Source organism: Podarcis filfolensis (assembly GCF_964270895.1).
Source record: "Podarcis filfolensis genome assembly, chromosome: 1".
NCBI classification, from domain to species: Eukaryota; Metazoa; Chordata; class Lepidosauria; order Squamata; family Lacertidae; genus Podarcis; species Podarcis filfolensis.
In genome coordinates, this window is record NC_139604.1 from 23,804,332 (window position 1) to 24,092,689 (window position 288,358).

At 42.3% G+C, this 288,358-nt stretch overlaps 2 protein-coding genes and 4 long non-coding RNA genes across 22 annotated transcripts; 3 read left to right on the plus strand and 3 right to left on the minus strand.

Annotated features, from left to right (window-relative positions):
• Positions 1 to 11,513: 11,513 nt before the first annotated feature.
• LOC310743583 lies at positions 11,514 to 15,329 on the plus strand. Its single transcript, XR_014539108.1, has 4 exons — positions 11,514 to 11,796; positions 12,430 to 12,556; positions 14,379 to 14,507; positions 14,850 to 15,329. It is a non-coding gene; the product is annotated as an uncharacterized lncRNA (long non-coding RNA).
• On the minus strand, positions 14,775 to 217,812 carry ZNF385B (zinc finger protein 385B). Of its 13 annotated transcripts, none has more exons than XM_083629808.1 (9): positions 217,566 to 217,812; positions 181,437 to 181,739; positions 93,001 to 93,143; positions 63,634 to 63,744; positions 35,718 to 35,880; positions 24,535 to 24,807; positions 20,333 to 20,511; positions 19,303 to 19,404; positions 14,775 to 16,175 (listed from the first exon to the last, which is right to left on the minus strand). In XM_083629808.1, exons 1-9 carry the CDS (start codon positions 217,795 to 217,797, stop codon positions 15,948 to 15,950), a joined length of 1,734 nt encoding a protein of 577 aa, XP_083485934.1. In that variant the 5' UTR covers positions 217,798 to 217,812; the 3' UTR covers positions 14,775 to 15,947. The 13 variants fall into 13 exon arrangements, with proteins under 13 accessions (XP_083485934.1, XP_083485929.1, XP_083485937.1 ...); XM_083629803.1 differs by having other exon boundaries at positions 24,535 to 24,810; XM_083629811.1 differs by lacking the exon at positions 217,566 to 217,812 and adding an exon at positions 217,214 to 217,272 and having other exon boundaries at positions 24,535 to 24,810.
• LOC310743823 lies at positions 64,348 to 91,333 on the plus strand. The gene is made up of 3 exons (XR_014539251.1): positions 64,348 to 64,452; positions 88,717 to 88,814; positions 91,046 to 91,333. It is a non-coding gene; the product is annotated as an uncharacterized lncRNA (long non-coding RNA).
• On the plus strand, positions 76,948 to 88,662 carry LOC310743745. Its single transcript, XR_014539210.1, has 5 exons — positions 76,948 to 77,806; positions 78,008 to 78,223; positions 84,746 to 87,331; positions 87,803 to 88,314; positions 88,349 to 88,662. It is a non-coding gene; the product is annotated as an uncharacterized lncRNA (long non-coding RNA).
• LOC310743788 lies at positions 178,132 to 180,862 on the minus strand. The gene is made up of 3 exons (XR_014539225.1): positions 179,931 to 180,862; positions 178,369 to 178,492; positions 178,132 to 178,257 (listed from the first exon to the last, which is right to left on the minus strand). It is a non-coding gene; the product is annotated as an uncharacterized lncRNA (long non-coding RNA).
• A 16,905-nt stretch (positions 217,813 to 234,717) lies between the features above and the next one.
• Positions 234,718 to 280,583, minus strand: CWC22 (CWC22 spliceosome associated protein homolog). 5 transcript variants are annotated; one of them, XM_083628206.1, is made up of 21 exons: positions 268,959 to 269,298; positions 268,324 to 268,436; positions 268,084 to 268,208; positions 265,960 to 266,027; positions 265,410 to 265,526; positions 264,994 to 265,233; positions 262,614 to 262,742; positions 259,695 to 259,863; positions 257,950 to 258,003; positions 256,458 to 256,593; positions 256,161 to 256,367; positions 255,978 to 256,040; positions 255,335 to 255,442; positions 252,566 to 252,647; positions 250,743 to 250,803; positions 245,564 to 245,641; positions 243,673 to 243,825; positions 242,930 to 243,057; positions 240,572 to 240,673; positions 239,767 to 239,969; positions 234,718 to 235,496 (listed from the first exon to the last, which is right to left on the minus strand). In XM_083628206.1, exons 3-21 carry the CDS (start codon positions 268,108 to 268,110, stop codon positions 234,961 to 234,963), a joined length of 2,661 nt encoding a protein of 886 aa, XP_083484332.1. In that variant the 5' UTR covers positions 268,111 to 268,208; positions 268,324 to 268,436; positions 268,959 to 269,298; the 3' UTR covers positions 234,718 to 234,960. The 5 variants fall into 5 exon arrangements, 4 of the variants coding, with proteins under 4 accessions (XP_083484332.1, XP_083484330.1, XP_083484331.1 ...); XR_014551418.1 differs by lacking the exons at positions 268,324 to 268,436; positions 268,959 to 269,298 and adding an exon at positions 269,477 to 269,603 and having other exon boundaries at positions 234,718 to 235,605; positions 236,025 to 239,969; XM_083628204.1 differs by lacking the exons at positions 268,324 to 268,436; positions 268,959 to 269,298 and adding an exon at positions 269,477 to 280,583.
• Positions 280,584 to 288,358: the final 7,775 nt, after the last annotated feature.

A 288,358-nucleotide genomic window follows, 5' to 3' on the forward strand; every position in this document is an offset into this window, starting at 1 on the left:
TTCCAATAAGGGTGGTTTGCTCTTAAAGGCACTCTAATTCCCCCCAATAAATAAACCAACAAACAATGTCTTAAGTTGAAAAAGGCCCTCGACCACAATGCCTAATATGGTTATTTGGTCCCCCATCTATTTTTTATTCAGAATTCCAATTTACATAATTAATGTGTCCCTAGACATGTATGGAGTGTTCAAAGTCCTTCTAATTTTCAGTTCCAGACTCCAGTACAAAAATCAAGAAGTCATTCAGTTAGAATTAATGCTCCTTTTCTCTTTAAATGTTGCATTCCTTGTGGCAAAGTTACTTATGAAATGAGAGCATTTTATTTACACGGCTATGATAAATAAATAAATATTACATTTTCTGAAGGGGGGGAAAACATGACCAGGGATTGAAAATCTACCTTTCTCCATTCTGCTATATCAACAGTGCTCAGATGAAGCAGTATTGTCAAATATAGATTGAATGGGGAACGGCTATGAAACTGCATCAAACTGTGGCAAATCAACTGGGAAATATATTCTAATTTCTATTCCTCATTAGCTCACACATTTTCCTTTTCTACAACTTAACATTTGTCCTGAACACTGACATGAACCCAAACTGAATTTTTCAGCACCATTCTTTTCCTAAGATATGTATGCTATGGGTCATGTATTTGCTTATCTACTATATATTTTGGATAGTGGTTTGTCTGTCTACTCATATGTTTGTTTTCTGTAGGTTTGGACAGTGCTTTCTTCTAAAGAAAATGTTTGGGAGAACTCTCATTTTGACTCAAGAAAACCACCATTTTATAGTTCAAATTGGGGAAAATAAATACAATAAATGGACAAAAGTACAAAGATTCACAAAATGTTTGGGGGTATGCGTCCCCCTGCATCCGCCCAGAAAAAAAGCACTGGGCTTGGACATCTCTTGTTGCAAAACTCAGCATGAGGGTTCTCGAGACCGGGGTGGCGGGTTTTGTTGATGTTTGGACACCAGGAACCATTTTGAATCAAGATGGTGGACTGAAATGTAACTTTGGTGTGACGTCACCCATTTTGTGTGTGGAGGTGGAACATTTTCAGCAATATTTTGGGGCCAGGTCAGGTACTCTCCAGGTCATGTCGGAGCACTAGGTTGGTATGTGCACACAACCCCAAAACTCAAATTATACTATGCATTTAAAATTCACATTTTTGTTCCTTTTTGTTGTTGCAGTCTCAAAGGATTCTCTGAATACCCCAGGGTGTGTTTTTTTAGCCGGAACTCATCAGAGCTCAGTTCTGGCACTTCTCAGGTAGGCGCCACTGCCATTATAAGAGAACAAGGGTGAGCTCCAGCACCTTCTTTTCTAGAAAAATAACACTGTAATACCTCAATAAAGTTGCATTATCATTTTGCTGTCTCATCCTACACCACTTGCTTTCCTTTGCCTGGTATGCAAACACAATGGAGTTTATACAAAATGGTCAGTCAGGGCTAAATAATAATGAATAGGAAGAATGCGAAAATACAAAATGGTTATTTGTGAACCATTTCCCCTTGGCTGAGGAAATCAGCCCTTCACAGTGACCATAGCTGCAGGGTAAACTGAAGTCTTCCTCCATATATTTCTAATATATTAGATCTAATATATTTCTAATATATTATAAATACTGAGCTGGATGCAGAGTTAGTAATGCATAGAGAACCCCCATTAAAATCAATGGGATTTGCTTTCAATGGGCCTACTCTATGCATGGTTAACTCTGCATCAAGCCCACTGTACACTCAGTGTAACACTCCTATTAGACTTTTTAAAAAGATAACATATAATAGCTTTCTGTTTTATATCAAAAAGACTGCTGCAGAAAACCAGTTGTACCAGGTGCTGGATCAGGTTATCTTTCCATTTCTCTTGTTAAGCAAAACATTGATCCAACTATATTCGGAGCTATAGAGCTGTTCCCAGCTCTGCCCAAAGGCTAAAGAAAGGTGAATTCTCCTCTTCCCATAAGTCTGTCTTACCTGTCCTCTGGGCTGCATAATTGTGTATCCTGCCTTGAGCGGAAGTTGCCCTGCCTTTTAAGGCAACACCATAAATATAACATCATTGACCTGCAAAGGTAAACAGTGAAGGAATGTGATTTTTCGGTCTTGCTGATATTCTGGTGTGCAGTATGCAGCAATCCTAATTGTACCTTACGTGCATACAGGCATTGATTTCTTGAGTCTTAGAAATGGCAACCACTCTGAATTTACTGAAGAAGCCTCTGTAGACTTTTCTAAAGAGGCAGTTTTGTAATGGGCTTATCCAGTACTCCCACTCAAAACGTGCGCTCATAAAAAGCAGGCAAAACAGCTGAAAAAACACTTTTGAGCTATTGCTTATTCGGGGGGCATATTCACGTTATATGAATCGCACTATACATTTTGGCAATTGTCCCAAGTTTCCCCCCTCCCAGCCTATTCTACTATCCGTTGTTTCTTGATTGAGCAAATATTTGGCTATTTTATGTGGTTTCGCTCTTGCTGGTTCTGCTATTTTTACGCTGTTTTCCCAGCCAAACTGACGATCGGTGGAAGGCGGGCAATAGAGAATGTACAGAGAGCGATACACAAACTTTGCAACTTGTTAGGGCTTTCATGGGTCTCTAGACACAGCACAGGAGAGAAGGGGCAGCTGAATGCAAGTGTTTTCCTGCAAAGCATAGGATCTTAGGGAGCTGCCCTACACTGAGTCAGATACACTGGTCCATCTAGATCAGCACTGCTTACTCTAACTGGTAGTATCTCTCCAAGGTTTCAAACAGGGCTGGCCTACCTGGCGCTATTGGGAACTGAACCTGGGACCTTCTGCACGGAAAACAGATGCTCTAACCCTGAGCTACAGCTTTTCACACATAGCCAACCCTTATGCAGAATTTGTTGCAACAGCTAATCTGCATGCAGAATAGCCTCCCACTGAACGCGTAGCTGCAGACCACATGATTCAAGTTTTGCATGTTACATTATACCCAGAGCCACTTTAGTATTTTTGCATGACAACAAGGAGCATATTTGAAATTTTAGTGTGGGAGGGGGCGCGGGAAATACAGTGGTACCTCGGGTTAAGTACTTAATTCGTTCCAGAGGACCGTACTTAACCTGAAACTGTTCTTAACCTGAAGTACCACTTTAGGTAATGGGTCCTCCTGCTGCTGCTGTGCCGCTGCTGCACAATTTCTGTTCTCATCCTGAAGCAAAGTTCTTAACCTGAAGCACTATTTCTGGGTTAGCGGAGTCTGTAACCTGAAGCGTATGTAACCTGAAGCGTATGTAACCCGAGGTACCACTGTACACACATACAGGTTTACCTCCTAAAACCCCAAGCAAAAAACTGCTCATGGAATGCATTCTTCCCAACTCTCCACCTCCACTGGAGCCACCTGTCCCATCTGAAAAGCCTGAAGGAGGTGCTTGGGAATGGGATTGGATACAATGCTGGGGTCTGTGGACAGAAGAGGGAGGTGGCTTCCCCTTGCGTGAGCAGAAGGCCTTCAGATCCAAGCCCACTGCTGGTGTGGATGTGTCCAGACCGTGTATCTGATGAGCATTTAACAATACATTTGCCTGGCAAAGGAGAAATCTAGTCCTGTGAAGGCTAGTTGTACGAAAGTCATTGTAGACTTATGGCAAAAAAAATAATAATGGAACAGGTGGCCTCTTTTTTATTGCCACATTTTGTATCCCTCTCTTTCCTCAGAGAGCCAAGGGCAGCATACATTGGAGTTATCCTATTTTGTCTTCAAATGACCTTGTCTGGGGGGTGAGGGGAGAGATGGCAGCTAGCTCCAAGGTCCTTGAATGTGCTCTCAACACAATTCTTCCTGATCCAATACTCTATCTGCTATATCACATTCCTTCCTAAAAAGCAAACAACCAGGAACTTTGAGAAAAGCAGGTTCTGATTAAGGGATTTAAACTAGTTATGAGCTGTATATTACATTATTATTATTTTTCAAATGAGAAGCAAAGATTGCTTATTACAAATCTCTATTCACTTTCAAAAGAGTTTAGTTTTGGCATGGTCTTCAGGTGCTCCAAGCCTGGCGAATCCCATAAAAAGTTTGACTCTTCTGTCTGGTATAAACATTCCTTCATCACCTCCCAAATTCCCAAATCCTTGGCAAGGGCTTTTAATTCCCTTGCACTGACTAATGAGACAGCTTTTTGGACTACAAAGACATAATGACAATTTAAACTGAAAATTGCTTGTCCTTTATAAGGTAGCATTCCCCACCCCCTCTTTATTTTAAAATGGGTTGGATCTAAAGGTTTCTTCATTTGTATGTGACCTGTGTCTTATGGTAATCATTAGTCACATGCAGAAAGACACAGCCTTTGGAGTCAACCTATTAATTTCGTTAGTGACCAATGGAAGGGTTCAAAATAGAGAGCTGGTCTCGAGCAACCCTCCACAATTTGTTGCCCTCCAGAAGTTATAGTCTGCAATTGCTATCAACCCTAGCCTGCATGCTAGGGTTGCCATATTTTGTAGAGAGAGAAAAAGAGAGGACACATTCCCTGACTTCTAGTTTTAACTATGGTTCGCTATGATGACTCTACCCATGAAAATGAGGACATGTCCTGGAAAAAGAGGGCATGTGACAACCCTAATGTTCAGGGATGATGGGCGATGTAGCCCAACAGCATATGGAGGGCTGAAGTCTACCCCACCAACCCTTCAACACAATCCAGACCTGCCTTGCCCTATAAAGCCCTGGCCCCAGACCCAGCTCCACAGTCCGAGCAACTTTTTATAGGGAATAGCTGCCTTGGCTAACCATGTATTCAGTGTACTTGGGACCCTGTCCTCCAGCTGATCTTGGAACTGTGTCATGGCCTCCTGTGTCATGGCTGTGTCATCCAGATACTACCTTGCTGCTTCTCTCTGAGCCTGACCGTTGGTTGGAGTGAAAAGGCAGGAGTCTGTTTGGGTGAATTCAGTTCAGCTTAAAAAACTTGTTTGGAAAAAAGGGACTCCTAGAAAAATATGTAGACGCAGAAAATCAAATTTCTTCATAAGCCAATCACCACCCAGAGCACCCTAGATACAGTGTGAATGGCCACCTGGAAGCACCTATCGTGTCCCGGCACTCTAGGGAATATTGTTAGGATATTTCCGTTCCACCTTAAAAGGGAGCAGGATGTTTGTGTCACAGCCTGCGTATTTCCTGTTCACAGGATGTTTCTGTTGTGTCTTTGCTTTCCTCTCTCTGTGCCTGAACACGCAAGCAGGCAGTCATGTTTTTTCCTTTGTTCTGACCAACGCTGAATAAACTTCTAAATAATGCTCTCCTGTGTGCATCTTTCGCTGTACGAATTCTGCTGATAAAGCGTGCATCAGCTCTGGAATGTGGCAAGCTATTTTCTGGAGCTCGTGTCGCTAATTGCTGATACTGTATCTACGGGAGATCGATGGATCGTCCGGAGGCGACGTGGGGGCCATGATGGGCTTTATCTCCCTGGCAGTATCCCAACAAATATGAGGTGTTTGTGGCTGTTGGTGTATCAACTTCTGCAAAGCCTATTTCTAACAGGGACTTAGCCGTGATTCCTTTCAGGGGATGTGTGCTAACAATAACCATAGAACTAGCAGGTTGCTTATGCTGAAACACTAGGAATGGGAAGTGGTTAAATACCCAATGCAGATAATGGAGAGGAAATGAGACCACTGTAATGTCTTTGCTTTGATGCTAGCACAGTGTTATTAAATGTTTGATTTTTAGAAGTATTGGGCATGTAGAATATATTGACTAAGGGACTGAGAAAAAGAGATTTCCTCACCACCCAGCTAATTGTCTGGTTTTACTGTTAATGAAAACTACTGAAGCCAACTGTCCCATCGACAGGCATCAGAGTTGCAAAGTGGGGAATTAGCCTAAGTGCCTTCTGTGAATGTGTGTCTTACAAAAAGGAGAGAGAGAGAGAGAGATGCAGCAACACACATTTCAAATTTGTAGCAAGTCCATTTGATGTTATTGAGGTTCAGCACTGAGAAAATTGGAACAAAACTGTGGTTTTTCACAGCAATGGTGTGAAGATTTGTGACTGGTTTTAGAGCCCATCTTCTTGACTACTTGTCATAGGTGCTAAATCAATTCTACAGCATCTCTCTTCCCCCACCCAAGTTTCCCCCCCAATCATTCTCTGCTATATGTAATTATATGTGATTTTCCTTCATAAATAACTTAAAATATATGTCCACCATTGGATGGGAATAGACTCTTTTCCAACAGCAATATACATAGTATCCTAGAAGAGTGGTCAGAGGCTACTTCTAAAGACAAGCTGATATGTTGACCCAGGACATTCAGACTTTAGTGGCAATGTACAAGAACTTGATAGAATCGCAGCTTAAAACTGTAATGGGTCACCACATACAAAACAAATGAAGTATCACTGTAATGAAGCTTGAATGTGGACCAATTGGTACCAATTAAGGTGCAGTTGTGAGCAACCAGTCACCTACAACCTGTATCTTCAGATGTGGCTCCCTGTTAAAGGACACATGTAGCCTCTTGAACAGGAGCATAATAATTGTGATTAGGATATCCATTCTCATATGCTTCTACATCAGTAATGCATGCTGTTCACCTCTCGTGTTGGAGTGCAATGCTTATTTGCAATAGGGCAGGGGGAGGAACTTTCATTGTGACTGACTCATCTATTTCTACAATGAAGGAGGCTTCCTAATGTGAATCTCCAGAACTAGGAGACCACCAGGGCACAACGGAGCAAGCCGGGCTGCTTGTTGCAGCACCGTGGAAAGCTCCAGGTGAGCAACTTGCTTTGACTATGGGCTTATCCACACTTCCACTTGTCCTGTAATTTCCCCCCAGGAAAATCTGCTCTTTACCACTGAATTGGAGCAAATGTCAATTAGGTTTTCCATGGATCAACATTTGCTCTGATTCAGCACTGAAGAGTGTGTTTTCCCAGGGAAAGCAGCAGGGCAAATGGAAAAAACATGTGGATCCACTCATGCCTAGAAAGCACAGGAAGAACAGAAAACGACTCACACCCATGCTTTCTAGGTGTGAGAGAAGCAAAGCATAGATGAGCCCTCAGTCTGGGACTTTCAGCTCCCCGAGTCCAGATAGTCCCTTTCAGGCTGCACCATTTTTTTGAGGGCAGGCTTGGAGCCTAATTCTCCTCCAATGATTCCCACCAGGCTTCTTCCTTGTATTGTCCCTTACCTTTCTCACCCTGATCTGGCCACAGTGATCCATGCAACGGTCACCTGCAGGCTTGATTATTGTAACTGCCCTGGCTGCCCTTGAAGCTGACCCAGAAACTCCAGCGGGTGCAGAATGCGAGGCTCCTTACAGGGTCCTTGCCGCGGGATCACATTCATCCAGTGCTTTACCAACTGCACTGGCTCCCGGTGAAATACAGGGTCAGGTTTAAGGTGCTGGTTTTGACCTTCAAAGCCCTATGCAGCCTAGGATCCTCGTACCTCTTCTGGTATGCCCTGCAGAGGACCTTAAGGTCCACAAATAACAACACGTTGGAGGTCCCAAGCATCAAGGAGGTTAGATTGGTTTCAACTAGGACCAGGGCCTTTTCAGCACTGCCCCTGACTTGGTGGAACGCTCTGTCACAAGAGACTAGGGCCCTGCGGGACTTGATATCTTTCCGCAGGGCCTGCAAGACAGAGCTGTTCCGCCTGGCCTTTGGTTTGGACTCTGTCTGACCATTATGTTTCCCTCCCCTTATGGTCTTGATTTATCGGCTACTTTAAAATGAGGCTGCATTTTAAATTGCATTTTAACCTGTATTTTAAATTGGTTCTCCCCTCTCTTTTTCCCCTATTATGTATTTATTGTGATTTTATTGGTGTTAGCCGCCCTGAGCCTGGCTCTGGCTGGGGAGGGCGGGGTATAAATAAAATTTATTATTACTATTATTAGTAGCAGTAGTATACTGACACAGACCATAAGAAGCTGCCATAAGCTAAGTCAGACCCTTTGATCATCCAGCTGATGTCTGCATTGACTGGCAGCAGCTTTCAAAGGCTTTAGAGAAGTGTTGTAGTTTCACTGCTGAGCAACAACATGCAGAACTCAGTGGAGTGGGAGACCAGCCAACCAGCAGAGTCTCTGAGATGTACTTACCTGGAGGTAGAGTCAGTATCCAAAGTCAGGTCCAGTCCTGGGGTTGGACAAACAGCAATCCACATGGTCAGACAGACCAGGGGTCAGGGAATCCGATGATCATGGGGTCAAGGATCAAGACAAGCAACAAGGTAGGGCCAGGAACTACAGGCATTGTTACCAGCATCTGACTGCTTCTGGAAGCTCTGCTGAAGAAAGCTGAAGCCAGCTGGTCCTCATCAGTGCCTTCTCTTTTGTGTCCTTGAAGGCTGATCAGCTGCAGGTGGAGTCACTCTCCCTTCTCCCCCTTCAGGCTGCTGTTTAGCCGGTGAAGCTGACTCCTGGGCCCATGATAACAAGGGATATTTCCATTCCAACTGGATGTGCTGGGGATTAAACCTGGAACCTTCTGCATGCAAAGCATATGTTCCACCACTAAGCTATGACCCTTCCTAAGGGAAATGTGGGTCCCTGGAGCAGAAGTGGTGTTGGTTCCACAATGCTCTGAGGGTACGGACTACAGAAGTTCTGATCTGAGGCCATCTGATTCATGGGCTCAAGATCTGAACTGGTCAAGATGCTGGAGCTCAGGTTGGTTTCCTCCTCTGGTGCTGCTGGTCTGATGGAACTGGCCAGCCCCAATCTCTGTCTGGCTCAAAAGCCCAGGCTGCTGTTCAGGGGAGGGGTTTATGGAAATGCCCCCCCCCCCCCGCGTTCTAACAATGTGAGAAGGTCCGCTGGTTTCAATCATGTGCAAATGAAAGATAATACCTTCCCCAAATACCTTCTCCCTTGCTTCAGATAAATGAAACAGAAAAAGTTACAGGGTGAAAGACAGTTCAGCACAAAGAGTGGGAGAAATATGCAGACAAGCTCAGGGAAATGAGGGGGAAATTGTAAACTATTTGTGTTAGAAATATGGAGCTGCAAACATTCGATCATTTTAATCTCCTCACTCAGTTGTGATAAGAGAAAAATATTCAGGCAGCTCCTTTGACGCAGGAGGGTAATCTTTCTTCTTGCATGCAAGTGTCATCTTCTTCATTTTATTTTTATCCTTCCTATTTCCTCAAAAAAGAAAGAGAAATTACCTTTCCTCTTCGCTGTGCTCCTATCGACCTCCCCTAAAGGTCCTCTTTTTTAAAAAATAAAATAAAATCTGTGTGTACTTTGAAGAACTCTGGTAATTTACAGAAGGTTTGGCTGCTGATAAACTACCACTATAAGATGCTGCAAAAGAGATCAGCTTTGTTGATAAAAGTCTTGAGAGGCCTCTTCTACCTGCTTCTGAAGTCCTCTGGAGAAGAGAAATCATTTCCCTGGTGCTATTTCACTGAGGCTGCATAAGCACCATGCGTCAAAAGCACATTTAAAACACATTTTCTTTCCAAAAAGAGTCCTAGAAACTATAGTTTGCTAAATCTGTGAAGAGTAAACTACAATTCCTATGATTTTCTTTTGCGGGGAGGGACAGATCTGCTTTAAATGTACGGTGTGTATGCAACCTGAGATAGGGCACACCTCCATTACCATCGGTTTTTGATACAGTAGGAGTGTCTAGTGATTCCCAAAACGCCATCCCTCCTTTGCTCCTTCCAGCTTTCTAAGCCCTCTTGCTACTGCACTTTATGAGCCATACACTGAGGTGATTTATGAGTGCAGTTGTTCTACACAACTCCCTGTCACAATTCCCTGAACCTGACAAGCCTGATATTTTAAACCTCCTTTGCTGGAATAGATGAGCCCACATAATTAAACCGCATTTGCTGGAATAGCAGACGCCATTTCATGATGTTTTGCCAGCCATACACTAAACCACCACTTCTCTGCCTCAACAAGGAAGGACGGTGCTGGCCACTAACTTGGATGGCTGCAAAAGAGAACTCAACCAAACCTATCCATTCTTCAGGAAATCAGCCCTGAGTGCTCACTGGAAGGACAGATCCTGAAGCTGAGGCTCCAATACTTTGGCCACCTCATGAGAAAAGAAGGCTCCCTGGAAAAGACCCTGATGTTGAGAAAGATGGCACAAGGAGAAGGGGACGACAGAGGACGAGATGGTTGGACAGTGTTCTCGAAGCTACCAGCATGAGTTTGACCAAACTGCGGGAGGCAGTGGAAGACAGGAGTGCCTGGCGTGCTCTGGTCCATGGGGTCACGAAGAGTCTGACACGACTAAACGACTAAACAACAACAAAGGGTATCAAAGGCTCCGAGCCGCAATGGCGATGTTCTGCCTCCTATTTTGGGTTAGCCTCATCTGCAAGGACTCACTCAGCCATGTTATTCTTTACCTGCAATATGAATCTGTTCAGGTGTGGAGAATATAAAAGCAGACTGATGATAATAATACTGTAAGAGGAATGGGACAACAGAAGTTTTGTTGTTGTCAAAATTCATTTTCAGGCACTCATCAGGAAGGATTTGATTTGCCATCAACTTTTTGAAGATTACATATCGCTCAATGCACTATGTTAACACGCCTCCCCCCCCAAGCCCCACACACATTCTGGGTCGTAAGTATCATTAATCAGTTTTGTACAGCTTGCATTAAATCATTTTCAGGGAGTAATTGCTGAAGTTGATTTATGATTCTAATGCCAAAGCTGGCAGTTCAGAGGCTCAGTTTGGCAGAAAGATTAAATGAAAGAAAGAAGGGAAAGAAGGGAAGGAAGGAAGCAAGGAAGTCTGTTTTCCCCTCCTCCATAGCGTGAAGACAAGCAAGGGGAGCGGAGCATAATGGCATCCTATTTACATCAGGCATGGAGATTTACAGACTGGGGACTGTCACAGGTGAAAAGAAGTTAGCTAATGAAATCTGAACTTGTGCCACAGAGACGTGGCATTGCTTGCCTCCAGTCTTCTTTCTCCCTGTGAATAATTCATTGAGGAACAACTTTTCACCTCTGAAAGTCAAAGGTAAATTTCCTGTAGATTTCTCTCTCTGTGTACATGTGTGCTTGTTTGCTTAATTGCTTCTTAAATATAAAACGAAGCATGCAAGCCAACTTCTAGGACCTGAGGCAATTTCTCCCTCTCCCCCCATATATTTTTAGGGGTCTGGACCCTTTCAGTGTTCAGAGGGTGTTCAGCTCTGACCCCTGGCTCCCTGAGACATCACAAATGTGACCTCTGGGCGTTGTGTTGGGCCCCCTCAATCAGCTTGCGAAGATGGCGTCTCTGGAACGCAGCAATACAAACACACAAGTGCGTGTACACACACACACACACACACACACACACACACACACAAAAACAGATAACAACCACCCACCCACCACTCACTGACTATTTCATTCCCAAAGAAGGGGACCATGAAATAAAAAAAAAGAATTAATTAAAAATATATGGGGGGGGGGGAGAACAAAGTTCAGAATCAAAAATTACAGAATCCATAAAAACAAATTCAGTCAATAATATTAACAGCTCTGTCATAAAGCAGACAAAACAAAAAATGTCAAAGCATTATTTTCAGGTGACTGGACCCAAGATTTGTAAAAGGGCAACTTTCTTTGCAATACTTCTCAGCACCATACATCATTTGCCCTAAAAGTGTCAGAAGCAAAGGTGAGGCAAAATTCAAGCCACCAGGGTCACATCCAAATTATTATTATTATTATTTACATACCGCCCTATATCTGGAGGTCTTAGGGCGGTTCACAGAAAAGACAGGGCGGCATCACAGGACACTAGGTTTGTGGGATAAAGAGCAGAAGCCATTACTGTTAAGGATATTAGATGTTTAATTTTCCTGAATGTGGAATATTTATTTGTGTAGCTGTATGTATTTTAAAAGGGGGGGGGGTTTCTTTAATGAACACATCTCATGTGATTGTGAGGTATTTTTTGACAGTTAGTTAGTCTGTCTGTCCAGCTGTTACTGCATCTCCGTGGTGTGTCTGTGAGGAGAATACAGGACACCGTAAAAGACAGTTGTATCTCTGTAATAAGTCAGACAGCGGGTGATCCCTATAATGCAAATAGGGAGAATTCTGTCCAGGAGATTTCTTTATAAAGAATAAAGAAACAACCCTTTGCTGAGGTAAAGAGTGAAGTGGAAACTAAGGGAGATTGGACCCATGCTCGTATGAACATGAGCATGTAAACATGTTCTTCATTTTGATATTTATTAAAAGAATCTATTCAGTTACCCAGAAGAGTTATTAGCCTTTTTGGCTCTAAGCTACTCTGCTACTTCACATCAAGCTGAATTTTTCAATTATCAAATCACAATTACCCTGTGTACCCCCAAATTTCCTGAAAGGCATAGTCATTTTGCAGAGACGCTCGAGAAGCTGAATGTAATTCTGAATCTTTTGAATGCAGTTGAATCTGAAACACTTCGGAAGGTTCCGGATCTGCTGTTCATGCTTCTGAAGCCGCAGCGGGTGGACAAGGCGGCTAAAATTTCAGGTGCGCTTTGGGGAATGACACTTGACACAAGGTATTATTTGTTTCTTAAAACTGTCTATATAAGTGCAAAGGGAGACCAATTATTATTTTGAGACAACTTTACGCAGCACCAGAAGTACAGTCTTCTTCAATGAGCCTTCTGGGTCAGAGATAGTGTTAGAAACTGAGATATGATAGCTAGGAGCTAAAAGGCACCTTAAACCTAGGTTATGGGCGCAACAATGGAATGTCCAGGTTCATTTTTTTAAATAACAAGAATATCAAGGTGAAAATGAATTGCAGCTGAATTATTATGCTCTTTTTTTCACATGGTCTAGTCCTTCCCCTGGCCACTCCCCTAATGTTCTCGTCTTCAGAGTAGCTGGAAGTGGCACGGCAGAAAAAGGTCCTCCTTTCCCTCCACTCTGCAGTTTTAATCTGAATTCTCAGGCACAGTACTGAGCCCAGAACTCAGTACTTGTGCTAATGAAATTCCCTGTCACAAAATGCGCCTAGAACAATGGAAGTTTCGAACAATGGTCAGAGATGGGCCAATGTAATATATTAGAGTTTATGTTCTGGTTCTCTCCATGCTGTAATATATTAGAGTTTATGTTCTGGTTCTCTCCATGCTGTTTTCAGGCTAAACACCTGCAACCCTTGTCCTAACAAAAAATTGGGATAAACAATAATTTATTATCATTATTAATTACCCGCCCTTCACTCTAAGGTCCCAGGCTTCTTTTTTCACCTGGAAACCATGCTGAGATCTCCCTCTAAAATGTGGCTACTTCCTGTTGAAAAGGACTAGCAAGAAGTTATGGGCACCAGATAGCTTGTGTAAATAAACAAATGTCAGCCCATCCACTGTTGAGATAATGGATCTCTTTTTCCAAATGGCTAATACGCACTGTCCATAACCCACAGCAGAATATCTTTTTGAAGGAACTAAAACATGGGCATTTACCAGTTGCAGATCATCTTGCTCCAAAACTTCATTAGGCAAAAGTTTCCATTCAGTGTTTTAAAACTTATAATGCCAAAACAGATCCCCCTGCTTGAACAGAAATAACTCCACATCCTTTCACACATTTTCTACACACACCAGCCTTCAAACTCTTATGGACCATGTGTTGTAGCTAAGGTAGAGTCCCTTCTAAAATCCCAGCAGCAAATGTGATTTAGAAATTTCCAAACATATGCGGTGTACAACACAGGCCATTCATCTCAAGGTTCACTAGCTTCACCTGGGTGTCCAAAATTAATTCCAGGTTGTTGTTGTTTTTTAGTGGCATTACTATGCTACAAATTAAGCAGTGTGATTCAACGATACCATATGGGGAACGTTTCTGGGCCAGTGAGCCATGTATCAAAGAGGCAGCTTCACTTGAACTATAATGGCACCAGACTGCTGGAGTTCATTTCGGAAGTGTTTTGTGCAGGTGCTCAGGGCATCGCTCACTTTAGCAAGGAATCCAAAGGTGCTTCAACCACCTTATCCTATGCCAGGCACAGGCAAACTCCGGCCCTCCAGATGTTTGGGACTACAATTCCCATCATCCCTAGCTAACAGGACCAGTGGTCAGGGATGATGGGAATTGTAGCCCCAAACATCTGGAGGGCCGGAGTTTGCCTATGCCTGTCCTATGCCATGCCAAGCTCGAGTGCAGCGAAAAGAATGCTCTGCATTGTTACATCCATTTCCAGGTCCTTAGATCATCATCACCATCTTCTAAAAAACTTTGCCCTCCCGTTGGAAACAGTGGGAAGAAAAAGGGAGGGAGAAAATTAGAGGTGACTCTCAGCACATATACATTTTTAACCCTGCTTGCTGCTGCTCCCCCAACACAGCTCTTTTTCCCATACTGATGTTGGTACGCCAGTTGAATGATCCAGTGGTGGCAGGGAGGACCTGACATTGGATCTTCTTCTCCAACGTCAGGGAGGGAGACCCGATCTGTCCTATGGGCTCTTGGAATGCCCTCCCAAGGACCAGAGAACCGCAGCCTTAGGTAGGTGTATCTCATACGGTTTCCATTATTGCTTTCACCGAATTAAAAACACAGCACAGCAAGACATTAAGCATTCCACAGTGATATGCAAAGTACATTATATCCACGTATTCATAATTTCAGTCATTCATTAACAATGACGGTGTAATCAAGTGACTGTGCCGCCGTTTGGTAACTTCCTAGTGTGCTGTGCCGTAATGATGCTGTTTTCAAACAGAGGTCTCATTTAAAGGTTCCACGCGAATTCTTTTGCTCATTAATAAACAGTTTGCTATTTTTCCATGTTGTTTTATTAAAAACGTGCCTTCTTTAAAAAATACACATATATTTTACTCTTTACAGACTGCAGGTAAAGATGTTTTTGGAGATTATCCTTGTTGTCCCAAACAACACCTGGTGTGTCTTCGGTATCCGGATCACCTTTATAAAATGAAGTGGGGGAACCCAAGGGAAGAAAAGGGCCAGAACAGCAATATATTAAGAGAAGAGACACTTAATTTTATAAATATCTTATTTTCTGTACATTATTGCATTGGGAGCCACAACTCTATGTAGCGTCATCATATAGGAAAGAAGTTTAGAAATGGCAAATATATTTATGAATAAATACACTGGTCCGCTGCCTCAACAAGTGCGAAATGTGGTAAACATATAAATTAGGAAACTCTCTTTTGAAATGGTTGTTTAGCAACACCAGTGGGAGGGGTGTGGGAACCAAAGCAAAATAAGTTAAATGAAAATAGTAAATGAGTCACAATCTTAACGATCTCATATATGGCTTTCTTATTCTGGATCTCTCTAAATAAAATGTTAAATTAAAGACATACATTAAATTCTTTAAAAGAAAAAGCTCCAGGGCTGCTCTGATTCCAAACATTTACACAGCAACTAAAATGCTTTAAAATCGAAGGAGAGGTAAAACTCGGGTACTACACAAAATACACTAGCACGGAGCCCCAAAACAACACACAATCCCTAGCAACAGGAGCACATAGGAAATAAGTTGCAATCTGTTCTTGAGCTGTCGTCAGCAATTCAAGCATTTGTTTCACCTAGTTTTTGCTGCAGTGAGGGAGGAAGATCCTAGTTTTCAAGTCAGACAGGAAAATATCCCATGTTCTTTGCTGTTTTTTTTAATGCATGTCGTGTGTCTAAGTTAAAAAGCAGATGAACTCTCGCTATATTTTGTGCACAATTAAACGTTTCGTAAACCATCGATCCAAGTTGTGTTCGTTGAAACAATCAAACCAAACCAACTCCGAAACAACAACAAGCCTCTGTTGTCTAGATTGCAATACCCGCCGATGCAGAGTCCCACAACCCGCTTTCAAGCGTTAGTGCCTTAAAAACGCAGTCACTGGAAAAATACGGAATCTTTATTTGCTTCCTCCGGTCTCTCTTCCAAATGGCCGTAGCAATGAGATGCTGTTGATTCAACCATCAGTAAGGTGCAAACAGGATAGATGTGGGAGTGGTTCGGATGGGGCCGTGCCCAGCCCTTAGGAGAGCCGTGGGTATTGCAGGTGTCTGGAACAAAGCCGCTGAAGGACGTGGAGGAAGAGTCAAAGCAGTAGACACTGCAGCAGCAGCGGCAGCAGCAGCAAGAGGAGACGAAAGGAACGCAGGGGCCAATGGCTTAATCATATCTTTCTGGAATGCGAGTTTTGCCTACAGGAAGAAGGGGCAAAAAACATTAAATTTCACCCATTTATGAGACCCCCCCCCCCAAAGGGGAGGGGGAATCCACATAACAACAACAACAACAACAACAACCAGTGCTGTTTTTTCAAGAACAGTAAGTGCCATAACTCAACAAGAAGTTGTTACAGTCAATCTCTGGGAGACTCAGGCAGCCCTGAACAGGTTTGACAACAGCCACGTTCGCCACCTGCGGACGTGCTAAAAACTATGGCAAGCAGTCTCCCTAGCTGGTTTGGGGGTCACCTCTGGTTCTGGTGCAGGTCTAATAAATACTCCCTCACCTCCCTCGTACTCTTAGATTCAGGCAGTTGGCTAGGGCAGCTAGGAAGGGCCCTAGCGCAAATGCACACACATGCAATGGCAGAGGCCCGGCTGGAAAGCTTAAAGCCCGCTGCCGCTACACAGGAGTCAGATTGATGAAAAGGAAATACAAATTGGCCCCGCCCTATAGCTTGACCAATTATAGCTAGGAGCAGCTAGGAGCTAAGTGGAGTCATAGATCTAAAAAAAGAAGAAGTATAGACTCAAATATGCAGGCCAGCTTCTGTTTTGACGTGAAATGTTTGTGTCGGGCTTCTCAGAGGTATGTAAATGCAAGAAGCAGGAGGGGAGAGGTGCCCGAACTGTGCTCTGGCGTGCTCCAGCTGAAAAAGCACTAATTATTATTATTATTATTATTATTATTATTATTATTATTATTATTTATTAAATTTTTAAATCGCCCTTTATGCGAAGATTTTAGGGCAGTTCACAATATAAAATGGGGGGGGGGGGGACCAAAACAAATAAATGCCCCCAACCTCCACAGGGAAGACCAGCAATGAGGGCCTTTTATCAGCTTGGGCTGGTTTACCTGTTCTGCCCCTACCTAGGAAAGAAAAGCAGACCTTGCCATTGTTACTTGTTACCTGCTTACATGCAGACTAGACGAGTGCAATGCACCAAATGTGGAGCGCCCTTTGAAGATGGTTTGTAAGTTCCAGCTCAGCAGCTTGTGACAACCAAGGGGTTCCCTTGCCCTCCTTACAAGCTCAGCTACATTAGTAAGTATGAGAGACAGCAGGGCCTTTTCCATAGTGACCCCATCAGTGCTGAACTCCCTCCTATGGGATGTACATTTGGCCCTTCCTTTTCTTCAGTTACTTTACTGACTTTTTTCTGTTTCAATTGCTAATGCTTATACATGCTTTAAACATTACTATTTGTTCAGTGTTTTATCTTTATTGGGTTTGCATATGTTAATGTTATCTTTAACAGGTTCTTTATATATATATATATATATATATATATACACACACACACACACACACACACACACACATATATATATATATATATATATATATATATATATATATATATATATAATATATATATAAATATATAAATATATATATGAAATTACATTGTGCTGCACTGATCATGTTGTAAGCTGTTTTCTGGAGGATTTTGCCTGGAAAAGTGGAGTATAAAATACCTAAGCCAACGAGTAAGTGCTTTAAAATTCCACTCCTCCTTTTTAAATTTTCTGCCCAGGAGGTTAAAAACATCCAAGTGATACCATAACACTGTAAAGCAGACTGCAATTAGCTATTTGCATTAAGGTTAACCTTCTACCGAATGTCAATATCGCTGCGCATTATATGGATTAGCAGAATTGACCCACTAAAATGTTTCTTGCCAAGGTTAATGTGATTATTTTTCTAAAGGGCACTGACAGCCTACCATTACCAGTTTATTTTCTTCGTTTTCGCTTCTATTTGTGGATAGGAGTCAGCAGGTGATTTCCCCCTGACAGTCCCTGATACAGCTAAAATTAGCATGCACAAGTGGTTAATGCACTTTATTAACTGAGAAAGATGTGTATGCAGAGTTGCCTGATAGCACCTCTTGAGGTAGTCAGCTTCATGGACCCTGACTATACTTTCAGAGACAACAGTGGTGGTCAAAAGTCCTGAAAACATTGTACAAGCAGCAATGTATGAAGTTGGTCCTGAGAGCTCACTGCCTGCTTACAGATACAAATTAAACACTTAACTGGGTCTTGTGTTCCAGCACGCACCTGCTTCAGCTCCCCTACCGTGAAACTAATAAGTAGATATAGCCTGAAGCATTTTAATTTTATTCTTTATAATTATGCAAGGATATTAGTGTTTGTTTGTTTGCTTGCTTGCTTCTAAAGGTCATTTGGAACGTGCTGCACTTTAAAACTGAGAATATACGTTCCTTAGGCATCCTTGGCTTGCAGCGCACCGTGGATGCACTCCAGGTTCGTTAAAAATAATGATCGCCGACTTCACTGGGGAGCCTCTTTCTGTAGGAGGCTCACACCCATCGTAAGAACATAAGAAGAGTCTGCCGGATCAGGGGAATGGCCCAGCTGCTCCAGCCTCCTGGCCACGCAAGACCCAAGCAAACTCTCCCTTCCTGTGCTTTCCAGCAACTGGTATCTAGAAGCATCACTGCATCCGACCCTTAAGGCAGAGCATAGCCATCATGGCTAGTAGCCCTTGAGAGCCTCTTCTAGATATCTTCCCTAACACAGAGATGGTCACAGAATCTTCCAACACTGTATCCTGGACATGAGTGCCCACGAAAGAGAAATTATGTGGGGAAGGATTTCTACATTGCAAGATAAGCTCTGTTTTTTTGAGGACTTGGAACTATTCCGTGGCACCACAGTATTTTTAATAGCCGCCGTAGGAATGGGCAAGAGGAAGGTGAGAAACAATCAAGAGAAATGCAGTGGAGTCTGTTCCGCCCTCTAGGGTTCAATTTAAGCACTGCCTGCTGTTGCCTTCAGTTGGAACCATGAGAAGAACGGGACATTGCAAAAAGGCTTGCTTAAAGGCAGAAATGTATTCCCCTAACGTGCACTGCTTCGGCCTTTAAAAGAGATGGAGTGCATTTCTAAAAAGAAAAATAAGACACACTACTCGTTCCATTTCAGATGGTTTATTCCTCCCCTCCAGCAGCAGCTAACTTCCTTTGTGTGTGGACTGGCAGATTCACATTTGACATACACCTAAACTTGAATGCAGTTGGAATCCCCCAGTTACGGAAAAATATAATGCTACGCTCAGGCAACACTTACTGCTAGAATACTTGGACTACGTTGTAGTTTGTTATAAGGGCTATATTTCGGTTTTGTAGGCTTCCCTGCAACTCTGTCCTTGTGTCTTCTGCTGGAAATGTGCTGAAAATGTAAAACAAAACAAAAAATGTTCAGTTTAAAAGTCATTACCTAATACTGGATAATATCTAACGTTAGCCATAATTGGAGTAAACTCAAAGGAATCAGGGGACTTCAGTTACACGAGTCCAATGATTTCAGTTGGGTTTGACTAACGCTGTATATCACCTGCTGCAGTTATTGTGCAAATCTGTGAACTTACACCAAGAAAATAAACTGCATAGAGCTCCAGCAGAAGATTTAGATTTCAGTAGTAAAACCCCTGTAAAACCATGCAACCGGAACATTTAGATATTATGATTGTACAAATCAGGTACATTAAAAAAAAACTCCCAAACTTATTACTTAAAATCTGTGTATACTCAGATTTTCATTAGGAGACAATAAAATCAAAGCGATAGATTGTGCATCAAGAGAGCAAGAGGAGAAGGTGCTGGATGACAGCACTGGTCTTACCATGTGAAATTGCCAGCAGCAGATGGATGGTGATGATTCAGGAAAGAAGGGAATTCTCATCCCTATATATTTAAGCACTGGGAGGCTGCAAGTGCTGCAGCCAGTATCATGCCAGCACACAGTGGCTCACTGGAATCATCCTGGCCTGTACACAAGCTGTTCTTATCAGCAGAGGAAGTGGCTCTCAGCCATTAGCAAATCCTGCCTAAATATTTTCAGACTTGTTCTTGAGCACCTATGAGGTTTATATATCTGCCAATTTAAAAGCAAAACCTGAGATTCAGGATCTGGTACCATATTTTTGCACAAGGCAGGTGGATTCCTTTGCCAACATCTGGAAAGTGGAATTTGGTCTGCCAAATTAAAATCAGCCACTTAATCCGACGAGCGTGTGATACGAAACAAAGGACTCCCGTGATCTATGAATGTGGCATGCGCTGTGCAAACCCAGTGATTCCTGATGCTGTCGCCATACCTGCTTAAGTTGGATTTCTGAGTTGACATGGACGTCACAGATCTCACAATGAAATGTTTTGTTCTGCAGTCCTGAGCCCATAGTGACATTCTGAGCCTTCAGCCTGGATCCTGGTCTAGGGTAAGACTTAATTGGACCGGCACCATTCCGAGCCTCAACCATTGTCTTGTGCTTGGAACCTGATGAGCCACATTGCAAAAGCATCAGAGATTGTTTCTCCCTTAAATGACCAACTAAACATTTTCAGCCATAATACCATTTCCATCACTTTCCATATTTACACATAGGGTAAATATAAAGGAAGGGCTTTGCTTTTTTTGTTACCTGCCCAAAGGCTTTTTTCCTTCATTTCCCTTGGGTTTTTGCAAGTGAACAATATCTTCTTACAAGCAGTAACAAAACAACACCCCGCCCCCCAAACCCAGGAGAGACTAAAACAACGAAAACTTAACACGTCAACATGGAAAGCCAGTACGGAGATGACTACGTTATATACAGGTAAGTATAACTGCATTTATGTATTTAATCCATCCTTTTAATCAAGAAGTCCATATTTCTCTCCTTGGCTTGCGTAAGGAATCGTGTAGGTTGTTTTCTGAAATGTAAGAAATCAGGATGCACCAGGTAGAATAGAGAAGTTCGACTGCTTCTTTGCCTTCCTGGCACAAGGTTTACCAGTTATATTCTTGGCCATTGCAACCTTCCAAACATTATACTAAGCCTTTTTGTTCGCCATGTGAACTTGTGATGATGCTGGGCTCCTATTAGCCCAGATCAAAATGGCCAATGGTAAGTGTTAGGGCTCCAAGGGGTTACCTGAGAGCAAGCACGCCTCCCTGCTCGGCTGTGAAGCCTTGCTTTTGATGCCAAAATAAACTTTCTGTCCAGAGTGCCACTTTCCCGTGGCTGGCTCATTCACTGGCAGAATCCGTTAGTGGGCAGTCCTTAAACCTTCCCCAACAAAGTAGTTTCTTGACGCCCAGTCTGCGCCTCCCCTCTCGACGCGAAAGCTTACTGCGTAAGGAGGGTGTTGGTAACGGAGGACCTCTCTCCTCCCCGCCTTGCCCAGGCAAGGTGTCCTGGCACCGCCTTGCCTCCTCCGAGCCCTGAAGCTCCTCTCCACTGGAGGCGTGGTTACTCTTCTCCACTGAGGAGGAGCTGCTTCCCACGATCTTTGGGGGCTCTCTCTAATCCATCCGGCTTTTCCCGTCTCCCCCCTGAGCCGATGGCAGTTCCCTGACAGTAAGGAATGATGGGAATCCATCTAGAAGACTCGTTTTTCCCACCCCGTTCTGTGAAGTTAAGTTTTCAAATGCTTCTCAATGAGAAACCCTTTGCTGAACTGTGAGATTGTTCAGGAACCACCTATCATTACAGGCACTGATTAAGATAAATCCTCTTTTGCCACATAATCCATAGTTCCAACTATATGGATATTGGTGACCTTCTAAAAGAGTCTCTCAGAATCCACCACTTTAGAATCCTTGGCATAGGAGGAGGAAAATATTTTCCCCCAGGAAATAGAGTTTTCCTCACAATTACTAATTTTTGATCTGTAAGTCATTTTTGCCATCTTAAAAAATAGTTTTTCATTTCAGCACAAAGGAGAAGTGCTGGAAAACCATGTTCACCCAGTGCTACAAATGAAAGCACGAGAAAGCTGAAAAGCTTTCAATTCAGCAAAACAGATCACCTATCTGTTTTGCTGAAGTGAAAGCTTTTCAGCTTGTTCACCTAACAATGGAATTTCATGAGAAAACCAGAAACCAAGGACAGAACTACGTGAGGGTTGGAAAACCCAGTCCTCCTGAGTTTGACTCAAAGTGCTTAATGTAGGGGGCAAAGAGGAATCAGTAGGCAGATGTGTAGGTGCTGGACCATTTCCTCCCATCTGATTCTCTCGTGACCTTCCATTTTATAGATTCATAGAATGGTAGGGTTGGAAGGGACATGGGGTCATCTAAGTCCAACCCTCTGCAATGCAGGAATCTTTTGCCCAGTGTGGGGCTGAAACCCTGACCCTGAGATTAATAGTCTCATGCTCTACCAACTGAGCTATCTCCATTTCCCCCCATTCATCCCACATTTGGCTCAATGACTGGAAATAAGCTTTATGGAGGAAGGAAGTTTCTCTGGGGAGATGTGGCAGAGAACTGGTGCACAAGAAAAAAACCACCCACCCACTCCCTGGCCATTAATTCTCCTGTTGCAGTCCACTTTACTCTCAACCAGCAATTCTGTGTCTGGGAAACACCAATGGTGTTTCTAGGGTTCCAACAACTTTCAAGTTATGCAAGCAGCTTCTATTCACCAGAAAATAAGTAAAGACTGCATGAAAAAAAGGCACACAGGACTTTTGTTCTGCAGTTTGTTACTATCATGAGGGAAACAGAAGGAAAATATGGCTTCTTGTTATTGGCCTTTTTTTAAAGAAAAAAAATCAAAGGCACAAAAACACTTTGAGGTATGAGATTCACAGGCATAATTATATTCTCCTGCAGAAGAAATAGTAGGTTTTTAAAATCTATATTCTTTCAGTTACTTGGTTCATTTCATCTACTTAATACCACTCATGCATTACTTTTTCTTATGCATGAGTGATATTAGCTCACAAAGGCTTCTGCCACAATAACATACTTATACCTAGTTAAAACACTGGGGAGGGGAAGCAGATTTAAGATGTATGCTTACATCAGTATTATTTATGAGGTGCTTTACTCATTCATACATGTGCTCATGTCCCTTGGAGAAACATGCAAGAAAATACAAACACTGTACAATCACATCACGATCGGATGGTGGGCTTTTTTGGCCATATTTTATCAATACAAATAATCAAAATATTCACTTAGGAAAAATACTCCACAGAAAGGAGTGATGCAATTGTGTCAACATCGCTCAGTCATCTCCATGGCTGGGTGAAGATTTGAATCAGAGTCTCCACAGTCCAAAGTAAGACCCTCTCGAGCACTGCACCACACTGGCTCTCGAAAGACACAAAGGAACTGAAAGCTGAGGCGAACTGAACATGCACGGTGCCATATATAAAATAAAGAAATAATAAAAATGAGTGATGGAGGGTTTCCATTACATTGGTTTGGCTTTGGAAACGAGACCAGGCTAATTTGGAACTCCAAAACCCTTGGAGAAATTCAGATGGGGTGAATTTCTGAAGACTTCCTTATTTATTTATTTTTAAAATATCTCTTACAGAGCCCTTCCTGTGCCAGCGCTGGATAGTCCTTGCACCAGGACAAAAGGCGTGTAGGTCCTACATAGGAATGGAGAGATACACTGAATAAGCAGCAGCTGACCAGTGTTACCCTGGTCACTGAGAGCATCAGGAAAGGCCTTTTCAGCAGTTACCATATGCAGACCTTCTAAGTGTTTCTATTTTCCAGGGACAGTCCCGAATTTAACAGAAGCCATCCCAGTTTCTGATTTGATCCTGGAATGTTCTGCTTTTCCTTAGGACGTCCCTATTTTCATTGGAGAAATGTTGAAGGCTATGGAGTTATGTAACCCCCGAGCAACTCTACAACCTTTAGAAGAAATCTGAAGGCAACCCTGTATAGTGAAGTTTTTAAATGTTTAATGTTTTGTTATATTTTAATATAGGTTGGAAGCTGCCCAGAGTGGCTGGGGCAACCCAGTCAGATGGGAGCGATATAAATAAAACAATGGTAATGGCAATGGTAATAAGAATAATGGAATAGGACATCCCTATTTTCATCGGAGAAATGTTGGAGGGTATGCATGTGAGGTGGCCCTCAATGGTTCTCCTTGAAATGTGGAATCGTGAAAACTGCCTTCTGATTTTTTTGTTCTGCAACAGCATTTCCTGGAGTAAGAGGGCAAAATACAGATCCCAGGAAGTTGGGTGAAACCGTCAGTCTGGGCAACAAGCGCATTCACAGGAAATGGCAGCGCTAAGCATGCAGTAGATGCCTATTTCCGTATAACCAGATGATTCAGAGCTTTAATAAAGAACAGGATTTATGCATCCCGTGTTGACTGCAGACAGGAATCTAGTAATTGCCACCGTATATTTTACATAAAACACCCTCTCCTTTAAAAAATAAATAAAGGAGGCAAAGAATTATTACATACACCACCATGTCTAAATGCCAATTATATTAACTTCTTTCAGCCCTCCCCCCACCCCTCAATGATGCATTTAGTTATTTCTGGCAGATACTCACCTGTGTTATGTGCTTCTAGCTGTGATAGAGAGTTCACAGCCACTTTGCATAATGAGCAGTAAAGCAGTTTTTTGGCTTTCTCCTCTTCTGATTCAGAAATGGCATTAGTAGTCCCATTTGTGCTCTTGGAAGAAGTTGATGATGAGGGTGTAGATGTTGTTGCTACCGCTGCGGAGGTGACAAGCACTGCTGTAGCTCCAGGCTCAGGTATAAAAGAGACCACTTCAGCATTTGGAAGCTGACTAGAGCCATTCACTGTCAGGTTTGCCTTATCTTCTGAAAGAGAGAGAGAAAGAATATTAGGCTGCCAGGTTGTCCTGTAATCCAGATGATGCTACGAGGACCAGACACGACCAGTGTCTTAGGGCACTATCTCAGGGAAATTCAGTTCGGTTCACACTTAAAGGCCAATCGACCCAAACTGCGTTTTCTGAAGCAACATGTGAACTGTAATGCAGCTCTTCTGTTGGAATCTGCAAACGATGTAGTTTTCCAGGCAAACAGCGTTTACAAGAATTAGGGGAAGGTGCACATAAAAATTAAACAGTTAGTGGGAAAAATGCATTATATTAGGGGAAGCTGCTTGCAAAAAATACAAAACTGCATACAAAAAGGTGTTTTTTTAGGACCTTAAAATATGGATGAATTTTCATGATTTGAATTTTCAAATTGCTGCAGAGATGTGGAATAAACAATACTCACTGCAGTCAACTGAAGGCAACCAACCATTCCCTGGGGTCCCCCAATCTCTCTCACAGCCAACGAAAAACTAATAAATGAATGGAGAAAGAACCTACCCACACGATGCTGACACAAAAACCTTGCACAAACAGATGTAAAAGAATGAAAGTTTACAACCACCCACCGTTTTCTCTCTCCTCCAATTTCCACCACTCTTCTCCCCCAACCTGACACTCGCCATAACATTAGTGACTCACATTGATCTGTTAAAAAGTCTCTATGAACTGAAAGCAGAGATGCTGTATATACTTTTGTTACCCCAAAAATTCCTGTGGCCAGATTCTGATGAGTGGGCACCGGGAGAAAGGGGGTTGGAGACTGGCTTGGAAGAAGGAATCTGTGAACTGGGCGAGAGAAAATAGAAGCAGGAGAAGCTTGAGGACTGGAGAGTGAAGAAGAGATGCAGGAGGAGGGAGAGGATGCCACTGTTAAAGGGTCATCACAAGAATTTAAAAGATGGGTAGGCAACCTAAGGCCCGGGGGCCAGATCCGGCCCATTCGCCTTCTAAATCTGGCCCACGGTTGGTCCGGGAATCAGTGTGTTTTTATATGAGCAGAATGTGTCCTTTTATTTAAAATGCATCTCTGGGTTATTTGTGGGGCCTGCCTGGTGTTTTTACATGAGCAGAATGTGTGCTTTTATTTAAAATGCATATCTGGGTTATTTGTGGGGCATAGGAATTTGTTTATTTTTCCCCCTTCAAAATATAGTCCGGCCCTCAAACCAGGTCTGAAGCAGAAGCAGAAGCAGCAGAAGAAGAGTTTGGATTTGATATCCCGCTTTATCACTACCCGAAGGAGTCTCAAAGCGGCTAACATTCTCCTCTCCCTTCCTCCCCCACAACAAACACTCTGTGAGGTGAGTGAGGCTGAGAGACTTCAGAAAAGTGTGACTAGCCGAAGGTCACCCAGCAGCTGCATGCAGAGGAGCGGAGACGCGAACCCGGTTCACCAGAGTACGAGTCCACCACTCTTAAGCACTACACCACACTGGTTTTAGGAGAAGTGGACCGACCCCCTGCTGAAAAAGTTTGCTGACCCCTGATTTAAACCATGGGTGGGCAAACTAAGGCCTGGGGGCTGGATCCAGCCCAATCGCCTTCTAAATCCAGCCTGCGGACGGTCCTGGAATCAGCGTGTTTTTACATGAGTAGAATGTGTCCTTTTATTTAAAATGCATCTCTGGGTTATTTGTGGGGCATAGGAATTCGTTCATCCCTCCCCCAAATATAGTCCGGCCCCCCACAAGGTCTGAGGGACAGTGGACCAGCCCCTTGCTGAAAAATTTGCTGACCCCTGTAAACCATGGCTGGGGAACCTGTGGCTCCCATCATCCCTGACAATTGGTCATACTGGCTGGAGGGGGTTGCTGATGGGAGTCACAAGTCAACAACCGCTAGAGGGCCCAGGTGAGCCACCCTAATTTAAACCTTTTATTTAGTTCTTCAGCATAATTCTCCATTTCCCTTACTCACATCTTCCTCCCCTCCTTTTGTTTCCACTTATTGCGTTAATTATTAGATAGGGAGCTCCTCAAAGTGGGGGTTATTGGTTGCTGTTGTCGTATGTTTCATTACAAAATGCTGTGCACATTGATGGCAGTATATAAATGAATAGTTCTTTTTCTCTTTTTTTTAAACCCATGTTATATACAATGAGTGTAACCCACTCACAGGAAACTTGCAAGGGATGAATAAATTTATTATCATGTTGTCAGACAGACTTTGACAAAGCAATCAGGACACCTCTAATGTAATTTAAGCAAAGAAGTGAACACAATCAGGCACCTACTATGTAATACTCGGCTTTTGTAAAAGATTGGAGAACTTTTTTCCTAATCTGGCACTTTCAAGAGCATGGCCGTGTAGGAGATGCAAGGTTGTAAAAAACAGAAGCAGCAGCGCATCTTATTTATCTGTGCAGGGGAGTATTTTAACAACACAACTGTTTACCACTTCTATAGCATCGTTCAGGGGGAAATGAGTGGTGACTAGGAAAGTTGTCCCCAGTTAGCTTTGACACCCTGTCACCCTGGGCTCGCGATCCTGATGTGTTTCCGCAGCAGGCTGCAATCCACCTCAACCTCACTACTTCCTTTGACAGTTCAGCAAAGCATAGGAGCATGCCTTTCATTAGTTTTGCCACTCGCATAAAAGAGGTACAGACTTCTAAAACACCTGCAGATAGCACCTACTGGAATATATTTCTCAAGAGTGCACTGTATTCTCCCTTTGTTCTTGTTTCGAAATTTGAACAAGCTGTTGCAGAAAAGCTTTGACAGTTCTGGGAATCCTAATGCTATGGTAACAACAGCACTTCTGAGGAGGGAAGGAGGTTTTTTTTTTTAAGTTTTAAGTTTTTATTAAGGGTTTTTTTGTGTTACAAAGCAAACAAAACGATCTGGTCACAAATGGACATGGGAAAAAATATTTTGTGTCCTCCGGTCTGGCACTGTTCTTGTAATAATAATAATAATAATAATAATAATAATAATAATAATAATAAAAAAATTTTATTTATATCCCGCCCTCCCCAGCCGAAGCCGGGCTCAGGGCGGCCAACAACAATAAAACAGTACAAATGTACAGCACAAACAACACTCTAAAATCATTCATTATAAAATTAATTGTATTCCTTAAGCAATGAACAGAGGAAATATTTGTTTTATGATAATTTTTTCAAATGCGGAATATACTTTTGCCTGCAAAGGGCGCATATGTAAACTCCTTTCTCCTTCTCATTTATTTTTAAATAATAACTCCATTTATGCTGAAGTCTTGAGAAAAAATCCCTCTAATTAAGTATAACTTTAGGCTGAATATGACAAAAGCTGTTGTCTCTTATGTTATTGGATGCATTGTCTTGAAGTAGTTTTCATGCATTTATTAATAGTTTGCTTGTGTATAGTACTATGTTTATGCCGTGCTTTTTTGTACAAAAGTGAGATGCAGGCCATCATATTTTGATAAACTGTAAAATTTCCCTACCAACCCTTATTTCTTTATTAGATTTATTAGATTTATATACCGGCCTTGATCATAAGGGTGGTTCACAGAATAAAAACAAATAATTAAAACAAAACATCAAAACAATACCCCCCCTTTCCACAGACACATTTAAAAGGCTGTAGGATATTAATCAGCCGAAGGCCTGGTGGAAGAGAAACATTTTCGCCTAGTGCCTAAAAATATATAATGAAGGTGCCAGGCGAACTTCCCTGGAGAGAACGTTCCGCAAATGGGGAGCCACCACAGAGAAGACCCGTTCTCATGTTGCCACCCTCTGAACCTCATGTGGAGGAGGCGCATGAAGAAGGGCCTCAGGAGATGCTATCAGGGTCAGGGTAGGTTCATATGGAGAGAGTCAGCCCATGAGGTATTGCGGTCCTGAGCCGTTTAAGGCTCCCCTCTGCACGCACCCCTTCACCCTTCTCTACTGAATGTGTAAAGAACTCCTAAATAGTTAATGAAAATGAAAATGACAGCATAAAAATTAAAATGTATGGCATTTTATGGATGCTGAATACTTAAGAGTTAGAAGAAATTAAAAATTAAGAACAGTGCACATGGTCATTAGCGGCAAGACAAGATGGTGTTAAATGTGATACTTTCCTATGACCCAATCACCATACATATATACACATAAATGATACCTTTTCACATTTCCGGAATGATGTAGAAGTGAAGTCGAATTGAAACCATAATGTAAAACTTAGGCCTCAAATTGAGGGTCTTTAAGCGGTGGTTGGTTTTTGTTTCTTTTTTAATCTGTTAGTTATTGATGCTCTGGGAAAGGGTACAATGGGGGTGGTTTTTTAAATCACTTTAAGGAGCTGTATGACTTTTACCTATTTTTATTCCCCACAAGCCTTTTGGGTGCTGTGGAAGGCTAATCAAATCAAGTAAATAATTCCAGACAGAGAGTGGAATTTATATATTTAACATACAGAAAGAATTCTGTCAGTAACTTTCAGTAAAAGGTTTGGAGTTGACACTTTAGATACCTGGCATATCTGAAACAAAATTTAAATTGACGTTTCTTTTTTTCCTACCTGTTCAAAATGCATTTCTTTCTCCCACACAAAATAAGGCAACTGAAACTTCGGAAAAGTAGTCAATTAGCTGACAGTCATAGAAGACTGGGTTGTGGACCAACCGTCTGAATACTAAGGAAATAACTGTTCTAGTTTAGAAGGCTCCCTACCCCAACCAAATGTTTTTAAGGTTCAGGATCACGCATTTGAAAAATTATTATTGTTTATTTGAAGGGCAGGGTTAATAACATATACAATAAATGGTATAAGAAAGGGAAATTAAACAGTTGTTCAAGGTGATATTTTTTATTTCAATTGTAAAGGCTTGCTGTCCTAAATTTCATTATCATTAAACACACATGCACAAACAAAAACACTGCACCACATTACTCCTTGGCATTCATTAAGACAAAGTTAGGCATATTTGATAAGGAGTTCTAGAACAATTCTTTTTCTGCTTTACTGCCCCATTTTCTGAATAATGAGAAACTAATGGGTGTCACTCAGAGTACCAACTTCCTAAACGGTTGTGCATTCTATTGAGAAATGAGGCTTAAGAGAGGGGGGGGGGGGAGGAAAAAAAGAACCATGGGATGGTGCAGAAAATAGAATAACCCTGTAGACCTGCATGCAAATCAGCTTGGAGCAGAACACCTCTTAACTCTTTCTGTACAACGTCTTTCCATTCACTTCTCAACCATCTCAAACTGATGCAAGCCAATTCTGAAATTCGAATAAATTGTACATACCTGCCACAATTTTAAAGGTGGAGGTCATATTCTGATAGTGCTCAATCAGAGGCTCAAACAGTGACTAATGAATGTTCAGTTGGGGGAGAGGGGCCTGGGAAGAAGAACTGGTCAGAAGTACCATTCTTCTTTTCAGCGGATGAAGGGGCAAACAGAGATCAAGGCAACCATCGTGGGGATTGCAAATCTAGCAGTTTATCCTAAAATATGAGAATAATCCTGAGAATAATCACATACGATCTAAAAGATTGGCGTGGTGGGGGGAGAGATACTGAACGGTTTATCAAAATTGCAGCTTAATAATTTATCCAGATCACTTTTCCAACTACAGTGGTACCTCGGTTTACAAACTTAATCCGTTCCAGAAGTCTGTTCTTAAACCGAGGAGCGCTTTCCCTAATGAGGCCTTCTGCTGCCGGTGCCCTTCCACTGTGCAGATTCCATTCTTAGACCAAGGTAAAGTTCTCAAACCGGGACACTATTTCCGGTTTTGCGGCGTTCATAAATAAACCAAATCGTTCTTAAACCAGTCTGTTCTTAAACCGAGGTACCACTGTATACTGAAATGCCTGTGGAACCACAGGAGCTCTTATTTTCCGAGGTGATGCCAATTAAAGGGAATATATATATATATATTGTGTGTGTGTGTGTGTGAGAGAGAGAGAGAGGGGGGGGGGGAAACAGGTGGACAGATAAAACCTGGAATGAAAGCGTAGAATCGAAATTCTGAGAGCAGAAAGTCCAATGTTAATCTCTTAAATTGTCAGTTATGCTTTGGGATGAAAACTGCTTTCCCTTTTGGTCTGCTCATTCAATGACCTGTGTCCTTTTGAGGGAAGGAAAAAGTGGCATCTGCCCCTTGCTGATTCTCATGCAGAAGTGCTGGGAGCTGACTGAGAGCTGGTGCTCAGAATAGGAGATGCTTCCCTTCAACATGAGAACAGGGACTCCTGCAATGTCCTACTTTTAAAGGTTTTTGGTTTTTTAAAAATAATAATATATGTACACACCACCCCAACATTCTGTGCCATGGTGGAATGGACCTCTTTTTCAATAGTGTATATAAAAGCAAGGACCGTCAACCCATTTTCCAGATGGTAAATACACTTTCTCAACAAATTAGAATGAGTTCTCCACAGCATTAGTAGCCAAGGAAATAATCTGAAACTGAAACTGTATGGGGTATTAGGGGAGGTGTAATACCTCTGGTGGGGTGCAGGTGGCGCTGTGGGTTAAACCACAGAGCCTAGGTCTTGCCGATCAGAAGGTTGGTGGTTTGAATCCCCACAACGGGGTGAGCTCCCGTTGCTCGGTCCCTGCTCCTGCCAACCTAGCAGTTCGAAAGCACGTCAAAGTGCAAGTAGATAAATAGGTACCGCTCCGGTGGGAAGGTAAACAGTGTTTCCGTGCACTGCTCTGGTTCGCCAGAAGTGGCTTAGTCATGCTGGCCACATAACCCGGAAGCTGTACGCTGGTTCCCTCGGCCAATAAAGCGAGATGAGCGCCGCAACCCCAGAGTCGGTCACGACTGGACCTAATGGTCAGGGGTCCCTTTACCTTTAATACATCTGGTGGGGGACACCTTCTGGGGTAATCCGTTCACCTTTGGTCCCCACCCTGCTCTCAGCTCCACCTGTGGCTCCTAGAAGTTGTCAGGATGCGACAGGTGGCTGCACCCTGGGAACAGCTTCAACTGGCCAGCTAAACCAGGTGAGGGTAGCTGATGGGTCTCAAACCCTTGGTGAGTTAGGGACTTCCCTTGCATGCGAAGACAGGCTCCGGAAGATTCAGTGGACAAGACCAATAGTGGGTCCCATGGTCAAGAAGGCGGTCTCTGCACTTATCGTAGAGGGAGGTGAGGTGAGGATGGGGCTCCTCAACTTGGGAAGGTAGCCCATCTAGGAGAAGGAAAGCTCTGGTCCTACACCTCTGCTCCCTAGTGGAATATATTTGGGATAAGGCTAAGGACTAAACCCTACAGAAATCCAGAATAGAATCCCTAAGGTGGCTGGATGGTGCTTTGTACGCCTCCTCCTGGCAACTCCTGCAGCTCAGCTGGTGCCAAATGTATTGCTCTGCTTTATACCATATCAGCGATGCTGAGAGGGGAGTCTTGTCATCTGGGCAGCCCCGGACCGCAAGAGATAAATATAAAATTTATTAAATTAATTAACACTTCAGTGCTGCTAACACAGAGGTTTGTCTTCACCTCCAGAGAAGCAGTCCATTGTCCCTTGAGACAGACGGGTGCCAACAGCATAAAAAATATTGCAGAGTCCTAGAAAAAGAACTGTTAGGACTAAATATTGAAATCTCACAACTAAGCCCAAGTTGACATTGCTGAGACAAGATCATAGGCAAGAGAGGCTCAAAGGGAGCAATAGGCCCTACATTTATATTCTGAGAAGCATATATTGTTCTCTTTTATGTAAAAAAAACCCCAACACATTTGCATTTATTTTCTTATGCTTTATATCACAAAAGGAAGATACAAAAATGTGGAATTCAAATTTGTGACCCTCCAACTCTGAAGTATATTTGTTTTGATTTAGAATGTGTGATCAAAGGATCCTTATTTTCATTTGATAAGTAAACAGGTGCAGTTTTGAGTAGCTGGGGCACTCATCTTGTTCAGTAGCTCACGAAGCTGAGTACCTTGACTATTTAATTCTGTTTATTCTGCCTGGAGAGAATTTGTGAATGTGTGTGCACATGTGTTACGTGTCTTTATTGTAGGGGTTATTTTTTATCATCTTCACACAGCTAAGATTGGTTTTGTGGGGTGTAAATTAAAACTGAATTGCTAATTCTTGGAGCTACCGCTTTTGCTTCCTTCCATCAGCCTCCAGTTCCTAAGGCTGCCAGGGACATTGAATTGGGGGGACGGGCAAAGATGGCTGCTTTGAATTTCTGAGCAAGTGTGGCTGAAGATACTTTCTTAAAACCGTCTCCACTTCACGGGTTGGTGGTCCCATGTGGTTGTCTGTCCAAGTTGCAAGTTTCAGTTTGGTACATGATCCATTGTACATCATCCCTGAACCAACTGGGCTAGTCACTAACTCTAAGGCTGGATCTACACAGATATAAAAAACGCTATGAAAATGGTATGAAAACTCCCCGATATATTATATATATATATATATATATATATATATATATATATATATATATATATATGCAATTTGCCATTGAGCTCTACATTGGCATCTAGTGTCACATTTTTATAATGCACTTATAACGTTATAATTGCAGCTGTGTAGAAGAGTCCTAACATTGAGCTAATTCACAGAGTTCTCAGGGGAGAGAGAGAAGAGCAATAGACAAATATAAATAATACCTTGCTGTGGACGTCAACCTTTGCAGACTTCAGACCACCCCTTAGCTCAATCATGTAGCATGAGTCCCAGTTTTTAACCATATTTTAACCATTTTCAGTGATGGGGAGCTGTAACTCAGTTGCTAGTCCTGAGTCTCAACCCACAACCCTACTATCCAAAGCACAATTTGTGAAGTGCAAAACATTTCTTCTCAGGGTCCACATGTAAGCTGGCATTTATAAATAAAAGTAAGGGTCGTGTGGGGTAGGAATATATTTCATAACATATACTTAATATGATTCAAAAAGAAATAGCAGCCTGTTTCGTTCCACTGCATGTGGAACTAATGATGCCTCTATGGTCTACTCTATAAGGGACTGTAATGTTTCAGGACTATTCATGAGGTTTACCAAGGTTTACTGGTTTATGCAGAAAGACCAGAGCACGGCTTCCCACTAGATTTTGCTGTCAACATTACCAAGCAAGAGCTTGAGAAATGTGCTATAGGGAGCACCTATGGGCTTGTTTACATGGCTATTTGCTTCCAAATATCTGTGGAAGAGTCAGAGGTTATTTGCTGCAGGCTTATTATTGTGAATAAACACCAGAGTGTCCCGGGGCACTGGCTACACAGGCAAGACGCCCAGCCCCGACCTCCAGCCCTCTTGCTCATTATTCTGAGCCACTCTGGGGCATGCACACTGATCCAGTGACAGCGGCATATGTGTGAAAGCAATCCATTCCACACATATACGTATCCCCCACTGGATGAGGAACCATGCCTCTAGAAGGATGCTGTGTTTATGAACCGTAGTACTAAATCCCTGTATCCAGTGCTTAGGGCGCTCTCACTCTCTCTCTCTCTGTCTGTGTGTCTTTAAGCCTCAGTTGAAATTAGCAGCCCTCTCAGCTCTGATCACCTATTTGGCAGCTGTGGAGCGAGGGGGTGCTCAGTTTCGTACCACCTTTCCCTACTATCAGGAGAAAGGGAAGCAGCTCATTAGGTTTCACAACACTGGCCATCAATTGGTTCACAAGCAGATGACGTTTTAATTGCTTGCAGCAGTGCCACGAGCAGCCCACTGTTGAGTGTTCATATCTTTAGATCACAACCAGCATGTATTTTCCTTCTTCTGGTTACCGTATCAAACAGCTGGCATTTATCTCCAGGAAGCTAGATGACTCTCTGCAAGTTGTTACTGTAGATAATTCACTACAAATGTAGATAACTTCATCTCTGGGATGAAGTCTGGATTCCATCCATCTTTGCATACCTCGGTTGGCTATGCCACATTTATCCCAGGATGAAAACAAGACAGTCAAGAAGCTATCCGACGGCTCTATTTCTCCACTTCACATCACTTTTGATAAAAATGATTTTCTCTCACAAACACAAGTGACTAAGGTTATCATCTCCATCTCAATATAACTGACAGTGTTAACAAGCTCAGAGCATGGAGCCACAGACAAATGAAAGCTCATAGACAGCAAAGCAGGATTTGTTTGATGTCACTTGGAAGCACTGTTTGTTCCCTTGTTCATACCCCAAAGGCAGGACTGTCACACCATCTCACCTCCTGCACTCAATTGAAACCCACCATTTTGATGGCAGATTTTAATGTAGACAGGGAAGTAGCTCTCTTGCCACATCCCTACTGGGCAATTTCATCTTTGCTTGTCCTCATCCACAACCTAAATGGCTGCATTCAGCTGGACAATGGATATGCTGGTCAAACTGTACAGGGAATGTGACCTGCTGTTTTAACTGATCTGTTTCCGTTTTCAGAAAAGACAGCTTTGTAATGATATTTCTTGTCATATTGAAATACGCACTGAATCCTTGGTGGCAGCACTAAGAATGGTGATTCTGATAATGATCATCATATGGTCTAAGTAGAAGTCTACGACTTTACACAGGAGGATGAAATATGCCAGGGGGGAAAAGTGTTCTGGTTTTGCTTTTTGTTTTTGCAATCGGAGATTTGGATTAAGCTGCAAAATGTATATTGAATCTTATATTCCATCTGTGTGGTTTGAAGAAAACAGGGGCTGTATCCAGTTGAACAGTTACACTAGTGTAATGACCCTCACATGCTCTCTAAAAGTGCTCCAGGAAGGTTGAAGGAACCCCCAGAATAGATTTAGGGGACACACGACAAGCATGTGTGGAGAAGAAGTTACATTGGAGATCTAAAAGTTGCCGTGCTAATGTATGAACACTGCCCATCGGTTTTGTTCTTCTCATCACAAAGTATTTATCAACACCGTAATGGATAGGAAGCATGCATTCAGAATCTCACGCAAAAGAAGAAGAAGCAAAGAATGTATAGAATGAAAATTGACCTGATTTGTCAGAGATGCTGGCTGGGACTGGTGTAGCAGAGCAGTTCGCATTAGCCTTTGCGCTGTCCTTGGAAGCACCAGCTTTTGGTCTATTTTTCGTTGCTTCTAGTGCTTTGACCTTCTTGGCATGTTTACTTCCTTTGTAGTGGGCCTCGGCCTGGCTCTACAAAGGAGAACAAATCAGGCTCACACTTTGCACTTCATATCACTTGATGGATGACAATGTAGAGAGAGAGAGATAAAAAGTTATACAACTTTCAATAATAGGCACCACATTTCTTTGCCTGACAAGTTTTTGTATCACTTTATATTATTGATCTCACTTTTTTAATGTATTCAGGAGATAAATATTAACAGAGATTTTTTTTTTAAATGCAGAACATTATTATTTTTATGGCATACAAAAAGAGGACCATCCTCTTTACTAATCTCTTAGCAGAATTCTATCTGAAGTCTTAAGCTGTTGCTTGGAGGTAAATATAACCAATTTAGAAAATGCATATTAGTCCGATTGCTAAGGCTGCAGTCCTAAACAGAGAGAAGTACCAAAGTCTACAGAAATCACTGCACATAAGTGCATATAATGCATATACTTGTTGTGCATGGTGGCCTTTATCTTCTGTGTACCCTAGTACAGCTTGCAGGCCTATCAATGTGGATGCACTTGGCCAGCCACATATTATGTCCTTCTATGTGCATGGAACTCACCTTTCCTTCCTAAGGTTCTGCACTCCCGGGCTTGCAGAAAAACAACAACAGGAGGTTTTATGGAACCTCCATTGAGCCACCTTATACGGTTGGTAGATTTCATTCATTTTGGGAGCTGGCAAGCTGTGTAGGCCTGTACCAACATAAGGCTACAAATAGTTACATCACTACAATGCCAGCAGGTGTGTTGGGGTTTATTAAGACAGACCATGTGATTCATCAATTTCTCATGGGCATGAGAGTGCTGATGAACACACACTGAGCTCCCGCATTTGTTTTAACGGTAGAAACAGATTTGTTTCCTCACAAAGCCTTCATTCCGGGGAGCATCACTTCATTATTTAATCAGGCAATTAATGGGGGAAATATTGCTATTAATGGGGGAAATATTGCTATAGTCTTAAAGGCATAAAATAATTAGATTATTAGTCATACTCAGAGTAGATCCATTAAGTGGGTTTGCTCTGGGTACAACTTAGCTGGATATCACTCCAACCCCTTATTTCTCAAAATATAGCAATGCTATAGATTTTGGAGCATATAAAATTCAAATTTAAAAGGTATGGTTCTTTCATAATACTAAGGAAAAAGGCATATTTGCTGGCAAAATTATACAGGGCAGGTTGCAATCCTACGGACATTTACCTGGGAGTAAATCTCATTGAACTCAATATGATTTACTTCTAAGCACGCATGTATGGGATTGCACCATACTATACCATAACTCAACTTCTCACAGGATGTGTTTTTTTGAAAGCGAGACCATTTTAGAGGGATGGCTGCTTTATATATTTATTGGGTGTGTTTTACAATCTTTGAACATTTGTATTCAGCTTCAATCCAGTGCCCACTTATATGGTGGTAAGCCAAACTGAACTTAATGTGCAATGTGGCTTACTTCCACATGTATAGAAGACATGCATCGGATTCCAGCTGCTAACTTTATAAGGTTGCTTTTGTGCATTTTGTTTTCCAGAGGTTCACAGTAGCATCCACTGGGTTATCTTGCTGCATTTCTTAAGAAACAAAGCGAAACCTATAATGTCATTAAAGGGTAGGTGGGGAAACCAGATATTTTCAGTATTACCATATTTTTCGCCCTATAGGACGCACTTTTCCCCCTCCAAAAATGGAGGGGAAATGTGTGTGTGTCCTATGGGGCGAATGCAGGCTTTCGCTGAAGCCTGGAGAGCGAGAGGGGTCGGTGCACACTGACCCCTCTCACTCTTCAGGCTTCAGGAAGCTATCCGCAAGCCTTGCGCCCCCGGCGGGAGTTCCCGCAAGCTCGCAAGGCTTGTGGGCAGCAGCCTGCAGCCCGAAGCATGGGGCGCCCTCCGGAGGGTGCCCCGTGCTTCGCGCAGGTGTCTGCAAGCCTTGCGAGCTTGGCGGGAGTTGCCGCCGGGCTCGCAAGGCTTGCGGATAGCAGCCTTTTCTGGGGGCTGGGGTCGGGGGAAGCTCAGGCTTCCCCCTCCCCAGCCCCGCGGCTGGGGGGGGGGAAATATATATTTTTTATTCATTCCCCCCCCCAAAAAAAACGGGGTGCGTCCTATGGGCCAGTGCGCCCTATAGGGCGAAAAATACGGTAAATGTCCTAGACATTGTTAATATGATAGGAAATTTATCCATTGACTACAGCATTATCATAACAAATTCGTTCCTGAAATATTTTTGACTGAGGTCAAAGAGCTAGAAACATTTCCTGATACATATTTAAACCCAATGTTTACTTAACTTAAATAACAGAACATGGACATGCCTGTGCCATTATTGAAGTGTACATATTAACGATTTAAGTTAATATTATAAGTGCAATAAAAACTAACACACAGGACACCCCCATCCATAGGCACATTGATTGGGAATAAACCCCACTCATTTTAACAGCAGCAACAACAAAATGCTCCCACCTGACATGTTTAGAGGTGGGGCGAACAAGAAATCATGCTTTTCATAAAGGGCACAGAGATATGGCCACAACTTGGCATCTCACATATAGAAATACAATGAAGGGACATTTCTTGTATCATGCAGGTGGTACTGTTAAGAATACCGTGGCCGACACGGATTAGGAAGGTTGCACTTTTGCTCATTGTGTTAAAAGTGAAAACAAGCCATAAAACCAAGTGCACAAACTTTCCTCAACACCTCTGCTGGGTTCCAAGCCCTCTGGGTGTTGTTAAATCCTCGTTGCTATAGGAAGGACAACTGTATTAGTCTCAGTGAAACTAGGTGCCATTGAAAAGTCACCTAGGGACATTGTGTAATAACAAAGCCTCGTCACTTGGGTGCAAGTGATGGGTAGGAGCAGATGGAACGGAAGGGAAAACACACAAGTACATCTGTGTTCAGCAACACAGCCCTCATGGATTCGCACTAGGAAAAACAGCCATTAAGACCCAGCAGATAGGCTTAAGGTGCATGTGATGCAAAACACCAACTTTTCCACCTGGAAAAGGAATAAAACATACTGTATTTCTATATTGTACTTTTTGGTAGGGGACTGTGCAGAAACTTTTTTAAAAAAAAAGAAAATAAAAGAGTTAGCATGGGGAGGGGGATATCTAGAAACTTAGGATAAATTGTTAAAATACTGGCTATAATATTTATAGCAGAAATGCTAAGGATGACTGCTTGCAAAAGTATACATCCTTTTCATTATTATTAGGCACCACACAAAGAGGGAATCTGATTAATTGGCAGCCCAATCTTAAACATGTTTACTTTGAAGTAAGTCCCGCTGAGTTCAACAGGATATATTTCCAAGTAAGTAAGCTTAGGATTGTACTGTTAATTGAATAATCATTACTTTTACATGTACAGTACTTAAAGAGACACTGCTCCATTTAAAGTTAAACCAATTAAAAACAACAATTCACCTTTTGAATTGGTCATTTTGTTTGAGATATATGCTTTTATTAAATATTAACAAGTTGCTGTATGGTGGGTTGCTATTAAAAAGGTTGATGGAGGTTTTGCACCGTCACCATCCTTTACAATTTTATTTAAAAAAATATTTATTTTTTTCTTTTGGTAGGGAGGTATTTGAAGTAAACTGTACAATATGTTTTCTGTATTCCTCACATTGCATTTCTGAGCACCGCTATCTATTTTGGAGCTGCTTTTAGTTTTCTAGAAGCTATAGAAAAACAAACCATGTGCTCTATGTACAGAATATTTATACTGCTTCTTTAAGATGAAGCCCAGAATGGCTCGGACTAGGATGTGAGAGGAACAGGAAATAATGCTTTAATTTTTGGATGCAAAGCCTGAGGGAGAGGTTAGGTCCACTAAGTCAGAGGCAGGGAACCATTTTGGTGGCTGTAGATTGGACAAGTGGGTGGGGCTGCCCACCTGTCAATCACTTGGTGTCAGATGATTAGAAGCTTTGATTGGAACTTCAAAGCATCCCACACAGCTAAAGCCTGCTTTCTGCAGGTATCAGGTGTGTGATCTGTGCAGGTGACCTAGGAGGCTTCAGCTGTACTGCCTTTCACCATGTATGATGCTAGACAATCTATCATCATATATGATGTCGAAGGGTGGGGTGAGGAGGGGTGGTTTGGAGAAAACAGCCTTAGAGAACAAATTTGAATCCCTGGTGGGCCAACTCTGGTCAGTGTGTCAGAGTTTCCCCACCCCTGCACTAAGTTATTAAAAGTCCTAGGCAGTTCTGGTCAAGAAGGCAATCAGTAACCCATACATTATTCAGTTACGTTGTGTTCTGTAGGTTTAAATAAACAATTGTTGAGCTTAAGACATGCAGTGTGTCCTGCCACTTGCTATATATGAAAACTGTGTCAACAGATGGGGCCTGCTCTGAAGCTACAGTGGTACCTTGGGACACGAACGGGATCCGTTCCAGAGCCCTGTTCGCATCCTGAACAGAACGTAAGACACGACTGCACATCTGCGTGTTCGTGGGTCGCCGTTTCCGCGCATGCACGTGACGTCATTTTGACTGCACATGCGCGAGCGGCAAAACACGGAAGTAATGCGCCCTGTTACTTCTGGGTCGCCGTGGAGCGCAACCCGAAAATATTTATCCTGAAGCGTATTTATCCCAAGGTATGACTGTATTTCGTTTCCAGAAGCTAAATCTGCCTGGGAGGATAGAAGGAAATATAACCCTCTTTTTTAAAAAAGGTGATTTTATTTAAAGTGTTTGGAAGATACCTTGTTGAAACCATTAAATATTGATATTATCAATTCTTTTGGAGGGAAATGATCCAAATGCCTGGTGGTCTAGTGGTTAGGATTCGGCGCTGTCCCCCATTTCCTTTCACTCTCCTGTTTTCTCCAGCTTCTTTGTCAAAGGGTCGGGGATCTCTCATATTCAAACAAGTGCAGTTTCTCTTGGTTCACTCATTACTTGTGAGGAAGCGGATAGGGGAAGGGTTGGGAGAGCTTGAGTCACCATCTCAGCTGCTGTTCTTATTACCTAAGTATTTTTAATTTATTTACACATACTTATTTATTCTTCCAGGTCTCCAAGAAGCTTGGGTTCACTTGCGCACGGTTTACACGACCTAGTTTCTAAGGGCTGAAGCAGCATGTGAAGACAAGGGTCATGGAAATTGAGAAGCAGATGTTTTCTGGGGTCAATAGACCTTTAAATTACCATGACTGTTTGTTAAGCTTTCAAATGGCTACGCAACTTTCAAATAGATAGTGTCCCTTTAATTTTTTGGACTGTAACTATGTTTATTGCATAGCTTGTGCTGCTGAAAAGGCCCAAGGCAAAAAACAAAAGACTACGACATGATAGACAGAGGCGTACTGAAGAGAAAGGCTGATATTGGCAATGGGGATGCCTGCAATATCAGTGATAACCTACTACTGGCTTTGATTCACTTCATTCCTCATCTACCGTACATGAAACCTGTTGAAAACAAACAAAGCCCAGACATATATTAAACTAGTTATAAACTCAGTTATGAAATATATCAAACACTTAACCAATGAACACCCAAGTGAGATACTTCAATGGAAAGAAAAAAACAACACATGAACAAAATCTTTTAAATCTGAAATCCCCACTACGGGTGAAGATGGCATTAATTCAATGATGGGTTAACAGAAGATCTTTTTATATGTTGTGTTTTCTGCAACTAATATCTCAGTCATAGTTTTAAAAAGGCTATACACAGGTTTTCAAATGTACTGGGACATGCAGAACTAACTCCAACTACTGTCATATAGACTGATTTTCCTTGGAAAATATATTGCAACACAACCTACAAAGCACTGCTTTTTACCTATGATGGTTTCAGTTCTCCAAAGGTAACCATTATCTCAAAGTAGCCTCAGCAACTACAGGATTATATAATCATAAAATTGTAGCGTTGGAAGGAACCTTGAGACCATCTAGTCCAACCTCCTGCAATGCAGGAGTCCACTCCAAAATTTGTACCAGGGCTCAAGAGCATTATGGGAAGTAGAACTGGGCAGCAGTTTGGTGTGTGTACTATTTTAAATTCACCAGCCTTTGGTTGTCTTTGTAAGCATCTATATACTTCTTCTTCTTCTTCTTCTTCTTCTTCTTCTTCTTCTTCTTCTTCTTCTTCTTCTTCTTCCCTATACTCGTAGATCTCAGGGCGGTTCCCAACATAAAATCACAATATAAAAAACACAAAGCTTTGGGTCTGCTACTTTCTAAATTTACAGCACACAGAGATACACCATCTCACAACCTTTCGATGGGAGTTTCAACAGGTGACACCTGCAAAAAGGGCCAGACCAAGACATTTTGTTTCCCAAGGTGAAAACATTACACTTTCCCATTCCATGTACTAAAGCCAACTGGTCTTGCAGATGATTTGTACTTAAACACCGATGATAGGACAATGTCCTCCACCTGAGGAAAGTAAGCTATCTTTGATGGCACAGTTAGGCTGTAGGACACAACTTGTCACCAATCCCTGCAAACTCCCCCTCCCCTCCCAGCCACATCTGCCTCACTCTGCCTAATGCTTGGGCTGAACCTACCTACAAAATGAAATCCATAAGGTTGTGCCACACTGTGGGGCGATGACACAAAGGCATTGTAATGTTTCAGCATCTTAGAAGAACATTTGTCCTAATTCAGCAGGTTCAACAGAGATATTGATGCAAAAACAGGGCCTATGTTCATTTCAGTGTTTCACTGTATTGATGGTTGTCTCTGAGTGTTGTACAGTACAAGCAGTCATCTACCTTGAAACCCCACATTCCATCTCTAGAACATATGTTTGAATGTGATGCTTTGTCTAAGCAGGAAACTCAAGAAAAAGGAAGATAGTCCAGTGTTTCCCAAACGTCCCCTCCCATGGAGCACTTAAAAATTGTTGAGGGTCTTGGAGGACCACATCATCATCATCAGTCTGTTGAGCAAGTGTAATGCACTGTGCTAAATGCTGCATGATTTTAATTGTATTTTAATTGCTTTCTAATTTCATAGATATTTTATTTTGTTGCATTACAAACTGAATTCTATAGAATACAATAAAACACAATATAAGAAATTAAAAGCGCACTAAAATGTAATTAAAATTTAATATGCATATTTAAAGAGATGGATGCACCATCTTTTCCCTTCAACCATTGATCCACAGGCACTTGAATGACGCTCAGAGACCACAATCTGGGAACCCCTGAAATAGTCCATATGAATTTAACTATATTTTGGGGGGATAATTTTTAAAGCCATTTTTTTGATTTGCAAATTTAACAGGAGAGAAGCAAAACAAAAGTACAGTATACTAAGAAATGAACAGCAAATAAAATTTCAGTGTTTTGCTCTCAGTTATTTCCTACTTAGCAATTTGAATTAGGGATTATGTGAAAGGAGCATAAGGAAACTCACTACTGAGAACCTTCTGAGAACATATTTTCAGATGCTTTTAATGGCTCGAGGCAGGCACAAGACATTACTTTAAATTCTCTTTATGCACATATTTCTTTCTTAGCTCTGGATTGTTAAAATTACATGATTTGTAATAGAAGTTTGGAAATTCTTCTAATGTTTTAATATGGATGCATGAAGTGTTGGGAACTTTAATTGTAGCTTTCTGTTACCTGATCTTGACAAAATTATATACCCTTTCCCCTTACTGGCTTGCATCAATGAAGGAGCCAGATGGTAAGAGAATAGCGTAAGGCAACTCATTACTTCGTGTAGTGATGTAATTCAGCAGTATTCTCATTGCACTCAAGGATTATCCTGCATAACAGCAGAACTAGAGCCATGTATTATATTTCAGACAATATTCTTGTTTGCTTTTCTGTCACCAGCCAGCATAGCTGCCCTTGCCAGATACAATGACAACAGGCACAACAACACTGCAATTATGAAAAGAGGAGCAGATGTAATGAAAAATAATTTGACCCACTCTCCCCCCCCCCCAGCATTTCATGACCCACCTTGTATATTGTTTGATTTGAATGCGTTTGTATTGTAGGACACAATTTTAAGTTTGCTGGTTTTTGTGTGTACTGAAGAAACCAAAACATAATCTCCCTATGCAGACATAAGGACCAACTGTTGTTTGTTTTCACAAACCATGGCTAAGCATTATGTCTGAATACCTAAATCATAGTTAAGGATGGCTGCAAAAAGATCATTTATTTATTTTTCCATCTCTTCCTTCCTCCCAAAGTGGCCCAGGGCAACAAACACCAAAGCAAAACAATACGATAAAAAATAAAAACAGAACATTTAAAAACATTTAAGAACATCTAGAAACATTTAAAAACAGTCTAATAACCTCACAGCTATCAGTTTCAAGGTTGCCAGAAACAGTATATTTCAGCCACCAGGTATGTCTTTAAATCCCTTCTCCCATCTTAATAAAGAGTGAGACAAATGCACCTTAACCTGAGAGGGCATTCCACAATAAGGTCAAAATTAACTGGGCAGCACCACATGGCAGCAGTACCAACAGAGCCTCTCCTGCTGATTCTAATGTCTTAGATTGTTGTTACTGGATGAGGTGGTCTTTTAGATACTTAAGCAAACTGATTAGAGTTTTCTGCACCAGCACTAACTGCCTGAACTGGGTTCAGTAGCTCACTGGCAGTCAGTGCAGAACTTTCAGGACCTGTGTCACATGGTACCATTGTGATGTAATGCATTATAGGGAATTACACACACCAAATAAGGTTTTGGTGTTCTGAGCATGCTCAGCTTTGTGGCAAACTCTAACCAATCACAAGGAAACATATACATAAGGAAACAGTACACACCCTCAACACTGCGGTAAAATCAGACCAATCACAGAGAGGCAGCATTGTCTGTACCTCTGGATGCGAACGGGATCCGTTCGGGAGCCCCGTTCGCATCCTGAAGCGAACGCAACCTGCATCTGCGGATCACAATTCGCCGCTTCCGCGCATGACATCATTTTGAGTGTCTGCGCATGCGCAAGCGGCGAAACCCAGAAGTAATGCATTCCATTACTTCCAGGTCGCTACGGAGCGCAACCCAAAAATGCTCAACCTGAAGCAACTTTAACCCGAGGTATGACTGTACTTATGTGCCTTATAAGGAAATGGGAAGAAGGGAAATAAGCATTCTGATTGGATGGAGGATTTGAAATGGAATGTATATAAACTATATGAAAAGGCGTGTGCTCCAATATTCTGGGCCCAGTCTTTGTGGAGCAATCCCACTGGATCAAACTTCTGTGCAGAAATAAACTCTGGACTCCCTTTTTCATGTGATTCTTTGTTCATTCGTGAGATAGGGCAGGCTTTCCTGCAACAATTGGGCTGCGCACTCAACCTAGCAGCTGCATTAGCTGCAGCTTTTGTGTTATCTTCAAGGACAGGTCCACATTGAGTACATTGTGGTAATCTAGCATGAACAAATGGGACCAGGCTATCCCATTCCAGAGAAGGCTGTAGCTGGCCTGTGCGGGGCCTCAGCATTTCCAGCCACAGAAAGCACTTGGTATGCCAGTGGCAAAATGGAATCCAGGAGTGTTCCCAAGACTACAATCCTGCTCCTTCAGTGGAATGCAACCTCTGACAGAACAGGTTGTCCACACAGGAACTGCCTATCCACAGTGCTTGAATCTTACCAGAATTCAGCTTCAGTTTATTGCCTCCCATCCAGCCCCTCACTGCTTTCAGACGCCTGCTCAACATGGGACCTTTTGCCTGAAAGTTTTTTAGTTACTGCTCCTCTGTAACATGTGGTCTGTAATGTCTTACTACCTGAATGCATTCAGGAACTCTGTAATCTATTTTTGGGGTCTGCTTCATATTAGGATTTCTTTTCTGCATGTACAAAGGCCACATATCCGATACCTCTCTATCTAGTGTGTTTGTGGATTGGGTATGAATCTTTAACATGGACATGCCATGGACCACTTGAATGAAACACATGTGTTCAAGGACCACAGTTTGGGAACCAATAGCATAGACCTGTTATGAACCGCCCTGAGATCTACAAATGAAGAGTGGCAGAATGGTACCTCGGTTGTCGAACGTAATCCATTCTGGAAGACTGTTCGACTTCTGAAACATTCGCTAACCCAAGGTGCAATGGGTGGTCGGCAATTTCCATTGAGAAAATGGAGAAATGCACCTTGGAAGCCGTTTGACTTCTGAGGCGCGTTCAAAAACAGAAGCATTCAGTTCCGGGTTTTCGGCGTTTGGCTTCTGAGACACTCAAAAACCAAGGTTCCACTGTATACAAATTTAATGAATAAATAAATAATAGACAAAAGCCAGCTGGTTGGACCAACAGGCTTAGCTTAGTATAGGACTGCTTCCTAGTTTCTTACTGTATTGGTCACTACAGTGAAATATTAGCTTTATGTGGCTCAACAGAAACATCGAAGAACCAAACTAGGAAACTACCTGAGGCGCCACAATCCCCGAGGTGCCTGCCTCAGCTACAAAAGTGCCTTGCGGAGAGCAAGCAAGCTGCCATCTTCATTTCTGGAGGAGGCAGGTACAGAAGCAGGTTAGCAGCTCCTTGGCAGTTTTGATATTCCCTCCGTTCCAAGGGACAGGATTGAGAGCATTCCCCCCCCCCCACCATCTCTACCAGCTGCCTGAGGGCAAAGTCATAGTTGTGAAGGAAAGGAAAGAGAGAAGTGACAGACATTTTTTAAAAATGAAAATAAGAGAACAGTCATCCCGGTTAACTCTTGCGTGTTTAAGGTGTTGTTGTTATATTGATCTACACTGGCTCCCAGTAAGTTTCCGAGCACAATTCAAAGTGTTGGTGTTGACCTTTAAAGCCCTAAACAGCCTCAGTCCTGTCCACCTGAAGGAGCAACTGTATCCCCGTTGTCCAGCCTGGATACTGAGGTCCAGCTCCAAAGGCCTTCTGGCGGTTCCCTCACTATGAGAAGTGAAGTTACAGGGAACCAGGCAGAGGGCCTTCTTGGTAGTGGCGCCTGTCCTGTGGAACGCCCTCCCATCAGATGTCAAACAGATAAACTATTTGACTTTTAGAAGACATCTGAAGGTAGCCCTGTTCAGGGAAGTTTTTAATGCCTGATGTTTTATTGTGTTTTTAATATTTTGTTGGGAGCCTCCCAGAATGGCTGGGGCAATCCAGTCAGATGGGAGGCATATTATTATTATTATTATTATTATTATTATTATTACTACAACAACATCAACACATGGGAATGGGCAGCATTTTAGTTTAACCAGGGCAGTAAATACCACCAGCACTACCTCGAGTCATACCCGTCTAAATAAGCTGTGTGTCTCACTCGACTAATGTTAGAGATGGCCTGCTTCATAATGATACATTGCACTAAGTTGGACTTTTATTTCCACTCATTTAAAACATAGAATCATAATTATAAAAATTATATGTATGGAGCCTGGTGCTTGCCTTCCTTGGTTGTAACAAGGTTGGGTAATGGCATGCAAATTAGCCAGTTGCCACCCACTGCTCTTCAAATATAAGCTCCATAAAATATATGCCTGTTATTCCTTTGATTAATCTGGCCTTTTAGATGCACTCAAAACTTCGGGATGAGGTGGCGGGGATGGGGGTGGGGAACGAGGCATGAAAGCGTTATGATTTGGGAGAAGCAGTCTATTCTCATATGTGTAAATATTTTAGATTTGGTCTTAATGAACAGCAGCTATTTCTTTTGAAGATGTTCTGTATGGAGAAATGAAAATCTCCTAGCTTCACAACTTTACTTAAAACTAGAGGCTGGAGAAATAATGTTAAAGAGACAACCCACAGATTACAAAATCCAGTGATGGAGCCATTGCTGCAAGTGATTAGTTAGGATGGATAGCTATGAAACAGAAAGTACAAATATGCAATACAGGCATATAGATTGACTACCAATTTGCAAAAAAGAGAGAGCGAGAGCTGGAGAACATTAATCCACACCAATTGATTTCCATTAACAGATCTCCAGTAAATTTCTCGCTGGATTTGAACTCATTTGAGGCTTATCTGAAATAGCATATAAAGTTCCTATTAGGAAATGTTTAACTGGTCTAATAAATAAGGTAGAGTTCCTTTTCCAGATTTTCTAAAAATCATTACAATACTTCCAAAGTATTGGTAATGTCTTTTAAATTGCAGCATTATAGCGACCACTCAGGAATATTACACTGATAAGTGAATTGCCGTATTTTCCCGTGTATAAGACTAGGTTTTCCCCCTTAAAAATAATGTCAAAAATTATGGGGCGTCTTATACATGGATAGTGACTCCCCCATTTTCTTAAATCAGAGTCCCCCAAAATAGGGGGCGTCTTATGCATGGGGTCATCTTATAGATGGAAAGATATGGTAACTTATTTTAAATCACTTTGGCTAGGAGAAATCCAGTCAGATGAGCAGTGGAACTCTTTCATTTAATCCTGGAACAGAACAACACCAAAAGAATAATATTAAGAATGAAGCACTGCCTTTGATTTTATGTTTGTGACAAAGGATTGTGCTGTTTGTCATTCTTTATGCTGTGTTTGTGATATACTGGTTCTTTGAGTTAATTATATAAATAATTATATAAATAAAGACTAATTGCTCAGAGAAACTTCTCATCATTAGAAGCTGCTAAAAATGTATACATTCACATTAATGCTAAACATATGGAGCATGTACAGTTAATTGGTTTCCCAGTAGTGATGTATGGAAGTGAGAGCTGGACCATAAAGAAGGCTGATCGCCAAAGAATTGATGCTTTTGAATTATGGTGCTGGAGAAGACTCTTGAGAGTCCCATGGACTGCAAGAAGATCAAACCTATCCATTCTGAAGGAAATCAGCCCTGAGTGCTCACTGGAAGGACAGATCCTGAAGCTGAGGCTCCAATACTTTGGCCACCTCATGAGAAGAGAAGACTCCCTGGAAAAGACCCTGATGTTGGGAAAGATTGAGGGCACAAGGAGAAGGGGACGACAGAGGACGAGATGGTTGGACAGTGTTCTCGAAGCTACCAACATGAGATTGACCAAACTGCAGGAGGCAGTGGAAGACAGGAAGGCCTGGTGTGCTCTGGTCCATGGAGTCACGAAGAGACGGACACGACTAAACAACACAGTTAATTGGAATATATAGTTATGGGGATGAAAAAAACTGAGTCAAATTCACTACTCTGAGGCCAAATCCTCAAGAACAAACTTGTTAACAGATTAGTCCATATCAACTAAAAGCACGACCAGCCCTAGGTGTGCATTCTACACATACAGTGTATGAAATTCCTCACAGTTCCAGAAATGGAAATGAAAAAGTAACAATCAAATGCATGAAAAAGTAAAACAAATGAACAATAACAATTCCAAAGATAATAGCAGGGCTTTTTGAAATCTTGTTAACCTTTAGTTTATGATACCTGTAGTCCACACAAAGCTTTGAGATTGCTTACTGAAACCCCCAGCACTGTGAGCACTAAATATCAAACAGTGTTAAAAATAAATTTTAAAAATCACAAGCTTCCTCAAGTGTTTTATTACAGTTGTATGTGTGAATCAATCATTCTTTCGCATTATAATAGCACTTCTATTTACTTCTAAAGACCACACATTACTGAAAGCTATGGAATGGGAGAGTATTTCATTCTTGCCAAAGCTAACTTTGAAAATGTAAAAAAGAGACTGAAACTTTGACTCTGTTTCATAAATCTTTCACACCAGCGTCCTAAACATATTCAGATCAATCCAGCAATAGTGGTCCATGAACAGAAACAAACTGTGAATATCGTGAGTCTGTCTCATGTGACTACTATAATTTTAACAGTGCGAAACTCTGTTTTTGGAACTACCAAAGCTGCTAGTTTGTTTATGTACATGTCGTTCTCCTGATTACCTCCAGGAGCAAGTTAATATGGTTGCCTGGCCCATGTTTTTCTGCATTTAAATACAACAACAACAACAACAACAACAACTTATTACTTATACCCTGCCCATCCAGCTGGGTTCTCCCAGTCACCCTGGGAGGCTCCCAACATTAAACATAAAACATTAAACATTAAAAACTTCCCTAAAAAGGGCTGCCTTCAGATGTCTTCTAAAAGTCAGAAAGTTCTTTATTTCCTCGACATCTGATGGGAGGATGTTCCACATGGTGGGTGCCACTACCAAGAAGGACCTATTAAGTTTACTAAGGAGAAGTAGGACTGAATGTTGTTACCAAGGCAGGACCTGCTTTGAATTGCCATCTGAAGATGATGGATAGATAGACAGACAGACAGACAGACACATCCACCCACCAAGTGAAACTAATGCAAAGCTTTCCTTACAATATTCCAAAATGCAACAGTTTCCATTCCTTCTCAAATTATCAGTGCTTTTTGCATTTCGTTTATTTTTTAAAAAATTAATGCAAAACAGGGTATCACTGAAAATGACACAGAGACAGGAGAAACATAGATCAACCCTTTACTAATAACCATTAAATTGATTCAAATGGAAAACTAAGAACTTTTGTTAAAAGCTTTGTTAAATAGCCTCTGTTGAAGAGAACTTTCTGCACATTATGCCCCAGCAGCCTGTAATCATGTAATATTTCTGTCATGTTGGAGCTGAAGTGTTCATCATTTTGTCAGTTCTGTCTGCAAAGAAGAGAATTACCTTCACAGGCTCCCTGAGATTTATGCTTTTAATTACCACCTATCTGCTTCAATACCCTCCAAACTTAAAGAATCAATATAAATAGTCTTATTTAGACAGGGGTGGGGAATGCTTGACAAAAATTCCAGCTATACTTTTTTTGGTGGATTTCCACTTGATGTTATTGATTCCATCTACATCTTTTGTATCCGCTAGCAATTCATCTGTTTTTAAATGGTAAGACAGACTTATGGGAAGAGGAGAATTCACCTTTCTTTAGCCTTTGGGCAGAGCTGGGAACAGCTCTATAGCTCCGAATATAGTTGGATCAATGTTTTGCTTAACAAGAGAAATGGAAAGATAACCTGATCCAGCACCTGGTACAACTAGGAAAAATGGTTTTCTGCAGCAGTCTTTTTGATATAAAACAGAAAGCTATTATATGTTATCTTTTTAAAAAGTCTAATAGGAGTGTTACACTGAGTGTACAGTGGGCTTGATGCAGAGTTAACCATGCATAGAGTAGGCCCATTGAAAGCAAATCCCACTGATTTTAATGGGGGTTCTCTATGCATTACTAACTCTGCATCCAGCTCAGTATTTATAATATATTAGAAATATATTAGATCTAATATATTAGAAATGTATGGAAGAAGACTTCAGTTTACCCTGCAGCTATGGTCACTGTGAAGGGCTGATTTCCTCAGCCAAGGGGAAATGGTTCACAAATAACCATCTTGTATTTTCGCATTCTTCCTATTCATTATTATTTAGCCCTGATTGACCATTTTGTATAAACTCCATTGTGTTTGCATACCAGGCAAAGGAAAGCAAGTGGCGTAGGATGAGACAGCAAAATGATAATGCAACTTTATTGAGGTATTACAGTGTTATTTTTCTAGAAAAGAAGGTGCTGGAGCTCACCTTTGTTCTCTTATAATGGCAGTGGCGCCTACCTGAGAAGTGCCAGAACTGAGTTCTGATGAGTTTCGGCTAAAAAAACACACCCTGGGGTATTATAGAACAAACCTATTCTGTATTCAGAGAATCCTTTGAGACTGCAACAACAAAAAGGAACAAAAATGTGAATTTTAAATGCATAGTATAATTTGAGTTTTGGGGTTGTGTGCACATACCAACCTAGTGCTCCGACATGACCTGGAGAGCACCTGACCTGGCCCCAAAATATTGCTGAAAATGTTCCACCTCCACACACAAAATGGGTGACGTCACACCAAAGTTACATTTCAGTCCACCATCTTGATTCAAAATGGTTCCTGGTGTCCAAACATCAACCAAAACTGCCACCCAGGTCTCGAGAACCCTCATGCTGAGTTTTGCAACAAGAGATGTCCAAGCCCAGTGCTTTTTTCCTGGGGGGATGCAGGGGGACGCATACCCCCCAAACATTTTGTGAATCTTTGTACTTTTGTCCATTTATTGTATTTATTTTTCCCGATTTGAACTATAAAATGGTGGTTTTCTTGAGTCAAAATGAGAGTACTCCCAAACATTTTTTTTAGAAGAAAGCACTGTCCAAACCTATAGAAAACAAACATATGAGCAGACAGACAAACCACTATCCAAAATATATAGTAGATAAGCAAATACATGACCCATAGCATACATATCTTAGGAAAAGAATGGTGCTGAAAAATTCAGTTTGGGTTCATGTCAGTGTTCAGGACAAATGTTAAGTTGTAGAAAAGGAAAATGTGTGAGCTAATGAGGAATGGAAATTAGAATATATTTCCCAGTTGATTTGCCACAGTTTGATGCAGTTCCATAGCCGTTCCCCATTCAATCTATATTTGACAATACTGCTTCATCTGAGCACTGTTGATATAGCAGAATGGAGAAAGGTAGATTTTCAATCCCTGGTCATGTTCCCCCCCCTTCAGAAAATGTAATATTTATTTATCATAGCCGTGTAAATAAAATGCTCTCATTTCATAAGTAACTTTGCCACAAGGAATGCAACATTTAAAGAGAAAAGGAGCATTAATTCTAACTGAATGACTTCTTGATTTTTGTACTGGAGTCTGGAACTGAAAATTAGAAGGACTTTGAACACTCCATACATGTCTAGGGACACATTAATTATGTAAATTGGAATTCTGAATAAAAAATAGATGGGGGACCAAATAACCATATTAGGCATTGTGGTCGAGGGCCTTTTTCAACTTAAGACATTGTTTGTTGGTTTATTTATTGGGGGGAATTAGAGTGCCTTTAAGAGCAAACCACCCTTATTGGAACTCCTTAATGTCTAGAATCTTAAAACTGTTCAGGGGGGCCACTAGGTGGCGCATCGGAAGATGGCTGACAATAACATCTCTCCGACCCACACGAGGTAATTTGGAGGCTATGATGGGGGTAATTAGCCTCCTTAACCCCCCCAGGATTGTGGGGGGGACGGCCCTTGCCTGCTGTGCCCTATACCACCCCCGAATTTGTGGGGGTGGGGGCACTAGGCACAAAGCCCTCCTGTGGGATTCCGGCACTCCTGGACGCCGTCCCTGATTCGCGCCGCTAGTTGCAAGCATCTTCAAAAGAAACAATTTGGACGAGATAAATTGCACATGCTTCAAGGAAAAAGGGGAGTAAAGACTGCTGACAGAAGAGATCTCTGATAACAAGACAAGAATAAAATATGAGAAGATACGTCAAGATACGGTATGACTGAGGGGGGAGGGGGGGAAAAACCTGCCTTCCTTTTTCTTATGTGATTTAACAAGAATCCCCTCCCCTAATGAGTCAGAAACTAAGGACTTAAGCTGTGGATTTAAGGCTGTGTGGAGATAAACTTTCGAACCAAAGCAATGTTTCAAGATGAAGCTGGAAAGCTAAGAGTTTTGGAATGACACAGTTAAAAATGCCGTCGCCATTTTGGGAGGCATCGTTGGAGCTCTTGGGTCTGGGAGGAGAAAGAGAGAAATAGAGTTGTTTACATATCGTGGATCAACTCCTCGGTGGGACTTAAGAGCGACAAATGCCAAATTCATGATGGAAAGAGCGATGCTATCTACGAAGGAGATATATGGAAACCATCTGGACTTAGTGGAGGAACGGGAAATCCACACAGGATTATTATTTTGCTTATCGGCTTGAGACTAACAGAAGAGATCGTAAAAGAAAAATAGAAATTATATGAACAAGATATGATGTGGAAACACCAAGATAAGACTGGATAGAATTATGAATTTTGTTTGGACTGATTGGGACTGATTTGGACATTAACGCAGTAATAAGAAGATGATCTGAATCCCCCTTTGGATCTTGAAGTATGGGTTCCCCCAACAAAATTTAAAAATTTGGCTTTGTAATTTGGAATTTATGTGATGTGATTTAATTTGATGTGATTGGCCAGTTAATAAAAAATATTTTTTAAAAAAAATTTAAATGTGGTCCTCGCCTTTAGAAATAGTACAGGCCAGGAGCATGCATAAAATAACAATAAATGGCAGCTGGAAATTTGCAGAAGTTACTGGTTACCGAACCAATGGATTCAAATTACAAGAAAGGAGATTCCGACTAAACATGACGGTAAAAGACTGTTCTACAGCAGAATGAGCTGGTCATTGGAGGTTTTTAAGCAGAGGTTGGGGGGCCACCTGTACGGAATTCTTTAGCTGTGATACCTGCACTGCAAGGTGACCCTTGGGGTCCCTATCAACCCTACCATTATGGGGTTGCTTTTATTATCCTAATTCGTGTTTAAGTATTTTCTTTGGGATGTTTCCACTTCAGCATTTAAGACCACTTTGTCAGTTCTCAAAAAATACGGCCACTTCATCATTAAAGTGTTCCCCCCACTACTGTAGGAATGGGGAACCTGTGTTCCTCCAGATGTTGTTGAGCTCTGGCTCCTATCAACCCTGCTCTCGTTTCCTTTCTTGTGTTTCCTTTCAGACTGTGTGTATATTTGGATTGTAATATCCCTTGGTGCAGGGACCTTTGTAAAACTTCAGGTCCATAGATGTTGAAACAATAACAATAATAAGCTACCTGGATCTGGCCAGATGTATCACTTAAGTATTTGAGCATAGTTCCGTTTCTTGGATCTTGTGCATTTACTAACAGATAGTGGGGTGGTGTAGGCTTTGGGTTCACCCCTCAAGTGTTTAGGAGTGGGCAGGAAGGGGCAGTGAATCACGGCCTCCCTGTCTTCATTTTCTGTGCCAACAATGCCAGCTCTCAACTTGGTGGATGTATGCATAGAGATCCACAGCAGGATTTGCAGATTGGAAAAGCTGTATTTTAGATACTTGACATTATAGAGCTGTTTCAGGGACATTCTGCCTAAGACGGAACAGCTGCTGTAGAGGATAGCTGTCATATGGCAGATGGTGGTAAAGCTGTACACTCTTGAAACTGAGCTATTTGGGATTCTTTTCTCCGTGCTCTGTTACTGTTGACCTGCTCTGTTACTTAACACAGAAAGGGAAAAGGATAGAAAAAAGGCTTTGTTGTTGCTGCCACTGTTTAGGAAAAAAAAGTCAATTGAAACACCAAAAGACCAAATACACTGTTTAATTAATTGGCCGTTATCTATGCATACAAATGTCATAATTATCACAAAACTGGAGAGAAGCAAAAGGCAAACTTGGTGTGAAAGCTAGTGTGATGTTTAAGAGGCTTGCTATGTTTTGAAGGGAAGCTCTATGGAAGGTTCAAGTCAGAAGGTGCAGACTACAGGTGAGAGTTGAATGTGAGGCAGTGCTATTTTTCTAGAAAAAGAGGTGAGCTCACCACGAACTTTTCCCTTGTTCTCTTATAATGGCAATGGCGCCTACATGAGAAGGGCCGGAACTGAGCTCCGGTGAGCTCCAGCTGAAAAAAAGCCAGGTCAAAACGATCCCACCAAGAGTTAAGTAAATGAAACAACATGGTGTTGAAGGAACCTGACCTCTTGTCTCCAGTGGTGTATCTGAGAGAACACACACAGTGGTTTCAGTGTAAAAACTAGGATCTGGGAGATGAGGGTTCAAATCCCTACTCAGCCATTGATCTAGGGAATGTTGCTGTCTCTCAGTCTAACCTTTCTTATGAAGGTTGTGATGAGGATAAAATGGAAAGGGAGAGAACCATGTATGCCACCTTGAGCTCCTTGGAGGAATGGTAGGATATAAATGTAGCAAGCAAATAAATACAGTCAAACCTCGGTTGTTGAACGTAATCCATTCCAGAAGCCTGTTTGGCTTCCAAAACGTTCGACAACCAAGGCGTGGCTTCTGATTGGTTGCAAGAGCTTCCTGCACTCAAGCGGAAGCCATTTCAGACGTTTGGCTTCAAAAAAAGTTCGAAAACTGGAGCATGTACTTCCGGGTTTTCGGTGTTTGGGAGCTGAATTGTTCGAAAATGGAGCTGTTCAGGAGTTGAGGTTTGATTGTAATGCTCTCCAAAAAAGGACTCCTTCTCAAATCCACTTATACAAAGGGTTAAATTTTGGTCTTGCTCCCTGAGTATCAATACAGTGGTGCCCCGAAAGACGAATGCCTCGCTAAACGAAAAACCCGCAAGACGAAAGGGTTTTCCGATTTTTTAGCGGCTTCGCAAGACGAATTTCCCTATGGGCTTGCTTCGCAAGACGAAAGCCCACAGGAAAATCTCCGGGGACAGCGGGGAAGCGCAGCGCGCCTTCTCCTCTGTTCCCGGACCTGTCCTGAAGGCTTGCAGTGGGAGGTCCGGGAACAGAGGAGAAGGCGCGCAGCGCTTCTCCTCTGTTCCGGAGGCTTGCGGTGGGAGGAGGGTTTTTCCTCCCCACCGCCAACATTCAGAACAGCATTCTGAATGTTGGTGGTGGGGAGGAAAGCCCTCCTCCTACCGCAAGCCTTCAGGACAGGTCCGGGAACAGAGGGGAAGGTGCGCAGCGCTTCTCCTCTGTTTCCGACCTGTCTTGAAGACTTGCGGTGGGAGGAAGGTTTTCCTCCCCACCGCCAACATTCAGAAGGCTGTTCTGAAGGCTGGCGGTGGGAAGAAAAGCCCTTCTCCCGCCGCCAGCCTTCAGAAGAGTTCCCCCAGGGCTGCCTAGGCTGTGGATAGCAGCCTGCTGCCCCTCGCGCGGGGCAGACATTCGCAGCTTGGGGAGCCCTGCAGGACTTCCCCGCAGGGCTCTCCAAGCTGCGGATAGCAGCCTGCTGCCCCACACGAGGGGCGCTCTTAAGCAGAGCGCCCCTCGCGCGGGGCAGCAGGCTGCTATCCGCAGCTTGGAGAGCCCTGCAGGGAACTCCTGCAGGGCTGCCCAAGCTGCGAATGTCTGCCCCGCGCGAGGGGCGCTCTGCTTAAGAGCGCCCCTTGTGTGGGGCAGCAGGCTGCTATCCGCAGCCTAGGCAGCCCTGGGGGAACTCTTCTGAAGGCTGGCGGCGGGAGAAGGGCATTTCTTCCCACCGCCAGCCTTCAGAAGGCTGTTCTGAAGGCTGGCGGTGGGGAGAAAAGTCCTTCTCCCCCCGCCAGCCTTCAGAAGAGGTCCGGGGACAGACTGTCCCCGGACCTGGTCTGAAGGCGGTCTCCATAGGAACGCATTAATTGATTTTCAATGCATTCCTATGGGAAACCGTGCTTCGCAAGACGAAAAACTCGCAAGAAGAAAAAACTTGCGGAACGAATTAATTTCGTCTTGCGAGGCACCACTGTACAAGCCTCTTTGAACCAATGGCTAATCTGCAGTGATGTCAAGAAGTCTTCGCAAACGTTCATAGCGGCTTAGCAGATAAAGGACTCAACAAAGCATGGCCTATCGCTCAATATCCAAAAAGCCAAAGTGCTGCACCAACAAGCACAAAACAACCCCTTATACAGCGCCACAAATCCAACTTAATGGTGTAATGTAGGAAAATATTGATCACTTTTCCTACCTGGGCAGTTATATTTCCATAAGGGCCAACATTGATGCCAAAATCCAGAATCGCCTGAGCCTCCAACAGCAGAGCTGAAAGGAAGTATCATTTTCATACTCCACAAAAAGGAGGCTTCGTTTGGCAATCTTTGGGGAGCATGCAAGCAAGGGTAGCAGTGTTTGCTAGTTAAAACTAGTTTTCTATGTTTTTGTCCGTCCCCCCCTCTGTGTGTAAGAGCACTCCATAATGTGGGCCCTCACCTTGTCTGAAGCAGACAAGCTTACCCCTTGCATTTCTCCAGTACCTCACAGTGTCTACATGTTTACATGTGATCCTCTCCAGTGCACAGCTTTCTTGACAAAGCACAGATTTACATCCTTAATCCAGACCACAATGGACTCTAGTGGCACAACTGCACCGTAAAACAAGCAGCCTTGAGCACTTGGTGCTACTGTAGTTTTAGAACTGCAGATCTGCGATATGCAAAGAAACAGAAACTTGAGCAGGCAGAAGGATATCCCTGCATTTGTTTATCCACGTTCGAAAGACTTGGTTTAAGGGTAACTGACACCAAATCAATTCAATCAGCTGTAAGTGATACAAATAAGAACGGCAACGTTTACTTTTCAAAGCGGCATACTAAAATATGGTACAGTGGTACCTCGGGTTAAGTACTTAATTCGTTCCAGAGGTCCGTTCTTAACCTGAAACTGTTCTTAACCTGAAGCACCACTTCAGCTAATGGGGCCTCCTGTTGCCGCCGCACCGCCAGAGCACGATTTCTGTTCTCATCCTGAAGCAAAGTTCTTAACCTGAAGCACTATTTCTGGGTTAGCAGAGTCTGTAACCTGAAGCGTATGTAACCTGAAGCGTATGTAACCTGAGGTACCACTGTATGCTTGAGAGAGAATATACAACACCAACATACAGGCATTTATTGAAGTATTAGCGATCAGTGCAAATTGCATTTTTTTTTAAAAAAATGAACACCTGTGTAACTTTTAACTAGTTCTAAAATCTGAACTTTCATGTGTACATATGGCAAATAGCAAAATTCCTGGTTCCATTCCTGGAAGTCTCCACAAGCAGATGTACTTGCAAGTAGGGTTTGTGTGATTTTATGTTTATGTGTATGCGGTTGAAAGAATTGTATGTGAAAGTAAGAAAAAGGAGGACTTTTCACCTTGATGTTTGTTTTATTCTAAAGGCTTTTGGATCTTTTGTGGAAAGCCATTCTGTAAATGGCTATTTGAGAAGTAGCAACCTCTGTGCCTACAATTGCTTATACAGCATAATTCTTCCCAGTATCACACACTCTTGGGACATGAATAAGCATATCCAGTCTTATCCTCAAGGAGAAGGGGACAACAGAGGACGAGATGGTTGGACAGTGTTCTCGAAGCTACCAACATTAGTCTGATCAAACTGCGGGAGGCAGTGGAAGACAGGAGTGCCTGGCATACTCTGGTCCCTGGGGTCACAAAGTGTCGGACACGACTAAACGACTAAACAACGAAGTCTTCTCCTTTCCTGAACTTCCATTGTACATGATATCGTCTGGGCTGGCCAAAGAGAATTTGCCGTTTCAGGTGGAGTAGCAAATGGCACCCCTTTCTCCAAGTCAAGGCGCATGGTGCTAAGCATTTTTTCTGACAACCAATGTGGAAAATCCCACAAGCATCTCTCTACAGTAGTAAAAATGCAGCAATAATTAATTAAATCACTAAACAGTATGCTGCCTTTCGTGACACCCACAATCTATTACTCTCCCTAATGGTAGGGACAGCCCTCTCACACTTCTTAATATATTGACAATAGTGTTATTTCCACTCCCCCCCCCAAAAAAGACATGACAGCATGGCTGAAATTACTGATAATTGCCCCTAATCTTTGTGCACTGATCTTTCTAGAGGAAACTGCTCACAAAGTCTCAAAGAAACAAAGAGGTGAGCAGCTGAGTGAATTAAGAGCTCTTTTGGAATAGCGAGTTAAGGCTGAATGATTTCCATTTCCATCTTCTCTAAGAGTTCCATAAATCTGCATCAGTGGATGAGTAAATGGGAGTGTTTTGATTCAAAAAAACAAAATCCAGAAAGGTGGGCAGGTATTTAGAGCATTCCAAGAGGGGAAAACTTGCAAGTCGAGTAGTCAGGTACAGGTGAAGCCATCATAAAGGTGGGTTCTTTAGAGACATGAACCCACATATCGTCTTATCACAAGCCATTCAAGTTATTAGCAGTATTGTAAAGTTATCAGCACCAAAACTTCCTCAGTAAAAAGTCATGCATCTCAGCATGCACAAAGTGGTCTATCATGGTGCAGTGTGACAGAAGTCCAGAAGAGGGAGTCCTTGACCTCACAGGTGAAAAGGAGAGAATAAGGATGCAAAGGGAATTGTGTCCTGGTGCAATGAGAGACTCAAAGAGAGAACGCCTTACTTAAAATCATCTAATGAATTCATGGCAGAACCATGATTTGAATTGGGAGAGTCCTGGATCATACAAAGAGCAAGCAGCTGGTAGATATGTCACTTATCAGCAGGGAAAGAAGTATCACGCTTCGTTGAAGAACCAAAAATTGGGGGTTGGTGTTTTCTGCTCCCTTTTCCAAAAGCCAAAAGTTAAAGATAATAAATAGATTAACAAGAAACTACCAGTGGGAGTGGTGGGCAGGGAGTTTAAAGGACACAATTAGAAGAAAGGCAGAGGAGATTAATATAGCCTGAGCTGGTTCTGAACTTGGCTTGGAGTGGGAAGACTATTAAATGGCCTCAGAGAACAGAGCTGCCAAACATGATAAACCACATCTTTAGCATGCTTTCTTCGAGGTGAATTGTTGAGCCAGCCCCGCGGCAGCAAGGAAGGTAAATGAGACAAGAGCCACATGCAGTTCCTGAACAGCATTGTAAAGAATTCAGGATTTTAACATGACGTAGCTGCTGTTCTTGCTGAAGTGTTTGGAGAGGCAGTTATAAGAAGCAGCCAGTGTGTATAAATGGCTAGAAGAGAAATAACCAGTGTGCACTGCAGCAGGTTGGACTAAATAACCCCTGGGGTCCCTGCCAACTCTACAATTCCAAGATGCCCCTTGTTGTGGACTCTTATCGGCTCCAGCCAGCATGGCCAATGGCCAAGGACATTGGGAGCTGTAGTCCAACAAACACCTGGTGGAGGGCACCATATAGTGCTGCATATTGGCTCCTAGCCTTGAGCAACGATGTCAGACTCAGGCATGGACATGTTGAAATTCCTGCTGAGCTCTGACGCTCACAGGCAGATTGGAAAGTCACCCTCTCTTAAACCCCACCTACTCTGCAGGGTTGTTGTGAGGCTCAAACTACTTTCTGCAAACTGGACGGAAGATTGGAAACTAAGCTAACAAATAAATAAGCTAAAGCGAACGTTGCAAGCCCTTTGATTTCAAAATGTCACACGCTTGCTCTTTATGTTATATGTCATGCCTGTGCTAATGACAGCAAAGCAGCATCAACAGCAATCTTCAGTAATATGCGTAATAATGTTTTAAATGTGTTGCACATGATAATTAGCTGCCTTGAGGTTAACTACTGAAGGGAAATGTTAATCAGATGTAAACTTATAATTGGCATTCATTTCATGTGCTTTTTGAAAGGAGGACTATTTGAGTAGGATCGATTGTTTGATCTGGGTTCTCTTACACAGAACCTTCACAGAAACTGAAGTCACCACGATGTGTGCGTGTGCGTGCATTACATGCATATTGACTGAAATTATTTGGTAGAGTACTGTGAAGCTGCAATCTTACATACAATTTCAAGACACACTGAACACAATCTGACATTTACTTCTGATTTTATGCATAGGATCACACTGCCCAGGTTGTATTTATACGAACAAAGAAAATAAGGTTATAATTCATCACAAAGAAAACTAATGATGTCTGTTGAAAAGGGATTGTAATTATCTCTGCCCCCTAATTCTTTTGGATTGTTTTGAGTTGTTCTAGTGAAATGTTTTGAGCCTCCTATATAAACATAAAAAACTCTTCAAAAAACTGAGGACAAACCTAGAAGTCCTTAAAACAGAAGCTCTGCCTTCAAGTTTTAGCTCTGCCTAGAATCCACGTCTTCTAGCCAGGAGGCTCTGCTCCCTAATCCCAGATGTGTGATGCTTGCTTAGGTTATCCACTGGTGAGGGGAAAACTATTCCACAGACACTCACAGGCTCTCAAATGTTTCCAGCGTTTGTCCAGCCCTGCTCATATTAAGCCCAAGTCTGTATTATTATTGTTATTTCCATCATCATCAATTATTTCCATTATTATTATTTTCATTATTATTTCCAACAGTCAAGTAAAATACCAAAGGCATGGCAGCACACCAGCACATATGTGCATCTGTCCCTATTCAGAACAAATATTCGACGTACTAACAGCAAACTCATAAGAATCAGAGAATTGTAAAGTTGGAAAGGACCGCAAGGCTCCTCTAGTCCAACCCCCTGCAGTGCAGGTATCTCAACAGGCGGTTTCCCATCCAATTGGAAACCATACAGGACCCTGCTTAGCTTTTATGAATGTGCGAGCAGTTTTACTGCTGCACCACTAGGGGTTGTTCCCTGGCCCAATGGTCTGCCCTTATGCAGCCAAAGGGATGCCACTTGGGGGAGAACAGAACACCAGGATGGAGGGCAAATGAAACAGAAAGTACTGGAAGAAGAAGAAGAAGAAGAAGAAGAAGAAGAAGAAGAAGAAGAAGAAGACGAAGAAGAAGAAGAGGAGGAGGAGGAGGAGTAGTTTGGATATGATATCCCGCTTTATCACTACCTGAAGGAGTCTCAAAGTGGCTAACATTCTCCTTTCCCTCCCTCCCCCACAACAAACACTCTGTGAGGTGAGTGAGGCTGAGAGACTTCAAAGAAGTGTGACTAGCCCAAGGTCACCCAGCAGCTGCATGTGGAGGAGTGGAGATGCGAACCCGGTTCACCAGATTACAAGTCCACTGCTCTTAACCACTACACCACACTGTCTCTAGGTGTGGCTGGCCTAAAATGCAGAACAGGAACACAACCCACAACCACACAGTGGCGTCGCAACAGGAAGGGTGGTGCCGTGTCTGGGAGGTGACAAGAAGGCACCCCATGGGGGCTCGCAGCGGTGTGAGCAGCCATTGCGCCACCACAGCTGCATGTGGAGGATCCTCCGTTCACGGCTTCAGCTCCGAGCAGAGGATCCTGGCGCCGACGGCAAACTGCTATGTGCATGTGCAGCGTCACAAGCATGCGCTGTATATAACGCCACCGCACTTGCGCTGTACATAGATGTTTGCCACTGGCACTGCTTGAGCGCCATATGGACGGCAGTGGGATCCCTCCATCACTGCTACAGCCGCATGTAGAGGAACCTCCATTTGCAGCTGCAGCCACGAGCAGAGGCTCCCGGCACCGTCCGTACGTCGCTGGAGTGCCGCCGCCGCCCAACCGCTATGTATAGTGCATGTGCGGTGTCGCTACATACGGCGCATGCGTCGTATGTAGCGACGCTGCATGTGCGCCCTATGTGGCGACGCCCCACCCCGCGTGTCAAGAGGCCTTCGTTCGTCCCTGTAACCACATCCCCACCTAATGCTCACCAACCCACTTTTAGACAGTTTACTTTCCTTTGAGGTTAGTTTACTTTCCTTTGAGGATGTTAGCTGATAAGAGTTGTAGGCAGGGATGTGCATGCGCACTGTAATGGACTAGCCTTCTTAGAGACATGCCAGACTTCTTCCCTGAAGCTATAGGTTCCCGTAAACAAAATATCCTTTCCTAACCTATGAGGGAAAGCATGTGGGCAGAATATTGCCTAATCACTCACTTAAAAGGGGAACCGGGCTGCTCCCACCTTCCAGTCTCACTCACCGAGGAATACAAAGGCGGTAGGGAAACTGGCAAGCCCTTATTTTTAAAGTTCATAAAAGTATATTTTATCAATATTTAATACAGCGGAATGACATTAAGCTTTCAAGTCTACCTGTATTTATGTTCTTTCCGCTCTGCAATGATTCCCCTGCCCCTCACCAAAACAGTTTTGGCTACAGGCTCGTCGTATAGGATGAAAAATCAAGGGAAATGCACACTGCATTTGTCCGTCCCTGCTTATTAAACATGAAACGCTAACCTGCCGGTTGCCCATGCAATCTGATAAATCTAACAACCAGCAGATACTATAAGGCATCGCATCAAGCAGCTGAATAAATTCAAAGATCCACTTAAGAGCGGTCATATCCCTCCCCCCACCCCACCCACTGGTATGATGAACATGTTAAAAAAATTATTCCAAGCACATGGAAGCAGCAGTATGAAAGAAGACACACAGAGCTGATGATACTCACGTCAGAGTTAAAGCGAAGTTGACAGACATTACAAGAAATGACTTGTTTCTTCTTTGTGGGGAGCGACACACCAAATGTGTGGTTTATGACTGCTTTTTGCACCGGATCCATCTGAAGAGAGCAAATAAAGAAATAAAATAAAATATCCAAGTTACAGTTTCACACGACATGCAGCAAAGAAAACGGAAAGCTGAAAATTAGACCCATTCCCGGAAAAAAATCTTTGCTCTTAAGAGGATCGAACAGCATTCCAAATCGAACAGAAACAAACGAACAATTAAGTGAATATGGGAAGCAGTTTGTAAAATGGACAAATATTGTAGAATGCCAAATGCTGACCGCCATAAAGGGACTTTGGTTTCTTTGCTCTCTTGGAAAAGAGAAAATTAAAGCCACCTTTCAAGAGAGAGAAGGAAAAGGAGAATTTTTATGCTTAATACACGTAGGGCTTCTTTAGCTTGCATTTGTTGCCAAACCAGTCTTGCTAAACTGACCTGGAAGCCTGAAATTTAAGATGAGAACTGTCTGGCAAAAAAAAACACACCCCCTGTGGAATGTGAATGGCTGTTTTTCAAACTGAGGGGTGGGCGGGACCAATAAAAACAAAGGTGGGATTAATGTAAAAGACCACATAACCTTGCCTGGTGGTAGTGAAGTCTATAAGCTAATTTGAGTTGTGTGAAACAGTTCTTTCTTTTGTCTGTTCTGAATCTAGTGCCAACCAATTTCAATGGGTGAGCCTGAGCTTCATTTTACGAGAGAAAGAGAGAGACCTTTCTATCCATCCTCTCTAAACCAACCTTAATTTTATAAGCCATGGTAAGTCTTTTTTTTCTTCCAAAGCTAAAAAAAACTCTAAATGCTTTAATCTTTCCTTGGAGACAAATTGCTCCACTCTTGATCCTAGAGGAAATGCAAAAGTGTTCTCATTTTCTCTCGCACAAAAAATAAATTGGGAAACTCATCTATGGTAAGAGTGTTTGTTCAAAGCAGGCATCTTTAGACTTTTATCATACTAGGAAAAAATGACTCGTATTCCCCTATGTCCTCTATTATAGAATCAACAAGTGATGCAATTCTAAAGATTATTCAGACAATGACTTTTAAGACTTGTTTTGCATTAGTGAGAGGTATAACATTGATAGTAATTCAACTATTTCAACTTTTAAATGAAAACTTTTCTGTTCCACCAAGCCTATCTATGCAGGCAATTAATCTTTCCACCATGATTAATTGATTTTCATCTTTCTTACATGATTTTTAATGCACGGTTTGTGGTTGTGGTTTGAAAATTGATTTCTAGCTTACTTTCTCTGGCTGCAATCTATGGTCCATAGGAAGACATTGGGATGTTTTGGGTCTTCTGGCAGCGGTTCTCAACCTGTGGGTCCCCAGATGTTGTAGGACTACAACTCCCATCATCCCTGAGCTCTGGCCTTGCTAGCTAGGGGTGATGGGAGTTGTAGTTCAACAACATCTGGGGACCCACAGGTTGAGAAAGGCTGGGTGGGGAGACAGCCAGCCCTTGGAGAGGGTGATCGGACTCCCCAAAAGGCCTATTTCTACTGCTGCAGAAACTTCCCCATCCCGGACTTCCGGGTTGGCGCCATCGCCGAATGGCGGACTCCCTCCGAGCTCCGGAGGGAGCCGGCTCGGCAGGGGCTGGGTTTTACCGCACCGGCGATGCGGGGACCCTTAGAAACCACGGCCACGGGGGCCGTGGACTTGGAGACTCGGCTAGCACCGCTAGCGCCCTCCCGACTCGTGAAGGAGCCTTTTTAAAGGCTACGGATCGGGTGCCGGGGAGAAGCGTGGTGCTTTGAGTCCTCTGCCATCCCTGCCGAGCGAAGCCGCATGCCATCCGGCGGAGAGCGCTGACTTCTTCCATTGAGAATTTGGACTTTTAACAACAACCCGTGAGTAAATTGGAAATCGGGTTTAAAAGAAGAAAAATTTTTTGGATTTGAGACGAGCGGGGGGGGATCTAAAAAGGAAGTCAGTCCCCCTCCCTATTGTAGACATTTTAAAACAAGGATTGGGAAGCCAAGGCCCAAAAAGAACGGTATCTTTGCTAAAATCAAGAATTCCATGATGGGAAAGTACAAGAATTGTGCTGGAGGAAGAATTGAAGGAGAAGGAAAATGCACCCCCCTCCCTGGGAACCGGGGCGATTGAGGAGTGAGCCTGGTGAAAAGAGCCGGTGATTTTGACAGCTGTCAAAGTAGCTGTCAAAGTCGGAATTTTAAAGAGGATTTTATTACAAGGACCTTGCTGGTCAAATTTGTTACAACTTGATATAATTTGTTAAGACTTGAATACAAAATGGCGAAAATACGGAGAACAATCGGATTTTTGGAAACAAAGTTACAACAACCCCCCTAGAGGAGCTTCGGGACATTACAAAGATGGGCGTAAGCCGGGAAAAATACAACACTTCGGAATTTCACAGAACTGGTTATCTCCTGGGAAAGCTGCAAAACTGAAACTGAATCTCGTCTACAGGGTGTTTAGACTAAAAGGAGACAACAGAATACTTCACTGAAGAAGGAAGGGACTGAACGCAAGTTTTTGTTCCTGAATAACAACAACCCATGTAGAGTTACTAAACTTCTGAATAAGAAAGTTTTAGCAGCGGAACAAGAGGAAGCTGGACTATAACCTTGAAAGAACAATGGGGGGAATTTTATAATTTGACATTTTTAAAGATTTAGGAATTAATTTTTAAAAAGTAATCCTAAAAATGGGAAATAATTTTGCAAGGAGTTGGGGGAAAAATGGGATTGATGGACTTAAGACTTCCAGGCTGGAAACATAGATTGGAGGATAAGGGAAATTAAACCGGGGAAGGGGAGGGAGAATTAGAATCCAAAGGCTTGCAACTATTTTCTGAATTGGTTTTCTTTTTTCTAATATATTTCTTATTTTTTTATACTTTTATTCTGTGTGCTTTTACTTTAATGGGAAAAAAGGGGGACATTGTGGAAAGAAAAGGGGGCGGGCTATGGGGAGAGATCTTTTGCTTTTTTTTTTTTTATCAAGGGTGTTGCATAAGGTTTGTATAAATTTAAATTTGAACAATGGGGTATATAAATTGTGCTTTAAATCAGAAACAGAACTTGTGGAAACAACAATATGAAAGGGGAATACGGTAGGGGTGGGGGAAGGGGGGAGTCCCAGAAAGTGGATGTTTGAAAATAAGGTTCTGAATGTATCTTCATAATTTCTTTTCTTCTCTTTCTGTATTTTGGAAACTTCAATAAATATTATTTAAAAAAAAAAAAAAAAGAAAGAAACTTCCCCATCCCAAAGCCTATCTCTAAAACCTACACATTCCAACCCTGGAGCTGGTGCAGGCATTTCCTTTCACTGGAAATGATGGATGTGATGGCTTTTTTGGAGGGTGGTAACAAACTGAAAAGGGCAAAAGTAAAGGAAAAGCTGTTTTGGCTTCACTTTTGCCATCCCAGTGCAAGCCTGGCATGGCACGGGAAAAGGCTGTTTACCCAACTCAGGTCTTCCTCATTCCCTTCCCAATTGCTCTATTAATCACAATCACTGCATGTTCTTATGTTAGATTATACTTCCATAAATCCATCTCACCATAAGACAACAGGGACTTTATTGGACCCAGAGCAGGCAGCCTCTTTTGGCTTCCACCTCAACAAATGTAAAACTACCAACACAAGAATGAAAAGCAAAACTGAGCAAAGAAACACCATAAAACACTGGGCTGAAACACAAATTACACCAAAAAACCATTGTAGACAATTGGTTCCTTCCAAATGGCCATAATAAACCAATGGATTTATTAGGTACCATCAAAATAGTTGTCTTTCAGGGACAACTCTAAATTGTTGCTTACACAGCACTGTCTCCATATGACAGTGGAATGCATTAAACCAGGTATGCCAGGAGGTTTTATCAGGTGGTCTTCTGACACTATCTCCAAATTTCCTGAGATCATTTAGATGCTTACAGCTCACCCTTCCCCTGAACTTTCCATAGTAATGGCCTGTCTTTCCTAATTGAACAGCTGTCTTTCTAAATAGCCACAGGTACTCATTGGCCTGAGACTAGCAGTCCCACGGTTCTCCATGGAAAACAGCAGATGTTCTGGTATTGCTCACAGGTACATTAAGTGAATCCCTTTCTAACACCCCGGTGGCAAATCTGAGGACTGATATCTTAAACCAGGAATAAGGGGAATCTGAGACTCCAATAATTAGCCATGCTGCCTGCAAGCTGATGGGAGTTTGAGTTCAGGTCCCCCACTCTTACCTTAAACCAAACACATAACATATTTATTTAAATTTTATCCTGCCTTTCTCCCAGCAGAAATTAAAACAGATACAACTAAAACACACAATAAATATAAGTATTTTAAAAATAATAAGTAAGTAACCCCACTAAAACTGTTTGAAAGCACAGACACACAAAACAATACTTAAAAGACTCTATCACAACAGCCAGTTAGCGGCCAAAAAAGTCTGTAAGAACAAAAAAGAATTTGCTGCTGGCAAAAAAGGAAAGCAAACAGAGGGCTAGCCTAGCATCCTGTGGAAGCGAGTTCCGCTATCTAGGAGCAGCCACTGAGAAGGCCCTCTTTTATGTCCTTACCAGATGTGCCTTCAAACGTGGAGGGCAGAGAGAAATGCCTCCCCAAAAGTTCTCAAAGCTCAGGCAGACTCATGTAGAGAGATATGGTCCTTCAGGTAGATATCAGAGAACACGGGCTATCGAAATAACCAGCCCCCATGGGGAAGTGGCTTTGTTTATGGGCTGCTTCACATGCTACATTTTTTCTCACACAGAAATGATCACTGTGGGTATGATGGAGCCAAAGTAAAGCATTAAAAAAAAAATCTTAATGATTTTAATTGGGCAAGTTTAAGCACATACCTCACCCACATGGGTCAACTACTAGTGCTTAATTTTGTCTGGATTCTGCCTTGTGCTAGGAAAACTGTGCACCTGAAGTGCAGCAGGAGAAGGTCCCCCCCCACCTGCTTAAATCACACAAACCAGGCAATCAACGAAGCCGATCCAAATCACTTCCATACACATTTGCACCAAAGTAGAACACAGGCACATGAGGCTGTTTTGCATAACACCACGTGTTCAGCCAACAGTCAGTTTATGACTGAGACTAATTAGCTTCCAAATGGCAGATAAAAGGGGATTTCACAGCTAAAATGTGTTCATTCAGGACCATTTGGATAATTCTGTTTTGCTTTTGTTATGGGCTAAGCAATTCTATACCCATATTACCCCGGAACTGTAAATATGCTGCCATAACACTGGTGGAATGGACACGGTGTCCAACACTCAGCTCTGTCACAGTGATGCGGCTGGGATGGTAAACTGACACGGTGGCTACTTTTTTTTTAATGGTACAGTTCTTTTTAAATGGCTCTTCCCATGTGCCACCCACATCCAGCCCACCATTATGCCCAATTTAAGCCATTATGCCAGCATATCTTCACCGGTGGAACACCTCTAGTAGCGGAGAGTTCCACTGGTGTATCCAAAGTGCTTTGCCAGCACACCTGTCACAGTGATGGTGTACCCTATGCTCTGCTGGTGTAGCAAGGCATTGGCCAAATCACAAAGCCCCGCAGCTGGCGGACCCCCAAAACAGGATTACATATATTTTATTAAATATATTTTATTAACAACATGTAGTCAGGTAACAAGGGTTAAATCAGTAATTTTAATAAAACTTCTTGCACATGGAATGAAACCCTTCCCGTTTCTATTCCAACCACACGAGAACAGCTACACCTTCGAACAATTCGCCTGGAAATTTAATATTGCTCTTCAGAGCAACAGATTCTATTGAAGCCAGATGCTTACAAAATCACCGTACACATTAAATGCCCTAAGGCAAGTTATTAAATTTACACATGCAAATGCCCAAGACATTTCTTAACTAATAATATCCAATTCCTGCTCCAAGATGTACCACAGTATGATTTTCACCATTTGCTACTGCTTCTGTTAGCATGTAATATCGTTAAGTACACAGGTGATGCACACATCCTTCTGCACCTATGCAGCAAATTCTCTTATCGGCAGGTAGCTTTTTAAATGTACCATGGTGTCTTTTAGGGGTTTTTTTAAAAAATAAATAAATAAATAAATAAATAAATCAGTCTGCTAATTACCACAGCTGTTAATCACAAAATACTGCAGTAATGCAAAGTACCTGAACCATCAGAAGTAGCTGGCGCCAGTAAAGAGGAAAGGCAGAAAGAAACACTATCGTCTGTAGAGCTGTTTGAAGACCCAGCAGTGCTCCTCCAGAGATTTCCAGATAATAATCCGCAGCGGTAACACCAGGCAGTTGGTAGTTAAAATTAAAAAGGCAACACTACAATGCAACACAGGCTGTGATGAAAATCCTCGTCTCCAACAGCAAGCGGCAACCAGGAGAAACTCACACAAACAATACGGCTGGCAGAGTCTCCCGAGGCTAAGATCAGTACTCCTGTGGGAGCAAACTGATGTTCTTTCCCAAACTGGAGGACCGAATGCAGCCTGCTTCCAGAACAGAATTCAAGAAGGCTCAGCATTAACAATTAATACTCTTTAAATATGTCAGAAAGCAGGGTGGATTACAGCATGTTTGAATAGCAAAATAGTACCTGTCTGCCAGAAGGTTAGTGCTGTGTTTTTAAACCGATCTTGGATTGCTAAATAAAATTAAACATGCCATGATGAGTAACTGGCATAATTTGTTGGTGTTAGTTGCTGCTTGCTTCTCAGAGAAACTATGTAGCTTGTCAGGTACTAATAATTTTGGTCTATTTAGCTGAAAAGAAACTGACAAGCGTTTAACCCAGTATTCGCTGTGTTTTGGAGAGATGCTAGCTATGGGCAAAACATACAACTAACATGGTTAGCGGTGCAGGCAAGTTCCAGGTGTATTCTCCATTTAATCTCTTTTGTAAACAGTTGCTTGAAACAGGGATAGGCAAACCTGTTGGACTGTATCAGTAGTAGTACATCAAGAATCAGAAACAACTTGTTCTCTTCTGCACCATACAAAGGAAAATAATCCCTATTCATGTGAGTCACTTGCCCTGGTTAACATGGATTACTATGCAATATTTCCCCACATTATATTTCCCCACCTTTTTTCTTCCTAAATTTGATGAGATACTAAAAGGTGAGTGGAAATGAACGATTTTTAAATATGAAAATGGAAATTAAAAAATGAATGTATAGATTTTTAGTGTTTTCTGAATTTCACATATAGTTTAATAATAAGAGTTTAAAATAAAGTTTGAATATAATGCAAACATTTAAAATGCAAGCTGTTGTTTATATTCTCTTAAATCTGGATCTATGGCTTTGCCAGTTCTTTAAGGTAAAGAATGAACTGTGAGCCGTTTGAGATCACGTGTTATAAATACTGCCCATGATTTGCCATATCGTGTAGTGTGTTTATGAACATGGATTTGATTCTACATAGACTACGATCGTTACAGATGTTGGGAACCACTTCTTTTCTCTATAAGACATCATTTTGTACTTTACCAGGATCTTTTCCAGCCTGTCTGGTTACCTCAGTTTAAATCTTATATTCTTAAAGCTTCAGAGCTCTGTAATTTGCTCAGTTCTCATGATATAAAGGTTTGTAGAAGCAACACAGACATACACTTCCCATCTTAGGGACAATTTCAATATGCCCAGTAACTACTAGCCCTTCTTAGTTGATTCTGTAACACTCTGGGCACATTCTTCAACTAAGAGGTCTTATTTAGTATCCTTGCCTGTACACACATAAAAAACAAATAAGTGTCATTTTATTTGTTTAAAATCTTTTTTCTCCTAATCCAATGGAAGGTATTCATGCTTAACTCAATAGGACTTAAATTATTTCGGATGGGCAGATAAATCCAACCCTGTGACGGATGGGGGATGTTAGATTGAGCAGGTGTGTCCTTTTGTTCAGTTCTGCTGACTGTCAGCCTCCTGCCAGCTGCTGAAGTTGTGGGCAGGTGGCAAATTCCCTGTCAGTGGGAGGTCCCAAAATGAGGCACCATGAGAGCATGGAGGCAGCATGACTGAGTTGGCCCTGAATCTGCTGCACCCAGACCTGACCACTGCATCAACCTGCAGCTTATGAAGGGATTGGGCCCAATTGTTTCGTCCCCTCCTTCCACCATGACCACCATTGATTTGTGAAGAATTTAAGGGTGGCTGGATAAAGACCATAGAATAATGCTGTGCAAAAGAACAACAACATGGATTGCTTGAGCAAATGTTTGAAGCAGGGATGGGGAACCTCTGGCCCTCCAGATGTTGCTGGACCACAACTCCCATTACCCCTGACTATTAACCAAGCTGGCTGGAGCTGATGGGAGTTGTCAACAACATCTAGAGCATGCTTCCTCAACCTTGGCCCTCCAGCTGTTTTTGGCCTACAACTCCTATGATCCCTAGCTAGCAGGACCAATGGTCAGGGATGGTGGGAATTGTAGTCTCAAAACATCTGGAGGGCCGAGGTTGAGGAAGCCTGATCTAGAGGTCCCCCATGTGTGCTTTTGGGTTGCAGTTCTAGGAATCTGAGTGCTCTTTCTGGTTGCAAATGATCATTTTTTTATGCGTCTACCAACAAATTATTGAGCGCTTCTGCCTAGGAAATAAGAAAAGTAGTAATGGGAAACTTGATTTATATCAGTTATTTAAATTAGTCTTTTCTCTTGGTGATTTAAATTGCCTTGATTTAAACTAATACCCTGGAACATATTCCAGCAATTCCACCTTCTTTCTTCTATAAATTCATCAACAGTACAGAGCCACTTCAAAGCCTGAAGTTATCTGTTCATCTTCACATGAGTACAGATATTAGTTTTGCATCCTTACACAAACAAGAACTCTCTTTCTTATTTTTAGTATTAATTTATTTCACAAACCTCTGCATCAAAATACCTCTGTAAGACTTACAACTGCAGATATAGCGTACAATTAACGAAAACATGCCATGTAATAAAAAACTACTTTATCACACACGCTTGAAGAACAGAACTGATCCTACTGAGACTCATGTCTATCTTCAACTTCAAGGATTTCATCACAACAACCTTTTCTTCCTCGTCTTCCCAGCCAGAAGTGGCACAGGAGCCAACTTCTACTGAGCATCACTTCTGCTCAAGAGAGAGGCATCGGGTTGGGTCAACCTGTGCAAAACTGCATGGGCCTGCATGGCATCTTAAGCAAAGCTTCCCTCTCTTGTCCAGGTGATTAGGGATGTCATCCAGAACTCAAATAGGGGCAAAAGTGAACACCCCTGCTCAGCGGCGGAAGAGCCACTCGGATGCCTAGGGTGGCGTGTCCAGGGGCGGGGCGCACTGCAGGGCCTCCAGAGTCTTCACTCAGCCGCCCTACAGCTGGGGGGAGGCAGCGGGTCGACCGTTTGGGCAGCGCGGAGAGACGCGGGGCTCAGGTGCGCTGCAGGCCCCGTGTTGAGTGCTGCCCGGCATTTTGTCACCCCCCTCAGTGGTGACCCGGGGTGGACTGCATCCACTGCACGCCCTTCCTCTGCTTGGTTCCTCACACAATCTCTGCTCAGCCTAACTTTCATGAACAAGCTACTGCTTCTGCAGCTTCATTCCATTATTAATAAATCTAAGGATAGCAGGGCTGTTTACAGTATGAAAACACAAAAATGCACAACGTAATAACAAACAAAAAAATACCGGTCCCTAGTTTAAAAGGCCATAGATTGTTTAACTGGCCAAAGGTCTGGGAGAAGAAGAGTGTTTTTGCCTGGTACAGTGGTACCTCTGGTTACATACTTAATTCGTTCCGGAGGTCCGTTCTTAACCTGAAACTGTTCTTAATCTGAAGCACCACTTTAGCTAATGGTGCCTCCCGCTGCTGCCGCGCCGCCACCGCGCGATTTCTGTTCCCATCCTGAAGCAAAGTTTTTAACCCGAGGTACTATTTCTGGGTTAGCGGAGTCTGTAACCTGAAGAATATGGAACCTGAAGCGTATGGAACCTGAGGTACCACTGTATCTAAATACAGTCAAACCTCGTTCTGCGTCTGCCTCAGTGAACGTCTGTGGCAAACCCGAAAGTACCGGACTGGGTTACTTCCGGGTTCGCTGCTCGTGCATGCTAAATTGTGCTGCACATGTGCACAGATGCGGCACTTTGACGTGTATCATTTTCGGCTTGCGGACGGGTCTCTGGAACGGATCCCGTCTGCAAAACGAGGTTTGACTGTATATGTAATGGAGGTGCCAAGCGAGCCTTCCTGGGGAGAGCATTCCACAAACGGGGAGCCACCACAGAAAAGGCCTGTTCTCATCAGTACTAAGTTGCCAAATAGGCAGAGGTGAAGGTTAGTCTCATACAACCCACTGAATGGGTTAAATCCTCTATCCCTAAACAGTCCCAAATAGATACTTATTTTGAAATCTCAGGGCTTATGTTGCTACTAGATTACTAAGGATCACAGCATCATCTGAATGCAACTGAACATTTTTTAGCTCAAAAAGCAGAGTGCTCTAAAAGATATTGCTGGCAATCTCTATGTACCAAACTTTTAAAGAAGACTCTGTGTGTGTGTGATTTTAGGAACTCACTTCCTGAAATAATTTAAGATCGGTGTTTCAATAGCTCAGCTCAAAGGATTCAGGCTCCTACAGCAGCTGGTGGCTGATGGAAGATCACAATGATATAACTCACTTCAGGAGCTTTTTACTAGCTATAAGACTACCACACTACATTCTGCCCAGGAGTTCTGGAAACAACACACCTAAATAACCATTAAACTGTTTAGCTTAAGAGTGGAAACTTCTGATCTCCTCCTTGAGGCTGTGCTGGAGGAGGAGAGGGGAGGAGGGAGAATGCAAGCTCAAGGCTCACTGCTGTTAGTGAACATAACACTAAACAAGAATGGTTAATAACTGAGAGACAGCAGCAGCTTCAGTTTTTCATTACACGAAGAAAAATGGATTGCTGTTACTGAGGAGTGTTGCTCCTAGTTATAGCTGAACTCGTGCGCACTATGGTCAATATAAGTCATGGTTTGTTCAAATAGGTCAGGATCAAACCTTGCTGGATTTGTTAGCAAACCACACAGGGCTGGCCCAATACATTTTGGCACCTGAGGTGAACCACAAAATGGGGCCCCCCTCCTTGCCTGTGAAGAAGGGGTGAGTGAAGTTCTACATGAGGAACAGGGTGGAAATAAAGCTCTACATTGCTGCTCCTGTGGGTCTTGCCTCCTGAGGTATGTGCCTCACGGGTGGGCTGGCCCTGAAACGATAGTATAAACTAACCATGGTTCTCTCACTTCTGACATAACAAGAAACTATAGCTAGTTTTAAATGGGGAGCAGATTATTTCAGTATTCTCCTGATGGCCACACTGGAGGAGGAGAATGGAGGAATGAGTGAGCAAGTGTATAAATCTGCTGCTCATGCACATAACACTAAACCCGTGTGTCAGGGAACTGCCATCGGAACTAGCGGAGGAGGCGAGGCTCCACAGCGATGCTGGAGAGGGGCCAAGCAGGGAGGGAGGCAGGTCTCCGGCTGGGGAAGAAAATCAGCGCAACACCAGGGATAGAGGGGGGCTGATGGGGAGAGCAGAGAGGGGGCTCCAGGACTCTTCGCAGGAGACCAGCGAAGAGAGCACAGGTCCTCCGCTGCCCACACCCACCCTGCGCAGAAGACTTCCGCGCAGGGAAAGTAGGCGGCGACTTGGCGTCAAAGAACTTCTTTGCTGGAAGAGGTTTAAGAAACGCCCACTGACGGATTCTGCCAGCGACTGAACAGCCACGGAGTGGATGGCTGTCCAGCGAGAAATGGTTTAACCAGCCAACCTAGCCCAGAGCGGGGGCAACTTATGCACAAGCAACCCCTAAAGCCATTACACCGTGTTTCTCAAACTTGGGTCTCCAGCTGTTTGTGGACTGCAATTCCCATCGTCCCTGACTACTGGTCCTGCTAGCTAGGGATGATGGGAATTGTAGTCCAAAAAACGACTGGAGACCCAAGTTTGGGAAACCCTGCACTAAACTATAGTTTCACACTGTGTCTGAACTAGGCCTATGTAAAACTACAAAATAAACATAAAAACCAATCTTTATTTTAAGTACTTTATCAAATATTTTGGTTGAACATGTGTGCTCTTGGAGTTGTATGGGGCACAGATTAACAACTTTAATTTTTTTTTAGTATGGTGAGTGTACACTATCATGTACCTATTTTCCTTTAGAGTTCTGGTGGTCCTGGACAATTATTTCCTGGGGGCTGAGGGATGACAAAAATCTATCTATGAAACAAGTCCCCTTGTTTATGTTTCTTGGCTGCTTTTCTGGAAATTTAAAGGGCCCCAGGACAGATAAACTAGCTCTAGGCTACTGGGATCTTCCAACTATTTGCCTCCAACCTGCACAGTAAAGCAGGAGAATTCAACACAAAACCTCTATTTTAAAAAAACCAAATGAGATTTCTTATAACTTTAGTCACAAACACATTTTTTCAAAAAATGAATTCAATGATTTAGGAGGGAAACTAACACCTGCATTGCAGGTATCCGATATCATGAATTGCTGTGGCTGTGATTATCTCCATACAGCATCAGACAAGGAATTAGACAGACAGAGAGAGAGCAGATAAATACATTTTCTCCATATGCTATTTAGAACCTAGGAATTTACCTCTTTAAATCTGGGAATGAAAGATATTCTCATCAGGCCTCACAGCACTGAGGGCACCTCCACAAGGCTATTGGGTGCTGCCTATTCATGTAAGATTTTCAGGGATTACCCACCCATGAGGCAAGGCAATCGCCTCAGGCGGCAGGATATCCCGATGTCAATCTTTCTTCCTCACCCCTTGTTCCTGATGTAGTTCCTCCCTGACTCCCTTCTTCCCTGGCGGAGAGGAAGCACATTTTGGGGTTCACCTCAGGTGCCGAAATGTCTTGGGCCAGCCCTGGCACCTGCACGACATCATCCTCAACGAAGTGTGGACGCGTATTATTTTGCCATTTAATCTGGATTTACCAGTAATGCAGACAATCCAGCAAGTTAAAAGTAACAACCCAGAAATTGTAAATTTGCATTAAACTGTGTGTGTGTGTATGAGGTGAGATGGCATTTTATGACATCATGTAAAATCTTGTTTGCATGAGCTGCACGATATCCATGGTAAGCTGCCACGCCATGTGTCAGCACCCTAGTGCTTTTTCCCCCTTGAAAAATGGGTGCAGGTACTCACCATGATGTTGTTACAGTAAGTGCCACACTTTTTAACAACAACAACAAGAGGTGCCGGTACTGCATACCCCTGAGTGCCCCCTGGAGGAAACAAAGCACTGCAGCACCCCATATCTATGGATTCAGTTCGAGAAACAACTGGAAGTATTCTAAGGTTTTTACTATCCCCTCTGCCTTTTGTCCATCTTTCAGTTTTATCCCACCATAGTTTATCCATAAACACGCCTGTAACCCACTTTATAGGAAAAAAGACAAACCTGCCACAGCTCTGTCTCTCACAAGCAGAGCAGAACAAGGAAATATGGATGCAGACTAGCAGAAACTTGTCTGAATGAGAGGAGTACCTGCAGTGTATAAGTTGCCAAGTGAGCAAATAATTATATTCTTCAACTGTGGTCTTTCAGAAAAGAAATTAGAATGTGCAACTACCCCCACCTTACTATCCTTTCTCCTGCTGTGTCTAATGCTCATCCCCTTTTGTCTGAAAGTGACAAACCCAGTTTGGGCAGTAACAAAAGAATGCAAATGGTGAGGCTGCCAGGTAAACATAAAGCTCATTCCCTCACAGCTATGGGATAACAGAGAGCACAAGGTGTTATCCATTCCTATGCAAATACACTATGTAGTGTGATGCCACCACTCTGATGCTCAGTGCAACCTGATTCCCTAATACTGGATGAGGTTTTCTTTCTTTCTTTCTTTCTTTCTTTCTTTCTTTCTTTCTTTCTTTCTTTCTTCAAGCATGTCTTTGCTCTGAAGATGTAAGAAGCTTCTTCTATGGAAGGAGCCATAGATCAGCATTACAGCCCATTCTTTGCATATAGAAGGTCCCTGGTTCAATTCCTGGTGTTCTTACTTTAAGAGGACCAGGTAGGAGATAGAATCATAGAACTATAGAGTTTGAAGGGACCAACTCCTAGTCCAACTCCCTGTAATAATAAATAATAATAATAATAATAATAATAATAATAATAATAATAATAATAATTTATTTATTATTTATACCCCACCCATCTGGCTGAGTTTCCCCAGCCACTCTGGGCGGCTCCCAATCAAATGTTAAAAACAGTACAGCATTAAATATTAAAAACTTCCCTAAACAGGGCTGCCTTCAGATGTCTTTTAAAGATAGGATAGCAGGAATATGCAGCTGCCCCATACAAGGATCGAACCTGCAACCTTGGTGTTATCAGCACTACACTCTAACCAACTGAGCTATCCAGCTGACTCCCACAAACACTCATATTGACCATGGAATGACATAGCATCATTCTCAGGGTGGTCAATGGGAGGCAGCTGCCACTACAAACCATTTTTTAAGGGATGGGGAGGGCCATTGCTCTGCCAAGTAAGTAAAGGTAAAGGTAAAGGTAAAGGGACCCCGACCATTAGGTCCAGTCATAGCCGACTCTGGGGTTGTGGCGCTCATCTCGCTTTATTGGCCGAGGGAGCAGGCGTACAGCTTCCGGGTCATGTGGCCAACAGGACTAAGCTGCTTCTGGCGAACCAGAGCAGTGCATGGAAACGCCGTTTACATTCCCGCTGGAGCGGTACCTATTTATCTACTTGCAGTTTGTTTGTTTTTTTTAAATTAATTTTTATTGGAGTTTTACAAAAGAGAAAAATAAAAATTCACAGAATAAAAAGCCATAGATAAAAATAAATATTACAAAAAAGAAAACACAAAAAATACACAGAAGAAAAACAACAGCTAATTAAGAAAAGCTAAGTTTGGAAAAAGAAATAAAACAAATCCATTTTTCCCAGTATCCTCAAATTCATATGCTTATGTTCTTGACCTCCTCACACCTCCCCCCTTTTGTATTCCCGTTTACATATTTGATTCAGCAAATTCTTACCCTTTTTCAAATATTTTAACTTTATACCATAACATATTATATGTCGATATTTTCAACCATTTATCAATACCTTTTTTCCATAATCTTATTAACTTTTGTCACTAATTACCACTTATTACCAATCCAAGCATAATTTTAACATTCATTAATTTTATAGTATTTCTGAAGATAGTCTTTAAATTTCTTCCAGTCTTCTTCCACCATCTCTTCTCCCAGGTCTCGGATTCTGCCAGTCATTTCCGCCAATTCCATATAATCCATCAGCTTCATCTGCCACTCTTCCAGGGTGGGTAGCTCTTGTGTCTTCCAATACTTTGCGATGAGAATTCTTGCTGCAGTTGTTGCATACATAAAGAAAGTTCTGTCCTTCTTTGGCACCAATTGGCCTACCATGCCCAAGAGAAAGGCCTCTGGCTTCTTAAGGAATGTATATTTAAATATTTTTTTCATTTCGTTATAAATCATCTCCCAGAAAGCCTTAATCTTTGGGCATGTCCACCAAAGGTGAAAGAATGTTCCTTCATTTTCTTTACACTTCCAACATTTATTGTCGGGCAAATGATAGATTTTTGCAAGCTTGACTGGTGTCATGTACCACCTGTATATCATTTTCATAATATTCTCTCTTAGGGCATTACATGCCGTAAATTTCATACCTGTGGTCCACAACTGTTCCCAGTCAGCAAACATGATGTTATGACCAACATCTTGTGCCCATTTAATCATAGCAGATTTAACTGTTTCATCCTGCGTGTTCCATTTTAGCAGCAAGTTATACATTCTTGAAAGTGTTTTAGTTTTGGGTTCTAACAATTCAGTTTCCAATTTTGATTTTTCCACCTGGAAACCTATTTTTTTGTCCAAATTATAGGCCTCTCTTATTTGAGAATAGTGCAACCAATCTCGCACCTTGTCTTTTAATTTCTCAAAACTCTGCAATTTCAATTTATCTCCTTCTTGTTCCAGTATTTCCCAATATTTCGGCCATTTGGCCTCCATATTGGACTTTTTCAGTGCCTTTGCTTCCATTGGTGACAACCACCTTGGGGTTTTATTCTCCAGTAGGTCTTTATATCTTAACCAGACATTAAACAATGCTTTCCTGACAATATGATTTTTAAATGCTTTATGAGCTTTAACCTTGTCGTACCACAAATATGCATGCCACCCAAAAACATTATTAAAACCTTCTAAATCCAAAATGTCTGTGTTTTCAAGAAGCAGCCATTCTTTCAGCCAACAAAATGCAGCTGATTCATAATAAAGTTTCAGGTCTGGCAGGGCAAATCCACCTCTTTCTTTAGCATCAGTTAGTATTTTAAATTTTATTCTGGGCTTCTTGCCCTGCCAGACAAATCTAGAGATATCTCTCTGCCACTTCTTGAAACAGTCCATCTTGTCCAGAATTTGCAAAGATTGAAACAAAAATAACATCTTTGGCAATACATTCATCTTTATAGCCGCAATTCTGCCCAACAAGGAAAGCTTCAGGTTTGACCATATCTCTAAATCTTTCTTCACTTCTAGCCAACATTTCTCATAGTTATCTTTAAATAAGTTTAAGTTCTTAGCAGTCATGTTAACCCCCAAATATTTAACTTTCTTTACTATTGTTAGGCCTGTCTCCTTCTGAAACCTTTCTTTCTCAATCGGTGTTAAATTTTTCTCAAGAACTTTAGTTTTTGACTTGTTCAACTTAAAACCAGCCATCTGCCCAAATTCTTGAATCACTTCCAAAACTCTTTTCGAACTAGATTCTGGCTCCTGTAATGTTAAGACTAAGTCATCTGCAAATGCTTTCAATTTATATTGCTTAGCTCCGACCTGAATGCCTTTAATCAGACGGTCCCTTCTAATCATGTTCAATAGTACCTCCAGGACTGAAATGAACAACAATGGGGAGATTGGGCAGCCTTGTCGTGTACCTTTCTCTATCTTAAATCCCTCTGTCACCACATTGTTAACAATTAATTTAGCCTTTTGATCTGAATAAATTGCACTTATACCATTTTCAAACCCTTGGCCCACCCCCATCCCCTGAAGATTTTTCTTCATAAAACTCCAAGAAATGTTGTCAAAGGCTTTCTCCGCATCTATGAAAATTAAAACTGCTTTAGTATTTATATTCACTTGCAACTTCTCCAAAATGTTAATTATATTCCTCGTATTGTCCGACAAGTGTCTACCCGGGAGGAAGCCAGCTTGGTCCTTATGGATCTCTTCCAATAGTACTTTTTTTAACCTATTAGCCAAAATGTCAGCACATATTTTGTAATCCACATTAAGGAGGGATATGGGGCGGTAGTTCTTAAGTTGCGTCTTTTCAGACTCAGTTTTCGGTATAAGTGTAATGTAAGCTTCCTGCCACGACTCCGGCGCCTTTTTCCCCTCTAATATCTCATTGCACACCTCCATTAGTGGCCGAATTAACCAATCTTTCAAAACTCTATAATATTTGGAGGTTAAGCCGTCTGGTCCTGGAGATTTACCCAACTGCATGTTCTGAATGGCACCCTCCACTTCCTGTTCTGTAATTTTGTCACTCAACATTGTCTTTTTTTCTTGAGAAATTTTTTGTAATCCATTTTTCCTCAGGAATTGGTCTAACTCGGCCTCTTTCTGTGGCCCTTGTGTGTAGAGTTGTTTAAAATATCTCTGGAAGCAGTTTCTAATTTCCAATGGATTCTGTATGATCTTTCCATTTACCTCCAAATTTGTAATAGTATTTAATTTCTGTCTTTTCTTCATCTGCCATGCTAGCAGTTTCCCACATTTGTTAGCCGATTCAAATGACTTTTGTCTCATCTGCTTAATTTTCCATTCCACTTCCTGATTTATCATTTTCATATATTGTACTTGATATAACTTAATTTCTCTCAGAATCTCTTGGGATTTTGGTTTCGCTCTTAGTCTCTTCTCTCCTTCTTTTATTTTTTCCAAAATTTTATCTTTTTTCTCATTTTGGGTTCTCTTCTTTATTGCATTCTGTTGGATCAAAAACCCTCTCATGACCGCTTTGCCTGCGTCCCAGATTGTTCTTTTTTCAACCGTAGTGTTCAAATTTATCTTGAAATAGTCTCTCAAAGTTTTTTGGGCCTTCTTAGTCACCTCCTGGTCTCTGAACAGGGTGTCATTCATCCTCCATCTAAAAGAACCGATTGGCATTAGTTTCATCTCCATCTTCACTGCATTGTGGTCGGAGCAAGTTTTTGGGCAAATTTCCACTTTTCGTATCTTAGGTGCCAGTCCTCTAGTTATCCATATTTGATCAATTCTTGTCCAGGTCATATTGGCTTCAGAGAAGAATGTTCCCTCTCTTCCAAGGGGGTTCTTAGTTCTCCAGATATCAGTAAGGTCCATATTGTCAACTAGTTCAAAGAAGGTTTTTGGTAGTCTGCCGTCTTTAGTTACCACCTGTCTCTGCGACTTATCCATGTTTGTAGATACCACCCCATTCATATCTCCCATCATAATGATGTTATAGTCCAGATAGTCCAACAATGTCTCATGCAATTTCTTAAAAAATTCAGATTTCCCCTCATTTGGTGCATATACTCCTACGATCAAGTATTTTTCACCTTGTAGTTGGATCTCAATTGCAACAAACCTTCCTTGTTCATCTTTAAAAACAAATTTCGGTGATAGGCTCTCTTTAGCGTAAATAACAACTCCTCTCTTTTTAACTTTGTCCGATGAGATGAATTCTTGGCCCAGTCTTTTATTAATAAGAACTTTTCTATGGAGCCTTACCACGTGGGTTTCCTGCAAACAAATTAGGTCCAATTGTTCCTTTTTCAATATATGAAAGACTTTCCTCCTCTTCTCCAGAGAGTTAAAACCGTGAATATTCCAACTTAATAATTGCAGAGACATAGTGTAATTATTTTAGTTTCCTCCGGCCGCTCCCAAAAGCTCGTCAAGTTCTTGCGGTGGTATCTTCTTTTTCGATTTGTCAAGTCCCGAAGGTGGTAGTGCTGTGTCTACTCCTGGTCTCAAGGCTTTTAGCACATCTGTCGCTTCTTTTTGTAAATCTTCTTCAAAGTCTCTCAGAAATTTTTCCTTATCTTCCACTGATCTGATTCTAAACTTTTTTCCTTTAAAAGTAAAGGACAGTCCCTGGGGGAACTCCCATCTGAAAGCAATGGAATTCCTTCTCAGCAAGGCCACCAAGTCTCCGTAGTTAGTTCTCAAATCCAAAAGATGTTTCGGTATATCTTTAAAAATCTCCACTCTGGACTCATTGATCTCTAAGGTCTTCTGGAAGTGAGCACCCAATATTTTATCTCGTTCCTCTTTCGAACGGAGGGTCACCAAACAGTCTCTCACCCTGTTTTTCCTCCCTCCTCTTCCAAGTCTGAAGGCGCTCACTATCTTAAAATCTTTTTCCAGCTCCAGATTCCAAAATTTCTCAAATTCCTGTGAAAGATAGTCGCTCAAATTATCTTTCTCAAGTTCTGGCACCGCCCTGATCCTCAGGTTTGTCTGCCTCTCTCTCAATTCGACCATGGACAATAAGGCCTGATGGTCCCCAATCTGTTTACGCATAGGTTTGATTTCTTCCTCCACAGCCACAGCTTTTTCTTTTGCTTCCTCAGCTATTTTCCTAGTAGTCGCAGATTCCTCCAACAGTTTTTCTATAGCTTTTGTATTTGAGTTGATGCTAGCTGTGTTCCCTTTAATTTCAGTTGACTGGTCTGAGACCTGTTTACTTAGGCCTTCCAATTTCTCGTAAATTTTATTCAATACAGATGTAAATTCCCCTTCTGAGGCCATTCCTTTTATCTCAATTTGCCCTGTGTCTTCCTCCTGAGTCGCAGGGGGGCCAGGCACAGATGCTCTGCATTGCTGGGAGACTAAAGTGGACTGTTGCACTTTGACCTTAGATCTTGTTGCTCTTTGTTCAGTCATTCCCCTTTATCTTCTATCAAGGTCAGTTCCCACAGTCAAGCCTTGCAATGGAAAGTCCCCAAAGTTAACAGTGGAAAATTCCCCCAGTCAGATACAGACTTCAGTAGTCCTCTAGGGGGACACAGTAACCACCATTGGATTCTCAGTAACCAAATAACAAAGTTTTTTTGTAACTTTCCGTGTCCCCTCTTTAATTGAAACAAACAATTCAGTCCAAAGGAGACTTTCTAAATGTATCTCCTTGCAGAGTTAGATCTTAAATATTTACAGTATCTATAGTCGGTGCGAGCCCAAATGTAGCAATCCTCATAAATCTGGCAGTCCGTTCCCAGGGATTCCACAAAAAGTCTATTAGGTTCCCAGAAGGTCCCCAGAAGAAATACAGTCACTTTCTTAGCTTCCCCCCTCTCCTCTAAGGGGGGAGTTCTTTCTTTTAATGCTTGGAATCAAAACTTTACGGTCCACTTTAGAATAATAGCGTTGGAATGTCTTTGCTTTGATCTGTTACAAAACGGAAAGGCGGACTTCCTGTTTACACCTTTCCGCTTCGGAGCCCAAATTCGCTTATTTTTTACTCTTCAAGTCCAAATTTCTTAAATTCCCCTACTCACGGATGTTCTTTTTGCAGCCGAATTTCACAGGAAAAAGGTCAGCGCTCTCCGGCAACAGCTACGCGGCTTCGCTCCATAGACGCAGCAATCGACCCGTAGCACCGCGCCGCTCCCGCTGTGCACCGGAACCCCCTACGGGGCTCCCTCGCTGAAACGGGGGGTGCAAAAGGTGCCTGCTGGGTCCCACGCTCGCAGGCTCTTTCTGCCTGCGATTTCAGATCGGGTCTCCGCTTCGCCGTAGCGGACAGACCCACTTTCTACGGAGCTTCTCCTCCTACTCAGAAGGAGACCGCCATTGCCGTTGGCGCCGCCTCCGGAAGTCTATCTACTTGCAGTTTGACGTGCTTTTGAACTGCTAAGTTGGCAAGAGCAGGGACCGAGCAATGGGAGCTCACCCCGTTGTGGGGATTCAAACCGCCGACCTTCTGATCAGCAAGTCCTAGGCTCTGTGGTTTAACCCACAGCGCCACCTGCATCCCAAGTAAGTACAAGTAAGTACCCACCTGTAAAGCTGGCATATCATTTCACTGTCTCTCCCCCGCCCCCAATCTCTGAAGTGGTTCTCCCAAATTTACCACCCGCAAGTGGGACCACCAATTTGGGAAGGCATTTTCACTAAGTCCTATAGTTTATATCCATTTGAGTTGTAGAGAAAGTTCAGAAAATATGCAGGTAGTAGACATAAAAAGTCAGAAATCACAGATGGAATTGGATAGGATCTGCAGTGACCTGAGGGTATAGCTTCCTTCCTTACAGACAAGGGCCAACACAATTTGGTGCCTAAGGCAGAAAATCCAAATGTCACTCTTGTGGGTGGTGAAACGTAATAATAAATAAAACAATTGGCAATTTGTTGTCTATAATGACCTAACAGTAGGGCTGCCTCTGTCTGATCTGCTTCCTTCTCAATCCTTGCCTAGCTCTTTTTTGCTTCTGCTGCGAACCGAATTTGAGACCTGGCTGGAGCTTCAAAATTAAAGAAATCACAGAATTAGTGACCCATATACTGATAACAGAAGACCTGCAATCAGATCTGTTCCCCCATTTGGTGGATCTAACATGGGTTTTTCAATAAAGTGTGAAGGGGGAACTTCATCCTGTTTTTATACTCAGCAGAATGAAAGAATATTGCAGATCAGGAATCTCGGATCGACGATGAAGACTGTTAAGCTAGAAAGCTGCAAGTGCCTGTTTTTCATGTCCTAACAGCTTATACTGCTAATTTTGCTATGTCTCCAAAATAAAATAGCTGGAGGGAAAAAGGTTGTAAAAAATCAAGATACAAAATACTAAGCATAAAGGTATCAAGACTCCAAAGTACAAAGTTGGCCCTGTCGAAAGCACTATGTGAATTAGTACATCCTTCTGCTAAAATCAATTATTAACATTTCATCAGCAAAAGCCATTAACCAACATCTCTTCTTTTTTTTTTAAACCCCATATGTTAAAAGTTAATTTTAGAGGAGGATCAATGACAGACAGCTCCTTGAAGACAAAGAAAACAGGCCTAAATCATAAACAGAGGAGATTAAAGACAAGGGGCTTTCAATCCATAAAGCTATAAATAAATAGTGTAGATCAGAGGAAGTAGGAAGATGGTTGTTTGCTGCACAATATAACATGGTGCCTGGTAACTGCTAACAGCTCGTTTTCAGAAACCTTTATGGTTTCATACATTTCATTTTATAACTAGAGGTAATACTATTAAATCCAACTTTGTTGAGTTCTGCTCTTCAAAATTTGTACTTGTTCAGAAGCTTCCCTTGTAAATGCCTGCAAGACCATATTGTTGGTACCAAATCCTCATTCTAGAGGTGGGGAGCATGTTGCAATACTGATTAAAGAAAGCTTATAACTGGTGTTGTGTGCACAATATTCACACAAGACACCATACAGAATTCTAAGTAGATGAAGAGCCAGAAGAAAATATACAGTGGTACCTCGGGTTAAGAACTTAATTCGTTCTGGAGGTCTGTTCTTAACCTGAAACTGTTCTTAACCTGAGGCACCACTTTAGCTAATTGGGCCTCCTGCTGCCGCTGCACCGCCACACGATTTCTGATCTCATCCTGAAGCAAAGTTCTTAACCCAAGGTTAGCAGAATCTGTAGTTAGCAGAGTCTGTAACCTGAGGCGTCTGTAACCCGAGGTACCACTGTAACTTGCAAAACCCATGTCTGTTAAATCATGAGGGTTTTGGGTGAGCACTGAGTGTACCATGAAAAGTATCTCCCTTTTCCGACAGGAGGCTGTTGTACTATGTGGTTGGCAGTCTCTCCTTCTCTTGAGCTGCTTCTGACACGGTTTAGAGGCAAAAGGTTCAAGAGGGAATTAGCCTGACTGCATTGTACCGGTGGCATCTAAGGTATACAAAGTAGCTGGAACTTATTTCGCTCAGGAATTCTTTATCAGTAGGACTGGCTTGGCCCCAAGGTTGGAGATGCACACCCCTTTGGAGAATGAGGCCAAGTATCAGGAGTCGAATCTGTTCCCAGGGAACAGAAGCAAATGCATAAGAGGAGCCTGCTGTGCCTAAGGAGGTCACACTGCCCTAGTGACTCCAGCTCAAAGCCCTCGTGGAACCTTCCCCAGCTCTGTGAGCCAAAAACTATGAAAGGAGGCTGGACTCCAATAAATGAAGAAGGCACAGAAGGCAGTGTTGGCTACTATTCAGAGCCGCAGCACCTATCGAAACCTCCTTTTGAGGATGCCTTCTCAACATTTGAGCTCTTCTTTCACTAAGTCTCCAACCTGAGCCCAGCACACCAATTAAGCCTTGCCTTGCGCTGTTTGCCCAAACCTGAACCCCAGTACTGCTGGGACTGATGCTCAAAGCAGAACAGGTTTAGCATGAAGAGTGCAACTATTTCAAATGCCAAGAAGATATTAAAATAAATAAATAAATCAGGAATGGTACTGAAGGGACAGCTTCCTGAACATGCACTCCTAGAAACCAAGTGAGCTGCCTGACAGTGAATTCTAAGCTCTTTCGCTGGGGTTTTGGATAGTGATGGAAGGAATTTCCCCAGTCGAGCCTGACAATTGGTTTTCAAAACCAATCTATTTACCTCAAAACTTAGTAAACAATTTACGGAAATGACTGGCAGAATCCGAGACCTGGAAGAAGAGTTGGTGGAAGAAGACTGGAAGAAATTTAAAGACTATCTGCAGAAACACTGTAAAATTAAGGAATGTTAAAATGATGTTGGATTGAAAATAAGTGGTATTAGCAACAAAGTTAACAAGAGTATGCAAAATTGAATTGATAATGGACGAAAATATAGAGTTATAATATGTTAAGATATAGAGTTAAGATAAACGAAAGAGGGTAAGGATTTGCTGATTTGATTATTTAAATGGGGATACGAAAAGGGGAGGTGTGAGGAGGCCAAGGAAATAAGATAATGAGTTAGGGTTACAAAAATGGATTTGTTTTTATTTTCTTTTTCTTATTTTATGTATTTTTCTATGTTTCTTTTATTGTATTTCTTTCTTTTTATATATGTTTTTGTAAAACTCCAATAAATATCTTTTAAAAAAAAAAACTTAGTAAACAATTTGGCTTATTCCAAGCAAAACTGAACCCTGTCAAACCTGTTGATGTCATCTGGTGTGAGATGGGTCTTGCCATTCCAACCTCACCTCCTCAGCAAGCCTCTGAGCCTCCTCCTCCCCACCCAACTATTGGTCCTGCTCCTCTCAGCCTGCTGCTTACCTGGCTTGCTGACACAGCAGTGGAGGAATTGAAACATCTCTCTGAGTACCACATCCTCTTTTTTTGGTGTACTCTTGAAGCCTAGCTTGTACCCACAGTACCGTGGCAAAGGAGAGAGAAACCTCCCTCTCTTTCCTTCATTATATCACTGCTGATGGAGAAGAAGGGTGAATAAGTGCATGGGTACAGCTCTGCCCTCGCCGGTCCTGGAAGGATCCTTTAAAAAAGTCCCATATGCTCAGAGACTTTGTGCCTCATCACTGGGGGACATAGGGAGCCCAGAGCACTTATTCTTTAGATGTCTCTTTTATGAAGAGGCACGCAGTGAGACCATTGATCCCCTGCTGGTGAGGCTTGCTGATCTCCTGGAAAAGCAAAAAGTTGACCTTCTCCTGTTAGGCAAAGATCATAAGACGACCTGGATGGTCACCAGATTCTGTGTACAGATCTGTAGGCGCAGACCATCCCCCAACCCAAACTGGTTCGTTAAGAAAATCCCCAAACTCGGTTCCATGGGTGACTCTGGGTCATCTCTCTGCGGTAGCTTATCTTAAAGTTTTAAGTGTCTATACGCTTATCCCATTTATAAATTTTAAATTTATTGTTGTACATTGTTTTAAATGTTTGTTTTCCTTCTGGGATTGTACCCCCAAGTGTGTTTTATAACCTGGTATCCGACCATAATAAATTATCTATCTATCTATCTAAGTGCATGGGTAAGAGATGACTTAAGTTCTTCTCCATCTCAGGTTAAAGTCCAAGCCAGATAAGATCTTTGGGGGCTGTAATACTCATCTCAAAACTGAGCTACTATGTACCACCAGGATTCCAATGAAGGAGGTTCAAGGTTTGATGGCAATACTAGTTTCTATAATGTTATATATTTTGTACTTGTTTCATTAATAAAATTTTATTGCTGATCTTATGCTGTTCACTGCCATTATGTATTTTTTCTTAGCACTGGCAGTATATACATTTTTGCAAATAAACAAGCAAAAGCTTCTATTTGCCCATAGTTTTGCCTAGGGCCATGCACTGTGACTACTCCTATCAAGTAACTATCAAGGGCTCGTGACCAGTTTTTCAGCCTACAGCACTGCCACTTATAACATGACACTGCCCACGTGTGACAAAATCCAGCAATATATATATTTTTTTGATGTAGGAAAGAGAGGCAAAGCGACACCTCCCAGACTGTCACCCACATTTAAATAAATATGTGCCACATACTTATTATCAGATTCTCAGATTCGGCTGCTTTGAAATGAATACATTAATATTTAAAGGTATTACTTATTCTTGTTTTCAAGATTGCAAATGCTATTCTATCATCTTTCTCTAATACTTTGTACTGAAACACAAAGTCTGTCAGCAGAATTTATTTGCAAGTAATAGGGGAAACTTCTGAGAGGGAGGGAGACAGAAAGGGGAAGAATGAAAAGCAACAGCTGGCATTGGTTCAACCCCCAGTGTCTGGCGGTGCTGATAATAGAGGTTCCCCCCCACCCTTGAAATTACAATTATTATATAATGCTTTGCATATCTTGTAACTATTATGCATGAGCAAACTGTATGTACGCACTGGACGGCATGATCCACAAAATGACTTGAGTCACTCTTCTTTCTAATGCTATGAGCTTGTTATTTACACAATGGGTCCCTGCTGAATAACCTCAACAGGGCAATGCTGGCTTTGCAAACACGCAAGATATTGGTTTTAAATGGTATGCAATATAAGCTTATAGGAAAATTCTGTTGGAATCTATTTGGGAACTATTTTGAGAGCATCAAGAAAAGGAATTATAAAAATGAAGGTTAAGAGTGACATATGACTTTTTGAAGCTTATCTCCCTCCTAAAAAAAAATTAGCTAAGAAACCCCTCTACCTCTTTTTTGGGGTGGGTGGGTTATGCCATTTACTAAATTATAGGGGGGAGGCGAAGTGCTATCCTTCAAAACCAGTGCTGTACACTGTATACACAACCCACAACTTAATGCAGGGATTAAGTGGAGAGTTTTTTTCATCAGTTTGGCATCCTAATATTAAATTATTAAGGTCCAACCCACAGGCTAGGTACTTTACAGAGATTAGAAAGAGACGGTTCCCAACAGTCAGCGTAAGATGAAATACATGATAAATAAGGGGTCGGGAAATGCAAGGGGCAGAAGAAGCAAATCCTATGGGGGAAGGATGGCCCGAGCAAAGGTAATATTTCAACACTTCATGGAGATGGAGATGGATGAAACAATGCACACACTGTGGGGTGGGGAGGGCGGATTCAAAAGATGAGGTGCAGCAAAGGAAAAGGCACAAAGGCAGGAGATGAAAGCGGAAACTCCTGAACTTAAAATGAAGACTGGTGGTGAGCAAAGAGAATAAGGTGGCAGAGAAGGCAAAGGAGGAGGGGGGAAAAAACCAGTTCAGAAGGAATGGGAGAATGCAGGCACTTCAGGTTGAGTAACAGAAGCCTGAATGAAGCTCTATAGATAAACAAACACGGCACATTTTGTCGAGTGAAGAGAACTAATGCACACTGAGGCCTGTGCAAGACCAGCGCAGTAATGATGTAAATATGTTTCACGACACTGCACTGGTAGCTCAAGCATTTAAATGCTTAATAATCCCATTGTGGTCCCAAAGAGCTCACACAGCAAGGGGCCAAGGCAGGCTGGTTGCCGCTGTACCAGCAAGAGCTCCTAGCGAGCAACTTGCTCTGACAAAGGCTGGAGCTGAACCGAGGCCCTTGGGTTAGAATTTATTTATTTATTTATAGAAAACGGGAGATATGTAGCCGCTCCAGCAACATATCTCTATTTCCTCGCATCCAGAAACGCAAGAAGGGCTTTCACTCTTGCTAGAAGCTCGGCCTTGCCCTCACCGGTTCTGGAAGGCTCCTCTAGAAGAGTCCCGTACGCACAGAGACTTTGCGCCTGCCCATTAGGGGAAATAGGAAAGCCCCGAACACATATTTTTTAGATGTCCTTTTTATGTTGAGATTCGTAGAGACACCATTGATCCTTTGCTGAAGAGGCTCGCCGATCTTTCAGACAAGTCTAAACTTAATTCTCTCCTCTTAGGCAAAGAACACAAGACGACCTGGCTGGTAGCCAGATTCTGCGCCCAGATTTGTAGGCACAGATCATCCTCTAGAATAAAAGAGCTTTCTAGGGAAATGGTGAAGTCGCCCTTTGGGGTGCCTCAGGGTCAATTTTTAGGGTAGCCCAAATTTCAGTTGTACGGGTGTATGTATATATCTCAATTTTAACTCATGAGCTATTGCTGCAATCTGCTCTGATTGTATATTGTATCTTTATGAACACTGTTTTTATTGTGTTATGCGAGCGGGTCTTTGACCGTAATAAATTATCTATCTATTTATTTATTTTATATACAATCCTTCATCTGAGGATCATAGGTTTACAGTATAAAAATAACTGCTCATACTAACTTTGTTTTGGAGAGATCCTTTGTATTTGTGAACCCTCACAAATATTCCTGTTATATTCCTGTGTGTAAGGACTAACAGATGGACCACGGTGGCTAAGAGGATTACTCTGCAAGGCTGGAAAGACAAACATCAACTACCTAACACCCAATGAAGATCTCACTGCCCATGTTAAATTACATGGCTTGTAATTATATATTTCATTTGGACATTTGGACTGCTTATGCTAATTTACACATTTACGTCAGAACTAAGAGAATATTCTCATTGTTAATGTCAATACTGTTCTATTATTTATTATTATTATTATTATTATTATTATTTGCTTGCCTTTATCTTTCTCTTTCTACTATATTCTCAAATTAAAACAAAACAAAAAAAACCCAAAAACGAGCCACATTAATGTGGAAATATTGCTTGCTAACTCTGAAATGTTTTGCAAGATTTAGCACTAAGCCTTATGCAACCGGACTGACTGAACAGTTATTAGGAACATAATATAGAGGCAGGTATACTACAATAACTTCTCCAGTTTCCTAGATACAAAACCAGAGAGTTGTAGAGTTACATGCAATTTAAAAACCATCCAAACCAATTTCCATTCTCTAAGGCAGAGCCGTGTATTCATTGTTTCTCCCAACCTCGAGTTACACACACCAAATCACCAACGTGCCACAAACAGAACACAGGTGCAGAAAGCCAGGTGCACAGCCTCAATATGACACAACCACAGCCTTCCTAACCTCTTCCTAACCTTCCAGATTTCTTGGACCATTGGCCCCAGCCACCATGGCCAATAGTCAGGAGTGGTGAGAGGGGGACTCTAAAGCATCATTGGGGCATCAGGGAGAGGAAGGCTGCCCTAGCACAGTGAGCAAAGCTGTATCCTAAGGGAAGGCAAACATTGCCTGCTGTTTCACTGATCAAGTCTCATAAGCTCAGTGCAAAAGGGAGGGGGAGTTTAAATATCTCTTTAATGGCTGCCCAGGAAGGAAATAATCCGCTGGTGTCTGTAGAAAGTTTCAGACAGGGATCAGGGTGAAGAGAGGAGAGATTAGGTGTATCAAAATTAACAGGAGGGTGAATATAACGAATATTTTTCATCCTACCTCTCAATATTTCCACAAGAAGCTGTGCTCACAAGCCAAAGTTTACGAAGCAAGCTGTATAGGTGGCAAGCATTCACAAAGGTCAAATGATTCATTAAGCACTGGGACAAAGATTTCTGGGCAGTAGTGGCTGGTGAGGTGGCACACTGGTGCTCCAAAACCATGAGCAACTGAGACTGAGGAGTGGGGAGTTAGGAGTTTGGCATGGTGCGGCATCGGATCAGCTGCACTGCACTGCACCACACCATGCCAAGCTTCCTGTCCCTCTGCTCTCTCAGTAAGGTCCAGAGACCCACCATACTGGCCTCACCAGTTTCTGCTGCTCCTGGGATCACAGCACCAGTCTGCCTTTCTTTATCATTTATGGCTCCATTGGCAACAAGCAACATGTGATGTGCTTCACTGTAGGGAGCAAAGAAAGCAAAAAAGCAAGGGCAGTTGGGTGGATGGGTGGGGAATTGCAACATTGGTTACTCACGGTATTGAAATTTGGGAAAAGTCCGACAGCAGGACTGCCATCCACTGGGAAGGACATAAATGGTTTGATATCCAGGGAGGGCTGCATCATGAGCGTAGGCGTGCGGACAAGGGTAGGGAGCGTAGTTGTGTGGCACGTGCTGCCTGCAGAGAGAAAAATATTTCAAAAAAAGGATTTATTTAATTAAAACTCCCCACACACTTTAATCCACACTGTAGGCATTAAAACATGCCCCCGCCCCCAATCCTTACTGGTGAATTCTGTTTGAACCTAAACATCACCATTTGGTGGTAAGAAAGAATGCAATTTGTCCTCATAAAGAACAAAAAGGACTTTTACATTATTAGAACTGTTTGGAGTCTGCAAAACTGAGAAACTTTGCCCCAGCAACCAAAGCTAGAAGTTTCAGTTCATAAAAAGGTCCTTAAGAAGTACATGTTGCACGATGTTCTACATTGTATGTGTGTCACATGATTTTTAGATAATGCAAATTAATTGCACATTCAACTGAGGATTTTGCTAATTATTAAAACCAGGCATATGAATATTTTTTATTACAATTATTTATATTTATCACAGCACTGTCATAACTACATAAGGTTAAAGAATGCACTACTATAAATTATCCCACTCCAATGAACTATCTACCAAATCCATAGTCCCTTACAACCTCAGTCTATGAATCAATTATATTAGTTTGACAAGCAATGAGACAGCTTCATAATCCATCTGCTTTTTCAGTTCAAACCACCCAGTTCATTATCTTTCCCACTTAGCTCATCAAAACAACCTCAACTCCCATCAGTCTCATCCAGTAATCCTTTACTGGATGCTTCTCCCTATGTTTTTCTATAATTCTTGTTTTAATAAGGAAGTAATATATACTGCCGTTTCTCATTATGCCAAACCTCCTTGAGTTTTCGGTCAACTGATCTATCTTCCTCAAAACTGCCAGCCACAAAAGCTCTTCAAATTTACGTTTCCATCAAACGGGTGTCTTCCTCCACCTTCCAACAGATTGTTTCAAAGCACGAAGATAAAACGAAGAGCCCAATCATAGCCTCAAGCATTTTGGCTCTCCAGAAAAATATTAAAAATTGTGCCCTCTATACGTGCAACTTACCTGACCATGACTTGTCAAGCCTGTTAAGTACAGGCTACACACCAAATATATTATATGGCATCAACTGACTTTATTTGAAGGCTAAAGGCCAAATGTTTAAGAAACAGGAGGAGCACACAAAACAAGCAGACTTGCTGCTCTTTGCTAGCTGCACACACACAGCTCATATTCTACAAGCTACACAGGACAAAAAAGTTGTTCCTTAAAGATACATCAGCACCATTTTATAAAAGTTGCACACATCACAAAGCCAAAGCAGAGATTCTCCTTCGTACAAATCACTTATTATTCCATTCTGATAGTGACGGCGGACAGATGTCTCCACTGTGATACTTGCCTCAATAACTCTATGCCAGCAGTTGCTGACATGGCACCCATGAGTGCACTGGTGCCCTTCAGATCTTCTCCTGGTGCCCACAAAGTTCACCACCACCACTCCCTTGGTCCTGAAGTGCTCAGAATGGGTACCCTTTCCCTCCCTTGCTCAAAAATCCAAATGTGCCCATTAGTCTAAAAGGGTTAGCGATCCCTGCTTTATTCATAGAATCCCAAAGGGCTGTTGAATACTCGCCTATGCTCCATACCTGGCCTCAGAATCTTTCACTGCCTCATCCACATCTTACATTCCAAGGGATTACCGTATTTTTCGCCCTATAGGACGCACCGTCCCATAAGGCGCACCTAGTTTTTGGGGGGAAATAAAGGGAAAAAAATTATTTCCCCCCCAGGCGCGGGGCTGGGACGGGGGAGGCCCGAGCTTCCCCCGACCCCAGCCCCCAAACAGGCAGCTCTCTGCAAGCCGTGGGAGCCCAGCGCTGGCTACCGCTGCTTGCGGAGAGGTCCGCGAAGCCTGGGCGCGCTGATCTCAGCACGCGCAGGCTTCGGCATGCAGGCAACTCTCCGCAAGCAGCGGGAGTGCTCCCGCTGCTTGCGGAGAGGTCCGCGAAGCCTGGAGAGCGAAAGGGGTCGGTGCGCACCGACCCCTCTCGCTCTGCAGGCTTCAGCGAAAGCCTGCATTCGCCCCATAGGACGCACACACATTTCCCCTTCATTTTTGGAGGGGAAAAAGTGCGTCCTATAGGGCGAAAAATACGGTAAATAGCACAAGGTGATTTGCTGGAAACAGCCATCCCCCTGGCAGACCTTCCAAGTGTCCCTATTTTCCAGGGACAGTCCTGGATTTATAGAAGCCGTCCTGGTTTCTGATTTGATCTCGGAATGTCCTGCTTTTCATTAGGATGTCCCTATCTTCATCGGAGTAATACTGGAAGGTACAGAGTTATGCAACCCCCAAGCCAAGGAGATAACCAGTTATACAACCTTTAGTAAACGTATGAAAGCAGCCCTGTATAGGGAACTATTTTTAACGTTTAATGTTGTATTATGTTTTTATATATGTTGGAATCTGCCCAGAGTGGCTGGGGCAACCAGGTAGATGGGTGGGATATAAGTGATATAAATAATAATAATAATTATTATTATTATTATAATGGAACAGGACATCCCTGTTTCATTGGAGAAATTTTGGGGAGTATGCCCTGGAGATATTATTTCTGACACATACTAATATATTAATGCTTCCATTAGTTTTATTCGTTTATTAACTTTATGTACCCTTCATCACAAGATCTCAAGAGCGGTTCACAGAATAAAACTTTCACCAAAGCAGCAACAAGGGGAAGGCCAAGTCCCTACAGACCTCTTGCTGTTTCGGTTCTGTGTATGCTGGAGCATTATATTACTTGATTTGGCATCTCATCTCATCTCAATCAATCACCACTAAGGCTGGGCCGAGACACATCAAAGAAGCGTTTCAGTTAAATATGTTGTAAATTTAAACAGAGGAAAAACAGGTAGAGAAAAATGGGACTCCACAGCGCACTCTGGTGGCACCATGTTATATCGCATATAAATCACTTTTTCTTTGCCAATTCAGCTGAGTTTTGTTTTACTTCCAGGGCTATAGGAAATTGGTTGTGGGAGAAGAATAGTGGACTTGACGGACCTTAGGTCTAGTTCTGCGGGGCTCCTGTTAAGTGCACTTTTATATGCCCTGGTGAGTGCTCTTTTAAACCTCACTCACTAGATAAATGGTCATACCTGTCAAATAAACTCCCTTCATTCTTCTTCTCATGCTGTGTACTCTGTTGAGTACCTGGTCAACATGGCTTAAAAAGGACTTGCTTAAAGCTGAGCCATCTCTGGCAAAGCTGCTGCCCCACCTTTTGTCTTTTGTACAACTTATCTTGGTCCATGTTGTTTGTGTTGTCATTCAGGCCTCATGTTTGCACTTATTTTTAGGCACTGAGATTACTAGCATTTTGAAAACTATATAGCATGAGACGTGGCTGACAAAGTGAATAATCACAAACTGTTGTTAATGTCCCTACCTGGCTGGCTGTGTTTCCACTTTATGAGGAATTTATCCTGACAGATAATGTGCAAAAAATACAATCCAACTTTCCTCCCCCATTGTTTACTGAATGCAAAACTTTCTTTAAAATCTTCTAAGTAAGTCGGTGCCTGTAGTTTGCATAAGCCCTGAGAAGCACGTTGACAGTTGTGCTTAATTATCTGTAAGTCAGGAGCTTATTCAAGTGTATTCATAAATACAAAAAATACTGCTAAAGGCACTCTAACATGCAAATACCATCCTCTGTAAATCTGCACGTGGGGGGGAAAGCAGGAAAAGAAAACTGGAGGAGAACGTCTAAAGCTTTAACAGCTCGCTCTGAGTAATTAACCATAAGTCCAGTACAATATCCACATGTTATATTTAATTACGTATCTTTCCTTCAATTGGATGTTACAGTTATTGTCAAATTGAAGTCTGTCAGTACACTCTGATGCTCATCAATTGTTTATCGCTCTGTATAATAGAATGTCATTGCATAGCCCCAACTAGAGGATTTGCAGTGCTGCGTCACAATCCTGGAATTGCATGAAGTCAGAGCTGGGTAGAGGAACAAAAGCGAAGGCAGGTAGCACAACAGCAGGGGCCATGGCATGGGAATGAGAAGGGAGTGACACTGAGAAGGGAGCAAGTTTGCTACACAAGAGTATCAAATTAACTTTAGTTGTGCAACCTGAATTTTGCTGGTATGTAAGCATGCAGGTGACGCTGTGGTCTAAACCACTGAGCCTCTTGGGCTTGCCGATCAGAAGGTTGGCGATTCGAATCCCCGCAACGGGGTGAGCTTCCGTTGCTCGGTCCCAACTCCTGCCAACCTAGCAGTTCAAAAGCACGCCCAAAAGTGCAAGTAGATAAATAGGTACCGCTCCGGCAGGAAGGTAAATGGCATTTCTGTGCGCTGCTCTGGTTTCACCAGAAGCGGCTTAGTCATATTGGCCACATGATCTGGAAAAACTGTTGGTGGACAAACACCGGCTCCCTCAGCCTGTAAAGCGAGATGAGCGCCGCAACCCTAGAGTCATCTGCAACTGGACTTAACTGTCAGGGGTCCTTTACCTTTACCTTTTAAGCACCCTTACAATTTGCATTTGTAGGTACCCATTGCTTTCTAACCTCAAGGGAGTTAGCATTTCCCCATGACTCATCACCACTTGAGCAAATAGGGAGCACTTAATACCCAAAAGCATTTAGCCTGAAGCCATCAGCATTCAAAATGAAAAGCTTCCCACAAAACAAAAAAATGATACATAATAGGGTACAGGGCATAATGCTGTGATCCCTGAATATCTGACAGCCACAGCACACTCCCCCCCGCCCTTAAACTTCAGTGTGTGTGCCTTGGCACACAGCTTGGGAATTGTGCACACATTGAGTAGGCCTTCTCACGGAAGCCAGAGAAGAGTCCAAGGGTCAAACACACAACAACAGCTTCAAATGATGGCTAAATGGGAACCCTAAAAAGCGTCAGGCGCAGTCGACATTGGTGCCAATGTGTCCTGAAGCAGCACTTAGGTCGCTCCTTGAGAGTTTGCTTTCCTGTCGCCGTTTCTTGATCTCTTGTAGCTGCCAGTATTCAGAGGGAGCCAGCAATTCTGTCTGTACAGGCTCTAGGTAAGACTGACATGAGAAGAAATACTGACTCATTGGCTCAGCTTTATGGCTTTTGTCCATCTTATTCTTATATACATATTTTAAAACGACCTGCTTTCAAGGTCATGCCGGGTGAGAAGATATAGGCAAGGACCATAAAGAAACAAATAAACTAGGGATGTGGACCCCCACTCCAGCCTGCCAGGCTTCTCTCATTCCAGCACTGGGATGGAAGCAGTACCGTCCCCACTTCTTAGCTGAACAGTATAGATCCAACTAAGGCGCAGAGGTGGTCCAGTTTTCATCGTGATTGCAGAGTGCTGCATGGGGAGGCTTTGACCTCCTCATGCTGTGGCTGGGAAGAAAACTGACAGCTGTCACTTTGGCTGAAGCAACAGGCAGTTTTCATCTCCACCCTGGGTGCGTTGCAACTCCTCAGTTGATCTAGACCAATCGGCTGAGAAGCAGAGAGGATGCAATTTTCATTTACATCTTGGGGTGTGTGTGTTGAACTTCTCTAGCCAGCATGCTCCAATCTGAATGAAAACAACCCACCTGTTCCTACACAGATCAGCTGAGTAGGGAGAAGATATGGCATTTCTATGTTTGTGTGATTACATGTATATTTGAGGTATGGGTATCTGTACTCACCCACTTTGGGGTTTGCCCAACCCACTGCTGGAATACAGTTCCAACAGCATTCTGTCACAGTTCTTAGGTTATCCCAAACTATGGTTTAGAGGTCATTGGGAATGTACTATAGAGAGCCACAGACATGTATGTGCATCTCATCCTCCCTTCTCCTTCTTCACGCATGAGAGGAGGAAAATTGAAGTTTCCACTTTTGGTAATATTTGCATATAATGGTTTAGCGCAGATGAGCCTTCATGAGTGAAATCTCAGGCTTGTGTACTCTCCTGTCCTTTCCCCCCCATGTGACCAAGAGGAGGGCTTCTGCAGAATACAGTTTTGCTTTGCAAGAATCTTAGCCTAGCATGATGTTGAAACCAAGGATCATTGTTAAAAAAAAATACCCTCTGGTCAGTTTCTAAGCAAGCTAACTTTAAAACATTACTTATGAAGCTGGCTTGTTTTAAACCAGGACTCCTGGTTTGTGCGTAATGATATGTAATGATATCATTATAAGCTGAAGTTCTTGGAAAGCACAGACGCCATTCTCCTGGCCATATGAGAGGAGAAGATGGGAGTGGAGGAGTCACTAATGTAAACCATGGTTTAACTTTACGTGTGAACTAGAACATTTTGTAGGAACTTGGGGAACAGTGGTTTGTTCTAAGGAAAGGTTGTTGTTTTTTAAATGAACTGCAGCTTGTTCTTTTCTTTAAAAAAAGTATTTGGTCTCCTCCTCTCATGAGAAGAGGAAATGGGGAGCAAGAGCCTGAGGTCCACCACAATGGATTCCTAATCACTAAAGTCATGGCTTAGGTTAGTCTATGCAAACCTGGTACCTCCCTCCTCCCAATGTTTTGGATTACAATTCTATTTAGCATAAAAGGTAAGGGTAAAGGGGACCCCTGACCATTAGGTCCAGTCGTGACCAACTCTGGGGTTGTGGCGCTCATCTCGCTATATTGGCCGAAGGAGCTGGTGTACAGCTTCTGGGTCATGTGGCCAGCATGACTAAGCCGCTTCTGGCGATCCAGAGCAGTGCATGGAAACACCGTTTACCTTCCTGCAGGAGCGGTACCTATTTATCTACTTGCACTTTGACGTGCTTTTGAACTGCTAGGCTGGCAGGAGCAGGGACCGAGCAACGGGAACCCACCCTGTTGCGGGGATCCGAACTGCCAACCTTCTGATTGGCAAGTCCTAGGCTCTGTGGTTTAACCCACAGCGCCACCCGCGTCCCTTTCTATTTAGCATATCTGGGGGTTATTCCCATTGAACTCAGCAGGAATGCACAGCAGGGTGGGGAACCTGTGGCCCTCCAGATGTGGATGGACTACTTTTCCTCTCATTCCCAGCCACTGGCCAAGCTGGCTAAGGATGATGGAAAATAAGAGTCTGAAGGTTCCACTACTGATGTATAGGACTGTAGTATGTTTAACCATTTTTACCACTAAGAGCTTCACAGAGCTCTAGAGCTGTCTCCTAGCAACTTCACTGCAGTTGTAAAAATCCAAGCTAAACTACTAATTTTGTATTCAAGAACATACCAAAAAAATGTAACGAGCAAGGGTGAAAAATGCAGGAGGTGGGTGACAGCCACGGATTAAATAATCAAGAGTGTGTTCCTATGCATGCTTAGGATCATTAGAATAAATCACAGTGTTCAGTACTGCTTACTCTTGGGAGACATGTGCACAGATTTGCAGCCTTAGAATGAGACCAGTACTTGCAAAATATATTAACACCCCACCCTTTCTTTCTACTCTGAGGCCACTGTCAAGCAAGTGTTTGCTCCTCTCTCCCTAAACATTTCTGACAATACTAGCAGGTTAAAGATAACCAGAGGGGCCAGCTATATTCACTTCCATCAAGAACTATCACATCAAACACAGAATCCCGCCAACGTTTCCTCTAAAGGTCAGGGACATTTACACCAATGCCCAATCAAATTTGTATGCAAATTGGACTTAAGCTAGCAAGAACACCGACACAAGAAAGATGTAGCTGCCAATTTTCATTATAACTATGAATGTAACAGATGTTTACAATTTAATTAGCATTTTAATGATAAGGACAATTTAGTGTGTAAAATACAGACGGTTTCGAACTGTTAGTCAACCTTGGGCACGCAAATATTCATTTGCAAGATTTGCATTCCGTTTTCAATACAGCTTACCAAACACAGTATTACAAGACAGCTTAATAAACACAACATTGCAAAATTCCAACAGGCCAGACACACAGTACCCCAAACTACAGAATAGCTGTAGTATTCTGTAGCAATGACTGATATATTCCTGATATTTCCCTATAAATTTAGGAATCTAAAGAGGACTGTGCACACACAAGAAGAACAGATTTAAAGATGGCAATGTGCCCTATTTTACAGAGGATGACACTGTGTTTGAAGGGCTCTCCAGTCCAAGCCCAGTTTAAAGATAAAGAACCATAAGCAGAGAGAACAGGGAACGGCTTTGAAGTCCCCACCCCAACTACTGACACCTGGGCAGCAGACTGAGCAGGCGTAAAGATGACCTGGACAGTCTCCCCTGCCATGGTGTTTCTATTTAAATTATATCAATTATTTATAAATTTGCATTTGTACTTGTAAACTTGCACATGCGACTGTTATGGCAACCTGTGTCCTATTTTGTCCTCGTGATACATCAAAGCCCATTCCTGAGTTCAGGAATGGTTTTTCACAGGCTACAGGGAGCTCCAGCAATGGGTGCTTGAAAAACTTCGGTCCAGGGAATGAACACCACTGGAATCCTGACTATACTTCCATCAGTCATTCCCTCCCCACCACTTTAAAGCAATTTTTAAGCTTGCAAGTTATTTTATAGAAAGAAGATTGTTTACACGCACATTTCTCACTTTTTGTCTTACTTAGGCATCAAATTACCTGGATTGAAGAGTCTTTTAAGTTAAAACACGCCATGGATTTATTTTGCTGCATTAGTTTCCTCGGTGCTTATTTTCTTTCTTTGCCTGTTTCAGCAATGGCTCCTACAAACAAAATCCAAGGCAAAAGAACCAATAGGTTTTGCCAAAATGTTATCGCCCTTTGCCCAGAGCTCTGTATGCAATTCTGAAAGGCTGTAGAAGAAAAGCAGTGTTGCATGGGGGGGGGGGGAAGCCACCCGCTTATCAACAGACCACTTGTGTGTCCGAATGACCCACTCATTCAAATGGATCAGCAATTCTCTTTACTCAAAGAGCTGTACACGTGACTTGGTTGCGTCCATTTAAATAAACGGAACAGTTACCTCTGTTACCGTAAGCCCTTTGTTCACATCAAGGCTCCTAAGCTCATAAGGTTGCATTGGATTTGGCACAGGCGTGCAATCATCAAAATGCTTGGAAGTTGTGTTCCAGTGAGTCCGACCATTTGCCAAGCTAGCTCAGTCCACTGCACTGGCCAGCAATGGGTTTCAGAGCTCAACCTGGGGAAGCCAAGGATTGAATCTGGCACCTGTTGCATGCAAAGTGCGCTCTGCCGCTAAGCTATTGATGTGGTGTGATCCCAAATCAAGCCCGAGCAAGTTCAAAGCCCAATCTGTGCCCACCTCAGACTGAAACTATTATAATTCAAGCAGGGGTGCTCATATATCCAGACCACCACCCCCCACTTTGAATAATTGTTCTATCACAAAGGCTCTGCTCAAATATGACAGTAAACTGTGGTTTGTCACAATGGCAGTGAGGCCAGGCAAACCACAGCTAGGGATTCTAGCATTTGCCAGCCTCATGATCCCTAGTGACAACTGCCTCATCTGCATGCATAAACAATTCATAGATTGATGTGTGCTCTGATTTGAATGCATTCAAATTCAGCTCAATGGAAGGAAGAGCTTTCTGCATATGGGCATGCACAGAGATGTTACGATACAATACTGTATACATTTACTTGGGAATAAAATTATCCATTAAAATTATTGGGGACTTATTTCTAAGTATGTGTGAAAAGGGTTGTGATCTTTGTGTACATGGAGCTATGCTATCCAACAGGAGGACGAAGGGCCCAATTGGTGGTGTCACCCCAGCTGTGGATCCTACTTTCCTTGGTGTCATTTTGGTGCCAGGTACAAACCTTTTTATTTTCCCATGCTTTTTAATATTCTGCATATCGGTTTTCATGAAGAGTTTTGTCTGATTTGATTTCTTCCAATTTTAAACTCTTATTTTATATTGTGGGCAATTTACTTTATTATAAGTTTAATTTTGCAAGCCACTCTGGGCATTCATTGAAAGTTGCCTTAGCAACCAACTAGCCAAACCAACTGAACTGAAATGGAAAAGGTGTTGCAGATGGGAAAGATCTGAGCAGCCATTAATTCTTCTGTACCCATGTGCTCAAAACTGGGCTATCTCGTAGACATTACATCAAACATCTGCTTGCTTTTAAAAGCTCTCACATTGCAACGCAGATCTAAAGGAAGAAAGGTGACCCTAACAGATTCTGGACTTCAATGCACAAAATGCATGAAATGCCATGGAAAATGATGAAAATGTATCAGAATGATTATAGTCATGTTTAAAATAGGAAGGTTTGTTTCCATTAAAAATCCTTTAACTTTGGTTTAAGATCCTGAAATTACTTTCATAAGCTTCAATGAAATTAGTTTCACAAGCTTCAATTCAGTTAGTTCCATTACTTCACAAGATAAAAGGGTATCCTGATCCTTCAGCTAACAGCACAAGGATAACTATGTGTGGGATTGGTTTTGACAACAGAAAGGTATTAGATTTTTTGGGTGCTGCAGGGGGAAGCAGTAAAAGTTCCCTCCCCACTTCTGCTGGCCAGAGCAGCCCCCTCAGGGAAGTTCCATTGCAGGGACGCTCCCAGCAGTGGTAGCAAAGTCAGGATCACTGCCAATTGCACGGCACTTTACAAAACATCATTACTGATTACAATGTAAAAACTAAATGCTTTATGAAGAGAATTACTTCTCACAACAAACTTTCCCACTGAAATAGTGGAGAACTTAAAAAGTGCTAAATTTTGGATAAACCAAGCATTGAAAAGCCTTCTTCAAACACTAAATCACAGTCAAACTTCCATCTCTCATTCTGCAGTCTCTTGTTACAGCTGTCCTTGGAATTTATTTTTCCCCAAAGGAGAGGCACCTTGGAGTCAGAAGAAAACAGTACCCATAAAGCCTCCGGAATTCTTTCTCACTGTTTTCTATATGTTCCCAGAGTCATTGTCCGGTTTGTTTCTGTTAATAGTGCAATTCTAGCCCTGTCTACCAAGAATAGCTCCTATTGAAATTAGTAGTGGCCAGCAGGGTGCGAGTGCAATCCCAGCTTCTGCTTACTGGTGGGGGGTGGGACATGGCAGCTGGGAGCTCAACAGGTGTGGGCACAGTGGCAGACCCAATCAGACAAGCATCTGCATCCACAATGTGCTGCCTTGGGCCTTCTCCTCTCTCTCCTGGTGAGTGGCAGTGAAGCACTGTGTTCCAAAGCCTGGGAAACAAAGCAATATTCCCCTTGTTGCCCCACTACTGCTCCAAGGTAAATGTGGTTAGGATTGCAGCCTTATTTTCTTTATGAGCAACACCTTGAATTTGGGGAAAATTCAGTTACAAGAACTTGGGAGAGAGGTGCGTGAAAAAAGCGATAACCCCCTTCTCTTTTTTTTTAAGTTCTGCCATTTCAGAAGGAAATATCAGGTCACTAGACAGGCACTCAAGCAATGTACCCCCTATGAAGGTCTAGGTTTGGTTGCATTTCTTTAAGGTTATGGGCTCACCATACACTTTCATATTAATTTACTCACATTATTCTCTCCCTTTAAACCTCTCAAGTACCAGCACTGGAGAGTAAGCAGGAAATTAATGTTTTTGTTTTCCTTTAAAAAAAAAAACCACCAAAAAAACCCCCAAGCAAAACCTTAACAACATTGTTATGTCAAAATTCAACATACAACCCCTCTCCCCCTTTAAAGATTTACTGCACCGGGTAGACTTTACTAATTCACTATCGAAATCTTGTAAGCCCTGTGAAACATGCTTATACCATAACTCAGTTTATTACAGTGGTACCTCGGGTTACATACGCTTCAGCTTGCAGACTCCGCTAACCCACAAATAGTACCTCTGGTTAAGAACTTTGCTTCAGGATGAGAACAGAAATCGTACTCCGGCGGTGTGGCGGCAGCAGGAGGCCCCATTAGCTAAAGTGGTGCTTCAGGTTAAGAACAGTTTCAGGTTAAGAACGGACCTCCGGAACGAATTAAGTTCTTAATCCGAGGTACCACTGTATTTTAAGGATGAGTATATAGGTATCGCTGCACCAAAGGAAGCATTTTTCTTTTAAGCCAAATAAAGTTCATTTTTGTTTCCACTGTTGTCCTTCCATAGAGAATAGTACTGAATGAGTTTAAATACTGAACTGTTAAAAAAACCGAATCAATCAACATTTGAAGGGCCAAAGGTTTAGGAGAGCTGAAGAAGTACTCTTTACCACAATAATAATTGACTAATGACATCACTCTAGGTTATGCCTACCCCACTGTGATTAGCCAGGTAGAGACAAACTAGTTCTGGCTTGGCAGGTGTAGCAGCATCCTCTGCTTGGTACAAGCTGTAACTGCTAGGAAATCTAGTGTAGAATTTGCTGCTACAAGATGTGGAGATGGCCACTGACTTTAGAAAGGGTTAATTCATGTAGGGTTGATAGTATTTGTGATAGCTAAGTGAAGCTTCTGGGGTTAGTGGCAATGTACATATTGGGTACCAGTGGCTGGTGGTAGGAGCAGGGGAAGGGGGGGGACAAACAATAGAAGAGCCAGTTATCTTTCTGCCAAACATGTAAGCTTTCTGGAAGCATTTGACTGGTTTATGGTGGAAGCAGGATGCTAAACTTGACCTAATCTAGTGATGCTAAACTAGGATGTTAAACGTGGCCTAATCTAGTGAGATCCAGCATGACTTTCCTTAAATTTTTAAAAGAAAATGAAGGCCATTTTCTCACTTTGACTTCTTTGTTCCTATTTTACCCATTCCCAAACTCCCTCAACCTGACACCAGTTCCCCTCAGCGTTACTACATGACTGCTTGAAGAATTCAGTCAACAAAACCAAGCAACTTGCTTAAACAGTCTTCACACGCTTAATGTAGGCCCCCTCGCTTCACAATGTACCACACTACCAAATCCAAGGAACATAGGTTTAATTAATCTGTAGCCGAGATTATTAAGAGATGGCAACTTTTTTTTTGACACTGTGGCAAAAGTTTTCACAATAAAGCTGTCAATATTTTAAAGTGCCACAAAGCTTTTTTCCTTTTGTTGTTTCTTATGTTGCAACATATGGGACGCGGGTAGCGCTGTGGGTTAAACCACAGAGCCTAGGACTTGCCGATCAGAAGGTCAGCGGTTCGAATCCCCGCGATAGGGTGAGCTCCCGTTGCTCGGTCCCTGCTCCTGCCAACCCAGCAGTTTGAAAGTACGTCAAAGTGCAAGTAGATAAATAGGTACCGCTCTGGCGGGAAGGTAAACGGTGTTTCCGTGTGCTGCTCTGGTTCGCCAGAAGCGGCTTAGTCATGCTGGTCACATGACCCGGAAGCTGTACGCCGGCTCCCTCGGCCAATAAAGCGAGATGAGCGCCGCAACCCCAGAGTCGGTAACAACTGGATCTAATGGTCAGGGGTCCCTTTACCTTTACCTTATGTGCAACATGGCCACCCACCCATAATTTATCATTTGAGTTCCTTGTAAACGGCAGCTTTTCAGTCAGAACATCAGTCTGAAAAAGACGATTCCATGCCTTTTCATAGACAAGAGGAAACATGACACTTATTATCACCTCAGAGTTGTGGATCACAACCACTGCTTTACTAATGAAGAGAGGTTTTTTTGTTTTGTTTTTTACCAATACTCCTTGGGTCTATTTTGAAGTACATATAATCAGAAATCCAGAAACACACACCTCTCAATACTTTCTCAAGCTTTCTCAAACACTCTGTTCATCTTTCACTGATGCTACATATGTATGTATAAGAAGCTGACAAGGAAATTCTTGGCCAGCATGAAGACTTATAAAAGCTAGCATTTCAAATACAGCAAGAACTGTTATTTCATTGAATGTGGCTGTCAGTCACTTATTATTGTTTTGTGCAAGCAGATGCTAAAAGTATATTTCACATTTATTTCCTTACACGTATATGGCTTTCGTTTTGACATGGGCTGTTTTGACATCTGACACTGTTGCACTTACTTCCTTTTCAATATTTATAATCACAAGGAAAAGAAGCTCTTTCTAGCTCCAGCATGCTAATAATATAAATGTGTGCTTATTAGAATTGGCTCTTTGTCAAAGCTTAAGCAATTACATAAATTAAGAATCAGTCCTCACTATTTTTAGAAGATATATGATGGCTGCTGTACAAGTATAATTTACTCCTATAATGAAGTAGCACAGACACATTTGTTTCTTTGAAAATCTGATTTTGCAGACTTCTAAAGCAAACAAGCCAATTTATTCAACTAGGCAGGAAGCCCACACAGATTGCTCCCTGAAAATGCACAGTAAGGCCACACATATATCTGAAGTCATTAGCACCACTATTAACACCATTAACCTTGCAAGCAGAAAGTTCCAGGGGCAGATGCAAGCACCTCCAGTTAAAGGATCTAGGCAGCAGGTCTGGATCTTCTGTCTAAAGTTGGGGAAAGCCAGCTGCTATCAGTTACCTAGCCATGAACCAATGGTCTAACTAAGGCAGCTTTGCATGTTCACTCCCCACTCCCCAGTCCATATACGGAGTTCTGTATATCAAGATATACGGAACAGGCACCATTCAGAGCTGCTACATGTTTTAGAAAGACAACCACAATTTGCCAGCACACCAGTAAACAGAGTCAAGACATTCAAATATGGAAGAATAGGTTATATCTATTAAATATAACAACTTGAGGATCTGCAGAACAAATTAACTAGTCAGATTCAACCAATGTAACCTAATCAACTTAAGTCCAGGCAGGTGTTCATTAACAGATGGGGGTAATTTTTGCCCCTGTGGCCTGGGCAAGTTAGCACTGTGTGCATGCAGCAAAGCTTCCTAAGATTCCTTCCTCCCCACTGCGTGGACCTTGGGTATAAGAGCCCAACAGGCCCACTGTAGCCCCATTGGCCAACATTTGCCCCAATGTGTCCGTCAGGCCAAAGGGCACCTCCAGCACCCACAGGACATACCCGACAACAGTGACTCAGGGACACCCACAACCCAACCCTGACTCAGTTAAGTGTTCCATTCTTCCTGAAACCCTCTCACCTGCCCGGATTATGCACCAATTAGCCAAAGAGAAGAAACAGCACTGCAACAAACATCAGCCAGCAGTATGGAGTAGGCAAAAAGAGAAGACCCAGAGCCAATTAGGGTCTCCCCCCCAAAAAAAAATCCTACTCAGCCCATGGAAAACAAATGAGTAGCCTGTAGGTCCACACTGCAAAAGGGTGGGAGAGTGAGTGCCGAATAAAGGAGGAAGGGTGCTGGGCAGAGCAAGCTTAAATAGCCTGTCACCAACTCTCCCCATTGGGTGAAATCGCCTTCAGGCCACAACATTCTGCCCTAGGGAGATACCACCTCTCCTCTTCTTCCAGGGGAGGAGGGGTGCAGCAAATTTATCCCCTCCAAAATGGTGGGAACAATATTAACATATGTGGTAGATGTAGGCTTATCTGCAGGACCTGGTGCGCTTCCATTCTCCACAGCATTCTGGGTTGCCAAACCCAGCTTGACACTTGCTTACAGATGGTCCCTTCTCCTTTTCTATTTTTTTGGTTTGTTTTTTCAAATTAAGGGTTAAGGTGTGTGCCTTTAACATCAGTGTGACACACAGAAAATTGGTAAGGAAAGCTCACCATATTTCGCATGCCTGTAAAAAATGGAGGTGAGAAGTTTTGCCAGCGCAGATTCCATTGTGTCTGCCTGTTGCTGAAGGGCAAATGAGCAGGCACTGTAAAATGTTGGCAATCTAAAGGTTAACTCCATCCACCTTGCCTTAATCAACATGCGTTTAAAACTGATATGCGAAAAATGAAAGTAAAATTTCCAGTACTTAATGGACTTCATCAGTAGACAGACAAGACTCTCTGTCTGGCTTCAGGTATCTACTTTTTGAAACAGATTAAGCATATGACACCATATGGATGAAAGCATGTTTAATCGTTACTCTGGCAAATGAATAATCAAGGCACCATCAATAACCTCTCCTCTCCCTACAACCCAGCATGACAAAAAAGTGCATATACTTGCCTCATCTTACTGGCCTCCAAATTTCCCACATGAAACCAAGAGCCCCCATGCTGAGAGCCAATCCAGGATTTTCAAGTGCTTCTCAAATTCAGAAGAGGCTCTACAAACAAAGGAGGGCACTACATATTTTTAACAAGCTGCTAGGTGGTGGTAGAGTGGCAGACGACAGCAACCCGAGCAGAACTAAATTATATTGTGTTAATATAATTTAAGAGCTTTCCTTTCAACTGAATCGAAGAACTTTGGAGACAAGAATCAAGAAATGCTTCGGTTAGACTGTTCAGATTCTGCCTTCCTCTCCTACAGCTATTGCCACTTCTGAAGCACAGTCGACTCCCATGCTATTGCATCAGGTATTATTTACCTACCTGTATCTGTTTGCTGACTGGTATTCGGAAAACTACAGCTGTATCCCAGTCCCTGGGTGTTTCCCTCCCCATCGCCCAAATTATTTCCGTTGACACATCATTGCAATGTTATAAAATGGCAAAAAAGTGCTATAATCTGTGTGCTATAGAGACCCTTTAATGCTTACCTTGGTTATAAGATTATAGCCCATGACAGCATTTAGGCACTAGATGTGAAAGTACATATCTAGACATAAATAATTCCTTCATTTCACCACGGTGCTTTTGTGATGTTTGGTGCTAAGAGACAGCAGGCAAGCGATAAGCCTGAACAAATCCTGCTCCCTGACATCGCTGCTTAGCTCTAATTACAGTTGAGGAGAAGGTTTGCAACTTGATTCCAGAAAGAGGACAGCCTACTTGATGACATCACCAGACCAAATATAACCTAAAAGCCAGACACTTTAAGATTTTTTTATGTTTTGTTTCTTCACACAAGTGCAAGCTACTGGAAATTCCCCTTCATGTTTTGTTTTGTTTGTTTGTTTTATTAAAAAAAACCACTTAACAACTTCTAGAACAATCCTTTGAAATCGCAGCTCTGCAAAAGATGGTGTCATTTCATTGCATTGTTCTAAAGAGTTGTTGGTAAAGCCATAACTATATAAGCAGCAGCAGCAGTAAGTCAAGGCAATGGCATTTGGCAACTCATGTTCGTGCAAGAACATTTTTGATTTTCTGGTGGGGAGTGTGTGTGGATGAACTTGCTCTAGTGGCCCTGGTATGTGGGATCTGCTTGGCAGCAACCAGAGGGAGGGCTTTTGGGGCTGTGGCATCTTTTCCTTGAAATAACCTCCCTTCTAAATTAAGGCTGGTGCTGACAACGTTGGCATACTTACATCTGTTAAAATGTTTTCTCTTTGTCCTTTGCGACATTGTCATGCTAGTTGACAGTAACATGCTTGTTTTGGACTACTGTTGGCTCGCTATTTTGTTCTGCAAGTAAGACTTAATGCTATTTTAATGTACCTTGTGATGTTTACATGAAAGGTAGCATGGAAACAGATCGGTTAAATAAATAAGAATATAGTATGTAGATACGGAATAGGGAAAAGAGTTTTCAAGAATCCTGCAACAGTGCACCTAAGTGTACTTCATAACTGCACAGGGCACATGCTCAAGAAGCATTAAGCATAGTTGTAAACTTGTGAAGAGCTCATTAGAGTCTTGCTGTCTATAAATTTACCGGAGAGATCAGGTGCTAAGTAGGATGAAGATTAATGGGCAATATAACCAGACAAGAAACCCAAACGACCCCTTTGTTTTTGTTTCCTAAAGTACTCATGACTGAAAGGTCTGGGAGACTTTTACAACTACATTACACTGAGAAACATACTCAGGGAGATGCATTATGGGGCTTCAGGGAGAGCTGAAATGACTTGGTTGTTTGTTTGTTTGTGTGTTGAACAGTTTTCTGTTTTTAGCTGATGCAACTATATTTGCATTAATGAATGAGAGCTTCTTTTTGACTTGGTGGATGCGGCTTAATCTCTGATGCTGCTTTCCTCGTCATTTTTCTGCCCTCACTAAACCTCAGTCTCACTTGCACTCAGTGCCATTCCGAATGGCTGTGCGTATGTTTGCCACATTGCCATAATGATATATCTGATGCAATGACATAGCGAACACTTGTAAACAAAACCGCATGAATTGCCACAACAAAGCAGTGAAAGCTACAGTCAGCAAAGATGAAGGAGGAGAAACTATGATTCTGGGTGAGTGAGGTCCCTAACAAGGAGGATTGGAAATTAAAAAATGATAGAATATGCAGAGTTAGCAGGTTTAACTAGTAAAACAAGAGAACAAGAGGATCATGTATATAAAGAGGAATGGAAAAACTTTGTGGAGTTATCTGGAAAATAATTGTAAACACGTGAAAACATTAGCAGGATTAAGGTAAATTCAACAGTATAATATAAAATAAAGGAATAATAAAGGGGAGAGAGAACTAAATGCATATATATGCAGGAATGGAGAGAAAATCAAAGGAACCAGGGAAGGGGAAGAATGGAAGTCGTAAACGATTACATCATTATAAAGTAAGATGTGTACGAATGATTTCAATGTGAATGTGGTTCTTGAAATTGTAAGAATGCAAATAAAATTTAAAAAAGAAAATATTATTCTGAGAAGAAGCACCAGCCAGGGGACCAAGAGGCCACCAAATAGGATGAAAACAACGTGAATATTCAGTGAGGCAAGGGAGGCGGTATATTTATAAATGTTAGTGCTTCTGACAGACCTATAGCATACCTCTCCCCTGAAAAAAAACAACCCAAAGATATGGCAGGGGGAGAGACCAACATTAACATAAACACAGTTAAAATGCTGCTGATTTGGGCACACAACACATTATGCGCTAATCTGGATGCTATATAATATGGGAATCCTTACTTCAATGAGGCAGTAACTACGCATTACCAGGGATGCGTGAATGTTACTAAAAACAACTTTGTGTTTCACCCTCATTTATCCCTGATAATGTGTTGTTACAACAGGCAATGTGATATGACACAATGTCATGGTCTTCATGGTTCTGAGTTTCCTCAGCCCACAAGTGGCAGCCTGTTAATTTGGGAATGTAATGACATCATAGGTAAAGTTAAAGGGACCCCTGACCATTAGGTCCAGTCGTGGCTGACTCTGGGGTTGCGGCGCTCATCTCGCTTTATTGGCCGAGGGAACCAGCATACAGCTTCTGGGTCATGTGGCCAGAATGACTAAGCCACTTCTGGCGAACCAGAGCAGTGCACAGAAACGCCGTTTACCTTCCCGCCGGAGCGGTACCTATTTATCTACTTGCACTTTGACATGCTTTCGAACTGCTAGGTTGGCAGGAGCAGGGACCGAGCAACGGGAGCTCACCCCGTCACGGGGATTCGAACCGCTGACCTTCTGATCAGCAAGTCCTAGGCTCAGTGGTTTAACCCACAGCGCCACCCGCATCCCAATGACATCATATGACGCAGATTATTTTATTATGCATTCTTTGGGAAAGGGAGGAGGAGGAGGAGATGCAGACCTCTTATTTTCAGTAGCAGCTCCAGCCTGACTCACACCCACTGAGGATGAAAGTGAAGAAACTTTCCAGCAAGGTGAAATTTGACTGCTCCCCCCTTTTTTTTTTAAGGAAACGGTATCCTGAAAGTAAAACAGCCCTCGCCTGGTGCCCTCCAGTGGTTTTGGGGTAGTGCTGATGGCTGCTGTAGGGTGAAACATCTGGAGGCACCAGGTTAGCAGAAGCTGAAGGAAAATGTGCTTGTTGTAGTAATTACAGCTACCTTGGTTTTCATTCTGCAACTAGCCCATTAAAATACGCTTAGCCAACAGTTGTCTGTTGATGAATTGTGACAAATAAATATTCCATGTGAAATATTGATAACATCGTATCACAAAGCTAATGGGACTGACAATACCCGGTGGATCAATATGCCTTTCGTTTACTAGGAAGATAGCCAACAAAATAAATGTTAACAGCTTTTATTTATGAACATTTTAAAACCTAGATTATGGGCACTTTAAATTTATGTAATACCACTGCAGTAGATTTTAATTTTAAAAGCTTTTAGCTGCTGTAACACCTCCTCGTTTCATTGCTGAAGTGGGCATTCTTTATTGTGTGACTTATTAAAGAGTCAATAGCACAAAGCAATATTTAATGATACCTTTATGATTTGACTCCTCATGTAGACAACAAAGCAGCAACACAGACTCTATGGGAAATATCATGGGAGTGCCACTAAACACTTTAAATTAAAAGGGGAGCTTATTTTGTCCAAGTTCACAGTCGTAATTTGCCACTGATTAATAATTGAAGTATCTCCCAGTAATGGAATACTGATAGGCAAAAATATTTCAGCAGTGCATTCATTTTGACCATGAATAGCTTTTTAATATCCATTTCTGAGAATGATATGAATAGAAATTTGAGGAATATTGACAAAAGGGTTGTAATCCTAGCCCAGTTATACAGTGGCAAGTTCTGTCCATTCTAAAGCAGGGGTTTATGCACAAACATTTCCATGCAGATTAGAGCCACAGTTTAGATTGATTTTTATTTTTATCACCACTGTGTGGTAGAGTCGGGACAAGTTTACCATTTCTGAATTTTTATTTTATTTAATATCGGCACATGGTTTTCAAACATGAGCTTCATGAAATGCTATTAGACTGCATCAAACACTGTCACAAAACAAATGTGGAGCACTGTATACTTGCTCAGGGATATCGGCCAGTGTTACAAACTGAGGTTGTGAAAGGGTGAAATGGCTTGACTCTTAGAAAGTGTCAGCATAAATATGCAGGTAAACCTATAAATAGGCATCTACAGATTAAGGGCTACTTCAAACATCACTGTAGGGGCAAGTGTTGGGAGCAGGTCAGAAATAACTCACAAGGTATCACTGAACTCAAGCCTAGTGAGCAAAGCAAGTCTTCCCAGTAGATCTTGCCCCAATGAGGCACCACCCTCTAAGTCTCCTCCATCCAAGCCATGGGTAGGCAAACTAAGGCCCGGGGGGCTGGATCCAGCCCAACTGCCTTCTAAATCCGGCCCGCAGACAGTCCGGGAATCAGCGTGTTTTCACATGAGTAGAATGTGTGCTTTTATTTAAAATGCATCTCTGGGTTATTTGTGGTGCATAGGAATTCGTTCATATTTCCTCCCCAAAATATAGTCCGCCCCCCCCCCCAGGTCTGAGGGACGGTGGACTGGCCCCCTGCTGAAAAAGTTTGCTGACCCCTGATGCAAGGAATCTGAGACTGTGACGCCTTGTCTGGCTTTGCTCTGCGCTCTTCATACCATTTGTGGTTCTGTGAAACCAGGGGTAGGGGTAGCCTGCCTCTTCTCTGCCTCTTGGCTCCCCTCCTCTCTAGCTCCTGCTTCTACCTCTGATTCCGGACTTCCCTCTGCCAGACTTTTCCTGCTCACTAAATCCTGTTACCTCTTCAGCTTCTGACACCTCCTCCTCTCAGTCTGTTCCCTAATCTCCCCCTGACCACCCACCATTAATCCCCTGGCTCTGAGCCTTCTTCCCTCAGGGGTTCCCCAGCTGCTGCCTCCCACCACCCCTCTGCATCCAGCCAGTCCATGACAATCACTCTTTTATTTAACTTCTAGACTTTGACATAGAAAAACCACAAGTTAGATATGTGTAGATAGTCACAACCAATTCCACGCTTTAATTGGTCTTGGCTGACATGAAATAGGTGTGCTTGCAATCATCACACAATATAATCAATATGTGGATTTAACTTTCTTTTCTTGCACAAATACACTTCTCACATAGACAATGCCTAACTCTTGAAGTAGTCCTCAGTATCCATTTCATAGAATCATAGAGTTGGAAGAGACCACAAGGGCCATCGAGTCCAACCCCCTGCCAAGCAGGAAACACCATCAGAGCACTCCTGACATATGGTTGTCAAGGCTCTGCTTAAAGACCTCCAAAGAAGGAGACTCCACCACACTCCTTGGCAGCAAATTCCACTGTCGAACAGCTCTTACTGTCAGGAACTTCTTCCTAATGTTTAGGTGGAATCTTCTTTCTTGTAGTTTGGATCCATTGCTCCGTGTCCGCTTCTCTGGAGCAGCAGAAAACAACCTTTCTCCCTCCTCTATGTGACATCCTTTTATATATTTGAACATGGCTATCATATCACCCCTTAACCTCCTCTTCTCCAGGCTAAACATTCAAGACTGTGAACAAAATTCAGTTTACTTGGCTCTATCTAGCCTTGGGACAGATCAAATGCCACCCAAATATCACTATGTACATGTCACAGACTTGGCAAACACAAGCTGCTTCCTCATGCAGTATTAGGGTTGCCATATTTCAAAAAGTGAAAATCCAGACACAAAAGTTGTTGAGCTTTTCTCTTCTTCCTTCCTTTTTGGCCAAAGTTGTTGAACTTTTTTGGTTTTGTATGGTCTGCCATTCATCCAGATTTTCCCGGACATGTCAGCGATTTCTGCCCAGATGCTGTTAATGAGGGCTGATGAGGGGAAATTGCAGATGTATGGCAACCCTATACAGAACCCTATACAGTATTATTATTATTATTATTATTATTATTATTATTATTATTATTATTATTATTATGTTATTAGGTACCAAGCACCTAATTACAAGAAACTAACGAAAAGGAAAGAAATGAAAGAAAGATAAGATGTCTAGCATGTTGAATGTTATGACTGAAGAGGGAAGGCTAAAATATGCATACCCTGAGTAAGTGATCATGAACTGAGGATACGATGATAAAATCAATAAAGAGGTTTGCTTCCTTCCCAAGATTATAAAGAAGGAAGATAAAGAAAGGAACTGAGAATAATGGAATACAATTTAAAAGGAGATTTATAATCAAGCTGTATGAGAAAAAATGGTGGAGAATTTGATTAATATTTCCATTATAATAGCAGTGGGGTGTCATCAAATGCTCTATCGAGTCAAATACCCTGTAGAATTACTTAGCATGCTTTCATATAGCTTGAGTGAAGCAGCAAATCAACAAAGGGAAAGTCTATCTAATCCACAGATTACTTCAACAGAACCAGTACAATTTCACTCCTTTCCATTTATGTTTACTTGGATACAAGGGGGGGGGGAACCTGCGGAAACATACAGTACACAATAATTGCTTTTAACTTAATTTAATTCCATGGGTTTTATTGGAACTAGAGCTCTTTAAATCCAAGTACATTATCTTGTTTGTGAAACACAGTATTTAAAGATGTGTTTCAAAAGATTTCAGCGTCATTTTCAGTTGTAAGTTAAATATGAAAAAGATAAAAATGATAGGGATAAATTAATAAGGCATTTGTCCTCCAAGCTATACCTGCTGGAATTATATGTTCTCCACAACTATTTAAGGTGGCACTGTGCTGAAACCTGTCCTTCAGTTTTGTGAAACGTTTATTTTTATGTGGAAAAGACTTCTGTTTTTCTGCCTCACTGTCAGGACATTTGAAAACATCTTTAGAATATTGGTGGGTGTGGGGCGGAATGAGGCAACTGTCAATTTTCCTTCCCTGTTTTTTGTTTTCCCAATCTTAAATCCAGTTCTCCACATTTCCATGGCAAGATGCATTAAAAAAAAAAGTCATCATGGAAATTTGCCAGCATTTTAGTGTGAATTTGTATAATGTATACGCTTATATGCGGTGTTGCCTAATAGACACATATTTCACAAAACAATTTCCCCAAAACAACACATTTTTGCATGTTACTTTCACTAATAGATGCATTTTTATGGACTCTCCCCCTGAGTATATGCATTATTGTACATGTTGCTTAGTTGGAGAACGGCACTGCAAAATTCAGACAGGTGTGAATTTTGAAGGACAGCTGTGTTTCAGTTCACACCTTGTTTCCGAAAGTGCAAACTAGGTGAACTCACATCTAAATGGGAATGGAATCAAATTTTTTCCCCATTCCTAGTGTGGGGCTTTGAGTTAACTTTATCATCACTGTGAGGTGGTATGTATGTTTTGTTTTCTTTCCATTAAACATTTCACAACAATTTGCAGTCTTACCAGCTGCTCCCACTTTCTGATCTGAAAGAACCTTTCTGGGAAGGAGTTACCTTGTGATATTTTCCTCTGGACATTATTCAAAGTACTAGCATGCAGGAAGGTTTCAGAGTGCATGATTTGCAGAATGAAAGGGCAAGCACAAGGTGCCCCTTGCCACATCAACAATCCTGTACCCCACCCAGAGGAATTTCACCAAACGTTTCTCTGCCCTCTGATAATTTTTGAACCAACTTCTTTTTTTCAAGACAGAGAATGGTTGAATTTTTTTTTTTTTCAGAAAAGAGGATTTTGTGGGGTGGGGGCACAGCACTAAATAAAGGTGCAGGGGCTTTGTCGTCTTTAGCATCTGGCCCCTCTACCTGTAAGAGTGCTCTGAAGTTACAAAATAGGAGGTACAGTGGTATACAGTGTTACCTTGGTTTGCATACATTTTGGATTACAAACACATCAAACCCAAAGGTACGTGTCCCGGTTTGCAACCTTTTTTCAGGTTACCACCCATTTTTGGGGGGATTATGAACAATTTTTTTGGGGAGGCCCCATTGGTGAAGCATGCCTGTTTTGGTTTACAAACGGACCTCCGGAATGGATTATGGTTGTAAACCAAGGTACCACTGTATTGGGGATGTTATGCATAGCTTTCCTCTGGTCTTAGCCACACCTAATAGGAAGCAATTTTTCTTGTTTTGCTTCTAAATACATGTGCTAAAGATTCTGGCCTTGTGAAATAACTGTAAAAGAATTACTGATGTGGATAAAGTTTAATTTCTTGCTGCAGTGGATCACAAAATGACTTTTAAAATGCAATCAAAGGAATAGTTTTATAAAGTTTTCTCGCTGGAGAAAACAGACCCTTCCATGCTCTAATCACTGCTTGCGCGTATGGATATGTGTGTATACGTACGTACATACATACATACATAGTTCCACAGAGAACTGATGTTGTATTTTACATATGGGTGGTTGTTTGGGTGGAGGGAGGTAAGGCAACCCACACATACATGCAATGGTATCATCTACACTCCCTTTTGCCGAATCACTATATTTAACTAAACCACAGAGCCTAGGGCTTGCCGATCAGAAGGTTGGCGGTTTGAATCCCCGCGACGGAGCGAGCTCCCGTTGTTCGGTCCCAGCTCCTGCCCACCTAGCCGTTCAAAAGCACATCAAAGTGCAAGTAGATAAATAGGTACCGCTCCAGCAGGAAGGTAAACGGTGTTTCCATGTGCTGCTCTGGTTCGCCAGAAGCGGCTTAGTCATGCTGGCCACATGACCCAGAAGCTGTCTGCGGACAAACGCCGGCTCCCTCGGCCTACAGAGCGAGATGAGCGCACAACCCCAGAGTCATCCGCGACTGAACCTAACGGTCAGGGATACCTTTACCTTTACCTTTATGTAAAATAAACAATGTGTAAGAGACTGGATTGACAGTATTAATTAACACTGCCCCCTCCCATCCCATGGACAATATTTAATAGTTAGCTTGATGAAACAATTGGGGCAACCTCAGAGGCTGTCACAATTTAAAGCCATCTGCTATAACTATTTCCGCTGGACTATGCAAAACATCTCAAAGCCATTCACAAGCAACAACTGGAAAACAAATGTGAACACCACACTTAGATAAAATAGTGAAAGAACAGGCTCACCACTGGCACCATTTTTCAGCACTTCAAGTATTTGCTAAGGTGTTTTAAGTCATCCCAGATGGAATCGGACAATATGAAACACAATGCACCAACTGCTGGAGACACCTTTAGTTTAGAGACGTCTTGAAAATCTCTACCACTGCATTCATCCAAAAGACAAAGATGAATACAATACAGAAGCAGCCAGAAGTAAGGTCAAAGGCACAGGTAGTGTGGGTTTGGGTGCACCGTCCATGTGTAGGGCTGTAGTGGAAAAATTACTCTTGGAGGGCGAGACTTTCCTAAATAATATCCACTCTCCATCACATGAACTGAAATGAGTAACATGCCTCACATATTACGTCAGGGTCAGCTGGAGACTGCATGGCAGACAGATGCACTGGGCTTGAAATGACTACATAGATGCAGAGGCTTGCTTTAAAAAACTGTGTGTGTGTGTGTGTGTGTGTGTGTGTGTGTCCAATGAGAGCCATGAAGCAGAAACTTAACCATGCTTACTCAGGGCCAGTCAGATGGGTGGGATATAAATAGTAAAATTATTATTATGGAACAGGATGTCTCTATTTGCATCAGAGAAATGTTGAAGGTTATGCCTCCCTCCCTCTCCCAGTAACCATCCCTTGTTTTTTCTCTTTCTTAGAAGAAATAGCTTCCACTGCATGTGTGTGAAGCACTGTAAATGCACCATCTGCTGATGTACAAAAAGCCAGCTCTGGAGGTAGGGGGCGTGTTCATTGGGAAAATGGCACAGGAGGCGAATACCTCTCAATACCATCATCCTAGTCCAAAATGGAAAACCCCATGGCTGCGTTTTGCATTGCCTTGTGTAGTTTGGCCCTAACAGAAAGACTCTAGGAAATTTAGCTATTATGTAGATGACTGCTCTATTATGTGTGCTTTCGAGTTTCAGGGAAAGCTCTTTTCAAGAAAAGAATCACATATAATGCTGCTGTCCAATGCTAATGGATTAGCACTATGAATCCCCCCCCAAAAAAGTTCCATTCATTGCTGGCAGTTTTGCCTAGTGCTTTTGTACAGGCTGTAGTGCACAGAGCAAAGATAAATGTGGGCATCTTGGCATTAAGGTTAGTTGCAGATGGATTTGTTTTTAAAAATAAAATGAAAAGTTACCCTTTTAAGGTACCCATTTCTCGTGGCCACACCTTGGCAATATGTATTGCATATATGAATGATCAGATATGTTTAATGATTTCAAGTCTCACTGTTCAAGACCTGGATGTACTTACCCTAAAGAGGAATGCAACATTTGCAGCAAGTGCTTTTCAATTTTTTCCATTATGGAAGTTAAACAGCATTTTCTTGCGAAACCAAAAAACACACACTATCATGTGCAATTTATGTAATGACGACGATTGCATCTGCCTTATTCTCTGGTATGTTTTCTACTTTAAAAGCACCACATGAAATACTTCAGGGATAGGTGTAGTGCCTATTATTGTCTGCTAGTAACCTCTTGTCCTGGCATCTGTTGTGTTGCTATCAACAATAACTTGAACATGAGATTTTTAGGTGACAGCCTCAGTGGCTATTCTTTTGTTGTTAAGACTCTCTGTTGTTATGGAGACAACCGAGTAGACAAAGAGTGATTTTCCTGCACAAGAAATGCTTCTTACCTAGAAGAGATTATTCACTCTGCCATATGCTTGCTGAAGCCTGATTCATCCATAGGAGGTCACATGAAATGCAAGTCTGGGTTTAGCTCCACCCAACACACTGCAAGCCAAAATTGTGTATTAGCATGAGTGAACAAGTCCCCTACATTTTTTTTTTTAAATTTCCAATTAAATAAATATACCCCACCTTTCAGGATAGAAATCCTTCCAAGGTGGCTTAGAAGTAAGAGTCAATTAGCACCAGATTTAGGGCAGTGTGGGTAGTTCCCCTGCACAGCGTGCCAAGCCGAGGGGGTGAAAAATTGAGACGATGCATAACTGAGAAGATCCATTTGGGGTTGCCAGATTTTGGCCTCACATGGGGCACCGTATTATGAAGGATTACCAAAGTCCACCCCTGAGTCAATTACATATTAAGAAACACAGAATCTACTATATATTTAACAGTACCACTATTTGCCAACTCCACCTTACTGAATGGCCACAGTACTCAGATTATTAATGCACCAGGATTTGCACAAGCAATGTCAAAGAAGATGTGCACCTCAGTTGTGTAATGTTCATGCAAAGTATACTGGGTGCTGGCTCCATGATATTTTCAAGGTGACCTTCCCTGCCACACAAGCTGCCAAGCGCAGCCCTTAACCTTGCCATCACTTTAAGCAGCTCCTTCTCAGCCTGGCTAGAAAACTGAGCCATTTGTAAACAATGGCACTTGAGGTGCTTGTCCATTTTTATTCCATATACATTACTACGAGTTCTTGAGGCTTACTCTCAAGTTTGATAAAAAGTATTTATAAAAGGGAAAATAGGCCCAAGACTGAAACAGGTTGTTCAGCGGGGCCCTTAACACAGTTCAAAGCATGTTGGGCTCAATAAAATAAAGAAATTGTGCACCAAAGATTTATTGATGGACTGGATGCCTCTCCTCCTCTGCTGCCCTTCCGAGTCCTCATCCAGTTTTCGTATGGAATAGCTTGGAAGCAAAACGTTTTCCAAACTCTGCAAGCCAGTCTCAGCCAGCTGCTCTCCCATCCCCTTGCCTCCTCCTCTCTGTGCAAATGAAAGCCAGTACCACCTCCCTGGTTGAGAAGCAAGTTCAGCTTTCTAGGTGAGATTCCACCAACCTGTCAGCCAAAGAGAGAGAAAGAAGAGGGGCAGAGCCTCTGGCACTCTGCTTCTTTCATTTCCCCCCTCGCCCTCTCTCCTTGGAACCAACTTGGGGAAAGATTCCTGTCTTGTCTCCACGGTCACTGACGCCTTCTCTGATAGATACCAAGCTCTGCCATAGGTCTGCTTGGTTCTCATCTGACTCACAGCCCCAGCTGCTACTTCTTGAGGCTTTATTTCATTAATGATCAAGCAATGAACAGGTCGTCTTGCAGTTATTATTCCAGCATTTTTTAAAAAATGCATTGCCTGTTTCATTCAGTGTCAATGGCTTCAAAAACAGTCTTCACTGTTCCCAGTTTCTGAATCCGAATCACCTTTTCCGCCAGCCTTCTCTATTAAAGCATAATCTTCAAAAGTAACACTTTTCTTCTTCCAGAGAGGTAGCTATGTTAGTTTGTCCAGCAAATGCACTAAACAGACCCATACCACCTTAAAGACTAAAAGACTTACCATGGCATACCATTTTGTGGACATATACCATGAGATGCAAATAGACTCTAGTTGATAACAGTTAATGCTTAAAAGACGCGGGTGGCGCTGTGGTCTAAACCACTGAGCCTCTTGGGCTTGCTGATCGGAAGGTCGGCAATTCGAATCCCCATGACAGGGTGAGCTCCTGTTACTCTGTCCCAGCTTCCGTCAACCTAGCAGTTCAAAAGCACACCAGTGCAAGTAGATAAATAGGTACCGCTGCGGCAGGAAGGTAAATGGCGTTTCCATGCGCTCTGGTTTTTGCCACAGTGTTCCGTTGCGCCAGAAGCAGTTTAGTCATGCTGGCCACATGACCCAGAAAGCTGTCTATGGACAAACACCGGCTCCCTCGGCCTGAAAGCGAGATGAGCGCCGCACCCCATAGTTGCCTTTGACTGGACTTAACCGTCCAGCGGTCATTTACTATTTACCTTTTCTACCTATGTCTAAATGAACCTCTAGACTTGAAGGTGCCATAATACTCTCTTCTTGTTTTTCTTTCTTAAATCTCTTGAACCGGGTTTCTTCTTCGTTTTCAAACTCTTTCGGTTTTTCAGCTTCTTGGAGAACCTCATCAGAGATATAACCATTCCAAGTTGTTGGAACTGTTTACAGAACCATCTTGATAACTGCTACAGATTCCTCCAGCCTTCTTCTTCTTCTTTTTTTTTTTTGGCCTTTTAAAACCTTGAGTTTTATCCAATGGTAGCTTTGTGCTAGGGAAAGCATTTCCACCTATGTAAAGAGAGGCACTTGATATTTTTTTTCCTGACACCCCACCTTACTGCAGACTCCAGACTGTTCCACAGGGTTTCCCAATCAGGTGTCCCACCTTGAATAAGCCAATACAGGATAAAATTTCTTACCTACAGGCCCTGAGAACTTAAAGGATGTTCCTTGAGAACAACAAGCAAACCTGAAATGCCAAATTCTTCATTAGTAGAGCTGTGCATCAAATTTTCCAGTTTTCGTCTTCTTTAAAAACATCAACTTTGTTAGTTTTTCAAGGTCTAGTAACCGTCAGATGACTTGGTCATAACAGCACTTTGGTGAAAACATCGCTTGATGAATGGAGATGACCAAATGGAGATGGTGGTTATAGCAACTAACCTTAAATAACTCTTCTCTGAAGCTTCTGTTGAATTAGAACCATTGCTGCCAATGATGAGTTGTTGTTGTTGTTTAAAAAAGGAATTTTCTTATTTTAAAAATGAGCTCTTTGAGTGGAAACTGCCACGTAACACATTTCAAAAGCACAGGGTTTTGTTGTTCTTTAAGAATTATTACAGCCCTTGGGCTGCATGATCTGAATGCTTCACCACGTGAACACATTCCCTGCCCATGGAAAGCTAGTATATCAATGGAATCTGCCGTTTCCTTGCCCTGCTAACTTTCTACATGCAGGGTTTTTTGTTTTTGTTTTTACACGGGCTGCACTGAAACATGTAGCGGAAGTGTCATAGTTCCAGACTTGTTAAACAAGAATGCACACACGTACCTAAAGTAACAGGGAAACAGAAGAGTGCCAACTATTACTGCAAGTTCTGACTTGTACGTGTAAAACACTTTGTATTATAAAAGAGATATCTCAAGGGTGAAACGTACAGAGAGCGAGTCCTGTTATAAAGCAGCATTGCTTGGCTAGTGACATGCTACTGCTGAAAGCTGTGCACCAGGTGCTGCCTCTGACCACCAACAAAAGGCTGTCAAAGTCAATTCTTATCTGTTTGTTCAGGTTTCCTCATGCAGACAAGGCATGCGCTCCTGTGTAATGTGTTTGTTTAATGGAACAGATATTGTTGATGCAATCCTGATAGAAAAGCTCATCCCTGCCTATTTCAAAAAGGCAACAAATCCTCAAATACCATGTTATCTATTCTGTGTGAGCTACCAGACCATTTAAATCAGTGTTGTGAAACATAAGATAGATCTTTCAGACCGGTCGCATTTTAGCTCCTGCCATTAAAAAGGTGGCTATTGGAAATCTCTTCACTGGAAGAGAGGGGGCATGAGCAGACGTTTAATGCAGATTTAAATGCATAAAATATTATATCATGTTGTACAGGTCATCTGCATTCCGTTTCATTTGCTTCCTGCATTGATTTATTAGGATGCTGAACCGTGAATCTGCCATTGGCTCTCTCTCATCCCCAGGACCAGCCTAATGCCATGTGTGACTGAAAACAAGGGAAGTTCTAGCCTCAGTAGCAAGATTTGGCCAAATAAATAAAAAATAATTGTCCAGTAACACTGTAGAGACCAACTAAGTTTGTTCTGGGTATACGCTTTTGTGCGCGTGCAGAAAAACTTAGTTGGTCTCTAAGGTGCTACTGGACAATTTCTTAGTTTTTTTATTTATTTCGACTGTGTCAGACCAACATGGCTACCTACCTGAATCAAGATTTGGCCAGTTAAAAATTGGATGTAAATGGTGGCTTGCAGAATGAAATGCCAAATTTCTTATTACTCCACTGGCTCCCGGTGGAGTACAGGGTCAGATTTAAGGTGCTGGTTTTGACCTTTAAAGCCCTTCACGGCCTAGGACCCTCGTACCTACAGGACAGCCTCTCCCGGTATGCCCCACGGAGAGCCTCAAGGTCCATAAATAGCAACACCCTAGTGGTCCTGGGCCCTAAGGAAGTTAGAGTAGCTTCAACCAGAGCCAGGGCTTTTTCAACACTGGCTCCGGCCTGGTGGAACGCTCTGCCTCATGAGACCAGGGCCCTGCAGGATCTGATTTCTTTCCGCAGGGCCTGTAAGACAGAGTTGTTCCACCTGGCCTTTGGCTTGGAGCCAATTTGATTCCCTCCCCCTCTTTCTTTTTCCTTTCTCCTCCTGTGATGAGGCTGCATTTTAATATTTTAATGTTTCAATATTTTAATGTTGTATTTTAATCTTGTTTTTAAGTTGTATTCATTCAACTTGTTTTTATTATTGCTTGTTAGCCGCCCTGAGCCCAGCCTTGGCTGGGGAGGGCGGGGTATAAATAATAATAATAATAATAATAATAATAATAATAATTATTATTATTATTATTATTATTATTATTATATACAGAAAACAAAGGATGAAAACATCCCTTTTGCCTTGCCCTGCTCTGCCCTTCCTGACTGCCACAAGAAGAAGAAGAAGAAGAAGAAGAAGAAGAAGAAGAAGAAGAAGAAGAAGAAGAAGAAGATAATGCTGGCTGCAATCAAATCTCTAATGTGCCCTTGTGCTTTCTGCTGTCTTTCCTTTCCCTTTGTTCTGTCCCAGTGTTGTAAGTGGCCAACATCATAACTGAAAAATCCATGGAATCCTAATACTAGCACTCAAGAACACCAGGTGAGAAAAGCCATTTAAACTGTGCAATACTATAGCTTCCTCTAAACGTCTTGCATTAGCTAAGACTTCTCTACCCACCACCCCCAGTGCTTTTCTGTCGAGGTCCCCATAGACACTGCCTGCAAACCATTTGGCTCCATTATAAACTTTTGTGTTTGCACACAGGTAAGTGTTTTGTGATTTATTTCCCTTCTGGGGAAAAGGTATTTCTATGTAAATGCAATATTATGAAAAAAAATCATATTTCATAATATTTTGAGCAAGGATCATGTATTTTATTTTGACAGAAACAAATCCATCATACTAGATTGGCATTGGGGAGGGGAGGGGGAAAGGAGGAATGGGCACTCGATTTGACATGTGTTGATGCTGCCAAATAAGTTTATCTACTGAATTTCAAAGCAGCCACACCTGTAATTCTTCGCTATCACTAAGGGGGTGGGGTGTTGCATGTACCTGAAATAGGGGTGGGAAATAAAGACCAAGTAGTATGCAGAACTTCATACAGTTGTACCCTGGATCCCAAATGCCTTGCGAGTTGAACGTTTTGGCTCCCAAACGCCGCAAACCCGGAAGTGAGTGTTCCGGTTTGCGAATGTTCTTTGGTACCCGAACATCTGATGCAGCTTCTGATTGGCTGCAGGAGCTTCCTGCAACCAATCGGAAGCTGTGCCTTGGTTTCCGAACGTTTTGGAAGTCGAATGGGTTCCGTTAAACTTCCGAAGTACCACTGTAGACTGAAAGCTTGAGTGTCTGTGCATTCTCACTACAGTTTTGCTATAGCCTTCTCTGCTATAGGAGGCTACAACATAGACTAAGAACAGGTTCATTTACAACTGTGTCAAAGCAACTGGAGAAAGAGCCTCTATAACATTTGCAATGCATCATTCACTGCCAGATTCCCATTTCCTAATGGGCAGAACCTGATCAGAGGTGTGAACCACAGAAGGTAAGGGCATGCAGAAGGTCTCAGTTACAATTCCTAGCATCTCCAGATAAGGCAAGTAGAGAATCCCAGTCTGAATCCCTGGAGAGCTGGTGCCAGGCATTGTTCGCAATACTGAGCTAGCTAGACCGATGGTCTGACTCAGTAAAATGCAACTACCTATATTCTTATGCAGTGCTTTTTTTCTTTAAAAGAATGTTTAGGGGTATTCTCATTTTGCCTCAAGAAAACCACCATTTTATAGTTCAAATCAGGGAAAATAAATACAGTAAATGGACAAAAGTACAATATTCACAAAATGTTTAAGGGTATGCGTGCCCTTGCTTAACCCCAGAAAAAGCACTGTTCCAATGTAAGAGTATGCCCACTGGAAAGGAGGGTAACTAACTGAGTTGTAGTGAGACTTTCAGCAGAAGTGTAGCTCTGGAAAGAGGTTCCCTTCCTTTGTGGCTGTTACTTTCCCTTACTTTGTGGCTGTTACTTTTACAGAGATTTCAGGCTCAAATCCTATCCCACTTACCTGACAGTGAACTCCAGAGCAAGGAAGCTATATCAACCCAGCCCTGTGCCCAAGCTAGCAGGTAGTTTAGTTTTTTTCAAGAGAAAACACACACACACACACAGACACACACACTTATACTGCCTCTATTTATTGCTCCAGTTTGCTAAACATCTGCTATGCAAACTACCACACTGGGAAGATTTACCATTAATTCCTATAAACATCCCTGCAACTAAGGAAAGGGGAGACTTCTTGTCTTATGGAGGTAGGAGATAATATGGCTGCTTGCTCAAGCGCTTCCTCCATCAATCAGAATTCCCTAGTATTTGTGCTCTCACCATTTATTTATTTTTTGGACCTGTCTCATTATCTCCCGTCAGTTGTCCAAAAGCTGATCTGTAGTGTTTTCATTTAAAATACTTTTTTTTTGCCTGCTCTACAGTGGAAACAACTATTTTTTTATATATATCATCCAATCAAATAAAAGAAAACAGGGAGAGAAAGAGAGCGAAAGAAAGAAAGAAAGAAAGAAAGAAAGAAAGAAAGAGAAAACTTTCCATGTGATGCAGTTACTGTTGACTCTTCTGGGAAATGCATCTTTAAAAGGAGGGGAGGGAGGAACAGGAAAAATGCAGTGCTATTAATGAACCTGCTGGTGAATAAACAGACACCATTCTCCGAAGCTAAAAATAAGACTTCTGCGTAAAGAATGATATGAGGGATATTCTATCTGCCACATCTAGTTCCAAAAACAGATTAACACCCTGATCCTGAACACATTGCATAGCATTAAGTGCCGCTGAAATCAATGCACCAGTCTATCCGAGTGCTGTGTTTAGGACAGAGGTGTAAATCACTAAAAATAAATGTATGAAAGAGTCATCCTCCAAAATGACAAGATGCCATTTGAACAAGCTAATGATGAAGGAGAGGTGTCAGTGCAAATGGAAGACTTTCAAACAAGCCGGTGTCAAAGATTGTATCCAAACCAGGGCTCTGGCTTTCAGATGAGGTCATGGATTGGATATACTGTATGGGGAAGGGGAATATTCTGTACGGCCTTAAAACTTCCAGACTCACACCCAGAGCTTTTCCCCCCAGCCAGAACTCAATTTCTAGAAAAACAGCACTGCTCACACCCAAGGGCCATGAAAAGTAAAAACCCTGGGAATAAATTGCCAAGAACTACACTGAGTGAGGTGGACCTAGGCTAAGCAATCAAGAAGTGAGTCGAAGTTGGGAAAGACAGGTTAATAAAGATTTCTCTGTCTCACTTTAACAGCATTTAATTAATAGCCTGGGAGTACCAAATGCTACAGCTTTGTTCAAGCTAAATAGGTGTGTGTCTTGACACTGCATAGAATAGAAATTTGGGGTAGCTGCACTGAGCTACCCAAAATACTACAACAACAACAACAACAACAACAACAACAACAACAACAACAACAACAACAAATTATTACTATTGTATTTGTTAGTCACTTTTTTCACATAGCAACTTACGTTAAAAGCAATTAAGATCCATTTAAAACCCCCGAAACACAGCAATGCAGATAAAAGGCAGGACTACAGTTCTCACCTAGCTAAAAGTGGCTAAAATGCCATCAAGTTGAGGGCCAAAAGCCCAGGTATTGACAAAAGTACCAAAAACTAGATAAAGCTAGTGCCATACACGCCTTCCTGGTGAGAACATTCCATAAGCATGAAGTAACAACTGAAAAGGTCCATTCTCTTGTTGCCACCAGAGGTAGATTTAGGGCAGTGCAACCAGCTCAGCTGCACTAGGCGCTGAGCCTAGAGGGTGCTGCAGGGTGTCACAACTATGACGTAGTGAAAGGTAAATGACCCCTGGACAGTTAAGTCCAGTCAAAAGCGACTATGGGGTGCAGCGCTCATCTCACTTTTCAGGCTGAGGGAGCAGGCCTTTGTCCACAGACAGCTTTCTGGGTCATGTGGCCAGTGTTGTGTACTGAGTCAAAGGATTTTATATCTGTATTATTGTTGTCTGTATTTGCATTAGGGTAAAGTATCTGCCTTTTGGTTCCAGAGGGTACAGCTACTATTGGTTCATTTAAGCTGCTGTATTTGGATCCTCTGTCTTATTGGTTTCCTCCAAAAGGCAGGACTGTGATTGCCTGATATTGTTCCCTCCAAAATGTATCCTTTCTTGCTAGTTCCCTGTCCCTATAAATGTAGCTCTCCCCTCCTCAGTTCTCAGTCTTGTTTGCTGTAATAAAGAAGCGTTACTACAGAACTGTCTCCAGCATATTATGTCAAGAGAGCTGAAATCACAAACCCCACGTCACAACAACTGGCGACGAGGATGGGATCCGGAATGCTGAGGAGCGGTTAAACGCAGCCCTGCCTCAGAGTCCGGATTGTAGCTAAGAACAAGACTCACTGGCCGGCTGAGAAGACGACCCTGCCCACAGGACAATGGAGAATCCAAGGGTATTGGAGCCCTTCCAGCCATCAGAGCCCCACACGTGGGAAGACTACGTCGAACGCTTTGAGTTCTTCGCAGTGGCTCAAGGGATCACCGATGCCAGCAAAAGAAGGGCCACATTCCTGAGCTACTGTGGGCCTGAGACCTTCAAGCTGGCCAAGGCATTGCTTGCTCCAGCGAAGCTAAGTGAGACACCTCTCAAAGATATTCTTGCCTGCCTGACAAGCCATTTGGCGCCTACTGAGACCAAGATGGCCCGGCGGTTGGAGTTTCATAAGAGGCAGCAGCGTGCTGGGGAGTCTGTATCTGCATTCCTAGCTGAACTGCGGAAGCTCGCTCAGCACTGCGACTTCCAATGTCTGGAAGAGACTCTCCTGGATCGGTTTATCGGTGGTCTGAGCAGCAAGAAAGCCAGAAGACGCATCGTGGCTAAAGAAGAGGTTACCCTTGCTTCAGCCTTGAAGGAGGCCGCTGCCACGGAGAATTATGAAAGAGAGGAGCTTGATGCCAGTCGCAAGGCCCCTAAGATAGAAGTTGCGCATGCCATGGACGAGCTAGAGGCTACTCCGAGCCAAAGCCCAGTCCGTGGGGTTGAGTCAGTGCGTCAGGCCTGCACAGTGCACAAAGATCACCGAGGCAGGTGCCCTGGTTGTGGCGGAAACCATGAGCGGAAGAGTTGTCGTTTCCGGGATGCTATGTGCCGGACGTGCGGGAAGACAGGTCACATCGCCAGGGTCTGTAGATCGGCGGCGCTGGGAGCGACAGGAGCAACTAGACTGGAGCATCGCAGACTGTCCACGGCAAACCATGTTCTAAAGGACTGCCACTACGTAACGGAGATCAACGGGAGGGTCGTGCAGTTTCCAGCGCAAGGCAAGGCACACGTCAAGGTGAAGATTGAGGGTCAGCTGTGCGACATGGAGGTGGACTCCGGATCTGGATTCACTATCGTGTCGGACCAGACCGCGAGGACATTCTTCCCCAGGGGTAAGTTGCCCCCTCTGGAGCCCTTCCCGGCAACCTTGCAGTCATACTCAGCGGGCCGCATCCATGTCATGGGAATGTGTGCCGTGAGAGTACAGTTCCGGGACAAACAGGCAGTACTCAAACTGGTGATTGCGAAGGGCAGTCGCCCCAGTCTCCTGGGCACTGACTGGTTCCCCGCCCTGGGACTGAGTATATCAGGGCTTAATTCAATCCAAACCTGCCCTGAGATGAGCGAGGCATTATGCAAAGAATTTGCCGGTCTCTTTAATGGAAAACTGGGTTGTTATAAAGGGCCCCCAGTTGACTTCGAATTGGACCCTGGGGTGGCCCCAATCCGACTCAAACCAAGGCGAGTGCCATTTGCACTGCAACCCAAGATCGAAGCAGAGCTGGATAAATTGGTCAAGCAGGGAGTTCTCTCACCCGTGGACTCTGCTAAGTGGGAGACTCCAATTGTCACGCCCCTTAAAGCAAATGGGGAAGTCAGGATCTGTGCAGATTACAAATGTACTATCAATAAGGCACTCAGGGGAAACTCATACCCCATTCCAGTCGTATCACATCTGTTGGCTAAACTGGCTGGGGGCAAGGTGTTCGCCAAAATTGACCTGGCACAAGCTTACCAACAGCTGCCAGTAACCCCACAATCAGCGGAAGCACAGACTATTGTCACACATAAAGGGGCGTTCAGAGTTAACAGATTACAATTTGGAGTTTGTGTGGCCCCAGGGATTTTTCAAGGGCTCATGGAACGCCTGTTAAGAGGTCTGCCGGGGGTCTTGCCATTTTTTGATGACGTTTTGATTGCTGGAAAAGACCCACAGGAACTGGTTGCGCGTGTCCGTGCAGTGTTGCTCAAGTTCAAGGAGGTGGGGTTGCAACTGAAAAAGGAAAAATGCAGTTTTGGGGTGCCAACCGTGGATTTCTTGGGGTTTAAAATTGATGCATCAGGCATCCACCCCACAGATGCTAAGATTAAGGCCATCATCGAGGCACCACGACCACAGAACAAGACGCAGTTGCAGTCATTCCTGGGACTTATTAACTTTTATCATTCGTTCTTACCCCACAAAGCTTCGGTGGCTGAACCATTACATCGACTGTTGCAGAAAAAGAATGTGTGGCGATGGGGGCAGGGGCAGCAGAAGGCTTTTGACTCCTTGCGAGGAATGCTGAGTAGCAGGAGTGTCCTTGCTCATTACGATGAGTCGAAGCCGCTGGTCCTGGCATGTGATGCCTCTCAATACGGCCTGGGGGCGGTGCTGAGTCATAGGGAACCGGATGGGTCGGAAAAGCCCATCTCTTTCTATTCCCGTACGTTGTCGCCCACGGAGCGCAACTATGCTCAAATTGACAAAGAGGCACTTGCAATTGTGGCAGGAATCAAAAAGTTCCATGATTATGTGTATGGTCGCCATTTCTCCATTGAAACGGACCACAAACCACTGTTAGGGTTGTTCAACCCGAACAAACAAACGCCACAAATTCTCTCCCCCAGAATGTTGCGTTGGTCTATATTCCTGAACGGGTTCCAGTACACCTTGACCCATGTGCCGGGGAAACGGTTGTGCCACGCTGATGCGCTGAGTCGATTGCCTCTTCCTGGCGGGAGCAATGTGGATCCTGCTCCAGCGGAGCACATAATGATGCTGGAAACACTTCCGGGGGCTCCTGTAACGGCTACTGATATAGCTGAGAAAACGAGGAAAGATGCTGTTCTCTCCCGTGTGCTCACTTGGGTGGGGAGGGGGTGGCCAGGTGGTCCGCATGAAGACAAATTCAGGCCTTATGCGACAAGGCAGCACGAGTTGTCCATGCATAAGGGTTGTCTCCTGTGGGGAGATAGGGTGATCATCCCAGCACCACTGAGAAACAGGGTTCTTGAGACGCTTCACATGGGACACCCGGGAATGGTCAGGATGAAGTCGCTAGCCCGATGTTATCTGTGGTGGCCTGGAATGGACCAGAACATAGAACAATGGGTACGAACATGCAAGGCATGCCAAGAGGTGCGGCCAGAAGTGGCCAGAGCACCAGTTCACTGGTGGGAGCAGTCCAGATCTCCCTGGAGCCGGCTGCACTTAGATTTTGCTGGGCCATTCCAGGGGAAGGTCTTTTTGGTTATTGTCGATGCATATTCCAAATGGTTAGAAGTGGCGATGGTCCCTAGCATGGCATCAGCTGCCGTAATCAAGGTGTTGAGGCAGCTGTTTGCAACCCACAGGTTACCTGAGACCATTGTATCAGATAATGGGGCAGCTTTTGTATCCCAAGAATTCAGGGCATTCTTGGCTGATAACTTCATAAGAGGGGTCACATCCGCGCCCTTTCACCCATCCTCCAATGGGCAGGCTGAGCGCATGGTAAGAACAGCCAAAGAATCCATTGCGCGCTTAATGGAGGGTAACTGGTCAGCTCGCATCGCGCGAATGTTATTTTTGCAGCATACGACGCCGTGTACTGCGACGGGCAAGTCGCCAGCTGAGCTGCTCTTGGGTAGAAGACTGGTAACGGTGCTGGATTATGTCCACCCCGATAAAATGCCAAACCGTAATTCAAGAGAAACCCCCCAGGCTGAGGCTGACACAACAAGGTATCTCGCCCCTGAAGATCTGGTCTGGGTGAGGAACTATTCATGAGGTCCGCGGTGGGTGGCTGGTGTGGTCACCCGGACTAGTGGACCTGTGTCCTACTATGTGACCTTGGAAAATGGGCAAGTTTGGAAGAGACATATAGATCAGCTGAGGCGCCGGGCGCTCAGCAGGGAGGGGTCAGATAATTCATCCCTGGCTAACGACGCAGAGCTGCAAGACCAGAGTGAAAATGGCCCAGAGGTGCAGTCACCAGGGGCTTCAGCAAATGAACCAGGGTCTGCTAGTCCTCAGGAGGACGAGGTACAGGTAGGGGACCCTGCGATGTCTGGGACTCCATCTGTTCCTGACGAAACCCCTATAGCACCCCCCCTACCACAGGTAACATCCAATCCAGAACCGGCAACACCTGTTGTCAGGAGATCAAGTAGAAGTTGTAGGCCCCCACAGTACCTGAGAGATTACGTCTGCAGTGCTCACTAGGGGGGGAGGGGTGTTGTGTATTGAGTCAAAGGATTTTATATCTGTATTATTGTTGTCTGTATTTGCATTAGGGTAAAGTAACTGCCTTTTGGTTCCAGAGGGTACAGCTACTATTGGTTCATTTAAGCTGCTGTATTTGGATCCTCTGTCTTATTGGTTTCCTCCAAAAGGCAGGACTGTGATTGCCTGATATTGTTCCCTCCAAAATGTATCCTTTCTTGCTAGTTCCCTGTCCCTATAAATGTAGCTCTCCCCTCCTCAGTTCTCAGTCTTGTTTGCTGTAATAAAGAAGCGTTACTACAGAACTGTCTCCAGCATATTATGTCAAGAGAGCTGAAATCACAAACCCCACGTCACAACAGCCAGCATGACTAAACCAATTCTGGCGCACAACGAAACTCCGTGACGGAAACCAGAGTGCATGGAAATGCTGTTTACCTTCCTGCCGCGGCAGTACCTATTTATCTACTTGCACTGGCATGCTAGGTTGGCAGAAGCTGGGACAGAGTAACAGGAGCTCACCCCATCATGGGGATTTGAACTGCGAACCTTCTGATCAACAAGCCCAAGAGGCTCAGTGGTTTAGACCACAGCGCTAACTCCTGTGAATTGAGCAGAATGGACAGAGAGGCTGGGGGCACTGAATTTTGACCTCTTGCAGGGCACTGCTGAAGTTTGAAAGACCAAAGTCCATCCCTGTTGGCTACCCTCCAGACCAGCTGTGGAAGGGTACAGGAAGAAAGGCCTCAGGTGATTGTGGCAGTGTCCAAGCTGGTGCATGTGTGAAGAGGCAGTGTGGGTTCTGCACTGGGTAATGATTTAAAGGTCAAAACTAGGACTTTGAATTGAGCCCAGAAACCAACTGGTAGCCAGCACAGTCATGCCAGAATATGTCTTATATGTTCAGGCCATTCTTCCCTGTTGTAGATGCAGGGACTGAGGCTGAGAAAGACAGTAGGTTGCCTAAGCCCACCTAGTGAATTCATGGCTGAGGTGAGATTCCATCAGGGACCTGCTGATTCATAGCTCAGTCTCTTAGCCACTGCATTACACCAGCTCTCTCTCGCACGTGCTCTATCCTTGTGTGTGCATAAGAAATTCCTATAGATTGAATAAATCTGTCTATGTATCCTACAGCTCTTTGCGAGATAAACTTTCGGATGCCCCAATTTCTTCAGGATAACAACAAAAAGTCCTGTGATACCAGCTTAAAGACTTAGTGGATTTATTGTGACATGGGTTTTCATAGGAAAGAAAGCAAGACTTCGCGGTATGTGTAAAATGATAGTCAAAGTAGCTTTATATTGATATTTTAGGATTATAAAATTTGGCTTAAATTCCCATGACAAAGATAAGATTGTTTCATTTCAAGCATGAAAAGGGAAAAGCTAGAGTTCTCTTTTCAAATGTTTGCTAATATTTTAAATGGGAAGCCAGTGGAGAAAGCACAAATTATAAACAATTTTGGAAGGATGGAATTCATGTCTATAATCTTTCTTTAAAAATGGAGTATCGGGTAAAACTGATCTATCTTCATGAATTTGTACACATCTTTCAGCACTGCAGAGCTCTATGCATTAGTTTCAACACTCAAGGACATCATATAGGTTTTTGTTACAGTCTGGAAAATATGTGCTCCAAAATTAATTATTGGTTTTCGGTGATCCATCAGGGCTTTTCACACTGCCGACAACCAATCTACTGCTCTTTATAAACTTCACACAAGTTACCCTCTTCAGACATTTGAGGGTATAAATCAGAGTTAACCCTATTATCCTTAATGGGCTTACACTGATTTATCTAAGAGGAAAATAAGACTTCATGTGTGGGTGAACAAGCAACAAAACACTGTCTCAGATGAAAAATGATATCAAATGCCTTGCTCTTTGGGTGTCAGTGCTTTAGCAGCTCTAGACAACACAACTCATACCAAAAAACAGTAAGTACTGAATTGTGGTAAATAGGGCATCTTTCATGCCTCAAAGGTAGGTGTGCATCGTGGGGCCAGGGGTGTAGGAAGGGGGTGACAGATTTTCAAGGAACAATTACTGCCCTGCTAAGGCGGTTCATAAAAAACTTTTTTTAAAAAATGCCTGCTCCAAAGGTCCTATCTTACTACACTAGGGATTATATAGCTATATATGAAATTTCATACATATCAGTTAATATCTTGACCCTCCTCCACGAAAATAGCTATTTACTTGGCCGTTTTCCTATGTCGTGAAGGCTGAAATTTCAATTCAGTGGGGCACTTACTGTTCCCAACCCTAATCCAGCAGAAAGCCATCTAATTAGACTTTAATTTGATTTTGACGTGTTTTTATTTATTTTTTTTAATTAATTTTTATTCAAATTTGCAATAACCAATCCAATTACAATTTAACATCCAATTTAACTTATACATCTTATAGACTTCCGTCAGCCTATCTGACAATTTCCATATTTTTCACAACTTTTCACATTCCTTAAATTTGTGTTGCACTTTAACAAACCTTATTCTATCTTTTCATTTAAGCAGCATTTCTTACTATTTTCTTCACAAAGCTTCCTGAAATCCAACAAGCGTTATTTCCTGATCACACACAGTTTTGATATACTCTGTAAATTTGTTCCAGTCCTCGGTGAACCTCTGATCGCGTTGGTCTCGAATTTTACATGTTAATTTGTCCATTTCTGCGTATTCCATCAATTTCATTCTCCATTCCTCCCTCGTTGGCATTTCTTCCTGTTTCCATTTTTGGGCCATCAAAATTCTAGCAGCTGTAACTGCATATCTGAATAGCTTCACATCTTTCTTTTCAACATCGTTACCTAGTATGCCTAATAACAGTGCTTCTGGTTTCTTTACAAACGTATATCTCATCATTTTTTTCATCTCGTTATAAATCATTTCCCAGAAGCTTTTCACTTTCTTACATTCCCACCACATGTGATAAAATGTTCCTTCTTTCTCTTGACATTTCCAACATTTATTACTAACTTTAAACATCTTTCCTAGTTTCACTGGAGTTATATACCATCTATATAACATTTTCATCACATTTTCTTTTATCGTAGTACATGCGGTGAATTTCATTCCCTCTTTCCATAACCTTATCCAGTCCTCAAATTGTATATTGTAACCAAAATCTTTAGCCCATTGAATCATTACCGTTTTAACTTCCTCCTCCTTTGTATGCCATTCGAGTAATAGTTTATACATTTTTGACAATACTTTTACATCACTATTCAAAATTTCTTGCTGAAACCTTGATTTTTTTCCTGAATAACCTTTCTCCCGCATCTCTTTTTTAAACATTGCATTCAATTGAAAATAATGCAGCCAATCATACACCTTGTCCTTAACCTCTTCATATGGTTTCAAATTCCATTTATCACCTTCTTTAATTATTAAATTTTCATATGTAATCCAATCTCCTGTCATATTGACTTTTTTCGTACTCATTATCTCCAATGGGGATAACCACATTGGTGTTTTCGGCTCTAATAGGTTTTTGTATCTATTCCATACTTCAATTAACGTTCCTCTAAAAATATGACTTTCAAAACCTCTGTGCACTCTGTTTTTATCACACCATAAATAAGCGTGCCACCCAAATCTGTTGTCATGTCCCTCTAAATCCAACAATTCCATATTCTCCAATTTTATCCATTCTTTCAACCAGCAAAGACACGAAGCCTCATAGTACAACTTCAAGTCTGGCAGGGCAAAGCCTCCTCTTTCTTTTGCATCTGTTAATATCTTAAATTTAATTCTCGGCTTTTTGCCCTGCCAGATATATTTTGACATTGTTCTTTGCCATTCTTTAAATATAGTCACTCCTTTAATTATTGGTATCGTCTGAAACAAAAACAACATTTTCGGTAGCACGCTCATTTTTATTGTTGCAATTCTTCCCCAGAACGATAATCTCATTCTTGCCCATACGTCTAAGTCACGTTTAATCTTATTCCAGACTGGTACATAATTATTTTGAAACAAGTCAATATTTCTAGGAGTTAACGTAATTCCCAAATACTTTACTTTTTTTACCACATTCATTTCTGTTTGCTGCTGTATTTCTTCTATAGCTTCTTGATCCAAATTTTTAACCATTATTTTGGTTTTTTTCCTGTTTAATTTGAAACCTGACACCTGGCCAAAATTTTCAATTTCTTCTATCACTTCTTTAACACTCTGTATAGGATCCTCAATAGTTATAACCAAGTCATCGGCAAAGGCTTTTACCTTATATTGATTGCCTCCCACAGTTACTCCTTTTATATTTTCATTGTTTCTTATAGTTCTTAGGAAGACCTCCAGGACCGAGATGAATAACAGCGGGGATAACGGACACCCTTGTCTTGTACCTTTCATTATGGCAATATCTTCTGTTATAACGTTATTCACAATTAATTTTGCTCTCTGTTCCGAATATATTGCCTTTATACCACTTAAGAAAGATTGACCCACATCCATATATTCTAAATTCTTTAGCATAAATTCCCAATAAATGTTATCAAAGGCCTTCTCAGCATCCACAAAAATCAACATCGCTTGTTTATCCTTCCCGCTTGACAGATATTCAATTATGTTAATTACATTTCTTATATTATCTTTCATTTGTCTCCCGGGAAGGAAACCCGCTTGATCCTTATGTATCATTTCATTCAACACCTTTTTCATCCTATTTGCCAAAATATTTGCAAACATTTTATAATCGTTATTCAATAACGAAATTGGCCTATAGTTTTTAACCTGCATTAAATCCGAGTCTTGTTTGGGAATTAACGTTATGTATGCTTCCTTCCAGGTTTCAGGTAGTTCTCCTTTTTCCAATATCTTGTTCATTACGTCTTTCAGTGGTACAAGTAAAGTGTGTTTCATTTCTTTATAGTATCTTGCACTGAATCCATCCGGCCCTGGCGCCTTCCCATTTTTTAAGTCCTTTATTGCTCTTAGAACCTCTTCCAATTCTATTGGTTCATTCAATTTAATTTTATTACTGTCTGATACTTTTTGCACCCTTTTCTTCTTTAAATATTCTTCTATTGCTTTAATGTTAAGTTTCTCTTTTCTTTTATATAAGTCTTTATAAAAGTCCACAAAGCCTTTCCTTATTCCCTTCGGGTTCTCTATCTCTTGATCTTCTATTTTGATTTTCTTAATTATGCTTTGTTCCTTCCTCTTTTTAATTTGCCACGCAAGCCATTTTCCAGATTTGTTTGCATATTCAAAATTCTTTTGCTTCATTCTTCTTATATTCCATTCCACTTCTTTGTTAATTATCATTGCAAATTGTGTCTGTAACACTTTTATACTCTGTTTTACCTTCTCATCGCCTGGCCTTGTCGTTAATTTCTTTTCGTTTTCCATTATTTGTTTTAAAATTTCCTTCTTCCCTTTTTCTCTCATTCTATTTTTAATTGAATTTTGTTGAATGAAGAATCCTCTCATTACGGCTTTGCTGGCGTCCCAGACCACACTCGTTTTCGTTCCTTTATTAGAATTGTTTACAAAATAGTCCATCAAACATTTCTTCGCCATGTCCACAATTTTTTGGTCATCTAGAAGGTTTTCGTTTAGCCTCCACCTGAAGGACTTTTCTTCACTCCCTTTTAGAATGGCTTTCACCGCATTATGGTCTGATAGTACCTTGGGTTGAATCTCAATCTTTAATATTCTTGTAGTTAACTCACCAGAAACCCAAATCTGATCAATTCGAGACATTGCTTGATTAACTTCTGAATAGAAAGTAAATTGTTTTTCTAATGGGTGTCTCAATCTCCAGATATCCACCAAATTACAGTTTTCCGCCATATCAAAAAAGGTTTTTGGTAGTTTCCCTTCTTTCGATTTACCTTTGGCCCGAAGTCTGTCCATTTCCATTGAGACCACCCCGTTAAAATCTCCTATTATTATTATTTTCTGATCCAAATATTCAAATAATTTTTCCTCCAATCCTTTAAAAAATTCTGCTTTGCATCCATTTGGTGCGTAAACTCCAATAATTATTAATTTTTCGCCTAGCCAATTGACTTGTACTGCTATAATCCTTCCTTCCTCGTCTTTGAATAGTTGCTGTGCCTCTAATTTGCTTTTTATATACAAAACCACCCCTCTCTTCTTGCTTTTATTTTGACGTGTTTTTAGGAGGTAATTTAATTATTGTTTGATTTTAAACCAATGTTATGTAACCACAGAGCCTAGGGCTTGCCGATCAGAAGGTCGGTGGTTCGAATCCCCACGACGGGGTGAGCTCCCATTCCTCGGTCCCTGCTCCTGCCAACCTAGCAGTTCGAAAGCCCGTCAAAGTGCAAGTAGACAAATAGGTACCTCTCCGGCGGTAAGGTAAACGCCGTTTCCGTGCACTGCTCTGGTTCTGGTTCACCAGAAGTTGCTTAGTCATGCTGGCCACATGACCCGGAAGCTGTACGCCCGCTCCCTCGGCCAGTAAAGCGAGATGAGCGCCGCAACCCCAGAGTCGGTCACAACTGGACCTAATGGTCAGGGGTCCCTTTACCTTTATGCATCTGATGTTAGCCACCCTGAGTCTGACTTCGACCGGGGAGAGTGGGATATAAATAAAAGTTGTTTATTATTATTATTATTATTAAATTATTATTTATTAGTCCTTTGTAAGAAAATATGAAATAAAACCATTTTGCAGGCAAAAAATAAATCAATCCATGGGGGGGTGGGACAATAAATTTTCTGGGCACCACCTGACCTTCCTACGCCTCTGCGTGGGGCATGACTCTTCAGATATGACATGGAAGTGTTGTGGGAAAGGAGCATGGCCCCTCATGTTTCCTCTGCCATGGTGTCTTCCAAACATCCATACCATGCTACATTTCCTTACTCATATTTAAAATAACAATTAAATAGCTCAGAAAGAAAGAACAGCTGAGGAGTTCCCAAGCACTTTAACAGATCTGTGTCTCATTTTCATGTCTGCCTATTCCCATGTTTTACAATTCAATTTTCCTACACACATTTGCAAAATGAGAGGGGGGAAGTAATAGTGGAAGTAGCCCTATGCTTCAAATTTGTGTCAGAATGGATAATAGCTGCAGCAGGTGGCAGCGGCTTGATGCAGATACTGCCCGGGAAATTGGTAAGAGTGAATGCTGCAATACGGAAAGATATATGCACGGGAAATATTTGACTTCATAGCTAGGCATTGTCTTGTTGCTGCTACACACGGCGTGCCTTGCGTTAGCAGAGTTAAAAATATCAGCCGATAATTATTGGACATTATCCGTTTGCTGAGAGTAAAATATTAGCCCTCACAGACTAAAATTGTTAGAGCCACCCACAATGGATTCCTAACAAAAGAATTACAGAGTGGAAAAATTAATCATAGTAGGAGGGACTTTGTCTCTCTATTCCTCTGGACAGAGGAAAGTGATTTATATTTCCAGAGTCTCACCTAACTCACTACTAACCATACAGAAGACTGATAACACTCCAACCCTAATCTAAATTTATATATATTCAGCAATGGGCCATGGCTTCAAACCAAAACTCCTTTAAAAATTACCACCTAAAGAGTCAGCTGCTTATATTTCCATCCCCTATGGGGTAGGGGGTAGTTTCAGGCAAGGTAGTTGCTAAAACAGGAGCACCGTGAAACCCTCTCATAGCTATATTATAATTCAGCTCATTTACTTGGTTGTATTGCTAGTCTTTCCTTTTGGCTTTTTCTAGGTGCTGCTTAAAGTATTCCAAAAGGAAGTCCACGGATGGTTTGAGCAGAGATCATAGCAGGGTAAAAGAAAAGAAAGCTCCCTCTCTAAGGATATGAAGAAACTTCATGACAAAAGTTAATTACAGTGGTACCTCGTGTTACGGACGGGATCCGTTCCGGAGGCCCATCCGTAAGGTAAAATGCCTGCAACTCAAAGCGCTGCATGTGCACAGGCGCGAAGCACGATTTAGCACTTATGTGCATGCGTGAGCGGCAAAACCCGTAAGTAACCCGTTCTGGGACTTCCAGGTTGCCGCGGGACGTAAGGCGAAAAGACGCAACATGAAGTGGATGCAATATGAGGTATGACTGTAGTTTATTGAAATTATTATTATTTTGTCCCTTAAAATTCCTTACTTATTTCAAAAGGGCAGAAAAAAACAAACTAAACCTCAATATGTTTCATTAGGAAAAACTTGGTTGTGACTTTGAGTTGTTTGGATCCATCTTTAGCAACATCGCCAGTGGTCAGGATACACACAACATTTTTACAACCAAAACAAGCTATTGATGATGCTGACTGGCTGACCTCCCAATGATGTCACTGTGAACCTTATCCTACACTGTCTGGAACAGAAAATTTTCTTTCAAGTTGTTATGCTCATCCCAATTCCCTCAAGGAGTGAAAATTCCAGAGGTTGCAGAGCTTAACTTGGATTTGGTTTCCTTTGTATGGAGGACTCACCAAAGACTCAATGAGACCATTTTTTAATTTGTGTGTGTGTGTGCGCGCAATATTTGATTACATTTGCAAATACACAGTTTAAGCACAGTGGAAGCACACAGCTGAAACACTCCAACAGCAAATCCCACTGCTCACAATCTGATCTCAAGACCAGAGGGAACCATCACTGCATAGTGTTTGTATAGCGTACAAAGTCCAAAACTCAGCTTTCAGTTTGTCTTACTCTGACACACAACTACAGGTTATTTTCAACTACACTGCTTCTTTTCTCAGAGAGACCTGACTACACCATCTTTACCGGGGCTGCTGGAGTGGGGAGGTGAGAATGTACACCCACTACCGCTATTGTGACCATTTCTTTCCTTTTTTATGCAGAACATTTCAGAGCGATTCTGCATCAAGAAGGTATCTTCTTACAGCCCTGCTGGCCAGATTAAACTGTGTGCTCAAGGGAGCACATGATCCAACACATCACCACGAATGCCTTGTCAACATCCTCAGGCAGCATCAACTAAAAATGATCCAAACAACGCCCAACTATGTTGATGTTTCAAATCCCTAGTTAGTTCGCTTTACCCATTCTATGTCACCCATGGCTTGTTGAACCCAGAAGAAGAATCTCCTTTACTGCTTTACTTATCTCATGGTACCAGCATGGTACCTCCACTCCATGTGTCAGTGAGATTTCAAATTCCTTGTTCACCCATATTCCTAGTGTTGAGTCTCTTGCTTGAAGGCTAAATCTCTGCCTTTTCCCTTGCTTCTTCTTTGCCTCCTTACAGCATGACACTTTCTGCCTTCTTGTTGCTCTTTCTCTTCAGTAGAAGAATGTGTGTCAGGGCAGCACTGGAAAAGTCTTTTCCTTCTTCTTTAGCAGTTTTACACTCTTTAAACAGTTCCCTAGGCAGCGGTCTTGAGCTATCCTCAGTTAAAAGAACCATGGTAGTTTGTGGCAATTTTCACTGGGCCTCTGCCATCAACCGGGGGACGGGGATGTCATGTCAAGGGAACGCATCAGCATGGCCCATTCCATCAGCCTCAAAAGGAGCAGCTGCAAGGAGCCTGCTTCCCTCCTCCCTACCAGAAACAAACAATTAGCTCCAACTGCTAGTTGCTCTGGGGCTGCAGAGCAGATGGAAATTATACATTAGCCCCATATATTGGCCGGGAGGTTGTGCTGAATTGTATGTGTGCATATATTACTGCAAGAAAACACACACACACCGGTGACTGTTTTGATGAAAGGGTTATATGGAAAGTGCTCATACAGCTTTTCTCAACCTGTGGGTCCCCTGATGTTGTTGAACTACAATTCCCATCACCCCTAGCTAGCATGGCCAGAGCTCAGGGATAATGGGAGTTGTAGTTCAACGACATCTGGGGACCCACAGTTTGAGAACCGCTGTGCTAGGGTATCACTGAGTGCTTTAAAAAAAAATCACACAGTGCCACACCCTGAGTCACAACATGACCGGGTCTACAGTTTCTCACATGGCTTATTCCCTGTTGAGAAATAATAGTAGCAGTTATGGTAATCATCACTGATACTTTATTAACACCTACTTTCCCCCACCCATTACATTAAAGCAAAACCAAGCAACATACCCCACCACCCAAAAACCCATGTTTACAGAACCTTATATTCTGTATAGATATACAATAAGGTTGTAGCTCTGAACTAGATGGAAAGATTTTAAGCGAGTTTACTTTCTCTCCCCCCCCCCCCCAGTTCTAATTCAAAACTGTCCTAGATTTTATTGGTCTCCCTAGGAAATGTAAGAGAAGATTCTAGCTTCTCCTACTGGGTTTAAACCACACTCTGTAGAAGAAGTCACTGCTGGTCTTTGTGCTCGCTGCCCTATTGATTATTGTGTAAATATTGGGTTTCCTGCTTACGCAGAACTGGCCTGCAAGGTCTCTTTCAGTTCTTGTTTGCATATTCTGAACTAGTGCATGGTTTAAAACAAGGAAGTTTGTGTAATGTTCCAAAAAGTGCTGTACCTCATGGCAGGTATGAATACACCACAGGGATGAATGCACAAGTGTTCTTTTCATCAGAGTTTCAAGAAGGAACTATTTCCCCCTCGGAAGGTTTCAGCAGGTTTAGTCATTGGGAGGATTGCTTTCTGAATCATCTATCTAGTAAAAATGGGGAAGGGTGGTGGCTGGGTAACCTCAAAAATAACTAAGTACCATGCACTTATTCTGAAGAAATTCCAGTCTCTGGCAGAGTGGTATTTACCTGTCAGATTTAGTACCTGGCCAAGATACTGTCACCCTAAATGACTTGAGCTGGCTTAGCAACTGGCATTATATGTACTTTTATGTGTATTTTAATGAACTGGATAGAGTGAAAGATTTTAAGTCATGGGACCGTGGGGAATGTGCGTATGAACTTAACAGTGCTTAGCTTATTTTTTTAGTTGCTTTGTTATTAATATGGAATTATAGATTATACCATACTTTTCCATGTATAAGACTATGTTTTTTTACTTTAAAATAAGTTTTTAAATCTTGGAGCGTCTTATACACGGACAGTACATATACACGGGTGGCTGTTTGCAGCAGGAGCTTGTTAGCGGCGATTGTGTGGGTTATAGTTGGCTGCTGCTTTGGCAATTGTGCATTTGATTAGCGGATGCTGGTGTCAAGGGGGCAGACACTTGTTTTCTTCAGTGATTTTGGGGGCCATCTCCCCCCATTTTCTAAATTTGGGGTCCCCAAAAGTCTTATACATGGGGACATCTCATACACTGAAAAATATGGCAGATGCCATATTAATCTTTTATATCGTACAATATGAGTTTTTGCCGTAATTGTGATGTTTAGCTTATTTTTTAATTGCTGTTTCGTTGACAGTGTTTTATAGACTGTAATTGCTTTATTTGTGATTTGTAAATTATTTTAAATGATTTATGCTGTATTTTGTGATCCTCTATTATGTTTTGAATGAATAACAGCATAGAAATATAATACATCAAATCAATTTAAGAAAACAAGAGTATGTCTCAATTCCACAGGAGCTGTGCATATGATCCTTCTTCATTTCTCCCCATAACTGCATGGATTGCTATTGACATATTTCTCTTTCTGCAATACAACTTGGCCTTGTTGGTTTGAGGGGTGTTTATTTGGGTAGCAACAGAGCAACAGTATAACTACTCTCTGCTAGTTGTTTTTGTTGTTGCTGCCTAATTTGATTTTGATGATAAATAGTTTGTATTTTGATGTGCTTTTAACTGTTTTGTTTTATATTGTATTGTATGTTGCTCAGAGATCTATTGCATGAGGCAACTGTTAACAAGGATGATCATCATCAGCCCCCACAACATGATGCATGTGTGAAAGGAACCCAGTTGTTGAAAGAAGCAGCGGGAACTGTGCTGCTAGCCTGCATCAATGTCAAACAGTTTCATTGGCTGTGCCCCTTGAAACCTACAAATTAGGCACAGACATTTGAGCAGCATACGCCTACACAGTTAAGCTTCTTGATCATGAATGGTTCTAGCTCCTGGAGAGGTCTACATGCGTAGGGTTTCATGCCTAACATACAGATCATGGGTAGGCAAACTAAGGCCCGGGGGCCGGATCCAGCCCAATCGCCTTCTAAATCCGGCCCGCGGACGGTCTGGGAATCAGCGTGTTTTTACATGAGTAGAATGTCTGCTTTTATTTAAAATGCATCTCTGGGTTATTTGTGGGGAATAGGAATTCATTATTATTTTTTTCCAAAATATAGTCCGGCCCCCCACAAGGTCTGAGGGATAGTGGACCAGCCCCCTGCTGAAAAAGTTTGCTGACCCATGATATAGATGTTGGGGTGGGTGGCCAGGGAAGTTGCACAACGTTGAGGGCTGGGCCAGCAGTGTCTTCCTGCTGCTTCTTTCAGTGTGCGGATCCCATTCATGTGTTATGTGTGAAAAAGTGGCCATTGGGATATTGCAATCAAGTTATTTGTCGCTGTCTACAACTAAGTCAGTGTATATCTGCAGGACCAGCTACAGGTTTGTTGGTTGTTGATGGGACACTTGGGTGATAGCATGCCCTCCAGTTGGCCTCCCTCCCTGCATGAGCTCTCCTCCTCCTCCTCATTTTGCATCCTTCATGAAGAAAGAGTAGAGTGAAAACAGCAACACAATATTTTACAAACTGGACAATTCCAAAATATTCTTTAAGCATATAAAGAAGTCATTCTTCAAATATTCGTCTCTGTTAGAATTTATTGTACATGCTGTTATGGGTTTTTCAGCAGAATCCTAAAGGGCATATTTATTTAAGATCCACAAAATAATAGCCCTTTTCTCCGATAAATAAAGAGACGTGCATTATATACGGTTAGAGACAGAAATTCTTTCTGGCATGTCAACATAATGAAAATGTCATGATCTTCTCTCATCTACTCACCTATTATCTGCTTCAACGATAAAAAGATGCAAAAGAACATGCATGTTTTATATATGCTGTATACTATGTTTTATATATGCTATGTTGTTGTTGTTAATTATTATTATGCAAAAGAAAACCTGTTAAAAAAAAAAGTAACAGTTCACTACCTAAACACATCAGGTAACAACCCTTTAGTATTAACTGTAGCTCTAAAATAATAATAAAAAACAGACACCAATATTTTGTGAAAAATACAATTAAGTATAGTGTGTGCCATATTATTATGCCAACCCACATCTAGATTCTAACTATATTTACTGATTTCAGTAGAGCTTATAGTGTGTGTAGGATTGCAGATTTAAAGCTCAGGTCAAAACCAACCAGCTGCACGGAGACATAAACAATCCCTTCCTGAGCCCCGAGAATATGTGGGTGGCACATATCCTGCTTCTGACCCAAAAGTGAGTCAATTTGCACCTGCCGTTCAGGGTACATCCGAGCTTAACTTCCTCTTTAAGAGACAGTCATAGGAACACAGGAAGTTGCCTCGTCCCAAGTGAGACCACTGATTGATCTAGCCTAGTATTGCCTTACACTGATTGCCAGTGGCTCTCCAGTGTGTCGGACAAGGGCTATTTCCAGCTCTACCGCGAGATGCTGAGGATTGAACCTGGGACCTTCTGCATGCAAAGCAGATGCTCTACCACTGAGCTATGGCCCTTATGAACCAGCACAGCTGAGCAAAGTCAATGATGCAGAGCCACCCCCAATGCAGAATGGCAACAAGAACCGTTTCAACTTAAAACAATGCTCCGTGGAGCCAATTAGCATCCAAAAGGTGCACAGATGTTGCTCTACACTGAACTGGCATGCAGTACTCAGACGCTATAATAAAATCGATGTATCAAAAGTTATCTTCATGTGATACTTCAACTTCACAACTCTGTGGAGGCTCAGCTACTGTAGGTAAACATCTGGTACCCAGTGCCCTTTCACACAATCAACACTTTAACTGATACTGTTTGATACATCAGAGATTGCTATGTTTTATGGTAAAGAAGTTGGGTTTTCCCCCCCAGCCCCAGCTTGTTTTACCGAATCCACCAGACAGAAAGCTATGCATTTAAATTCAAAAAACATCCCACATAGTTACACACTACTCTGTCTAAAGCTTAATAATCTTTTATATATTCTCACACCCCAGATTTGCCCCCTCCCCTATACTCATGGCTAGAATTTTGATACTGAAGTGAATCAAGACCAAGGACAGAAGGAATTAGCATCGGCCCCTCTTTTCAAATAAATATCACCTTTTGCGGAATTCCATACAATTTACCTGTAGGGCTTTGTATGTATGCATGTATGTATATATAAACACTGGGGGGAATTAAACATCACATTCCGGTGAGTGCCCCGCTCAACCCAAGCACTGCAGCTTGTCAGATGAAACAGTCCCCCTTCTCCTTACCCACATACGAGCTAATTTCAAGGGGCCATGAGGGAAAGCCCCACAGTGCCCTTGCACAGGGCTGGTGCCAACGGGACTCATTAGCTGAATCCAACCCACTGTGTTTAGGGCCTGCGCTTTTGTACAAAAGAGTCTTAAGCTCAGTACTATCTAGCACATGAGAGTTGCGTCCAATGTTAGTCATACTCAGAGTAGATCCGCTGCATGTAATGGAAATGACTAACTTAGGTTTATTTAATTTCAGTAAGTCTGCTCAGAGTAGGACTTAATTCAATACAACCCATACGTTCTAGGCAGTTGTTGCTCTACTGCTGTTCCAAACGTTGCGGGTCCCAAGTCTTTATGAACCATCAAAGAATAGCATGCAAGTACTGAACCAGTAAGGGACGCAGGTGGCGCTGTGGGTAAAACCTCAGTGCCTAGGGCTTGCCGATCGCATGGTCAGCGGTTCGAATCCCCGCGGCGGGGTGAACTCCCGTCTTTCGGTCCCAGCTCCTGCCCACCTAGCAGTTCGAAAGCACCCTTAAGTGCAAGTAGATAAATAGGTACCGCTGTATAGCGGGAAGGTAAACGGCGTTTCCGTGTGCTGCACTGGTGCTGGCTCGCCAGAGCAGCTTTGTCACGCTGGCCACGTGACCTGGAAATGTCTCTCGACAGCGCTGGCCCCCGGCCTCTTAAGTGAGATGGGCGCACAACCCTAGAGTCGGACACGACTGGCCCGTATGGGCAGGGGTACCTTTACCTTTACTGAACCAGCAGGACGCGGGTGGCGCTGTGGGTTAAACCACAGAGCCTAGGACTTGCCGATCAGAAGGTCGGCGGTTCGAATCCCCGCGACGGGGTGAGCTCCCGTTGCTCGGTCCCTGCTCCTGCCAACCTAGCAGTTCGAAAGCATGTCAAAGTGCAAGGAGATAAATAGGTACTGTTCCGGCGGGAAGGTAAACGGCGTTTCCGTGCGCTGCTCTGGTTTGCCAGAAGTGGCTTAGTCATGCTGGCCACATGACCCGGAAGTTGTATGTTGGCTCCCTCGGCCAATAAAGTGAAATGAGCGCTGCAACCCCGGAGTCAGTCACAACTGGACCTGATGGTCAGGGGTCCTTTACCTTTACCTTTATGGGGAGAGGACAGCAGACAAATGGAGCACTGAGCCATTGGAGATGAAGAGCTTTCAAAGAAACAGTCATAATCAAACTATAGCATACCTATCTCCAAGTCTTTGTTAACTGAGAGGCTATTCAAAAGTTAGAACGTATGCTTTGATACAGACCTCCATGTCAATGATGTGCGGTCAGTGGACTAGGGGGAATAGACTAGTCCCCCCAGATGTTCCCCAGGCACTTCCTTCCCAAAGCCTGGGAAGCTTCACCCAGCTTAGGCAGGGAGGTGCGATGCTCACACGCAGGACGACGCCCCCCCCTCAAATCGTCCTTGCAAGCTGGCGCCTCTGCTCCACATGACTAGCCCATGCCAAGATTTTCCTACATGCTTCTTGGGATGCTGCCATTTCATTAAGGACATGCTTGCATATCTGAATCTGTTCTTCAGAGACTGAAAACTGGGGTAGACTGTTAACGTTGCAGAAGCCGCATCGATTGCAACAGACACCTCATCAACTTGCCTTTCCCCCATCCCCAAAGAAAAGAAGTCCCTCCCCCTTGTTTGAGGAATGACTCCTCCCCCTGCAGAGGAGGCAACAGGCTTTAGTGGACCCTGCCTGTTCATTCCAGTAAGAGGCGGCAGCAGCAGCAGCAGCATCCCTGCGAATGACATTCAGCCTTCTTAAACAAACAAAAGTTTAGCATTGCTTTTGTAGTTTTGTACTCTGCTCATAGAGAACTTCAGAATTCAGGTTTTACGAGATGCAGAATTTGGGTTTTGGATCTGCAGCACAGATTTATTTTTATGCTTACTAACTACAGAGTCTAGATTTTTGCTGTTGAAGGACGAGGGCTCAAAGTTGTGAGGGGGTCGGTATAAGGAGGTCAAACAAAGTAAGGAAGGAATCAGTGATTCTTGCAAACTCAAAGAAATAGTGTGCAATGTGCTTACAATGCACACCAGGCAACAATATCCTCCACTTTCTTTTAAAGGGCAGGAACTTGACTTTGCAAGCACTGTTATTTAGAAAGGAATTTTTAATAGCTTTTGAAGTTTGCTCTGTTGATGCTAAAAACGTGAAAATAATACAGTGTCACCAGAAATAAAGCTGCGTACTGAAAAACTGTCAGTTGATCAGCAAGCTTTCCCTCGAAGTTGTAAACCGTAAGAGGACTTCACAAACTGATCGTCAGCTTGTGTGACACAAGTAGAAGTGGAGATAGCTAGTTACCAAAAATGTCATGCTGGTGATTTAAAACAACAACAGCGAGACAAAGCCATGCAAGCTTATAGAGCAGCAGTGTGAATGGTAATGTAGCCTGAAAGTGCAGTCAAATCCTTCCAATAAATAGAAAAGGCTTAGGTGTGGCGGGGAAGATAGCCTGCATTTGCAAAGGCGAGCATATCCAAAATGCTCCTCTGTCTTCAGGAAATATCAGCACAAAACAAGAGTTACACAGAGAAATTGAATCCCTACAGCTGTAATGCTTTAAGAATATGGAAGAAGGGTATAAATAGGTAAAAAAAAAATAACTAAAATGGTGTTGGATTGGAAATAAGTGGTATTAGCAACAAAGTTAACAAGAATATGCAAAAATGAATTGATAATGGATGAAAATACTGAGTTATAAAATGTTAAGTTATAGAGATAAGATAAATGAAAGAGGGTAAGGATTTGCTGATTTGATTATTTAAATGGGAATACAAGAAGGGGAGGTGTCAGGAAGTCAAAGAAACAAGCAAATGAGTTTTAAGTTATGAAAAATAATTTGTTTTTAATTTTTCTTATTTTTTTCTGTATGTTTACTTTTTTTTTCTTTTTATTATGTGTTTTTGTATATTTATCTTTGTAAAATCTTAATAAATATTTCTTTTAAAAAAAAAAAGAGAAATTGAATCCCTAAAGAACAAATGACATATCCAGGCAAGAAGAGCTGACAGCAACACACATCATACTTATCCCTCTTCGTTTAGAGGCGGGCTCATTAAAAACACCCCTGGCATCCTTTCAGAATTCTGAAATGAAGTTTTATTATTTTTAGCAACGGGGGGGGGGGGGAGGAATGGAATGGCATCTTACTGGAGCAAAATATGGGAGCAACAACTATTTCCCCGCTCATGCACCTTTTAAAGTCAATTTACACCAGAGCTACACACCTACCTGAGCAACCAGATGGCAGAAACAATCAATACACCCCTGATTTGGCCAAGTAGAGGGCTCATCACAAATTTTGCCACTGCTCTTTGCATATTAAGTTTAAAGCCCTATGCTAAAGCCAAAAACTTTTTTAAAAAAGAAAATGAAATGTACCAGGTGAGTGTGAAAACACATATACAAGTTGCTCGGGGTTTGCTATCCCAGTTTCTAACTGGCTGGGCTGTGTGATAAGGGGGTGCTATAAGTTGACCATCCGACTGGGAGATCATGGAATCACACAACTGTAGAGTTGGAAGGAACTAGTGCAGCCCCTTGCAATGCAGGAATATGCAGCTGTCCTATACAGGGATCAAACCCACAACCTTGACGTTATGGGCATCACGCTCTAACCAACTGAGCTATCTGAAAGTTAGCAAACAAGATGTCAGGGGTTTCTTAAATGTTGATGGAATAAATTTATACACGATGATTTTCCACATAAAATCAACAGTCTCATTGACTCCAGTTCTAAGAACCATGATAAGCAATAAGGTATTTGTTTTTAATTACTGTTCAGAAAAAAAAGGTGTGATTGCCAAAGGGGCTTTTTACACATTCTAATTTGAGGTGTACGTGCAAGACGTTTCAGAGTGCAAATGTGATGAACACATTTGAACCATTCATTCACACCTAGAATGGCTTCCACAAAAAGAAAGATTGTAAATTGGAAGATGTTAGCTATTCTTTTTTTTAAAAAAAACCCCTCCTAACAATTCTGGATAATCTGGCCATTACTAACGCACCTAAATGAATATGGAGCTTGATACAAAACAAATGCTGAATGGAGATTGCTGTCGAGCAACAAAAGCCATTAATACATCAGGACCACTTCACTTATTGTAATCTTTGTGGCCTCTACTCAATAAAAAGCTAACATTAGGTACTTTTTTTAAAAAAAGAATTTAATACAAGCACAGTGAACTTCCACCTGGTTAATATACTATTTATTTGTAACTAAGATATTTCTTTGGATCATCTAGTCCAACCCTCAGGAATGCAGGAATCTTTTTGCCCAATGTGGGGCTCAAATCCATGACTGAGATTAAGAGTCTCATGCTCTACCAAGTGAGCTCTCTTAAAAATTACTTAAGTCATCAGCCTCAAAAGGTCTGGTGAAAATGGAGGGGTTTTTACCTGGCAACTAAAAGAATATAAGAACTAGAGTGAGATGTACTTTAGTGGGGAGATCATTCCACACACTATGAAACAGGTTCTTCCATGGGCCCCACAGTACAGACCTCATTAAGTGCATGGACCACCAGTACAGCTTCTTGCGCTGATCTTAAGACATAGGCAGGTTGAAAATGGAGGAAGTGTTTTTCCCCAGATATTTGGGACCCTGCCTATTTAGAGTTTCAGCTGTCAACGTAAGCACCATGACTTTGGCTGGGAATATAACTAGCAACCAGTCAGCAAGATATATGCAACTGACCTGCTATTCCCATCAACACTATGCCTGTCACTTTCTGCACTAGTTGCAACTTTCAGATCACCTTCAAGGGCAGCCCCACATAAAGCACATTGCAGTAGTCCAGTCTGGAGGTTAGCTGAGCATGGAGGAGTGTAGCTATAGTATTTTGGTCCAAAAAAGGCAGTGGTTGATGCACTAACTGAAGACGGGCGTAGTGCCTCCTAACAACTGAAGATGGGCGTAGTGCCAAGGATGGTTCTAGCAGCACCGTCAAACTCCTAACTTCCTGCTCTTCTCATAATATGTAAAGTGCTATTTAGATTTCTATAGGAGAAGAGTTCAAATCACAGATGCACAGAATTAAACACAATGCGTGATGACCATTGGTAGATTAACCTTAAAGTCTCAACACTCATTCTTCATTGACACAAATCATTCACCTTCACTGTGGAATACTTATTCTTATAATGCATTCCTCCATAGGTATTCTTCCATCTTACAAAAGCATACAAATTTAGACAAGAGTTTGTGTATAATGCAAATTTTCCTCCTTGGCCAAGCAAAAACAGTAGTCTATTGTGCTTGCTCCCCAAACCACTTTCCCATATTTACAATATGTGTATTTAAGCAATCTGTATTTTAAAAGTAAATAGTATGCCAGCAACTAGTTTGTGGTCCTCCACAAATGCTGAGCTAGGAATTCTGAAGATTTATATTATAGAGAACAGTCTTACTAATAAGGCTATTCTCACTGTATTTTGCAATATTTTCAGTCACTGCGCCAATTGTGAATTCATCTCGCATTGTCACTAAGGTTTTAATTGGTCACCTGGCACTCAGAGACATATCCGAGAATTTTGGTTATTTTCTTTGCGGACCTCTTCCTTAGACGGTTCATAGCATCAAGCGTCTCCAACCAAGAGTCATAATTAGCCATACTTCTGGGCAGTTATTATTGCAAGTAAGAGTGCAAAGCAGGTGAGAGCAATACAGCAAAAGGATGCAATGACAACACAGATGTAGGCCTTGGGATGGAGGCAGCATGAACAAGTCTAATAAACTTTGAAATGTAAAATGAATAAAACTTTCAGAATAACAGTTTGCTGATATGGTTATGAAATCCAGCATGCCACTCAACTCATGTTCTGTTGAAGATGTTTGCCTCTGTCATTTTTCTGACCATCCTCCATCAATTAACGAGCAAAGTAATTGCATAAAAAACTTATCAAAGGTAAAGGGAGGGGAGAAACCAATGAAATTCTCATGGGTGCAAGGTTTTTGATGCACTTCTCTGATTTTTGAGCTGGTTGAAAAGCTTATGAGAGTGTCTGCATAGTATTTCAAAAGTGGTGTGCAATTTGCAGTCTTCCCAGATGCCCACACGTCAATGACAGCCATCATGAGGTAGCCTTGAGCAGCAGAAATGTTTACTGGAAGGAAGGACATACCACCATATCTTTGTAAGGTTGCCAAGGGTGGCATGTATCAAAATTTCAGACCCACTAAAATGCTAAGGAAATTCTCAAATGCCATAAAAATTAGGCAGGAAAAAATGGAAGGTTCTTTCACAGGGGAAAGAAAACTTTCAAGAAACCAGAGGACGGATTTCAGTACGGCGCTGCACTTTATACAAATTAGGTTCAGTTCTTGGAACCTCTCCTATAAATAGTTGCACAATTATATTCTCTTCCAGGGATTTGAAAACAAAGTTGACTGAGATGTACAGTGACTATGTATAACATAATCTGTAGAAGAGAAATTGTTCTCTCTGTTAATAGATGGATGATCTAAATTTAGCCTATATTCTTGGGCTCTAAAATAGCACCAAGAAATGTCATGATGCCTACAGCTATCAACCTATAAGCGAAAGCTGCCACCTATAATATTAACAGCTATATTCCAAAATCACCAAGATATATCAAGCAATCTTTTAAAATACGCCCATCAACAATTTCTTCTGGGAAGAAAGATAACTTCTACTGTGTGGTTTATTAATATATTGGTTGCACATGTTTATTCGTTTCATCCAAAATAGAATGTATGATTAAGTGGTGCAAGGCTGATAAAATTACACAATTCTCATTCCTCCCCTTTTTAACCTAGACCTTGAAATGGCAATCAGCAACTATCAAGTATTGAGGAACAAGTGCAGACAGACACTCCCTCACTTCCATTTCACTTCTGCTCCCTCAACTCACATACACGCGTCCAGTCTTTCTTGAAGTACCAAAGGTCTTGTCTCATTTAATGATGAGTGAAAACAGATTGTAAAGATTTTCAACAAGGATGCCGGGTATTGTATGAGTGAAGGAAGGAGGAAATGTATATGCTTACCAGTTACAGACTTAGATGTGGAGCTGGAATTGACTGGAGAGGGGGAGTTAGGTGGGTAACATTTCCTGTTCTGATTTTTCACTAAATCAGATTATGCATACATTTCTGAACTGTCCAGCAATTGACTGATGTTTCTCAGGTTAACTGTGATTTGGTTAGGCAACTTGAGGAGCTGACTGGCATAAAATGATCATAAAATGGTCCAAGAGGTATTGAAAACTCATTTCACCTTTCATGCTCCCTGGATGAATCAGTCCCTCTCTGCTACCCAGTTCATCTCCATTTATTTATTTTGCACCCAAGCAGGTTTTCCTTGCTTACCAGGGTCTGGGAAGGTCACAGGAGGTCCCTAAGGAAGCTCTCATTAAGCAGCCCTCCACCCTGTGGGGCCAGCTCTGGGGGTTTTACCTTTGCACACAGACACCTGGAACTGAACCTTTGTAAAAGTGGCAGGCTCACTATAGCTCCTTTTTAAAAACGAACGCCTCAAGCTCTGGGAGCAACAGATGTGCTTATCAGCAATGTACATCAGTCAGGACATTCCAGCCATGTAAAAGTCAGAGTTATCTACTACACAAACACCCTTCTCTCCACCCTGTGTCCGGGCAAGCAAGAGGAATGATCACAGTTCAATGACACATTCCACCTAGGAAAAAGAACTTGAGGGTGCAGAGCAGAGCCCATGAGAGCGTGTGTGGCATGAGAGAGACCTGGAAAACTGCATTTGCCCCCTGGGCCTGAGCGTTCCCATTCCTGCCATACAGTGGTACCTCGGGTTACAGACGCTTCAGGTTACAGATGCTTCAGGTTACAGACTCCGCTAACCCAGAAATAGTACCTCAGGTTAAGAACTTTGCTTCAGGATGAGAACAGAAATTGGGTGGCAGTGGGAGGCCCCATTAGCTAAAGTGGTACCTCAGGTTGAGAACAGTTTCAGGTTAAGAACGGACCTCCAGAACGAATTAAGTTCTTAACCAGAGGTACCACTGTACTTGGACCTTTCTCCTTTGCAATCTGTGCATGGTGAGAAGTAAATCCTAAGACTGAAAAAGTGAGAATCAGGCTGGGGTTGTTTGCAAAGCAGCAAATAAACATCTCTTTGCTGCTGAGAAAAAAAACCACACGTAACAATATGTTAAACATGCAGACAGTGTAAATATTTGAATAACTGTAGGCTCAGGGTTGAAAGGAGTGTGCTCAAGAGATAGATAGGCATAGTATCTCAGGGAACTCAGGAAGAAAGATCTATTGATTTTATTCTTATCTTGATGACCTTGTGGTCTCAGAAAATGGTTTCTATGTGGAGTACATGAAGTCCCACTTTAAAGCAGAATATTTTTTAGAAATAGTATTCTGTCTTTATACAGAGCTAAAAAAATTTGGACAATTTTTTTTTTCTTGCAAACCATGCTTGCTGATATGCTCATTCATATCTGAAATGTGGAGAAATGTGGCTTACTCCCATGCAAAATATCACCAGGTGTATGGAAAACTCTGATTAGCCGAAGTCTCGTAAGAGGCATAAGAGACACTGGAAAAATCCAAAGATTCTAGCCTAATGTAATGCCTTCAGGAAGGATCTTGAAGCACACTAGACACTAGACCTGTCTCATATTATTTAAATTATAGTATGCCAACAAGTACGATACATAGTATGAAAGAGGTCAGTGCATCACACAGGAGTTGCCTACAGGTAAAAACTTAAAACACCTAAGTAAGCAGGACAAACTACAGGTTATGTGAGAATGCAAAATTAGGTGCCATACAGAATGCAATAAGTTAAACTATGATCTCCAGGGCATTAGCTTTCATGGAACAATACTAGCATGAAATTGTGGCTTCTGAAACTTTTCTCAAGGGCTGGCCAACAACATTGGCTCTTCTAACCTCCATAGTTGGCCAAAAAGGAGCTAAATCATTATGACCAGACTTGACTGTTGGCTCTTTGTCTGCGGAATAAACTACATTAGACAATATGGGCAAAATCTCAAAGATGCATTTGGTAATGCCTCCTAATAAGAAGTGGGTGCAAGTAGGTGCTGGTGCAAAATGTTTCTATCACATATGCATTTTGTATTTTTATAAATAATTTATTTATTTATTTATTTGTAAGTAGGTCACTTGTGTGAGTCAACAAACGGAGGAAGCAAGCAGGAGCAATTAATTTATGAACAATGCCTAAGGGCACTGGGGTTGACTATGAACTTTGTCAGCTCATGGGAGTCTCACAAAAGCTTGGGTGTATGTGTGGAAACCACTGTTTGGTTGTTTTATTTTATATCCATGCTATATCCCCATGGGCTGAGAGCAGCTCACAGCGCCCTTTCTGAGCATTAATGGCCCTAACTCACAAAGTGCTTAGGCTGTGACATTGTCCAAATGGTAGGACTAGTGATGGTGCTGAACCTTCCAAAGAGAAGGTCCAGTCCAGCTGGAATTGGAGAGGGGAATGCCAATCAACTCTCTGCAGTTATTTTGAATCTCAGCCATGAAGGCAGAACCCTCCAAAAACTTGTAAACTCAATTGAGCACCTCTCCCCTTAAGAACCACTGCAATGGGTTGCACTACTACTACCAGATTAGTGAAATGTTTAAAAAAGACTGTAAAATGTGTGGATATGAAGGAAAAGAATCAAAAATTCAAATAGAGGTATTGAATAATGAGTAGAAAAATTTGTCTAAAATGTATAGAATGTTGTTGGAATGGCATATAAAAGATGAGGAGGTGAAATCAGTAATGATACATTGGGCCAGAGACTTTGGTTATAATATACAATATGATGATTGGACGAAATTATGGAATGAAAGGTTAAAATTTACGGCGTGTACTGCGTTGAAGGAAAATGTAATGAAAATGGTATATAGATGGTACATAACGCCAGTTAAATTAGCTAAAATGTATAAAACATGTAACAAGTGTTGGAAATGTAAAGAAAAAGAAGGAACTTTCTATCATATGTGGTGGGAATGCAAAAAGGTGAAAGGCTTCTGGGAAACGATATATAAGGAATTGAAAAAGATGTTGAAATATACATTTGTTAGAAAACCAGAAGCCTTCTTACTAGGATTGGTAGGTAATGAAATTAATAGAAAAGATTGTAAACTTTTCCAATACGCTGTAACAGCTGCAAGAATACTTCTGGCACAAAGATGGAAGCAGGAAGAAATTCCAACTGTGGAAGAATGGAGAATGAAACTGACTGAATATGCGGAATTGGATAAACTGACTGGGAAGATTCGATATCAGAAAGACCAAAAGTTTATCGAGGACTGGGGGAAATTTACAGATTATCTGAAAAGCATATGTGACGCACAGACAATGCTTGTTGGTTTTGAAGGGTCTCTGTGAAAAATTAAGAAATATTGTAAAAAAGAAAGTAGGAGAAAGGAAGAGGAATAGTTAAAGGCAATAATAAGTTCAGAAATGCGTTAACAATAGAAATTTTAATGAAAGATTGGCAGAGAAACTGAGGGAAGTCAAAAATTGATGAATGTGAGAGTTAATATGAGTTGATGGTATAAAAATGTTTGGAAAATGAATAAAAAATTATTATATATAAAAAAAATAAGAACCACTGCAATGGTTAAAGGCTATTGAGAAGGTCCTACTCATGATCACCTCTTTTTGGGCATCTGGGGCATGTGGAATAAGGAATACGGCCTTCTTGGCTGCTGCATCCCAACTTTGGAATGCTCTTCTCGAGCATGTCTCCCTGTCCCTGACTTTATCTGATATGAAAGGTGGAAATATTTTTATTACAGGTTACATTTGGATATTGATTTACTCTGCTGGATCTGGGAGAGTACCACGGAAAGCCCTGCTCCCACTGATCTGCAAGGATGATTTCCGTATGCATGTCACACTGAGACAAGTGTTAAGTGTCGACAATAAAGGGAGTGCAGGAGCAAGCCTACTTTTTACTTTGGAAACAGAATTTTGTACTTTAAAATTTAGCTAAAGCAAATGAATGTGCCAGAACAAGGCTCCCGCAAAAGTGATCAGTCAGGGCTAAGGAAAGAACATTAATGGATATTTATGGTTGTTTATGCACAAAACACTGTAGAGACAAAAAAAAAAAGTGGCAAGAAATATATAGATCCTATATTCACGGTGGAAAACAGAGTTTGGAGAGCACACCAATAAATCAAAATGAAATATCAAGCACCAAAATAGGTTATCTAAAGCTTTAAGAAAAGTGCAGTTTAAATAATAAGAACCTTGAACATATACATGAGAAAGAAAAAGGTTCCTTGGAACAAGTGCGGGGCCACTGACGTGGTGATGTACACATGTACTAGGCCCATGCCAGCAGGACCCCTGATGCTCTTCGTCTTCATTTAAAAAATAAAATAAAATAAAACATTTCTGAAGAAAGTTAGAGCACAATTTGTGGAGGCAGCTCTAATGCTTCAGCACTCAGCAGGCTACACCATTGCTTAGGATACACAATCATTTCATCACTTTTGCTAAGCAGTCAGAGGAAGGAATGCTGACCACCACAACCTAGGACTCAGGAGGGCCTCCTCCTAGAGCAGCAGAAAAAGCAGGAGAAGCTGTATGCTGGGGTATGTTTGTTAAAGCACTTTCCTCAAGTCCCCACTATTTCATTCAGTCCCCAGGTGTGATGCCTTTACAGAATAAAGCAGAATCGGCTGACCAATTTTACACGGTATGTATCTCCCTTGAAACAAATGAGATTTTCTTCCTACATTTGTGCAATTGTATCCCCCACCCTTCTGATTCCCCCAATTGTATCCCCCACCCTTCTGATTTTTCCATGTCCCACATCCAGCCACTACTTGTCTGCTTCCCTTCACTGGGCTGTTATTTATTAATACAGAGTGACCATAAAACAAAAGCACAAAATGAATCACCTGTATAGCACCACAAAATAATTAAATGCCTCACAGCTATAGCAAGCTAAGATTCCTACAGACTATACTGTAACTGAAGGATTTTTATTTTTTTAATGAAGGTTGGCGAAATGTATATATGTTTTGCTGAGAGTTTAGAATCTGTACGGTTGTGTGTGGGTTTTTTTTACAGGACCTAATATTTTATTGGAGTATGGAAGTCACTTGCTCTGGTATGAGGGATACTATGGGGAGAGTGAGAAGGGTGCTTGAAACCTTGACAGGAGACAGATTGAGTAGAGAGATCGGAGGAGGTATAAGTATGCTGTCTTGTGTGGTAGTTTTGGCAGAGAGGACTGCCAAGGAGCAAGCTGAACGCAGAAGTCAAGGACAGACAAAAGAGACAGCCAGCAATGGGACCTCACCTAGCTGAGGTAAAGGTAAAGGAACCCTGGATGGTTATGTCCAGTCAAATCTGACTATGGGGTGCAGCGCTCATCTCACTTCAGGCCAAAGAGCCAGCGTTTTACTGCAGACAGCTATTCTGGGTCATGTGGCCAGCATGACTAAACTGCTTTTGGTGCAAGGAACACCATGACAAGTGCCAGAGCGCAAAGAAATGCCATTTACCTTCATGCCGCAATCTACTAGAGCTGGCATGCTTTCGAACTGCTAGGATGGCAGGAGCTGGGACAAAGCAATGGGAGCTCACCCCGCCGCACGGATTTGAACTGCCGACCTTATGATCAGCAAGCCCAAGAGGCTCAGTGGTTTAGACCACAGCGCCACTCGTTTCCCTACCTAGCAGAGACAGGCTGCCAGCTAAGGAAGACCTGCCGGTGCTCTTCCAGACTTTGCTTCTGTGCAACAATGCCATACAAATATCAGTTATAACACCGATTTTGGCAGCAACTGTAGGGTCTCCGCTTTGCAACATTTTGTGAGCATTTCCTGGAAAATAAGATCTCCGGGATATGCAACACAAATGCATATCAACCAATTTGTTTTTTTAACAAAAAATAAAATAAAAGAGTTGGAAGGTGAATGACTCTCTGCAAAGAAAGCCTGACCTCAGCTAGAGCAAGGCAAATAATTGATGGCACTGTGACAGACTGCAGCTGACCTACAGGACTGGACTGTCAGTTTCCTTTCTGTTTATAACCAGGATATGCAATAGCAAGATTTCAAGAAGTGCTGAAACTTCAGCACCTTCTCACCTCATTGAGCTGGGGACTAAATATGTCAGAAATGCATTCACAGTGTCATTAATTTTTGTTTCTGAATATGGAACCACTGTAGGCCTGAAGCTATTCGTTCTAGTATCTGTTCAGAGTTTAGCCACAATAAAGTGCATTTCGTTGCGTACAAGGCCTTTCTCTGCTAGGGAAGATACTCATAGGAATAAAATGCAATAGACTGAATCATTAGCCAATAAACCGGCATGAGGAAACTTGGCCTATTCTTGCACCATTATACTTGTTGACATATTAACTGCAGTTGAAATCTATAAAGTTAACTTCAGGCAAGTCAATGATTTTTACTGGGGAGCTGACCTTCAATCAATTTATAGTCCCTTAGATGTATTTCTTGTATATACAGATCACTACTCAATGAAATTTATTAAGTAAGTGCTCAGGGGGACTGGTGAAGCCTCATTTTTAAATGGAAGTTGTCTTTAATAGAACGGGACTAAAATTGTTTCATTAGGCTGCAGTTCTAGGGGCACTTACCTGAGAGTTAGACCCACTGGACATAACAGGATTTGCTTTCACAGGGTTGGAATCCTTGAAACGTTTAATCATACATTAAATCAACACTGTCTTCTTTGTTTAAAAATGCTGAACCCAAGAATAATTTGAGCACAGTGTTACAAAAATAAAAATTAAAATTGGCAACACAAATATCCCGAACGTAAAATATACAGAAGGCTGCTTCTATGTGAAATTCTGGTTTTGAGTCATTTGTCCTAGTCATATGAGCAGTAACATTATAAGGTTAACTATATTTAACCTGGCATTTTATTATAAAAATTTATTCACCACTGGAAATTCCAGGCAGTTCTTGAACAATGAACATACCAGGGACACAGCACATAGAAACGAAGGACACCTGTTCCTTCACTTTCTTGAGAACTGTTGTGCAGTACTTGCATTTCAACAAACTTAAGAGGCCAACTAAAGAGGGTCTCTGGGGACTTCTTGGCAACCATGTGTGCACCCTGTCTAATAACTGATCTGGCACAAGTTTCCAGGGGCCAACATTTGCAGCTGCTGTCTTGATGGCCTTGTTAAAATTGTCAGACAGCAGACTGATACCCCTGGCACCAGTGGCGTAGCGTGGGTTGTCAGCACCCGGGGCAAGGCAAGTAATTTGCGCCCCCTAACCCGTGGATTTGCGCCCCCTAACCCTAACCCCCAGATGTTGCGCCCGGTGCGGCCGGGCCCCCCTGCACCCCTCACGCTACGCCACTGCCTGGCACACTCCAGCATGAAAACAGACAGACTTTCTAAATGGGAGGGAAATAACTTGAGCACACATTCTCTGCTCTGCAAAACAAATGCGCTGTAAAGCAGTGGATGCTCATGGTTTAAACAAGTTCCATCAAACTTGAGAAAGCCTGCCTTCTCCTTTTAGTGCTGAGCAGAGGTCACTCCAGTATATGAAGTGTTTTGGTCCTATAAAAATTGCAGAAGCTATAGCCCCTGTATGCATACACTCCCCACACGCAAAATGCATTCAGTGAACATTTGAGGACAAGAACTGTGCTGGCTGGCCATGTCTTCCCATGAAAACCACGTGTTCACCATTAGTAAATAAAAAAAAGGTGGGGGACAGCCCGAATGTGCATATGGATGTATATATGCAGGGCTCTCAATTATAATTAGCAATTATCTTTGGCCCAATTGGTTCCCAGTTACATGGAGGAAATCTATGCATGTAGGACTGTTGAACACAAGGGCACTAAGGGGCATGGTCAGTAGACACACTCCTGGGGCCCCCTCCATTTGGTACATGCAGATGTTTGTGCAGAGCACAAAATTGTATCATAAAGCTAAACCCAAAAAGGTGTACTCAGAAGCAGGCACTTCTACTTTCAGTGGAAGGTTATGTTTAGTATTCAGGCAAATATACATTTTTAAGAAATTATTATGCCAGGGAGGTAGCAGCAAGGAAAGCTTACTTCATCAGTGCCATAATATGTACAATCAGCAACAGTTTAGCAAAGATTAACAGGTGGTGAATCCAAGTTTCGTGTGCCAGAAACCTGTGTTATCATACAGCATTTGGATGGGCTTTTCCAACAAGTGCTCTTACAAATGGTATGAGCATTCTGTACTCTCATGGTAACAGCATTCTGATTTCAAGATTTTGGCACCATTTTCTTCAAATATTTAAATCCTTTATACAGTGCTATTGCAAGGAAGATATGGGGCAACTTCAGAACTACAAAATCTATCATGCAGTGTGACTGCAAGCAAAATAAACATAGCAACACACACATCTGCCTGATATGCTGAATCAGGGCATTAATCCATCTAGCCCAGCATTATCTAGTCCAGTTTGCAAAGAGGCCTCCCTGACCATGCGCTGAGAACTTTTTAATTCTGCTTGCCATCACAGGTAACGTGGCATGGTAGCAAGGCAGCATCCCACCACTTCTTCCACCAAGGTTCCCAGCCAACAGAAGATGCAAAATATCACACCTGCTGGCTGGGGATTGTTTGAATTTGGTCCAGCTGCAAATTGGCCAATAGCAGTCAAACCAGGGGGCAGGCACACTCAGGGGGTGGATCTGACTGGGTCCATTGTGGATTTCACTCAGGTTCAGATTTTGCTCACGTCTGCTCCTAGAATATGTAAAAGAGGCTGGCCTCATGCCAGGCCATTTGGATTTGGGTAAAAGCCTTAGTCATGGTTGGAGTAGAGGTTGGAAGTCTTGGTCTGCCCCTACGAAGGAATGAGGTATCCCATTAAAGGGATACTGAAGGAGATGTTCTTGTCCAGATGGGGACTAGGGCCATAGCTTTCCGCCATGGCATACTGGGTGGGGTTGCACCTATTTGGTGGATGCCATAGGCCTCCCCCGCCATTCTTTCGACCCCTGGGAGAATCAACCAGAAAATGGGCTGGTTGAAACAGGTTATACCTGGTGCCTATGCCCAAACCACCTTCACCTGTAATTATTAAAGTTGTGGTCTATTTTAAGGTTACCAGACGTCCCCGTTTTCCAGGGACAATCCCCGGATTTACAGATCTGTCCCCAAAATCCATTGAAGTTGAAAAGTGTCCCTGGAGTCATTGAAAAAAATCTGGTAAAGGTAAAGGAAAAGGGACCCCCGCTTCTGGGACGTTGGAGGCTGTAATCAAAAAACAGCTGGAGACCCAAGGTTGGGAAACGCTGGTCTAGAGCAGGGATAAGGTGAAGGTAAAGGGATCCCTGACCATTAGGTCCAGTCGCTGACGACTCTGGGGTTGCAGCGCTCATCTCGCTTTACTGGCCGTGGGAGCTGGCATACAGCTTCTGGGTCATGTGGTCAGCATGACTAAGCCGCTTCTGGTGAACCAGAGCAGCACACGGACACGCCATTTACCTTCCTGCCGGAGCGGTACCTATTTATCTACTTGCACTTCATGCTTTTGAACTGCTAGGTTGGCAGGAGCAGGGACTGAGCAATGGGAGCTCACCCCGTTGCGGGGATTCGAACCATCGACCTTCTGATAGGCAAGCCCTAGGCTCTGTGGTTTAACCCAGAGCACCACCCGTGTCTATTTTGAAACCAAAATAATGGGTCACGGGTAGTCTCTTCAATACATATTGTGGGGTAGTGGGTCACAGCACCTGGGTATACAAGTGGAGGTGCTGGAGATTTGAGCAGAGACCTTCAAGTACGAAAAACTGATTTGCTGAAATTTGAACCAAAAGCTAGCTGCATATTCCAATAATCCCAACCTCAAGCAACACTGTTTTAAAGCAATGTACAGGCAGACTTTGGCAAAAATCAAAAAGAAAGACTGAATGAAATATTGGCTAAGCTTGAGGTCTTATGCAGACTTAACAGAAAAGAATTGCCTATCAGGTTTCTATTCAGCGGGTGATTATTGCCTTAATTGTTGCATTATTTTCCAAACATATCCATTATGAACAAGTCAGAAAGTGTAAATTTCTCCCATCTTTTCCAAGAAAGAAACAAATAAGTAGCAGTCTTGGAAGTGTATGATCACAGGTAAGAGAGTGCAATTGTTATGTGCATATCTCTAACTTCACATGCTTAACCCTTTTGCATCCAACCTTCCTCCCCCCCCCCCCATTAAAACTCAGTTTGTTTTGTCTCCTGAGGAAAAAAGTTTCCCCCATAGGGGAAAGCATCTGATGGAAACAGTGGGGGAAATGGCTGGAGTAGAGAGGGTTAATCACTCCACATATTACTTTGTCGGTTCCCAAGTCTAATTTTCATTGAGCAAAAAACCTGGAAAATGTTACAAGTGCATAACCGAAGATCTGGCCTGGCTCTGATCCCATTGCAGTGTCTGTTTATTCTCAGTATAAAGGACTGACCCTCTCTGGAAATGTAGACTCAACAAACAATGATCAATAAGTATGTTAACAGCAAGCAGTTTCCAAATAAATTTACCTGCTCCAACTTTTTGAAACAATTAAAAAGTACTATTCAAACCATCCACGAGCTGCCAAACACACGGTTCTAGAGCGTAATAAATGCCAGGAACTGGATACGACATATTGGGAAACAAAAACAACTGATCTTTAATGCAAAATTTTAAAATAAAGACATATCCTGACTATTCAGTGCTTAACAAGCATGTAGTTATGACAACAAAACAGAAGAACAAAAGATGGCAATGAAGGACATTGCCTTTCATACAAATGTATTTTGGAATGTGCTGCTGATACAGGATACTTCTCCCCAACAAGTTAGTGTCAACCTTCCTCATCTGATAACCTTTGAAATGTACACAGAGTCATAAGATCAGAAAGTCATGCAGATGAAACTCTGCGTCCACAGGTCATCTACAATGTTTTTCCACCCTTACATAACCCAGAAGGGATTGATTGTCCTGTTTAAGAGTACCCACATTCGAAAGGACACCACCAATAAAATATAAATCTACACATATAAAATGTAAGTATGCCCTTTAAATCACCAGAGGCCCTACAGTAAAGGTGGGCAACCTACAGCCCTTTGCCTAGTTTCATGCAGGGGGGTGACAGTGAGTGGCAAAAAAAAGAGTGTGTGTCAGGATTCAGCCCAGGCCAGCCCTGGAACCCAAGGAACAAGGGAAGCAGGACCTCCTGGCAGATCTCCACACTATGAATGCTACTGAGGAGATGTTGGATCCAGACATGCCTGCCCCAGGACTGGAGGTTAGTGCACTGGGTTCCTGGCTGGCTCTCAGGCGCTCCTCCTTATCTGCCCCAGAGCTACAGAAGCATAGCTGACAGGGTTCCAGGTAAGACTTTCGGGGCCACCACAAAAGTGTTCAGCTAGGGTACTTGGAAGGAGGTGGAAGCACATGGAAGCCGCTCCCTGGATCAGGGCCTGGATACGAGCAAGGAAAAAAGGAGAAGCCTCCAAGTCCCAATTCTGAGCTGACCCATTCGTGGAGCAACATCTCTGTTAGCTTGAGGCTTCCTGAAATAGGCATACGGACTGAGAATGGGGGAAGGGGGTGGCAGAAGAAGAGAAGAGGAGTTTGGATTTGATATCCCACTTTATCACTACCCTAAGGAGTCTCAAAGCGGCTAACATTCTCCTTTCCCTTCCTCCCTCACAACAAACACTCTGTGAGGTGAGTGAGACTGAGAGACTTCAGAGAAGTGTGACTAGCCCAAGGTCACCCAGCAGCTGCATGTGGAGGAGCGGAGACACAAACCTGGTTCACCAGATTACGAGTCCACAGCTCTTAACCACTACACCACAGTGGCTCTCTGGCAGTAGATAGAGAAATGGCCCCATTTTGTGAAGGAGTCTCTTCCAACTGATGGGCCCCTTCATTGTCAAAAGAATGACAATAGCATAAAGTTGTTTGAACAACATATTGGAAGAAAATCCAGTCAGCTCTTCCATCTATTTTTCTCAAGCACATTACATAAAGGAAGCACCTCAAGTCTGCCAACTATGAGGATGGGGCGGATCAACAATAGAACTGTTTCAATCAATAATAATTAATCAATAATAATAATAATAATAATAATAATAATAATAATAACAACAACAACAACAGAGAGTCTTGCTGTGGGTTTAGCCTGAAAGCAGACAGGCCTATATTAAACATGCACAATATTAGATTATTAGTGCCCTCCCCCCAAAAAATATAAATGCCCCCCCGAAACTTCTTAGTACAGTGGTACCTCAGGTTAAGTACTTAATTCGTTCCGGAGGTCCGTTCTTAACCTGAAACTGTTCTTAACCTGAAGCACCACTTTAGCAAATGGGGCCTCCTGCTGGTGCCGCGCCGCCAGAGCATGATTTATGTTCTCATCCTGAAGCAAAGTTCTTAACCTGAAGCACTATTTCTGGGTTAGCGGAGTATGTAACCTGAAGCGTATGTAACCTGAGGTACCACTGTACTATGTAAAGATCACTTCACAGTAGACAAAAAAATGCCACCATGTGTACAAATCGCAGGATGTAACAACTATGTGTAGCTCTCTGTTGCATATGACTAAAATGGAAGCTTCTGTAAACATCTTGTTGCATTCATTTGACATTTACATGGACGCAAGCAATCATCATTCAACATTTGTTCCTGTATGTGCACCTCCTCAATGGAATTTAGTTCCAAGCAAGTTTACTTGTGGAGGTTGGGGCAGTCCAGAAGATGACAATATCTGCAATAGAAACCATGTAAGGACATGATGTGGTTTCTCATGTGTCTGAGTTTGATTTCTATATAGTCAAATATAAGCATCAGGTTGTAGAGATTTCCCCTTCTCTCACCAAATATTGCTTATAGTACAAAGGAAGAAAAACTGCAAGCTGTCCACATGTATCTCCATTGTTTTAATGTACAGCTTGACCTGTGCAAGTTTACCTGAAAGCAAGTCCCACTGAGTTGCGTGGGACTTACTCCCATGAGAAACAATTCACCGGAGCTTACTCCCTGGCAAGTGTGCATAGGATTGCAGCTTTACAACAAAATCCTATGCAAGTCTACTCAGAATAAGTCCCTTCAAGTTCAACGGGACTTACTCTCAGTAAGTAGGTACAGGTTTGCAGCCTTAAAGTATTACAACAGTAATAGGAAGGATTGCACAAAACAAAGAAACTTTTATATTCCTACTTTTCTATATATACTTGATCCTTTGACAAGCTAACACAGTTTGGTTGTAATATTGACCAAATTGTTGAAAGCAGTTTGTCAGAGGAGCTAGAAAATATACTTTAAAAGGCACTTACATGTGACAAACTTCTTTCCTAGTTTCATTATGGTTCATAAAAAAAAAAGTCCAACTCAGGAACTGGCAATGACTGAAGAAAACAACAACCCTATCTACCGGAGATCTAAAATAATGTCATGAGTATATTTTACTGATGGGTTCAAGTCCATTCTCTTGGTCCTAATTAGCATTTTTCTCTTCTCCACTTTCTTTATTTTTATTTTTTTAATCTCCAATGGACACTTTAGCCGAATCTATCAGCTTTGACAGAAGGCCGAAATCCTGGCAGTGAACTATAAATTGACCATTTCCATAAAAAGAGCTGCTAAATGAGAAACCATGTGCTCAGTATAAAACTAATTTCATGCTTTCAAAAGCACACAGTGGCTTCTAGCAAGATAGTGGCCCTGGGACTTGCAAAGACAGATTGGCTAATACAAATGGGTTTGCTCCTGGTTAGCCATGCTTTACGTGTACTGCCAGTAAATGGAAATTCTCAAATCTTCACTCAAACAAACATGTTCTTATCTGTAACTCAGTCGTTGGGAGCTATAAAAACAAATACTTCATGAATAAATTTAATGGTGAAAGCATTAGATAGGTTAGTTTCTACTGAAAGATCTGCAAAGCTACTTAAATAGTTATTTTGTAAGAAGAAATGCCAGTTTCATAATGCTAGCTTGTAATTTTCTCTTCATTGGGGACAATACTACCCAGACCTAAAACAAATAACTAAAACAACACCTACCTCAATGAAGATAAGCAAGCCCACAGCAAGGTTTAATGAATAATATTCACACTGAAGTGATTGGCTAGAACTTTTTAGACAAGTAAACATAACTTAATCCTCTGCCAGAATGTTTTGAAACTTAAGGGGTGGGCGATATGAACTTCACAAATTAGTTTCAGCAATATATTTCTGCTTTAAAAAAAAGAAAGATGTGCAGCACTTAAAATGTCATATTTAATTAAAGCATGCTTAGATGGCAGTGACAGTAATTTTATGCCTCTCATAAAACAAGTTGTCATTGCAAATGAATTAGTGGAGGTTGTCCTGTGACTGACAGGTCATACCGTTTAATACTCACAGAGTCAGACTCCCGTTTTCATTACTCCAGTATGCAGTCCATTGCTTTTATCTTATTTTATTAGTTGCAAGTCATGTTAGTAATTTATCTCCTGTATAATATCCCTTCCACGAGTCAAGCTTTCTGCTAAGTAGGGTTCAGTGCCCTGCATATCATTTTTGATCACAAGTACACAATCTCACTGATGATTAGCCTCATCAATTAATGATCAGCATGTCATATTGTACCAATAGATGGATTCTGATATATTTGAAATAACTAAGAGCTAGAACAGCCTCTTCTCCAAGTAAAATGACAGGAAACCGAAAGGAGTTAACGTTTACAATGTCATCATTTTCTCATTATTTTTCTAGCCTTTTGTGTTGTCTCTGCCGGCACAAATGAAACACAAAATTCCACTTCCACACACATACAGAAATGATGCCAAGCATAGGATAAATGTATAGGAATGTGCCTCAAAGCAATTCTGTAATGCTTACTCATAATAATAATAAAATTCATTGCTCACCTCTGCTAGGAAGTCCACTCCACATTTTGGTAGTACTAAATATCCAGCTCATAAAAGAAACCAGGTTAGAAACACAAAACTTCCAGTATGTGAGCAGAAAGAGGTATGGTGAACACTACAGAGGCTTGGCTCTCCAACCCTGATCATCTGTGTGACAGTAAACTGTTACACAGTGCAGCTCCAAACCTTCTCTGCTGCCGGCTTATTTGCACTGCTCATTGAAAATCCTTTACATGCTGGCAGCATTTTAGGGAAGGACAAGCACACTGAGTCATTTGTAAAGAAAGCAGAGCAATTTCAGTTCCACACATTCATTCGTACTGAAACACACACACACACACACCACACACACACACACAGACACGCACACTGTCAAAGTAAGGTCTCTGGGATGGATTTATGGTGAGGAAAAGGCAACCTTAAGGCTTCATTACCAACGCAGGGGATTCAGCGGCTGTGATCAAATTCAAGCAAAAGACGGATGATTATGAAATGGCTCTACAGATATAGCTGCAAGCCACGCAGAATGAAGAATCATCTTCCCAAACTGAGCAAGTGTCAAAATTAGCTCTGGGGTTTCCACAGTGACAGAGGAACATCCGGAGCCAATATGCTGATGGGGAGGCGGAGGTTATTATTGGAGGTGGTTTTAAAAATGAAAACAGTGACATATTGACTGAGGGGTTTTTGTTTTGTTTTTTGCTACTAAGAAAATGAACAACACATGTTCAGAAAACAAGAAACATCAGTTATATGCTATCCTAAAATAGCTAAAAACATAAAGCCTTTTTTCCCCACCAAGACAGAAATGAATGTGGTAAACATTTAGAGCTAAACTATGGACTACTGACCTTGCAAACTGGCTAGCCATTTGTAGCCAGCACGGACTGGCAATGCGGGGATCCAGTTCACATGAGAACCCTAGCATGGAGGAATTGGGGTGGGGGGGCGTTTAACCTTTGTCCACTACTATGGCCCCACTCCAGATTTGGTGGCCTGTGCCTGCAATTTGCACTGTGGAAAAATGCTTCCCAATTCATTTCAGCAACATTTTTTCCTTGTATATAGATATGCAGCAAACAGAACATGTGCTTTGGACGCTAGACCATATGGTGCTCGTTTGGTGTCCAACCATTCCTTCAGTTGAACTGCACCTTATGATGTGTACATCTCTACCCATTTGCTTTTCCCTCACTTGCTCTCACCAGCCCCAGCCCCACTGCTGATTTCTTCTTCAAAGGTCTCTCCTTTTTTTTTTTAGTCCAACAAACTCTTGTCAGTCAAAATGGAGGGGCAGGTAGTCCTCTTCCCAAATCGCTTCCAGCTACCAATTGTTTTTTACCTTTGAAATTTTATTCTGTACCTTTGTGCTCCCCCTTTGCTGTTGGACCTACTTCTACACTCTTAACTGATCTTGGCCCTTTGTTTACCTTTCTTCTCTTTCACAACACTCGACCCTTGCCCCTTCATGACTTCAGTATTCATGGATGAACATCTCACTGATCAAGTTACCTTCCACTTCCCCCTCCCCCCCAACTAAACTCCTCCAGAGGCCTGTGACTTTGGACAGACTCGGCCACTCACTGCCCCGTTCACTCCCTTGACCTTGTGTTCTACAAGAACTGTTATGTACTGGGCTCCCTGCCCTAAGAGAACACCCTCTTTCTGACCACCACATTATCACTCACAGTGTGTACCTTCTCTACCTCCACACCTCTGCTTCTTGTCTCTACTGTAACCTGCAGTCTGATAACACTCTCTTGAAGTGTCATCATCCCTTTATGTCACCTGGCACATCTGACCACTGCTCTAGATCAAGGTAGCCAATGTATGATGTTGGAGTACAACTCCCACCTGCAGCCCCAATGGAAGATGGGAATTGTCATCCATCCAACAGCATCTAGAGCGCACCGTGTTGGCCACCCCACTCCAAACTCTGTTGTTTCAACACCAACTCCTCCCTATACTTAAATCTTAGCTTGTTTGTTCTACTGTCCTACCAAGCTATTCGGCACGCTTGCTCCCAGCTCAGCATAGGTCTTCCATACATTATCCCCATTCATGTCCTCAGGGTGCTATGTGCATTTTGAGGCATTAAAAAAAAGCCTGGCTCATTTTAAATCCATACCGGGGGTGCCAACTTGAATAAAATATTGGGGGCCCCAGATAAGCCCCGCCCTTCATAATCAATCACATGATGCTGTCCATTCGCACCATTTGAATGGAAATGTTAATCAGCTTGGGGGGGGGCTGGCCCCCTCAAATGTTTTATTGTGGGGTCGAAGGGACCTCAGCCCCAAGGAGTTGGCTGCTATGCCTCATACTCTGCTCTTTATCTGGCCAAGCATCATTACTGACCATTTTCAACAATCCTGAAGCTTCTTTTTTACCTTTTATGCTCACCTAAAGCCTGCCTTCTCTACCTCAGTTTCTGTCAGAACCTCACCAACTTCAGTAACAAATTGCAATTTATCTGCCAAAATCTCTCTGTCCCTTCACTGCATCCATTCATCTTCCACCTCCCTCAGATGCCAGTGTTTGTTGATGAGATGGAAAAAATGCAAAGAATGTATAGATGTGTATATTAGGCAGAACTGTATGTAAAAATGTGTACAGTAGAAGAAACTAAACACTAAAATGCTGGTGAATTTTCATGAGGTAAGTCCATTTACCTTCTCTGCAGGGAGGCGGTGGTTGCAGCATGGTGTGGCTTGCTGCTGGGGCAGGGGGAGAGATTAAAATGGCTGGTGGAGGACGCCACATCCTCATCCGCCAGCTGTGGTGATTGACATGGCCCACCTGCAACTTCAGCCAATCACATGTGGGCTGGGGCTTGAGTTTTCAGGAGCAGACTTGACTGGGAGCTTCTAATTGAGATCCTCAGTCAGCTCCACTCACTGGGCTTAAATAAGGAGTGCACACAATCTTGGCAGCTCCGTCAGAGCCGGATCACCCACCCACCCACCCTCCCTCTCTTGGCAGCACACTACGACTCGCCCAAAGGAGTGGGCTGGTCATATGCACGATCTCCCTATCTAAATCTCGGTCCCTATTTTCAGGGCCAGGCAGGATTTTTTTTCCTCCAGACATATTGGGTCTGTCTCAAGGTTTTCACCTTCCTCATAGCAATTGTCACCACTTAATGGCGGATAAGGCATTGGGATGGGTTGTTAGTCAAGGCAGTGGGGTTGGGAGTCTCAACACCCCCCTCAAGGAAAGGGAGGTCCAGGGGAGAGGGGCTTCTATCCAGGTGCCCACACAGGGTTGTTGGGCCATGTTACTAAACTTATAGTGGTGATTCTGCTGGGTCGCATCTATGTCCTAGGGTGATCCCTAACTTAGGATCAACCCTAATGAACAACCATCCAGCAGGATGGATATATAACCAACACGTTAGCCAAAGCCTACTGACACCTGTAATCCAATAAAGTTGCGGCCTATTTGATCCCAAATCCTTGTTTTGTGACTACAGCTCATGCCACTGCTTAGGCCCGGTTACAGGCTGACTGAGCCTGTGCTCACAAAACATCACCTCAAACCAATGTGGAAAACTGAACTTAATATTGGAAAAATGAGAAACTGAGGTAAACAAAAATTAATATATTCAGCCATCGCTCTCCAACTCCATTCTCTAGTCCATATACAATCAGACTTCTGTCCTCTCCAGCTACACTCCACTAAAGCTGTCCTTGAATATCCTCTCAGCACTACATCTAAAGAGCCCCTCTGTCCTTGTCTGATACAATTTAACATTATTAATACAAGAAATAAAAATACCCTGACAAAAAGACAACTGGGCCTATGCACACAAGAGCTATTAATCACAATCTACTATTCTGAAAAGTGATTTCCCCTTTGATTACACACTTTAAAATATTCTCCATAATCTTAATTTTTCCCTACACCCCCCCCAAATGCTTATGACAGGTAACAACATGCAGCTGAAGAAAACTCTATTTACCCATCACCACTTGGCTGAAGTCAACTGACTCTCTATTCCTGACTGCAAAACGCTTTTTAAAAGCAGAAAGCCCCAACTGGAAAAGTACGCTTCGCTACATTGAACCCAAATGTACCTCCCATCCCCAAGGCTGAGAGACCGGGGGCGGGGGGAATCACACCAAACAGCACAAGAGAAAAGGCAGGATATATGTGTGATAAACAGTGATAAAGGGTGAATTGATAAAAAGGAAACACATATTGTACATACGGCAACAAAAAAGCAAAAAGCTCCCCTCAAACATGGAGAAGAGGCCAGACTCGGCTGAATGTGTATTTCAGCCAATGGTTTATCTGTCAATGAAGTTGCAAAAAGGTATGAGAAAGCACTCACTCTGCAGCTGAGGATGGGTTGCAGGTCCTGCCTTTCCCCAGCTCCTTTCAGTGATCATCATGAGGTATGAAGAGCAGATACGTTCCTCTCTCAGGTAAAAAGGTAAAGGGACCCCTGACCATTAGGTCCAGTCGTGGCCAACTCTGGGGTTGGGGAGCTCATCTCGCTTTATTGGCTGAGAGAGCTGGCGTACAGCTTCCAGGTCATGTGGCCAGCATGACTAAGCCGCTTCCGGTGAACCAGAGCAGCGCATGGAAACGCCGTTTACCTTCCCGCCGGAGCGGTACCTATTTATCTACTTGCACTTTGACGTGCTTTCGAACTGCTAGGTTGGCAGGAGCAGGGACCGAACAACGGGAGCTCACCCTGTCATGGGGATTCAAACTGCCGACCTTCTGATCGGCAAGTCCTAGGCTCTGTGGTTTAACCCACAGCACCACTCAGGTAGAAAGATGTTATTGGTTTATTCCTTACACCTGACAGTCTTTACTGTGGCAAACATTAGGGTACACATGGCGTACACAAACAAGGCACATCTGCTGAACAGCTGCATAGGTCCTTACAAGTAAGTGGTGCTCACAATCCCAGAAATAAGTATGTTTCCTTTTAGATGTTATACCTCAACATCCCAATACCTTACAATTTGTTTGGGGGAAATAAACACCAACCAGCTGTTTCTGTGACAACAATGAGCAAGAAGTATTCACGCCGGGAGACTTACTCCTATCAATTTGGGATCTGGTGATAAGTTACAAAAGGTGTAAGAAGCCCTTTCTCACTTACTGAAAAAACTACATGTGAAAAGTATTCAGGAATCCTAATAATTATTGTGATAGCATCACTGTGAAACTGGTTTCAATAATCAAGAGACAGATATAATATATTCCATGGGAATAAAATGTGTACTGCAACATGCAAAAGGAAGTCTTTCTTTTAAAAATACCCACATTAATTTCATATAGTTACAAGCTGTTTTGTAGTGCATCAGGTTTAAAGATCAAAACCAAACTTTTAAACTCATTACAAATGGTAATTATGTAAATTAATCATTTTAATCATCTAACAACATCACAAAAACAGATTTTGTAGGTACACATAACTACACTAGCACAGCATAATTATTTGCTATTCCGATAAATAAAACATGAAATAAAGTAAGTGTTTTAGCATTTACTTCTAAATTACTGGAGAACACTGATTATGGCTTGGGTACTATTTCACATTCCTTAAAGAGGAAAAATCACTGTGATGACATTAAAATATAGCGGAGTTGAACGCAAAAATCGGTCGGGGGTGGAAAGCACAAAGTTGAGTTGATAATGTTTTTACAAACTTTCTGTAACCCAAGCTGACCTCTGATGTATCTTTCATGGGCAGGATAAAGAGTGAATCATATTATTATTATTTATTTAAAAAAAAAAAAAACCAGCATGGGGGGAAAGGGTGAACTAATGGGACTTTTCTGCATCTCAGCCAGTAATATTTTCATTACAGTTGCATGGAGATTTCCATTTTTTAATGTTGTTAATAAACTACACTGATTAATACTTCCACCCAATTAAACAAACACAGCAAAAACTGGCAGAAGATGAAAACTTCACATGCCATGGAAAACCCTGAAATGACATGTGCCATTTCTACAGAGGCTGCACTGCCAAGTAGAACCAGATGGCTCGGCTTAAAATGTTTCAAAACTTGACACATTTGTCATTTTGTCACCATTTGCCCATGCACTCTACACCGACAGAACTTCATAGGGAAATAAATCCTGCAGTTTTCTGTACTTCGTAGAGTATCCCCAAATGCCTTCCCAAACATCCCTTTGCAGCTGCACTCAGCTAAATTCAGTTACAAGAGGGCAAACTATAACACATACCATGCCTTATTAAGCTAAAATTGTTCTGATTCTCCAAAAAAGAGATCTGTATCATTGTCTAATAATATCATTTGTTTCCCCTTCTGTTTTCCATCCCCACCTTTTTTTTCTTTTTTGCATGTATGTATAAAGAAGGCTGATCGCCAAAGAATTGATGCCTTTGAATTATGGTGCTGGAGGAGACTCTTGAGAGTCCCATGGACTGCAAGAAGATCAAACCTATCCATTCTTAAGGAAATCAGCCCTGAGTGCTCACTGGAAGGACAGATCGTGAAGCTGAGGCTCCAATACTTTGGCCACCTCATGAGAAGAGAAGACTCCCTGGAAAAGACCCTGATGTTGGGAAAGCTTGAGGGCACAAGGAGAAGGGGACGACAGAGGACGAGATGGTTGGATAGTGTTCTCGAAGCTACCAGCATGAGTTTGACCAAACTACGGGAGGCAGTGGAAGACAGGAGTGCCTGGCGTGCTCTGGTCCATGGGGTCATGAAGAGTCGGACACGACTAAACAACAACAACAAATACACGCATACCTGATTTCAGTCCGTGCCTCTCAAAGGCTGGTTACTGTAAATGATACTCTATGATACACCTGTGTTTTTCGAACAGACGCCTCAGCTTCTTGCAGTGTTTTGGTACTCCTGTACAATCAGTGTCTCATATTTTAGTACAAAGACATGAAACACGTCGGAATTTGGCTCTGATTGATAAACAGCTGCTTAAACATTCTTTTAAGGAAATAACAAACCCCAAAGACATGTGTATCTTCCCCTCTGCCATACACCCACAAAGAACCGTCCTAGCAGTGTCAATAATAGGAAGCGTTAAAGGGATAGAAGAGACATTTGATTCACAAAACGGGCCTTACGTGCAATGATTGCAATCTACTTTGTCCAAATAGATACCGGCAGAGCACTCCTCTCATATCTACTCTGAAGTAACTCACATTTAAATTCAGTAGTACTTACTCTCAGGTAAGTACGTACAGGTTGCAGCTAAAGGGAGGAGGAGGGAGACATATGGTGTGCTCACATTACCACCTTAGAGAACAGTGTGGTTGTTGCCTTTTCGTTGTGTTTTACAGCTCTCCCGTGCTGCACAGCTGTTCAGATCAGCACAGCTTCATTAGTGTCAGATTGGTTTGCGTTTGTGCACATACCAGGGGGTGTTGACTAGCGGGGATATCTTTACTCTATGCATGTGTTCAGTCCTTGGCAAGAGACAAATTAGGAATGGTTTAAAGGACAGTGAAACAGGTTTGAGAAACAAAAAGCAGTATTTTGTAACAAATTACAGGAAATGTATACCTTTTGGATAACGTTATATAAACAGAAATTGAAAGCTCAGCGCTGGAAACACAGTGAGTGCAAATGAGAGTGTGAACACAGCTACATTCCCTAAATCATCTCCATGCGGAGTGACTGTAGCCAGTTCACTAAAAACCATCATTCTGTGAATGCTTACAGCACCATCTTGTGGAAGCTTTTTAAACGTACACTGAAACTAGCTGGGTGATAGCTAAGAAAACAAACATGTCATTGGAATGAGTATGTTTGTTTTACAATTATGTCGCTGGAGATGATTTAAGTGTTTTTGGTATTTGTATGAATTATATTTGTTTGTACATATATAGTAAAAAAAAAGGGGCGGGTCACTTTGCTTCCACTATACATTTGATACAGTCGTCATTGTTACCTGGGGTACTCAGACTTCATTCTCTTCCCCACTGCCCCATACACAAGAAGTCTGATGTATGGAAGTGAGAGCTGGACCATAAAGAAGGCTGATCGCTGAAGAATTGATGCTTTTGAATTATGGTGCTGGAGGAGACTCTTGAGAGTCCCATGGACTGCAAAAAGATCAAACCTATCCATTCTGAAGGAAATCAGCCCTGAGTGCTCACTGGAAGGACAGATCCTGAAGCTGAGGCTCCAATACTTGGGCCACCTCATGAGAAGAGAAAAGACCCTGGAAAAGACCCTGATGTTGGGAAAGCTTGAGGGCACAAGGAGAAGGGAACGAAAGAGGACGAGATGGTTGGACAGTGTTGTCGAAGCTACCAGCATGAGTTTGACCAAACTGCGGGAGGCAGTGGAAGACAGGAGTGCCTGGCGTGCTCTGGTCCATGGGGTCATTAAGAGTCGGACACGACTAAACAACAACAACAACAATTTCCTCCTACACATACCATGCTTTCTGTTTTTTTCAGTGCTCTTTAAACAGTTAAGGAAAACAGTATCTGGAGAATATTCAAAATCTGAAAGTGTTAAAGTTGCGACCATAGTGACCTTAGCAAATAAAAAGCAGGAATACAGTGAGAATGCACACAATGCTGGTTGTAATGGTACTAATATACTGAAATGTGCCCCTGTGGAGTTGAGCAAAACACTTGAAAAGGCCATCACTGGACAATGACCTCACAGGTACTTTAGGAATGGGAGCCCAGTTTTTCAGTGAGCTTAAATACTGGCAAGTTTTTTTTTTGGCGAAAGATATGGAGCTACAGAAATTCACCCCCGCACACCCTCACACACACATTTCCACAGCACAAGAGGCACAGTTTTATATTATATTCAACAACTTAAATACTCTTTTGTGTTGGATGCATGACGGACCAAGGCCCTTTGCTGCTTGAGGAGGAGAGATGCTTTTCCTCTGTTCCACTTATAGAAACGAATGAAAAACAGCAGAGAGAGAGAGAGATTTAGTGCAATTTATGCCCAAACCTAAACACAGCAATATATATCAAAATTAGGTCAAGAAGAATTATAAATAAGGTCATCATCTGGTGCTGAAAAGGAATAACACATACGCGCTAGGAAAGCCTTTCTGCTTACCAGTTTGTTTCTGGAGTCTTCAAGACCTGAATGATTTGGGACCAGTGTATCTTTACAACCACCACCTCCCTTAGGAATTATCCTGTCATCCAAGATTTTCTACTGAGGCCCTGCTCCATGGCCTCTGTCATCCAAAGAATAGAGAGCGGACATGAGAGACAAGACGTTTTCGTTGTTGCTGTCACAGCACTGAGGCACTTGTTGAAGGAAGTCTGTCTGGCCACGTGGCTGTTCACCTGCCAGCAAATAAGCAGGAGCCAGGGCTTTTTTCAGCCGGAATTCGGTTCCAGCACCTGTCAAGGTGTGTGCCATTGCTATTATAAGAGAACGAGTGAGGTGTTCATGGTGAGTTCTGGCCCTTCTTTTTCTAGAAAAACAGCACTGCCAAGACTGTATCTTTTTTCAGTGGGTGTTTTGGGGCTTTGCCTTTTAAGATGGTATTTTGAGTCCTGCCATCTTCATATCCAAGTTTTGTGTGTGTGTGTGTGTGTGTGTGTGAACTTCGGTGTGTCGTTTGCCACCTTGAACATTTTTATAGCAAGGAGGGATGCAAACATTGAAAAAAAGATGAAGTAGTTAACGTCAGTGCCAACAAACAGCATTAACTTTAGGTGATGGGTGAACTTGCTCTAGGATATGAGAGGGACTGTTGGGAAGGACTAGCAAAGAGCCAGTGTTACAGCTGCACCTCCCCCTAAATGTAACTTTGAAACGGGGCCGCTTACATCTACACGTCTTGTTTCATGTTTATTCCTTCAAAACACAGCCTGATCTGCCACAGGTGTGAACTGCAAATGCCAATCATTCTATAGTTCCATTCAAACCAAACAAAGGCGGAAGCGAGGGGGGTTCTTTTTTTAAAGTGTGAAGTATTTACATGGAACAACTGCAAAAGAAGTGAAACTTCCAAGGTGTAAAAGGGCGAATGCTTCACATCTATGAAAACAAATAAGCTCCCTGGTACTGAGATTTTAAATCTGTCACTGCATTAATACTTTGCTGCACCAGCAGAAGCTGTTCAAAAGCAGCTACCTCTGTCTCCTCCAGATAGTGTTTCTTAAACACAGACACCCTTTTCCATCTGTCTTAGTATAAGAAAGGATGATGGATACTGTTTTTTTAAAAGGTGACCTCCAAAGGATTATTTAAAGAGAAAATAGGATCCAAGCATATTCTGCATCTTTATGAGAAGAAAAGAGACACACTCTCTCTATATATCTATCACAGCCCAAAATGAACCAGCAATAATTTTATTCTTGTAACATTTACTTGATCTCACAGGGCACTGGGTATTATCAGACAGAGTGCAATTTAGCCCTCTAAAACATTAGCTTTCAAAGGCTGAGGCAGGCTTCTCTAAAGGCACATGGATAAGCTGCAGGAAGTGTGGGATTTCAATTTGACCCTCGCTTAATGAATCTTGTGAAAATTAGGTGAAATGTGGTTGATTATGAGCCCTATCCCTTCTGCTGATTTGAAGTGTGATGACATTAATAAGGTAAGCTATGCTACCTCGTATTAAAACAAACAACATAAAATAATGAAATAAAGCATTGCCCCACCTGCTGTCTTAGCACAACTGCACATGACATTACATCACTTCTTGGTGCCTAAACTGAACCATCAATATAGCACTTTTGGATACTCATAAACTTAGAAGTTTTCAGAAATTATGCTTCCCAACTCTTTGTGGGGAATCAGGGGTGAGGAACCTGATGTTGCTGGACTAGAACTCCCATAATCTCTGACCATTAGTCATTCTATCTGGGAGGGACAGGAGTTAAGGGTCCCACTGCAGGGAAACAGGTTCTCCACTCTTGCCCAAACAAGCCCTCGCAAAGTTGCGGAAGGGGTGGGATGGTGCCTGAATCAGTACACTTTGTAACTGCTGTGTTCCTTCTATCTTTGGATTCAAAGATGCACAGGGTAGCAGGCAGCAGATGTTCCAGGCTGCTAGAGCCACCTACCCACTCTGCCCAGCCCATCTGCATCTGAAGCTCCCTCAGTAGGTCAAGAATTGCCGGGAGTGGTGGTGGTGGTAGATTATTGGGTGGGAATTGTGACATCACAATGGAACCAAGTGAGAAGCTGAGGCCATTGGCCACACTAGCTGGGGCTGATGGGAGCTGGGACTCTAATAACATGTGGAGCGCCATATGCTCCTCATCCCTGGTCTGGAGCAGGGTTTCCCAAACTTGGGTCTCTCCAGCTGTTTTCAGACTACAATTCCCATCATCCCTGACCACAGGTCTTGCCAGCTAGGGACGATGGAAGCTGTAGTCCAAAAACAGCTGGAGACCCAAGGTTGGGGAACGCTGGTCTAGAGCAGGGGTAAGGTGAAGGTAAAGGGATCCCTGACCATTAGGTCCAGTCGTGGACGATTCTGGGGTTGCGGCACTCATCTCGCTTTATTGGCCGAGGGAGCCGGCGTACAGCTTCTGGGTCATGTGGCCAGCATGACTAAGCCGCTTCTGGTGAACCAGAGCAGCGCACGGAAACGCTGTTTACCTTCCCCCCAGAGTGGTACCTATTTATCTACTTGCACTTTGATGTGCTTTCAAACTGCTAGGTTGGCAGGAGCAGGGACCGAGTAACGGGAGCTCACCCCATCGAAGGGATTCAAACCGCTGACCTTCTGATCGGCAAGCCCTAGGCTCTGTGGTTTAACCCACAGCGCCACCCACATCCCAGAGCAGGGGTAGTCAACCTTTTTATACCTACCGCCCACTAATGCATCTTTCTTGATGGTAAAATTTCTTTACCGCCCACCAGTGCTGCAGTAACATGAACCCCTTACTGCCCACCTGGAATCCTGAAACGCCCACTAGTGGGCGGTAGGGACCAGGTTGAGTACCCTTGGTCTAGAGTATAGTACAATACTCGAAGAAATAAATTAAAGCTTTCTTCCAAGGCTGGCACTACAGGGAGCAAACAAAAGGGTGGGAGGCTTAATGTCTCTGACACTTTAGATCAAACTTAAGATCTCTCTCTCTCTCTCTCTCTCTCTCTCTCTCTCTCTCTCTCTCTCTCTTCTTTCTCTCTCTCTCATATATAATGAAAAAATGTACCTGTGCTGGCACCTGCAAACAAATTGCCTGTGTTCGTGTTTGCAGGTAGCTTCCCATTATTCAGCTGTTTTACTCTTTTCAGATGAGACTTTCCATTGTAATGAACCTGAGCTTGCGCTGCTGAGTTCAACTGTATATTGCACACATCACAGAAGGAAAACAGTATCTTCTTTTTCTCTTTACTTAATTGACAGTCAGCCCTGTCATGTCTTAGTCCTTTATCTTCAAAGCCCCTCAGAAATGCAGATTGATTCATAATTCCATCTCCAAATATGTGGTCAGGACTTGCCGGGTGTTTCATACCTACACAAAAGGGAGGGGGAAAGAAAGGAACAAAGGAACGAGGTCAGAAACCAAATATAAAAGTACTTCAAGTCAGCATATTCTTTCATAAACCTGTTTTTTTTATTATGCACTATGCACTATTCTATTCAGTTTTGCTAATAATTATTATAATAAAAATATATAATATAAAAAAGTAAATATAGGCAGTGCTTCTCACAGTTCTTCATAGGCTGCTGTTCCTGCAGATATATGTGACACAGGCTGTGGCTCAATGGCAAATAAAAACTGTTAGTATTCAATTATTGGGAACCATCTTCATTTTCTTGTTCCAGTAGTTATCTCTTCTTTTTAGGGAGAGTTTTTATATTTCTTCCAGTATAAAACTTCTCAATACAATATTCCCATTTCTCTCCTTCTGCCTCCCACTTTCATTTTCTCCTTTAAATTTCGGATGTGCATATAGTTGCTTAATGCAATCAGCAATATATTAAAGCCAATGGATGAAAAAATTTTGTTCCCTTTCTCAGCTTCATTCCTTATACCTTTATTAATCTCCCTCTGTACAAGTTAACATAATACAAAATGATCTGTAAAGTTAATAACCACCTTTAAAAAACTGCTGCTCCAGGACCAAACCACATGGTATTATATCCATGACCAGATCTCCCAACATTTACACTTTTGCTTTTCTGCAGCATGGGAGATTGTGTGGGTTCTGTATTATTTTTATGGAGTAGCAGCACTGAGGGTGGAGAGGTTGAGTTTCCGCCATCGCGTCTAAGTACTACGTGCAAATGCTGCTCAGTCACTTCAGATGGTTCAACACCCAATACAGCAACATGCGATGGAAAAAACAAAAGGGTACTACGTGCTTTCATACTGTCAAAAACCCTGAAGGTGTCAATTTATTCAGTAAAACCTTCTACAAGCCTGAGAAGCTCTTCATTAGGAAAACGATTTATTAAATCCATGCCCTCTTCTGTACTGGCACAAAGCACGTTACTTTCTGTTGTTATAGGTAATATGTAATGGTGGCTTTTCACTGACAGACAAGAATCTATTAGCAGAATGTAGGTGGAGGTGATTTTGATCAAGCCACCCTCCCCCAGCAGCACTTTCTCAAATTTAGAGGGAGTGCAGGGTGTTATGGAGGGGTGCTGAAATGTGGTGGCGGCATCATCATCATCATCATCACTATTGTGGTTGTTAGTTTCTTAGTGGCTTTATCTTGCCCAGGGCAACCCAAAGCGACAACCAACCAACCAGATAAATTAAGATTATGCATCTCTATTATTTATTGTCGTGATTGAAAAGGTATGGCATTCTTAACACATACCCAAAATACATGAGTTTTGTTGTTTCAAAATAAACGACTCAAAACAGACCAAAACAAAGTGTGTCTTTCGGAATAGGCAAAACACATGAATTTTGGGGGACACATCTTTAATATTCCACCACACTCTTTTAGGACACCTGGAAACACAATTTTGACTGCATCACCCATGCACCATGTCGAAAGAGAACAAGCACAGCTAGAGAACTAGAGAAGTAAAATATACTTCCTTGGGTAATAAAAATAATTTCTTAAATGAAAAACAGAACTAGAGGTGATTTTGGTGGTTTCCCGATCATCAAAGAAACTCTCCCAGGGACTCATAGAAATCTGGGCCTTAGCATCTTCCGAAAATGCTGTAAGAACTGGATTTATAATAAAGAACTGGATTTATAATAAAGTATTTCTATTCTATTCTATTATTTCTATTTATTATTTTTATGGTGGTAGTTCTCTCTCTCCCTTTTGCTCCCAGCATATATATATATATTTAACTTGTTGGGATCAGATCCGAGTGCTTCTGACAGAGGGTGAGTGAGGTTATATACATATTTTTACATATATAAAAGTTAAGAAGTGACGTTAGAAAAAGATAGGCAAGGCAGCACTATTTTTTTAAAAATACCATGTTAACCTGGACATTGTTCAAAATGTTCATTCTCTTAGGTTTTTTTCTTTGCATTTTACTGTCCCCCCTCCCCAATTAAATAGAAGTACTACTTGAAGAAGAGGCAGCTTTCCACATACAATGTTGCCTTTGTCACTCTTCTGTCACTTATAAAAAGTTATAATTATAATTGCTACTTTGCACTTTTTTACTTATTTTTAGCTCTGGATATTAATTATAACCCCCAGGAGCCTGCTAAAATTGACTTCTGTGCTACAGTGCCACCTAGATGTTAATCCTTCTATGGAGAAATGACAGTATCCTATTAATATAATTTAGAATAGTCTCTGATAGTCTAATTTACATGTGGCTTGAAAATTCCATTTGGATCTAAATAGGGCCACCCCTCTAAGGAATATGAGGCAGAGTTACTAACTGGCTATGGCGGGGGGCGGCATATAAGGAGGCCATTTAAATATATATATATATATATATCTATCTCTGGACCAGTTGCCATAATTTTAGGCTGGTTGATAAGAGTCTCCATCAGAGCTATTTTTATTATTTTTAAGTAAAAGTCAGCAGCAGCAGCAGCAGCAGCAGCATTTCACTTATCATGTTATCTCTCTTACCTTGCATTGAGCACTATAGGATTACTGCAATATGCTCTATGTAGAGCTTCCCTTGTGCTTGTTCCAGAAGTATAAAGACTTTTCCCAATGACTCCTCAAAAGAGGCAAAATCACAGAAAAAAAAACATAAGGATGAGGAACCCTGGGAGCACGAGGCAGAGCTTGTTAAACTGAAGGCAAGCATATAGATTGTCACTTGCTTTAATTCAGCATATCACCTAAGGTGTGTGGATGTGTGTAAGGAAATTGAAGTTCCATGTTCTTCTTCAAAGGCCATCCTGTATTCCCAAACTCCCTCCTTCCTCTCTGAAGCGGAGGAATTAATCAGAAGTGATGGTGTACAATTCAAATGAGAAATAGTAGAGGACAGCCAGATCTTGTAGAGGCTAACCAGATGTTTGGTAGCAATATTTTTTTAATGAAAAGTTTTCAATTATAAAGAAATAAAAGTGATGCAAAGAAAAAGAGAAAAAGAAAAAGGCACAAAAATGTGTAGAAAGGAAGAATATACAAACATAGGCAATACACGAAAAATGCCCTAACCCATACATTCTTATATAATTTTGATATTATTAACCTAATATTAATTATTAAATATTAATAGCCTACTACATTTTGTATAAAGTCATTCCAAATATTGACCTATTTATCCAAAGTTGTGAGTGTTACCATATTATCCATTTATTAAAGCGGATTTTATCCTTTATTCTTCATCATTATCAGTTTCTTGGCTACCATTAGAGCATGTAGAATCCATTTTTGTTGCCTTGATGTTAACTTCCATACAATAGGTACATAGTTCAGAAGAATGTTCTCTGATGAAAATTTTAGCTTTTTCTGGACGGTCATAATTATACAATCCAGCACTTTCTCCCAAGACTTGGTAAGTATAGAACTCTGTACATCTGGCAACCCTCCAGATGTTGTACGGTTACCTTTCCAACCATCCCTGACCACTTGCCCTGCTGGTTGTACTTGATGGGAGCTGGAGTCTTAAACATCTAGAAGACCACAGGCTATCCTACCCCCGTTGCAGATGGTCTCCACTCTACAGTCCTCCAAATTCTGTGGGTGCCATACAGCTCAAATCTCATCTTCCCTCCCCCCCTCATATTGCATTTACATATAGGGAGCCTCTGACTGCAATATTTTCTCCATGAATTTCACACAGCCATATATTTCCTCATGCAAAGTTCAGGCAGGTTTTCTTGTTATCCTTGTAGCCAAGGAGAAGGACGGAGAAATGTATTTTGCACCACTATGTCATCTCTTCTGAGGGTGGGGTGACCAGAATGTGTACACGGAATTCTAAATGCAACCACGTCATCGATCTAGATACTTAATATTCTGTAATATTTACTGTTCTTAGCTGGGAGACCCAAAAATAAATATACCCGAAATGAGCTAAAAGTGTCTTCTGTTCCCGCTGCAGAATGCCTTAACAGTGGGCAAAAGCATCTAACAATTTTGGAGGATGGGGTAGTCATGTATGGAAATACACTATTATAGTCCTCCTTCAGATAAATACTTATCCTTATATTCAGTTTGTAGGAATTATATTACAGTTACAAAAGTGTGGTATATGATAAAATCGGGGGGGAGGCAGTTTGAGCAGGAACTTGTGGTAACTGAGTTCCCTTACCTTTTTTAAATTAAATATTTATTTTTTTGTTGGGGTGGGGCTGGAGCGGATATACACCCAATGCCCGAGCCAAAAACCCACCTATATCTGTAATCAATAAAGTTGTGGGCATTTCTAATCCAGAACATTGCCTGCTTGTGTTCATTAATCACAACTTACTTTTAGCCACTGCCTGGGGCAGCGGTGGGGGGTGGCACTGCGACTGGGCCCGCAATAAACAAACAAACTTCCTGGTGAGTTTCCTCACCTTTCCCTGCCCAGAAAAAAACCACACTGGATATAATAATAATATGGAATGTATCTGAACCAGTTCAAAGTGTGAACCAGTTACTAAATCATTTTTTGAAGTTAGAAATGGAAGTGCTAATGAGGTTTAATACAGGGATAGGGTGTCCTGTGACCCCGGACATTGAGAATCTTATCACTTTTCTGATGACTGCTGAAAAGTACAGAGATTATTCACATTAATTCAGCTATTGTTAGTGGTCACTGCCAATGCTGTACAGCACCATGCAATTGTTTCATAGAAACGATGTAATTCCTAAGCAGCAGCCCTTTCCATTAACAATCTCTAAGTGCTATAAGTCACTGGAAGGCATGATATAACATTACAACTAATCAGATTAAGTACCTGCCCATCTCTATTACCAAGTAACTTTTAATTCATAAGGATAGTGGTGCCAGCAACTGTGCTTAGCCACCCTCATAAAAGCTCTGGGGTCAAACTCTCAGTGACTGACCACAGAACCATAGAGTTGGATCATCAAATCCGTGGCCTTAAAATGATGTACACATATTTAAAACATCTCCAGCAGTTGCCTGCCTAATGATAATCTTTTCCTGGAAACCACCAAGGATAGAAATTACAATGCATCCCTAGGCACCATGTATACTATTGCTCAGTTGTTATAATACCTATATTAAATCAGCAGCACATTTAAAATACACTTGGAGGGATTAGATGGAAGCAGGGGACATGGATATGCTGTGTTAAAAGTCTATTAGCAAAACTGATGTTGCATCTCTTTGGACTGTATAGGGATGGCTGACACACTAAAAAAATATATCCTCCATGTAGTGTTATAAGAACCTTTGTCCAGCTCACAGAGATTTAATCCTCTTTGGGGTGTACAGGGCATTCGTGGGCATCCAACTTGGATTTTTGGCTTCACGGGAACAAGACTGTCCCGTTCAAGTCTTTCTAGCCTTAGATTTCAATGCGACGTGACACAAACTCTCACTTGATTAAGTATTGTATTTTTCTGACTGTCGCTTGGGTGACTGTTTCCTCTCTACTACACATGAACCCTTTTCAAGATCCCTGGCCAACTCCTGCACCTGATGAAGCCCTTGCCTACAAAGCTCTTGCCACGATACATTTGTCAGTCGTTAGCGCATCACATCCATGCATTATTTCCCTGCTGTTTCCTAAATCTATCTTGAGATAGATTGTTCCAGGGTTATCAGAAACAGGTAACCATATTCTCTTGGTTCAAGTGTGTTTTCTCTAGGATAAACTCATTCCATTCGTTCAGCTATTTCACAGTTTATGTACAATGCCTTCATTATATTTATAGTTTTCTGTTCCTCCAATTCCCCCCTCCCCGCCCCAGTTCACCATTCTCCTTGAAGAATGGCACCAAGGACAAAACATTGTCCTACACATGAGGTCTTATTAGTGCTGACTACAGCAGCATAGCCTAGTTTTCAAGTCTTGGAAATACAGCTCCTGTTAACACAATGTAGAGCAGCTTTTTGTAAGGCTGCATTACACTGACAATTCCTGTACCATATAGGTAAATGTCATCAGGACTATTGCAACTTAGTTTGATTATGCATATGTTTCATCGGCACACACTTGTTCTTTGTCCTGTGACTTTTTCTCTTCCTTATCTGCCCTGCAGTATTGTTTTCCTTTCTCTTCTAGCAAGGAACTTTATTTCAACTCTCAGCAGCTGCAACTAACTTCTGCTTTTGCTCTTACTTCATCTAGGCAAACATACTTTCTCTTAGTGTTTGATTCCCTTTGTACTCCCCTTTTTGACTTTCCGTTCATTAAGAAGGTCCCTGACCAAATCACATCAGTTTCCGGCAGTTCTCACCATTCTTTCTCATTTTGCATGGCTGTGGCTCCTAACTATAGTAATGGTTTTCAAAAGCTGCCATCCCTATTCATACACTCCTTTTCATATAACTTAATCTTTCCATGGTACTTTGCTTAATGACACTGGGATTGTCGAAATCTGCTTTTCTAAAGTCTAATGCCCACATCCTCCCTCTTCCCTCCTTCCCTCAGGTTCTCCCGCAGTCTGTCTTTTTCTGCAATCCTTTCTGCTAAGGTGCCTTTTACCTTCACCAAATCAAATCTAAAAAGCTTAGCCAGGTATACAAGGTCAAACATTCTCAAATCACTTTCCCCCTCCAACCCTATGTGGTATGGTGCCACTTGCAGTTTTGCAACAGCATGAGACTTAAGAGGATTGGGGCAGGGGGGGTACTTGGAAGGCTTTTAACTCTGTAGAGCTCAGATGGTGCCATTAGAAGTTTAGCTGGTAATGGTGGGGGAAGCAGTAGCTCAGGACACAAACACAAAGCCTTGCCCAGTCCTCTTCCTCCCCCCCAAACCTTGGGACTTATGCATCAGCTGGAGTTTCCTGCCATTCTGACAGGGCACCCAACTTGCATTCCCAGCAGTAGGTGCAGGCTTCTGTACTTCACAACATTCTCTAATCCAATTGCCCCTCGCTGAGCCCTCCAGCATCAGAGGAGGCAGATAAATTATAGAGGATGTACCTGGGGGAAAGCTGCAGCTGCTGATAGTGGTGGCACATACATTTGTTCACCACAGACCACAAACATAGCCCTAAGGTGGTGACTTATTTCTCACACAACCATCCCTAGTTCTAAAACTTATGACTATGGGGAAAGGCCACAAGCTCAATGGCGAAGCATCTGATTTGCATGGAGAAGGTCTCTAGATATGGCTGGGAATGTTCCCATTGTGCAAACCTGGAGAGCTGTTGCCAGTCAGCCAGACAGACCGATGGTCTGCCTCAGATTCCCATGTAGGGTAGAATTCAGGTGTAGGGTAGTATCATGGGAGGCAATTTGTTTTTGTTTTTTTAAAAAGTGTGAGATGGGCCCGATGGGCAAGACGGTAGATTGCTGGCTGAGCCACCTTTTTCCAGTCTGTGCAACATTAATTGCTCTGCTCCCTAACCCCATTTGGGCTAAGCGCAATCAGGCAAACACTAGTATGTTTTGGTAACTTTGTGCTTCCCTGAAGTCCCTAGCTTGGGAATGAGGAGCACTCAAAGGTGTTTCACTCATGCTTCCTCGAGTGTTATATAGTCCCTCTACAATGCTTGGAAGGAGTATGTGCCATATCTGGTACTGAGCAAACGTTACACGTCTTTCCTCGTGGCCTATGTATTATTTCATGATGCATAGCTAAAAACTGTAGAAGCATATGGTCTGAGCCATCTGGGTTACAAGTTCCACTGGGATACTGCAGTGAGCAGCATATGCAGGACACCTTGCATGCAATATCCAGCAGCGTTAACAAAAACACAAGAGGAGCTATTGTTTTAGCAAAGGCAGTGCTGATAGCCTTTCATGTGCATTTTATTTGGGGGTGGGGTGAGGAGGATGAAAGGAACCATCTTTCTACCCCAAAACTGAATGCAGAACAGTGATACACAGTGATAAGCTAAAATCTGCATTGTTTATGAAGTCATCCTTTAAGCCATACACTGACAGATTTTCATCCCATAGTAGGTTTGCCATTTCCCTCCATCTCCACAACTTTTATAAACAAGCAGCATTGCTTTCAGAATGTCATGCAAGAGGTGAAGGAGAGTACCGTATCTTTTGCTCTATAAGACTCACTTTTTCCCTCCTAAAAAGTAAGGGGAAATGTGTGTGCGTCTTATGGAGCGAATGCAGGCTGCACAGCTATCCCAGAAGCCAGAACAGCAAGAGGGATTGCTGCTTTCACTGCGCAGCGATCCCTCTTGCTGTTCTGGCTTCTGAGATTCAAAAAAATTTTTTTTTCTTGTTTTCCTCCTGCAAAAACTAGGTGCGTCTTGTGGTCCGGTGCGTCTTATAGAGCGAAAAATACGGTACTTTATGCTTTTTCAGATGCTGCCAATGAGGGTGTTATTTGTAAACCTGGTAGCTATTATGCTTACAGAAGCTGCTCTTGTAACAAGGCTTGTTAACAGGAGTTCCTTCATCAGGAAAAAATATATCTTGGCCCCTTTGAAATACCTGCTATGTCAAAATGCAGTATTTGATAATGTTGTCATATATGGGTGGGGAGAACAGATTGGGTACAGATGTAGTGTGAGCATAGGAACTCTCTTTCTCTTGCATTGGATCTTCATTTTGAAAAGGATTACAACTCAAAATAACATCCTGAGTAGTTAAACTGGGAAAATAAGCAATTAGATTTATTGACTTTTCATAGGTGATCTTCTACACGGATTTGTCAATTGACAACAGTTTGTCAACTGCTAAAACATTTCTATACCATGTTAAAAATGCAATAATAAGGCAATTGTTGTTTTTTAGTACAGTGGTACCTCGGGTTACATACGCTTCAGGTTACATATGCTACAGGTTACAGACTCCGCTAACCCAGATATATTACCTCGGGTTAAGAACTTTGCTTCAGGATGAGAACAGAAATCGTGCTCCGGCGGTGCGGCGGCAGCGGGAGGCCCCATTAGCTAAAATGGTGCTTCAGGTTAAGAACAGTTTCAGGTTAAGAACGGACCTCTGGAACGAATTAAGTACTTAACCCGAGGTACCACTGTATTAGGACTCTCGATTTTTATTGTTGTAAAGGACATGTATGTGCCGCAATTTATTATACTGTTCTTATTGCACACCACTCTGGCATCTGTAAGGATAAAGGACAGTCTAGAAAAAAGCAAGCAAGCAAATAAACAAACAAACTCTGCTACTGAAATTATGGGTTCGGATCAAGGCACTTGAGGGATTGACTCTCTCCATAGGAACTGACCTGTTCACAGAGATAATCAGAGAACCCTTTTATGGCTGCCATTCCCACCAAGATTCAGAGGTGTAGGAAGGTGTGTGTGGCCCGCCCCGGGTGTCATCCTTGAGGGGGTTGACAAAATGGCGCCCTGCCGCCCCGCCCCCGTGCATGGAACGCCATGCCGCCACTGTGCACAGATCGCCCCCCCACCGTTCCGGGTGCCAGAGCAGCTAGCTGCACCCCTGCCAAGACGATCACAGATGCAATGACTGACAACTAGAGTTAGTGACTTTTTGGTGATGCCTTGATTATGGAGTGCTCTCCCCAGAAAGGTTCACCTGGTGCCCACTTTGTTCTCATTTTATCACCAGGCAAAGACTTTTTAAATAAATAAATAAATAAATAAATAAATAAATAAATTCCATTCATTTTTTTAGTTTTATTTCCAGTGCTGGTTTTTATCCTGTTTCACCACTGCTGTTTTATGTTGTGTAAACCTCCATGGGGAGGTTTTTGAAGCCTGAGAAGGTATAAATCCCTAAAACAAATTTATTGGGTATTCAACATACAAGCTAGTATATATCTAAAATCTTGCTATACAGTTGATATGTGATACTTATTTAGACCACATGCAAGGATGATGCCAAAGGAAAAAAGAAAGAAAAATGAGAGAATGAAAGAAAGGCAAATAGTTCCTGAAAAATCAGGTTGTTTGGAAAGCGGAGTTTTCCTTGGAACAGGGGGGAAACATGGCAGTCACAGCTGAAATGGGAGAGTTGGAGAGCAAGAAGTCAAAATTCCACATGCCCAAACTTTTGTGCACACCTAAGTATTTATTTGGCTCTGGGTTTTAATGTTCTATTCAGTTTTGATATTCGATATAGAATCACTAAACTAATTGATTTTATATATGCTCTTCTTCCCTTTTGCTATTTGGTATCCGAAACTCAGAAGTATTATTCAGAGACTCACATTCAGAAAATATGAGTGTATATATTTTTTAAAATACAAATTGTTCAGTTCCCACACTGCAAATTGTATTTATTGTAAAGGGCAATAGACACCAAGAATTAAATAGCATAATGCTCAACCAACAGCAGTTTTTTTTAGAGCCTCTATATTGTGAAACTTCAGTATTAATGGAATGTATATTAAGCACGTAAAGAAATGAAGAATTCAAAGACAGCAGCATCAGCTGAAGCACTGTTTAAATTACTCAATTAAAGTTCTGCATGTTTATTAAATTACTATCCCATAAACAAAACAAAAGCCTCGACCAGCTGAAGCACAAACAAAACATCAGTTAGAAACAAAAACACCGCACAAAAACTGTATTCAAAGAATCCCAGCTCCCACTTCCACATTTTATGCCACAGGTAAAAATTAGATGTTCATCAGTAGAAACAGGTCTGGGAACCTTGTTTTCAAAACTGCAAGGGTGGCAAGCAGGAAGGGTGTTATTTTGAGGGTAGAATATGCGAATGAGCAGGTGGTAACCTAAACTCTTTTTTCACCATGCGCTTCTCCCCATGATATTTCAGAAATTTCTGCCTGCTGGGCTTGCAGGACAAAGTTGCAGGAGATAACAATTAAATACTCCTTCCAAGCACCTGCAATTTCTTCTCTATAAATTGTGCCTGCCTTTACCACCCTCCAACGGTGATTCAGGTTCCCAAACACATCTCCGTTACTGAATGTTTAGCTTCGCCTAATGTATAATATTCATCCGAACCACATTCCCTATGAACACAATTATAATTTTAAACAAATGGGTAGCCAAGCTGGGAAGAGCAAGAAAGAAACAGCAGGGCTTTGCGACCTGCCTGGACAGGGGCTACAGGAAGTATGGAGAATGGTTCTTTCTGAGTAAGCATTACCCCAGTATACAGATCATGGTTGGGAGTAGTGGCAGCCCTCTGCAGTTCTTCTTCTGCTTCTTTGTTCTTTCAGGATGATGAATAATGTTTCTATTTTTATAAAGTACATTAGTAGCCTTTGCATTTTTTTTATTAAAAAAAACTGCATACAGCCTGTGCATAAGATTATTAAATAACATTACCACTATGCCTTTTACGAGCCAGAATTAGTTAACTTACTCATGACTTGTCTTGTAAAAGTACCAGTAAAAAAAAAACAACCCATGCTAAACCAATCCTACACTAATTCTCAAACAGAGGGTAATTTCCTCTCTATGCCTTGCACTCTGCCTTTAATCTCACACTACTGCAGGAAGGTTCCCATGAGGGTAAGGACATACTACTGGTTCATGACACAGATGACTTCCAGTGGGCTCTGACTGACATCTTTAAGCAATCTCTCCTGGGCCAGTGAGATGTTACCATAATGATATCTGCTCCCTGAAGCTTGTTGTCCTTCACCTTCGTACCTTGCGACAGTGCTGGAAAGCCATAGGTCCAGCATTAAAGTGTATTTGGCATCCAGGGAAGAATCTGCAATGGAAGCTGCTTGAAGAGATACATCGTAGAGATCATCTTTCAATGTCTTTGACGTGATAGCATCCAAAATCAACAGGGTCTTCCACATAGGAGTAGAACTAGCAAACTCTGAAATGGTGCCAACTGCTGTAAGAGAAGCAGAAGAGCCAGAGAGCCGATTCTGCTGTTCAATATAAGTATCTATGGCACCTGTACGTAGAACTACTATTGAACAGAGAGCTACTACGGGTGCATAAACAGAAGGCACTTTGAGACAGTTCATGCATGCCTCGGGCAGAGAACAGAACCTGTTGACAAGGCTGTAAGTAGCTGGACTCAACCATTCTGTTGAATGAAGAATATTTTTTAAAAAAAATAATAAGAAGTGAAGTGAAAGGTTTACATAGGCCCCCGGGGAAAGGCAGTCTTAAGCACTTTAGGAAGTGAAAAAGCACTTTCTAAACCCATCCCTAGGTACACAGAAAAACTGCAAAAAAATTTCACAGCTTTAGAATTTTAATACTGTTCAGGGGTTTTTTTGTCATTCAGGTTTTTTTTTAATGCAGCTGGACACAAAATGTACAATTAGAAAGCTGATGATGTGCAGTTGGAAAAAGGGTTGTGTGACTAGACACCTTAAAAAGCACTTGAATGTCAGTGTCAGGGGCCGTACACACTCAAATTATATAAGGGTACATTTTGCTTAGTGTACATACTAACAAACCACATTAAAACACCTCCTTCTTTTTGGCCTACTTCGGCTACATATCTGGGAAGGTAACACCAGAGGTGGAGCTAGCTGCTCCAGCACTTGAAGTGGCCCGTGAGGGTGGGGCTAGCCACCCGCAGGGGTGGCGCGTGTCCCACGGGGTGCGCTGGCGGCAGGGAGTGTCCTGGGGGGGCGCTGCCCATGCCGATGTCACCCCCCTCAGGGATGGCACCCGGGACGTGCCGCACCCACCTTGCTCCACCTCTGGGTAACACTTCATCACTTCCTTGCAAATACTCTTGAAGTTTGTCTGTTTTTGTGCCTTAAGCTGATCTTGCACCCTATGTTCCTTCTTCTGCAGCCGATGCAGAACCATTGGTCTGTGGTCCCACGAGTCAATGGTGGCATACTAGAATGGATGTTATGATAGAGGTTTTCTGTTTACCCAGAAACGCCAGCACTATGGAGTTCGGGAGTGAGTATGCAGGCGAGGACCATAACAGTGTTCTTGTAATTTGACAACTCTGCAAAGAATTTGTCCTTGTCCCTCAAAGCCATGGAGTGCACACTCTCAACACACTCAAGTGTTCAATATTTTATCAATGGAAACATATTTATTTATTTATTGCTTTCTTCCAGGACTTCTACACTCGCCACTTTCCTTTTCCCCCTATACAAATAAAAAAGCATAAAAGTAAAAAAGAGAATATACTAAACCATCGTAGAGGGATGCACTCTTAATTGCCTGCATAGGCCTTGCAGATTTCAGATTAAAACTGCAGAGTGCAAGTGTCTCCCCACTTCCAGCTACTCTCTGAAGACTGGAGAAGAAACCCTCTTAAGAATATTAGGGGGGGTGGGCAAGGGAATGACTAGACCATGTGAAAAATGAACATAGTACAGTGGTACCTCTGGTTACGTACTTAATTCGTTCTGGAGGTCTGTTCTTAACCTGAAACTATTCTTAACCTGAAGCACCACTTTAGCTAATGGGGCCTCCCGCTGCTGCTGCGCTGCCGGAGCCCGATTTCTGTTCTCATCCTGAAGCAAAGTTCTTAACCAGAGGTATTATTTCTGGGTTAGCGGAGTCTGTAACCTGAAGCGTATGTAACCTGAAGCGTATGTAACCCAAGGTACCACTGTATTTTAGCTGCAGTTCATTCATTTTCAGTTTTGTATTCTTTTTATTTAAAAAGTGCGCTTAGGCATTCCATTGTTGTGCCTATAACCTGCGTTTAAGGTACCATTTAGCTCCGAATTTCTCAGTTTCTAACACTGCCCCCCCCTCCACAAACACATTTACAGTGGTACCTCGGGTTACAGATGCTTCAGGTTACAGACGCCACTAACCCAGAAATAATTCCTCGGGTTAAGAACGTTGCTTCAGGATAAGAACAGAAATTGCATGGCGGCGGCACAGCAGCAATGGGAGGCCCCATTAGCTAAAGTAGTACCTCAGGTTAAGAACAGTTTCAGGTTAAGAACGGACCTCCAGAACGAAATAAGTTCTTAACCTGAGGTACCACTGTAAAAGGGAAAAGGATGTTAATCTCCAATGCTGTTGTGATGAGCAAGAGCCAGGACCCTGAAACTTAATACACCACGATCCAAGATGCCAGCATGAGAGATAACAAAGTTATATAGCCTTTGCAGACAGTGGCAAAACTGCTGCAGGGATGAAGAACAAGTTCAGAAACTTTTGCTCAAGTGACATTATGGGCACTAGCAAATAGATACCCACACACATACTGTGTAATCCCTTTTTATCTGCCTTCTAGGAAAAAAGAATCCATTTTTTTCCTAGGTCCAGTCTGAATAAACCACCCAAAATCTAAAGAAATGCAGTTTCACTGCAGACTGCAAGAGGACAGGGCAGTAAGAAACTACATCTATACTGCAAGCAGCAATAACACTATTATAACATTTTTCAGAGCAGTATGGTAAGTATGTATATACACTGCTTTTCAATGCCATTCATCAGGGAACGAGCTGTGTGATTCTTTCACAACTATTAAATGTGTATTGAAAAAGGATTGCGAGACACAGGGTTGATACAACAAAATCCCCTCTCCTAGATTGTGCTTGGAGATATGGCCAACTCTGATCAATTTAAAAACAGAAGCAAGGGCGGACCTTACTGGAGAAACAAACAAACCTGCTCAATATAAGAGCAAAGAATTATTCAAATTAACTCTCTCCTGAGACATGAATTAGGAACACAGTACATCAGTATTTGAAAAACTCAGACCGAGAGAGCAAACTCATTTGGGAACTGCAGCTGCTGTGCTTTAGGGATTTGGATTAAAATCCATCATTATCTTTCGGTTAATACTCTTTCATGGACCAATCAGTGGTCATATGGTGTTTACCAGCCCTGCACACTTAAACCCACTTGAACAGCCTTTGTGCTATAATTTGTGCCTCAATACAATCAGATTACTTCTAATCTAGATGATTTGTGTCCTTTATGGAGACAGATAAACCTTAATCCTTAGAGTCCTAAAGTACAGTTTCCAGTTTTTTTCCATTTTATGACAGATAGCAAATACAAAAGATGTATCACCATGATTATGCTGATGATGCTGTGTTTTTAAGGCCCTTCTGAACAAAGCAATAATGAGAGCACACACATTGCACAAAAGTTGTAAGCAGTGACAGTGCAAACAGCGGCACAGATTCCTTTTAAAGAAGTTTGCTTAATGTTGTAATCAAGCTCATTCCACACTCTGAATATTGGGAGTGCCCATTTTATAACACAGGAGTAAGGGGGGGAGCAGAATAGATTATCTGAGCATTTTTATACTGCTCCATGTATCAAATCAATCATATTCTCTTGCCAGTGCCCTATGACTGCCAAAATTCAAATCTCTTTAGAAGAGAGAGTATTCAGTTACTGTACAGCAAAGATGAGAAATAACCATTTAGAATATACCACAACAAAGAGTAGGTGTGGCTTTTTAATTAAAGGGTAATCCACTTAGGGGGAGAGTGATCATCTAAAATTTCATTTGGAGAGTTGGAGCCATGAAAGACTCCTCCGTCAGTAAATTAATCCGAGAAAATGAATCTGCATAACCACAGATTTGCAGCATGTTACTGCAGAGCTTAACAGACAAGCAACTACAAAGGGATGGATGCTGAGGCAGCATTTTGTAAAAACAAAGTTTTATATCAATGCTCTAGAGGAAGTCCTAAATTTCTTTTTCCTTTTGACTGGGGTCAAGCCTAAGAAGAAGAAACACTGTCCCTGTGTCCTTGGTATTGAAACGCTTGCATTGGCAGAGAAGGTGCAGAGCTTGCCTTAGTCCAACAGAATTTGCCTTATTTCACAGCCCAGTTTCACAGCTTGGGCTCACATAACTCATTTCACAGTACTTTGGCTGCTGTTGTTGCTGCTATGGCTCCGTGTGAGGAGAAAGCACTCTGCACATGCTCAGCAGTGCTTATCTTATCACTACTTCAGCATATGACAGCGGCATAGCGTAATGTATGAAGCAGGATTCAGCACAAAAATGTGACTAGTTCAAAATGACTTAGCTCCATGTACATGCACTCACTAAGGATGCATGCCGCTCCGTAGCAAACCAAGAGGCAAAAAACCCCACCCCATGCTGTCTTTAACTGAGCTGGACTCTGCAAAAGAACTCTTAAATCGCTGCAAGACCAGAAATGAAAGTGAGATTACAGGCTCATCCATTTTAATACAGTGTTACTTGATATACAAAAGCGGCAGTGTTCCATGTGCATGAAGTTTAGATCCTTCGGCTCTAAGGCAATGAATCGGAAACAAACAACAATCAAGAAGGCGCTTGAAGCTATATATACGCACATCAAACATACAGTCGCGCAGGGTCTTTGCCTGGGAAATAAGACCTTGAGTTTATAATATAATCAAGCGACAGAACAGTCTCAGCTGACACAAGCAAGGTTACAGGAAACAGACTAGACAACTCAATAAGCTCAAAGGCTGGCATCCAGGGAGGTTAATGCGTGTGCACACAGCCCTCCTGCGAAGGAGACAACAGCCTCTGGCACCTCAGAAGGTGGTGATGTGCTCCTCTTGACCCTTGGGGGAGAGGCAGCTGCCTAAAGAAGAGAGATGAAAAAACCCTGAGCATGCACAAAACGCTATGAGTGACCCTGCAAATCTGAGCCCTTGTATTTTAAAGTGGGGTGTGTGTGTGTGTGTGTGTGTGTGTGTGTGTGTGTGTGTGTGAATGAAACACTCCTTCATGTAGATAGAGGACTGAAAGGCTACAAACTGCTTTTCAGATTCCTTCTTTGCTTTCTTTGCTGCCACTTGCATTGCCTTTGTGGTCATTTTATTTATTTGCTTCCTTTGGGCAAGACTTTTTTAGAGGAAGATTTATTGCCTTTTATTCCTTGACTCTGCAGTTCAACTACCTTTATGTTGTATTGTATGGGCAACACCCCATTTACGCACATTCAACATGTGTGTGACCATTGCACCAAACCCAGAAGTGTCCCCAAAAGTCACAAAAGGGGGAGGAGGCATAGGGCAGTAGGGTTGCCACCCGTCCCTAGAAAAAAATGGGATCACCCCATTTTGGGACAAAAGTGCCTCCTGTCCTACTTAGACATATTCGAGCTCAGCCAGCCCCAAATGGTGGCTGTGTTGCTGTGGGTACGGCTGACGAGGAGCCCAGCCTGAGCAACAATAGAGAGACTGCTGCTCCTCCTTAGCCGCTGCCAGTCTAGCATGGTACATATCCACTGGCGCTTGGCCCCCTCCACTGCCCCAACCTGACTTCTCCTCCACCTACTCTTTCATGCTTGAGTCTCTTCTGACACCAGCACGGGTGAGAGGCTGGAGCAGTGGCTCAAGTCATGTGTGGAAGCCGGTCATCTACCCCGGCCCTTGCTCCATCTATGTGAGTCAAGGAGAAGAGCAGGGCGAGAATGGTAAAGGAGGCAGGAAGCCAAATGCGGAGAACACTCCTCCACAAGGGGGGTGGGATCTGGTGTCATAAAAGCATGTGTGCCCCCCCAATGCCTACCCACCTGACTTGTCGTGTATTTTGCTTGTTTAAGAGCAATGTGTTACTTTATATTTTTGTAACTTTTATTTGTAGCTATTTTAAGACTGTTTCCAGTACAGCTTTGAAACTCATTCCTGTGGTGGAGAGCAAAATCCTTTCTACCCTGCTCAAGGTCCGAATTAGGAATTCCACCTGCAGCAACTCTAACACAACAGCAGCAATTATACTGCTCTTCTCAAAAGGTAGGACTTTCTCTGGTTTGAGGAAAGTGAGGAGAGCAGGGACTATGCAGAAGGTTTCTTTTTCTTCCCTTCCACAACAACCTTGTCTTGTAAAAATCCAATAAACTAAATGTTGCAATCTCACACTAAGTGCCTGGTGTGGAATCATCCTTTGCCTGAGAAATGTGAGGTTATAATCAGTTTTAGGTGGTATTTATACAGATTAAAGAGGGGTTGCTTCATATGTTAAACTTCCTCTCTGAGTGCACATTGGTTAAGTCTTGCGTTTCCTTTCGTGTGTATGCTTTTTTGTGTGTATCATGTTGAAACTCATGGTTCCTTGCTGCAGAGTATCAGAGCTCCACACACCCCTGTAATTTGTGCCTCATTCTGCAGGGGACAGAAAAATGAAGTGCAAGAGAGGAAAGCACTAATCATGCTCAAAAGCTGCTCAAAGTTATTGCACTAGAAAGCAAAATGCCTGCTTTGACCATGCAATCTACTTATTTTATTTTCAATAAACTCGCGGGCTGCTTAATCCCACTTACTGATGCCTGCACTCTACTTCCTACCTTGGCAAGCGACATACAAGTGAGCTACTCAGCTCACTTGCTTAAGAGGAGGCCTGCAGCACAAATGTGAGGACAAAAGTATTATTGGTTGACTTTTCTACATGTGGCAGCTTTACGTTCAGTAATTTTTAAACTCATGATTTGACTCAGTATATATAGGAGCTTCAGCAGCCATGGAGAATGAGACAACATAGGTTAGGTGATGCCTTATATTACCAACGTCTGCCTGATGGTGCTGAGTGAACAAAACAGGAGGCTGCGAAGTAACAGGCTGAAATTGCTTATTGCTGAGACACTTAATTTTTATATCAAGCTTCTATTAAAGCCACATTGGAAATCTCTTAAACTGAACACGTATAGAGGTTGTACATACCAGTCTCAACATGTGAGAGCTGCTCATCATTAGGGCTGGGCGATGTATCATTATATTGTCCAAAACTGGTTTGAAGTCCATATTGTGACATTGTGGTTTGCTATGCCTAATGAAGGATTGACTTTTATTGTGACATTGTTTTCATAAATTTCAGCCTGGCAGTAAACTGCAAATCATGATGTGTGTTAAGGATGAGTGATGTCTGGCTTCAACATGATGATATATCACCAGCTAAACATTGTGATATACTGATACAGTATATCACAATGTCTGAAATAAGGATGTGGAGGTGAACTGCTATTACAGCCATACCTCGGGTTACAGGCGCTTCAGGTTGCGCGTTTTCGGGATATGGATCCGCTGAAACCTGGAAGTACCGGAACGGGTTCCTTCTGGGTTTCGGCTCTCGCACATGCGCAAAAGCACTAAATCGCGCTTTGTGCATGCGCAGAAGGGCTGAATCGCAACCCATGCACTCACAGACACGGCGCTGCGGGTGCAGAAGTGCCTCCCGCACGGATCACGTTCGCAACATGAGCGTCCACTGTACTTAGGGGTCTAAAACTGATGAATTTTTACTAACCTTTAACATATTGTTACAGCTGTTACTTTATACAGTGGTACCTCAGGTTACATACGCCTCAGGTTACAGACTCCGCTAACCCAGAAATAGTGCTTCAGGTTAAGAACTTTGCTTCAGGATGAGAACAGAAATCGTGCTCTGGCGGCACAGCAGCAGCAGGAGGCCCCATTAGCTAAAGTGGTGCTTCAGGTTAAGAACAGTTTCAGGTTAAGTACGGACCTCTGGAACAAATTAAGTACTTAACCCAAGGTACCACTGTAGTACAGAGCAACAGGGTGAGAAGGAATCTTGAAAGAAGCGATCACTGGCTTCATGGTTTTTCCCACATCACAAATTCTTACACAGCACAAACACACATCGTGATCCACGATTCATCACCATGTTGAATATTATAAAACTGTTATCGTAATGTGGATTCAAGCTGGTTTTTGACAATGTACCAACACATTGCCAAGCCCCAGTGTGTGTGTGTTATACAAAAAATCATGATGCGGGGAAAACCGTGAAGCCAGCCAATGCCTCAACATAGCTCCATCCTTATTTCAGACACTGTAATATATTGGTACATCACAATGTCTAGCTGGTGATCTATCACAATGCTGAAAACCAGATATCGCCCAGCCCTGCTCACCATGCGCACCATATAAAACTTGCAGGCGTTCCATGTGCTAAGAGGCTCTCAAGCATGAGTTGCAGCCCAGAACAAAAGTATATTGACTGACAAACATCTCCATTCTACAGAGCATGCAGAAACCTAACAACACCTCCGCACAGTGCACCTCTCAGTTCAATCTGAACATTAATTCTTTTGGATGAGGAAGCATATGTGCAGCTGCAGGTTTAGTTACAGATGCCCCACCGCTGCTTCCGCTGTGTCAGGTAACTAAGGCAGCAGCTTAGAAACAGAGAAAGCTCCCTTGCATTGAAACAAACTGCAGGTCCATCTAGCTCCCGAACTTCAACAAAGCCTCCCGAAACTGAAAATTGTCTTTTGTCATCATCACTGTGACATAGTGTACTGCTGGTGGTCTCAGTTCTGAATTCAGAGATCATTGGATTCTGCCCCTTATCACCCCAGCCACTTTATATAAGAAAGCAAAAAACAAAAAAACACAAACAAAGAAGAACAGAAACACTGTGAGCACAGATGACTCAGTATCTCAAACCACTAGAAGCTGGACCATTCTGTCCTCTCTGCGGGAGATGCTGACTTCTACTTCCTTCTCCCTCAGCACACCATGGCATCTCCAATTAACTGGAGGTGTGAGCTTATACTGGCTTTCCACTTCATTAAGCCATATATCATTTTTTTTAACATAGGCACCATGAAGCTATAAATCATGTAAGACAGAATGAGAACTAATTAAAGGGTCAGCTAAGCATATAATTTTGAATTGCTATGCATGACAAAAAAAAAATATCCGAAATGCACTGTATTTCACAGAAAAATATCACCGCGTTAAGGGTGTTTTCTTGTGCGGAGAATTACATTAAGCAGCAGGCAATATAAAGCACACAGCCATAGCCAGGTTTTTGTTGCACGAAATAAAATACAGTTCAGAACCTACAGGGAAGTGTTTCCCATTCCAACAGGATTAGGGTTAGCCACCTAGAAGGACACGATTTAAAATAAACATATAAATCAATAACACAATCCATGCAATGAAACAGCAACAGTAAAACAAGGCTACAAAACCAGAGAAAGTTTTTACCTGGCTTATGAAGGAGATCAGGTGTTTCCTGAGTTAAGTAAAGGGGTTTCACAACTGGAGGGCTCTTCCTGCAGCAAACTGCTTAACTTCCAGCCTGCAGGATAGCTCAGTCAATAGAGCATGAGACTCTTAATCCCAGGTCATGGGTTCGAACCCTACACTGGGCAAAAAAGATTCCTGCGTTGCAGGGGGTGGACTTGATGATGATTGTGGTCCCTTCCAATTCTCTGATTCGAAAACCCTGGAAGAAGGGCCCCTGATTATGAATACAAGCAGGTTTCACACAGGAAAAGGTAACCAGGACCCAGGCCATTTAATGCATTGCAAAGCAATACTAGCTCTTTGAAATGAGTTTGAAATGACACTTGAAGCCAGCGCAGCTCTGTGACAACAACTGTGTAATATGTTAATTGAAGCAAGTGCCAATCCATCTCAGGACTGTATCCAGTATGGCTCTTATAATATTATGAGAAGAAGCAGTAATTACAATGAAAAAAGGTCCACTCAGGGAGGAGTCACTGAAGAACAGGAAAATTGTTCGTAAAACAAAGGAAGTGATTTATATTCTACACTTTGGTGAAGAAAATACAATAGATTAGCAGCAAGAATTTGGCTTTCCGCTTGTGCTGTTAATATATTTCACATAGAAAAATATTTCAAGAAGCAGCAGTTTGGCTTTAAAAAATAAGAAGCAGCTGCATTGCTCATGATCAGTGCCAATGCTTATCAACTTCATATGCCAATAATATTGAAAGTTACCAGCCTTTGAGATGGCATCACGATTGCTAATGGCTTCAAGCTGAGTGTTGTGAAAACTTATAGTCTGTTTATAAAAACAATTTTTTAAAAGCTTATCTCACGAAACACAATCGACTACAGTAACAAGTCTCTGCAGTGAATAAACGTTTTTGAAGGTTCTTTCATTTCTACTGAGAAGCAGTAAGTTTGTTATAGATCCTTCCATAGCCGGCTGAGAGGATGTCAGATTGATATTTATATTTATTCCTTTGTGGATTCACTGTCTGATTAGGTCATTCACCTATGGTTTTGCTGTTACTGCAATGCCTGATCAGAGTGTAGGTTTTTATAAAAAGGAAAAGGAAAGAAAGCTCATGTTGCTTAATTAGTAAACAGCCATTTAACCATTCAAAGAGAAAAAGAGGACCAAAGATGACACAGATGTACAGGATATTTGCATGGGTTACTTTATATGTCTAGCTGCTAATTTAGAAAGAATTATTATAATTTGAAATAGAAATGCAATGCATCTCGCCATGGTGGGGAAGACTGGATTCAGGTGAGCTGTGTGTCTGCTCAGTCCAGGTACTAACTAGATGGGCAACTTCCAGGCCCTTCCTGCTCTCCCTTCTTAGGTTTGTTTGTTGTTTTTTTGTAAACCAGACAACCCTCCAGCTGTGAAAGAAAAATACGGGAAAAGCTCAGTGTAAAACTGTATTTTTAAAACTGAGGAGTTTACACCAACTGGTGGGGAAATGCATACAAATACCAGCTACAGTATTCACAGAATCAGTATCTGAACAGCTATCGCAAGGCTGGAGGCCTTTTTTGGCAGATCACCACCCACTTAACCCAAATACTTTTGCAATGAGCATTTAACAGAGTAATCTGAAACTCATATTTATTCTGCAGTATCTCCTACTGCATCAGTGATTTGAATAGGATAATAGCTGTCAAAGCAGCATGGCTTCTTAGAAATGACTCCCTTCCTTAGGCCAAGCAAGTAAACATTGGGGAGAATTTGCTACGGCCTCTCTGCATGCAGAACCTTTTTATAATTTGTGGACATCTCCCTCCTATTTACATATCCTGATACCTATAGTGGAACTTTGCCTTCTTTCTCCAATACTGCATCACTACAGAGGGACAGAAATTGTGGTAGATATACCAAAAGGTCTTGCATGCTGCTATTCTAATTCCAGCTCCTCTACTCCTTCTGTTGTTCTTGGCCAAACCTAAAACAGTCACACAGGTAAACCCACAAGATACACGCTTTCAGAATTAATAACTAAATTCCCAATTTGATCTACTTCAGGTGATAATTACTAAAAGAACAGCCACAGGCTATGGCATGATTGCCTTCCACAAGGAGGAAGAAGTGGCTCTCTCTGTTGACTTAGAATAATACGGATCTTCCTACAGCATATTCCTCTTCAGCCTTCACCAACTAACATATCCTGCCCCCCGCCCACCCCCCAACTGTTGTCTATCATGTGTTTTTATTTCTCTCAGGATACGTATTCCAGCTCTTTCCTGTTTGGTATGAAAAAGGCAATTCAGTACCAAACACGGGTTGCAAGCAGTTCTCCAACCAAGTAATGGGTAATAATGCATGTACTAGTTTGAAACGTGCATCTAAATGCGGATATCACTGAAAACAACATGCAAAGATGTATAAGGAAAATTGCTTTGCAAAAGTGTGTATATTAGGGGAAATGTGCATGTTATGGGGGGAAATTTACCAAAATGCTGGCCAATTTCATTATGACTTCTAAAACATAAAACAATTGCAAACTGATGTGGAAATGTGGAGAACTGGACTTAAAGATGGGGTGGGGGTGAAGAGAAATCAAATATAATACATATAAAAGTATTAAAAGTAGCAGAAGAGAAATGGGACATATAACAAGGGAGGGGATGGGGATTTAAAAGATTTTTGACACTCCTACTGACCTTACACAGTTCATTAATCTACTCACAGCCTGATTTAAACAACAGACCACTCACCCTATTTATTCTCATGTCACCACTAATCTCTTTTTTCCTAGTCGATTATAGTCTCTTCTTGTGCCATCAACATCTACAGAATCCACCACTGCCCTCCTTGAACTAAATACTTGCATATTTACTCAGTTCCTTCCCTCCTAGGTACATGCCTTGCAATCTCTTCCCACCTCTAATTCCTGTCTCAGTGCCTTGTCTCCAGTCCAGTTCTGTTATGAACACATGGCATAGTACCAGAGCTACCCCCCTTTCAGGGCCTCTAGAAGATAATTCTCTGAGTGAGGGGCGGATGCATTTTGACACATGGGTGAAAGCTGAGATCATCTGAGACATCTATTGGACAATACCGATAATCTCAGCTTTCATTTGAGGCAACATAGCCAGTTTGGTAACTAAAAACAAATTATCCAAGGACTTGTTCACATTGCTGGCTTGCTGTTTTAAGAAATATTTTTTTTGGGGGGGCATATCCCTCCTTTCAGCTGTGCATTAATACACCAGAAATTCAAGAAAACTGTATTCTATTCACTCACTCACTCACTCACTCACTCACCCAGCCCAAACAAGTTTCCACATAATGCAGAAAGTAGTAATACTCCTGGTTTCAGACAAGCACTGTGAAAGTACGCCTTCTGTAATTTTAAATAGTTAACAGATTTGTGTATTTTATATTGAGTCTGCTCACTGGATCAATGAATTAACTGAAAGGTTGAGTGATACATTATTATATGTGGACATACAATCCTCTCCTGAAGCACTGAGAAAGAAAAAGCACTGCCCACTTCTTGCAAAAGAACTATACTTCAGCATACATTATCCTCCATGATCTGTAGCTTTAGGCCCTCCTAAAGAATATTTACTAATACAGGGTGGAATTCAACATAGCGCTAAATGGGGTGTGCATGTAAGGTTTGCTCATGCAGTCAGACTCCTGGTCCCTTCCCCCCAACTCTCCGGACCAGATTTAGGGGTGACAGTGGGAGGGCACAGAAAGAGGAGAGAAGGTGAAGTCTCATTGCAAAAGCAGATCTTGCTCCAGGCACACAGCAACTTAGTTGAATCCTGCCTGATGGTTTCCATATTTGTTTCAGTAAAGACTGCAAGTTTCCTGCCAGTTTTGATTTCCCTTCGTCTATCGCCATGTAATACGGCTTAGGAGAAAAGATGTAACTCCTGCATAGAAACCAAGAACAACAGAATGATATGACTGATGAGAACTGATTATTATAAGACATACCCAGGCATTTCAGCATTGAGTTTTTCTTTTCATTCATTTTTCTTTTGCTATTTGTATTAATTTTGTTGTTGCATATTCCTTGCAAACATATGCATTTTTATTTTACATAGAAAATTGTATGCTTTAGCTGTGTCATCATCACAGCAGACCAAATAGCTTCAATGAATTGTCACTTTAATAGCATAACGCAGAAGAGGACTTTATCATCTTAATGATAAATTATTAGCAATGCTTAACACCTAAAGAAGTTTCCTTGGTAGACAATTGTTATAAAGCTAGCAGCAATGCTAATTGGTGGAACTGAAGTGCTCAGATTGGTTTCCAAGCGCTGTGTATCTACAAACCTCAGCAGCTCAAGTTCTCTAATGCATTTTTAACATGTCAATTAATATGTTGTTTATAGAAGACACTGTCAGTTTTTCAGCTGATGCATAAGAAAAATCACAACTCTGTGCAGAATGTATAACAACTCTTTTAAGTGTGCATGCCAAACGTTCAATAAATTGTAACTTCTTCTGAGATTAAACAACAATCGTGTCAGGAATTCAGATGAAAAAAGTTCATGGCACAGGAAAGAAGCCAATAAAAAAATGAAAGTTAGTGCATTTGATTAATTGGATTCAGGATTATTATGTTTAGCTTAATAAAGCACATTCTGTGGTATGCAGAAGCACAAGCAGTTCTCTGTAAAATTATTAGGTAGTTACTACATGACATTTTTATAATATTAAACCCTAATCATAATTACCCAAGCATCCATGAACACACATGTCTTAAAATATTATGGGAGAAAGTACTCAATGGCCAGGCATTAAGATACCACGAGTTTTGTTCTCTCCTTTTTTCAATCATGGATAGATACATCAAAGGTTATAGAAAGGCCTTATGACTCCATTACTCTTCCGTCCCTTAGATACTGTGAAATTAGAATTTATACACTTTCCTATTTTTAAAGGAAACTGTCATTTGCTACTGCCAGGTAGATATACTTAGGTACAGAGCTCAGTTCAAATGCAATTTTACCATGCCCAGCCAAACAAAATTAAACATCAAGGCAACTGATGTCAAAGTCTTTAGCCTGCTGTGACAAGCTTGTAAGGAATACTTTGAGGACAGAATTTCCACATCTCTGTATTGACTCTGATGCCACTGTTGTGGCAGTTCTAGATAAAGCGTGCAACACAGCATCTAGTCTGGTGTTATGGGATCAGTTTCAGCTCTTGAAGCCTGAGGATATGCTCATAACTGTTCAGCCGATTACATGCTCTCTCAACTCATGCCCATCATGGCTGATTTGAGTAAGTTTTTTTTTGGGGGGGGGATTAACCATGGTAAAAATGCATCCTTTCATGAAGGAGAAGTGATAGCAGCTCTGCTCTGGACCTGGAGGTCTGTGATAGTAACTACTGCCTGGTCACAAATATCCCCTTTGTGGAGGGAAGGCATTTGAGATACCCATCCAAAAGCACTATTGGAGGAAATGTATTATCTGAACCCATTCCACTCTGGGTTGAGGCCTGATTTGAGATGGTCCTGACCGTGCTGCTGGTTGGCCTTTATCAAGAGTGGAAGAGTGTAACCCTGCTGCTTATTCTAGATTTCTCTCTGGATTTTGATACCATCAATTCATGGTATCTTAGCAGAGTGGCTTTGTGGGTTGGGAGTGTGAAGGGGGCATTGGAAGGCTGTACCTCAGTCCCCATGCTATTATGCTGGAGGTGCTGCAGGATTCCATCTTCTTGTCCCAAAGCTGTTTAACACGTGTTTAATAACTTGAATAAGATACTGGGGTTGGTGGGAGGTAAGCCCTGCCTGTCAATCACAAGACGTGGCACATGCACACCATTTGAATGGCAATGGTCATCAACTGGGGCGGGCCGGCACCCTCAAATATTTTATCGGAGGGGCTGAAGGGACCTCGGTCCCTAGGAGTTGGCTCCTATGCTTCCATATAAAGCCATTGGGAATAGTCATTTCATGATTTGGAACAAGATGTCTCTCAGTTCTATTCCTCTGTTACACCTGTATTAGATGTGGTTGTATAGATCCTGGACCAATGTTGGATGCAGCTGTGAGCTGGATGAGGCCCACAAGCTGAAGGTGAATCCTGGCAAAATGGAAACCTTGTTGGTTGGTTGTTCCCATGTCTGAAAACTAGATAGGTTACATTTTCTAAACATGGTAGCAGTCCTTTTGAAGGAGCAGGTCATAGTCTGGGGGTGCTTCTGGGTTCATCACTGTTGCTGTGGATCATGGTGGCTAGGAGCACCTTTTGCCAGCTTCAGCTGACAGGAACAATGGGCATCACTGCAGTGGTTCATGTTTTGGTAGCTTCAAAACTGGATTAGTGTAACTCCTTTAATGTGGGGCTGTTCTTTAAGTTGGTTCAGAAGCTGATGAGCCTACCATGATTGTGTCACACCAATTTTGAAAGAATTGCACTGGCTACCACTTTGCTGCCAAGCTAGATTTAAGGTTCTTCTGCTGATTTATAAAGCCATAAACAATTTAGAGTCTGAAGGAACATTTTCTCCCATACAAGCCTACCAGGATCCTAAGAACTAATTCTTCTCTCCAGTGCACATCACTAAAAAGTGCTTAACTATGGAGAACTTCTGAAACAACAATGGGATATTAGCTCCGCCCAAGGCATGAATGAGAACAGCAACAACCAGGAAAAGATAGACATAATATTTTACAAGGACAGAAAGAAACATCACGGACAGAATAATTGCCGCATACAGGAAGAGCAAGGATATAGTTTGAATGCTTCACCTGTAGCTTTATAAACCATTTAATGTGTCAATACGATTGGAAGTCGTTAATATTGCAGTTGCTGTATAAGGGATTATTATTTTGACTGGAGTGTAATTGAAATTAATAAGATTTTGCAACACAGAAATAAAGCAAATCATCAAACCATCAATTCTAGCATGGGGGGCACCTAATTTACATAATTTGGCATTTGAATGATTGGTATTGGAAACTGTATTATAATTTGGCATTGTTATAAATAATGTGGCTATTATTGGATTATTGTAACTGAAAACTGATAAAATTTATTATCAAATAAGTGCTTAACTGACTGGATTGTGTATTAAAAATGGGGGAGAAAACCACATATGGCAATGTATGGTCAGTTACACATCAGCTTTGGCTCAAAAAAAACAACCAAACTAGAAATAAATTATAAATTTATGTCAAGCCAATGAGATATTTGCCTGGTATCACACACAACTGTGAAGTTACTGTAATTCTTTTAACCTTCCATGCACATTCTAGCACTGTAATGAGAACACCAACCCAGTAACCCCAAATGGAATGAGACAGTGATTCCATAAAGGAAGCCCTCTTACAAAACCAAAAAGATTTGAGGATGGTAGTCCTCTGGCTAGTTAATTATCAAAAGAGTCTTTTACTCCATTACCCACAGGACCAAATAAACTTCACTGTAAAACCAAATTTTACACATAACATATAATCTGGTGCATAGTCTTCAGCAAGGTATTTCAAGTGGGCTTTGTACACACTCTAACTTTAAAGCACATTCCAAACACATTCTTTCCCCCAAAAAGAATTCTGGGCACTGCAATTTACCCCTCACAGTTACAATTCACAGGAACCCTTAACAAACTGCGGCGCCCAGAATACTTTGAGGGGAAGAATGTGGCTCAAATGTGCTTCATAGGTTCGGTGTCTACATTTGTAATCAGGTACTTTGTAACAGACAGAAGCGATGGGTGATTATAATAATAATAATATAATAATTTATTATTTGTACCCCACCCATCCGGCTGGGTTTTCCCCAGCCACTCTGGGTGGCTTCCAACAAGAGATTAAAAATACATTAAAATTATATATCTTTCCCACAGGAACTGACCTGATACTTTTCTTAGTACAGTGGTACCTCGGTTTACGAACTTAATCTGTTCCTGAAGTCTGTTCTTAAACCAAATCCGTTCTTAAACCGAGGCGTGCTTTCCCTAATGAGGCCTCCTGCTACCGGTACCCTTCCACCATTTGGCTTCCGTTCATAGACTGAGGTAAAGTTTGCAAGCTGGAACACTACTTCTGATTTTGCGGAGTTCGTAAACCTAATAGTTCATAAACAGGACTGTTCGTAAACTGAGGTACCACTGTACTAATGGAAAACTGTACTAATGCACTGTACTAATGCAAAACTTGGAGACCAGCTGAAGATTTTGAGAGAGCATCAATATGCTGACGACCCTCAGATCTATACCACACCCACAACACTTTGGGAGCACCAGTTCCAATCTGGAATCAACGTCTGATTGCAATACTTAAATAGATGAAGGCAGCAAATAAAAGCTTTTGTGCATCATATGTGTAACTATGGCATGTTACAGAACTGTAGGAACTTTTCAGTATTTAAAGTTGCATGCACACTATGAGTGATCCATGAGCTGTGAAGAGGAGTCATAGCCTTGGATAACAGCGTTTTTTCTTCTTCTACTCCCTCTGGCTGAATAAGCAAGCAGAACCCTACACCCAAGCTACATGAAGGATCATCTGCTCCCTCATGTACCTATCCAGACTGGAGATGTGAAGGTCGGGGGAAGACGAGGAAGAAACCTGGAAAACTGTGGAGGGGGTACATCACCCCCATTTATCCATTTTTCTCCTGGGCATCTCTAATCCTCTGAGACTCTGAGATCACTGCTAGAGTCCCTGCTCTGAGCAGGGTGAGGTGCTGTGGATGGATCCTGGGGAAAGGGTTTTCGTGTGTGTACTGTCACTCCATGTATTTTCTTCTTCTTTGGCGATCACTCGTAGCCGAGTAAGATTTTCTTCCAAAACAGGGTTTTAACAGTGGGTCCATAAGTGACTGTGGCCCCACAGTGACCAATTCTGGATCCACACATCCTTCCACAGTGGGGACATTGGTTTCCGGGCAGGAATTGATCATGGTGAGGGTTTGCCAAGTGTGCCTTCCTCTTAGTGTGTTTCTCCCTTTCATCCTGAGTTCGAGTGTCTGCAAAGCCCATGACACCTTTGGTAAAGGCTGTTCTCCAATTGGAGCACTCGCAGGCCAGTGTTTCCCAGTTGTCAGTGTTTATACTACATTTTTTTTAGAATTGCCTTGAGAGAGTATTTAAACCTCCTTTGTTGACCACCAACATTACGCTTTCCGTTTTTAAGTTTGGAATAGAGTAGTTGCTTTGGAAGACGATAATCAGGCATCCGCACAAGTATAGTGTGTCCTCTGAAAGTGGCTCTTTATACTCTTCTCAGTACCAGGTGAAAACCCCCACCCCTCCCCCCACAAAAAACCCAGGCTTTTTGGACCTTAACCAACTGAATATAGACCTCCATGTACTTTATTATGCCAACTTACTTGCTGTTACTGAAATTTTATGTTGCTTTTTATTGCTTTATTGGTTGCTATTATACCTTAATGTTTTATCGTTGTAAGCCTTCCAGAGAACACTGTTACTGAGCAGCACACAAAATGTTGTAAATAAATAAATTCGTTTAGTTATGAGCAAGTATAAACCTGCCCCTCCTTTAGCTATTGTCAAACTGCTCTTACCATCTCCAACATTATGTTTTCACTGGACATCCAGTACAAGAGAGATGAAAGCTTTTTTATTATCTAATTGTCTGCATCTGTGAGACAGGCACTAGGGTTTCTGGGAGTTATAAGGGCTTTGCAGTTGTCACCGACGTTTTTGTAGCCTCAACTATTTACTGCAGTGAGCTGCTCCATTTGGGTTGCCACTGAAAAGAACCCAGCAATGTCACTTAGAGAATGCAGAACACAATACACTTCAATGCGCATCTATTCAAATTACCATTTTATTTTATTTTTGCAAAATAAAGCTCTTTATAGCCTCCACCCACCCACTCTTCAGGAAAACCTTCAATTCTCAATAATTTAGTTTATATAATATTCTGGATCTGTGTCTTTTTAATGAATGTTTGATGTCTTCTTGCATATTGTTAGCCACCTTCAATCATAAGAAAAAAGGGGGTTCAGCACAATCTTCAATATGCTTCTCAGTGTATGTCAACTACAATACACCATTATTTGATTTTACTATTAAAATCTCAATAGCAAATTATTGCATTCCTTAGAATGCTTAAGAAAAATATAGGAGATGCAGCTTTATGAACGGTAGACCTGTTCGCTTAAAACGGAAGAAAGCTCACTAGTCGAGTTAAATGCATCCTGCCTGCAAGGTGCCACACAAGTACAAGGGAACTTAAGCATGAAAATGATGCTGAGACTGTGACACCTTTCTTTTCTTCTGAATAAATAACGCTGGCCTGATCTTTGCAACTTAACTAGAGTATGTTAGGGATAACCTTCTACTGAACTTCCGTACCCAATTACATGCTGGCACCAGCTAATTTCTCAAAGATGAAGAGCCTCACCTGCTTTGTAAAGTAGACTCAGATAAAACTGATGCTAGGCAAAACTGCCTTACGGAATCAGACCTTATAATCTTTAAAACGGCACAATTCCTGGTCAATTTGCTGACTGAAAAGCTGCGGCATTGATAGTAAATCCTTGAAACTCCTTAAGAGAGATGAATTCTCATGCAGTGTGTTTGTGTGTATATTTCTCTCCCTTCTAAAACTTTGCTTAAGTCATCTACCACAGCATCTCTCAGGCCGTTTTCATTATTTGCCTTCATTAGTCATGGGAAATGGAAAAGAAGGGTGGGAAATAAATGTGCGTAAAACTGTTAAAATTAGAGGGGGGGGGGAGAGAGTTTGGAACTAAAAGGACATAAAGTGCCTATGAGTCAATATATTCCTTTATTCTCAGGGAGAAAGGGTGCAAACAGCAAATGATATTTTTATATTCAAGAAGTGAACATTTATTTTCAGAAACTATCCTGCTTGTTATGGTACTTTTAATTATAAGCAAGTGAGGAAGCAAAACAAAATGCTGCTCGAGGGGAAAAAACCCTTGAAGCTGTTAGCTGGCCTGATCTGCAGCTTCAAAGCCACCCCTTCTCAGGCAGGGTGGTTGCCCATAGTAGGAAAGTCGCACCACTTGAGGAGAGATTATTGTTCCTGTGTCTCTTCCTTCCTTCTTTCCCTTTGCTTTCTTCCATGCAACTGCACACATGGTCTCTCTCTCTCTCTCTCTCTCTCTCTTTTTCCCCTGTGTTGGGGTTTTTGCCCTGCAATTTTAATTTTAAATGTTTATGTAATTGTGTACATGTCAGAGCTCTCCTGAACCTGATGATACCTCTCTCTTGTGCTTAGATGGATCTGTTTGGTTGACATCAGCTTTGGCCCTCCAGATGTTGCTGAACTACAGGTCTGAATCAGTCCCAGCAAGCATGGCTAATGGCCAGGGATGAGGAGAGTTGGATAGAAGGTAGAATAATAGAATTGGAAGGGACCACAAGGATCATCTAGTCCAACCCCCTGCAATGCAGGGATCTCACCCAATGTGGGGCTCAAACCCATGACACTGAGATTAAGAGTCTCATGCTCCAACAACTGAGCTACCCTCTGGTGTTGTTGTTCAGCAAGTTGTGGAGGACCAAAGTTTCCCCACACCTGGCCTAATTAATGAACAGCTCTCACTCCTGAGAAATAGATGGGAATGATAGCTAAACTACCTATCTCTGATAAGAGAATGCACAGGAGAGGATAGCAAATTGTTACCAACTGCAGGTCAGCACCACCTTAATATCTGAAATATTTAAAATATTTGAAATATTTATTCCCTACCCACACTAAAGGCAAGACACTTTTATGTTTAATAACTCAACAAGGTACATGGTCTAGTCAGACAACCCACCTGACCTCCATAGTTACTATCATATCAGTACACTTTTTCAACTCAATTTCCCCATTTCTTCATTCTAATAATATAGCTATCTGGAAAATGTAAACATTAATGTTGTCTGACCTTGCGCCATAGGCATGAAATGCTTGCTATCAGCATAATTGTGTGAATTCATACATTTTACCTTTTTAAATTTGGAGAGTCCTACTAAACAGCTGTGTAAAGTCCCCGTATATTTCTGACAAAGTTATTTCCTCGCACCCTTTGAAACAGGAATTTGCATTTTATGAGAACAAAAATCACTGTAATCTATCCTGGACATTGATGGTACAGCTATTGCTAAGCAAACAACCTTTCCACAATTGCATGATTACACCGGCCAAAGACTAGGAGATGGGCAGTATGTTAGAGACCCTCTCCTCATTAATTTACAGCTCTGAAGGAGTTCTATTAACTAAAAGGGAGAAGCTCGGGTACTCTTTCTTTGAGCAATTAACTAAAGTGGAGTCCGGAAGACCATGTGTTGCAATTGCTTACTAGCCAGATGTTTCCTAAGCAGGGATCCAGGGACAGCATGCTGTACTACCTTTTATCCAATTATTTGAGCTTCTCGCCAGAGCATTGCCTTCTAGTCCCGGAGCCCTCACACTGGGAATGCTGCGTTTCCCAATGATATCTCACCTCCAAATCAACACGCACCTGATATGCAAACACCTTATGCTAAACATTACATTTTATAAACCAAGTCAGTGTAAATGTATTCTTAGATAAATCAGTAATGATGTTTGCCACGAGTGTGTGTATCTTACAATCCTGATAACAGCAGCTCACTATTTTATTCTTCGTTTTTTATTTATAAGCCATGAGACATCAAAGAGAAAGTTAAAATAAAAATGCATCAGTTTCAGCAAGAGATAAACATTTCTAAATTTATCCTGAACTTATTTTGTCAACAGCTGGCTGCCTTCCCATGTTCCCTCTATTGAATTGATTATAAGGTTACAAATCCTCCATAACCTTCAGACTTTTCTTGACGACACAGCTAAGGTGGTTGGTGGGAAATAACTTTTTGTTGTTGCTGCTGGCATCATTTGCGAATTAGTGCATCTTGGTAGATGAGAAGGCACTATTGCGGAATAATCCCGCACAGAGCTTGCTGCTGCATCAGCTGTTTCTGAAATCTCTTATGCTCATGGGCATTTTAAAAAAAACCTTATTGAAAGCATAATAAACAGCAACAAGCTTCCACTTTTTGATTTGTTCCTTTACTGAGAGCCACGTGTTTCTGAGAAATCCTCCTCCAGAGAAAGCGCACTTGGTAGCAAGATATCACATTCTTCTTTACCATTATGCCCCTTGAAATCGACGGCTAAAGCACAAGGCAGGGCCGGCCCACCCATGAGGCAAGGTGAGACAAACACCTCAGGCAGCAGGGTCAACCAGGGCAGCAGATCCTGCTGTCAATCTCTTCACCCAACACACACTACCTTGTTCCTGATGTAGATCTTCCCTGACCCCTTCTTTACTGGCGGGGAGGGGGTGCCATTTGGGGGTCCGCCTCAGGTGCCAAAATGTCTTGGACCAGCCCTGGCATCAAGACCCATAGCCTGTGGTCCGGCAACTACGTGCACCTTCCTCTCTGCGAAAGCTTCAAACCTCAAATACACACACACATCTCTGCTCTGTAATTAGATCATCAAGGATGATTCCTCAAAGTAGGCTAATTCCTCATTTACGAAGGAAATTCCTCCTTCCAAGAACAACCAGAGCTTAAAAAAAAAAAAAAAGCGCTAGGAGTCAAGTGAGGCTAAGAGGACTGCCAAAAGGAACTCTCTCTCCTTCAACATGAAAACCAAAGTCTACAAGAAACCTCTAAGCAAAGATTTCTCTCTCTCTTTTGTAAACCAAACACACACACACACTTTTCTCCCCATGGGTGTGGCCAGGGGGGCAGGGGGCAGCTGCCTCTCCAAAAAATCAAGCAAATAAATAAAAATAGTTAGCTAAAAGTAGAATTTGTAGAAAGATTTTGACAGGTTTTTTTCTGACCACTCGGGGTCAAAAGGAAGTCATTTTAAACAATTGTTGTTGAGACCTTTCCTTCCCAATCGGCTAGGCAGAGGCAGACAGAGGAAGATGACAGGTGGGTGTCCCGCTACCCCCCCCCCCACGCCGATATAAATCCCATGCTTCTTCAGTTCTCCCCCTTAAGTTCTCCTACCTTTCAGCGACACACCCGTGGGCTCTGCAAACCTGACACGGTTTGCAGACACTGACCTATTTAGAGACATGAGAAATGATGAACTCCGCGCCCGCCTGAAACAAGCGAGGAGGAGATAACACCGGGGGGGGGGAGAGAGAAAGAGGGAGAGATGCGGGGGACGCGGGAATTCCCCCCCCCCGCGGAGTCCAAGAGAGGAAGAAGCGGCTCTTACGCTTTTGCCCGACGCAGCCAAAACTTTCCGAGGAAAGGCAGAGCGCCCGGCGCTGAGAGGTACGAAGAAGGCGCGGCCAGGCGCCCCCACAACAGCCGCCTGCACTGACCTGCCGCCGCCGCCGGTGCCTCTTTGCCGTCTCTTCCCCTCACACTCCGCCCCGGGATGCTGCTCGCTCGCTCTCCGGCTGCCTGGAGGAGCAGCAGCTGGGCGCCCTTCGCGCAGCCTCGCCAGCGGACAAATCACCGCCTGGGTTGGCGCGCGGCTCGGTGGGCTAGCCTCGCCTCGCTTTCGAACCGCCGGGACGGACGGGGGCAGGGGGTGGGTTGGGGTTTTTGGGGGTGGGGGGTCGCCTCCCGCCTGTCCTCGAAGGCAAAGCAAGCAGGCGAAAGAGGCACCATTCCCAACCGCGGCTCTTCCTCCCCTCGGCGCGTCAAAGTTGAGGCGAGCAGATTCTGCCAGGTGCGCTCCAGCCCCTCTTACCTCGTCCAGGCGCCGCTGCTGCCCGTTTCCGCAGCCGGTCCGCATGTGTGAGTGTGAGGGCGCGTGAGCTCTTTGGCGCGCGGAGGGCCGGGGGTGGGGTGGGGTGGGGTGGGGGAGAGCGCGCGCGCGCGCGCGCGGAGCTGCCCGTCCCAACAGCAAGCCGCCAGTCCCAACCTCGGAGGGGGAGACAGCAGCAGCAGCGCGCCGGCTTGGTCCCCGCCAAGCGCATGCGCCCGCCACAGCCTGGGCCCCGAACGACCCTCGCCAAGCAGGTGAGGGGAGAAGGCGCGCGCAGGGGGCTGGGGGGGGGTCAGAATGTAGACGGGAGGCGGGTGGGAAAGGGAAGCCCCACCTTTGCCACCGTCTTGCGTTCCTGAAGACGCTGAGTGAGTGAGCCCTTCTGCAACTTTTCCTCCTCTTGCACCTGTTCCAAGAGGGCTCCACGGTGGCCAAAAGCTGCGCGGGACTCTTCTCTTCTGGTTCTCAGGGTAATTCCGTCGCTTCCGGCTGCCTTTGAAATATACCCTGCGCTCCTGCCCCATAGGAGTCAACTCCCAGGGAAGGAGGTCCCTTCTTTTCCCCATGGGCGTAGCAAGGGACGCAGCTCCCCCCCCCCCAAATCAAGTAAATAAATAAAAATACTTAACTAACTGACCAACTGCGTCGCAGATTTGCACCCCTAAAATAAATGCAGGCTATGCCCATGGCTCCCCCAATAAAATATTTGAAGGGGCTGCCCCCCCCCAAGTTGGTGGGCATTGCCATTCAAATGGTTTGCGTGTGCCGCGTCTTGTGGTCAATTATGTGGGGTAGTTCTTACCTGGCCCCCCCCAATGTTTTATTCAAGTTGGCACCCCTGCCCCTACACATTTGACGGAGGATAATAAATACGCTTGCTCAATCAGTTATGGGTTGGTGAAGTGAACGAAAATGAGCAAAGTGAGATGCCGCTAGGGGCGTGCATGCTGTGACACGCTGCCCTCTGCAGCCAATGAACTGCTGTGTACCTGCTTTGCCCTTAAAACGCATTTGAAAGGGGCGGTCACTGCAGCAGGGCTAACTGCATCAGAGAGTTGTATGATTATGCTCAACTTGTCACAGAGACAACAACATCTGAAGGAAGTCCGGTGCTATTTTTTCTAGAAAAAGAGGTGCCGGAACTCACCATAGTCACCCCCTCATTCTCTTCTAATGGCAATGGCACCCACCTGAGAGGTGCCAGAACTGTGTTCCTGTAATTTCCCCCAGAAAAAAAGCCCGGGTAGGAACTAAAGCTTATATAGGTTCTTCTGACAATTTCACTGCCACACAACAACTATGTGCAATTGACAATACGTCCATAGCATCTAGGGAATGAAGCTGTCAATCGATAAACAGCAACGGTCAAGTAAACCTCATGATGTCATCTAGTGCTGGCTCCAGGATTTGGGGAGCTCTCAGGCATGGCATCATCACCCCTACTTGGAAGAGATGGGACATGCAAACTGACAATTCTCTTAGGCTGCATCTGATCTTCTTGGACATTGTGTAAAGTGGAACTGCTAGGGGCAGCAAGTCCTCTGTTGGTTTGAGCGCCCTGGCCACCCTTGGAAATCAATGTTGATGTCAGTGCATGTATCCTTTGTGCATGCACACGCAACCTGGCGGCTAGAAATAAGCCACAGATGGCACTGCAGGTAGGAGACCTGTATGGAAAATTCAGAGGTGTACCAGAAGAGAGGCTGAAATTTCATAGTGGGAATAAAATGCATAAAACACTGCCCAAAACTTTGCATCTATGAAGTTGTGAGCTAGTGTCTCCACAAGGCACCAATCCATGTGCCTTTTGGGGGCCCTGCTGGTAACAGTAAGTTTATATGGAAAAAGAGAAGCACAACAAAACCAGAACCCAAAATCGTAGAGTTGTAGAGTTGGAAGGCACCCTTAGAGTCATCTGGTCCAAACCCTGCAATGCAGGAATCTTGCCCACAGCTATCCCTGGGTGGGCATGAACCACCAGCCTTCTGGTTAACAGCCAGACACACTGACCCATTGCACCACAGTACATTAGCTCTCACTCTCACTCTACAGAACTACTCTGTAGCAGCATAGCTACAGGAGCAGACTAAATGAAGGCCTGTGATGGAATCCCTCCATCACCAAAGTCCCCATTCCCAAGGTATGCCCCTTGTTCGCTGCACATGGGGTCAGAGTGATGTAGCCCCATGCCACATGCGTTGATAGTTGAGATGCATGCACCCTGCTGAGCTTATATAGCCTAGTGGTGTACAGTGCTTGGCTTCAAAATTACCCAGAAGCCTGCCTTCCACTCATGTTGAACTCTTCCAGTGAAGTTACAGGTAGGTAGCCGTGTTGGTCTGCCATAGTCAAAACAAAATTTAAAAATTCCTTCCAGTAGCACCTTAGAGACCAACTAAGTATCTGAAGAAGTGTGCATGCACACGTAAGCTCATATCAATAACAAACTTAGTTGGTCTCTAAGGTGCTACTAGAAGGATTTTTTTTTGTTTGTTTCTTCCAGTGAAATGCACCAGTTGGGTAAAAGATTAATGCATTGCAGGGAGTTAGGTGTTTTTATTATGTTTTTAAGATATGCTGTAAGCCGCCCAGAGTGGCTGGGGAAACTCAGCCAGATGGACAGGGTATAACAACAACAACAACTAGATGATCCTCATAGTCCCTTCCAACAATATGATTCTATGAACTTCCAATGTGCTTAATTTGAGTTGGCTCTTGCACACTGTGTGCAGAGCTTTGGGTCACTATTGCAGTATTTATAAGTTCTCTCAAACAAATCCAAAGCAAGTGATTTGAGAAGCAAGCGTGCCTCACTGTTTTAAACCATTAGTGGTAGTAGAAGAAAGTATTAACACAGTTGGGTTTTTTTACAGTAAAGTGGTGCACATCCAAGGCAAATGTTGGAGCAGCTGCTTCAAAGATTACTCAGAATAAGAGAGAGAAAATACACTGTTTTCATACATTTTGTTTCTCCTGGCAAAGCTAGAGGTTGTGCACTGGAGCAACGACCATCAACTTTTTCTGATGCTTCTAAGAATTTTTTTGCCAAAATACTCCCCAGACTAGTGCTTAAAAATAATGCCTGACTGAAATAACCTTGCACCAAAGATACTGCAGCCCAGTTCTATGTATGTTTACTGCAACATCCTCAGGAAATCACTGAGGATCAGGGCAATACAAAATTGTTCATCGTAAAGCTTATGCACCCCAGCACTTTTATCTACCTTCATCCTCTCTACTTTAATTGAAATCATTTGCATCACACCTATGGTCTGTTCATAAAGAACTGCTCCACTAACAGATTCTTTGCAAGGTGTGACATGTTGCACCAGCACCATGCTACAAAACCGATTGCTGCTCTAGCCCTACAGAGAGGTTGACACCGGGGACTCAGCTATACAAGGGCAAATAAAACATTTTAAGTGCGTTTTAAGTGCATTATACACATGTGACGCTAGATGGCGGTCGTGAGCTTAATGGCAAATTCTCTCTCTCTCTCTGGGGCAGCGGCGTAGCATGGGTTGTCAGCACCTGGGGCAAGGCAAGTAATTTGCGCCCCCTAACCCGGGGCAAGGCAAGTAATTTGCGCCCCCTAACCCCTAACCTGCCGCCGCTGCCAGCTTCTTCTTGCTGCTGCCTGGTCTGGTCTGGTGTGGTTCTCTCCTGCGCTCAGCGCTGCGCTGGGCGGCCGCTGCACTGTCCCTCCCCCAGATAGTCCCTCGCTCTCTCTCCGCACCGCACGCCTGGCACCCACCCCCTCCACAGTGGGTGGCGACCCGGCGGCTCGGATCGGATTCGCACAGCCAGCACTGCAGTGAGAGAGAGTGAGTGAGCCAGGTAGGGGCAGAGAGCTGCGAGTGCGAGCGCGCCCCCCCAGATGTTGCGCCTGGTGCGGCCGGCCCCCCCTGCACCCCCCATGCTATGCCACTGCTCTGGGGTAGGCACCTAAGGCCCAGTGGCTGGATGTGGCCCAATCGCCTTCTTAATCCGTCCGCGGACGGTCCGGGAAGCAGCGTGTTTTTACTTGAGTAGAATGTGTCCTTTTATTTAAAATGCATCTCTGGGTTATTTGTGGGGCATCTGAGTTCATTCATTCCCCCCCCCCCCCGAAAAAAAATATAGTCCGGCCCCCCCACATGGTCTGAGGGATGGTGGACCGGCCCCCTGCTGACAAAGGTTGATGACCCCTGCTCTCTCTCTATATAAACACTTTTTAAAAAAAGTATTTTAACAGCATTTTTTAATACGTGTCTAGATTCCACCTGAGTGTCCTTCTATTATAGAGACACATGTATAAATCTTTAGTTGCAAGAGTGCAAGGCTCCCAGGTTTTGGAACGCTACGTGAGAAGGCCCCACTAGCATGAACTCTTTCATTGCTGAGATAGCGGGGGGGATGGGAGCAGGGATTACTGGGTTCTTGGATTTATTTTTATTATGTATTTTGTGGTTTTATCTTGTGATGCGCCCTGAGACTTGCGGATACAGGGTGGTATACAAACAAACAAACATATAATAATGACTGATGAAGGCCAGGGTTCTTAATGGGTGATGGATGGTTTCTGTTTTTAGTATTGTTTGGGTTTTTTGCATGTTATTTTTATATACCTTTTATATGGTTAGAGGTTGTCTTAGTGCTAGCTTGGTTTCGTTGTTATGTGTTGATAATTATTTTTTTAAATGATAGCAATGCAGTCCCCTTCAGATGTGTCTTATAGAGTAACCAGCATACACATATTTTGTTTCCATTTAATTACATAGTTTATTAAAACCCCAGGTTTGTCCCTAACATTTACTCAGAGTAGATGCATTGAAATTAATGGACCTAAGTATGTCAGTGCTATTATCTTCAATGGGTTTATTCCAAGTAAAAGCTGGTTTGATGCAGCCCCAATATCCCCTTCTTCCTTGACCTTTAAAGCCCTAAACGGCCTTGGTCCAGTATACCTGAAGGAGCGTCTCCACCCCCATCATTCAGCCCGGACACTGAGGTCCAGCTCCGAGGGCCTTCTGGCAGTTCCCTCACTGCGAGCAGCCAAGTTACAGGGAACCAGGCAGAGTGCCTTCTCAGTAGTGGCACCCGCCCTGTGGAACGCCCTCCCACCAGATGTCAAAGAGAACAACAACTACCAGACTTTTAGAAGACATCTGAAGGGCAGCCCTGTTTAGGGAAGCTTTTAATGTTTGATGCATTACTGTATTTTAATATTTTGTTGGAAGCTGCCCAGAGTGGCTGGGGAAGCCCAGCCAGATGGGCGCAGTATAAATAATAAATTACACTGGTCAACAACAAATTTGTTGTCTGCATTTTTTTCAGCTGATTTAGGACGAATCTGATGCGCTGAATCCAAAAATCACATTGGTTTTGCTCAATCAGGTCAAGTTTTTGAGCTATGGCCACATGTCTTTTTTTACATTTTTGTTCACATGTACGCTTGTGTGGAGCATTTTAGAAGAAGTTGGTGGGGGTAAAATGCCTTGTCAAATAATTGTTTTGATTGGAAATGATTATTTTAATGACAAGAAGTATTCAGGTCCGATAGTTCTGGGTGATTATGTCGAAAAGGGATCAGTTTGAAGTCGTAAAACCTCGAAATCTTCCATAAATTGGTGCAGCAAAGCATAAAGTTGGGGGATCAAAACTAAGTTAATGGGGCAGCCGCCCCACGAAGTATCCTAATCTTCAATCAGCACGTCGTCCTGTAGCTCATTGTGATGAAATTCCAGTGCCTATCTTCAGAGAACTTCCTGACATTAGTGACGAAAATGCCTCCAGTGTTGAAGGACATGAAGAAGTGGTTCTTGAAGATGATGCTCCACATCCATTTTCCCAAAAGGAGTTGAATGATCTAGTTCACGACCTCAGCTTGTCAAAGGACTCTGCCGAACTGTTGGCATACATATTGAAGGAAAAAAACCTCCTCTCTGACAGTGCTCGCATCAGCTTCTTCCGCAACAGGCATCAAGAGTACCTCCGTTTTTTTCTCGGAAGAGAAGGACTTGGTGTACTGTGCAGATATTGCGCAGTTTCTGCTCAAGCTTGGAGTGCCACAGTACGAACCCAAAGATTGGAGACTGTTCATTGACAGCAGCAAGCGATCACTGAAATGTGCTCTGCTACACAACGGCAACCAGTTTGCCTCTATACCCCTGGCTCACTTGAGTACACTGAAGGAGAACTATGAAGCGGTGAAGTATGTGCTGGAGAAAATTGGTTATGATCAGCATAAGTGGTTTATTTGTGTTGACCTGAAGATGGTGAACTTTTTGTTGGGACTACAGTCTGGCTTCACCAAGTACCCATGTTTTCTGTGCATGTGGGATAGTAGGGACCGTGCTCAGCATTACAGGAAGAAGGACTGGCCTGTGCAGGAGGAATTGGTGCCTTGCAAAGAAAGGAACATCATCAATGACCCTCTGGTGGACAGAGACAGAATACTCTTCCCACCGCTGCACATCAAGCTCGGCTTAATCAAGCAGTTCACCAAGGCTCTGGCCAAGGATGGTGACTGCTTCATTTACTTGTGCCAGGCTTTTCCAGGATTGACCATGGAGAAGTTGAAAGCTGGCATCTTTGACGGTCCTCAGATCCATCAGCTCATCAGAGATCCAGAGTTCGGAAACTCAATGAACGAAGTGGAACTGGAAGTGTGGAAGGCATTTGTTCTGGTAGTGAAGAACTTTCTTGGCAACAATAAGGCCAGAAGCTATGCAGAACTTGTCAACAACATGCTGACTGCTTTCAGAAACCTGGGCTGCAACATGAGCGTCAGGATGCACTACCTATTTTCACATATGGACCGGTTTCCTGAGAACCTGGGTTCAATGAGTGACAAGCAGGGGGAGAGATTCCATCAGGAAGAGATGGAGACCAGGTATCAGGATCGCTGGGACGCAGTCATGATGGCTGACTACTGTTGGACTCTGAAGAGAGACCTCCGTGCCGCTGAGCATTCCAGGAGTTCCAAGAAACAGAAGTTCAAGCCCTGAAGTTTGAAAAATGGTGAAGCAACATGCAATTTACGTGTACTTACCTTTATCAATGCCCACCATTCAGTTGACAGTAAACCTGACCTGATGGAGAGAAACAGATGCCATTTCCTGATTCAGCAGTGCAAAAATACCCTAAATCAGTTGTAGAAATCTAGACAACATTCAAAAAGTAAAAAATTGTTGCCCAGTGTTATCATAATCATTACTATTATTATCCCCACATTTAACTTTTTACGACTCTTCAAAGTACTGCTAGTTTCCTGGCTGTAGACATTCACCTGGCTGTTTTGTAACCCGTGCTTCATTCCAGTTCTGAAGCCAAATTACACACAGAAAAGGAAGTACTGTATTAAGGATTGGGGGGGGGGGAGAGTGAGAGAAACTAATTTTCACAAGTGTGCCCTTGGAAGCAAAGTCAGAGAGGACTGTGCTTGAGCAAAGCCCAGAGTGGAAGACAATCAGAGGCTGAATTGAAATCAGACGAGTCAGAAAAATATTTAGGCCGTCTAGGGAATGTGATTCTAAATGGCAGGGACAGAAGTACCATGCTTAATCCATTTTTTGTTGCTGCTCGGCAGCAGAAAAGAAAAACACTTTAGCACTGATTGGATAACACTTCCATTGTACAGTACTTCAATCTCTGCTCTTGGAAGATGGTAGTTCTCTTTAATAGCATGGGGGGGGGGGTCACATCACATGCTGTTTACAGTTCCACGTGTAACTATGACAAAAACCCCTCTCGCTTAAAGTTTATGGTGAAATATTTCTGGTCTTTGGCCTCTTCCTAATCGAGATACAGTCTTCTTCACGTGTTATCTCCACCAACGGATGAAGTAATTGTGTTGTGGAAGATAGGCTGTTGGTTCAGGACTGCAGGAGACAAATCCCCATTTAACAATAAAGCAAACTGATGGCCTTGCCCACATCACTAGTTTTGTGCACACACCATGCTTTTAAACATATGACTTCCTGGGAGCTGTAGTTTGTTAAGGGTGGAGACAGCTGCAGCTCTGTGGGGAGTAAAATACAGTTCCCAGAATTCTTTGTGGAAATCAACATTCTTTAAATGTGCAATGTGTAAAGAGCCAATGGCTCCAACTCTCTGGGAGTAAGCTTTATGGAGTTCAAAGGGACTGACTTCTAAATTCCAGTCCTGGGTGAAATTTCATGCACTTTAGTTAAGTGTGTACTTTGCTGCTCCAAAGCTGTATGAGTTGTACCACTCATTCTGACCACTGGATGGAGATTTTAATTATGTAAAAAATAATACTGTAGTTATTTGGCCATTTACTAATTATCTTTTTCATAAAGGGCTACTCCTGCTGTTCAATCCCTCGCCACCTCCCACATTGCTTATGTGTGTGTTTGGTGGGAAAGGTCTAAAGCAGGGAGCTTGCTCTGAAACACACAGAGTATCGTGTGATTTAGAATCTGGGACAGTCAGAGGCCTCTGAATTGTGCAGGGAACCCATGTAGATAGAACAGGCTGGTCTCTTCAAACCTATCCCCAGCGGTTTTAGATGATGGGCAGAATGGGGCCAGCTTGAGACATGCTGGGCCTGCTCCCAGCCTGTCCACATGTTGGGATGCAATCGTGAACAAGTCTAAAGGTAGCTTAGAATATTGATTCAAACAGAATCGTTTATACATTTGTGTCCTGAATTGCTTTCCCACTAAGAAAATGCTTGTTATTGCCATTACATTACATTATATATCTATATATATAATTCAAAATATATATGCAATACTTTTTGTTCCTATATGCTAACACCCCTGCTGTACAATATTATTACTGTAACACATTCATTAATATAACATGGGTTGTATCTGAAAGTTTAATGCATTATAAAGCATTTTTTTTGCTATCATAACCTAGAATCTACATTGCACTTCAATCCTACTAGCTGTTCACATTTGTCTCCATCGATACACTGCATTATTACTGCAGGCTGAAGAGTCATCAGAATTGTTCACGTATAACACTAAGTCAAACCAAGACTTAGCATAAAAGAGCAAACATGTGGGCCCCTAGAGAGATTGCAGCCACTTTGCTCCCTGCTCCAGTTATGCTATGCTGAGCTAACCCATGGTTTGGCTTAGCATGCCATCTAAATCCAGGCTACATGGTTTAGCTCTCACAAACAAACAAACAAACAAACAAACAAACCACAAGCTATAAAACGTAGAACAAACCTTTGCTACAGGATGTGGTTTGTCTGGAGCGAGATAAACCAGGTTTATTCACTAAACCAGGACCATACACTAAGCCAAACCATGGCTTGGCTTAGCAAAGTACAGCAGCAGAGCAAGGAAGGACCGAAGTAGCTGTAACCTTTTTTTCAAGAGCCTGTGTTTTGCTTGCTCCGTAAGCCAAACAAGCCAAACAGGCCACTGATTGTACATTGGAAGTTAAGAGTATTTGCTATAGATCGGATTAGTTATACAAGGTATTCTGAATATCAATTCCTAGGCTTATACTGTTTACTTCCTCCATTCAAAAATAGTTTGCATTCACACTGAGCCATCCAGTCACACATACCTGCATCTCAAGTAAAGCGGTGGAAGTTAATTCCACAGTTAAGCACGGAAGATCGCAACCTTCCACGCAGGTACTTAGGAGTACACCACACTGAACTCAGGAGGACGAATTTGTAGGTAAGCATGCATAGGATTGCACTGTTAGGCGTTAAATCTATATACCCTTACTCGGAAGTAAATGTCATTGAACAATGTGGGTTGGATTGCATGCCCTATTGCTTAATACAGCCTCCAAATGTTCTCAGCTCACTGACATGAATAACTCAGCTACACATTGTTGAGAGAAACAGTGTTCTGCATCACAGTCATATTGCTCTATCTATCAAGTGTCTATATGTAGGGGGGCCCATGTGACCTTCAACACTATTTTAGTTTATGAATAGTATGCAGCAGTATCTGAGCTTGGCACTCTCATATTAAACATTTGTGCAAGCACATTGCTTTCTAACGTAATCATTTTCTAACATAATGCTGGTGTAACAGTCAGCATGTCATGCCCAGTGAAGGATTCACTACTGCAGGAAATGGAAGGAAAATTGGCCGTAGGTATGACACAAATGTTTTCATCCAGGGTATTTCTGTTTAAACGCACTCAGTTCCACTGAAGTCAATCCAATCCAAACCAATGCTGTAATAAACCCTTTTGCCTGTAAGCCCCACTGAACTCAATGGCATTTACTTCTGAGTAGACACAGATAGGCCTGGACTGTAAATTAGTTTAAGTGTGCATTTAAATCATCGGGTCATGGCTAACTCGCTCCATTGATTTCAATGGGACCGACATTCAACCAACTCAGTTTGGATCTAACCCAACGTGACTGGTTAAGAATCCTTCATAAGTACATTTTTACAACTTGGTGTACTACACTTGGCTGCACCTTATTTATCTTGGTTTTCCATTAGCAATGATTTTCGCTGCCATCTCCCAAGCAAGCAAAAGTATAACCGAATGAATGGTTTTCATGTAATAATTTAAAACTGGTTTTTATTGTAAAAGAAATAATAGGGATAGCATTTTAAAAAACAGTTTTACTTACACTACATCATTTGCACTCCTATGTGGAAGCAAACCCATTGAAAACACTGGGGCTTACTTCTGAGTAAGCATGCACAAAAGAGCACTGTTACGAGATTCATCCTGACATTGACAATTTCATTTTTTTTATGATTAACGAATCATCCTTAATCTAGTAATTTCCCATATGCAAAGGGGACACATTCAGAATATCCATTTTAATGGAGGAGCCAGTTTTGTGCACACGAGGGGGGGGGGTGCGCGCGCACACACATGTGTAATTGCTCCCTACACTGAAATGGATGGGGATGCTCACTTGCAAAGGTCATCTTGGATAACCTGTGCAACTGTGTAAAGGTAAAGGGACCCCTGACCATTAGGTCCAGTCGTGGCTGATTCTGGGGTTGCGGCGCTCATCTCGCTTTATTGGCCGAAGGAGCCGGTGTACAGCTTCCGGGTCCTGTGGCCAGCATGACTAAGCCGCTTCTGGCGAACCAGAGCAGCGCACAGAAACGCTGTTAACTTCCCGCCGGAGCGGTTCCTATTTATCTACTTGCACTCTGACATGCTTTCAAACTGCTAGGTTGGCAGGAGCAGGGACCGAGGAACAGGAGCTCACCCCGTTGCGGGGATTCGAACCACTGACCTTCTGATCGGCAAGTCCTAGGTTCTGTAAAAACAAGCTGATTCCTGGACCATCCGCGGGCTGGATTTAGAAGGCTGTTGGGCCAGATCTGGCCCCCGGGCCTTGGTTTGCCTACCCATGCCGTAAAGCATGGGCTAGCTGATTTGATGTAAAATATCCTAAGAAAGGCCCCTTACAGCATCTCAGTGACGTCACAGTGCATATTATCCTAGTTTCTAGTGGCGATCATTGACAAATGGCATACTCGATTCACAACTTTCTGATCTCCAGTACCCCACACCCACAGTAACCCACACAAGGGTGGTCAGTAAATAAAAGCTAAAGTAATTGGCTCATTGTTTTAGGAGAAATCTAGGTGGCTTCTCCATGGCTTACACAATTCCTCCTGTTGACTGAGCTTAATTGTAATGTTGACTTGTGCCAAGTAAGTAAGCTTTAGCTATATATCTAATAGTAGTTAAGCACCTAAGAGGAATGGCACAGACCTGGGATTACATTGCTAGTCACCCAAGCACATGGTGTACTTAAGCTCAAATGCTGCTTCTGCTGCTTCAGAAAAATAAAAAATCTTGTTACGGTCATACCTTGGATCCCAAACGCCCTGGAACTCGGATGTTGTCCCCCGAATACTGCAAGTGATTGTTCCAGTTTGCAAACGTTCTTTTTGAACCTGAACATCCGGCGGGCTTCCACGGCTTCTGATTGGCTGCAGGACCTTCCTGCAGCCAATCAGAAGCCGCAATTTGGTTTTGGAAGTCAAATGAACTTCCGGAATGGATTTTGTTTGACTTCCAAGGTACGACTGTATTTGTTTGTATTGGTTATATAGACCACCCTGTTTTATCCAGGTAGCTGTACCTGTTTCAGAAAAAACAAGAGTTTTGATTCTATTTTGGTTGAAAGTTGAAATCGGTTTTGCTAGTTTAGGAATTCCTGTTGGTGTTTAATGAACCCATTATGTTCATGTCCGTGTACTCCTGCCTGTATGTCAATTCCCGTTTTCTGGGAATGTACTATGCAGTCCTACACATGCCCACTCAGATTTAAGCTGTAGGATTGCAGTTCCCATCACCCGCTCCCCCAGTCCAGCATGGCTAAGGGTCAGGGGTGATGTAGTCCAGTGGGTCACACATTCATCACAACTGGGTATAGGCAGAACATGCTCTCCCAGCCATTGGGTAACCCTATCCCGGAAAAACTGGGACATGGTTTTTTGCACGAGAACACCAAAGCCATTTTGGGTGGCATGATCTTGCCCCCCACCCCAGCAGGCTTGATTATTGTAACTCACTCTACGCGGGGCTGCCCTTGAAGCTGACCCAGAAACTCCAGCGGGTGCAGAATGCCGCGGCAAGGCTCCTTACGGAGTCCTTGCCGTGGGATCACATTCATCCAGTGCTTTACCAACTGCACTGGCTCCCGGTGGAGTACAGGGTCAGGTTTAAGCTTCTGGTTTTGACCTTTAAAGCCCTATGAGGCCTAGGACCCATGTAACTACGGGACTGCCTCTCCTGGTATGCCCTGCGGAGGACCTTGAGGTCCACAAATGTCAACATTTTGGAGGTCCCAAGTCGCAAGGTGGTTAGATTGGTCTCAACTACGGCCAGGGCCTTTTCAATACTGGCCCCGACTTGGTGGAACGCTCTGTCACAAGAAACTAGGGCCCTGCAGGACTCTTGACATCTTTCCGCAGGGCCTACAAGACAGAGCTGTTCTGCCTGGCCTTTGGTTTGGACTCAGTCTGACCCTTATATTTCCCTACCCTTATGGTCTTTATTTTATCGGCTACTTTAAAATGAGGCTGCATTTTAAATTGCATTTTAACCTGTATTTTAAATTGGTCCATCCCCCCCCATTATGTTTTTACTGTAATTTTACTGGTGTTAGCTGCCCTGAACCTGGCTATGGCCAGGGAGGGTGGGGTATAAATATTTTTATTATTATTAATTTATTATTTTCAGGGGCTGCGACCTCATGCAGGTAACGTGACTCACCCGGGAGCGTAGCCCGGAAGACACATTCTGGTTTTGGGCCTGGACATGTTGGAGGATATGCCATTGGGGCTTAACTGATACAAGGTCTGCATAGCATCCATAGCCCTGACAACTTTCATTTTTAGAAACAAAGCCCTGTAGCTGGGAAGCGAATGTTGAAAGTTTGAGCTAGAGTTAAAATGGACATTCATCTCGACTTTCAGGAAGGCAATGATTTAACAAAAGACTGCAGAGCTGACCTTGTAAACGGTCAACCAGGACACTCCATGCAGCTCACTTCAAGGCTTTCTGCGCTTACGTTTCTTCTACACAAACCTACAACCAATGCAATTATGGAAATAAGATCTGCTATATATAGTGTGAAATTGAGAGCAGTTTAGATTATACAGGCCCGAAAAGCGAAGTAACCTCTACTTATAATTTTCTGCCCTTTCTACCCAAACCGGCAATTACCTCCACATTTGTAATCAAAGGGAAGGCAGATTGCAGAATGTGGCACACACTGCCACGGGTACGTGGTCGGCTCAGTCCCATCTTGACGTGTGCACCCACCTGCAATTAGCTATAGCCTCAGATGACTCCTGTAAAAGTTCCAAAGGCAGCAGGAGGTCAATGAGAGAAACGCAATGCTTTGCAAAAGGTCATGTTTCAAAGCCACAAACAGTGCAACCCCATAAACGCGTTTACTCATCAGTAAGACCCATTGGTGATCAGTGGGACTTACCCCAAGGTTGGCGGTTCGAATCCCCGTGACGGGGTGAGCTCCCGTTGCTCGGTCCCTGTTCCTGCCAACCTAGCAATTCGAAAGCACACCAAAGTGCAAGTAGATAAAAAGCGGCTTAGTCCTGCTGGCCACATGACCCGGAAGCTGTATGCCAGATCCCTCGACCAATAAAGCGAGATGAGCGTTTTGTTAATATTCGGAGGGGATATTTAACTTGTTTTTAAAACATCTGATTTACAATTTAGAATTGTAGAGTTGGAAGGGTCGATAATTTTGACATATACAGTGGTACCTCGGGTTACATGCGCTTCAGGTTACATACACTTCAGGTTACAGACTCTGCTAACCCAGAAATATTACCTCAGGTTAAGAACTATGCTTCAGGATGAGAACAGAAATCGTGCTCTGGCGGCGCGGCGGCAGCAGGAAGCCCCATTAGCTAAAGTGGTGCTTCAGGTTAAGAACAGACCTCCAGAACGAATTAAGTACTTAACCTGAGGTACCACTGATTAAGCATTATATAAATCCTATCAAAATACAATTATTCTGATAAACAAGCAAGATGTTCTAAGTCTGCTCATGTCCAGATTAGAGATTTTATTTAGGAAAATGAATTCCAAATACAAAAACAGAAATAGGCACAGAGAAAAAATTGGAATACCTGTTAAGACAGTGGCTGCACAACCAGAACTGCAGATCGGAGGGCTTTCAGGTTTTCAATTCTTTAACAAGAAGCCTTTGTGGTCCCTGGGGCAAGTAATGGCTAACCAGTTTTGTGACAGCTGTTACTGCATTTTGGTCTGCATCAATTAAGGTGCATTAGATTCCCTCTCATTTTTTTGCATCGCAGTGTCCAATACATTATGTGAAAGAAGTCACACTGATTTCTGCCCCAGAGGGATAAGCTGTATTAGTCAGTTACAACGAAGAGTATCTTAAATGGCACTTATAAGGCTAAAAGAAACATTTATTTAATGGACTAGAGAGTTTCACCATGTCCGATGTAAAAAATGCTGTTCTCGTTTGGCAGACTGCGGGTGGAATTCAATACTGCGCTATGAGAAAACATTGCATCTGCACCAGCATTTCAGCTTGCCAGATGTGTACAGCGTCTGTTGATAAATTAGGTGAATCCCACCCTATAAATCTACACGGAGAGAAGTACAAAGAGGGAAGAGGGAAAAGAATAAACGGGAGTTTGCCATTCCATTCATTCAAGCGCTTCAGATCTGAGTTGTCCTAGCTGAAGTCAAGTTTTATATTTAATCACAACTTCATAATTTTGACCAACAACTGGCATTATGGGGAAGTGGGAGAGAATTAAAAAAAGGCCAACTTGCAGTTTACACAGACAGGTGAACAATCTAAGGGACTTCTGGTCTGCCAATAGCTGTTTTGCTCCTTGTAGTCAGGAAAAAAACCCCAGAACAGTGCACAGAGGGGAGGAGGGTGAAATCGTTCTGTTTGGCAATCAGAAATGCTTGCTCTGATGGAAGGGTCAAAAGACAGCAATGTTGAATTCCTCCCAAATTGGCGGGAGAATTGATTCCCTCCCCCGATTCACGTTTATGTTTGACGGAGATAGAACAATTTTCAAAGCCGCTTCACTTGTGCTACCCTCAGTGTTGGAAAAGCCGAAGTGATTGTTCATGTTTATTGGGGGAAAAAAGTCAATTATTCAAAGAGATTATAGAGCAATACCATTATCTATATGGCTGGTATCCAGAAAGTTTGCCATTATCTTTAAGTATTTAGTTCTGATTTTGATGCAAGTTGAAATGCTCATCAAAACCACATTAAAAGGTTTTTTTATATATATAAAAGGGGGGGGGGGGTTGTGATCTTAAAATCAGAAGAGAAAAAAACCCTGAGCATCATGTGAGCAAATACAATGGGATTTCTCCTGCCTCTCTGCATCTCTCTCTCCCACCCCCCACTCCCCATATCTCTGGTTGGTCCACCAACCATCCTGAGCATATTCTTTGAGATTGCTGGGGGGAAGCAAAGAAAGAGGAAATCCATTGTACAATCAAGACACCAGATGATAACATTGAGCCTTGAATGAAAGCAATTCAAAATATCAACCGTGTCTCATTTTCCACAATTATACACTTTTCAGTGGTAGTGAAATAATACTTGAGAAATCCACATGCCATCTTCATATACCGTATTTTTCGCACCATAGGACGCACCGGACAATAGGACGCACCTTGTTTTAGAGGGGGGAGAACAAGGGAAAAAAATTATTCCGCTCTCTGCCCAGCGCCCCTTCAGCGAAGTGGCAGGAGGCGCTGCGCAGAGAGTGGGAGAATTTTCCCCCTCTTGTTTTCCCGCTCTAAAACAAGGTGCCGTTTAAGGTGCGTTCAGGCGGCTACCTTGGAAGCCTGGAGAGCGAGAGGAGTCGGTGCGCACCGACCCCTCTCGCTCTCCAGGCTTCAGGTTCCTTTCGACCTGCTCTTTGGGGCTGGCGGGTGGAAGCCCACCACCAGCCCCAAAGAGCAGGTCAGGGAGCAGCGGAAAGGCGCAGCGGAGAGGCTGCTGCCATAGTCACGCGTCACTTCTCCAGCTGGGAGAGGGTCGCGGGGCTATGGCTTCTTTAGCCCCGCGCGCGCTCTCCCGGGTGGAGAGGTGACGCACGCCTATGGAGGCTCCTGCCATAGGCGCGCGTCACCTCTCCAGCCGGGAGAGGGTCGCGGGCGGCTGCTTTAGCCCCGCGCGCGCTCTCCCGGGTGGAGAGGTGACGCGCGCCTATGGAGGCTCCTGCCATGGGCGCCTGTCACCTCTCCAGCCGGGAGAGGGTCGCAGGGCTATGGCGTCTTCGCTCCATAGGACGCACACACATTTCCCCTTCATTTTTGAAGGGGAAAAAGTGCGTCCTATAGAGCGAAAAATATGGTAAATCTCTCCGAACCCATGAATCCATTTTTTTTAACAAAAGAAACTAATAAACATCCAGCAATCTTTGGTTATTTTAGTCCTAATTCAAATGACATATCCAATTTTGCCCCAAATATGCTGAAAACATCTAAGACACTGTTCTGTTTCAACTAGAAGAGAACTCTGGTATTGCCACTCTCTGAACTACAGGTTTTTAAGATCTAAAGAAAAATAAAATAAAATGTTATCAGCTGTGTAGGCCAGCTTTTAAAAATTGTCACCTATTCTCAACTGCATTTCCAAGAGCAGAACTTGATCCATTAACAGATTTTTAACATAGTTGATGCTTATTCCCTCCAGATCTGATGAAACCAAAGCCTCACATTAGTTTTCTGAACTTTTTTGAAGCTCTGAATGTGAACAATGAGGGATTATCAGGTGTAAACATAAACAACTGAGTTCTGTAATGTCTAAATTCTAAGCAGCAGGTTGCTGTTTTCTCATCAAAACTAATAAAAAACCGCTATCAATGTTGTTCTGCAGTACAAACACATACAGGGGATTTGTTAATTTCTGATGTGAAACCTTTTAACGTCTGTACCATAACTGGAAAATCACCTAAAGAACGAAAACTAAGGAATGTGTAGCACTTTTAAAGAAGATAAATAAAATTTACAAACATGTTTGTAAAGCACTAATATTTCAGTAAAACAAATTGCTTGACTGTTTTATTATCAAAATAAACTACATTTGATTGCTCCTGGAGTCAAAAACCTGTAAGCAGCGATCATAAAAAGATGGGTTACTGGAAACATTCAAAATTCCAATGATGTTTACAAGTACTTTGTACAAAAAGTCCTTTAAAGATGTTCCGTATGTTGCAAAAAATACAGCTTTCACCACAAGGCAGAAGTATTTGCATTTCAAAAGCAGTCTACTAGAGTCATTTGCGCCTATGTGGGGAATCGCCCCTGTGCTTTCGCCTGTCCTCATCTCTCCTTGACTCTTTAAATTGGTCCGGATATTGCCTGGGCTCATCCATCCTGGGATTGGGATAGTTACGGGGTCTCTCTCTAGACTTTGATCTGTCTTTCCTCCGCCTGTGGAGTTCACCATCCTTATCACGGCGACTGTCCCTCCCTTCGTTATCAGAAAAAGAATTCTGCCTTTCGGCCCTCTTCTTCTTAGATTGGCTACTTTTGCTTTCCGAAGGTGTATTCCTTTCCTGATCCCTGTCCTTTCCACCGCTGTAGGTGTTCCTGTCAGCGGAATAATCTCTGTCATGGGAGAGTTTCTGTGATGCATCATCTCTCCGACTTAAGTCTCTTGAATTCCTGTCAGCATTCCTCTCAGCACCGTTCTCCCTCTCAGGCTGCCTCTTCTCTTTTTTCCTGTCAGGCTGTTTCTTACGACTTCCTTGCTTTCTCTTGGCATCTCTGTCCGATGCTTTCTTCTTCTGTGATTTCCGCTTTCTCACATCTGAAAGGATCATAAACAGAATTTACCCTTTTAATATATTCACATTCCTTTATTTGCACGTCAAAATATATTGGCTTTATTTAAAGAACCTACAGCAGGCTTCCTCAACCTTGGCCCTCCAGATGTTTTGAGACTACAATTCCCATCTTCCCCAACCACTGCTCCTTCTAGCTATGGATCATGGGAGTTGTAGGCCAAAAACATCTGGAGGGCCGAGGTTGAGGAAGCCTGACCTACAGTAAGGGGAAGGACCACCAATTTCCCACTGCAACGAAGACATTTAGGCCATTCTGGGGGGTCTTCTCAACTCTCTGGAGCAAACTGAGCTGCAGACAGGAGGGAAATAAACCTAAATAGACAATAAGGAATATTTTCTTCTCATGCAGTGAGACCTTTCGATCCAAGCTACAGAAAATTTTACAGATACTTTGACAATCATATTATCAAGTTGTGCTCTGGGTACTGAGCTTGAGTTAGTAACTGTGGATTTGTTCATTTCCTTCTCTTTGCTGAAGGTTTTTCCAAAACTTGTGGGAGATATTTAGCTTGCTCTGTTATTTGGACAACCACTCAGAGAAAAAGAGAGAAAAATCTATGTAATGTCAACATTGCTCATACTACTATTTCCTACAGACTTTATTAGATTTTAAAAGTCAGGAAAGACAGTTCAATTCAGCTCCATTTTACTTTCCTCTCAAAATCCAGAGGGCCAAATAATTTGGACTACTTAAAAATAATTTTATTCCCCATCTGTGTACTGGTTTCATTTTTACATTTAGATCAGTAAACAGGTAGGGAAGGGGGGGATATTTAACATGGGAACTGGAACTCTAGACCATGTAAAAAGTATCTTAGGAGACGCATATTCTTTACCTTTACTCAAGTTCTTAGTACTCAAGGTAACTTCCATGCTGCAACATGAGCGCTTGCATGTGCCCTAGACTAATGGATGTGCATGCAGTTCTTTCTTTGTACTATTTTAAGAATTTGCAACTAGAGATTGGGACTTAAAATATGAGCTGCCAAGGTATATTCACCATCAGCAATAATATGCTAAACAGACTCGCTGTTGGGACGAAAAGATGACTACACAGCACATCACTGAAAACTGACCGTACTTCTTCCTACTGCATGTATTGTACAACATGCTGACCAGATTAGTCTTCCTGTCTTTAGATAACAAGGAATTGGCTGATCTGTCTTCAGTGGCAAAAAAGCCCTCCTTGAAGTGGACAGTTATGCCCAAATGTTAAGCCACCTGCCTTTGGAGGATCTGGAGTGGGGGAAAGGGGGAGCAAGAAATATCTCCTTATATGAGCAGAAAGAGTCTCACAATACTTTGGATCAAAATCACCACACCTCATATACATTGCCTCTATGGTCCTTGCCACGAAGCAGTAAGGTATTGTTAACCCCCTATCACAGACGTAACTTGCCTAGAATTGTCCAGTGATAAAGTAAGATGTGCTGGGCTTCCTACGCATGTTCATAACTTCTATGCTATACCAATAAAATGAGCACTTCCTGACCATAATGCTCTCAACACAGCAGCTTTAATGCTGTGTTGTGATATGATGAATTAAGTTGTCAGTAACTGTCCCATGGTCTGACTTTTAACTGAAAGTTACAATGAAGTTTCAAAAGGGTGATGATCCTTCAGATTACAGTGGTACCTCGGGTTACATACGCTTCAGGTTACATACGCTTCAGGTTACAGACTCCACTAACCCAGAAATAGTACCTCAGGTTAAGAACTTTGCTTCAGGATGAGAACAGAAATTGTGCTCCGGCGGCGCGGCAGCAGCAGGAGGCCCCATTAGCTAAAGTGGTACCTCAGGTTAAGAACAGTCTCAGGTTAAGAACGGACCTCCAAAACGAATTAAGTACGTAACCAGAGGTACCACTGTATTTATTTTCAGTCGTCTGACCTCTCAAATTTAAGTCTTCGATTTTCCCTTGATTGCAGGACTGTAAGTTAATTTTAGTGCAGTTTTGTCCCTGCCCACCCAACCTTATGCTGGAGTACAAATTTAACATGCTGGGCATTTTGAGAAGTAATTCAATGTGGTTTGGAGACACTGGGATTTTAAAGGAGATACATTAAGGAAAGCCCAGTGGAAGGCATTTGTATAGAGGCATATAGCAAACTTCAGTATCTGTTAAAATATAAAGACCTGCATTCCCCTTTACAAAAAGATACAGTAGAGTAAAACCAAGAAAGCTTTAGTACAATAGTCAAGTTTTATAGTAGTATCTTCTTGAGTTTTCTGGTACAACCCTGAGGTCTGAATGTTGCTGAAAACAAAGTCTTGACTCCCACTACTTCTGCTAGATAGACATTCTAGATATCCTCTGCCAGACATTCTGGAAGCACTCCTCTAAAATAATGCAACATCTTCATTGTTGCAGAATTACACGAAGATAAAAAGTACAGTTTGAACAGCAGCAAACTACTAGCCTGAAGTTCTCTTCACAAAACTTTGCAAGTAAAATAGAAGCTGACTCTTGCATCAAACAGTCTAAGTACCCCTGGCTTTTCATCATTTTGGCAATATTTCTGCTTGTGGTGTACAAAAAAAAAGAGAAATCATAGCAATTCAGAGCATACCGCTGAGACTATCAAATCATTTCATTAGGGTATCTTTTTTTTCTCCAATGGGAAAAAGGATAAAACATTAGAATAGAACGTATTAAATTAAAACCGAACAGCAAAAAGAGAGAAAGAAAGCCCTGCGCACTCTAGCAGAATCCGTTAATTTGTCACCAAGGACCTCCCTGGTTCCCATCTTGCTGCAGCTGTCTATGCAAGAGCCATCTGGCTCTCTGCTGAAATGCCACTTCCCTGACCCCGCTTCCATTCTGCCTTCCTTTACTGCTCTGGTGTTACTGATGAGTTGCCTGGTAATAGCAATAAAAAGCAAACGCCACAAATTACAGAGGGCTGCTTTTCATGCATTCATAACCTACACTGGGTTTTTGTGAATCAGAAGACTTCTGCTCTTAAAACCCACCGATAAATCTAATTTATTTTAAGTCAGCATGCTTCTTGCCTGCATAAGCTCATGCTGGGCGATCATCTGCTCTCACAGCTAACTGCGTGCGTGATCCAGACTGGGCTAGCAGGCATTATTGGGCTTAATAAGGTTCAATTATATAATTCATATCAACTAGTTGGAATGAAAAGTCAGTAGAAACACTCGCTCAAAAATACTAATTATAGAATGGAAGTTACTAGATATACTGTGCTGCTGTCAGCAAAAGTACCTTGGACCCAGAAGAACACAATACAAGCTGTTTTACGTTCAGTCATAATAATGGTAGAATGCTACCATAAATATTTTCTGCTTCAGATACACATATCTGACACACACGTACACAGCAACAGAGAAAGAGCTGCTTATTGTTTGTTTAACTGACAAAACAGGCGGAGAAAATAACTTGTTTACACATCGGCAATGCCTAAGGCGGGGAGAGAGGATTTAAAGGTGACCCTTTAGCTCCAAACACACCGTTGTCCACGTTGGTAGTTCAGTATCTCACAGCTTGAACAGCTTGAAGTGAGTTCTTCTGCGTCACTATGATACGATGGCCATGCAATAGGCTTGTTTGGCTGCCTATTACAAGGCACGACATGAGCCATTCTAATTATCCAGGTGCTCACATTTCGAAACCTTCAATTGTGCAAACGAGTCAGATCCGGTTTTTCTGCAGACTAGCCACTCACAAGTACACGCAAGCTGAAATTCCAAACACACCTACTAGGGACTATGACCCATTTAAACACAGCAGGGTTTACTCGGGGATAAAGCTGTTTTTCCAAACAAGGAAAGGGCTAGTTATCAATATTTCTTTATTTCTTTTTACCATGTATCCTTTTCACTTTCAAGCTAACAACTCCATGTGTAAATAATTATGAAAATAATGCATCATAAATCAGTCTCCCAACAAGGTGATCTGACTTACTGAAATCACACGGGGCTGTGGTTGAAATGCAAACATTTGTATCTGCCTAGATTTAAAACGTGGGCATTGTTTTGCAATAAAATACCTAACATTATCCAGATTAGTCTGGGAAAGAGTTATACGTGCCATTTTCAGGCTGACAATGCATTGTTGAAAAGACTCCTGCAAGTTTCAAATAGCTAAAATCAACAGCACACAGGAACTAATAAATGAGTAAATAGGTGCTGCTATTTTTTTCCTCAGCTAATGTGCACCAGGGCATGCAGAGTAAAAAGAAAAGAAAAGAAAAAAAGGTGGAACTGAGTACCAGAGTCACTGCTGCGCTCACTGTCAGATGATGATTCACTTTCACTGGAGGACTCTGAACTGCTGCTGCTGCTGTCGCTACTGTCATCCTCTGAACCGGACGAATCAGATTCTGAAGATGAAGACGAATCTGAGGACTCCACATCTTGCTTCTGCGTCATGATAATTTTTGGTGCATTCTTTAGATGTTCACGTAGCTCATCGCTAGTTAAAACACATTTAACACGTTATAATTTAATTGGCTGGTGCAAAGGCAAAGCGTTACTTCTCTCAGCTGTGTGTCCCAAATGTGAACTCGTTTGTTTGTTTGTTTTTGCTTCACAAAACTGACCCAAGTACCACTGAGCCAGCCACTATCGGCAAAGCCCCACCCTCTGTTTTCTGCTCTGTTTCTTTTTGAGATGACGAAATATGGTACCGGGGTGTGTACTGGACTGTATGACACCTGCCGCTGATTTGTCCTGCAGACATGGTGTACGATGTGGTCTGCAGACATGGACTGAGAACGTCCCCCTCCCCACCCCCCATCCAATACTCCTACATGCCCACGTGTGTTTGAAAAGGACCTGGGCAGGTAGTGAAATTGAGAGCACAATATCAATCGCACAATCTGGGTTACGCACATTGGATTCTACACATGCAGGCCGTAGCTAAACAATGGGCCTCTGTGCAGACTTCAAAGGCAGGGAAGGCAGAGAAGAAGTTTGTTATCTACCTAGCATGTAGATGGGCCAGTTCATGTAACTGTTAACATCTTGCTGTTAACCCTGACTGCTTTTATTGTGTAACAAAATGGATTTCCTTACGTCAGTCCTCCAAGACCAATCGAAGTGAAAAAATTGATGGCGAATCTAGTATTTCTTGGGTTATCCCGAGGTAGCAAACCTTCAAAGAATGGCTGCAGAGTTCTGTTAAAGATGAAACATGGGAACAATATTTTTAAATGCTGGATAGCCGTAAACTAAAAATATACATTCAATTTTGATCCAGAGGCGATTTAGAAATGTCATTAAAAATATATATATTCTGAGCTACTTTAATTCTGAAAGAAGCAAAAAAAAAAAAAAAAAAAAAAGGATGGTTCTATTTATGCAGCAGTACACAGACAGATAGAATCTATGGCCCTTTTAAAATATATATTAAACTGCCAGAGATTTAAAGCAACTAGGTCCCTAGACAACTAACTGTTCCGCATATCAAACTTAAAACAATTAAGAATAATAAAAGTTAATTTTGTAAGTCCAAAAATAATGGGCCTGGATCAATATATTTCTCTTTACTACAATAAGTAATGTCAAGCTAGCCAATAGATCAGCTCTGTCCAAAAGAAACAGGTGTTTTGTGATTAAACATTTCAAAATCAATATTGCACAGCAAGGCTATCTCCAATTTACCATGTACCTAAACAAGTCTCTCTCTCTCTCTATATATATATATATAAATTTACTGTCAAATGCTTGGGCTCGGGGAAGTTGCCCATGTTTTCCCCCAAAGCATCTGAGCGCTGAAACAAAACATGCATTTAAACATTCTGAAATTAAGAATGATGTTCATCTACCAGTCTTAAGACAGTACTGGTCAATAATGCAAGTATTGTTAGTATCTACCCATTTTGCTCAATCAAAACTCCTCTGCATTTTTCAACTGTCCAAATTTCTACACCAACATATGTTGGCTCTTCATATTATTTTGCATCTCATTCTTTGGGACCATCACAGCAACAAGATGGTTAGATTCATCATAATTTACAACCTTTTAAAAAGATGCTTCCGTAAAAAAAGAGTTTTGCCAGGAGTTTAATGAAAGATTTGGAACATGTGTTACCATGAACGTATGAAGTGAAGGGTGCAGATGGGAAAAAAATAAAAACAAGAAGCCAACTAACAGTAGATGGTCTGGCAGTGGGAGGGGGAAAAAAAAAGAGGTAGATGAAGTGATGGCTATTGTGCTTCTCCAGGATGTTGATGTGTTGTTTTTTGACACAAGATCAGTGGTAAATGCCAGGCATCTGTGAGTTAATTAAGGATGAGGCTAGTCTAGTAATTATGGTCTGGTCATGGATATGGGTGAGCCAGAATCTAGATTCCACTGAAATAATGATGGCTTGGAGGATGTGTGGTTCTCTCTTGGGGTAGTATTTGGAGTCTGGGTTCCATCTGGTTTGGGGAGGCTGTTAGGAAATTTTTAGCATGCGTTAGGCTTTTCACCTGTCTTATTTTTAAGGAGGTGTTTTCCATATTTCACTTACTTCCCTATGTCTGTCTTATGTCATGCTAAAGAATATTACACCCTGCCCATTTTCTGATGAACACAAGTATATTATGAGTCTCAAAAACAAAGCCAAGCCACGGACCTCCTATTTTTGAAAACTTAGATAACTCTATGGTAGTTACCTCTGCAAAGCAATCGTTTGAACAAAATGTGGGGTAGCCCCTAATAAGCAAAGGATTTTAGGTACAGTGGTACCTCTGGATACGAACGAGATCCGTTCTGGAGCCCCGTTCGTATCCTGAAGCGAACGCAACCTGCGTCTGCGCGTGCCGCGATCTGCCACTTCCGCGCATGCGTGTGACATCATTTTGAGCGTCTGCGCATGCACGAGCGGCGAGACCTGGAAGTAACGTGCTCCGTTACTTCCGGGTCGCCGCGGAGCGTAATCTGAAAATGCTCAACCTGAAGCGACTTTAACCCGAGGTATGACTGTATACTAAACAGCACATAAGACCATAAATTTGTGATATCACCATGGAAAGATTTAGTTTTGGGGGAGAGGCAAGAGATGAGACCACAGACCCCCTGGGTGCGTTCTGCAGACCCCCCAGGGATCCCCAGACCCCTAATTGGGAACCACTGCTTTAGGGCTTTACAAATAAATTTGAGACCCTTAAGCAGGCATGGTGGTGAAAGGGCTGCCCGTGCAAGCTGTTAAACACCAGTGTTATGTGGTGGCAACATTCTGACCTTTGTCAACACTACAGCCGCAGCATTTTGTGCCAACCAGAGCTTCCCAATCAGTCCCAAGGGTAGTCCCACCTAGAGTGCTTTGCAGGAATCAAGTCTTCAGGTCGCCAATGCATCAATCGGCTCCAAAGGATTACAGTGACCAGGGCTTGCTCACATCAAGACACTGTAAAACTAGCTTGCAGTGTGAAGCTTCTACTTACTCATCTTTCAATCTTGCATTAAGATTAGGAAGTCCCATATATTCACTGAGTCCCTGGAAGAAGATTTTAACAAAAATCCTACTGGAGGACGTTGTAGTTTCTTCGCTTAGCGTTATGCATTCAAGAACCTACAAGTCAAAGTAATAGTGGGTTAATGCTAAACATCCTCTCCCCCACTTTTAGTTTATTATTTGTTCCCCAAATAGTAAGTTCTAGACTTGGCTCCAGCTGACAGAGACAACTTTGGCCTATTCTTCCCTCCACTTGTGACCTCACAGTACCAGCCCCTACATGGTTCTGGAATGCTGGGGGACAGTGAGGGAAGAGGCAGGGGGAGTTAGGAAATTGCCTAGTGGGATTCCTCCAGATTAAAAGCCTTATCTCGACAAGAGGCATCTTTCTAACTAGAGACGGTGATGCCTGGATCTGGCACACATGCGTGGTCTTTCTTTTAAATAACAAATTCATACAAACTTCAGATGACTTAGCAGCTGCCATCACATAGCTTTGACACTTTCCGTTCATTTAACATTCGGTCTCAATTCCAAACAGTTTATCTGAAATTTTTCCTGAAATGAGGCTTCAAAGCTCTCACCTGTCAGTGCCAAAAGAAACCTGGTGCTCAGCTCAGGGTAGGACTTCTGGCAGATCCCACCTACATTTTTAAGTGTTGCAAGACAGATCAATTTTGCCTTTTCAGAAAACAAATGGACAACCCATGCCTAGAAGCATTATCTACTCACGCTCCACGGAAGTGAATCCGTATATAAAAGATGCGCAAACATCTTGGCAACGTTCCTCAACTTGTTTGTTTCCAGCCGGTGTATCGTGTCATACTGCTCTTTGAAAATGGCTTCAAATGCTTCCATGTATTCTTTTTTCAACATACAGAAGCGCTGAAAACGCAGGACACAGTTAAGAAGGGGGGGGGGGGAAGAGTTTAGAAACTGAATATAGAAGTATGGTGGACCAAAACAGGAAAACAATGAAGAGATTGTATAAATCTTAATTTTCAAATATTGGCTTGGGTCCTAAAGCTCCTTGGAGGCAAAGCAAAGACACTTCTGCCCCATGTCTGGGGTGGGGCTTTGCAAGGTTATGGGGAACACGAATGAATGGGAAAGTCAGTAAATTGCAGGTGGACAGCAGTGCCTTCCTTTCAAGTAGCAAGTGGGGAGCCTCAGGCCTAAGACCTAATGCATTGCTGTCCTCCATGCTTCTCTATTCAGAGAAAACACTTCAAACTCCTATAGAAATAGTGCTGAAAAAAATGGCTTGGATCCTAATTTCCTTTCGATGGATGGCACAGAATTCCACACTAGTTAAAGATGAGCTTCTTATAGTTTTGTAGGTTAGGTAAAGGGACCCCTGACCATTAGGTCCAGTCGTGGCCGACTCTGGGGTTGCGGCGCTCATCTCACTTTATTGGCCGAGGGAGCCGGCGTACAGCTTCCGGGTCATGTGGCCAGCATGACTAAGCCGCTTCTGGTGAACCAGAGCAGCACATGGAAACACCATTTACCTTCCCGCCAGAGCGGTACCTCTTTATCTACTTGCACTTTGACGTGCTTTCGAACTGCTAGGTTGGCAGGAGCAGGGACCGAGCAACGGGAGCTCACCCTGTCGCGGGGATTCGAACCGCCGACCTTCTGATCGGTAAGTCCTAGGCTCTGTGGTTTAACCCACAGCGCCACCTGCGTTCCTTTTATAGTTTTGTAGACTCCCCCAAATAAAAATCAGGTTTTGAGTTTTGAAATGCTTTAAAGTTCACGGTTGCTAAGGGAAGGCTTGAAAACAATGGAGAAAACCTTAACAGTAATCTAGTTCAGGGTGGTTTCTAGGTCTTTTTTTGCAGCCCTCGGCAACGTTGGACACCTGCCCCAGCCCTCCCAACCCCTTCCCAAAGCCTAGTTAGCACTTTCCCAGCTTTGCAAAGGCAGTGGGAGGATCCTGTGCAGCCCTCAGGCCTCCTGCTGAAAGCCAGTGCCTTGCTTAGTTGACTTTGAGAACACAGCCTAAGGTGTAGGGCATCAAATTTTGGGCCTGCTCCCCCCCCCAGCACAACAAAGCAGTGTGTGGCCCATGGGTTCTGTGTTGAAGAGCTCTTGCCGCCACTTGGGAGGAAAAGTTGGGCTGCCCTGATCTAGTTCAGCTCCCTGGAAGCCAATGTCAGCTAGCCGGCCCGACTCAGAAACAAAAAGGAAAAAATGCAACACATCTTGGCTAGCTTTTACATAACGTGATTTCCCAACTAATCCTGAAAGGAAATGTGTCCCTTGAATATCTGGCGTAACAAAAACACTTCTGCTTAACTAACCTCGTCCTGCTAGATTTCAATAAAAGGTTGCACATGAATGGTGCCAATCTACAGTCTGTTCTATGGGATGAACATGCTTATTTAAGGACTGAGCCGCATACTCTTGATTCAGTGCTTGATGCGTGAGCTGACGCTAGCCTGAGCCAAGGTGAAATTCAGTGGTATCCATGTTCTTCTGCCTGTGATATTTGATCTACGACGGCTCAACCTTGCATTCTGCAAACGCTGAAACTGCATTTGTAAACCAGCCCTTTTTGCAGGATGCTGAATGGGACGTTTGCGCATTATGTGTGCCATCTACAAAGCAAGCAACTCACCCCAGCCAGTAAACCAAAGAATTTCTCGTATGTTCTCTGCTGAGCGCAACAGTCAAGGATCATGTTGCACAATTCTTTCTGTTGGGAGGAGGAGGAAAAACTCATAAAATCCTATGTATCAACTGAAATTAATTACAGTACTTATCTTCTATTTTTTTTTAACAATATTGCAGCAACACATACTGAAAATAGGAAGCCAGAGATTTATCTGCACACCCAATTAAAGTGTGAAATACATTAGAAACACAACACATTAGAAATAAATTATAGGTTAAATGACAATGCTGCGGGATTCAATAATAGCAATTCTACGTATATCAACCTACCCTGACTTGCTTTCGGAACAGGAAATCACTCTTAAAAGGGATTTTTAAAAATAATATAATCTTCCACTAGTAAAGGATTACGACCTTGCCTTTTAATTCTTTTTGCTACAATATGGCGTACTGAAACATTTCAACACACTGTGTTGACAGAACACAAGCCGGTTTTACAGTTACTCTATATTAAACAAGACCAAAACCAAAAATATATTCAGAAAGAGACTGTTACTTTGTGGTGGTGGTGGAGAGGGCAAACTAATCTGTCTCTTAAAAGCTTTCTTTTCTAATATATGTCATTAGTTTAATATATCAGGGCGCATATTAACTTTCTTACATTGTTTTATTGTAGTAATGTTGCAGTCAATCAGTTTCCATACAATAAAACAGGCCAAAGTGCTGATGCTGTTACTGGTGGAGTCAGCATGACTTGCAGAACAAATTACTTTCTGCTCCCTTAACTGCAGTTACAACATTTTAATATCCCCTGTGGGTTAAAGTAATTAAATATTTTAACATTTTAATTAAATATTACAATGATTCCTAGCAGAATATCTCGAGTAGCCACGTGCAGGAAAACAAATTTGCCTATAAAGACACTCCTTCTCCACCTTCCAAAAGGAGGAGAGGCTGGGACCAAAGTGCCCGTCTTCAAGATTAAACGTTAACATGTTTTTAATTACTGTATATGATGGAAGGCAGTGGCAGCTTCAAAGCTGAACAGCCATTTAGGTTTTTAAACCTTTTTGTAAAAGCAGCACTAGAATTTTCACAGCTGAGTCCTCAACCCTTTATTACTGTGCTTTGCTTTCTTCGAGTTGGGCTTTGTTTAAAACTTGCCATTTAGGTTTTCAAACCATTTTTGTAAATTCAGTATTAGTAACTGTACTTTTGAGTCCTCTATCCTTTATTACTGTGCTTTGCTTTACCTAGGTCGAGCTAGGATTATAATACTTATAATAAGAATTTTGGGGGGTTCTACCCTTTTTTTGAATTTTGGTCATTTAAAGTTTATGATTTTTCTATTTCCTTATGAGGAAACGGAATAGTTCTGTGAAACGAGCCTTATGGTGAAGATACCCAAAGCTGTCTATAAACAAATTACGGGGTTCTCTCCTGCTGTTTCTAATATTAATAACTGACTAGTAATCTATTAATTAAAATGGATCTACTCTTGAGTATAACTTAGCCGGCTATATCACCCCCCCCCAAGAAAAATTAGAATCACAGAGACCCTCTAAAGGTCATCTAGTTCAACTCCCTGCAATACAGGAATCTCAACTAAAGCATCCATGACAGATGGCCATCCAACCTCTGGTTAAAGGCTGAGCACTGTGTTTATCCCAGCTGGACAACTAAAAAAGAATTATCAACAAAAGAACAGTCTTGTGGCACCTTAAAACATAAGTTAATTATAAGTACTATAAATGTCTTGATTTCTTTAGGTGCAACAAGATTCTTTCATCGTTGCCATTTTTTTCTGCAGAAGATCAACACATCTCAAGGCAGCTGACGCAGAAACAGGTAACGGAGTTGCAAATTCCGAAGAGCGTGGGCAGAAGATGCAGAGGGTTTTACAACTGCAGATCTTCCGCCATTTCTAAATGCTGCCTCTCAAGTTTTAATCCAAAGTCACCACCACCTGCTTCTATTTGCCCCGAAGGCTTTTTACTACCAGATCGCTTCTCTCTCTCTCTAGGCATCAAGGATGTTCCTCAGATGAAAGCAGACAAAATTGTCAAAGGCAATCTTCTAACAGCATCTGGTTCCTTGGCAAAGTTTGCAGGCAACCGTGTTGGCTCCCTCTCATCTGCTTAGTTCTGCTGACCATTTTCTTACAGTATATATATATATTTTACTTAAAAGCAACCTGATTCTCCATTCAAGACTAATTCGTGCAAAACAGAACCATGCTGCCACACTCTTCCCTGCACTTGCTAATCAGACTTAACATTTTTAGCAATTCACTGAGAAGGAACTATTTTTAATCTATTGAATTTGTAGGGTCAGCAGTGACGAGACGTGGTTGCGTAAGAGTATTTTATGTAAAAAAGCAAAAGGTATAAAGGTAAAGCTTAGGCAGAATCATCATGGCACAATCTTATATCACAGTATGCCTAGTCACGTATATCTGCAAAACAAAACGCTGGAATGATTTAAGTTGGATTGATCAGACTTGACTCTAGATTAAAAGACCTGTTTTCTCTGTGCTGCCATGGCCTGGGGCTACCAGGATAGCTCTAATGCACAGATGGCCCTTTCAATTGTGGAAGAGTGATCACAGTCCCTCATCTTTAAAATAAACTCCATTTTTAATATTAATGTTGTATTGAATGGTTTACGTTCTATCAGTACAGCGGGGGGGGGGGGGAAGGAAGCTAAAATAAAACCAGAATTGGGGCAGAGTGCAACTGTTAGGGGGAGACATTCATAGGTTTTGTTCATTTACAAGGTTATGAAATAGAGTTCAGTGTAGGCTTGCCATGTAGTTTGGCAAGTATTTAATTTCTCTGTAGCTAGTTCACATAAGGCAAACTCCCATACATGATGCCTAGTCTCCTCCACCACTCCACCAAACAAGATGTTTGGGGCGGTCCTGCAGCCACTACAAGGAAGTGCCTAACATGTCCCTGATCAACTGGAAACACGAGCGCTTTCAATGGCAGAAAGTTCTACTGCAAAGGAGAGTAATGGTTATGCCGTCAGAAATGAACTTAGAAGGCTGCTTACAAAAATAAGTGGGAAGTGGGAAGACATGGGGATAGAAAAGGGTACAGATTTTGCAGTGTGCAGTCCTAAAATCCAGCCTGATTTGGACACAGCATAAAGTCTTGGTTTAATGCTATGTAAATGAGCAGGCATGAGACTTGAACTTGTGTGGTCCCTCTCCCTCTCCCATCTAGGGAAGCCGTAAAGAGAATGGAAGCATCCACGTTCCGTTTTCCACCAACAGCGGTTTATCGCTGCAGCCCAAATGGGCAAACTGCGGATAATTTAAAGTAACGATTTACTAACAAGTCATGATGATAAGAAACGGCATGCTCCTGCTTTGTTCTAATAGATCATGGTTTATTATACTTCAGGTGTGCAACAATGTTGTTGTTGTTGTTTAGTTGTGTCCGACTCTTCGTGACCCCATGGACCAGAGCACGCCAGGCACTCCTGTCTTCCATTGCCTCCCACAGTTTGGTCAAACTCATGTTTGTAGCTTCGAGAACACTATCAACCATCTCGTCCTCTGTCGTCCTCTTCTCCTTGTGCCCTCAATCCTTCCCAGCATCAGGGTCTTTTCCAGGTTGTCTTCTCTTCTCATGAGGTGGCCAAAGTACTTGAGCCTCAGCTTCAGGATCTGTCCTTCCAGTGAGCACTCGGGGCTCATTTCCTTCAGAATGGATAGGTTTGATCTTCTTGCAGTCCATGGGACTCTCAAGAGTCTCCTCCAGCACCATAATTCAAAAGCATCAATTCTTCGCTGATCAGCCTTCTTTATGGTCCAGCTCTCACTTCCATACATCACTACTGGGAAAACCATAGCTTTAACTATACGGACCTTTGTTCGCAAGGTGATGTCTCTGCTTCTTAAACAATAAACTGCAGTTAATAAGGAAAATGGAAACTAGGTGCTTCCAGTGCCTTCCTCAAGGCTGGTACCAGATGATAGGCGAGTTTCAGCCTGAGGTTTTGCTCTCATGTGGCAGAACTATGAAATGGGCTACTCATTCATAAAGGAGAAAAAGGCCAAGGAAGAACCGGGCACCTCTCTTCCCCCATGATGAGTGTGGAGACGGTCTGTAAAGCGCCATGAAATCTCCAGGCGTCCTACAGGCATCTGGTTGGCCATTGTGAGAACAGGATAATAGACTAGAACGGCCACTGGCTCAATTTATGTCCCGGTATATGTGTGCATCCCCTGACCCACCAGGAGGGCACAGAGAAAGTATGCACATGTTCCAGAGGGGGAACTTACACAACTCTGGTTTTCTTCCCTTTCTCTCTTTCCAGGCAAGCAAAACCTCTATAGGACCATTCAATACTTGTTTCAGCAAAACAACACACACAATACAACTTTCTCAGGCTATTTTCTTTTGCACTCAGAACTGTGTCTCTCATTCAATGACAAAACTGCATTTCAGCACAGCAAACATTTTTAACCTTATTTATTCCATTCTGAAGGGATGTTAGGAGTATGAAGGAAAACCAACAATGTTAGCGACCAAAATTTGCTTTACATTTGTACCTTGGTTCTCAAATGGAACCCGTTCTGGAAGTCCGTTCGGCTTTCGAAAACCAAGGCACAGCTTCTGATTGGCTGCAGGAGCCATGGAAGCCGCGTCGGACGTTCAGCTTCAAAAAACAGTTTGCAAACCGGAACAGTCACTTCTGGGTTTGCGGCATTCGGGAGCCAAAACATTCGAGAACTAAGCTGTTCGAAAACCAAGGTACGACTGTACTATAAATACTAGAATCATCACCATCATCCTCTGGAAGAAACGGCTTTACAGTGGTACCTGGGGTTACATACGCTTCAGGTTACAGACTCGGCTTACCCAGAACTATTACCTTGGGTTAAGAACTTTGCTTCAGGATGAGAACAGAAATTGCGCGGTGGCAGCGCGGCAGGCCCCATTAACTAAAGTGGTGCTTCAGGTTAAGAACAATTTCAGAGGGTTAAGAACGGCCCTCCGGAACGAATTAAGTACGTAACCAGAGGTACCACTGTAATTGCATTTTAACTGATCTGCTATGCATTATCCCGTATACTATATGATTAGTTACGTCAATATCTGAATGAGGGGGGTGGGGAAAGATGCTTATTCCAGAAATGGGGAAAAAAGAAAAAAGGAATTAGGAAGACTTACTGTCTGGCTTTCAGGAAAATTCATCTTCAGCAATTTATGAGCACATTCTTCAAAGTCTAAACTGTAAAAGGGAGGGGGGAATTTGTCTCCAGAACCACAGCAGCTTAAAACATTTCTATGCTGACAACAGTATTTTCTGCATTAGAAAGCCTAAATATTGTGTGCCTGAAACAGACTTTGTTGAAATACCCAAGCAATACTGGATTTAGCTAGTCTTCCAGGCTGAGAATTAAATTGGCTGTCCTTCAGTGTTTTTGGATGTTGAGAATCCTTATGAGTATAAGAACTTCCAAAATCTCCTTCCATTTCACTCATCAGACATAATCCCAACAATCATCATTGCTCCATGGACTTTAGATCTGCTGGGTACTAACATGGGTACAGTTGCAAGAAGTTCATTAAAAAGAAAACTGTATTGATCAGTACTGTTACAGATGGCAACTGAAAGTCCACCACAGCATAAAAAAATTAAAATCTGTTATTTTATTTAAAAAAGTATAAAGAATGCAGCAAACTTTTAATCTTTTTCAGTGCTGAAAAAAATGTATTTTAGCCATTTAACATTTTTATATGAACTATGTCCAAAATCAATAATTTTCAGACAGTTTAAAAACAAGGTGACTCCCATTCGTGAGTCACGGTTGCTATAACGTCATGTTAAACAGAAAGCCGAGAGTCTAGCAATTAAACAAATGAGAACATGATGTCCTTCTTTGAAAAATCTTAAAATGTTGTTTCAGAATGTCCTCCCACAGAAGGCATTAATATTTGATATTTGATGAAAGGGGGACACTATACACAACCTGTTAATTAACAATGTTTCCTTACACTAAGCAAACCTCTTCAGTGTTCCTTCTCTCCCTCTTACACACACAGAGACAGACAGAAATAACACTAAATCATCGTTTAGTACGAGATGGAGGAGCCTGAAAGAGCTAGAGCAAAGCACCCCATTTATATTTTTCTCTCCACACCTTCACCCCCAAATCCCATGGGACTCAAAAGAGAACTTTGCCAGAGTTTGTTTCATTTTTAAAGGAATCCTGAGCATTAAGTTAAAACTAGGGAGGCCTGGTTCGAAACAAACTCTGGCTACTTTAAAAAGCCAGCTTCATAACCCAAGATTTGAAATTGGATAATGACTAGTGCTAGTTCTAAAGCAGGGTTTGAATGCAAGCCAAGACACACTTCTTTAAAAAGGGAAACTAAACTCTGACCAGGTTCTCTTCTCAGCTGGGTGGGAGAAGGAGATGCTTCAAACAGGCTTGTTTGGGCTCATCAGCATAGCGCTAAACCATGGTTCTGCTTTATGTGTGAACAAAGCCATACCATTTAAACCAGACCATCTCAGTTTTCACCTAGAGATTCATTATAGCAGCATATATAGCAATGAGAAATACGTTATTCTAAAGATTTAGCTCTAAGAATTCTGCCTCACGAGCATCTATAACAGGGTTCTAGAGTTCTCCCTCCTCCTTCCCAAAGCCTAGTTTGCTCTTTCCCAGCCTTGGGAAGGAGGTGGGAGAGCACTAGAGCTCTGCCAGAGCCTCGTGTCTCCTTCACAAATCCCAGTGCCTCACTTACAGGGCTTTGGGAAGGTAGCACAAAGGCTGGGAGGGGGCCTGCCAAATTTTGGCCTCGCCCCATTCCCGGACGTGACAAAGCCGCATGCAGCCCATGGGTTTCATTTTGAAGGACTCTTGCGGCCCACTTGGTATGAAAAGTTGGGCCGCTCTGATCTAAAACTTGCTAGCTTCCGAAAAGTATCTGCAATCTTAGTGCAAGGGAGTCACATTTCAAACGAAAATTATGTTTCATTTTACCTTGACTGAATTGCTAGGTAAATGGTTCGTCGGAAGGAGACCAAGTTGATTTCCGTTTTATCATGGATAGTCACTTTTTGCCCTTGAAGATTCAGAGCAGGGGAGAGAGAGAGACAGACAGACAGAGGTTTCATGGTTAAAAAAAATCTGGAATGGTTGATTATTTCAAAGATTGCTAATATACCACTGAATATACAAATGCAAATAAACTATTTGTGAAGGAATAAACGGCAGTATTTATTTAATTTCAAGTTAAAAGAAGAAAGCATTGAAATTCCAGCACAATAGGCAACCTGACTTAATGTCCCCTCACAGCCACGGCTGGGCAATGTACTGATACGCCATCCAAAATTGGTTTGAAGTCCACATTGTTATAACTGTTTCATAATATTTGACAGAGCAATATGTCACGAAACACAATGTGTGTGCGTGCTATGTAAAAAAATTGCAAGACGGGAAAAACTGTGAAGCCGGTCATCGCTTCTCTCATGATTCCTTCTGCCCCTGTCGCTCTGTACCGTAAAGTAACAGTTATCAGTTTTAGACCCCTTAAGCAGTAGCAGTTGCCAGAACATTATCCCGTTCGCCTCTACGTACTTACATCCTTATTTCAGACATCATGATATGTCATCAGTATATAACAATGTTTAGCTGATGATGTTGAAAACCAGGTATCACCCAGCGCTGCTCACAGCACAACAAAGGCATATCAAACCTATCAGTGTCCTCGTGCATGGGAACCAAACTAATACTGCTTAATGAGCCTTGCCTAATTAATTTCAAAAAGGAGCTGTGATTTAGGAATGTAAATCTGGTTTCATATTGAGATTAATGGTTAAAACCCTTGACAGTTTGGGAGGACGGGGGGCGTGGGGAAGAGGGAGAGAGAAAGAGAGAGAGAGAGAGTTCTCCTGTACTGGTAATAATTCCACGGTTTAGGCCTACAAACAGAGCGGTATATCTGGCTGGTCATGCAGGAACCAAGACCTAAACTAGCTGCTCTGAAATGAATTAATGCCCTACTGTTTATGGGGTGGATTTCAGATTTTCCATACGAGCAATGCAAGTAATGGCAGAGTGCTGTAATTGCCATCTTTTCATTTGAAAGCAAAAGTTTATTTTCCTTTCCCAACAGTCCTACTGAAGAGACAGCGCACTCAGGAAGAGTCTGAAAATGCTAAAGACCTGTCTCAAAGTTTGTTTGTAAACTCAATCCAGCCTCTCTCTGCTTGCAACAACTTCAGTTTATCAGCTTGTTGGCTAACATGCTACAGTGGTGCCTCGCAATATGAAATTAATTCGTTCCGCAAGTTTTTTCTTCTTGCGAGTTTTTCGTCTTGCGAAGCACGGTTTCCCATAGGAATGCATTGAAAATCAATTAATGCGTTCCTATGGAGATCGCTTGCCAGGCTGGCGGTGTGGAGAAGGGCTTTTCTCCCCACCGCAAGCCTTCAGGACAGGTACGGGAACAGAGGGGAAGGCGCGCAGTGCTTCTCCTCTGTTCCCGGGGCTTGCGGTGGGAGGAGGGTTTTTCCTCCCCACCGCCAACATTCAGAACAGCATTCTGAATGTTGGCGGTGGGGAGGAAAGCCCTCCTCCCACCGCAAGCCTTCAGGACAGCCATCCGAAGGCTGGCGTGGGGAGAAGGTCTCTCCGCCCCACCGCCAGCCTTCGCAGGAGGTCCGAGGATAGTGGGGAAGACGCGCTGTGCTTCCCCACTGTCCTGGAGATTTCCCTATGGGCTTTCGTCTTGCGAAGGAAGCCCATAGGGAAATTCGTCTTGCGAAGCGCATCGAAAAACGGAAAACCCTTTCGTCTAGCGGGTTTTTCGTCTTGCGAGGCGTTCGTCTTGCGGGGCACCACTGTATATGCTGCTTCTCACATTTCCAGAGTAACAAAGACTGAGTGTTTAAGGAAACCAGGAAGAGACTCAGAGGAATCCCAAGGAGGCATGAAATACATCCACGCTTGGGAGGAAAGGAAAAAGACAAAGACACACACACAAAAATAAAAAGACCTTGTAGAAATAGTGTTAAGAATTATACAAAGAATTAACCTGCACCGGGAAACAGGAGGGGGGGACAGGAAACTCTGCTACAATTCAAGACAAAAACCTCACAAAATGTGTATAATTTCATTATGACAACACAGACAAATGGTAAAAAACAAAAAACCCAACCACTGATATTTGAAGGACATCAAAGGCTGGAACAAAAACCCACACAGGTAGCTCTGAATACCCAGGGAAGCATTGGATTTGGGCTTATTCAAACACCAGTGCCTCACATCAAATAGCAAACCACTTTTGAAGATGAGAGGACTTTCAAAATGCAGATTGTGACATGGAACAGGAATCTGTTGGCTAAGTTAAAAAAAAATACCTCCCACTGGACTTCCTAGGTCCAAATTTAAGCAAACAACAACTGGATTGAAATATTTCACAAAGATAAAATGATTTAATAATAGTAATAATAATTTTATTATTTATATCCCACTCATCTGCCATTTAGAAGGGTAAGGTCAACTAAATAATGTACTATGAATACAGTCCTCTAAATTCAGCCTTGCTATTGCTACCAACCCAAAATGCAAATAGTGTCTGGCAGAGGCTATGGGACATGCACTATTTGTATCACGGCCAAAGAAGTTGCACTGGAGTAAATAGAAGCAACATTTTAATATTAACTAAAATCAGTTTACTGTTTTGTCGCACTAACTTCCACAGTAGCGAGGAGTGCATAAAACTGTTTCTTTAAATTGCAGCTTTACCTTCTTCGTCCTCCTCCTCCTCCTTATCATCATCCTCTTCCTCCTCCTCTTCACTGCTTGCAGCATCCTGACCACTTTCTGAGTCACTGTCACCTTCGTCAAGAATTTCTACAAAAGAGAAAAAACACGTTTAAGTGAACACCAATACCAGGCTGGGTTGGTTAGAGGGGCTAGTCTGTATCAGAAACTCGTGTATATGGAAGAAGATGATTCAACATCAAAACAGGAAACATTGCAGTCTTGCTCAGTTGCCTGAGAGTAAGTCCCACTGAACTCAATGGAGCCTACAACTGAGCAGACATGCACAGGATTGCATAGCAGGTTTCCCAGAAAACCACAGGAATTAGAATTTTAGATACAAAAGACTGGAGTGCTAGGACATGATAATAAGGGTTCACTGAGGGATGTGGGAAGCAGCAACTCCCCACTTGTGGGTGACCGCACATGTAGGAACCCGGAGGCAGGGAAGAGAACCGCAAAGTCCTTGTGGCTTGTGAGGACATCCTCTTTGGGCTCCAGGGAGGGTCTCCTCGTGAGCCATAGGCTTTGTTGAGGCTGCTTGGCCTCCCCGCCTAACAGCTGACAGCTCTCCATCCCTGCATTAGAACAGCTGTGCAAACTCAAATTAGCTAGGCGTACATACCTTTCTTCAGAGTTTGGTACTTCTCTTCGTTCTCCATAAAATCTGGATCCATCTTGAACACATCTTCACAGAAACAGAAAAACAAGTTACCAAAATTATAGCAGAGCCATTTTTTTAAAAAAAACCAAACCAAAAAAAATTCAGACTGAAAAGTTCATTCCAACATTCCTTATTCATACTTACTAAGAACATCTTCTGGATTGTAGTCATCTTCCAAAGGCAGCATATGGGTAAACTGATCCTCTTCTTCCACAAGATCCAGTCCATCTGGAATTATCGGGTGATCTTTGAACCCGTCTTTACGCACAGCAAACATGACTTCAATCATGTACTGAACTCGCTTGTCGGTTTCAGATTCATGCAGGACGTGACGAAGGCGGTCAAAGATGGCTGTGGTTGGGGGGAGAAAAAAACGGAGGTAAATCTAATTCCTACAAAACTAATGGTCAGGGAGGAAATAAAGCAGCAATAAATACATACCGTTAACACCCCTAGGAGACACTTCAGTCAATTTGAGGCCGCATTCCTTTAGGAAGCCAATTGCTACTTCAATGCTGTCATCTGTCGGTCTCTCCAAAAGCAATGTGAGCATTTCCAAGCATAAAACCTCGTGAGCCTTAGCAGGAAGAAGATAGCAACACAAATAACTTTTTTGTTTTGACAAAATAAATTCCTTGATTGCATGTATCTGACACATGTAGTCAACAAGAAGAAGAAGAAGAGTTTGGATTTGATATCCTGCCTTTCACTCCCTTTAAGGAGTCTCAAAGTGGCTAACATTCTCCTTTCCCTTCCTCCCCCACAACAAACCCTCTGTCGAGGTGAGTGGGGCTGAGAGACTTCAGAGAAGTGTGACTAGCCCAAGGTCACCCAGCAGCTGCATGTGGAGGAGCGGGTAAGCGAACCCGGTTCAGCAGATTACGAGACTACCGCTCTTAACCACAAGCGTAGCACCATTTCAGAGAAAGGCACTACAAGTTCAGCGTCCCAAAAGGAGCTTTGGATGTGCTTCTTAAAGGGCAGCCCTCCAACCAACTTTGCTGCTCATGTGAGTTACAAGAGCAGTTTAGGCTAAAGAACTTACTGCTCAAAGTCAATTCCCACTTGGTATATGGGTGTGCCTGAAATAGCTCTCTATGTAAGCCTTCTCCAACCTAATGCCCTATTATTATTATTATTATTATTATTATTATTATTATTATTATTATTATAACTTATTGGTCACTTTTTTTTTACAAAAGTAACTCAAAACGATGTACACCAATAATTAAATAACATGTACATTAGAAACAACATAAAACCAAACAGAGAAAAACCCAAAATTTCTAGGTGTTGTTGGGAATATGACCGTCATCATTCACTAAGATGATGGTGGATCAACCACTCAGAAGCCATCTTAGCAATTGGGTGGCATATAAATTAACAAATAACATAATATAGGCATCCCCCCATGTTTATGTGGGGGTTACGTTCTGAGGCACATGCGTGTTGGTGAAATAACAAACTATTGAAAAGCCAGTTTAAAAGCCTGCAAACACCTGGTTCCGCCCCTTTAATGATATTTCAGTGACACCATTATGTTGTTTCCGGGTCACTTCCGGGTTTGGTGCAATACATAGTAGCTCACATATTGAACATGCATAAGCGGCTTGTAACCCCTGACCACTAGTCATGCTGGCCACGGCTGATGTGAGCTGGGAAAGTCTGCCCTAGAGCAAAGGTTTGCAAGTAATATTTAGCAAGAGCCAGAGTTGGGGGTTGTTAATTTTTTATATTTTGCTTTTGTAGTTCTATTTTCTATTTAAAGTGCTTTCTTATTTATTTACTGAAAGCTGCCCAGATAGCATCACGCTATGGGGGAGGAATGCAAATGCCATAAACATATTTGATGACAAAATCCCATCACAAACCCTTGCAACGTTAAAAGCCAAAATCCCTGCAAATATATTATCAGTAGTACACAACATCTTACCACATTCTGATTCATAAGATGTGCCACAAACTTGGAAGCTGTCAGGCAAAGTTGCTGCAAAACAAAATGAAAAGCTACGTATTTCTGCAAGTGATAAGTCCATTTCAAAGGTATTACTGCAAGTGATATGTCTATTAGCATGGCTTTGAATCCCAAACTGCCCCAGAGGTTCTATGTGACTTGCACAAATCATTTAAAGGGCTTTCTCTTGCTGGCATTGTTCTTATTACTATTATTTTGGGCAGGTGAGAAAGGAGATGTGCCAGCAGCCCCTCTTCTTCCTCAGGAAGGCTACAACTTTCGCCAGAAACATGCATCTGATGACTATTTGTCTTCCTCCAAACATAGGATTACTTTGGAGTGAACAGGTGACGAAGATTAAATGGAAGTAGGTCGTTTCAGGATATTTGCCATGCAGTGAGCTCAGACAACAAGCTTTGCAGAAGCTGCAAATAATGTATCTTGCTGCAGATGAGAGCTCAGGAAACTTTTAGATGATCTGGCACTATTGGATTCTCATTACTTAGGAGATCAAGTCCAATATCATTTTTTGATGTAGAAATGATGCTACACAGAGCACTTCCCTAGTCACACAATAACGTTGTTAAGGTGGAATCACTTTAACTCAATCTAGCCCTATTTCAGAAAACTGCTTTTGGGGGGGACTGGCTATCAGGATGAAGTCAACTGCAGTCTTATTTTGTAGGGGTGTTTTCACAAACCATTTTTACTAGATGGGCATAGAAGGGAAAGCCATGGTTAAAATATTGTTTTTAGCTGTCATTTACTCCCTCGAAATGTTTTCTAGAAGAACTATGTAAGATAATCTACAGCAGCAGGAAGTTACAAACGCTGTATATTGCAGATACGTACAATTCAAATGCAAACCTGTTGTAGACTGAAACTACTTATTGTAAGAGATGTGGAAACAGTTTGAAAGGGGGATTATAGCTTTTGATACCAACAGCCACCCCACTGTTACCTCACGGAATTACAGAACTTTCTGTATAACTTCTTCTGGAAAATGCTGATTGGAGGGGCTGTTTCGAAGCCCTTCGTAATAACACTGTTCTGCTTACTATTTTTCCATTTTAAATTCTTTCTTTTTCAAACCAACAAGTTCCAATAAATACTCAGCACCTTAGGGTTCAACAGCATCCTACTCCATCTCTACACTGAACGTATTTGGACTTACTCTGAATGTTAAATTTAAGGAATTTATAATTTAAAATGTAATAAATATAGAAAAGAGGGGGGAAATTGTGCTAAGTTATATCGAATGGGTTGAATGCAGGAAAGAACTCTGTTCTCCCCATAACAGACCCTGGCTCTCTCACTAAACACCCCCCAAGAGTCTATTTTGTGCAAGTGTTACTGCCTTTCTGTTAGCACAAGAAACCTTTCGATACAAGCCATTAAATATTATGTTCTTAAAGCAGTAAAGTTAACTCAGAATTAATAAGAAAATAAGTACTATGTATATCACATTTCCCCAATTTATTTCTATTTATTCTCTCCCCCACTCCCAGTACCCGCTTTCTCCCCATGGCCTCAAAATTTTCAGACATTTTCTGACTTTCAGCTCTCCTGATACCCACATAATTTGTACTCAAATCCTAAATACACTAACGGAGAAATAAATCTCAGTGAACACAATGACACTTCCCCAAAACAGTATACAGGCTATAAGTAAGAGAGAAGCACAATAAATCTTACCCTATCACCTGCGTGGCAATAATACATACCTTATCATTTCTTCTGTATCCTTTGCGAAAATTTAAAATGAGCCTCTTGAGAATCAGTTCTCCGATATTTGGAAACTTTGAATTGATGATTGCTACAACAGCTGCATAAACATGAGTGAAGATAGGTGAAGCACTCTGGGCTTGCAAAATAGATCTTGAGAGCAATCCCCTATGAATGAAAATACAGACATGCTGAAGCAGCTTTACCAAAAATTTAAAAACAAAAACTATGTGATTTGTACAGTAGCATTTATCCCAGCAGCTTGAGGGATGGCCGGTGACTTTTCTAGATTGCATTATTCTGGAACTCAATTCCACCAACATGGAACCGCCATCCACAGCTAGATCATGCTCACTTATACATACAAACATAATTTTATTTGCTTGCCACCTTTCCACAGTTCAAACCACACTCACGGCAGCTTGCAACATGAAAAGAAAAATACATAACAACATAATGAAAGGGGTTATAAATAAAGACTAAAACATAAAAAAATACACAAACAGAACTATTTCAATATAAATCACAACAAGATCTAAAATAAAGATACAAAAACCCAACAACAACAACAACCCTGCCCCCAAGACAACACCTTCAAACAACACTCCAACCTGAGAGTGTGTTTTGCAGCCACAGCTTTTGTAGCTGGAGTCAGTCTTTGCCTCGCCCCCCAGGCTAGGTGGAAAAAGGCCTGCAAGGCAGGGAGCAGGTCTCCCAGCCCATATGCTTTTGGCTTTCCATCTTCTTTCCTGCTCCACTATCCCCCAATACATGTCTGTATTAAAATTAGCCTTTCAAAAGCTCAGGTGTTATTCTGTGAATAGGCCAGATTAATCTACAATCATGTTTCAAGAAGCAACAGTTGATGAAAAAAATCACTGCTAAAAAACAAAACAAAAACCCCCCTCTCATACACAAATCATAATCAGTGACAAGTAAACATTATTGGAAATATTCCCAAATCACTTGAGAACTACATTCTCATTATTCAAGTATGCATTAATGTTTTCATTTAAGAGATTTAAGTTTCGTTTCACAATCTACTGCTTTTTTCAAAGAATACAGACCTAGGAAAAACCAGCTGCAGCACTATTATTGTAAAAACATCACCACTGCTCTACTGGAGAAAATTGCTATAAAATATTTTGTTTAAAAATATAGGCAAGAAAGAGCCCAAATTATTACCCGTGGGCCTTTAAGGAAACAATAACATAATCCTGCTGTATGGATCCAATAGAAAAATGGCACAGCTACAGCACACACACAAAATGTCTTCTCAAAGAAACATGATATCTGAAAACCAGTGGTGTGTGAAATGTTAAAGATGCAAGAGTCAATTAATTACAGCAAATATAATTTGTTCCCCAATTACGGCACATAGTTATTTTCATGACGGTAGATATTTACCAAGCCACTGACATCCTGCAGAAAAATGTTTGCTGACAATCTATGTTTTAATCACCGTACTTAGGGAATGTGTCAGGAGAGGATCTTCCTGGATTAGGAGTTCATTTGATGCCACTGTTTACTCCTCTACAGAAGGAGTAACTGCGACTGAACAGTCACTTCCCATGCCTCTAATCATGACTTAAGAAGAGAGTGAGAGCCCAAATGGCCAAATGCTCCACTACGGGAGCAAACATTATATGGAACATGGGTCTTATTTCCATTTGATTGCCATTTTCTGGAAAAATCAGTGGAAGGGCTCTTGAAAACCAGAGGCAGCCGATTTAATCACAAGTCCTACTTTTCAGAAGACTGAACTCTGCAAAGTATTGGTTTGTATTTCACTCTTCCTCCAAGGAACCCAGGGCAACAAACAGGTCAGGCTGAGAGTGACTAGACCAAGGTTACCCAAGGAGTTTCATGGCTGAGCAGAGAATTATCTTTGGTCACTGGTCAACACTCAAGCCACTACACTAGATTTATAAAATTTATAGTTCACACCAACTGGTTCCTCAATCTATAGTGATCCAGGAGCCAGGAGCAGTCAGCAGGCCAGCACTGCTGGCTTATATCGAAGGAAAACCCAAGCACAGTTTAACACAGTAAACTTTGCAATGCATGGCACAGTTAAATGGTAATGCTTTGCATGCAGAAAGCCCCAGTTCATTTTTGACATCTTCACTTTTCTTTCTTTTTGTAAAATATAATGTAACTAAAACATTAATGGTTCTTGCCCTAGGCGCTCCACTGACCACAAACTATGCTCATTATCATGGATCAGAAAACTCCCTCAACCTCTCTCACTACCAAGGAAATATAATGAATAGAGAGAGAACCTACCTAAGTGAAGCTGAGATTAAAAACCCTACATATACACCAAGCATTATAACCCACCCTTCTCTCTCCCCCCCAACTTTATTCTGTATACGACATTAACGTCTCACTTCAAATGTAAAAGAAAGATTCTACAACCTGAAAAAGAGACAAGGCATGCACTTTTGTAAACCAAGAAAATATTTAATAACTTATTTTTCTTAAAAAAATAACTATAACAAGATGAAAACTTATTTCCTAAAGTTTTGCAGCAAAATTCTCGATTAGAAAAAAAGCAAAATCTTTTAAAAATAATAATTATGCAACACACAAATAGAAATCACTTGGTACGTTTGCTTTGGAAAACCTGGTTTCAACCATGCATCAAATTTTTCATGAGTGAAAAAGCCTCTAAAAAAAAGTATGATCAAAAACTTCTAAATTCAAAGGGATTTACTCCCAGGTAAGTCTGCACAGGATTATACTTTGATCTTTCTGCAAACCCTCAACAAGTCATTCATATTTAAAATGAAAATCCTAACATGACTCAAGCAGCAGCTGACCAAGAGAATATCAGACTACTTCTAACAGGCGACTTGAGACTTAATCAATAACTCTCAGATGAGCAGAAGACTGCATATCAAGAACTTGATGCTTACCTCCCTCTGACAATGTTTTCCTGAAGAAGCTCATGGATAATATTCTCAATATTTGAAACGTTCACCTTGTTGACGAGACCGTTGATGGATTTCTTCAGCGCTTCCCAACTCATCCTTTGATATGCTAAACTGTTTTCAAAACAAATCATTGATAAAAATCAAGAGAACAAGAAAGGAATGTATCTGCTTATTCAGCTAGAATACCAAATATGCAATAGCACTTTTCAGTTAGCGTATTGCAAGAATGGTGTGCAGAAATAAATATCCACCTGCCTCCTTTCACCTCAATTTTACCAGGGTAAATGATTTTCAGAATAGTTACACCACCGAATAGTGATCTGTCTTTTGCAATAATCAGAATAAGAAAACCATGACAAGAGACAACCAGGAAGGGCAATTTTTCCCATTTACATCTCACCACAGTGTGCCTCACACATATGGTTGGCATGTCCAGAACAAATCTGGACTCCCAGCAGCTAGGCTATCTCAGTCGGTAGAGAATGAGACTCTTAACCTCAGGATTGTGGGTTCGCGCCTCACAAGGGGCAAAAGATTCCTGAGATCCAGTGGGTTGGTCCCTTCCAACTCAACATTCTATGATTCTCTGAACTCTATTTAAACCTTTGGTTTTATTCTCATGTGACGAACGCCGGAACTGTATAGAACCTAAAGCATTTGTCATTTATTTCGTAACATTTCCACACCGCTTGATTGTAATTAAACCTCAAAGCCATTTACAAAAATAATAACATATCAGCCAAAAATAATTTCTGACAAACATTTAAAACATTCAATTTGCATCAACAATATGCTAAAAACAAGATTAAAACACGTAACAGCTTCTATATGTCTGGATAGGCTTGACTAAACAGAAATATTTTTAGCAGGTACCAAAAAGTGAAGTCAAAAGTTCCAAAGAACGACCAATTTTGAGATACACAGAGGATAACTGTGACTTTAAAGATGAATGGGAACCCTTTACAAAGTATTTGAAGACGCAACAAAGCGAACTGGACTCCTTGGCGGGCTTTGAATAAACATTCACAAACTTTTTATTGATAATAATCAGCTAAATAGTTTGAGGATCTATACAACTTTGTAACATGCAGAAAACAGCATTCTCAGAGAAACCAAAGACTGGAACTGAGGGAAGCCAGGGGGTGGGTGGGTTTTGTGTGGGAGGGTGGGGGGAGGGAGGAAAATGGGGGGGGGATAAGGATGATATGTTTTTGGATAAAGACTCTCCGCCTTCAAGAGGGGAGTAGTTGTGGGCGGGATCTGATCCCCAGCCTCTCACAGGGGGCGTTAGGTATTCCGTTAAAGGAATCCGGCGGTCGTGGATCCTGTCCAATGCCTGTGTGGCGGGGGGCCATGGCACGACCCTCGGTGACATCAGGGGAGAGCTTATAGTTGGATTAGCATCAACAGGCTCCACCTACTGGTGAATAACCCCCCCCTTTCAGACTCACCCCTCTCCAAGTGGGTGGAGTCAACTCACGTGATCCAATGCCTAAGCCAATACCTTTTCACTTGCTGTAATCAATTAAGTTGTGGCCTTTTCTTGCCCATTAACCTTATATTACTTGTCCTTGTGTCTTCATTTCACTGCGCAGGGATCGGTCCTCGAACCACAATATGTTTTGTTTTAATTTTGAATAAAACAATTGTTTTTAAAAAAGGAGATACACAGGTTTGTTTTTGGGTTATCTGAAACTCCCAAGGTGACTTCGAAATAAAGTTAAACCGTCTTAATATTTCACATTTCAGAGGCCAAAAAGGTCCCTCTCAGCACACAACAAACGTCTCTGCCACCACTCAGGCTAACCTGCAGCTGGGTTACCACCCTGCTCTCTCTGCGCCTTCTTGAGGGCTGGATCCAAAGTCGCAGGGATTCGAACCAGACCTTCTAATTGACAAGCCCAAGAGTCTCAGTGGTTTAGACCACAGCACCACCCGCGTCAGAGTAGACTCACTGAAGTGACTGGTCATTACTCATTTCAATGGATCTGCTCAGCAAGTCTGCAGCCAACCTTGCCATCTCAGTTCTGTCTCTTCCCTCTAAGATGGGAGCTCCTGGTTAGCCAATTTCTACAAGTTTTTTGGGCAGGGCCGGTTAAAAATTCCCCAGTCGACAGCTGAGCTGTATCTTTATTAGGACCAACCAGAATGTCACAAAATTGTGGCAAACTTTTTAATTCTGAACTTTTCAGTTGGCATGATGTTGCACAAAAGGGGGTATGTGCGTATATGTGTGTCAGAGATACAAGGAGGAAATACTAAATCTTATACTGTTTTGTTTTTCTCCCCACCTTTAAATAATATCTTGCCCAATACTATTCATCAGTTAAGCACAAATGTGAAATGTGTTTGTTTGACCCACCTATTTTTATCAGTGATTTGTGCTTGCATCATCCGAAGCTTGGCTGGAGGAATGTAGGCACCCCCAGTGCGGGTGAGAATTGGATCCAAATCCTCTTTCTTCTTCTTTGGAGGGGGTTCCTCATGAGAAAGAGAGCTCTGTGGTGTTGCTCTCTCAGCCGCATTTCTTCTGTCGGGCGAAGGGGATCTTCGGTACTTTCTCCAGTCAGACTCCCTCTCTCTTTCATGCCTCTCTCTCCCACTAATAGACAGAAAATTCCAAAGATTTATTAAGCACTGAAACAGCTGACAATCACAGACATTAGTATGTAACATGCTGTAGCTTTGATTTTGCTTTAAAATCACGTTAGAGAACAGAAGCAACCAACTGCAACCTGAACATTTTAGTGTTTGTTTTTAGCAGCTCCAGACATTCACCTTGACTCGGTGTATTTGTCTCCATGACGTCCCCTTTCGGAATGTTTTTGGTCAGATCTCCTGTAATCTGAATGACTTCTGCCTTGTGGTGACTGAGACCTTTGATGCTCCACGTGCCTATGCAGAGATTGAGAGCCAAAGTCAGCAGCTATTTATAAGCAAAGTCTCCCCCCTACACACAAACACACATTGTTGTATCTGTGGACACCACACAGCTTTTGAAGCTAGGGGCTGGAGCCAGCACAAGGACTCCTGCTAGTACAAAGGGTTTCCCAGCCACTCTTCTCCCCTGCACGTCACCCTCAAACTGATTCAAACTTATGTTCTCTCCAAAAATTATTTTCCTGTTGCGATCCTGATCTTTGTTTTCATTGGTTAAAACAGAGGACACGTGATACTTATTCCCCAAAAGTCTGAAACCCAAATACTGCTATTGTTTTAATTAGCTTCAGAGCTTTTATAATAACAGGAAAATACTTCTCCCTGCACCCATGTTGCTGTTTCTATCAAATGTTAACTACATAACTAATCATAAAAAAAATGTTTATACCTGTCTTCTGGAGAGGAACTTCTCCGGCGAAGACTGTAATCTTCCTTCCTTTCATAACTAGAACCGGACTTTAAATACAAAATAAATTAGATATTTCAAGGATGAGAAGTACCAGTCGGGATGCTAAAAACAGTATTTCATTTATTTGTAACAGTATTTTCAAACCCTCTTCTCTTAAAGATGCTTGGAGAAACAAAACCATTTCATTCATTAGATGAAATATCAAATTATAGGTGCACAACTTATGTTGATGGGAGAGCACTCCAAAGTACTGGTCCCATTAAAGTAAAAGCCTTAGTTTACATAGAAACTAAATGAATGTGTATGCAACTTCCAGTCACTTAACAAAACTTTTCCAACTGCAGCTCCTTGAACACCCCAATAAAGCTGCTCCAGACAACTGGTGAATGCTCTGAAGGGGGATTTGCTGCCAGACAAAGGGTTTCAGTTTGAAAATTAAAAAAGGCAACTCCTTCCATTATAAGCCAAAGCCCTTTGCACTCAGATAGAAGGCTTCTTGGATTCTAGCCACTGTATTTTCTTAAAAAGTGGTGCAATGCAGGACACAGCAACTCCAGCTGTGCTGCCACCAGCATTTTATGCAAGCTGTTTTTGTATATCACCAAAGGACAGCATCCAACCAAGTAGTTTCTCAGAACAGATTTAGGGGACGCACAGGGAGTGGAGAGGGAAGAGAGATTCTGTTGCAGTCAGAAGTCCTTGAAGGAACAGAACTACTTCACTGAGTACTGCCCTATTCCCCTTCACACCCTGGTATTTGTCAGTATTTGATATCAACTCAATTATCACAATTCACTAAGTCCCAAACAGAAAAGGTGGCATCCAATTGAGAAAATGAGTCCTTTAACAGAACAGGGGAGAAAGGCCATTATTTGTGAAACCCTCTTATCCCTGTATCTGTATACCATCCACAAAATGCTATATCCATATTAGACATGCAAAATGCCATTTTTATATTACACAAAGAGCGACAAAGAAATAAGACACTTAATGGCTAGCTTTTGTACATATGATACATTCTTTCATAGGCTCAAACTGTTTCACTTATGCCTGCTTACCTACAGAGTGTTGGGGAAAATATTCACACCACTATGTGTGAAAGTAGAATGTGTATTGACCACATATACATGTAGCTCTTATATGAGGAAAAAGTCACAGCTCATTCGCAGAGCACATGCTTTGGATGCAAAAGGCCCCCCAGGTTCAATTCTGGTATCCATGTTGGGTTGAGAAAGCTGCTAATCAACATGAACAATTCTTTTCTGCATGTTCTGACCTGGTACAGTGGTACCTCGGGTTACATACGCTTCAGGTTACACACGCTTCAGGTTACACACTCCACTAAGCCAGAAATAGTGCTTCAGGTTAAGAACTTTGCTTCAGGTTAAGAACAGAAATCGGGCTCCGGCGGGGCGGCAGCAGTGGGAGGCCCCATTAGCTAAAGTGGTGCTTCAGGTTAAGAACAGTTTCAGGTTAAGTATGGACCTCCGGAACGAATTAAGTACTTAACCCGAGGTACCACTGTACAGAACAGCTTCCCCTATTTTACATGGAAACTAACAACCAATATATACTACTACTACGGGTCCTCTGCCATCTATCTCTGGAAAGCAGGAGTTACCATCACCAGGTAAAGAGGTAAAGGTAAAGGACCCCTGGACAGTTAAGCCCAGTTGAATTTGACCATGAGGTGCGGTGCTCATCTCGCTTTAGGCAGAGGGAGCTGGCGTGTGTCCACAGACAGCTTTCCGGATCATGTGGCTAGCATGACTAAACCGCTTCTGGTGCAATGGGACTCCATGACGGAAGCCAGAGTGCACAGAAATGCCGTTTACCTTCCTGCCACAGCAGTACCTATTTATCTACTTGCACTGGTGTGCTTTTGAAGTGCTAGGTTGGCAAAAGCTGGGACAGAGCAACGGGAGCTCACCTTGTCACGTGGATTCAAACCACCAACGTGATCAGCAAGTCCAAGAGGCTTAGTAGTTTAGACCACAGCACCACCATGCAGACTAGGTGATGTGGACTCACTGAAAAGTGTCTTGACTGGGAACGCCCCCAAATCCTGGAGCCAGCATAGAGCATACTCTTTAAAATACTTACATTTATCTGTGCTACTCCACTCTTCATTTTTTCTGTCAATCCACTTCAAGCTCTGAATTACTAATGTCAATGTACAAAAATCAATATGGGGAAATCCTGTTATTCTTCCAGCAAAAATAGCTCATCTAGAAAGGGAAAAAAAGACAAGACTTTCTGAAATTGCTCTTTCTTAAAAAGAGCACTTTGAAAATAAAGCAGACCTGAACAAGCTAATATTTCTATTAACAAAAATTAAATCACCTGGTTTGTACAACAAATGAATTTGGTTAGTGTCTTTTTGAAGCTAGTACAGTACCATCACTTTGCAGAGTTTTGTAAGTTAAGTATCTGAAAAATTATATGGTGTAATTAACCTACATGAAAGTAAGACAACGAAGATGCAGATTACACCACTTGTCAGCCACCATCGCCATATGCTACAGGTATCTCTAAAACAGGGCAGTTGTTAACATCCTGACTAGAACTAAAGCTGTGCTTCTTTGGTCCATTTACAAGCTGCCCTTCCGTGAAAAAAAGAAGCAAGAAGCAGCAGCAGCAGCCTAGGGCAACATACAGCCTGAAATAACAAGTGCAATAAAACATTAATTTATTTTGTTGATCAAGTGGCATATAGATCCTGCAAGAGAATAAGCAGCTGCAAAAGCCTCCAGTAAAATCAGTAAAGTTATATTATATTATATTATATCATATTAATTATATTATATTAATTATATTATATTATATATATACAGTATTATATTATATATATATATATATATATATATATATATATATATATATATATATAAAAATTATATGTGAGTGTGTGTGAGAGAACTCTAGGCTTCCTGAGGTGGGGCTGGTGGTGACATATGTGGAAATACAAAGGTGTGTACCTCAAGTGGGGGGACCCATAACCCTCCAGATGCTGGCAGGCCACCAAACCCCACTGTCCCCAAAAGGGGAGATGGGGGGTGCGAGCCCGCCAGTAAGGGGAGAACGAGTTGGCAGCTGGTTTTTGCCCTTGAAGGGAGAGAAGCCGGCTGACACAACCCCACAGGGTATTGTGGCAGGGTGACAAGGCAGCCAGCTGGCAATCCCCACAAGGCGCCAGGACCCGGCCTCGTTGGGCACGTTCACGTGTGAACGCGGGCCCACACGCGTGTCGTAGAAGAGCCGCCCCACCAGGAGTCGGAGGAGAAGCGAAGGAACCGGGCCTTCCGCCCTTACCCAATCGAAGGCCAGGAAGAGCGGCGGTCGAGAGGAACGCGCCATCCTCCCCTCCCCCCCCCGCCGTTCCCGCGATAAATCGGAGGGAGGGGGAAGGAACGGAGCAGAACCGAAGATTCTAAGGGGAGGGGTGTGAAAGAAGTCTATCCTCCCTCCCGCTCCGCTCCCCCTCCTTAAAACTTACCTCTGCCTCACGGGCTCCGCCATAATATGGCCACGACGTCACTTCCGCTGGCTCACGGGCCTGGCCCGAGCGAGACTTCCGGGCGCGCGGGTGAGGCGGGGAAGAGCAGTTGGGATTCTTTCTCCTCCTCTTGGGATATCTATATCTAGCTATCTATTTAGCTATCTATGAACGTTTAGTTAGAGCGGTACCCGTTTTACGAGGAGATATTCCGGCTCCGCGCGGGAACCTTTGGGGAGGGGGAGGAGGCGGGCGCTGACGTCACCAAGTCGGCTGTTAACAGCGAGGGTGGATCTTCTCGAGCGGCTCTTAATGAAGCTACAGTTCCCGGCATCCTTTGCCGCCGCCGGCGGCCACGTTTCCCAGCATTCCTTGGGGCGTTCCACCTGTCCAGTTGTAGGAAGCCTCGAGGGTGCCATTGTGCCCGCAGGTGTGGCAACCCCAGACTTAGGTCCCATGCTATGTTCAACAGGGCTTATTCCCATTTAAGCGTCAATTCCAATTTGAGCATAAATAGAATTGCAGTGTTAGCAGCCTGTGACTTTTGCTGAACGTCTCAGCCCGCTTCACAGAGATGATGGTAAACATGGCAAAGCGCTGGGCTTCAAAAGAATGTTAGTCAGTGTTAAGACTTTATTTTTGTTCCATTTATATTTCATATTTTAAAGTAAAACAAAAGGTTGCCATCTTAACATTTTGCAACCAGACTCGACGGGAGGGGGAGGACCCGTAGCTCAAAAAGCCCCACGTCTAATCTGAAATGCAGATAATGACAGAAATAACAAGAATGATAATAAAAGATTGATAATTATCCTTTCAGTGAGCTGCTTTTCAAACAACTCGTTTGTGGTGAATATGCTGGGGTTGCTAATTAGCATTTTTATTTAAACACAGTGAGTTGTTGATGAAATTGCCCCAATTCAACAGTCTGGCAGAAGCGCTGTTTTAACACCTATCTCATAGGAGGAAATATAACAACCGTCTGCTTAGATGCTATAGCTATAACCCGTTTTGCTGATGAAGCAGCAGGCTCTTTCACTACAAGAATGCTACCCTTTGCAGTTTCTTTCTGAAAGGCGAGACCAAATATGCTGTGGGTATATACAGAAAGCATCTGTAGAAACTGTCTATAGAAATCTGACTTAGAGAGGAGAAAGATTCATTTGCAAAATTATTTTGTGACAGCAGAATGCATAAATGTGCCTGTCCTTTAGTTGTATTTCTCTGACCTCATATTTACAAGTACAAGCCCAGTTCACTTTACTGAAGTCAGCAGTGGCAAAACATTTCCCAGCACCTAGAAATGTACAAGTTTTGCTTATCCACATATTTTAATAACCTCTGGATTTGTTTTTCTAAAATCTACACAAAAATTCTGCTCAGCCATAGCGACTGATCTTTCAAGGACAAACCAAGGATGAAAGCCAAAAGCCACCTTCTCCACTTTTGCTATTTGCTAAAGGTCCTATTATTTCTGCTGTATTTTGTATTCTTTTCCTATATAAAAACCTTACTTCCGTTGATTTTAAGAATCAAACGGGTGTTTCTTCTTCAGGCTGAAAAATATACTAGAATAATATAGTGGGTGATATTCAGCAAAATATTTGTGTGAGCAGAATGATGTGTCCCCCACATCCCCAAATCTGCTCCAGAGGGTTGGGGGAATCCCCAGGACAGATTTAGGGTGATGTGGCGTGAAGAGAGCAGGTAAATACTCCATTATGCAAACAGAAATCTTTCTGCTTGCACAATGCAAGGTCTACTTAGTTCTGCTTTGTATAAAACCTAATTATTCCACAATATGCTATGGATAATTAAAAATATATCTCAGCACCTGCATTGTGAGAAATTGCAAGATGTGCACCGTATGGTGCCATATTAGTCAGATGCACACTCTGAGATCAGGGATGGGGAACCTGTGACCATAAGCTACAAGCAACACATCCAGTGGTCATGGATTATGGGAGTCCAACAATGTCTGGAGGACCACAAGCTCCCCATCTCTGATTTAGATGTTTGTGTGATAGAGACAAGGTGTATTTGTCTTGAATCTCAGTTTGAGGGAAAAGGTGGGATATAATGTAAATTAATAAATCAGCTTCTTAGTATGGGGATGGCCATCTGCATGTTGTATGTTCCGGTCAACAGTATAACCTCGTAGTTATTCATAACTAAATTTACATTTTTTTCTGACATGTTTTATTCTTTATGAAGTTGGTACCTGCTCCTGAATTCCTGTGGACAGAGTATATTCTTTATACTAATATTCTTTATTTATAGTCTACTGTTCCACTTGAAGACCTTTAAAATGGCTTGCAGTATTAAAAAACTCAGTGCTGCTCATTTAACTAGTCATGTTGACAGCTCCATTATCTAGTATCCAGATGAGAGCATTTACCTCCACTTACCTAGGTGACCTTAGCACGCAAGGCAACCAGGGAAACTCGAGCTCTCTGTGTGGTACAGTTGGCCTTGAGCTTCAGTCGTTTTCAGTGAGATGGTGTTTCAGAAGGAACAGGAAGTGCAAGTGTATTGTGCTTCCTGTTCCTCTGCACCTCCATCTTGATTTATATAGAATTGTCATAGGAGATGACCATATTCCAGGTATGGGGAACATGTGATAATTCTGTTTCAGACAAAATAAAGATCCAGAGGAACAGGAAGCTCAACACACTTGCTGCTTCTTGGATTTTCTACAACGTTGCGAAGTCCAGTGCTGTGTTTATTTGATATGAAAACTGTGCTCTGATGTATGATACATGCTTCTTCAGGGGATAACAGAAATGCATTAATATAGAATTTGCCATGTTAACCTATTTAAATCATGTTGTATTAACATGAGTTTGGCCCTACCACCTGGTACTGTGTCACGTCAAATCAAATATTCTGACAGAAGGACATAATTTTACTCAGAGCCAGATGTTTTCGGAACAGATTGAAAGGCAAACACCATTCTGTAACATAAAATGTACCATTCTGCTAGTTTGTGTCTTGGTTTTTAACTGTGATGCTTTAAGTAAGTTTACTTAAAGTAAATTTGAAATGAAACAAAATGACTTTGCTCGTCCTTAATGAAACATCAGGTCACTCCCACAGGCTGGTGGAGCTGCAGTTAGATGGTTAATAGCTTACTTTTGAAATGGTGCCCTGGAATTAAAACAGGTTCCCATTTTATCTTCAATCCTTTGTGTCATTTAATCCCAAGGTTTCTGACCTTTCTGCTGATTTTATACCAGAGTAGTTCTGACTTATCAGGATAATGCCCTCACCCCTGATTTATGCTGATGTAATTGAAGGCAGAATTGACTTGTGCATTTTTAAAAGGAAGAGAGTGCTTCTATGCAATTTTAAAATAGCATTGGCTGGCTGAATAACAACCTTCTATTCTAGCAGGGAAGTTACAGCTATTCTAGCAGGGAAGTTACAGCTCTCTGTGAAATGGGAAGTCGCATATGCCAGAGGGCAGTGACAGGGAATGCGATAAAGACTGTAAATGAATAAACAAATATCAATAGTTCTGCATAATGGGTTCAGTTTTGTTGAATTAAATGGGAGCTTATGAGCAAGCAGTGATGAGGCATAAAGGTCTCATGTGATAGTGTAAGAAGACTACTGGTCAGTCTCTACCAAGTATTGTGATGATGACAATGCTGCAGGAGAAATGGTTGTATTGTGCTGATTCTTATGTAAGGAGCTTGTTCTGCTTTGGTGAGGGCAGCCATGGACCCCTATGCAGCAGCAACTTAAGAAGCATTAGAACAATCCAGGTTTGTCAGTACCAGTTTAGCGCTACACCTTTGGGATGAATACTGACTGTCCAGCTTTTAGGGTGTTCAGTGAGCCAGATTTGCATGAGGCAACCTCAAGATACTGTATTTGAATAGAGCCAGTGCAGTTTGGTGGGTCCTGCATCCCTGAGAATTTAGGAACTTGGAGGATGAACAATGTCACGTAAAAATCATGGTTATAGCTGGTGCTTGGTGACCTACTTGAAAATGATAATTTATTTTTCTTTCTAGATAACTCATGGTAAAGCTAATTATAGCTACTTATGCTTCCTGCCCATTGACTAACCTCATCAGTGGCTGGATTGAAAACCCCATATAAACTATGATCAGTTCTTGAAAGGAAGATTCACAATCAGTCACAACATACCATCCTGGGCTACTGTTATGTCCTTACGGTTTTTTCATGAGATTGTTTGTTCCTTTTTTCTCTGACGTTGGATTGGACAGCTTGGTAACACTGTATGTTTCTCTCTCACCCACACACCAAGCAGGAAATCCTTATTGGGAAATGAAATTGCTTCACTGATGGCCATATGGCCCTATATCTGTGGACACCTGTTCGCAGCATGGGGCAAGAAAAAGGAATATTTCTTGCAGAGCAATTTTGGAGAACTCTAAACATTATCTGCATTTGCTGCCTTTAAACTGGGGAGCATTGCAGTATGGGGATGAGCATGAAGATTCAGGTAAAAGCAGTCAACCATTTTTGGTCTCTAACCTCACATGACGGTCTAGTTAATGTTCTGTCTGTTTTGATGATTCACTTGGTGGCTTGGAGTTAAATGTTTTGACAGCTGAAATATTACATGATCAGTGAGGGCGGAGGAAGCAATATTTTTGACGCAACACAGCTGTTTTCAGATTTAAATGAGCTTGCCTCAGTTCAAGAGAAATCCAAGCTGATAGTTTGAGCCCAAATCATGTCAGGACGGTGAAAGTTGCACTTAAGGTTCTACCAACTAGATTTGAAATAGCTGTATTTTCATCTGGAAAGGGCATGTAGAATGGGGAAAACTTTACCTGCTGGCTTTCTGCTCATTCTGTCCTGCCAGGATTCAAAGAATTGTAGAGTTGAAAAGGAACCATGAGGGCCATCTAGTTCAATCCCCTGCTGTACAGGAATATTTCGCCCAACGTGGGGCTCAAACCTACAACCCTGACAAAGGTGGCCACCAGACCTGCTCCCCACAAATCAGATGTCTGCAAAGCAGTCTCAGCTGTGTCATGTCTGTTCCCTGTCTGTATATTCATTCACTTCCAAAAGACCCTGCTGTACAGTCTGAAAGCAAAGCTACAGAGGATAAGGCTACCAGTGGCTACCAGTCATTGATGGCATATGTATTGCCTCTGAATGACAGTTGCAGTGGAACACAAGCTGGACAGCATATTGGTAGATAATCTCTATTGCTTGTAGAAGGTCTCAGCTTCAATTCCTGGAATCCCCAGATTAAAGAACCCTGCCTGAAGCTCAGAGGAGGTGCTGCTGGTCAGTGTAGACAGTACTGAGCTAGATGGGCCAATGGTTTGACTCATTAGAAATCAGCATCTTATGTCACTATATGGCATTGTGGTTGGCCATTGTGGGAACAGAATGCTGGACTAGATGGGTCTTTGGTTTGATGCAGCAGGGAGTCGAACAGGACCATTAAAATTCACTGCAAAGTGCAGATTTCTAAAGTGGTCTGCCTTGTCTCCAATCAGTGCCTATAATTTATTTGATTCTGCATCTTGATTGCCACTGAAGTGCAAGCAATTTTCCCACTACTTCAGAGACATTATAGATTATGCTTTTCATCTGCCCTTGCAAAGAAATTGCACAGAACATGGAAAAATACAAACAACAAATCCCACCACGGATTCTCAGAAGTTTAGCGAGAATGTTTTAAAAGAGTACTCTTTCAAATGAGGTTTAAAAGGTGATTAAAAGTAATCTCTGTCTCTCCCCCCCCCCACCATAAAACATTTAAAGAGTAAACAATATATGTACAAAAGGGTAACCCATAGATAATTTCTATCTTTATGTAATGAGTTCTGGTATTACTTGTCATTGCCTAGGAATGATATCATCCAAAAATTTGTTTGAAATCCAAATCCTGAAAATTCTTCCTAAATTGCTTAAGAAGATGAAATATAATTTCAAGCTTCCTTACAGACACATATGCAAGCACCCAGGATAGATTGGATGTTTGTCAGTTCCTTTATACAGAGTAACATGAGCAACTCTAGGGACGCAGCCGCATGGAAGAAATAGATCATGCTTGACCTGGTGCACTGCTTTCTGTGCCTGCACACAACAATTCAACAATGATTCAATTTTCAGTGGTCAAAGAAGCAATATAGAATGATAAGATACGTTGGTACGGATATTTCCAAATCTGAAATATAGTATTAAGATTTATAAGGGAGATTGAAAATGCAATCATAAAGAAAGGCAAACATCAGTTATCTAGGATATATAACCTTCTGCTAAAGTATGATAGTGAACAGGAACAAGTAAAATAATACATGATAAGGAGGGCTCAGGACATAGGGAACAACACAAAACACGGATGTGCAGGAGAAATGATAGGGAAAGGACCACAAATCATTGCTGAACACAAATGTAAGAGAACATTGTTTCAGTGATACAGTGGCATCTGACTCCTGTAATTATTGGTGTATTAAGTTAATTGTATTCAAAAAATATGCAAAAAACAGAACATATTGCCACGAGGTCTACATAGTATCATAGAATTGCAGAGCAAGAAGGGACCCAAAGGGCCATCTAATTCAACCCCCTGCACTCTCAGCTGAAGCACCCATGACAGATGTCCATCCACCCTCTGCTAAAAACCTCCAAGGAAGGAGAACTCACAAGTTCCCGAGGGAGACTGTTGCACTGTCGAACAGCTCTTGCCACCAGAAACGTCTTCCTGATGTTTAGTCAGACTCTCCTTCCTTGTAACTCGAATCCATTGGTTTGGGTCCTAGCCTCCAGAGCAGGAGAAAACAACCTTGCTCCATCTTCCATGTGACAGCCCTTGAGATATTTGATGATGGCTATTATATCTCTCAGTCTCCTCCTTACCAGGCTAAACATACCCAACTCCCTCAACCATTCCTCATAAGGCTTGTTTTCCAGACCCTTGATTATCTTGGCTGCCCCCCTCTGCACACATTCCAGCATGTCAATATCCTTCTTAAATTTTGGTGCCCAGAACTGGACACAGTACTCTGGGTGTGGCCTGACCAAAGCAGAACAGAGCAGGACTGACTTTCCTTGATCTGGGCACTACAGTTGATGTAGCCTAGTAGAGCGTTAGCATTTTTTGCTGCTGCATCACACTGTTGACTCATGTTAAGCTTGTGGTCTACTAAGAACTCTAGATCCTTTTTATATGTACTACTGGCAAGTCAGGCACCCCCCATCTTATATTTGTGCAGCTGGTTCTTCCTGCCTAAGTGAAGAAACTTACTGCATATTTTTCCTGTTGAAATTTATTTTGCTAGTTTTGGCCCAGTTACCCAAATACCGGAAGATGATTTTTAGTATAATAACAAAAATATTGAAATATTAAGTTCCCTTAGAATCCAGTACTGCCACCTATCATAAAGAAAACATCCTATCTGCAGCTGAAAAAATTTTAATGGATTGAAACTGGAAAGTTATATTACTCCCTTCTTGGAAAGAATAGTTTAATAAAGGTTAGGAAATTTGGGGGGGGGGGTCATATCTAACAACAAGAATTGAAGTGACTCTATTACGTAATCCTATCCACTCTTACCTGGGTTCAATCAAATACAGTTAGATTACTTATGAGTAAATATGACTAGAATGGCACTCCATGCCATTACTCTTTCTGCTCCAAAGTGCTTGAGGTAGCATTAAAAATACTAAATTACAAAAAAAACCTACAAAACCCTCACCCCCAAAACCAAATAGATAAACAAAGCTATAAAAGTTACATTATAAAAAGGATAAATTAGCAGCATCCAATATGTAATCCAAAACCAGCAGCAGTATTTAACCAGTCAGTAACACACCTTTGCAAAGGCCTTCGTAAATTGAAATGTTTTGATCTGCTAGTAAGAAACAGGGAGATGGCCAAATGGATCGCTTTTTCTTGGCTGGTTGATTGATGTGTTACTCAAGGCTCTTTGATATGTTACCACTTTCAACGGAAGCTGCTGATGAAAACCCTTTATGCATGACAGTATGTGTTGGCATTGGAAAGGAGACTCTCCAGGCTGTTGGTAAAACTTGCAAATAACATTCCTCTCCTTGCTAGACTGTTGCTATGCAAAAGCAATTTTAATGGCCATGTGGGGCCTGAGTGTTTAATTTGGCCTAAATCTTGTGACTTAACAAGCTTTCTGTCTTGAAGTGTTTCTAGGACACAGGAAGATGCCGTATACTGAAGAAGATCTTTGGTCCATTTAACCAAGTATTGCTGACACTGTCTGGCAATGGGTTTCCAGGATATTGGGCAGGGGTCCCTCCCAGCCCTATCTAAGATGCTAGGCAGTGAACCAGGAATCTCTTTCTATGCTGTACTACTGAGCCATGGTTCTCCTTCAGTTACTTGCCTGGACACCAGTCCAACACCCACACAGCCTCTTCCAATTCCGAGAGAGTGAGAAAGAGAAGATGTTCTCTTATTTGTTCCAAAGATCAATCCAGTAAATATGACTTGTCTTTGCTGTTGTTGCTTTCAGCCTACAAATGATATGTAATTACGCCCCGCCACCTATTTTCATTGAGTTTCCTTTACACTGAAATGAATGGGGTTGATGGACTTGAATAAGTTAATGACAACATAATTTATGTAATTTTGCAGCAGTGGACAGCAAGATGAATAATGTAGTTTTTGGTGGAAGTTGGACTGCAGCGGAATAGAAACAGTACTGCGTGCAATTAATGCTGTGCGTAACGGAAAACAAATCTCCCTGCACATGCTTTGGCAAACTGAATAAAATATCCAGATACTAAAAATAACTCTCACAAAGAAATCTTGTCAAAAGTTAAAAAGGTAAAGGACCTCTGATAGTTAAGTCCAGTCGCAGACGACTCTGGGGTTGCAGTGCTCATCTCACTTTACTGGCCGAGGGAGCCAATGTTTGTCCACAGGCAGTTTTTCCGGGTCACGTGGCCAGCATGACTGAGCCGCTTCTGGCGAAACCAGAGCAGTGCATGGAAACGCCATTTACCTTCCTGCCATTTACCTATTTATCTACTTGAATTTTTGGCGTGCTTAAGTTACTGGGTTTTCAATTATTGCATTGTTCACAAAGCCATGTTTGCTTTTTCAGAACTCATTCTTTCCAGTTTAAGCTCCATACCATACATTTTGCAGTGCATTTTAATAGCATGAGCATAGCTTTTACTGTCTCTGCGAAAAGTACAAAATTTCTTCCTTTTTAGTCCCCATGCAGATTGAAGATAATTTTCAAGTAAGCCTTTGGCAACATTTCTGAACAAAATTAAGATCAGGTTAGAAATAAATCGGCTTTGTGTCTGAAGTCTCGGTGGAGCTTTCAGGGCAAAATGATGATTCAGCCGATAAAACTAGGTTGAGACAAGGGCAGCTCGTTTCTGTGATTAACAAAAGGCCTGAAAAAAGGAAAGGAAAGGTAAATAATGCCAAGGCAGAAGGTTCATATAAGGGCTCAGTCTTAGATCAAGAACCCTTTAAAGAGTTTATGCTGTGTAATGTTAGAAGCAAAACAAGATTGTTTCTTTTTTTATGTAGAACATTTTGAAGGTGTGTACATTATCTTTGGCTCAACCCTCGGGCAAAAGCAAGTTTTCTGCTTGATGGGAATGCCTCTATACTACTCCAATGCCTCTGTACTCTGTACTTTCTACCTCTATAGAAAATATTGATTTGCTACATTTAGCATATGCCCTTTCTAAAAAGGAGCTCCAAGCGGCATACCGAACCAGCTACAGAGGTGGAAGTAGATTTGGTACTTTTTAGAACCCACATATGTTCATTTCTTATATCAGTAACTGGTAGGGTAGGCACTGCACGTAGCATCGGATAGGTGGCTCTCTCTTCAAGCATTGTAGTACTGGCAGAATTCTTGCTTCAAAATTTAAATTCCATGCAATCTTATTTTACCAGTAGCTACTGCCATAGGCTTTAATGGAGGCAGGAAAACCATAATAACCACTGCTCAAAGGCTCACCAAACCAATGAAAGATTGTCTTCCTTGGTAAACTGGAATAAAGTACATCAGCAGTTTTTGCCAAAATTGGAAATAAATGTATGATATACTTGTTCAAAAACTGGAGGGGGAAAATGGGAAATGTGTTAGTTTTCAAAAAAATTTAATAGGCGGTATCTTTTGCAATTTTTCTGGGATCAGTCTGTTATATTTACAGTATAGATTTCATCAGGTACATTGTGTATGCCAAGTTTCAAGTTACTAAGTTAACAGGTGTCATTTTAAAAACTATAGATTATAAAGGTGGATTTTGGATTGGGGTTTTTTGCTACATAACTACATCCTTTTAATAACACAGCCAAATTGCAAAGGTCTGCAACCAAAACAATCAATTCAAATCAATGCTGATAAAATAGTTGCTCTCTGTCTAGCCCACCTCCTCTTTTTGTCTAGTCTTTCCAGTGGTCTTTACTGACACCATGGTTTTGTATTTTATCTTCTGCATAAGAGCAGATGTGAGAGAAGATTTAGAAAAATGTTGGAGGGTTTTTTTTGGGGGGGGAGAAATGCTGCCCTTGTGTGCTTCACTAGGAATGGGATGATATAATAAGTACTTTAAATACTCCCTATCCTCAACCTCCATCCTCATGTATGGAAGTGAGAGCTGGACCATAAAGAAGGCTGATTGCCGAAGAATTGATGCTTTTCAAATATGGTGCTGGAGGAGAGTCTTGAGAGTCCCATGGACTGCAAGAAGATCAAGCCTATCTATTCTGAAGGAAATCAGCCCAGAGTGCTCACTGGAAGGACAGATCCTGAAGCTGAGGCTCCAATACTTTGGCCACCTCATGAGAAGAGAAGACTCCCTGGAAAAGACCCTGATGTTGGGAAAAGATGGAGGGGACAAGGAGAAGGGGACGACAGAGGACGAGATGGTTGGACAGTGTTCTCGAAGCTACCAGCATGAGTTTGACCAAACTGCGGGAGGCAGTGGAAGACAGGAGCGCCTGGCGTGCTCTGGTCCATGGGGTCACAAAGAGTCGGACATGACTAAACGACTAAACAACAACAAATCCTCAACCAGGTGCAGAGAGAGAGAATGTGTGTTTCTCTGAAGAATTATTAGGCAATTGATGCTGACTTGCCAGCAAAATAAATGCATGTCTTGGTGCTTCTTGATCTCTCTGAGTCGTTTGATACCATCAACTATGGTGTCTTCCTGGAATGGGAATTGGGGGGCACTGTGCTATAGTGGATCTGGTCCTGATCTGGATCTGGGACTGAGTCCAGAAGGTAGCAATGGGGGGAGTGTTTTTCTGTCCCCTGGCAGTTGGGGGTGCTACACTATTTTGTCCCCAATTCTATTTAATACCCAAATGAAGCTGCTGGGAGTGGTCATTAGGAGTTTGGGGGCAAGGTGCCTTCAGCAAGTTTATGACACTTAGCTCTGTTTCTCCTTAAGCTGTGCAAGGTTGGCATAATCATAAATGCATCAAAAGCATTGTGTTTGATTTGATTTGAAGGTTCTGTTTCAGGTATTTGATCTAGAGGCAAGACCTTCAGCAGACACTGCAAGTCCATAGGGGATGTATGTGTGAAACAGCCTTTAGGTCAAGGGCAGGGAACCTGTAGCCCATTCTCCATTGGCCATGCTAGAGATTTTCTAGCTCTGACCCTAGAGATTTTCTAGCTCTGAGAGCAGAGGTGCAGACATTGCCCTCCCTGTCTGTTCTCTCTCTCCCCCCGCCTGCCACCACTCTATTTTTGTAAAATTATGAATGCATTGGGACACTGCTAATGGTGCGAATTAGAAAGCTGTAAAAACATAGGGTGTGCATTATGCTTATGCTGGTAATTAAAATGTCAATAAAACATTGATAGAAGCTCAGACGCCATGGAAATGAAGTAATGTTTACTTAATAGATGTGTTGCCTTCTCTCCCACACCAGTGAGTCATTTAGAAACTTGTGCTGCTACATGATAATGATAGTTACAAGACAGATCATTAGTAGGGTAGTGGAAGTAGTAAGTAAATATGGGGTCCTCTGCTCCAGAGGCTGCAGTCCTATACACACTTACCAGGCAGCAACTTCCATTGAACTTGTATAGGACTACAGTGCAAGACTGCAGCTCTAAGTATGTCTATGTCCATTCACTACATCCAAGCCAAATAATGTCACTCTTGGGATGTTAGTCTCCTGAACAGCTACATTTGGTAGTCTCCATCTGCCTGACCACAGCAATTGGTGATTGGAGAAAGATTTGCTGTAAAAATATCAGAAACGTATAAACACACCCTGTATCTTCCAGAGTCAGTGGCAATTTTACACACGACTTCCTGCATGCCATGCCACCCCAAATCCTGCATTACTGGTGAGCTAACATGCCTAATCCTGCATACAAGCCAAGTACAGCAATCCACCAAGTTCTCAATAAACCTTCTGTTTCTGCTACCGGCATAAATGTACAAAAATTCCTGGGGGGTGGGGGTACTGATGGAATAAAATGCCCAGCAAGCTGGCACCAGTGGGCATCCTAACAAATTTGCTTCCTAGTATTGAGCTGAATAATGCCCAGACTTTTGTTCCAGAATCACAGTTGGGGCAACGTGGGGGGTCTAAGAAATTTTGGGTAGGTTGCCTTACATTTAAACGTGAGATTGTTGAGGGTTTTCAGTTAGTGGCTTGGCTCCCCTCAGCAGCTTGGTGGCCCTGCCTTTGTAATTTGGCCATATTGGCCAATGGGGACCGCCATCTTTTTTTGGCCAAGGCTGTCTGGAGGAGTCAGGGGAACTTGCCTTCTGCGGCCTCCTATTCTGCTTCCTACCAATGATTTTTTTAAAAAAACACGTTTTCTTCCGCTGCGTTTGACAATTCCTCCACCTTGTATTGTATGAGTGGCTCATATACTCACTTTCTTAAAAAATCTTCAAGTCTGAAATTAGGGTGAGTTTGCTAACTTACACAGATTTTGTAATAATGGGGAAATGCTCTCCACGTTTTACTCAAAATGTCTTTCTGAGAAACAAGGCCTGTATCATGGCCATGTCAGCATGTCCAATAGATGGTGCTACATCCTAAGGAAATTACATCTTCCTTGGTCTCACTCAATCTCTCCCCCTCCCTCTGTTATTTTTATATGGACTTGATTATTTATTGGCTGTTCAGAAGGTTCCTGCAGTCAGTGAAACTCAATCCCTTTTCTAATATTCATGAGCAATGAAGCTTTCAGACCTACGTCCAACACAACTTGATTATATTGCAAGCCTTTGGGTGAGATTTCCTTATAAGTTGTGAGTAGCGTACTAGACCCTCCAAGTGTCCATATTTTCCAAGGACAATCCCAGATTTACAGAAGCCGTCCCAGTTTTTTATTCGACCCTGGAATGTCCCGTTTTTCTTTAGGATGTCACTGTTTTCATCGGAGAAATGTTGGAGGGTATGGACTTATGCAACTGCTGAGCCAAGGAAATAAGTAACTATACAACCTTGAGAAGACACCTGAATAGACCCTGTATAGCAAAGTTTTTAAATGTTTAATGCTATGGTTTTTATATATGCTGGAAGCTGCCCAGAGTCGCTGGGGAAACCCAGTCAGATGGGTGGTGTAGAAGAAGAAGAAGAAGAAGAAGAAGAAGAAGAAGAAGAAGAAGAAGAAGACATCCCTATTTTCATTTAAATGTTGGAAGGTATGAAATAAGACCCAGGCAGAAGTTCTCTGGAGTGGCTTTATAATTTGCTAAAGGTGGGTGGTTCAACCCAGCTGCCTCCAAGAGAGAAGCAAAAGGAATTAAGTGACCTTTCTTGCTTTGGCTTTTAAAAGCAGTAAAGTACAGCGGTCCCTGGGATGTTTCCCAAATAAACTTAACTTCCTAATTCTTCATTTCCTAATTCTTACGTCACCCTGAGCTATCTGCCGATTCTTATCTTTTCTTCCCTCAGCACAAACCTAACCCTGTGAACACCTACAGAGAGCCATCTCCAAGGCCAGTTGCAGGACAAATCATAAAGCGACTCTTGGGAATGTATCTGTGAGTTAAAGATCAAAAGTGCCTGTACAGAAGAACAGCAGCTGTTGTTTCTGCATGCATGTTCCATTGGTTTTAAAAACTATACGTGTGAATTTTCTGAATTGTCTTGAAAGGTTGTCATGCGGATAATGGAGCAAATTTGTTTCTGGTTGTTCCAGAGGCTGTATCCAATGTAGAGATGCGTAAGTTGTTCCATCTGCAGAAATATTTACCCTTGTACAATAGAACTTCCCGCTATCCTCTTCCTGTGTCTGCCCCTCCATACCCTTCCTAAATCTGTTCTGCAGGGTTGGGGAGAACATCCCAGAACAGATGGCGGGAGCAAGAGCGCATGGAGGAGGTGGAGGGAATGTATACATGAGCATACATCCTTGCACAATGAGTTAATCAGATACCTCCCAGTGGCTTCAAACGGCAAGAAAAAGGATTAAGACTGAACGTTAGAACTCCCAGATGGTATGACCTTTTTTTTTTTTTTTTTATAATGGAGCAGTCTGCCTTGGAAAGTGGTGGGCTGTTCTTTCACTAGTGGTTTTTAAGCAGAGGCTGAACGGCCACCCATCAGGGATGCTGGAACAAGGGTTGGACTCAGTGACCTTTTCAACACCAGGAGTCTGTGAGGCCTGAGCATGCTCAGTGGCCACAGAATTCTGCCTGGCTATTGTGTGAGGTGGAAAAGAAAACTGGAGGGGTGAATGGAACGGAGTGTCCAGAAGAGGCATAGGCAAACTCGGCCCTCCAGATGATTTGAGACTACAATTCCCATCGTCCCTGACCACTGGTCCTGTTAGCTAGGGATGATGGGATTTGTAGTCCCAAAACATCTGGAGGGCCGAGTTTGCCTATGCCTGGTCTAGAACCCTCAACAAGGAACACTCCCACTTGTATAAATCTAATAATTGTTGCTTCTAATGGCTGTATCTCACACTACTTGGGAGGAACTTCTCTCTCTCTCTCTCTCTCTCTCTCTCTCTCTCTCTCACACACACACACATATATATATAATTTACATTTCAAAATATTCAATTAGGCAACCTTAAATCAATGACTTCACTTCTTCTCTTTTTCTCATTTTGCATACCATACATCCTTGCATATTTTACATGAACTAAACCATTCAGTTTAGTTTGATATTGCACTATCAAAACTTGTTTACACTCTTGAATTTATCTTAATGCTACCAGCGTTTTTAAACGTACACAATTTTCACCCATATAATCAGTAAACATTTTCCAGTCTTCTTTAAATGTATATCCTTCTTGTGCTCTTATTCTATATGTTAAATCTGCAAGCTGTGCGTATTCCATCATTTTAAGCTGCCATTCTTCTTCGGCAGGGACCTCACTTGTTTTCTATTGAACTTCCCATCCTCCAGTGCAGATTTTCAGCTGGCACAAGAACCGGCAGAAATCACCTCCCACTTTCCATTAGCGGAGGCCTCTCATGGATTAAAAACCTTTCTGAGAACTCATTTGGATGCAACCCATAGAGCCATAGGTATATTTTATATGAGTGACACAAGATAGGCCAAAGAAAAGACCAGATAAGGTCCCGTGGACTGATCCACCTTTATTACCTGCTGGTTCCCATATGCAAGTATAGCTCATAAATCCTTATTGTTCTAAAAATCGTAATTTAGAAGCTCTGCTCATATGATCATATTAAGGAGGGTACTTGGTGTGAACAATTGGCAGTGTTATGCGACGTTCCTTGTTTGCGTGGGTGATGGCAAGGGCTTATGTTTTCTCGGAAAGTACAAACCATATGTCTCAACAGATTCTGAGTCTTGCCTTCAGGTCTGCTCCTGCTTTGGTTGTTTGGAGCGGGAAAAGATCTCTGTGGGCAGTAAACCGCCACAGCACCAATTCTCTTGTTGAAAGAGAACATGTGAAGACAAATGGATTTTCCAGTAGGTTTGCATAGTACTGTGTAGCTGGAGAAGCAGGCTGCTTCAGGTGGTGGAATTTAAAGGGATAGGTCAAGAAGCAGGAGCAGGAACGGCCAGTGTTTGCTTACTCATCTCACATTCAGAAAATAATCCAATCCAGCAATACGATTGGTATTCACTGTTGTTGTTGTTGCTTTCAGTCCACAAACGCTACGCAATGGATGACCTTCTTCGCCCCCTATTTGCGTTGAAATGAAAGGGATGAAACAACGCAATGGCAATAATAATAATAATTTTTATTTATTTATACCCTGCCCTCCCCAGTCAAGACCGGGCTTAGGGCGGCTAACAACCAATAATAAAAACAAGTTGATTAAAATACAATTTAAAAGATTGAGATACAACATTAAAACATTAGGATGCAGCCTCTTCACAGGAGGAGAAAGGAAAGAGGGGGAGGGAATCAAACTGATTCTAAGCCAAAGGCCAGTTGGAACAACTCTGTCTTACAGGCCCTGCGGAAAGAAATCAGATCCCACAGGGCCCTGGTCTCATGAGACAGAGTGTTCCACCAGGTCGGAGGCAGTGTTGAGAAGGCCCTGGCTCTGGTTGAGGCGAATCTAACTTCCTTAGGGCCCTGGACCTCTAGGGTGTTGCTATATATGGACCTTAAGGTCCTCCGTGGGGCATACCAGGAGAGGTATGTAGCTTACATCATTTTTGAAAATTAATTAGGCATGCTATGTAAGTCGTGTAATTTCACCGCAGTGGACAGTGAGCAAATAATGTCATTTTCGGTGGAAGGTGAACTGCATCGAAATGGAAACAGGGCCGCAGATGAGGCATACAGGGTGGGATGGGAAACGATTCCTTCTTACATCCCTCCGCTTAAGGGGAAAGAGCTGTTTTGTGCTGCTGTTTTCTGAAACCTTTATTGCCTAATATAGCTCAGTCGGTAGAGCACGAGGCTCTTAATATCAGGGTGGTGGGTTCAATGCCCACGTTGGGCAAAAGATTCCCGCATTGCAGGGGTTGGACTAGATGACCCTTGTGGCCCCTTCCAACTCCACAATTGTATGATCCTATGATACATATGAATGCTTTATCTTTTGCATCTTTCCCAAATGAATAACAATCTCATGTCCCACATGCTTTTCAAGTGTTTTGTGCAACAACACCTTCAGATCCAAGGGAGCAGAAGGCAAAACGGGTAGCTCTTTCTCAGATCATTGCTCTGCTGGGAAGAGTTTGTTGAGCCTTGCCCCTCAGTACAACCCTGCCAGGAATTACATCAGCCTCACTGCTCACCTTTCAAAGCTGAACGCAATGTACTTGGCAGGAATTAAATGAATTCTTCCATCATTTCTCAAGAGACAAAGGGGGTGCCTGTAATGATGGGCATTTTCCACAAGATGGCAGTAGTTTCCACAAACAAATCTTGGAGAAACATCTATGGCTTCCAGGCTATAACTTAATTTGTTTCCCTGACACTTCAGTCTTTTTCTCTCTTCTTTCCCCCTGGGGCTTGCAAAAAAACCCAAACCAAAACGCCCCGGGTGCTTTCACACACAAAGATCGCAGCTTGTATCAGGCTGAATTTGGCAGATTGCAGGACTTTTTAGAGTATCAGCTTTCTAATCACATGAACATCTGCATGTGTTCTGCGTTTGCTGCATCACCCCAAAAGTTGTTGGGTGTTTTTTTAGGAAGAGCCCAAAATTGCTGAGTTTCTTTAGGAAACGACCGAACTTGTTGAACGTTTTTTATACCACTACTGAAAATCCAGGTTCGTTCAGATTGCATATAAAGCATTTTATCTTCATAATTATGAAATACCTTCAGATGTCAACTTTATTTCAATATTAGATACTAGAATTTCAAATAACTACCGGAGTTAAGTTGCTCAGCAATGCAAAGGCATGATTGCATTATCACAATTTACTGTTCTTGTGAAGACTCACTATGCTGAGTTTGCATGCATTTAAATTCTAATTGAATTGTCACAGGCTGTACTTTTCACGTTTCATTGCCATTTAACACCAAGCTTTCCCCCTTTATACACATGTACCTGTCACACAGAGTATTACTGATCTGATGACATGGGCTTTGGTCTGTGAAATCTTATGCAAAAATATATATCTATTAGTCTTTAAGATGCTATGAGACTATCTTGTGTCATCTATCAAATACTGCAGCATAATGATACCATTGCTTGTTGCTTATCAGATATTGCCGTATATCCAACAGTGAAATCTCAGGCAATGTAAAAATACAGAAATGAAACATCGTTGAATAGAAATGGAAAATAACTGGCGAATGTTCATAGACTACAGAGAAATACGCAACCACTAAATTCTGGGTAGGAAAGTGAATTTCAGAGACTGCAGTCGCACCTTTCAAGGATCCCATTCTCTTTTACATTTTACTCGGTTTGAACCAATGGCAAATCCCTCAGTTTTCACTTTCCCAAGCCTCCTGATGTGTAATAATTTATTTTAAGGACAATCTCCCTGCCAGCTCTGTCTCAAATACGTACAGTGGTACCTCAGGTTAAGTACTTAATTCGTTCCGGAGGTCTGTTCTTAACCTGAAACTGTTCTTAACCCGAAGCACCACTTTAGCTAATGGGGCCTCCTGCTGCTGCCGCGCCGCCGGAGCACAATTTCTGTTCTCATCCTGAAGCAAAGTTCTTAACCTGAAGCAATATTTCTGGGTTAGCGGAGTATGTAACCTGAAGCGTATGTAGCCTGAAGCGTATGTAACCTGAGATACCACTGTAATCAGCACTTGCCGTTACCCATTGGCGAGGAAAATTCACTTTGCACATGTTCAGGTGTTCTCTCTTTTTTAATATTACTTCAGGTTGGTCAACCCTGACATTCAGAATCAGGTTCCAAGGCTGAGCCAAAGTTTCAACTAAGCCTTGGTTTGGACATGTTTGGACATTTCTTGGGGCATGTGGCTGTGGCGACAAGGATTGATAACAGAATCACAGAATTGTAGAGTTGGAAGGGACCACAAGAGTCATT

Coding starts and splice junctions, on each gene's coding strand:
- CWC22 (XM_083628204.1), bottom strand. CDS start 268,110: ATGAAGAGTGGAGTAGCACAGATAAAT. Junction 266,028..268,083: donor GTGGAGTAGCACAGATAAAT/GTAAGTATTTTA, acceptor TTGTATTTAAAG/TCCGGTTCTAGTTATGAAAG. Junction 265,234..265,409: donor GACAAATACACCGAGTCAAG/GTGAATGTCTGG, acceptor TCTGTCTATTAG/TGGGAGAGAGAGGCATGAAA.
- ZNF385B (XM_083629803.1), bottom strand. CDS start 217,797: ATGGGGAAAAGAAGGGACCTCCTTCCCTGGGAGTTGACTCCTATGGGG. Junction 35,881..63,633: donor AACTTCGCTTTAACTCTGAC/GTGAGTATCATC, acceptor TCTCCTTTGTAG/AGCCAGGCCGAGGCCCACTA. Junction 20,512..24,534: donor GCTAGAAGCACATAACACAG/GTGAGTATCTGC, acceptor GTGGCTCATCAG/GTTCCAAGCACAAGACAATG.